The sequence below is a fragment of the Punica granatum genome, chromosome 4, assembly GCF_007655135.1.
Source record: "Punica granatum isolate Tunisia-2019 chromosome 4, ASM765513v2, whole genome shotgun sequence".
Taxonomy (NCBI): domain Eukaryota; kingdom Viridiplantae; phylum Streptophyta; class Magnoliopsida; order Myrtales; family Lythraceae; genus Punica; species Punica granatum.
The window spans coordinates 1,471,755-1,699,757 of NC_045130.1; the positions used below are offsets into that span (position 1 = coordinate 1,471,755).

The window sequence follows — 228,003 nt, forward strand, 5'->3', positions numbered from 1 at the left end:
CTCGGTTTTTCTACCGCGCATCTTCCAATCCAATTCTTTGTGTAATATCATAGTCTACGTATATGTACGCACTACAATCTTCCAATATTTATGAGGACACTTGACGAGGCTACCATGACAAGCGTCATTTCCAGTCAAAATAAATTACAGCATGTAAATTTCGGATAAGCACAATCTTGATTGCTCTCGATGATAAACATAATGCGTGCCCATACACAAATGAAGACTAATTAATTTTGGGGAACTGCCAAATTAGCCCTTCACGGGATCGGATAAAACTCTTTTTTTTTTTCTTTTTCTTTCTCTCTTTCTTTCTATCCATTACGAAATCATGAGTTGATGAACTGCCATTTCTTTTTCTTTTTCTTTTTTTGAATTATTATTATACTCAATAATAATTTTGACTTTCTCAAAAAGATGAGGTGGGGAAATCAGAAATGGACCATGTAATGCAATTATGTGCAATACAATCCCAGCGGCTGCGGTAGCGGCAGAGACCCATCAAGAAACAACCCCCACTCCTAATTTCCCCCTCTTTTTTTTAAAAAAATAAAATTATGCCATTTATTATTTTCTAAAAATATATTTTTCTTTCACATACTACCAGTAATAATTAATTAATTTAGAAATCAGGAGCTGTTTGTTTTTTTGTTGTGAAAGAGAAGGGAACACATATATAAGGCTAAAACCAATAAAAATTAAAAGAGCTAAATACGTATATTTACTCAAAATCAACCCTCACACTCATATTCCATTTCAATTAAGGCTGTGTGTGTTGTTGTTGTGTTGTCTGTTGTAATGTTTGATGCCCATAAAACATAAGACTCCACCAGAGAAAGAAGAAACCAATCCAATCCATCCCCTCCCCCCTCATTCATTCTCCCATCCCCTCCTCATTTAGAACAAATCATTCATTCACATCAGACAGAGAGGAAGAGCACAACAGGCATGAATCATTCGTATCGGTTCTTGATTTGATCAGCAGGGCATCGAGGCGCGGGATCGTCGTGTTCTCTTTATCTTCTCTGTCTTTCCGGCTTCGTCGAGAATGGCGGTTCAGGCTCAGTACCCATCAAACGTTCTCTTCCTCAACAGGTAGGAGTTCTGCATATATCCCCGATGCAGGCTTCTGTAAATCTCATTTTCTCCTTCAAAGTCTATCATCTTCTGTTGCTAAACAATCCTCTTCCGATGTAATGAATGTGCAGAAACGTGCAAGAGGGTCAGGACTACTCATTGCAGCCACACCCGGCAGGAATATTTCTCGACCAATCACATGTCTTGCACAATAATGGAGGTGAGCTGAAGTTGGCCACAAAAAATTAAAAAAAAATAAAATCCATCTTCTGGAAAATACTTTTTCCAGTTTTCTGTATGTATGTATTGCAATGAGCCCCCGATTCTGGTTCCCGGTTCTGAACCGCTGTTCCGCGTCGAATCTCAGGGATGACTAACCAGCGCAAGAGAGGGAGGGAAGCTGCTGACAATAACATGGTCGGTCCGTCTTCTTCGATGAATGTTTACTCTCTTTCTCAGCAACCTCAGCAGCCTCCACAGCTCATAGACCTTTCCCAGCTCCATAACAATTCAGTATCTACTGGGCTTCGGTTGTCCTTCAACAACCAGCACCACCACCACTACCATCAACAGCAGCAGCAGCAGCAGCAGCAGAAAATTGTCGACAACTCCTCTGAAATACTGTCTATGTTCAAGGAAGATTTGACTGCTCATGTCAGGCAACAGAGGGAAGAAATCGACCAATTCCTCCTTGCCCAGGTACCAATCTTGAACACATTTCATTTCATTATGATAGAGATTTTGTTTCTCTTCTTTTATCCCCTACCCTTCATCTTCATCTTCCAAATTGATTTTTTAAACCCCCCGGCACAAAAAAAAAAAGAAAACCTACCGAGTTGCTTTATTCGAAGTTTGGCCTAAAACGAAAGAGCATTGCTATTGAAGAAAATGTTCCTTCAGAGACCCAAAAATGGGATGACAGTGAAGGCTCAAGGTTTTCCCAAAAAAAAAAAAACTGAAACTTTTTGGCCACTATAAATTAAATTCTCGTTTTGGAGAAATTACCATTAATTGAATTAATTCCTCATTCCATTTCCAGTCGGAAAAGTAAAGTCAGGGAGAAGATGCCGCTTGAAATTGGACAAGAAAGAGGCTGTTGAATTGAATGCATTCTTCATGTTCTTGTTCTGTTTTTTCGTTCCCCCGAAAATTGCGTAATTTCTTACGAAGGCAAGTCAACTATACAGGGAGAGCAGTTGCGGCGTACATTAGCAGAGAAGAGGCAGAGACACTACCATGGGCTGCTGGGCGCGGCAGAGGAATCCCTCGCCCGGAGGCTACGCGAGAAGGAGGCGGAGGTCGAGAAGGCCAGGCGTAGGAACGCCGAGCTGCAGGCTCGCGCCGCCCAGCTCGGAGCGGAGGCCCAGGTCTGGCAGGAGAAGGCCCGGTCCCAGGAGGCCGCGGCGGTCTCCCTGCGGGCCCACCTCCAGCAGGCCATGATGGGGGGCGGGGCGCACGACAGGAAGGTCGACAGCTGCGGAGTTGCCGTGTCCGAGGGCCAGGCGGCGGAGGACGCGGAGTCGGTGTACGTCGATCCGGATCGGACCGCTTTGTCGGAGCCGAGCTGCAAGGCCTGCCGGAGGCGAACGGCGACGGTGCTTCTGCTGCCGTGCCGGCATTTGAGCTTGTGCAAGGAGTGTGAGCGCGTGGCCCACACGTGCCCGCTCTGCTATTGCGCGAGAAGTTCCAGCATCGAGGTTCATCTCCCATGAGGCCGATATGGTCGGCCCATTAATGAAGTATCGGCCCGCTAAGAGGCCCAAAGAAGTCGAAGAACAACCCAAGGAACGAGACATAAGAAATCAAATCAAATCTAATAAACGAATTACAGGGATCTCAAAAAGAAAAGCTTTCATTTAATTTAGTTTTCTTTTCTTTTTTATTTTCTTGGAGTGCTTCCCTTTGAAACGGAGGACCCAGGGGATGTACATGGCTACAACTTATCGGTTTTTTTTTAAGTTAGAAATTAATTCAACAGATGGATTCTTTTATTGTGAATCTTGCCATTGAATTTTCTTTGTGGAACATAAAATTAAGTCATATTTACATTGTGAGATATCTTCTATCCAAAATATAAGGATTGCAAAAGCTGGAAGCAAAAATGGTGGATCAGTTATTTAGCCCTCGATCCTCTTGTCTTGTCTTTTGTTCCTACAATGAGCCGACCGATTTTTCCGGGTACGCAAGTGAATTGGTTGGCATAGCGACGTCAGAATTTGGGTCTTTAATCTTCAAAACAATACTATACATGCTTATGCACCACAAAATGGCTTGCCTCTTCTATTGGGAAGAAGAAAAGCTAAGTTGATGTGTGAGTGATGAATTTGTAGGACGAAGTTAGGCAGGGGTTCACATGTTGACAAATAATTAGAGCAAATGGAAATTAGAAAACGATTGGGAAAAAGGAAGGTTTTTACAATATCTATATCGATATCTAAATCCGAAGGATATATCTTTTTTCGGTGTGAACCTTAATATTCGGAAGCTCAATTGGATCCCGACTAATTCAGTCGAGCTGAGTCGGTCCACTAAGGGGTAAAGCTCTCCCAGCGTAGATTTTTTGCATTCACAATAACTCGAACCCGAAACTTTACTTAAACGGAACAAGCGTCAAATTTCTTGAACCAACTCATATTGGTTAAAGATGGTGTCTTCATAACGAAGAATAAGACCAAAAGCTTACAATCCCGGTGTTGTACTTCAAAAACTGAAATACTTTTTCGAGCGCAAATGGTTTCGCATCTTCATTATAATACGTATTTGCCAAATCAACCGATATGATATGAGATAGGGATTTCCATTGACATTGCTGCATAGAAAAACAAAAGCCGTGTATAGTGTAGTTCCCATATGACTTCACGTTGGAACACCTATCCAATGTCAATGATACACGACACTGCACGCGTATCCATACATACATACATACATTTTCCAAGAATATTATTCTTGGAGCATGAACTAAGGAATTGCTGCTGCAATAGTATCGTGCGAAGATCAGCAAAAATCTTTCGGATATGCAAGAGAATGATATATATTAAGCCAGATAGCCATCCACGATAAATTACGTTTACGTGCGTACGACCGGTACCCTCAAAGTGCCTCGAATTTCAACCTAGACTGACTGGATATATATAAATGGTGCCACTGTACCTAGCTCCTGTGCTAGGCTTCTCCGTTTAACATGCATGAGCTCTCAACTTTTAAATAATATATACCCAATGCATATATATGTATGTATGCATAAGCTTGATTGACCAAAAGTAGATGGAATGAAACAGTGGCACACACATGTGCAAATTAAAGTCGTGATCTGCTGCTAGTGGGAGAGCCATTGTCTCTCGACTTTTGATGCATGGGACTAAAAGAGAGAAGTGGATTAGAAATGAAACCTAATTTTGCAGGCTAAGTTTGAAAGACAGGTAAAAAGATAAAGGGACTCGTGGGAGCAGTGGTGATTATTATTGTTATTGTAAACGTTAGCTTAGCTCACAGGAACAAGAAGATAGTGCCGTCCAAGCTAACACACAGTTGCCCTTTCATTATTTTACATTTTATGATATTGTTCATGTCCTTTTGCTATCATTAATATCAAAGTGAAAGTGATGAGGATAAATATAATATATATATATATATATGTGTGTGTGTGTGTGTCTGTTCATGAAAAGTCCATGAGATCACTTGAAATCGATCTCCCCTTTGATGATGGTGCGGACATCATTTGTGTCTTTTGACAATCTTTTTGGTCTTTATATTATGTGAAGTGGGAATTTTTAGGGTAAGGCTTAGGATGGGCTTAAATGTGGTGCGGAAGGTTAAGTGGGGTCAGGGGGGACAATTCTAAATCATTGGCATGACACGTCTGTTTTCTTTCTTCTTCTTCTTTTTAATTATATGATAGTAATAGATAAGGACCGTATAAATGTTCACTAATTACAGTGTTCATTTTTTTGTCCCAAAAAAAAAAGAAAAGAAAACTATTACCGTCTAATATAGTTTTGCTGAAGAATCTACTGTACAGCAATTGGATATGCTACGCATTCCATGTCCGTGATCATTAGGAAAGGAAAAACGTTATTTCACAGTTTGGATCACGGGAACTTCTTCTTCTTCTTCTTCTTCTTCTTCTTCTTCTTCTTCTTCTTCTTCTTTTTGTGCTTAGAAGATAAATGATCACGAGAAATCATGGAAAAAATTAATAATTAGGCTTGAACTGGAATAATCATGACATATTGAACTTCCGAATATTAAAATTAAAAAAAAAAGAAAAAAAAAAAAGAGTCATGGAGGCTCAATGATGTGCCGGCCCAAGTACTGACGAGCAGTACAAGTCTGGAGCAAAATTAATATGAGCTAAGCTATTGATTGCCAACTCTTTCCTATCGTACTAATTAATGGGCCAATACTGGGCCTTAATCTGGAAACTGAATAGTTCATTCGGATGGATCTAAAGCTGCTGAGGCCATTACGGTTGGGCTGCCAACTCCCACAGTCCCATACCATTTACCCGTTGCTTCGAACGTACCAAACGTGGACTTTTTATTGAAAACCGTCCCTATCTGGCTAGTACCAGATTCGGTAGAAGGGGAGACATAACCATAAATACAAGCATGTACATCGATAGTTTAAGAGATGTTGGTCCAGAAGATTAATCATACTAAAAGATATATATCTGCCTGGATCGACAACGTATTGATTCATTCTCTCTTATGCATGCACGGAATCGAATAATTCGACGTAGCTAACCGGCAGGCTTCTAAGTAAACAAGCCGACCCCGAAGTACTCAATCTGCAGCTATCGGGAGTTGGGTATTAGTTGATTCGTGCTGGTATCCCCATCACCAACGGTTGGTGTCTTGTTAACTTCAAATGTCAAAAAGAATATGGTTGGGGGTGTGTGTGGGAAAGAGGAGAGGTTAGAAGGTCGGTCTGGTTTGGATGGACAGAAAGATTTTCTTGCAAGTGAAGGACTAAAAGGATTTTTTTATTTTTTATTTTATCGTTGGGAGTTATTTTCAGTTATTTCTGGTTTTGTCTAGTTAGTTAGTTGTCAAATATGTATGATCTTAAGGGTCCTACGTTGTTTTTTCTATATCTGCTGCAACAACTACTCTACTCATCGAACCCCAAACGACTCTGGTTGTGAAGTTCCCATTGTGACAGTGGCCGTTTTGATTATAATCAATACTATGAGCTCCGAAATGGATATGTATTCGAATATAAGATGCTGAAGAAACACGTACTGTCGATAAGTAAAACGAACTGCATTTGATACATAAGGTCAAAACAGAAATGTTTATTTTGAATTATCGAAGATATATAATAGATTGACTTTACGTGGTGATATATATAAATATATATACACTAGAGAGATGCTTTCGGTCGCTGATAAATTCATATAATCAAATACATATCTTGTGTGTAAAACTTAATTAGGTATATCACATTAACACAAGCAATGTACAAGTTGACAGTATTTGTTGCTTTAACGTTAACAAGCAACTCAGAGCCCAATCACAAACCTTTCAAGTAAACTTTCCTATCCTTGCGTTGCGCTCGCTGGAGCTCAAATCATATGAGTGTGTATATATATATATATATTTACAATGAAGGCTGGTGAATTAAAACAGTGAAATAAAAATCATGAATATCTAACAAATGAATACGCGTAGTCTCACATGAGTATCGAATATGTAATTTCTTAGTCGATGACAGACATCCTCTTTCATAACTCAAATCATGTGCTTAACCCAGCGGGAAGAAATACAAAACAAACTAGAGAAATTCTCATCTATTTGACACTCTAATATATACATATACATATATATAGATGCTTAAATATTGGTCGTCCATGAAAAGGGAATTTGAAGCGCGAAAAATGCTTTTCTCAGTGGTAAAAAAACAGGGGCAGAGGACAATTTTGATTGCGTTCGGATTAACCCCTACCTCTATGGTTCCTTATTATTGCGAAACGTGATCATTTGGGAAGTGGGCTGAGGGAGAGGAGACGTATTAACCACTCAGCGGAAAAAAGAGAGAGATAGAGAGAGAGAAAGAGCACATCTTCCTAAGCAAAAGCTAATATTTCGAGAAAGGGAATTGGGGTAGTAATATGAGTGAATTTTAGCTCAAAGAAGTCTTCTTTTCTGAAATTATTTTTCATAATGGTCTTCTTGGCAAACTATTAACATAGTACTAGAAAGTATACGTTGCCACATTTGTTTGGATTTCCCATAATAGTCTTACGCTCCTTTTCATTTGTTTTTTAGTCCCTAAAAATGTTTCTCTATTTTATTTTATTATAATATAAAAGATGGTAAAAATTTTTTTTAAAAAAAGACAGGATAAAATTACAAAGGGAAGGGTGGTGGGTGGCCATAGGATTGCGCATGCCGCGGTCCGATTCGGAAATCATGTTGAAACAAAAAACAAAATACTTTAGTTTTTGGGCCTAAAAAATGCTTTAATACGGTTCAATATTATAAGTCTGAACCATAACCACTTCACAGTTGGACACAATTGTCATAAGTCAAACTGCAAAAAAAAAAAAGATTTTAGTTCATATTTTTCTTATTTCAATTTTCAATTTATTGAGTTATTTTACTTATCTTAGTGTATTTTAGTTATTTTCGTATTTTTCTAGAAAATAAATTTAACTAAATTTGTTAGGTTTATTGAACCGTAATTAATCGGATTGAATCCAATAAATTATTATCGAATTTCTTTTTGGTTAAAAATTGCATTGAATTAAAGTCAGTTTGAGAGGTTTGTTCTTGTTTATTAGATTCGATTGAACTCGTAGTTTAATTGTATTTTTTTAGTTTTCTTTGTACGCCCCTAGGTCCCACCCCAACACTGACCAAGGCCCCTTGGGATAGTGAAGATAAAGAATCACCATACTCACGTAAAATATTTGACTATTCTTTTTATCACAGAATGATTATAATTCGAATTTATCATTTGAACTTAATCATTTTTTTCTAATTTGACACGAGCAAAACCAAAGCGAACCATACCCGTTGCTTTTTATTTGTGCTTTTCTTTTTATGTTTCAATTTATAAGTTCATGAAAATGGACCTCAAATAAAGTAGTAAAAGAGTTTTGGGGACATTTTTTTCGGTAATAGAGTTTTAGGGACTTTAAAAAACAAATAAAAAAGTTTTATAAGACTATTGTGAAAAATATTTCTTAAGGAAGATTATTATAAATAGTTTAAAAAATAAGACTATATTGTGCAAAAACTCAATATAAGTTGCGAACTCGAAACCATGACTCACTCTCGTATTTCTTCCTCGCGGGTTGAAATTCCATATCATGTTATTTAGTTTTTGGTAAATTGCACTGGTGGTGCAAAAAGTTTTATAAATGTTTCAATATTGTACAAAAAGTTATTTTTGCTACTTGATAGTACAAAATGTTTCAAAATTGTTTCAGTATAGTACAAACCGTCATTTCGCCATTGACGCCGTTAAACCGACACTAATAGTGCAAAACCGATTTTTATGGGACGTTACATGATGGTGCAAAATATTTTGAAGTTGTAACTTAATAGTACAAAATGTTTTACGTAAGTTACATGATGGTGCAAAATTTACAGATCTTGTAAATGATAGCTTGACGGCGTCAATGGCGAGATGACGATTTATACTATACTGAAATAACTTTGAAACATTTTGTACTATTAAATAACAAAAAAAAGTTTTTTGTACCATATTGAAACATTCGTAAAACTTTTTAGATTATCAGTGCAATTTACCTTTTAATTTTCGTTCTTGTTATGCTAGGCCGCAGCGTCCTTTATAACTGAGACACTACTAAACGCACTATTAACTAGAATTTTTAGGATAATATATTGCTTACACATTGAATAAAAATTTTGCAAATTGCATGGTAAGGGGCCCGTGAACCCGGTAAAAGTTTCAATAATTATTTTTGAAAAAACGGAGGCTAAAAGGAGTGTCAATAATTTACTCAGTCTGGGTAAAATCGTTCTGGGTGTTGTTTTGTTCATCATCCAGCTGTAAGCTGTTACGTGGTGGCGGGACAAGCCCCAAAGTTGCCGTGGTAAGCTACACGACCGCACACGTGTACCCACATAACAATATCTTAATAATAATAATAATAATAAAAAGGAGAAAGCTTCGGCCGGTCAGCACCTCCAGGTGCCCCCGGCGACCTGCCCGCCCCCTTTCCTTTCTTTATCTCCCTGACCTGAGGTCAGGCAGACCTGCTGGGCAAGCAAGGGGAACAGAATCCTCGGTAGAAGAGCTTTTTCCTCCTATTTTATTTTATTTTATCTTTTTTTTATGGTATCTGAAAATTTAATAAACTCAAACTCATTCGGCTTGAGTCGTATCGACAATCAGAATATGAAGTTCTCTCAATTAAGAATTTTCTTCATTCCCACGATTTGAATACAAAATTTTACTTAAATAGATCAAGTGTCAAGTTATATATATATATATATATATATATTTACTGAATAGCAATATTATTATGTGATTAAGAAAAATATGGAAGAAGGCAGGAGAACCCACCACGATGCCCCGCGAACCACCAATCATGGCCTCCCACGTCAGCGAGCCACCGCTAGGGGCCACGAAGGTGGGCCCCGCTTCGGAAAAGATGGGTCGATGGGCGAGGTGGGGCCGCTGGCGGGGAACCGCAACGACGAGAGAAGTGACGTAAATGGTGGGTGGGCCCCCCAGCATTCCTGCGTTTGTGGAAAAAGGGCGGAAACCAGAGGGCTCCTTGGGATTTGATAGCTGGGGGGACGTCAATCTCCGCACCCACGGCGCGCGACTACCACTCCCACCAGGCTCTTCCTTCCGCTTCCCATAAGTTGTGCCGGCACGGCAGTTCCCTGGGACTTTGTTGGGGCCGAGGACTTTTCATTTTCATAATATCATCCATGATCTTTGAGGAAAGGGGTCCCCATGATACACAAGAAGTCTAAGAGTTAATTCGGGATCACGATCTAACTTAACTTGATTTTATATAATGATTGCACTTGTTAACAAATATATAGATAAGTGACTATATATATATATATACGCGTAAAAGTATATGGATAATTTATTATTAAAAATTAATTATAAAAATGATTATAAAAAATTACGTTTCGAAACAGGAATGATTACAGTGTTGAATTTTGAGAAGAATATAGTTGAGTTGAGTACAGTAAAATTTTTTATTTAAAAATCAAACAAAGCCTAAACGGTCCAACAACTTGAGTGAATCATTTTACTTTCTCTATTCACCCTTGAATTTCAAACAGGGAAGATAATTGATTAAATATTAATCCTTTGTTTGGATGGAGGGTTATCGGTTATAAATGGGCATTTCATGGAGGGATTAAAACAACTAATATTTGACAATTAAAAGATAAATGGTTGTTTTATGGAGGATTAAAACAATTCATGTTTGACAATTAAAAGATAGAGGGTTTGAGTTATGGTGAGAACATTTAATCCTCCATAACCCACCAAAGACTCATATTTTAATTTTATCAATTTGAAGTGTTATGAAAAGATAAGTCGTCAAAAATAACTTTTAACCCTTCTCTTTTCACAAAATTGCAACAATGCCTTCTCTAGCCTTTGCTCGCTCGTATATATGCATCTAGATGGATATATATTCAGATATAGATATTATAAATCATTTTTTTATCTATATACACACCTATATATATATATATATATATATATATATATCATCTAAACTCTATTATATATTTTATCTCTATTGTTCGTTCACCTCTATCTACCTCGGTTCTCGTGCATATATATATTATATTTATATATACACATGATTATATATATATATATTTATTCGTCACACATTTACGCTATACTGGCATACATATATATATCTATATGTATATGTTATAAATATTATAAAATGTATTATTTATTTTTGTTTATTCGTTATATAAAAATGGATATAATGCTAAAATAATATACCTATATTATTTCACTCCGTCATTTTTTGATGTGATCCAAATATGAATTATAAAGGGTTAAGAGAATTCCCTCTTAAACCACCGCATCCTATCCTTTCATAATCCCATTACACTATACTGGCATACATATATATATATATATATCTATATGTATATGTTATAAATATTATAAAATGTATTATTTATTTTTGTTTATTCATTATATAAAAATGAATATAATGCTAAAATAATATACTTATATTATTTTACTCCGTCATTTTTTGATGTGATCCAAATATGAATTATAAAGGATTAAGAGAATTTCGACTTAAACCACCGCATCCTATCCTTTCCTAATCCCATCGCACTCCATTCCTCCTTAAGCCATACCATCCCATTATTCCAACAAGATGTAAAGGAGAGTTGGGCTTCCTAAGTCAAGTCAATCGATGGAGGTGAAAATAAATGAATGAATGACAGGAGGTCACCCGTTGACCAATGCATTTTCTTTTTTTCTCTAGAAGGGGATCGAGAGGGGGGCAGGCGCACGGCAGTTATTGCTGAATTCATACATGGGACAGTGTAAGGTATGGCGAGGTTTAGGGTAGTGTGGTGTGGTGGGGGCATCGACCTAAATACACTGTGTACGGTCTGATATTTGAATATTCTATCAGCCTTTTCCATTTTTGACTCTCTGCATTTTTATTACCCTCTCTTCTCCTCCCAATTTTTCCATGTAGTCGACGCGTAAATTTCGGCTCGAGAAATTAGTTTGACACGATTGTAACTGCATTTGTGTTTGTTTCTTGGCTCTGCATTTTCGATCGCTTATGGTTTTTTTAGGATTTTCACGAGGAATAATGATAAGTCTTTTTCGAATTTACAGTTGGGAACGAGTCTATTTGACTAATATATCCTAATAATGCCATTAATGCCATTTCCAAATGCGAACATATGATGGAGTCCCAAAAGGTCTTAGCAAAGGGGGATATTATTGATTGAGCTCCCCTTTTCTTAACCCGGAAATGGTAAAGAGAAATGTTTCCTTTTTTTCCTTTTTTTTTGCTTTGTTCTTAAGTCTTGACTTAAAAAGAGGCATCAAGCCATAGGGCTCTATTTTTCGTTTTCCCAGCAATGTTGACACCGACAACCGGTCCCCCCCCCCCCCCCCCCCCCCCCCCCCCCCCAGCAATTACAAAAGGGAAAGCAGTGTTGATGTGGTCCTTCCAATATATATATATCAAGTGTCACCGGGCTCACCATTAGCATCATATATCATAGTCAAATCATCAATATTAGCATTATTATCCAACTGCATCCTTCTCATTCACACAGCTTATAAAAGATCAAAAGTTATCGTTTCACGTGAGTGAATGGATGAAATTCATGGCATCAAGAGACATGCAAAAAAACCACGATGCAATATACCTCGACCGTTCCTCCTCGTCAATTTTATCTATCGTATAATTTAATGTTATGCATTTTCTAAAAGAAAACTACCTTAATTTGCCACATATATGTTGGTTTATTTTAGTTTGGGGAAAATCTAATTGAAAAGGGCAAAAAAAAAAAAAAAAGTGGAAATTGCACTAATTGAAGTTGTCTTGTCACTGGGCCTAAGACTGAGGCCTCAATGCTCATGCCAGAGGCAGGTGGAGACCACAGTGCCAGCCCTCTGCCAAAATGGTTGATGGCGGTGTGATCGTGACGTTAACGCACAGCGTCAGACGCGTGGGGCCAGCCCCCCATTTTTTTAATATTAAAAATCACTGACTCTAATATAATTTTTATATATTTATATCTGTATTATATAAATATAAAACTAATTTTTAATAATACCCATCTAATTAAACACGCGATTATAATTTTACTACTCATTTTTCTATATTTTCTCTTCCGCTGTTTTTCTCCCCCACTTCACTTCTTTCCTTCCCCCCTCTACCCATTCATCCGTCCATTTTAATTATATTTTTTCTCTTTTCTGTTTTTAATTTTTATATGTTATATAAAATAAAGTTCAAAAATAATGATGCGGTCTAAGACTCTCTCAGATTTATTAAGTCGATCTATGAATATTATTTGCAAGCGTTTTCTATTTTATTTTTGCATTACCAAATTTGTGTCATTCCCAATCATGCATAGCACGGGTCATCTTCTAATATTAATAAAGAAGTTGTCGAAACTAAAACAATATCACTTCATAAAGAAAAATCAAAACAACTCCAGATTTTAAAAAATATATTTCTTAAGTAACGTCGAACTTTAAAATTGCAAGGATGTGGAGATGAGGACTCGGGCCCTTCCAAACCCAACTTGCGAAAAAGATCTAATGCCCGTCTATTCCCCATTCTACCCCTCAACGGTCAGATATTATTACAAAACTACCATCTTATTTCCTACAATATCATATATATACCCATGGAATGGACTAGAGATATTATATCTAAAAAATTTAGCCAATTGAATATTTGAGAATAAAATTCCATGGATCGTTTAAGTCAGTTGATATCTTTGATTTTACGATATCTGATTTTTATTTGCTTCCCAGTTTAATTGTTTCACTTAGTCTATAAATAAGAGAGGTACTTTTATGTCAATATAAAGGAAGAAACCATTTTTAGTGTAATTTCGAGTTTTTCAAAAACCTTTCAGTTTCGTTTGGTATACGAGAATGGAATGGAACCGAAGGGAATAGATTTCATATGGTGAAATGTGATTCCATTGAGATAAAAACAATGAATTTTATATTGAATTAGAGAATAAGGAGTGAATTTAATTGGATGAACTTATTATTTTAAGATATCATTCTATACATTATGTTTTTACATATATAAAATTAATATATATATATATATATATATATGATGCATCAAAAGTTTAGTAGATATGATGGAATGAATGTTTTTTAAGTTTGTTGAGCAAATGATAACTCTATCAAATTAAAGAGAAAATGTTTTTCCAAATGAAATGATCATTCTAATTCATGAAATTATCAATTAATTACAATCAACCAACGTGATTTAATTCAAGCAGTTTAACACTTATTTTCTATAAATGAGGTTTCAAATTCGAGTCATTTTAGTGAAAAAAAGATTCATGCTGAGAGAGTTTTACCTCTTAATGAACTGATCCTATTCGACTGAATTAGTTGGAACTCAATTATATTTATGGATATCAGGGTTCAAACCGAAAAAAATTTAATTACAACCATTGCATTAGAGTTAAAATTGCAGATGCAAATTACTTCCATTCTCTCTTATCACTCTCACCCTCTCCTGTCTCTATTTCTCTGTCTCTTTCCTCCCTTATACATGCAATGACACTTGCACATTTTTTTGCAAGATCAAATTAACTTTGATCGAAGAAATTAACTCGACCAAAAATCTTTTGGTTGTAAAATATCAAACCATATCTAGGATTAAATTTTCTTTTTAATGTACGGTCTATGTTATTTTAATCATATTATAGATTTTTCGTACGCAATACATATAAATATATATCCCTAGCTTCCTTAAATCTGCCACGGTAATCTATTTCGAACGGAAAAAAAAATACATACACACACAATAATAATCTATTGAGATGTATCTCGTTTCTATACCTTTACTCTGCACTCCCTCTTCTAATATTATAATTAACTTCTCCAAATATAGCTACTGCTTATGCGTCGGATCAGAATGTGCTTGCATTACATTATTAATTACGTTCTCCGGTTGAGACAATGTCAAAGAAAATAGAATGAAATTGCTGTACAAAAAGAGTCGTTTCATATTAGCAATCACATCTCATTAATTTTTTCAGCATAACATGACCTGATATTTTTTCATGGTTGGAAACCCTTTCAACCCCTAGGGTCCAACATTAATTAATGGACTTAAGACCTGATACCTTTCAGAATCCAACTCATTAAGGGAGATGGAGTTCGACGGCAAGCACCGGATCGCATAGTGATGATCGTAATTATTGGAACGGGCAAGAGGGGCAGATGAGTCTTTCAGCAAATAAACTTTAAAAATAAAATAAAAAATTGAACGCTTAAAAAATAAATATTATTGCCGAAAAAAGTATTATTATATTAATATTAACAATAATAAAAAAAATGGAGCAGGAATTTTCGGCCAATGGATCTTTTTCTCCCCTTTTCTTTCTATTTTCTCCCTATGCTCCTGCAATTGCATCACCGCTTCTTCTTCGTTTAATAGATCCCTTCGGCTTCCCTCAGTCTACCTCCCACCTTCACTCTCCTCTCAACTACCTTTCCTCTATATCTACCGATCGATCGATCTATCACCTTCCTCCCCCTCTCCGCCTCTCTCTTTCTAAACCCAGAGCTCCGTACGTAAATTCTGTAGCTTTCCCTTCTCCGAATCCACATGGGCTCTGCAAGAAGGCCCTTCTTCACGGCGGATGAAGACGACGATGACGACGACCACGGCGGGGTCGCCTCCCTGGAATCCATGGAAGCTGGGTTTTCAGGCAGCAGCAGCAGCGGCAGCGGCAGCGGCGCTGCCCTGAGCCAAAGTCACAGTCTTGATCACCACAACCCCTTTTCCTCGAGGCCGGCGATGGCGAGGGTCGGCGGCAGCCTCAGGAACATCCCGTACATGGGATGTCCTGTCTCCTCGCCGAGATCCGCGAGGTTCTTCTACGAAGACCACCACCGGCCCCACTTCTTGGATTCTTGCGCCCTTTGCAAGAAGCCCCTCGGGAACCACCGGGACATCTTCATGTACAGGTTGGTGCCTTTGGGGTTGCCGTCCTCATCTTTCTTGTCAGATTCTCAATTTTATTCTCATCAATTGCGAGCATTGGGGCAGCTTTTAGGTGTCACCTTTGACTGCTAAAACCCGATGCGCTTACTTAGGAATGAAGATTTCTTAGGTCGATGAACTGTGAACTTCTAATTAGAGCTATCTGTGTGCCTTCCTAAGGAGAAAGGCAAAGACTTTTCTGGTCTGATGATGATTGGGTGCGTTTGTTTTGCTTTGGTGGGGGCAGAGGGGACACTGCCTTCTGCAGCGAGGAATGCAGGCAAGAGCAGATGGAAATGGACGAGGCCAGAGAGAAGAACCTGAACCTGTCTTCCTCCCTGAGGAAGGACCAGAGGAAGTCCTCCACCTCCCCATCCAAATCCCAGGGCTGCCACGTCCGCACCGGGACTGTTGCTGCTGCTTAACAAGTCGAGGCCACAAACCCTTTTGAGAGTTTCAACTAATATATACATATAGATATGAATTATGATGATGGTGGTGGAGATATGGCGATGCTATACATACAAACGTACACACTCTCTCTCTCTATATATATATATGCTTGTTTTGTGGATGATGATGAAGGGTGATCACTAATCGGAGCGGTCATGGTTATGGAGCAAGAAGTTAAGATTAGGAGTAGAAGGGGAAAAATGCCGAAATGCTCATTTTGAGGAATTTTTGTTTTTTGTTCTCTTTTTTTTTTTGGTGTCCTTGGTTTTCTGGCATTAAGGAGTGGGAAGGAATCAGTGAGATGGTTGTCCGTCCATGCAAGGAAGAATCATCATGAAAAGAAAGCTTTACTGGGACTGGTTTATGGTGATGGGGCCACGACATGCCTGTTTTTAGCTTGGCCTTGAAACCTTTTTTCCTTCCAGTGATGGATGGAAGGAAGGAAGAAAGAAAAAGTCAATTAATAATAAGAAAGACTGACAAAAGAAGGGGAAGAAAAAGAAAAAGAAAAAAGAAAAAAGAATGATGTAATGTATTTTTAATATCATAGTCTATGCTTATATGTTATGTCAATTGTTGTGCCCTTTATTTGAGTTAAACGTTTTATGTCTCTTCTTCGTGGAAGGGAACTGTTGCCTTGCCTTTTCTCCTTCACGGGTTCTTCGTGGAAGTGAAAGGGAAGTTTCTATCAGTAATAGTTAAAGCTGTTTGACTCTCTTCTGTTCAGTGATTAATATGTTACTGGTTGGGTATGATTGTGTTTATGTTATTACGTATGGTTCACATGAAAAATGTCTCAAGCAAGACACCGATGCGGATTAAAAGCTTGAGCGAGCAGGTCCGGCGGTTTAATAAACCGAAAGTGATCATGTCCCTCAGAATCCTTTGATCGATTTCTTAACTTCGGCAATTATGTCCCATGGATTACAGTAGTTGTTGGTGAGTGGAATGTGAGAATCAAAATCTAATCGTGCGCAGAGTTACGGTAATTTTGATTTTGATAGTGAAAAATGACAAATGAGTTGTGATTATAAATTTGACTTGGAAAACGTGTGTTTTTATTGTGTAATGTATTGAGTTAAAGTTAAAATTCAAATTTTTTAATGTTTGTTTTTGTTGTGTAGTATATTGAATTAAAGTTAAAAAGTTAAAATTTTTTTATTGGGAATCTAAAATGGGCAAAATGACCTCGAGTTGGAAGGGGTTTTAGCCTTTGTCTGCAAATGCCCAAAAGCAAAGCCCCAAGGGATTTGATCGCGTCAAGGGGAACCCATGAAATGTCCTTTTTTGAGTTTGGGCCGTTAAATGCCAATGGACTTCTCACGGATTACTACAAGCCCGCCTTTTCATTGTTGGGCTTCCTCAAGCTTCATAAGCAATGGCGTATGCGCGATCTTCCTCATTGAAGGACTGGACTAGAAAAGAATATATATATATATATATATAAAAATCAGGGTTTGATTGTACAAAGAGATAAGTAGAGGACTGAATTTCAACTACCCAAAAAGGCAAAAAAAAAAAAATAGTAAGTTAAAAAATCGGGAATTAATTACGTGTCGGCAGACTTGAGGATCCAAATCATGTCGGCCAAAAGACAAATCCCAGATCCCATTACCCGCCATCCCCAGTGGCTCGATTCAACTAGCAATCCTCTCTCTCTCTCTCTCTCTCTCTCTCTCTCTCTTCAGTGAAGAGTGCAGCGACCAAATGGAAGGACTGATCAAGGGCCTGATCGACGTGGCCATTGGTGGCGGCCCCGACGACAATCAGAACGACAACCAGCACCGAGACCGTCGTAACGACGACGACCATCAGCGAGATGAGCGGTCCAGATCCAGCTGGGCTGAGGCAAGCAAATCGATCACTCCCTGGATTGGCCATTGATTTAACCTCGTTCACTTCTTCTTTTTTTTTTTTTTTCCGGGGCACTGAATTGATCGGGTCTGTCTGCTCTTGACATCCCCGCAGGTGGTGTCGGGAGATCAGGAGGAGGAGAGAGAGGGCAATAATCAGCGCAGGCCCGGACATTATCAGAATGCCTGGAACAGAGAGGTCGTCGCACTCTTAATTTTATGCATAATTCACTACTTCTCCTCTTTATTCGGAGTAATTGGAGCTTGATTTTGAGTTATGGATGAAACAGGAGAAGAGTGAAATCGGGCGTCACGAGGAGGAGTGGGAGGTCGCCGGCTCGAGACCTCCGCGGCGAGCCCAGCAGGTACCATTTCGGGTTTACTTGGTTGCCTTATTCACTGTTGAGACTGTCAAACCATTTGATCTGACCAGAACAAAGCAAAGCAGAAGACTTTTAAGACACTGACAGCGAAGAATATGCCATCATGTACTTTTTGATGATTTCTTGTTTTTGGGTGATGAGCTTTGTCGCTGGTGAATCCTCTGAAAGTCTCGCATATTCCTGCTACTGTGGTTGATGCTTCTATAGCCCTGTTTGAAGCTACTTAATTCATTTACCGGATCTCACATTCAGGCAGGGAATCAAGGGTATGGAAATTATGGAGAAGGAGAGAGTCACGATTACGGCCGAACCAATTGGAGGAGAGAGGTAGGCATTTGTTTGCTATTCTCATTCGTTAATGTAAGAGGAGAATGTTTGCGCAGGTGAAGAATTTGAATCCCGCGTACGTGTTTCATCCCGCAGGAACCGAATGAGGAGAACGATGGGGGCTGGGAGACTGTTGGTAAAAAGCCTCAACCAAAACACCACAAGGTAGTCTTTTCTTCGATCTGTCATTTCCAGTATATTGCTTTGCTGGTTGATCGTGTGATCCGCAGTCGAATGTATTTCGTGCAGAGTTTCTTATCTCCCTGAAGTTTACATTTTCGGGTGCTTTATTTCATAATTACTTTGATCGTATTTCTGTCTGGGTGCAATCTAAGAAAAATCGGATTATCGAAGATCGTAGATGCTATGTATATGCTTCTTTGCATCTGTCGTTGATCTTTGCATGTATCAGGTTGAGAAGTACCACTGGAGCGGATACAAGCGCCCAGCGAGTGAGCAAGAATACTCCAGTGAGGTTGAGGTTGGGGGAACCATAGAGCCCACCGAAGATGAACTCTCGGACCTCTCACTAGCTTGCAACAAGCTGTGGGAACTCGACCTAAACCGTCTGGTCCCAGGGAAGGACTATGAGATTGACTGCGGAGAGGGGAAAAAGGTTTATCAGAAGGATGACATGGCACAGGGAAGCCTGTTCAGTTGGCTCGGTGAAGATGTCCTTAGAAAGCCAACTTTCTCTCGTTTCTGTTCTCTTCTCGACAATTACAACCCTCACCAAGGGTGCAGGGAAGAAGTCACGCCAGAGGAGAAGCAAGAGCAGGCTGCTTTTATCGAAGAGATCAGTAGGACTGCTCCGATTAAGTACCTCCACAGGTACTTGCAGGCGAAGGGATTTGTGTCCCGAGACTACCAGGAGTTTAAGAGGATGATGACAGGGCTGTGGTTTGACCTCCACCGACGAGGTGGCACATCAGGCTGCTCCTCTGCATTCGAGCATGTCTTTGTTGGAGAGATCAAGCGGAGGGGCGAGGAAGAGGTTTCGGGCTTCCATAATTGGCTACAGGTTTGCCATTGAACTTCCCTTTCCTTTCCCCGGAATTTTTAGCGTTCAACCACTGAACCTTCTGCACGCTGAGTGCGAAATTTTATCGCACTCCACGAATAACATTTCGTACAGCAGAAATTTCTCTGTGTGAAACGTTGTCCTTGGAGTGTTAACAGATTTTTGCACAAGGAGAATAATATTCGCACAATCAAAAATTTGTCGATACGAAACGTTGTACCCGAAGGTTCTGTAGCTGGACGCTAGAAATTCCCTCCTTTTCCCCCTGTTGCTGCTCCGAGTTTAGAATATTTTAAGCAATATTCGTTCCATCCTCCATCTTAATATATGCAGCGTATCTATATGTTTGTAAATTTGTTTTTCTCCCTTTTGGTTCGAGAATCTGCGTTTACTACATATTCACCAGTTTGGTATATTTGGTTTTGAATGGTACCAGTTTTACTTGGAGGAGGCGAAAGGAAGGGTGGACTATCAAGGTTATATATTCCCCAGACGCCGCGGGCAGATTGTAAGTGACTCTGTTCTTGCTCACCTTTCCCTTTGGAATTCAGAACAAATGTTGGTGTATATGGCACAAAGTCGCGTAACATCGACTCATTTCTTACCGGGAATTATTGCTACCATGATCTACTATCCTTTTATTATGTCCTAAACTAAGGCATGAGGGGTAACTAATGTTTGGTCACTTCATTGCAACAAAATGCAGCCTGACTCAGAAACCCAGGTGCTCACGATCCAGTTCGAGTGGAATGGAGTTCTCAAATCGGTCTCGAGCACCCTGGTAGGAGTAAGCCCCGAATTCGAAGTCGCCCTGTACACACTGTGCTTCTTCGTGGGCCAAGAGGATAACCACGTCCAGTTGGGCCCTTACCCTGTTAACATCAAATGTTACCGTCTAGGCGAAAGGATCGGGTCCGTGTTCCCAATATCGGATTGTTGAGATGAGATTCAGTGTTAACTTAATAACTTGCTCTGTTTTATCTGCTCGGATACTTTCATGGGTTGTGTAGCAACGTCTATTTGAATTAACTTTTGTTTTTTAAAATATATTTTGAATTGGAAATGGACGGCTGAAAGGTCAAAAGGACAGGGCTGTAAGGGCCCCTTGGGGGGGTGGGGGTGGGGGTTGCTTGCTAGGTTCCTGCATCTGGCAAATTATAATGGAGGCTCTCGTCTTAGATCTTTCTACTTGAAATTCGAATGCCGTCCTCGTTCAGCCACTCGGCTTCGTGGGGACTTAATATCTTTCCATCGCTAGGTTCCCCTCTGTAGCACCAGTAACTTCCGTAACTCGACCATGTCATATAAGATAAATCTTACGTTCTTCCTCAATAAGTAAAATCAGAACATGCAACTTAATTTCAAGGATTGCGGAAGACAGCCTTTGATTTAAGCTTTTTAAAAAGAAAAAAGAAAATGTGAATGTGAGACAATGGTTGCATCTAATGCTAATGAAAGGGAAATGTAAGGAGAGGAAAGCATATACGTAATGTCAATGCGCAACCACGAAAAACCCAAACAAACACACAAAAAGCAAAACCGAAAAAGAACACGAGAGACTTTTGTCGTGGCTATGAGCTGTGAGCTGATTAATGTACAAATACAGAAAGACGAGAGGGAGCCTAGTCCAGGTTCTAATTTTGGGGAGGCGGGTATAGGACGGAAACGGCAGTAAAGGCTCTCCTATTCCATGCCACCGAACTTGCAATAAACTAGAGTTTCCACCATGACAACAATCGAGAACGAGACCGTCCTCTGAAGAGATGGACATTGGGCTCGTATCTATTATCTACCTAATATATCTACGTACCTATTAGGCTGTTACACTCGCCACCGTTCCTCCTATGGTACCAATTGTCGAAATAGATACATGGGAACAATACCCAGCAGAGCTTCAGTTCATTCAAACCCCGTTTAAACTCATTCTAATGGAGCGGTTTAAACTCTTTCGACTACCGACGTGCATCATCTGATAGCCCCCTTAGAATAGCCTTTGCACTAGTTTCTTCCATATTTTCGCAAAGGGATAAGGTTACGTGCCCACCACAAGATGACTGAGAGATCCAAAGAGGGAAAGCAGGACAGCTAATGATACGTTTTTTAATACAAGAACAACCGAGCCCATCAATATCATCCTTCACAATAGATCCAAATCATCTTCCCCCCAATCCAATATCAGGGTCCTACCGCTCTAAACTCCCTATCAAAAAAGCAGTACCCTTTTGTGTTTTTACAGGATCTTTCTCAATAGCCGACTTCCTTTCCCCCTTTTACAATATATATGTCTCCACTAGATTGCATACCGAACAAATGGAAGGACAAGAAAAGACCACGACGGCCAACGAGAGGGGGCGGGGTGGGTTGGAGAAATCAGCAGAGGAAATCCTCACGAACTGTCAGAACAGAAAATTTGAGTTTGCAAACTGAATAACAATCAAACAATCTGCAACACACATAAAGCCTGCACAGTCACTCAAAAAATCAATCACCACTAAAATCATAACACTCATAGCCAAAAGATCAATCTGTACGAGTTCCAAGTTGGGTAGTATTTACAGGAAGAGGAATTGATAAGTTGTTATTCTTCCAGCTAAACATTCGCCACTGGCCAATTATATTTAAGAAATGCTTAGCAAGAATCAGGGAGTATAGATGGGTTTAGGTATGGCTTAACGACTTTCCGGTCCTCAACGAGGCACAGGGTGTCAAAGTCATAATCCTAAGGGAGCCCATAGGTGTGGAATATATGCAGGAGAAAAGTTAGATCAGCCGACGTGAAACAGTTGAAGGATTCAACTTGGATAGTTCAACAGTTAACGTTAGGAAGAAGCCAAACAGCAAGAAAAGGAAAGTGGAACAAGGGCCAGCATTGGCCCTTGTTCAACCACAGGCTCAGGAGGGCCACTACGTGTCCTTCTTATCTTAATCAAACCAAAACCAAGAAAGTTTCTCCAAAAAAACCCCACGATTTTTCCGTCCACAATAATGCACTGCCACAACGAAGAAGAAAAATGGGAGCAATAGACCAAACAGAAAACAACTCATGCCCTTCAGACGTTTGTTTGATCTATAGAAAAGCAAAACCACCCGTTTTATTATCACAGAGAACAGATATGTCTCGATAATTTGGGCAACGCGAAAAAATACTGAACTTACAACATATGCCCAACTTGCAACAACTGACAGAAGTTTCGGGCAAAAAAAAAAAACAAACACTTAACAGAGTTCTGAAGTTTCTTGCCCTTTTCTTTTCAGTTCTGAGGATTTACAGTGCGACTAATGAGACTGGAATTTACATATGTTTTGGCCGCTAAGAAGATTCAAATAATTATAACTTTTATATTAATTTGGTCTTATATCTTTTTGCGTAATATCAATAACTTTGCATTCAGGCAGTATTACTGCCCCTGACCACAACTAATCTGTAGATTCTTTACATCAATAGGTTTCACCTCCACTAAGTTCACTCAAGCTTCAACCTAGATATAGATAGATTCCCAAGTTCGTGTAAATGAGCAAGAAGAATTACTTTTCGTCACAATCGTTCCACTGGGTTCTGCCAACTTAGTCACTCCTAATGATAAACAGCAAAATGGGAAATCTGGGTGACAATTATAGAAATTCAATAAGATTTAATTGGGAGGCCTTTACCTCAGCTTGTTTCATTCCAATTTTCTGAAAATCGAGCTGTTTACAGAGAGCAAGAGGGAGCGAAACGAAAAACCAGTGGGTATCCCGTTATGCTTGATTTGTTGCTAGGTTCTCAGGAGTACATGCATGTAAATCTGAAGCTAAAGAAGGTAATATGGTTGTTTAGACTGCATAAGTAACTTGACACGGTTTAATTCCCTGACCATGTGGACTCTTCACACAGTTCGTCTAGGGGCAAAAAGTTGACCGGCAAAAAAAAAAAAAATATCTTCCAGCAGACTTATCTTTGCTGCCTAAGCAAGATAAGATTTGAGAAATGGCATATTAAAAACACTTAGAATGAGTGATTTAAGGAAAACGACCTCTTCGGATCAACAGGTGAAGCTGACTGGGTTTCTTGGTTTTCTTTTCCTTTTCTTTCCCCACTTTTTCACTTTTTATGCGTTCAAAGAAAGCCCACCAAACCTGTCCCTTTCAAATGGCCCGAAGAAAACCTCTAAAAAGTATATAAATAAACACGCATTCTTCATCCATTCTCCTCACCAAAAGAAAAGATGGCTTTAACTCTGCGCTCTTCTACTTCTTTTATCAATCCTAAAGATACCACCAAGTCCTTCAAAACCCCCGATGACTTCCCGTGCACCCTCAGCTTCTCGAACCTGAAGCCCTCCTCCCGCCTCCGAGCAAGTGCAAAGGTCTCATCCCGTGAGGCCCAAGCCCAGGCTCAAACAAAGGGGGAGAAACTGCATGCACTTTCCACCCCACATGGGACCGATAAGAACAACATGAAGGTCCCGGTATTTGTGATGCTGCCCCTTGACACAGTGACTATGGCCGGGAACCTGAACAAGCCGAGGGCCATGAATGCAAGTTTGATGGCCCTCAAGAGTGCAGGTGTGGAGGGGGTCATGGTGGACGCGTGGTGGGGTCTTGTGGAGAAGGATGGCCCCATGAAATACAACTGGGAAGGGTATGCCGAGCTCATCCAAATGGTGGCTCGGCATGGCTTGAAGCTCCAGGTGGTTATGTCTTTTCATCAGTGTGGTGGCAATGTTGGAGATTCTTGCAGGTAAATACTAATAACATCATTCAAAGAATGTTTTGTGTCTCTTCCATATGTTTTTAAAATAGAATTTTTAGAAAAATCAGTTATTAATATTCAATAAAGATATTGGTGTGCTTCAGATTCATTATTGTCCTCAGTTTGTTGCCTTTTGATAATTGCCCGCCTCATTATTACATTGATGTTAGACTTGATGACATTCAATTAGGTTGTCTATACTTAAATGATGAGTAACATTTTTATTCAATTAGATTGCATACATTAAAAATGACTTCCAAGACCCATTAAAGAGAGAAATTTTCCTTGTACATTCTTTGCTTATTCATTTAACTGGTGGTAGTAGAAGCATGATCAGGAATTGTACAATGACTAGTCAAGTTTATATTATTCATGAGAGAAAGGAGAAGAAAGATAAGTGAGTTAACCTGGGCAATCTTGATTTTCATAGTATCCCGCTACCTCCATGGGTGCTGGAAGAGATCAGCAAGAACCCGGACCTTGTTTACACAGATAGGTCAGGCCGAAGGAATCCTGAGTACATCTCCTTGGGCTGCGATGCATTGCCAGTGCTCCGAGGAAGAACCCCACTTCAGGTCTACAAAGATTACATGAGAAGCTTCAGGGACAGATTTGCTGATTATCTGGGAACTGTAGTCGTGGTAAATACCGACAAAATCTCATTAGTACACCTGATTTTGTATCAGTACACCCATATATCTCATAAGGTAGCATTGCAGCACTTTCATGATGGATCTTTGTCAATCAAAGCTAACAGAAAAAGGTCACTGTTCCACGACATGTACATGATTTACTTTGTAGATTTTGAGTGCACAAGCATTTATGAAGTGGATTTGGAGCATAAATCGCTCGAGCCCGTTCAACAGAATCAGAAACATGAATTACATCTGTCTACCCACTTCGATTGACTGCATTTGTTATATAGCAGTGAATTAATCATGACCAGAAGAGCCGCAGGCCAATAAATGGATAAAAAATCAAAACTATTCTTACTGAGTCACTGGTCCCGTGGATCATGGAGCAGATCTAAGGAATAAGGATAAAGATGTGTCTAATTAAGGAAGAAACAAAAATGAAAAGCAAACATGTAATGGGATGGTCTATATCGAAGCACCATGCTATTAGCGTCTTCACTTATCCACGTGGTGGTCCACCTGCACTTAGAAGCATGCTGAAAATATCTTTATGAAAAAAGCGAGCAGGAAGACCTTTCATTTTCCAAACTGATTCTAATTCTAATTCAAGTTCACCAAAAGCATAGTGGAAACAGAACTGATGTTCAAATTATACTGCAGGAAATCCAAGTGGGCATGGGTCCGTGTGGGGAACTGAGATATCCAGCCTATCCTGAAAGCAATGGAACCTGGAAATTTCCTGGAATAGGGGAGTTCCAATGCTATGATAAGGTAAAACTGTTGAGCTATAACTATACAGTTTCAAGTCAATTGGCCCCACCAGTCGGACCAGATCATAAGTTGACATGCCCACTGTGCTATTATTTAATTATTAGTTGCCTTCTTATATCAATCAGGGATCAAAATCAAAACTATAGTTCTGTTTTCGAATTCTTCCATGGCTTTTAATAACAATAATGTTCTTCAAACAGTACATGAGGGCTTCACTGCAAGCATCAGCAGAGGCAATTGGGCAGAAGGACTGGGGAAGATCTGGACCCCATGACTCGGGCCACTACAATCAGTTTCCCGAGGACACAGGATTTTTCAGAAGAGATGGAACTTGGAACACTGAATATGGAAAATTCTTCCTAGAATGGTACTCCTCAAAGCTATTGGAGCATGGAGACAGAATCCTTGCTGCAGCAAGTGGGATATTCCAAGGGACAGGAGCAAAACTGTCGGGAAAGGTGGCTGGTATTCACTGGCATTATAGAACGAGATCCCACGCAGCCGAACTGACGGCTGGGTACTATAACACCAGAAACCGGGACGGCTATGCACCGATTGCACGGATGATGGGACAATACGGGCTTGTACTGAACTTTACATGTATGGAAATGAAGGACAGTGAGCAGCCTGAGCATGCGTGTTGCTCTCCAGAAGGGTTAGTTCGGCAAGTGAAGATGGCAGCCCGAGCTGCTGGAACAGAACTCGCCGGGGAGAACGCATTAGAGAGATACGATGCAAGAGCATTTGCTCAAGTCTTGGCGACGAGTAGATCGGAATCCGGCAATGGACTAAGCGCATTCACATATTTGAGGATGAATAAAAGATTGTTCGAAGGTGATAATTGGCGCAATTTGGTGGAGTTTGTCAAGAGCATGTCCGAGGGAGGCCGAAACCCCCATATTTCAGAGCTGGACTCTGGCAGGACCGACCTCTATGTTGGATTTATCAGAGAGAAAGCTGTGTCAAAAGTGAAGGAGGCGGCCCTCGTCTAGAAAGCAAATGGCTGCATGATTATTGTACAATAGTTCACATGTATACATATCATATTTTGTGTATGTATATATATATATATATATATATATATTACTAGAGAGAAAAACATACTGCATATACACCAAGAAGTTTTAGGCACGTCATGCCTCTGAGAAACAGAAACACTGTAAGTAACGAGACGTCATGTAATTCTCAAGGTCATCTGACCATAAACGAAAGAGGAATTAACATCAACTTGAGGTCACCCGTAGTCAATGGCATCTCTCATGTCCAATTTTATCCACTACCTCTCTAGTCTACTATTACCAAAACAATTATACTAAGCCACTTTTGTTTTCATTCTTTCCTTCTTCCAGACAACTCATGAACACAGGCAAAGATTATATAGATGGCATCAGAAAGGTGATAATACAATGAGATGAACACCACCCATGACCAGGACTGTCCTTTTCATTATAACATGTTGTCTGGGAGCCTAATTTGAATTTTAGAAATCATTGCTACTGAAAGAAAACAAGAACATGCAACTTGATGCAAGGAAAGCCTCTGCAAGTGACAGAACTGCGAGAACATAATTGTGCAATACGCTAATTTGCGAAAATCGTTCGCATTTTCTTAAATAATTATGCTCCACGTCTGAACTCTAAAATTTCAAAACCTGAATCGAGCGATATCAAACATACAGAATAGTAATAACGTAAAATATTGCAATTTGAATCACATTTTATAACCAAGCTCTCAATACTTATGTAATGACTCGATGATTCAGGACACTGCATATCACGAGGCAAAACCTATAGCTGAAATTGCGAAAACCATTAACAAAGTGAGGAATCCACAATGGTTTACATTAAAAAAACGTAGCAAACAACATTCTACCCTCGAGAGAGAGAGAGAGAGAGAAAGCTACATTCACGAATGAGGAGAGGAATCTCCACTGGTACCGCTACTCCGGCGCAGGTCTTCGATCAAGTCCCCAAGCTCCTTGCGAGCTGATTCTCTTCCAAACATGAAGCCGTACCTACAAAAGAAGTACTCAGCGAGAGGTTAGACCGAGAAATCCCAGCTCCGAGCTCGAACTTCGCAGCTACGTATATCTCCAGTTAGAAGGCGAAGAGCTTACCAGAAGGAGATAGCGGAGAAAGCTCCCGCAGCCGCGATTGTATGGAGCAGAGTGAAGGATTTCTCCATTTGCAACAGAAATTAGGGTTTATGTCAAGGGAAAAAACTGAAAGAAAGGGATTGAAATCTTCGGAATTTGCCGGGAAAATGAGGCCGGTGTCCGGTGAAGCTCAGTCCGATGCTGCCCTATTATAGCCATGAGGGAATTGACTGTTACTTCCTATTACTTGTAATAAAAAAATAATAATAAGAGAGAGAGGAGAAAAGGGAATGGCAAAAAAAAATGCTCTGATGGTGAAATGGAGGCTGATTAGTCCGATAAATGAAATAAAAATTTTAATAATATGGATACGAGTATTTCTCAATGAATATTTAATATGAAATCGCTCGATTATCATGTGAAATTTATATTAATATTTTTTTTCTTCTCAATTATTCTGTGTAAATTTCAAGTTTCTAAGAATAATTATGTCAATACGAGAGAGAAGAAAATTTTTTATTTCACTTTTCAAAAATGTCATCTATCATGTGTAGTTAAAAATATATTAAATTAAAGGGTGATGATATTGTAAATTATCTAAGTTCACTTCTTTCTACATAATGGCGCACACCTCGTTTTCCTTTTTATTTTTTATTTTTTCTTATCATTCTCTATAAAATTCCCGTATAACTCTATTATTCTTATCTCAATTTTGACTTAAAAAAAAAAACATAACTTATCAATTATTAGAGAAAAACCAATATTCCATGGCTATATTATAATGCCGATAGAAAAGTAAAATATAATAAATATATAAACCCCACGCATAGCACGCATAGGAACACTAATTTTAATTTATGTATAAATGGTACCTCAAATCATCTGTGAAACTGAAATAAATAAATAAATAAATAAAAAGAAGCTCTTTATTCTCAAAGTTCTTCTCTTCCAACTGCTATGTACAGACTGATTTGCAGACATCCCACTCCCACAGACCATGCACCTCCTAACAAATTCTCTTTAACAATTTAATCTCGGACTCGGACAAAATCAAATAATCACAGGCTCGGGAAATTCACAACTCTCGTACTTTAATCTGTTTCATCGATATGAATGCATCATAACCGATTCCGGCGACTTATCGGATTGCCCACTTCTTTTTGGGATCCTAGTAGCTAACAATTTTCTTTCCTGTACTTGGACTGCCTGTCTTACTTCTCGATGATGACCCAACATTCCCACTGCTGGAACTGCTGGCCCCTTCACTGTCCCTAATCGCGTCTTTCAAGACCGACACGATCTGACCCATTGTCGGTCTATCCTTCGGGTTCTTGTTCAGGCACATCTCCGCTAGCTTAGCGACTTTTCGAGCAGAGGCGAGAGGGTAATGATTCCTGAGTTTCGGGTCGATAATCATTGTGAACTTCCGGCTGTCGACTGGGAAACCTTTCACCCAGTCCAGGAGTTTTTGCTCATTCGCGGGTCTGTTTCTTTCCACCGCTCGCCTCCCCGTGAGAATTTCGTAGAGGACGACCCCGAAGGTCCATATATCACTGTGGATTGTGAGGTGGCCCGTCTCAACGTATTCTGGTGCGGCGTACCCATAAGTCCCGACAATCTGATACATCACACGAGCACCGAGTATTGTCAAAAGCAAGCAGCAAAATTGAACTGATTGTTTAAGATAACCTAAAATCTAAAGAAAGACTCTTGTCCAGACAGTCTTGGATAATGCAATTGTATGATCACTGCGAGTCCCGTGACGGTTAGGTTCACATCCGTAAACCATATAATAGAGAATGCAGATATACATATTTATGAAGCATATGAATTTCAAACTTGCGGAAATGTTCTGTTACAGTTAACAAATTACCCTTGTTGTGACGTGAGTATGATCGCCCGTTGGGCCTTCCCTCGCCAGCCCGAAATCAGACAGCTTTGCTTTAAAGTTCTCGTCCAAAAGCACATTGGACGATTTAAAATCTCGGAATATTATCTATGAATTGGCACAAAATGGAAAAGCAATGAGAGAATTGTAAAAAAAAATTCGAGTTTACCAGAACTGACGGGAGTGATCCTGCGATTTTTTTTTAGTTTACCTTGACTTCCATCCCGTCATGAAGGTAAGCCAATCCCTGTGCAGCTCCTAGAACGATCTCTAGCCTGGTTTTCCATGGCATGGGAGGCTGTGTTCTACTGAAGAGATGATCGTCTAAGCTCCGATTAGCCATGTACTCGTAAACCAAGAGGAGTTGGATCCCTCTCTCGCCCTCCATGGAGGAGTAGCCCAGGAGCTTCACGAGGTTGGGATGGCTTACAACGCCGAGGAACTGAACTTCCGACATCCATTCCTTATAGCCCTACAGGAAAGATAAGGCAACAACAGTAAGAACTCGCTCGAAATCAACTGCTGAAGTTAAGGCAAAATCAGGTGACGTAAGGTTACTCGGAAGACAAGAAAAGAAGAAGGGTCGGAATATTCATCGAGACCCTTCTGCTGATCCAGCTGTGCTGCTGCGACTAAATGTAGTAGTAAACAGCTTGACATTATGTTCAGATTCCTCAATCTTCCTGTTTTAAAACTATCATAGATCAAATGGTCCCTAAACAATACATTGTCGAGATATATCTTGTAAATCTCAGGCGTTACAATGAATCAGGCAACCGTCAACAATGGATGATCTTCTCATTAAACAATCCTGGGGGGTAATCACAGCGCATCATCCGAATGAGCATCGAACCACCCAGTTTCATGTTCTCTCCATAACATGATGTATTTTCCTTCTTTTTTAAGTGCAGAATGTATTTCCCTAAAATATCCTGATGGAATCCTAAAACATTGATACCTTAGAATATCCTAATACTAAAATCCTAAAGCATATGTACTGCTAATAAGTAATTACTAATTAAATTACCCAGAAACCATCAGATTAGACAATGCAACAAGACTCGACAGAGAAAGTGTGCGACTTTATCAATCATACCTGCAAGCTCTTGCTGTTGAGCTTCTTGATGGCGACGGTGAGAGGCTCGCCTTTGCCGCTAATGGGCTTCACAGTGCCTTTGTAGACGCTCCCGAAGCCGCCTTGCCCGATCTTCAGCATCCGGCTGAACCCGCAAGTGGCCTCCCGCAGCTCATCGTACGAGAAGACTCTGAGCATGTGCTCCTTCTCCTTGTACAGCTCCGGTATGCTCCTGGGGGTCGAAGGCTGCGAGCCCAGGGACTTCACCGTCCGGTCGGATGCCCCCGAGGTCCCAGGAAGGCCGTCCCGCCGATCAAGCTCCGGGGCCGACTCTGACTTCTGCTTCGACTTCGATCTCCCCTTGAAGGAGAAGCAGTTCATCGTCGCCACTATCAAGACAAAATTTGCGAAGCGTTTCAGGTTCAATCCTCAATATATATATATATATATAGAGAGAGAGAGAGAGAGAGAGAGAGACAAACACGCACACACACAGAGAAAGGATTTGACTGCAGGGTATGGTATGAACGATAGGAAGAGAGATGAGAAATGGGTTGGAGAGGAAGGAAGGAAGGGGAAAGTAATGAAAAGGGGGGGTTGGGGGGAAGATGGGAACGCCGTGTGGATTAATGGAGATGGGACTTTGGACCTGAGAAGAAAGACAGGACGGACAGAAGGGAGTGGTTTCCTCGTGATCGGGTGAGGAACAGGAAACGAAGATGATTTCTGATTTTTTTTTAAATTTTTTTTGATGATGTGTTTTGAGGGGGGGGAGGGAGGGATGGATTTGGAAGGAAGAAGACGATCGCCTCTTGGCTTGTTTGTTTTTGAGTCTTTGACTGAGGATTTCGTCTTTCAACCAGAAAGCAATGACCAAGAAAGGTAGACCTGTCAACATCTCACCTCCGTTGCTTGCTGTCATCTCCTCGTCTGTCTCCGTGTAACGCGTTTCCCGTCGGGAAATCTACACATATCAACATAGTCCCTGTACGAGGTGACGTCGCGCGCGACCTTCGATGAGGGCGTCAAAGGATTGTCGTTCACATTGAAAATATAGAAACAAAGATACGTAAATATACAGGATAACTGAATTCATCTTAATACGAGCTTATGAGTTTGAATATACTGGTGGACTAGATAGTCTTTCTTTTGAAAGAACAAAACAAAATACGTAAAAATCATCTTTTGTTCTGATAATACTTTGCTGGATGAGACTAATTTTAGTGGGGATTTAGCACAGTTTTTCGACCATAGGATGTTTCTCGTGAATTTAATGTCCACTCACGTGATGTCAGTACACAATTCATACGATAAGACTCTGGAAATTCAAATGATTCTTGAATTGGTTCTTTATGATTATTTGGTTGAATCGTGAGAACATGTATAAGGTTTGATTTCTTATATTAGATTAAGGGAAATCCGAGTGGGAATGGACCTAACCGGGAAGGGACGACGATGTGTGGGGACCAATGCGGGGAAAGCCCAGAAACAACCGAAGAAATTGTGAAGACCGCTATTTGAATATAATGGTCCCCAATCCCCTTCGTGGGTTGCCGGAAGGCGATTTGATATAATTCAAAAATAAAGGTAAATTGTATTAGTGGTCCAAAAGGGTTTACAAATATTTCAATATAGTATGAAAAGTTTTTTTTGCTATTTAATGATACAAAATGTTTCAAAATTGTTTCAGTATAGTATAAACCGTCATCTCACCATTGACACCGTCAAACCGACACTGATGGTGCAAAATCGATTTTTATGGAACGTTACATGATGGTGCAAAATGTTTTGAAGTTGTAACTTAATAGTACAAAATGTTTTACGTAAGTTACATGATAGTGCAAAATTTACGAATCTTGTAAAGGACGACTTGACGGCGTTAATGGGGAAATGATGGTTTATACTATACTGAAACAATTTCGAAATATCTTGTATCATATTGAAACATTTATAAAACTTTTTGGATCACAAGTGCAATTTACTCCAAAAACAATCTCTCCCTCTCTCTGTTTTTTTTTTTTTCCTTTCATTTCTCAATCCAAAGGGAAGGATTCAAATCTAATCTCGCGTTTGGCCTTGAGCTCTATCCTACGCTGAATCACCCCTTCTGAGTTCCAAGTTAAATATATCCACCAATTCACCTATTTTTCATCAAGAGTCTCGAGCATTGGCGAGTCGAACTTGAAGAATCTTAAGCTGGGTTGAAGTTGGACGACTCATGGTATGGTGATGGAGAAGGCAGCGGATTGCCTAAGAGTTATAGTGTGGGGGGTTAAATTAGATTTGACCATTTTGAAGAGGCGAATTAAGACTCGCATCGAACCACATCGCATGGGTAAAAACTAAAAAGGATAAGGTAAGGAGTGAAAATTTACAAAGAAAGCAGAATAACCTTTTATTAGGCTTCGATTGATTGATTGATCCAGAATTGAAGCGAGTTAGGGGGATAAAAGCATTAGAATTTAGAAGACTTCCTCCGCTTCACGCAAAATTCCTCCTCTCATGATGAGGTCAACTTTGCACTTCCATTCCTGCGGACGAAGAATAAATTTTTTTTTTTGTTTTTTAAAAAAACAAATTAAACCTGCCATTTCTGAGGTCTTTTCTTTTACTTTTACAAAATTATTAAAATCTTTTTACGAGTGCATCCCCCTGAAATTTATCATCCAATCATGACCATTTCTCGGATTCGTAAATCCAATGCACCATCGTATTATTTACTGCAATCGTACCTGCAGTTCACCGTCTCACCATCGATTGACAAAATAAAGATGCCAGCTATACTGACCGAGTTTACCTTTTTCCTGTACCGTATGGAGAACGCCAAACACTAATGGACCCCATAAATCCATTCGAACCGTTCAGTGCAATGTCTAGGAACACAAATCGACCCTTGTCAACCTGCCTACCAGATCCCCACTTGCATTGATATGTCGCGTGGACCGACCAAGACGACTAGGATAGCTGAGTCTCGATCACGGCCCCGGTAACGATGTTTCCTCTTTGGAAAGGCCTTTCCCATGTCATTAAGTAACAAAATCATCAGTTCACAAATTCACTCGATCTACACTCCTAGAAAAGTCTCCTTGCCATGCCAAGTAAAACAACGGAAAAGAATTAAACGAATTGACCTTATAATAAGAATTTATTCCCACGGAATTGCAATTTTTGGTGAGCGTAAACTACAATTAGGCTCGAACAACTTAAGACAAGAGTTTGGTTGAACCGAAGGACATTCTTCCCCCCCCCCCCCCCCCCCACCCCCCCAAAAAAAAAAAGACACAATACCTTGTTCCGTGCTGCGCGCTTCCTCTCATGGCACGTGTCGTGATCTTTTTAATCATGCACGTGTCACGACCTCGGATAACGAGACCGGAATTCGAGGACAGAAATGTAATTTGGAAAATTTTCAACAAACCGGCTCTCCTTAATGGTAAGCCAAAGAAATGAAAGTCAAACTAGAACACCAGGAAATATGCAATGGTGTTTTTGCCTTTCCAGGAACGAAGTCATCAATGCAACATAACAACATAGCAAAAGTCAAAATTCAAATTAAATTTGGTGGGGGTTGAAATTTAATTTTCAACTGATCCCAAAATGCCAAACAAGGAGGAGTTGTATTGTACTGCAATCAATAGCCCTTTGTTTTTTCATCAACTCTTTGCTTCCTCCAGTAAACAATTTAAAGTTGACTTCCCCCCCCTGTGACCCTCGGACTGTCTTCTACTCCTTTCAATATCTTTACCCTTTGACATGTTACAAATGCAACTGCTGGGAATTTCTTTAGAGGAGATGGCAATAATTTCCGAAAATTGGGTGAAGTCAGTCAAATTTTCCCATTAAATCAGATAGATTAGATCGACACGATTATGGCACCATCAATATGAACTACAAGCGTTGCCAGAGAGTTCAGGATTCGAACTGGATTTGCGACAAGCAGAATATGTAATCATGCATCGCATAATACACACCTACAGAGACCGATAAAGAGGATGAAGAGCTACCGGGGAATGTCGAGTCAATAGACAAAACAGGCAAAATGCAAGGTTCCTCAGTCCTCGGCAAAATACTTCTCCTCTGCATCATGGCTGGCCTCACGAAGCCAATGATCATCGAGGGTCTCATCATCGTCTATCTTTGAATAATCCAAGTGCTCGTGATCTTCACCTGTCAGAAACTTCTGCTGCATAATATATACAAACTGGTCCATTTGGTCTTGCATCTCCAAATCAGATAAAGCCGTGCTCGGACCCTCATTTCCCCTAGAAGTCGACTGCAATCAACATACAACCGTAATCATGTTAAAAGTGCATGGAAGTAAGATAATCCGCCACATCAAAAAACAACCCCATAAAGCAATCCAGAAAATAGGCTCTCAGGTCCTAAGCCTGGTTATCTTACACGAATATAACCCCATGCTATAGTATAATTGATCCAATCTGATATAAGCAAGCTCAGCATTTAGAAGAAATCAATACTAGCTACGACGTCAGCCACTTGGGAACTGCTAAGACACAACATCAAGGAGGCAATAACAACCCATATCACATAGAATTTCGGTCTAACAATGAAAAGTTTCTAGACCATCATCAACACTCGGAACTAACCTCAACATGAGAAGATCCATTCATCTTCATGGCTTGTTCGCCTTTCTCTGCTTCCATATTCTTCTGTTCTTCCTCTTCCTCTTCCTCCTCCTCCTCCTCCTCCTCCTCCTCCTCCTCCTCCTCCTCCTCCTCCTCTTCCTCTTCCATATCCTCCTGTTCTTGCCTCCTCTCGTTTCCAACCCAGTCTCTCTCAGCAACACCCAGCCTCTGTTGCTCCCTGCGTATCTCTGATACCAAAAAGGCTTCTTCAGACCTCCTAATCAATGTTTCTGACCACTTCTCCCCAGGCCTTGCCATGCTCCTGCTGCTCGGGTCCTGAAATTTCCCCACATACTCGTGATGCAAGTAAGGCTCCCTCTCCCTCATAGCATCCTCCGAGAAGTATTGCCCATCATGCATCAGCTTGTTAAGATAAGCCCGCCTCCGATTCTTGACAGTTATCGAACGCGAACGTAGTTCAGCTGAAGTCGGGCTCTTTATGCTCCTGAGGTGATTCAAATGCCAGTTGATTTCATAGTCATCCTTGAGCCCATCAAATTCCTGAAGCTCCCCATTCGTCAACTGCGACCCATACCTCTCTGAGTCAAGTACACGATGATTGATTTAGCTATCTAAGCTTAACGGTCCCTTACAGTTCAAGAAACAAACATTGATGACACATCATTACAGCAGGTGTAGTTAAGTAACCAAGAACATCAACATCAACATATCATTGTATCTATTGAATTAAGCATCTTCTCAGAAGAAAAACATCACGATTGATCACGAGCAGCCTAATTTGGAGCAAGTCATCCCGTCCAATGCTGAATATATTTTTCTTAGATGTTAGAACAAATGTTGATGCCAATCGAACCACTCCACCATAATGAAGTCCTACCTAGTACGTACAAATCAATCAACTACTGGGTTCTGTGATAATCCAAACGATCACAAGCAATAGGCCAATCCAGAGAGAGATAGAACGACAGTAGAATTAAAACCATACAAGTGGAGGGGGCAGAGAGAATACCTAGGAAGACGGCGACGTCGCGGGAGAGGAGGTCGAGAAAGATGGATTTCCGCTGGGAGGGGTCCGAGGCGGAGGAATGAAGAGCCCGAGGGAAGTAGAGGTTCTCCAAGGAAGATAGCCTCTCTGCGATGTTCTCCTTGGTCTCGCTCGTCAGCTCCCTCCGGCCGCCGGCGCCACCACTCGTCTCCGCCGCCTCTGCCATCGCTGACATCACGCACCCTCTCTCCCTCAACTGTGTGTGAAATATGTCAGGTGTTTCTGGCGCTGCCGCCGGAATAAAAGCTCAGTCCCGTTCCTCCAAATCCAAGTCGGTGTCCGTTCCAAATTCTAGATCAGTCCCTATTCTTTTTATGTATTTTTCATTTTGACACCCCGTGTTATCCTTCTTGTTACATTACTCAACCAGAAAATCTTAATAATATTTTTTTAGGTGACATTTGGTATGAGAAGGTATATGGATTCCTAAGAGAGTTGATTTAAATTTCTTAAACCCACAATATTTTCATATTTAATTGGACCATACTCGAACGGCGGGGGCAAGAATGTAAATTGCCAACTTGATGGGAATATGCATTATTAATAATTCAATTACTGAAATCCACCAAATGCCTTATTAGTTATTTCGTTTTTCCAGATAAACTTGCAAATATATTCTTTATCGAAAATATTTGCATTTAAAAAGTGATCGATTATAACACATGAACTGTTGAATCCACGGCAGAACAAAAAAAACATCAACGTTCGCGAATTCCCAACTCTATATTTCTGTAAAATGAATTTCATAAGTTGAAGAAAAGGGATCCAGAGTATCAAACTACCATTGCATAACACCAGCGCGAGGAATGACCAGATGATCGGCCTGAGCAATAATGCTTTACAATTGCGAAATCCTCTGCACATATGCTCATTTCCTACAAGCTAAATCAATTGAAGCACAGCCCAGTTCAAAGCTTTTACAATCTGTTCCAAATCAATCATGGTATATTATGCATACCGATTGCACGAGTATCCTATGGCTAAACACTAGTAAATAATAGACAAATCTATCAGGTAGCAATCTCATCGACCTCGGAGTTGAAAACAAAACTCGGGAATGTAGTTGTTATATCCCTGCAATCCAGAAAAGTCGGAGATATCAGATGATACTCGTTGGTACCTTTTTACCAGGACAAAGAAAACCAGAATAATCTGGTTGAGCATGAATAGAATATTCAGTCATCACCTCAAGTAGGGGAGGGTCATGATTTTTAACAGTGATGGGTTTCTAGAAACAAAGTTCTGCCATTCAGACCGGTCTATCTTTCCGTCCTGATTCACGTCAGCATCCATGAAAGTCTGCAAGCATATATTCGGAACTCAGGCAACCAGTTGGAATAAACCTACACCAACTAAGCTAATAAACAAAATCACGGGTGAACTATTGCTTGAAAAAAAAAAAAGTTCCATGGGAATGATGCATCAAACCTTCGATGAGAAATGAAGTGAGACTCACCTTATCAAGTATTATCTCAATAGTTTCATCAGCCAATTTCATCTCAGATTCGCAAAGAAGTGCAATCAGCATTTGCTTGACCTGCAAAAACTGGCATGATAAGATGCCTGCAGAAATGGAAAACTTAAAATTGTATGCTGCCATATTTAAGCATTTGTGAGAACTGCCAGCTTTACCTCTTGGCGCTCAATAAATCCAGTACCATCTAAATCATATAGCTTAAAGGAAACTGCAAAATCAAAGAGTAAATTCAAGTCAGATTAATTATAGTAAAACATTAATGTGCTTCAAAGCACTTGGAGCATGAGGAGGATTAATTCAAGAATACCATATCAACTCACAGTCAGTTGCTTAGAAAAATAAAACTTACAATCAATTTTGTCTTCCTGAGGAGCATTAGGGTGGAAAACATTGAGAGATCGGACAAAATCACCAAAGTCAATGAATCCCTTTTGTTTAACATCGAAAAGATCAAAGATCTGCGAAGCAAGAAAGTTCAATGTCAGGCATGTGTAAATCATTCCCTACAAGAGAAAATTGACATAAAAACACACAAAATGAATGATTATACAGGAGGAAGATGTAGATTACCCTATTCGCGAAAAGATTTTCTTTCTTTCTGTTCTTGAATAGAGCCAATTGAAACTCTTCCTGCATATACATAACATCAATCTTGATTAACAAGATATCTAAACAGCCAGGCACCGATCCAATGCCTCAGCCATCCAGCCCAATCAGAGAAACCTAACACATGACTCTGCAAGCCTTGTTGATGAGTATATTACCTTATTGATCAACCCATCATCAATGACAGAACTGCTGATGCTCTTGTAAAGCTCAAAGAGGGCTTCGACTTCACTAACACTGACTGGAAATCACAAGATCAAAGAGTCTTAATATCGCTTGGATTATTGCATAAATAAATTCAGTACACCCTGCTACAGGGAACAGAGATTGGCAGAAAGAATACAGCTCGGAAAGATATATCATATATCAAAAGTGTCAATAGGCTAGCAAAAGAAAGGAACTGGGAGAGCAGCTTACAAGCTGTCTCTGAAGCAAGGGTTACAGGATCCTCGTATCCAGGGAACTGTCTTCTTTGAGTGGACGAGAAGCAGCCCATTTACTGAAGGAGGAGAGGGAGCAGCGCACCACTAAAACCGGCGCCTTAGGCTTTACTACAATGTATCACCAAAACCATCTCATCTTAACCTTGAAAACCAAGAGAACCAAACCCAAGCACCAACACGATAGATATCAGTAACCGACAAACCGTATCAACTTCACCTAGTTCGGAAGTAATCAAAACTCTCCACACATATCAATGCAACAATATTTCCAAGCCAATCAAAATCTAAGAATGCAAAACCCAACCCAGGAGAAGTCATCTCCTACGGTCACCGTCCGCGGATAATTTTCACTCCATGAATAACAAAAGGAAGCTCGGGATTCCTGACGATGCGTGGATTAACCCCTCAACTATTGCTTAAGGAATGAGGAGAAGAATGCACAAATCTGTCAATTGCACGCATAAAGGGAAGCAAATTCTATCAACACTGCCACAGAAACAGCTATTGCGGCAATCGAAGAACACTCATCGCATTGCTGGAAGAGTTGAAGTCAACAGTTTTTCTGCCAGCTACTACTCTTCCGTCCTCTGTTATCTATTCCTCAATCCTCATTCATCATTTTCTTAACAACCAACGAGGTCGCAGGGACAGAGAACCATTAAAAATATAAAATAAAACAAGAAGCACGGATCAGACAGAACCGAGGTAACCAATTTCGACAATACACGGACAATTCAACCGCAGAAGCACCAGGACGCCCGGGAAAACGAAAGAGGATCATATGAGCATGGATCGAGCAAACTTGAAATCACACTCACCGATCAAAGCCGTTTGGCTGGGAAGACGAGAGCCAACCGCCCGACTGTGACCGCTCGGACGTAGGGAAGATATTCTAGAGAGAGAGAGAGAGAGAGAGAGAGAGCAGTGTGGGGGGTATTGATAGAGCAGCTGCCTTTGGGCTCTGGGGGCTTCTGCTCTGAGACGTCCGACTGAAAAGGTTACGATAAAAGCCGCGTACGCTCCGTGAGAGAGAGAGAGAGAGAGAGAGAGAGGGGCAGGCTTTGCGATGGCGGGATCCGACGAAGGAGGTTGAATATATCCGACGGAGCAGAATCGTCCGTGAAAGCTTTGGAGCTGATTTGTCCGAAAAGAGAAAGTGAGAGAGGGTAAGCTGGCCACTGTAATAAATATTCAATGAATAATACTCGTCAATTTTGGCGAAGAAAATCAATGAGGACGATGGAAGTCTGCGCTGTCCAGCCAGGAAGGCGCCACGTGCCAATTGCCAATCCGGAGGGCTATTAGTCTCACACTTTTTATTTATTACTTTTTCCTTTCTAACGGTGCGTTTGAATTTAGATTTAAACTAATTTTAATTTTGATTGTGAAAAATGACAAATGAGTTTGAATTATAAATTGATTTGAGAAACGTATGTTTTTGTTGTGTAGTGTGTTGAGTTAAAGTTAAAATTTTTAACTTGAGAAATGTGTATTTTTATTGTGTAGTGTGTTGAGTTAAAGTGAAAGTTAAAATCAAAATGATTTTAACTCTTAATCCAAACAGGTCCTAAGAATTTACATAAAAAGGAAATAGAGCGCGATGTTACGTTATCGCATACGAAATCAAGAAATTTCAAATTTAGATCATTCTGAAACTTATTTGTTTATGATTTTGTTCAAATATCAAGACCTATAAATGAGCTTAGTGTACCGAGAAATCTTTTATTTCCGACAGTCTCGCTACAGATCGCTTCCTCAGCGATGCAACCAATGAAATCCAACGGGAACATGCATGCAATGTATCAAATTCGCATTATGAAATTATTATATTGCTTGAGTAGTTGACCTATGCCATATGCTTAGAAATTACAACTATGCTCGAGCGGTCTCGCCCATGTGCGCAGCACTGATTGAATTGGAAAGAGAAGAAAGGGAGGGAGGAAAGGAATAAATTCGCATCGTTGATTCTGTGGGTGGGAAGGGGAGATGGAATATTCTCGGAATGATTTCGATGAGCCGATCAAAGGGCCGCCACTGCCATTGTTGTTTGGTTCTTTTCGGGCAACGTTCGACTGGCCAAGTACGTCTTTTCTGGAAAAGTCGTGGTTAAGTAATAATATGAGTTTAATTTTGATTTTAATTGAATTGTAATAATTGTATTATTAAATTATAATAAAAAATATATAAAATAATAATAAATAGTTGAGAAAACGTAATGATTTCGTAGTTAAATTTTTAAAAAAGTAATGAATAATTTAGAGAAAATAATGATTACTCTAGAAAAAGTAATGATTATGTTATTAAATTGTAGAAAAAATATTAAATAATTGAAAGAAAGTAATAATTGTATAATTAAATTTTAAAAAAAGTAATGAATAATTGAGAGTAAATAATAATTAATTGGTATAAGGTAATGATTATATTGTTGAATTGTGAAAAAGTAATGAATAGTTAAATAAAAATAACGATTGTGTTGTTGAATTAAAGATCAGTATAGTTAGGTGAAGTAGAGTTAAAATTAAAGTTAAAATCGATTTGTGAAACCAAATAAGACAGCATGTTAGGAGAAAAGCACACCTGCTAGGAAAAATGATAACTTTAATAATTAATATTTAAAAATTACGAGAGCAATATATCTCGTAAATTTTTTTTTTATAATAAAAAATTATCTCTCTTTTCGCATATTCAAGTTTTTTGTACTGTTTTTGTTCCATGAAAGCTACGGCTACAGCACCATTCCAAAATTCAAACGAAAAAACTTTTTTTCCACGCCTGACACAAACAACATAGGTTAAGTTCAACTCGATAGAACGCGTGTACGTCCGTCTCGCAAATAGCTCTCGAGGTCATGAACTTAAATTTTCCATTCGCTCAATTAGTCATTGGCGGCTAGTTCATCGCCGGCATGTATGAATGCATATGGACTCGCATGTACTCATAGACTCGCCATGGCGGATGTCTTCGTTTAGCTTTGAACCGAAACCTCGATCCATCGTATCTCGCACTCTAAACTCCTAATCGACCTGCATTTGACAGTTGAGTGCCGACGTAAGGATAACCAGAAGTCAGGCTCGTGGTGGAAGTTGTGCAATTTTATTATGTTCATGCATTATTATGAATTATCAATATTATCCTTATAAAGTCAAAGTTTGACATGCATGTCCAAGTTTCAAAATGGGCGAATTGCCTGATTTATCTATCCCCCTGTTATAAGGAGAACATCTTCTATGGCGTCACCGGATCGTTATATTTCCTAACTTAACCTGTTTTTATCGATATATATATATATAATATCCCAATTTAATAGTTACCAAATAAATAGAACAAATTCATCACCATACAGATACAGTTTTTTTTTTTCTTGGAAAAATAATGAGTAAGCTGTGAATTATATTTTAAAACAGACTAGTGTAGGTTTGGAAATACAGGGACGATTAAATATATTTTAGACCATACTATTGTAGTCTTATTTCATAAATTCAAATAAAATTTATCGTCAACTTAATAGATAAAATGATGACACCGACGAATGTCGAATTTTTCTTGCCGCAATCACTTCAAATCGGCCTCAAAATGCTCCTCAACCGGCAACAACAAACAGGACGAGACAGGAACAGTTAAAGATCAAAGGAGGACCAGACACATTTTAAGCACCTTGGGGACACAATAATTTTATTTTAATTATTTGTGTTCAAAAGTTGACATCATAAGCTCAAAGCATGAAAGCAATAATTATTTCATTTCATTTTTTTAATCTTTCAGCACATTATCTTGTCTTCTCCTCTCTTTTTTCCTAATCTCTCCTCTTTTCACACTTCTTTACTAATTTCTCGACACTTTACGTGTTAGGCGTGGCAATTGCCAATTACTTCGGTTGAATTATTCTCCGAGGTCGGCTGGCTCCAATATATTATATCTGGGATCATCGATTAATCGGCACGTGTATTACTAGCTTATATGGTCGATTTTCGATGTCCTGCATGAATGACAACTAAAACTATTGGATAAATCTCATTTAATATTATCAACTTGTTCAGGCAATTCGACGGTTATTTCATTTAAGTAATGTCTCTGGATCGACTCCATAAAATAGATGCTAGGAGAGTTTTACTTTTTCGTGGGTCGACAAAACTCGACTGAATTAGTGAAGACTCAATTGAGCTTCCGAATATTATGATTCACATCGAACTAATCTCATCTAATATTTAATAAGCCAATCGCCACAAATATATCAATCTTCTATTTAAATAAAGTTTATCTGAAGTTGGTGTTCCTCTGGAAAATATATTAAAAAAAATGGAACAAAAAAAGAAGAAGAAGAACATATAAGAAGATTGATAATAAAAAAGTTACAACGAACATAACAATAAATATATAAAAATTCAGTTGATCACAGTGACATCTCTTCTCGTTTGATGCTTTGAGTTCTAGTATATTTAATAATTTTCTAAGTCTATTTGCTTTTGATTGTTATAGCTATTGTATATAAGTTGATTGTCATGTGCATTTGAATTTGTTACTATCAATCTTTTTCTTCTTTTGTTTTTGTTTTTTGTTTTATTTGAAATTTTTTTACTACCAAATTTTTTTCCCAATTTTCCGGATTTTACTATATGGAAAAAAGGAGGAAGTCAAGCTCTTATTTGGTGAAAAGGGACGTGAGTTTAGCGATGGGGATTTATTTGGTAAGAAGAGATTTGAATTTAGGAGTTTATGTGGGAAGAGGATTAAGGTATATGTTAGACATTAAAAGATCAAATTATTTTATTATATCAATGAGATATAGTTTAATATTGGTAATTAATGATCACTTATCCTATGCCCTTAAAAAATGTAATTCAAAGACTTTCTTCTGTCAATGGCAAAAAAAAAAAAATCCCGTATGTTAATGGAGAAAACTAACCTTGGGAGACCCCATAGTAATTCAAACCATTTCGAGCTGAATTATTTAGTCCCGTTGACTTTCGGATATCAAGATGTGCACTAAGAAAAAGAAAAAGAATAAGAAAAACTTCTGTCGAGGAAATAACAAATTTCTTTTCTCTTGTACAAAACCGTGGCCATGGGCCAAACTTTATAGTTGGGCCAATGGACAACTTCATATGTTTTTCTTCCCTTTTAGACCCAGTGCTTTTTGGACCATGAATAAAGTTTTGGGTACCAACGGGGTCCAAATATTATTATTATTTTTTTTTTTTTTTGGGAAGAACTCTTAATTGACGATCTAACCATCTTTACGAGTTTAAGTTTAAGCTATCGAAAGCACTTCCTAAGAGTTGATGCCCTTTGGGCCTCAAGGGAAAATTGGTCTTCCAAGCCTGTCAATTGTATTTCAGAAATTTTACCTTGCATGATTTTTTTATTATATATAATAAGTACGCTATATACAGAGAGTGTAAGCCGTATGATCCAAGTTCAGATCAACTTTAAGTCCTTCCAAAAGAGTATGGAGACAAGGTAAATTTCGTTATATCCACATACTCTTATATTTCATTTCTTCTGAATTCCGGTCGGGTACATTGCTTGAATGAATTATGACTTAAAGTTTGGATATTATTCAATTGCTTATCACATCAATAAAGGGAAGAAATTTATGAACGTCGATTGGGCCGGTGGGCTGACCCAACTCCACCAATCGGGGCTCAGGAAACCCTTCCTAATGAACTTGGACACTTTAATGAACCATAGCTCGAATTATCTCCGTCATCATCCCTCGCCAACCCCTTACTCCCATGAAGGCATTTACGGTGCGGTGACATCCCATCATCGCAGATACGAACATAATTCATAAAGGAAGGCTCGACACGAGATGACGTGTACATATATATATTAAATGATCAGTTCTGTTCTAATTCCAAAATTACCATCATTTGTTTGATGTGACCTAACAAGAAAAATTCCACTAACTGTTCAGCTGAAGGACCATTCCAACATTTTGTAACCATACATCAGCTCTGCAGAAAAGGTGATCCAATGATTTTCTTTTCTGTTCTTTTTTTTTTTTTATTAAGAGAAAAGTTCATGGATCCACGTATAATAAAGAGGCGCGACACCGATCAGAACCGACCTCAAATATCTTGTTTACGAGCCGGTGCCTTATGTTACTGCTTCAATCGGACGGGTTCATTGAGCGGCCACAACCGACACCGTGACGTCACTCCTAGAGGTTATTTTGTAATTAAAGACAACAGCAGGGGCATTGTAAGAAGACCTGACACGGCCCCTGCTCTTTATAAACAGAACCGAATCTCTCCCCCTTCCCCGCCCAGTTTAGTCACGCGAAAGCTCACTGTCGCGGGGTGAAAGAAAAAAAATATCTCGTTGCCGGGAAAGGAAAAGCTCACTGCGAGTACATACCTCCAATGGCTGAGAAGAGCAGGATCCTGATCATCGGCGGCACGGGTGACATCGGGAAGTTCATCGTGGAGGCGAGCGCGACGGCCGGCCACCCCACTTTTGCTCTCGTGAGGGAGTCCTCTCTCTCTGACCCCGCCAAGGCGAAGCTCGTCGATGGTTTCAGGAGCCTGGGCGTTACTACAATCCCGGTGACTATCATCTCATCTCCTGAAGTTGATCGTCGTTGCACGCACCAGTTTTTGCGACAATCTGCCTCTGTTTGGTTGCCGAGAGAGGCTCGTCATCTTTGATAGTCTGAAATGTGATCCTAGCTTGGTCTATCTTTCCTGCTGTTGTTGCAGGGTGATCTGTTTGATCACGAGGGGCTGGTGAAAGTGATAAAGCAGGTTGATGTTGTGATATCTGCCGTCGGGACTAGGCTTGTGGCCGAGCAGGACAAGCTTGTCGCTGCCATTAAAGAAGCCGGGAATGTCAAGGTAGCAAACTCATTAATCCTCTGCATCCGATGAGTAGTGCTACTGCTATTAATTTCTAGTGCTAGCAATTGTTTTATCAGCCGAATTAGCAATTCAGATGCCGATGAGTTTGGTCAGTCCTTTTCTAATCTTCATCCAGTGCTTTAGTTGGGTTGGACTAGAACTTCGGTCGGTTAAGATCTATCTGGTTCTTTCATCAAAAGATGATTGTTGTGTTCTTTTGTACAGATCTAGATCATTGTCACGGCTAATGATTACTATCATGCAGAGGTTTTTTCCGTCAGAGTTTGGCAACGATGTGGACCGTGTTCATGCTGTTGAGCCTGCGAAGGTTACATTCGCTACCAAGGCTAAAATCCGCCGACTTGTTGAGGCAGAAGGAATTCCATACACCTATGTTTCCTCCAACTTCTTTGCCGGTTACTTCCTTCCAACACTCGCTCAACCCGGAGCCACATCACCCCCAAGGGATAAAGCTATCATCCTAGGGGATGGAAATCCGAAAGGTAAGTATTGAAAAACTTTCAGCACGATTCTGGTTAGATATTTCTCTAATCTGGTGAGACCGCTATAGTTCACATTTTATTCTTTTTATCCTGACATGTGCAGCAATCTTCAACAAGGAGGATGACATAGCCACCTATACGATCCGAGCTGTGGATGACCCGAGAACCTTGAACAAGATCCTTTACATTAGGCCCCCTGCAAACATCTACTCATTCAACGACCTCGTGTCTCTCTGGGAGAAGAAGATCGGTAAGACATTGGAGAGGATCTACATTCCGGAAGAGCAAGTTCTCAAGGACATTCAAGGTAATCCCTGCCTGTACTGTGTCACTTTTCATTAACTCGCAATACATTCATGTAAAGCATTTCAGTTCTGATGCATGTGCTGTTTGTTAATTTATCTCATCACAGAGGCCCCAGTTCCAGTCAATGCGGTACTGTCCATCTCCCACTCTGTGTTCGTAAAGGGAGATCAAACCAACTTTGAGATCGAGCCGTCATTCGGAGTCGAGGCATCAGAGCTCTACCCCGAGGTTAAATACACCACTGTGGACGAGTACCTCAGTCAATTCGTCTGAGTCCTGTGATATGAGAACTGTACGAGCTCTAACATGCTGAGCGGGGATAATAAATAAATCTGAGGTCACTGGTTGATCTGCTTACAGTTTAGTTTGTGAATGCAGCTTTTTCTCTATGATCATCTCGCCCGCCTTCGTTCCGACTGTTTCAATCGCAGCTCTCAAAATGAAATGAATTGATAGGATCGATCATCATCTACCTACGAAACCATTTGATTGACATGACTAAATTTCGGTTTTTTGATTTCGATATGATAATCAACAACCATGATTTCATTTATGAATCACAGCACATGGTAATATTATTCTTGTTCTTTTTTTTTCCTCGCAAAATATAAAGACTGTGTCGGGTTATTAGCCCGCTGTGGTTGTCCCAACTAAGGAAACTTAACAGTTACGGAATGTTCTTTTCGTCATAACTCGTTGGGAGTTTAGTTCAATTTATACACTAGTGAATTAAATTCAAGGTCCATTAGAACAAGCATTATAGATCGGTCACTGTCATCTCATAATACACTCACATAATGGCGAGCTCTACGTCCTTAGTGAGAATTGAACTCGTGATTTTCAAGTGGAGCGCTTGATGTTTAACCACTACATCACAGTGCTGGTGGTCACGGTAATATTATTGTTGATATCTCGCCGTTGATGACCACGGTGGGCCCAATTGGACTGCAAATTCCACTTGAACGAATAAACACGCAAATCATCTCGTCTCTCCCGACCGGCCGACCGAAAGCAGACTGACTACTCTCACTGGGCTGGATTTAGCTGCCCAAGCACTCAAACCCACGGAGCTTCTCTCCCCGGAAAATTTGACCATTTCCCGCGGGGAACTCCTGATGATGGCCGAGAAGAGCAGGATTCTGATCATCGGCGCCACCGGTTACATTGGTAAGTTCATCACATCGGCGAGCGTCAAGGCTGGTCACGCCACTTTCGCTGTTGTCAGAGAGTCCACTCTCTCCAATCCGGTTAAGGCAAAGCTCGTCGACGACTTTAAGAGCTCGGGCGTCAAGCTGTTTCCGGTGATTAACATCTTCATCTCAGACCTTCTTCCATCAAATTCTCACTCTGCAATTTGGTTTTTCAATTAGTTTGTGTGTTCATGTTCCTGAGTAATTGTCGGTTCTTCTGCTTAATGAACGTTTTTACCAAGGCTTTCAATGTTTAGTTTCAGTTCATTACCTGGTCTAATGTGTTGTTGTTGTTGCAGGGCGATCTGTTTGATCGTGAGGGACTGGTAAAGGCGATAAATCAGGTCGATGTCGTCATCTCAATGGTCGGGAAGGATCATTTAGCCAATCAAGATGAGCTCGTCGCTGCCATCAAAGAAGCTGGGAATGTCAAGGTAATGCACCTTTTCGATCGATTTCATGGTGTGGTCTCAGGTAAAAGCTCTGTCTTACAGGCTTTCATGATTGATTTGTGCTAGTTCGAGTATAATTTTGTCTCGACTTATTCATGCAGAGATTCTTCCCTTCCGAATTTAGTAGTGATGTGGATCGTGTTCACGTTGTTTAGCCGGCTAAAACAGCATACAGCATCAAGGTTCAGAATTCGTCGAACTGTTGAGGCTGAAGGGATTCCGTGCACCTACGTTTCCTCCAATCTCTTTGCTGCTTAATTCCTCCCATTATTGTCTCAACCCAGACTCTCGCAGCCAAAAAGCTCCTCCAAGAGATAAGGTTGTCATCTTAGGAGATGGCAATGCAAAGGGTAAGAGCAATTTCGTATAGACTGCATCTTTAAATTATTTGCTGTAAGCTGTCGTGCTCGATGGACCCGCTCTTAAGATGGATGAAGATTGGTACTAGCCGCGTTCCATCTTGTGAATAGCCGCTCTCAATTCCGAGTTTGGCAGTGACCCGGATCATGTTCATGCTGTGGAGCCGGCAAAAACTTCATATGAAGTCAGGCCAAGATTCGTCGAGTTGTCGAGGCTGAAGGGATCCCGTACACATACGTGTGCTCCAACACCTTTGCTGGCTACTTCCTCCCTAGTGTGTGTCAACCTGGAATCTTGGCCAGCGCTCCACCCCGAGATAGAGTTGTCATCTTCAGAGATGGGAATACAAAAGGTAAGACCAGTATACTCTCAGGAAACTTTCACCATAAATGTGATATATTTGCAGCACAATGTCATTTACTAGGCATGGATGCTTTGATTGAGCCGAATCTTGCATTTGGTCTTTTCAATATGCAGCCATCTATAACAAGGAAGAGGATATAGTGAACTATACTATCGGAGCTGCGGACGACACAAGAACCTTAAACAAGACTCTGTACATCAGACCTCCTGAAAACATGTTATCAGTGAACGACCTTCTGTCCATGTGGGAGAAGAAGATCGGGAAAACCTTGGAAAGGAACTATGTTCCAGAGGAGCAGGTTCTTGGGAACATTCATGGTAAGCTATATATCTTCCTAGATCATGAGATCTCTCTGTTGAATGATGCCAACATATTATCTCATTTTCGGCATGAGCATTCACAGAATCATCAGGTCATGTCAGCATGATACTATCGATAGTCCACTCTGTTTTCATGAAGGGAGGTCAGACCAACTTCGAGATCGAGCCATCATTTGGAGCTGAGGCATCAGAATCCTACCCTGATATTAAGTACACTACCGTGGATGAGTACCTTAACCAGTTTATCTGAATCTCAACACAGGATGCTCTCGAATTGAATGTATCAAACGGTTCTATCAAAGTATGATCACTCGTAGTGAATCTGCAGTCACTTGTATGCATAGTTTTGGACCTATGAAAATGTCTTTCGTGGCATATTGTTCGTTTTCTATGTTGGTTTGACTCTTACTCATATAAACTTACAAATAAAATCATTGTATTTGTCGTAACAGGGAACTCCTCGTGAACACAACACGGGTGAGGTGAGTATCCTTCGCAGAATTTCAACCTTGGTGAGCCCATTGATCCGGTGGCACGTTGCGGGCGTTCCACCCTGGGATTGGCATTTGAAGGGCTAAAGTTGAGTTAAAAGTGATAGAAGTGATGCCCATAAGTGGAGTTGTTTCAATTACACGATATGTTTACACGAATGCTGAGGGAGTTGGTGACACTCCAAACATAGTGCTACTTAGTGTGTGTGTGTATATATATATATATATATATATTTCCCCTTTTCTGATGATATATTTTTATTTTTATTTTTTAGGATCCATTCCTACGAAAACCTTTGTGGCCTTTCCACTTTTGTTCTGGTTTCTGGTAAATGGCCCACATGGACATGGCACTTTGGATGAAGCCTTTTTTCTATACCATCCTATTTTACAGAACTTACTCATGGCATAAACCAATGACCCGATAGTCTAACGCGATGTCAAAATGGTATTCTCCAATCTCCTTAGATTCATCCCGAGTTCGATTGCAAATTGTATCATCGTCATACTAGTTGTATCCTCTACGAGGTCGGAGATTATTGTACAGTTAGACTGCTGACGTCCTCTCCCAGAGATGGTGGGCTCGGAGCTCCCTTCATAGGTTAGATGCACCTATGGAAGTGGCAAAAACAAAGGAAAAAAAATCATAAATATGGTTGATAATAATAATTATTCTTGCCCTATGGTGGAGGCAAAGCGCCACCATACAGCTAGGGCCCTATAAATAGATGGGAGCTTTCCTAACTTTGCCATAGGGAGAGGTGAAAACGGAAGAGGCAAACTGACTGTAGACATGAAGAAGGGAACCAGCTCAAGTCCATGGGCCCTATTGTTACTTCTGGCGGGGCTCGTGTCAGCTATTGCACTCGGGTTCGACTTCGGGATTGGGATGGCCTCCGCCCAGGATGTCAGCCCGAGCCAGTGCAGGGATGAGATCCAGCAGGGGATCAGCGCCTGCCTGCCTGTCGCGATGGGCCAGCCTCCATCCCCAGCATGCTGTGAACGTGTGCGGGTGACACACCCTGAGTGCGTCTGCCCTTACGTGACCTCGGAGGTGGCCACAATGGTCGATCCCAAGCGGGCCAAGAAGCTCATCGAAGGCTGCGGGAGGAAGGTGCCTCCCCACTACAAGTGTGGAAGTAATATAATCATCTCTCTCTATCTTCACATTGTTCATCAACTAACTTGTTTAATTCCTAAATGATTAATTGCTAATCATTTGCTATATATTTTTTGATCTCTTCAGGTCTCACTTTTCCATGAGAAACTACATGGCTGCGGGTTAGATGGCGATTATATGCACATCACATTACTGGGTCGTATGAAAGAAAAACACCTACTCAGTGTCGTATAACAGTCAATTGATATGATAAATAATAAGTCATGTATCTCGAGTTGTCTAGGCTCTACCAAATAAAATACATCACAATAAAACATCGTCTTCCTTACTTTCTGGTACCCTGAACCATTGCATTTCCACTTCCGTTAACGACCGTATTTTACTGGCCGATGAGCCAATAGAAAATTATTCACCTTTAATCGAAAGAGCGAAGAAATTTTGCCTTTGTGGTATCAAAATAAAGAAAACTCATTGAAATCAAGTCGTCGCGATCAGGTTAAATCGATATCGGGACCTGATTAAGTCTCGGGGAGTGTCATTGTCCGAATCGTTTATCCCTCTTTTTCTGCTAAAACTACAGTAACGAGCGTACCAGCGTTAGTGTTGGTTGTCTCTGTCAGAGTCCGAGGGCGAAGAATAGGGCGGGCTGACAAAGGACAAAGCTTTCCCCACCCTCGCTGTCGCCGTTTGTCTGACTACACATCGATCGTTGACCTCAACCTCCCTGTCTCTTAATCCTCTCCAATGTCTACTGATCGTCAGATCCTCCTCCGTTTCATCAATAAATTGCCGACCCACAGATTCCAATGCTCCTTTCATCCTCAGTCAACGCCCCCGCCAGCTTCTGAATCCGAAACCAAATCCCAATCCACTTCTGGGTTTGACTCTCCTCCTCCGATCCTCAGATGGGTCGCAGGCAAAACGACGCTGAGACCACCCGTTGCGCCCCTCTGATCCTCTTCCTCCTGGGCCTCATCTCCCTCAGTATAGTCTACACCTTCTTGTCCACGATTCTCGCCCAGAGGGGCGGCCCAAGATTGAACCTTGGCGGTGTGGAACCGGCCGACGCTGTGAGTGTCGACGAGGAAGATGGCGGGTGCTGTCGGGGAATCGAGAACTTGGAGCTGTGGGGAGCAGCTGTGAAATGGGGATCCGATCATAAGTTCAATTCCTCCGAGGAGTGTTGCCGGGCTTGCAAGGCGATGTGCGGCGGGAATGATGGACCTTGCCTGTGTGATACTTGGGTGTTCTGCGGGAATCGTGAGAGTTGCGGGTCGAAGTATGGGGAGGTGAGGTCGATTTGGCTCTCTCGATTGTGTATCACTACTGTGTGGTCATTACTTCTAAATTGGCTCATCTGGGTTTCCTGCTAATTTGTTCCCTGATTTGGGTCAATGAGCTTATCCATGCCTCCATGGCCTACACTACGTTCCTAAAGATGCAGATCAATCTATTTTTTCAATTCGAGGCCCGGCATATAATGGGGTTGGTTATTCGGAATATGGCATTTGACATGGATAACCATAAAATGAATGAGTGTATCTGTGTTTATCGATCAGTGTTTCATTTATCTCTTCCAAGTTCCAAATCAAATGCTGCATCTCTGCAATAAGATGAGAATACGATTCTCTTACCATCTTTGCAATGTTGCAGTGTTGGCTGAAGAAACAGAAGGACTCGATGGTTCCCGATAGGCAAGAGGCAGGGGAGACCGTGAGCTGGACCTCTGGTCTCGTCTTTGGGAAAGGAGTGGTCAGTTGTGGCCTATTTTCAAACTCTTTGGCACTCTTTGTCCACTAAAAATTCAAAAACTCTGGTGCATTGACTAGATCGCATTACAAGGCAGCAATGAGTTCAAGCACGATTGTACTTAGTTGAACACTAAAAGTTGTAATTCCACTTCCAATAGGATTCCTGTTTTCGTTACCATACAAAATTTATGTTCCTTTGTTAGTCGGACATTTCAAGTTCTGTCTTATCTCCTGTGTCTGTCTTCTTTTCTCAGGGTATAATTGGCTTGGAAACGGAGTACGGAACTCTTCATATTAAAGTAAATTCCTGTACTTTCAGTGCCTGTTCGATGGGATAATTTTCCTTTAAATCCAGAAATCCTGTTATTCCTCACAGAAACCTTCAGTAGTTACACTATCAGCAACTGATAGAATTTCTTCTTCAACGTGCTTCAGCTGTTGCCCGACTGCGCTCCACTTTCAGTCTCCTACATTCTTGAGGTGTCAGCATTACGCCACTGTGCAGGTTGCCAATTTTACCGTGCAGAAGGTCGAGGAGAGTTCTGGGATTCCGAGGGGAACCATGTGAAAAATGTAAAGCCCAATCATATATACTTTCTTTCGGGATCCTACCGATACTTTCTCAAAATTGTCTCTTATTTTTGCCCTGTGAACTATCATTCATCAGGCACCACTTGGTCCCCCTTTTGCATTGATTCAAGGAACCCTTGAGGCTCAAGGAACCAAATTTAAGAAGATCCCCATGGAAGCCTGCCCGACGATAAGGAGGGGAACCGTTGCATGGGTTGGGTCCGGCCCAGAGTTCTTCATAAGCCTGGCGAACCACCCGGAGTGGAAGAAGGCCTATACCGCCTTCGGCTCGGTTCTTCCCGAAGACATGGGCATCGCGGAAAAGATTGCTCAGCTCCCCACCAAAGAAGATGTCTGGAACAACATTAATGTCTCGGTTTTGGAGAAGCCTGTTCCTCTGATCTTGCGACGAGCCGACTTGAAAACAAACTTGGAATGAAAATACTCTGTTTCTAATAGGCTGGTGCACTCTCTTTGTTTTTGCAGTGTTTGTTACTTTCTTGTACACTATACATTACACGCTCGATTCTGCAAATGTGAAATGGAGGAGTTATAAAAGCATATTTCTTCTTCTTCAACTTTGAATATTCACTGGATGCTGTCTTCTGATGATGATGGCAAAAGGAAAAGGGGGAAAGGTACATGAGAGACAACAACCCCTATCGTAAAGTTTGAGGGCTGATGAGAAATTTTTTGTTCAATTTGGAAAACAAAAATCCAAAAGTATAGGGGTCTCTGTGCAAATTTAAGAAATTTTACTGAATGACACCAACCGCCGGAGCACTTCCCCTCGACTTCTTCTTCGTCCCGCCTTCTCCAATTTCTCCCATTTCCACCGTCCAAACCCTAACGATCGAACCAGTTCGCATTAACATGCTCCAATTCCATGAACAGATCCTCACCGACCTCCTCCAAGAAGATTCCAATGGTGGGCTCGTGATACTCTCCTCAGGCCTGTCCCTCCCCTCCCTCATCTCCTCCCTCCTCCTCCTCCACTCTCCTTCCCAGGGCACCCTCCTCCTCCTCTCCCCCTCCCTGCCCCTCAAGTCTCACATCCTCCACCTCCTCCACCAGTCCGATCCCTCCTCTCAGCCGCCGGCTGAGATCACCGCCGACCTTCCCGCCCCGAGCCGCCACTCCCTCTACTCCTCCGGTGGCGCCTTCTTTGTCACACCGAGGATCCTGATAGTCGATCTGCTTATGAGTCGCGTCCCGACTTCGAACGTGGCGGGGATCATTATCCCGCATGCACACTCTCTGACCGAGACATCTACTGAGGCTTTCATCGTTAGAGTTTTGAAGTCCACCAACAGGGACGCCTATGTCAGGGCATTCTCTGATAAGCCGCACTCAATGGTCTCGGGTTTTGCCAAGGCAGAGCGGATAATGAAGTGCCTCTACATGAAGAAACTACATTTGTGGCCTAGGTTTCAGGTATGAAGCAAATCTAGAGAGAGAATCAAGTATAGTTGTTCGATACTTCGTTAACTGGGGTGACTGTTAACTAATCTAGCTCAGCACTTCATCGAAATTATACAGAGACATTAAAGTTTGAAACTTTGTGGTTAGGTTGAGGTATATACCGGAGTAGCCGGACTATGAATTGGTTCCTGTCATTTTTTTTGTTACAGCCACTGTTGGCTGCTTACATAACATTGAGTTAAGGTTGGAACTTGATAAAAAGAATATATTTTTTAATGTGGAATTATGGAATCATCATATTTCTAGTCACATCGGGATATCACAGTATATATATATATATTTTGCTTTGCTGAAATGCCTGTAATTTTGAAAAGTCTAGGAAGGCAACATATATAACCGGAGAAAGTTGTTTAAAGAGTTTGAGCCTGTATTGTTGGGCTCAAAATGGTGTTGGACAGTGTAAGTGTAATTTTGATTCAATGAAGATGCCAACACTTTTCTAAAAAAAAGGGAGAAATTTGTATTTTTGGAATCTTGATAAGTGCGGGTGCCATCAGCTAATTTTGTGCATTTGTATTCTGTTGTTAGGTGTATGTGTGTGAGGAGTTGGAGAAGGATCCTCCCGTTGTGGTGGATATTAGGGTTCCTTTGTCGAAGCATATGGCCGGGATTCAGAAGGCGATTATAGAGGTAATGGATGCTTGTCTGAAGGAGATGAGAAAGACTAATAAGGTGGATGTGGAGGATTTGACTGTAGAAAATGGGTTGTTTAAATCCTTTGATGAGATTGTGAGAAGGCAATTAGATCCCATCTGGCACACGTTGGGAAAGAAGACAAAGCAGCTCGTTTCGGATCTGAAGACTCTGAGGAAGTTGCTTGACTATCTTGTTAGGTAAGAATTAGCAAATAAAATTTTGAGTTGTGGCCGTACAGTAGATAACAGATTGCTTTCTGTAGAATGAGAACTGCTTGGTTATGAAACCATTAGCTCAACTATGGTTGCTATTGCTTGCTTGAAAGTTGAACAAATGTCTGTACTTGGTGAAATTACCTATTCGTCTTCGACATGGGATTTTTCTTATTAAAATTCTTAAAATCAACTATAGTTAGAAGTGGGAAGACTTAGACAATTGCTATCACGTGCTCTAGGTGAATTAGTAACGATGAATCCTAGGTCTTCTGAGTGGTAGTAGAAGAGAAAAAATGTAGAAGAAAGTCTATTGTGATCATTTGTTGATTATCTTTTGGGGATTGATAAGATACTACATTTGCATAGGTATGATGCAGTGAGTTTTTTGAAGTATTTGGATACATTGAGGGTTTCAGAAAGTTTCCGGTCTGTGTGGATATTTGCGGAGTCAAGCTATAAGATATTTGAGCTTGCCAAGAAGCGGGTTTATCGGTTTGTGCGGTCAGATGGTGCTAATGTTAGTGGCAATAGTAAACACACAACCAGGAAAAAGAGAAAATTAAATGGAGAAGAGAGTAACACTGAATCAGGTAAGCTCTTGCAAAGTTTCTGACATAGAGAAAGATCTTTCCATGATCAGTTCTCAGATATCACTGAAGATCAGTTTTTTTGGAAGTGGTAGTATCTATCTATACCTAAAGTAAGCTTGAACTGTCTCAACTCTTAATTGCTAAATCCTTTTAGAAGCCGGTTGATAGAGTTCGTGTTTTCTATTAATTTGACATGTCCTTTTTGACTTTTTATCTTTGCAGCAACTGCTGGTTCTTCCTCAACAAATTCTAGTGGCAGTATACTTCTGGAGGAAGTGTTAGAGGAGGCGCCAAAGTGGAAGGTGCTACGAGTAAGTGAGATAGTTCTAAATTATGTGCGTTTCTTGTACTTCTCTTCCTAGATGTGGCTTATAACATAATGAAACATTTTTGTTTTCCACAAAGAAAAAGTTTCCTGTCTAACATTTGAATGCTTATGATCTGGATATATTCTGATTTTCCCTCAAAAGTTGCGGCAGGAAGAATTAAATGAAAGGGGAATTTATGGGGGTGGAAACTGAATTTTTTTATATAATATCGTTGCAGGATATTCTTGTGGAGATCGAAGAGGAAAAAAAGAAGGAAGTTTTGTTTAGGAAAGAACATCTTCTTGAGGGCGAGGAACCTGATGGCGGTATTGTCTTAGTTGCATGCAAGGATGAACGGTCATGCATGCACCTGGAAGACTGCATCACAAAAAGCCCCCAGAAGGTTAGTCCTGGAATTTTTTTATTCTACTCACATATCTTGATCAAAGAGCAGCTTAGACTTACTCAAGTCGTAGTAAGAAGAGCCGAGTTGTGATGCAATCAGTTATCAAGATGATTTTTTGAGGCCATATGCTTGTTATTTAGGTCATGCGAGAAGAATGGGAGAAATACTTGCTGAGCAAAGTTGAGCTCCGAGAAGCACAAACGCGTTATAAAAAGAAACCGAAGGATCCTAAAGGTTATGGCATTCTTGATGGAGTTGTTCCAGTAACGCCTGCACAGAATGCGGAAGCTAGTGGCATAAACAAGCTGGAACACGAGGCACTTTTAGCTGCAGCATCAGAAATAAGAAATTTGGCTAAAAGAGATAGCAGTCAAGATAACCTTGAGCATAATGTTACTGAAGGAAGTGCAAAAGGAAAAAAACAGAGGTCCGGGAAAGGAAGAGGAAACAGCAAGAATTCCCCTAATAGAAATGACACCAGCCAGAAAAATGATAATCCGTCAGATCCAGGCTCTGTAGGTGATGGTCCAACTGATGAATTCAATCAGGAAACTACTAGTAATAACTGTGAAGAGGTTCTGCAGCAGAATAATCGGGTGGCTGATGAGACAGGGCCCAAAACTAATAATGGGTCGCCACCACTGCACTTTTATGCTTTAGAAAGTGATCAACCCATAATTGATATAATGAAGCCCTCTGTCATTATTGTTTACCACCCAGACATGACTTTTGTGAGGCAAATCGAAGTTTACAAAGCAAGTAATCCCTCGAAGAAGCTGAAAGTCTATTTCCTCTTTTATGAAGAATCCACTGAAGTCCAGAAGTTCGAGGCAAGTATTCGGAGGGAAAATGGAGCATTCGAGTCTCTGATCAGGCAGAAATCGTTGATGATGATACCGGTCGATCAGGTATGATAGTCTATGTCCCTGAAGTATTCGGACTTATCAACATGAATTAGCTTTACCTCAAAAGTTTGAATGATGTTATAAATGATTCATTTTTGGTTTCATAGATATTTTGAACTGAGAATTTTATTTCATTATTTTACTTATTTTGACCTAAGCTGGTCCCTTTCAGGATGGTCACTGTGTAGGATTGAATCCTTCTTTAGAGCCACAGGCTTCATCTTTACAGAACTCCATAACCCGAAAGGCAGGTGGAAGAAAGGAAGTTGAGAAACAAATGCAGGTTGGCCCCTTCATCCTCTCCTCTTACTCAGTTTCTTCATCTTCATTGCTTCTATAAAAGCAGCTAATGTGTATCATTTTCTGATTAACTGGGAATTTACACCTCTTCAGATTATAGTGGACATGAGGGAGTTCATGAGCAGCCTCCCCAATGTCCTACACCAGAAGGGCATGCGAATAATACCAGTGACTTTGGAAGTAGGGGATTACATCCTCTCACCTTTGATCTGTGTTGAGCGGAAGAGTATCCAAGATCTTTTCTCGAGCTTTGCTTCTGGGCGCCTCTACCACCAAGTGGAAACAATGGTTCGCTACTACAGAATACCAGTTCTTCTAATTGAGTTCTCACAAGACAGGAGCTTCTCATTTCAGGTACCGAATTGAATTTTGCTCATAACCGCGAGCGATAGTGGAAGAGCTATACCAGTGCCCGGTCTGAGTTTGACTTGTTGGTTTGGTGTCTGCAGTCGTCAAGTGATATTGGGGATGATGTCACTCCCACTAATATAATGTCAAAGCTATCATTGCTTGTGCTTCATTTTCCACGATTGAGGATTATATGGTCCCGCAGCCTTCATGCAACTGCTGAGATATTCTTCACATTGAAAGCGAACCAAGACGAGCCTGATGAGACCAAGGCGATGAGAGTTGGCGTCCCTTCAGAAGAGGGCGTCGTGGAAAATGATGTGAGGTATGCGACTCGAATACAGGCTGACTTTATTATGTTATCGGACATGTGATACTTTTTCCTTTAGTTGGGTAAACTGAACTATCCTTAATTCGTTCCAATCCAAACAAGGCGGAATCTTTCCTTTGGTCGACCAGTCAGTGACGTTCAAGTGGAATCTGTTGGCCCAATAATTAGTACTAGTAGCATAATCGATGTTAGACTATCCATTTAATAATAATAAGGCTGTCGTACTTTTCTTCCGTGGTTGCCAGAGCTGAGAACTACAACACATCAGCTGTAGAGTTCTTGAGGCGACTCCCAGGAGTGACGGATTCAAACTACCGGGCTATAATGGATGGGTGCAAAAGCTTGGCGGAGCTCGCACTCCTTCCCGTGGAGCAGTTAGCTGAGCTAATGGGCGGACAGAAAGCTGCTCACACTCTTCGGGATTTCCTCGATGCAAAGTATCCGACCCTGCTCTGATAATTATATTTCGAAGAAATTCTTCAAACTGTACGCTTACGGGAGGAAAAGACGATCTAACTGGGAACAGGATTATTATGACTGTTGTATTGTAATGTATTGTTGGCATTGGTCAGATTGTTGTGGAACATGAGAAATTAGGATTTTTTTTCAGGAATTGATGTATTCTTCATTTTTAGGAGGAACTTGGATTTGAAGGAGAGCAATTGTAAATATTTATTGTTCATTAGTTAAAAATTGGAGGTCTCATTTTGTGGCCTATTGGATTCATCACCTTGCTTTTTATTATTGCTGAAAACTTCATTAGATAATAGTAGAGAGAGATCTATATGTAATAAGTTAAATTAAACTAGAAAATTTTAAAAAGGAAAAATTAAAAAAAAAATGAAAAAGAAGAGAAGGAGTAAGAGTAGAGGAGAGGGGGAAAGGTCCCACCGGGAGTCGAACCCAGGTCGCTGGATTCAAAGTCCAGAGTGCTAACCACTACACCATGGAACCTCTCATTTGGTATCGGAGCAGGAGTTCTTATAGAGATCTTCTAATTAATACGAAGTGGGAGCACGTAACTCCGCCGCATGCATGAGAAGTATTCCGGTGTCCGGACACATTTGGTGTGGTTAAGTAGCCAAGTCGACTATCTCAACGGAAAAAAAAAAAGCAAATCTAGTGTTTAGAGGTTTGTGAATGAACGGCTCATATCATTTTAAGCTGTAAATATAGGGAATTGAAATTAAGTCGACTTGCCTCCCCTCAACTTGGACACAATTTATGTGAGTCCGATCTCTGTCAATGACCTGGTGACTGACTTAAGCCACCCCGACCCTTAGATTATATTGGGGGGAATGGAGATTGGTTCACGCGAATCATTTCACTATGTCGTAAATCGATACATTGTGCATGTTTGATTGAGTAATGAGATGTAACACCACTTTTTTCCAAAAAAGAATCATTCGAGTATCCCAATCGTATATCAGGTGGCCCGGATAGGAAACCACATCAGCAGCGTGGTCACTGGTCTGTGGGAAAGGGGGGGCTGGACGAAGGATGAAGCCACCTATAAACAAAAAGATTTATAAATTCTAAAAGAGCAATATATCAACAGCGGATCCGTGGCGCAATGGTAGCGCGTCTGACTCCAGATCAGAAGGTTGCGTGTTCGATTCACGTCGGGTTCAATCCCCAGAAGCTGTTTACCTTTTTGCCTCGATGATCCTGGATATGGTCTCTTGATCTGCATTGAAAGCCTTTGCCAACGTCTCCTCACTGATAACACACCCGAACATGCAGACTGCCCCTGCATTCGCGTGATCCCAGACACCCCGTGCTCCATATCTAAGCTATCCTGACTGCACATCGATGGTCCTCATAATGAGTTTTTTCACGCAAGAGAACATAACGGCGAAACTATTTTCCAGAACCAAAGATAACCATGATCAGGAAAAGACTCCCACGAGCAACCCGAAGAAGGATGGTCCTTTATGGGATTACGAACAGGTCATTTGCCTGAGTGAGTGTACAAGGGATTGATACCCAAGGGCAGGTAGATGGTCTTAACCATGGAGATTCCCGTTCCGATCCCCTTCAGGGCGGGAAACTCCTTCTCTGTGGCCTTGCTGATTAGGGCAGTTGCTTCCTTGTCAAATTACCCTGTTGAGGCCCCTGAAGTTGGCGAAATACTGACCTCGAGGATGTCGAGGTCCGAGGCATGCGTCGAGATTGCATAGGCTAGGGAAAAGATCAAGGCAGTGAAAACTAGACACTGATAATTTTCTGATCCTTTTTTGTTAATACGTAAAAGTTCTCATGATGCTTATACACTTAAGTTTTGAACGTTTGGAATTGATGATTCTCTCTGAACAATTATACACATCGATCGGCTTCCTTAGTCGATCAGCATTTTCTGTTTATCCTTTTGTCATCCTAAATGCTCTATCAGGTGATGAATAGTCCTAATATCGGGCCCTGGAGAGTTGGACAGATTGATGACCGCAGAGCAGCAGATACCTCTCATAGAGATAGAATTGCATATTCTTGATATCTTTGGAGTTGTTCGTGTGCACCTGCACATTCTATTCCAATATAAAGATCCACATATTTCTCTTAGATGATTGTGCAGCATAGTTAGGAAACATGATTGAAGGGTGAGAGGGAACTTCCCATTCCTCAGGGCACTGGCATGTGGCCGGAAGAATTTTACTTGAAATCGAGGGAACATATAATAAATTTTTACAGTGGTATGTTTCTTGTATGTCAAGGTGATGATGCCTCGTGCCGGTGCAGATCCCAAATCTGTCTTATAAATATTTTAAAATAGCCAAGGGGAGCACCAAAGGATCCGTGGCGCAATGGTAGCGCGTCTGACTCCAGATCAGAAGGTTGCGTGTTCGATTCACGTCGGGTTCAATCCCCCGAAGCCGTCAGCTACCCGTAGCGGATGACCTTTTTGCCCCATTTCACGTTCTTAATGGGCTTGGGCCTTCCCCCCCGACGAAAGGATGACCTTTTTCGTTCCTTTTACAGTTGTTCAATGGGCTTGGGCCTCTCGTTCCCGACTATATTCAGGCCCAATCATATGAGTTGAGTCAATATTTAGCATGGCCGCCAGGAGTGAGAATGATCAACGATGCACCGCTAATTGGCGATTTCCCCGATGGTGAGTATGTATTTACGCTCTTGCAATTCAGTCATCTCTATTGACACGTACAAATTGCCGTTGGCGCAGTCGACATGTCATCCGACACTCATCTTCACTTATCTTAAATATTTATTTGCACATTTCAAAGGCTTAATCCACGCGATTTAAGGTCGGTTAGAAATTTATTCATTTCTCTGGGATCTTGTATGGAAGAGCTTTTTACTTCACTCTGATCCCAATCTTATTGCAAGGCCGGCGAACTTCACTTGCTTGGTCTCACCGGCACTGCCGGCCCAACTACTCTCTACCCTGAGATGGCTTGAATTCCACGTGACACTAAGTCAGTCGAGTATTCACTCGTATTGAGCTCCCAAATGGTAGGCTTTGCAGGGTCCTACACAGAGGACGAACGTAATGGGATTCCTACCGCAAATGTAATAAGAAGATAATGAGATTATCGGCTTATATTTTCTCCCCTAGCTTTTGTATGTGTATGAGTAAAGGCATTTTACGAGGATGGGTCCAGAGTCCGGACATAGACATCGAAGTTCATGCAATAATTTTTCGCCAAGAAAGCGCTCCGGGAAAAGCAAAAGGAAAAAAGAAAATTCAAACACTATCTAATGAGAAAATTTTAAATGATTTTACTATATACTGACGTGACGAGAAAGAATCAATAAGAATTATTTAACGAAAAATAACTATAGTAATTATACAAATGATTAGCACCAGTTTCTCTATTTCGGACAATTTAATTGGTGATTCTTGGCGTCACATGACCAGGGAACATCCCTCAAATAACTTCTCATGTCTAAGTAAAAGTAGTAGGGTTTAACAGAACGGGCCGTTAAACCTCTCAGCTTCCTTAACAGACGGCGCCAAACTGAGCCCCTGTCTCCGTCCGGCCCAAGCTCTGTCTACGGCGGAGCTGATTGTTCCGCCATGTCCACGGCCTCTCTTGTCTCCTCGCTCTCCGACAGCCTCCGGCAGGTCCCTCCGGTTGCTGTCCCGCCGTTGCTGGACTGTGTTCTAGCATCAACTGGGGCATCTCCTTCCTCACTGTTCGCCTCCCTCCTCACTTCTTTTCCTCTCCTCACTGAGGTACGTGCTGCGTAGTTATTTTAGAGTCAGACCTGATGGTTCTTGGGTGTTTTGCTTCACGGGCATTGCCCTGTTGGGCTTGGATGGACCTATGTCTGCTGCAAAATGAAAGCTTAATATTGATTTTATCGTTCAGCAAATTCTCCCCGGTGTGAGACAGAAACTGAGTAAGCCATCTTATCATGGGAATTGAATGAATGATAGTCGAATGGAGTAGATGGAAAGCAAAGAAATGGGGAGGTGCTAAATTTCTGGAGCGGAGAAATTTTCGGGTGGAATTGGTTGTTGGATTCGCATGTGACATCCATTGCTTCATACTTACCTAGTTGAAAGGAAATGATCATAGGATAAATTCTTCAGCCTGCAGAAATAGAAGCAAGAGCTGATACCAAATTAAGTGCTGAACTCCGGTCCCGATGTCTAAGCTGATAGATGGAGGCCTGATATTATATTCATTGGTTATTATTACTTACTGGTGCAAAAATTTGGATTTTGCACGTATGCTTTTTTTTATATTTTCTTTTCAGCGGGCTTGATTTGTTGAGCTTCGTTTTGAGCTGATCATGGCTTTTGTTGGTAGGGTGATCAAAGGGATGGCCAGAAATGGGATGCTGCAGGATGCAACCGTATTGGGTCATTTGTTCGGGCACTTTGCCATCTTCTAAAACAACTTGGTGGATTATCATAAATCTCTTCAAATTTATCGACCTGAATTACCATACTTTTAATAGATGATATATCATGCATTATTTGTACATTCCCTTCCATTATTTATATATTTATAGTTGCTCTTCTCTATGAAATTCCAATGCAATTCCTGTCCATTATTAGCTTAATATTAGGTTAAAGTGATAATATTAAGATTATTGTAAAATGAACTAGTGGTTTAGCGTCCAGCTCCTATTTCTTGTTCTACAGGGACCAATCATGATGCTTTGGAATCTTATATCTGGAAAATTTTCATTCCACTGATGAAGAGGGTTCATTCTTTTGACCGCGAAATGTTGAACCAAGTAAGAACAAAACAGAGGCTATCATCCTCTATCTAGTCTCCTTAGTTCCCCTCATCCCTTATATGTTGTTTCAACCGCATGTTTTGATAAAGATTGCAGAATCATTTTTCGATGTTGTTGGGGATACTAATGCCTGGAGGATCGTGGAGGTCACCTTGGTCCCATTTCTTCTGAGATCTATTGGCATGTCCATTGGGATGGTTTGTAATTCACAATTGGATGTCTTTGAATGGGGCTCATTCACTGGCCAATCCAGGAGCTTTATGAATTGTCCAGTAATTGAGAACACGGAAATGGTGTCCTCCTCTGGCTCCGTACTGGTACCGACATCATGCCATATATTAGCCCAAATTTTGGATGCTGTTCTTGAAAGTGAGAAACTTGGTCCAGGGTCTGACAAGATGTTTAAAAATGGGTATGGAGTAGAAAAGTTTGCAGGGAAGTTACTTTGGGAGCTCTGCCTTATGTCTGAACGATTGCTTCTGCATAGTCCTCAGCAGCGGTCCTGTGCTATCAACCTTCTTCTCCCAACCATTTTTAGAGCTTACTTATCTCAACCCCGCTTTGAAATCTCACTTCCAGGCCAGACACATATATTTTCCCGGTGGTGCACTAAATTGAAAACTTCATTTGATGGAATATACTTCTAATTGTGTATTTTTTGTTTGAAACATTTTAAATGTTCAAAAACTTGTTGAGAAGAACAAATTCTGATTATTCTTTTTTTTGGGGATAAGTTAAATTCTGATCTTTAATAGCCTCTGCTCCCAAACATTTTTCTAACATTTCGAGTTTTTTTTTCTCAAAATTTTTCGGCCCGTCTTCTACACCTGTTTTCTGTAAAAACTCTAGATTGTGACTCATACCTGGTCTTTTTCTTACTTTATTCTCCTGACACCAGATGATTGTCTTCTGTAGGAAGCTTTTCACTGAAAAGATTTGGAAGTGTTGCAAAACATTGTTTTCTCTAGGAAATGTAGAGAGAAGGGATGCATACTGTGTACTCTCGCTGTGCTTATCCTTTTCTCCACATGAAGAAGAATATGATCATGCAGACACAAGCAACCATGCTAGGGAGTTTGATATTAGAGATGATAAAGAATTATGGGATGAAATCAAGAGGGGTCTGGTAATGGAGCTTTATTGTTGGAACTACATGCTTATTCTTTTCCTTATCTTGAGGTAGATTTTATTAATTTCTTGTATCATTCTTATTGTTGTTGCTCTGAAATTGGTAAGGTTGATAAGGAAAGCCTTGTGAGAAAGCAATCACTGCATATACTGAAGATGGCGCTTGGCATCAGCGAAGGAAACCAAACTCAGTGTGATCTATCCGGCACTGAATCAAGAGAAAAACATTCAGATACTCGTGTCATGACAAAGAGAGAGATTTGGGCTGAAAAGGAAGCGAGATCGCTTGGCATAGAGAGGGTGAGCAACTCAATCGATATCAACCTAAACACCCAGCAGTCATGGGAGGCATTCATACTTCTGTACGAAATGCTCGAAGAATACGGGACGCACTTGGTAGAAGCAGCTTGGACTCATCAGGTTGGGCTTGTTGGATATATATATTGATATGTCCAGCCAAATTGATAAACTGGTACCGTGGTTCATTGTGTGAAATTGCGCAGTGGGTTCTCAGACACACCAATAAAAATTGCACAGTTTTGCACAGTTTTACTAGTGCTACCCACATTTCTCCTAAAATAACCATGTATATATATATACATGCTTGATTTCTTGTATTCATGGCTTATGCATTTTATTTGCAGTGAATAGCCCATGCCTACAGGAATGAACTAAGATGTCAACTCAGAAAGCTTATTTATCATTGGTTGTTCCTGCAGATATTTTCCTTGCTAAATTTTTGCAGTTCACATGATAAGTGTGGGAGCTGTAGCTCTGAAGGTATTAATCAACATCTTCCAGTGTCTGGTGAATTTTCCAACTGGTTATCAATCTTATGGGACCGGGGCTTTCATCACGACAATCCTCAAGGTATTGCATGTTTGCATTTTAAATTTCTTGTCCATCAATTCTCTGAATTCCATAGGAGCAACTAGGTTTTTGGTGTGTAGAGTGCATTCCTATTGTTTCACACAGATTGTCTGATAAATCTGAGTTTGGACGTAGTGGCTTACTTTTATTATTTTCCCTCTGTTGATAGCGCAGTTAGATGCCTTATCTTGGAATCATTTGTTGGGATTGAATGGAACAACTTTGGAAGCTGTGTAAAAGCATTGCCTGAGTCTTTTGTCCTCGGTCCACTTATGCAAGGGTTGAACGATCCCATCCATCATGAAGATTTTGGTTTGTCCACTATCCATCAAGTTCATGGCTTTTGATTATTAAGCATTTCTCCTACCTTTTTCATTTCTGTAATTGGTTGGTGAATTTATCTATTTAGTGTATAAATTTCTAAAACAAGATTATTTCCTGACAAAGGCACGAAAGGAGTTTATTCTTCAAAGGCAATTGAAGGTGCATCTCGGTTTTTACACCAATATACTTGTCATCTAGGCAACAGGTATGGTATCATGAATGTGATATATTTATGTTATGAGCCATATGACAAACTATGAAATAGCTCTGCTCTTTCAAATGAAAATTTGTCGGTGATGACTATTCTTTCTACTTTTTAGTTTCACGGCATTCTCTAATTAAGATTGGTGTACACTCTGCCCTGATAAACTTGTGTTTCCCCAGCATCTTTTTGCATGAGAAGTTTTCTGGGTGAATACAAGAGAGAACATATATTTTTTTTCTATCCTCAACTTATACGAACCACAATATCTTTCTGTGTATTTAATTTTGCACCTGGACATACCCTGAGTTGGTCTATTAAAATTGTAGATGTCTTTTGCTGCAGGCAAAAACAGATAGCGTTTTTGACTGAGCTTGCTTCCATTACCAAGCGCCAGTCTTTTGGTAGAGCTGGATTAATGGCCCTTTCGGAATGCATTACTTCAGTGGCTCGTCGAATCAGAATCGACAATGACATTGAAGCAGAGATATTGAAAAAAACTTTTCCTCATAAGCTTCAAGTGAAGCAGTCTACAGTTTGTTCACCCCTCAGTGATATGACGGATCTATTGGATGCCCTCCGATACGTTGTTGAAAGCTGCAAACAACATTTTAATCCTAATTACCGCCGTCAAGGTCCCCATCGTTCTTTCTAGTTTAATAATCTTTTATTATCATATAATCCAAGTCTAAATTCTTTCTGAGGCATAAGAGTGGTTTTTGATTTATATTTCTTTTGGATATCAGTTTGTGACAAGATATTGGAGGCTGCTTCTTCTGTGGTTTGTTCATTTTCTGCGCCTCTTCAGATTCTTATACATTTCATCGGCTCTTTTCCTCGGGAATTTACAGTTTATGGTGGTAAGATGTGTTCGTATAAGAATCTGATTATCCATAATTTCTTTTTGCTGCGTAATTAGAAAAAGATTTACCATAGCATAACATCTGCTCTCTTTCTAGGTTCTTTACGATCCAAATTCCATGCATGGCTATTGGGTTGTCGCAAGGAGCAATGTAGTAACAACTGCTGCAGTTATGAATTGAAGCTTTTGACCAGCCTTATAGAATTTCCTGGAAAATTCATACGTTTTCAGAATTCTGTTGGGGTTTCTTTTACATTTGATGATGAGGATTTGGCAGCCTGGGAGTCTGAAGCAAAAAGATGGGCTATGGTTCTTTTTCTTGTTGCAGAGGAGGAATGTTATTTAGAGCCACTTTTGACGGTGTGCTTGCTGCTCTCTTAAGATTCCATTTTCCTCCGTTCGTCATTGATTTTCCTTGATCCTGATTGTTTTCACCTTTTGGATCAGTTTTAGCCAAAGAAGGTCCTAATACTTGCTTGAACTTGCTTTGCAGTTTATCCAAAATCATTGCACTATCTTCAACCAAGAGAGTATTGATGAAGGGGTACCTGTGAAGTATATCATCTTCATATTGAGCTTGCTTCTGGAGCTTCAAGAGATGCGTGAGAGAGGTTTCAAATTTGGTAACAGTTTTGGAGTAAAGTCAGAACATGGTTCTCTTGTGGATGCTTTAAATCCTTTGGAAGCTTCCGGTATCAATGGGAAGTTTCTGTGCATATTTACTCGTGTCCTGGTATGGGAATTATACTTCTACCTCAACATCAAGTTTCCACTTAAATTGCAGTTTTAAGAGCACTCCAAACTCATTAAAAACTTGATCCCTTCTCTTTTGGCTGGGTTTTAAATTTTAAGCTAATAGATAAAGGCATAGTATGGTGAGTCAGAGGCTCAACACATGGAATAAAATTCATGAGAAACAAATGAGATCAAGGGATACAAAAAAAACGCTCCCTCACCATGCTGAGAGCCATCGCCAACCCCATTTAAAATGTTAAAATAAGATTTAAATATGAGGTATTTAATTTGTTGACATGTGACATGATTTTTATCCTGCAGAAGAATTTGGTTGCATATGCCAATGTATCATGTTCAATATTCTGGTCAAGCTTTACAATGAAAGATGCACAATTGCCTGGTTCTGTAAAGGGAAAGCTTGGAGGACCTAGTCAACGGCGCTTATCAACGTCTCTCACTACAGTTGTGCTGCAAGCTGTATATGCTCTGCTTCTGTTATATTCATTTCACTACAGTTACTCTGTTGGTTGCAAGTTTTTTTTGTCACACGGTGCTTTCAAAAAGTGTTTTTCTCCATTCAACTATGCATGCCTGATTTCCTCCTCTCCACCCCCTTCTGAACAGATAATGTCCGTGAAGGCTGTTGCCTCAATCTCTTTATGGTGTGCGGAGATGAGATGTGACGTATCACTTGATTTCTCTTTCAACTTTTTGTGGGATTTCTTATGGAGAACTATTTCTTCTTCTATCTCTGATTCAGAGGTACAACTGAGTTGTATATTATCTATTAAAATGCTTGTCCATAGCTACACTATTGTTCTGAACTGATTATGCGAAACAGATGGGGGCAGAACTTCATCTTGCAGCATATGAAGCTTTGACTCCAGCTCTGAGAACTTTGGTCTCGGCCTTCTCTCAATTAGCTTCAGATCTCGTGTGGGAAAAGGATAAATCTATGACACAGAAACCAGAAGGCAAACCCCAGTTGGATTCCCTAGTCTTTACTTTTCTCCAAAATGTCAATGATCTTCTGGCAATAAAGTACCTGGCACGAACTCGACGGGCAGTTTTGATGAATTGGAAGGTAATAATTTTGTCTTTACCCGTCAATGTTCTATTTATCTTGTAAACTATGCCAGATCTAAATAAAATTTTAAATTGAGATACTAGATAGAATTCCCCTTTACCCATCAATGCTGACTCTTCTGTAAATGTTTAAGTGGCATTGCCTAGAGTCTCTGTTGTCAATTCATTTCATCGCTCAAAAGAATGGGATACAAGTTAAGGGCAACAAATTTTTCTTCTCGGATGCTGCTGTCAGATTGATTTTCAGCGAGCTTGTTGAGAGGTAAGGAGCAAGATTTTGGAGGTATCTATAGGTTCTTATGTTTGTCCTCTCCTTCATAATTTGTTAGAATTTGCAGCCTTGAAAATGCTGGGGAGGATTCCGTTCTACCCATTCTGAGATCAGTCAGATTGGTTTTGGAGCTCTTTGCTTCAGGGAGGTCGGGATCAGTTGTTTCCTCACGTGTTCATATGGATACTCAGGTTCAAAAGAAATTTCTTTTGTTTGGTAAATGCAGAAAACTTCTCTTGTTATCACTTTGCCATGGAAAAAAATTGCTTTGCTACTACTTCTTGTAGGATGAATGGGTTGCTGTACAAAATGATCCCATGCTAAATATCTATTCCATCCTGAAACGTCCCATTATTTTCTAACAAGCATGAGCTGATGACCTTGTCCACCCCCTTTTTCATTTTCATTTTTTATTTTTTATTCCTAGAAAAGAGAAACTTCCTTTTCATGGTTTTGTTGAATAAGTATGTTAGGATATTACGTTTCTTCAACCAATATTTGAATTACTTTGCCAGTAGGCTCAGTTTTCTTGATATTCCCTGTCTAATAAAGTTCATCAGTATTAGACCAACGGAAGTATTCTTGAAGCAGTTGCCTTTTATTTATCTTCCATTATTACAAACATCCTTTTTCACTTTTCTTTCTGGAGATTCTTACTCATGTAGTCCCAGATCAAATGCTGAAACCTTTCTCTGTGTTTTACTGAAGAAAGATGGCCCTTTCTATACTCTTCTAAGTGCTGCAAGCAATTACTCAAATCACGACCCTCAATTCTGGTGCAGATGATGTGGCAGCTGGTTCGTTCCTCTTGGATCCTGCATGCAAGCTGCAACAAGAGGAGAGTAGCGGCTATTTCTGCACTGTTATCATCTGTTCTGCATCCTTCTGTGTTCAGTGATGAGAGCATGCATATTAGCGAAAGTGCATTTGGGCCCCTCAAATGGGTTTGCTCTCTTTCCCTCTGCCCCCTCCATCCTTCTCCTTGAGCATCTGTGATTCCGATGAATGTCCTATATACTCTTTGAATTTCCTGTACAATTCTCTATTTGCTGCTATCTTTCAGTTTGTTGAAATGGTTCTCGAGGAAGGTACGAAAAGTCCGCGAACGATTCGTCTAGTTGCATTGCATTTAACAGGACTGTGGCTTTCATGTCCAAGAATCTTGAAGTGCTACATTAAAGAGCTGAAGCTTTTGTCACTCTATGGTTCTGGTACACTGATCATCCATCTCCTCTGTATCTGTTGGACATCATTATTTTCTTTTTCATGTCTTAAAGCTGAGATAATTTTGAGCCAGTTTGCCCTTAACAGTTGCATTTGATGAGGATTTTGAAGCTGAATTATCTGAGAATCGCGATGCGAAGAATGAAGTATCTGTACTAGCAAAGATCCCTGAACCTGAATTAACTGAAGTAAGTACCATTTTCATGAATACAAGTTTGCCAGAAATTTTATCTAGTGATAACCTGCTGAAGAGGTCACCCATATTTCTCCTTGTTTATGTTTATTGGAAGGAGAGGTGAGAAAATTTTGAGAACTTTGAATTGACGCTCTTCGTTAGAAGGTTCACTGTCCAATCATCAATCTCAGTGGAATAAAGCTAAATAATTTTGAATCTTTTTTTCCCCCTATTTGTTTCTACTTAAATACCAGATTGATGGGTTTTCCAATTTTTAGGTTTTTATAAATACGGAGTTGTATGCACGTGTCTCCGTCGCTATCCTGATTAGTAAGCTCGCCAACCTGGCCGAAAGGGTGGGATCTGCCAATGAGAATGAAGATTGTATTGCTGCACTTGAAGCTGGAAAATTGTTTCTATTAGAGCTTCTTGATTCCGCGGTATGTATTCATTTCTATTCATTGAGTCTACTAGTTCTGCATTGAATTAATAAGAGGCAAATGAGACGGGAGATTCGAATGACAGAGTACCTTATTGATTCCCATGTTAAGCCACTGCAATGGCTTAGCATGGTTATGAATCCACTCGCTTTTCTCAAATTTTTCTTGGCATATTTATTGTTTTTGACATCAGCTGGCATATTGTCTGCATTATTTATTACTTGGAGCTTGCTGTTGCCTAATGGTTCCATCTCAAACTTCGGTATCATTGTTGTATGTTTTCTTCCAGGTAAATGAAAAGGATCTTGCGAAGGAGTTGTACAAGAAGTACAGCGCGGTATTTGTCATTTTCTTTTTCCTTTAATAAACAATTTAAATTGCCAGAACTTTGGGCAGGCAAAACTTCCTTGGTCATTTTGCAAAATTAATAGATATACTTGCATCAGCAAGAAATTATTTTAAATCTCATTTCCTGTTTAGTGTTGAATGAATTCAGTACTTGTACTGTCTCTCCCCTTCTCCATAGCTAATAACGTAATAACTTGAGCAGATACACAGGCGCAAAATACGTGTTTGGCAGATGATATGCGTCTTGACCCCATTTGTTCGTGAAGATATAGTGGAGCAAGTTACCCATAGCTTGCACATAGCCCTATATGTAAGTGAATATGCATTTACTACCAAGTGAAAATTGAACGAAAAATGAAAAAGCATTTTGAGAGAATTGAGTAGAATATAAAAATCCTCAACCATCTCTCATATTACCCTTTTGTTTTGCAGCGAAATAACTTACCTGCCGTTCGCCAATACCTAGAAACATTTGCAATCAATGTTTACTTGAAGTTCCCATCATTGGTAAATCCTGGATTTCAGAAATTCTTTTGCGATGTTGCTCTGTTTGCTCCAATTACAAGCCCGATTTCAGTTGGCTTCATAATTGTTGCATTTAAACTTGGATGGAGTGTCATCTGGAAAAAACTTGTGATAAGTAAATTAGGAAATGCAAGTTGGTTATATAGCACTTTGAGAATGTAAAATTGGAGTCCCCTTACCAATCCTTGTACGTTTTGCTCAATTACAGGTGAGGAAGCAGTTAGTTCCCATCTTACGAGATTATGGTGCGAGGCCTCAGGTACTAAAGAGTTTTTCGTCCATTATCCCCTAAAAGTAAATTATCTCTCTTGTTTGACTTAATTAACAACTAGGTGAGAACCCAATTTCGCGAGAATAATTATTAATTTTTTTGAATAATAGTTAAATTAAATATATTACTCATTTTCAGGAAAAAGGATAATGGATTAATTGTTTCACTGGAAAATTAAGTGAATTTATTGAAAGAGCACTGACCATTCATCAAAAACCGGGTTTTTCATATCCTAAATAGGATTTTTGTATCCTAAACCAAAATCACACAATCTAAGATTAGTATCTTAGACAAATAAAACAATTGAAATTATAGCATTTGAAATGGGAAAAAAAATAAAGCCAAAAAAGGCAATGTGCCAGTTTGCAAATTTAGGAAGATGCACGATCTTAAATAATTGTTTTAGAAAAGCAAATAACTGAAAAACTATTAAATGATTGTTTTAGAAAAGCAAATAACTGATGAAGTATTAATTATCTAAGTTACATAGTCGAGGAAAATTAATTATTTCCTCCATGATAATTATCATAACTAAAACTTATCAATTAAATCGCCGGTTTTTATTCAAAGATGTGGTAGCAACAAAATAAGTAATCTAAGATAATTGTTTTGCTCACCAAAGAAAAGAGATAAGTGTTTTAGGAAATCGAAGTAATTAGAGAAATAATTATCTAAAATCATTAAATTTGATAAAATAAATTTATTCCTGCTAAAAAAATTATTAATTTAGTAATATTTATAGGCATAAAATTATAAAATCATAAGAGGTTACAAATTACATTTATTGACATATTTATCGGGATAATGTATATTGAAAATTTGCATATGTATATATATCGATATTTACATGACGAACATATCCCTACGTTGTTATCATAAGAAGATTTTCAAAAAAAAAAAGAGAGTATAATATCCATAAAAAACTATATCACAACTACAAATTAAGAGAGTTAATTTATAACATAATATTATATTAAAGAAATCATAGGAGGAAATGTCTTAGAATATTTTTTTGAACATATATGGCTCTCATATAAAAGGTAAAAATTTTCTCCAAAAAATTAGAAAATAAAAATATCGATTTTTAAATAAAATAATTTCTTGAACTATAAAGATTAAACGAATTAATACCTATCAAGAAAAAATTGACAAATTATATTCTATATGTGAACCTTATCATGAAAATTAAAAATTAATAAAGAATCCTATTAACATAATGATCTTGTTATTATATAGATAATTTCATTACTTCTTGTATTTATAGTATCCCACGATCTTGTACTCTCATTCTAATTATCCATGTGTTATTTTAGATCCCATTCTTTTCATTTGTGGTAAACAATTGTAACACCTCAAAATATACTAACTTATAACTAAATGAATAAACAACAGTAAAATTCTCATGCAAAATTAAAAAATAACGGAAAGAGAATATAGAGAATATACTTACAGCTATAGATGATCGAGTGGAAAAATAATACCTCAAAATTTTCTATGCTACAAATAAAAAATTATAAATAAATAAAGCAAATTTTTATGCAAAATAGAAAAGTAACGAAGAAATGAGATAGAGAAAATGCCTATAGATATGGATAACTGAATGAAAAAATCCCTTGATTCGGGAAGATTTACGCATAATGTATAAATAGATTCAAATTTTATTAGAGAGAGAAAATTAGAAAATTATTGAGTAAGGGAAATTTCATTTGACGAAATATTTCTTTTCTTCGGTGGACTAACGAAATATTTTCATAAAAAATTGAAAATATTTTTTAGTATCTATAAAAAATTGATTTTCATCATATTTATAATATATATGTGAAGTCTATTTATATATACTATATTTTATATATTTTTATTTGTTTATTTATAATATATAGTTTGTTATTATATATATATATATTGGTATGTTGATGCTGAAGATTTATTGCAGGCACTCTCCTCCTATGTATTCATATCAGCAAATGTGATTCTACATGCATCTGAATCGGTCCAGTCCATGCATTTGGATGATTTACTTCCTCCTATCATTCCACTTTTGACCTCACATCACCACAGTCTACGCGGATTTACTCAGGTCGGTGTTTCTGAAGGTGATCATGGAAACATCTGTTATTATTCCTCTAAGAGCTGAGCTTCAAGCTTGTTGGAAGACGTGTTAACATTATATTATAAGCATAAAATTAATCCTTATGTTTGAATGGGGGGACACATGTGACTGAAGTGAAAGTTCAAAGAACGTCTAAGTCTCGCTTTATCAGACTTAGCACTTTCCCTTGGAGGGTAGGGTCAACATGACAGGATCCTCGTGTCTGTGCAATCTGTGCTTGAAACTTAGATTGGGATCTTAATTGTATCCCAGTACCTGAGCCTGGTAGACTGAGCAAATATAACAAACAGAAAGGAGTTTAGAAAAATTGGATATGAGAACCTGTGCTTCGTTATTATGTTATGCATGGTTTCTGAAACTGAAAATGAGAGAGTAATCAAAAGGGGAAAACATGGCTGAAAAGTGGCATAGGTTATCTCCTCTAAGCAGCATAGTTTAACCTGTCTATATGTATAAATGAGATAAAATCCATGTAAAACTGCAGTATTGACAATGAATAACTTTGCCCTGAGACTGACCAGTTCTTCATTTTTTAAAAACCTGCTAAATAACTGTCGGTGAATTCTATTGCAGTTACTGTTATATAAAGTATTATGCAAATTTTTCCCTCCAATAAGCTTTGGAGCCTTAGAAAGTACAACTCTAGAGAAGAAGTCCTTCGAGGATTTGAAGGAGTACCTGGCCAAGAATTCTGATTGCGCACGGTAACATTTTTGTACTCTGCATTCCTCAATGCCCTTGAGTTTTGATTTTGTGAGGTTCTTCTCATCCGCTGATTTCTAGGATTAGGCAAGCACACGCTTCAGAGTTAATATTGTTTGTTACCTTGGAAGGCTGATTCATTTAATTGTTTTCTCTTATTTCTATTTCAGTTTACGGGCATCAATGGAAGGTTACCTCGATGCTTACAACCCTTATCTCTCAGCTACTCCAACAGGAATTTTTGTCAATCGGGTTGAGGTTAGAGTGGTCTTTGTTAATGTGATTTTATATCATATTCTAGGAAAAGAAAACCGTTCTTTCATTGGGAGGATGTCGATTTATTATCTTCTTGCACAAACTTCTTTACAATGGTATTATTAACTCCATTTGCAATTTTCTGAACAAGTGGAGACTATAGACACTTGTGTTGCAAAGTACAATTACCAGATTGTATTTATTGTTTGCTTCTGAGTAATTGATTTCATTTTTTTATTTACTCATTGTTATGTTGCAGGAGCTCGAATTTGAATGTGTCCCGACATCCCTCATGGATCACGTGCTCAACTTTTTAAACGTAACCGATTTCTCTTTAGCATTTTTTCCCATCTTTTAATTACCTTCTTGCCCCGCATGCTCTTGTGTGATTCTTAAAAGGATCTCATATGCAGGATGTGAGGGAAGATCTTAGATGTTCAATGGCAAGGGATGTAGTGACCATCAAGAATGAGGGCTTAAGGATTGATGAACAACATGACTCCCAAGAAGCATCTTCTCTTCCCAATGGCAGTAACTCCCAGCCAGCTGAATATGCTTCCATGGACTTTCAGAAAAAGTTTACTCTTTCAAAACATGAGAAGCAAGATGATGGACTTAGCTCCTTCATGGGTCTCAATGAAACCTTAAAACAACTCTTAGGTAAATTCAAAACATTAACAGAAAGTGTCTTCTGAATTGTCACCATGTCATGAATTTACTCGCTGCATGATACTGTTATGAAACCATACTCTTACTGTGAAGCAGAGACGGAGAAGGAGGATCAGCTCGTGGACCAGCTATTGCAGTCAAGACTCGTGACATTAGATAGAATCAGATCCAGTAGGCAGAATATTATCCTAGTGGCATCTCTAATAGATCGAATCCCCAATCTTGCTGGACTTGCACGGACTTGTGAGGTGTGTTACCTTTGTTGGTATCTTATAACATTGTATGCCTGAGAGTTGGCCATTTCATTGAGCAGATTGTCCTTCTATGAATCAAAATCTTTTGCAGGTGTTTAAGGCTTCTGGGTTAGCTATTTCTGATGCTACTATATTACGTGACAAGCAATTCCAACTCATCAGGTTTTCTCCTCTTCCTGAGAGATTCTATCCGTGTGTTGATTTTCTTCTTTGATGATAGAGTCAAATAACATGTAGACTATTGCCCCAAAGAGACTCGGTCTACTTATGGCAGTAGATTATAAATCAAGAGAATCTCGACCTTTAAGGTATCTGGGGTACATGTTTAGGTCAGGTTATTGGGTAGATCTTTCCCAGAGACCACTTAGATACCACTGACGATGCGTGTTAAAGTCGTACATTGAGAACAATGTCTTTGCAGCGTGACAGCGGAGAAGTGGGTTCCAATAATGGAAGTACCTGTAAAAAGCTTGAAGGGTTTCTTGGAGAAGAAGAAGCGTGAAGGCTTTTCGATACTAGGATTAGAGCAGACAGCTAATAGTGTTCCTCTTGATCAGTATACGTTCCCGAAGAAGACGGTAAGTCTTCAGATCCAGAAATCAAACCCAACCCTAAATAGCTTTATGCTTACCAATGACTGCATTTTAGTGTGTGCGCTCATCAAGCAGAAAAATACATCAATGCTCTTATGACTTTTAGCTTCTCTCCAAGGAATAACACGGGGAGTAGGATGCCCTGTTTTCTGGCAGGTTCTCATCCTAGGACGTGAAAAGGAGGGAATACCGGTGGAAATAATCCATATACTCGACGCTTGCATTGAAATTCCGCAGCTGGGAGTTGTTCGATCGCTGAATGTTCACGTTAGTGGAGCCATTGCTCTCTGGGAGTATACTCGACAGCAGAGATCCTGATACCTAACTGAATTCTTAAAGATCCGTTGTAGGCTTGTAGCTGTCAACTGACCATTTTTCGATGTTTACGGCAGTAATGTAATGATCCTGTCCATGGAACAGTACTGTATTCTTTGATCATGGGCATATAATCTCCTTTTGCTATGTATAAAAGGGACGAACCGGAAGGCAAATCAAAAGTTTTGCATCAAAGATCTTCAAGGGAACCTGTATTAAGTTTTGCTCGTGATAGCGGACCAAACCTCAAGAATTGCTACTCACAAGACCATTAGCAAACAATGGGACATTCTACTGGAAAGTGTACGGGTCACAAAATTTTGTCTCCGATACCTAATATAACAAAGTTTCGAGAGCAAAAATGACTAGTCCTTCTTGGTCTCATCCTGCCACGTTGCTTGCCACTGCTTGTCGTAGAAAGTTGTCTCCTCGATGAGCTTCTTCAGGGTTTCAATGTCCTCGTTCTTCCTGATCAGCAGGACTCCCAACACAGCTATGAACAAGAGAGTCTTGCAGAAGAAGTTGCCCATTTGGTCCACGAGCCCGACCCCAGTTAAGCTATCCACGAAGTATGCCATGAAGAACCCTATCATTGCAGCTCGGCCTGATAGAAAAAGTTGGGAAATTGAAACTTACCTATTGAGCATATTTAAGCTCTCACAAAAATTGGTAAGCAAGCCTGATAGGTTTTGAGTCCACTCCTGTCCGTGATGTTCAATTAACTGTTTCCATTTTGCGTTATTCCGGATCCGTTCCATGTGTTGAGTTCAAGATGCAGATGTAGAGGAAGTTAAATTGACTGTTAAATGACTAAATCATGCTCCAGTATACGTCATTGGTCTGTAATTTCAACTGGCTTAACCTCGAAGGATAATCGGTCAGATAATAAGCAGAACCGACGATCATTTTTATCTTTTACCAATGTTGAGAAGAAAGAGAAGGATCGGGAACAAACCATTCAGCAGTTCAGCTTCGGGAAGATGGAATCTCTTCATCCATGCCCACCACGGGATGATCGAGGTGTCGAAGACAACAGGGTCGTCATTGCTGGATGATTCTGGATTGTCCTCGAGCCACTTCCTCCTCCTAGCCTCTGCAGTGATTATTCATCGACAGGAAAAGCAGTCATCACTCAATATCAACAGGAAAGACAGTCAACACCAATGAAAACATTGCAAAAGGACAGAGCAAGAACATATTTATGTAGTTGGCAAATAATGCAACGCATCATGACTGCATCTAAATCCGCATCTAATTAAGCACCTGATGATCACAAACTCAAGCAACAAGATATCAAGGCAACCGAGTCGAATACAAACAGTTACGAACTCGTTAGAAATATTAAGGAGCAAGAGAAATCTTGCTGGAGCTGACCCAAATTAACAAGAATCGACCCTTCTCCAAGAACTCAGTATGACACAGTGACAGAGATCATAACGAGCAAACAAGCAACCCCCAATCAACATTACAACTTTTCCCATCTCAACAACTCGAGACAACAGTTATGATAAATCATCATCATATCATAATGCATGCAAGGAATTCTCAAACGACTAGCCGACTGAGAACAGCTCAGCTTACTCACCGGCATCAATCACCGCATCCCAGTCGGTCTTCCCGTCCTTCTCGAACTGCTTCAATTCCCAAGTTCCATTAACCCACCTGGGGTCCTTGAAGCTGTTCAACACCACCGCAGCCTCTTCCTCCGTCTCAACAGCCGAAGCTGAAGCAGCAGCAACCGGCCCATTAGCAGCCTCTGCCTTGGGCTGCTCCTCCGCCACGGAGACGGCGACTCCAGCTCCCCCATTCCCATCTGAAGCAGCCGCGGAGATGACGAACGAGGATCTCTTGGGTCTGAGCGTGAAGAGGGGCTTGTGGGTCACCACCGAGTGGGAGGAGGAATACGGCGAAAGGGATGCATGAGGAGAAAACAACGCCATGGAAATGGACATTTCTTGGGGTTGTTCTTCTCGGCGATGGGCTGAACTGACTGAAAGAGTAGATGAAGAGGATCAGATTAGCTTAGCTCAAGTCAGCTCATCACCATCATCATCAATGGTGGCTCTATCTCTGTCTTCTTCGGCACTGGGGACAGGCAATCCTCCACCTCTTATCAGCTCGGCAGCTATGTACTTCCTCTTCCGTAATTTCTCGTAAATTTCACAATACTCCCTGTACTTTATAGTATTTAAGATACGATCCTTCTTGAGAGGCCCATATTCGACTGCCAGTAACCTTTTAGCCCAATTTGAATGAATAAACATGGGCTTGATTTGGCCCATGATCACTTGGGCTGCAAGATGGGATAATGCAGGCCAGTTAGATATCCGGGTCGGATCCTGGAAACGGTTTCGGATTCCTATCTTCTCCTTCTTCCTCCTTTCCTCCCGGTCTTCGTCTCTCTCCTTATACGGTATGCGATACTGTGCAGCAGCAACCTAACGAACTCGAAGCTCGCAGTTGACGATGGAGGTAGCCACCATGTCTTCGAGCTTTGCGGTCCACAAGCGCGTGCTATCACTTCCGACTCCTTCCCTTTCGGTGAGCTCGAGCAGAGCTCAAGCTGCTTGCCCGCCCAGAGTTTCCCTCTCGACCAGCTTCGTGTCTACTTTCCCGGGAGGCAGCGTCTGTGGAGAGGCTTTAGGCCAGAAAATCCGGCCCAAGTCTCTCAATCCGGCCACTGTCTCCAGGTCGAAGGGCAAACGAGGCGTTGTCACCATGGTACACTGTTCGTGAGGATTCTGATTAATTAATATCTATGTGGGTTCTGCCTAAATTTCGGGCAAGGTTGAATTTTTATCCATTTACAAGGTGGAATCTTTGATTGAGCCGGAACGATGAGATGCGGGTGTAAAATCTTAAGTAATGGAACCCTGCGGGGGATGGTTATTTATGTCTTGTCTTGTTAGTGAGGCGGCTTAGAATAGGGTGCAAGAGCACTTGCTGCTGCAAAAGTTCTATCTTGCAAATGGAGGATTAAAAATCTTCAATTTTGTTGAGAGGAGCTATAGTTTTAATTGCGGAAAAGGCATAATGGAGAAATATGAACAACTGTTTGGTTCATAAAGGTGTTCTTGAAGAGTTCGAGCTCAACTATTTTTTCCACATTATGCCCACATTTCTGCAGCTTTGTTATCAACCAGTAGTTTCAAATTTTGTGGTCCTTGACCCTAAGCAAAATGCTTACTTTGTATTTCTTTCCACTGTAACCTGAGAAATGAAGTAGATTTTTGAAATATGGAGAAAGAAGATGCATGAGGTCTACTACCCCGAAATGTTGCGTTTGAATCCTAATCAAGAGGTGCAATAAGTTATACTACACTTTAATTAGATGCTTAGAGCCGGAGTGTAATCTTCATCTATCTTCAGTTTGTAAGAGCATCTGCAGAAATAGACTAATTATTCACAATGACAACAGAAATTTGGGTGTTTTTAACTTTGCGGGGGTTTCTTTTCTCTGCTTCGTTTCTATAGTCTCGATTTTATGATTAAAGCTTAAAATCATATTCATACAGGTCATTCCTTTCTCGAGGGGAAGTGCATGGGAGCAACCTCCCCCAGACTTGGCATCTTACTTGTACAAGAATCGAATTGTGTACTTGGGCATGTCTCTTGTTCCATCGGTCACGGAGTTAATTCTTGCAGAATTTCTTTACCTTCAGTATGAAGATGCTGAGAAGCCTATCTACCTGTATATAAACTCCACTGGTACAACTAAGGTTGCAACTATTTCAATTAAAGTTCTTTTCTATCTGCTGAAAGTGGATGACATTAGTAGCTGAGGATTTATAGTCTACATACTTCAGTTTTCTTAATAGTTTGTGCCTTTAGTAAAAGGTTTTTGTTTTTCTCAGGGTGGTGAGAAGTTGGGTTATGAGACCGAGGCTTTTGCTATTTATGATGTTATGAGGTTACTGCCAACCTCTTTAGTTCTCTTACATGTCATATTAAAATTTCTACTTTTTCTTGTTATATTTGTGGTGAAGAAGTAATATTCTGCCGATGCAGGTATGTCAAGCCACCTATTTTTACTTTATGTGTTGGAAATGCATGGGGAGAAGCTGCCTTGCTTTTGGCTGCTGGTGCAAGGGGAAACCGATCTGCTTTGCCCTCATCAACAATTATGATAAAGCAGGTTTTACATTGATCATTAACCTCCAGTAATTGTCAAGCTAATATAATGTTAGATTCCATAGCACTTTTTTTTTCCCTGTAAAAAACAATGTTATTCATTTGTTTAAGGGATTTATATGCCTATTGATGTCCAGCTTATTAACTCCACTTCTGATTTATATGATTCGCTAGCCTATTGCAAGATTTCAAGGACAGGCCTCAGACATTGAACTTGCAAGGAAAGAAGTGAAGAATGTGAAGGCAGAATTGGTAAGATAGATGGGAACTTGGATCTTGTAACTCGTATGCTTGTGTTCTTTAGGCATAACTATAAGGCGGACATCAGTGTGAATGTGAGATGATAATTGACTGACTCTGAGGATTTATCAACATAGTTATGTCCATTGCAATTTAGTCATATAATTTTTAGTATTTGATCTTCCATTGCTGAGTATGTTACCTTTCTTTATTTGTGCAGGTTAAACTTTTCGCAAAGCATATCGGAAAAACTGAAGAACAGATTGAAGCTGACATACGGAGACCGAAATATTTCAGTCCTAGCGAGGCAGTTGAGTATGGGATCATAGATAAGGTATGCATTCCATTTTTCTTTTGGTAAGTGTTTCGATGAATACTAAGTTACTATTGCTTCAAGTGATTCAAAATTTCCTTTGCAGGTTCTATACAATGAAAGAAGCTCTGAGGATCGTGGAGTCGTATCTGACCTGAAAAAAGCTCAGCTTATTTGAGTGCATGGAATTCATTTTTTACTTCTGTGGAGTCAGGTGAGCATGACTCTTATCTTTACCTACTCTTAGTTATATTTGATGTGAGTTTCCAAAAAAATGGTTTATGAATGATTCCTTTTCCCTCCAATTGTGAGGGAATTTACAATAGAATCGCAAGGGAGTACTTAAGGAGATGCATGGAGATTATTTTACTGATACTCTTATATCCTACTTACTTATTGGCATGATCTATACCCTTACATCCTACTTATTCATCTGCAAATATATAGTTCATATATCTCTTGGTGCTGCTTTATGGAACTTGGTAATGCATTTCCATGACAGAGAAAAGTAGGTCATGGAGTAACCGTCACTGCCATGGGATCACTTGGTGAAGAGTACGGGGGAAAAGGGGAAAAAAACATTTTTTTTTCCGGTTGGAAAAAAGATCCATTTTAACTCGGTCACTGTGACACTGTTCGTATTGAATTCTCAGAGACACATATTATACCCTTCTTTTCTTATGTCAAGGAGGTTCTAGTATTGATTATTGATCTCCTGATTTCTTCATAACTGTAGTCAATATCTCTCGTAGTGCTTATCTTTTCCCATTATGGACTCTCCACATGAAGTCTGTAAGGGGGTGGTAGCAGAACACTCCAGCTCGAAAGTGACATTCGGTAGATTTGCTACCCCATCTTGTTAGCAACTTTGGACACTCTCAATCTGGCTGCCATGCCACTTGGGTTGGGTTCCCATCCGGCACTCGTATTGAAATGATTCAATAGCTGAAACATTACTCGCAATCCCTTGGCTGGTCCCCTCTGCATTACTTGCAAATACTACACTGGGATAACTAGTGAGTGTTGGCATCATATGAGTTATCATTGATTCCATAATTGGTCTAAGTTTTGTAGGTGGAGCAGTCTTGTGATGTGTCGAGAAAACAGATGGCAATGGATAAGCATTACGCTTCCACTGTGACTGATTGAAGGCAACAAGATGTAGTGATGGCTCCTCCAGTCGTGCAGAGAGTACGATCATAGACGTAATGGTGTACACTTGCTGTGTATGTATGAAAGCCTTTTGTCATGTGGCATCTGAGTGATTTTACCTCAGCAGAAGGTAGCTATGTATTGTACTTCCTATGTTGATTTTCCTCCTAGGCAGTAGAACTCCGGTTTTTCTCCTGCCACTTGTGCTACCATTTTATTCTTTCCCGTTGTAACAGGATGAGCTGGGATCATGAATAATTTCTCGGTTACACTTCATGACTGCACATTCTGAGTGTTGGCATTGAAATGTCACGCGGGTTTCAGTATCAAAGCATCAAGATATTGTAAAATCTTAAGCGGATACAGCAGTCTTTGGTTTCCTAGTCGAGCCAAACCAGTCCAGACAATAACTGTTCCCTTCTCATTTCATTCCGCTCCATTTCACTTACACGATTATAACAGTTTCTGAGATTTCAATTACGATAATCCAGTAAAAATAGTTCGATATTCCGATACAGTAGTTTGAGCCAAAGCGTGACGTCATCCTGCGAGATCGACCGTTATTACATGCGATCTCTGAGTGGGAAAGTGAGAGATGGCACATGGGCGGCAAATATCTTTTTTTTTTTTTTTAATGGATGAATATGGGCGGCAAATATCAAGACTCAACTACCGGTCCCACTTCACTTGCAAGGTGCAACCCATGATTGTCTTTTTACTGTTATTTCCCTCTCATGAGCGTTTGGTTCGAGTATCGTTGGATTATATCGAATGTGAAGATCGGAGGAAAGCTTAACTGTGAAATTTATTTTTCCGGACTAAAAGTTGAAATGTAAGATTATCGTGTTTGGTAACTTTTATTGGATTACGTGGAATGTGAGAGAATATAATATATTATTTATTTTTGTAGAGATGATTATGAATTCCACGATCATAATTTCCGTTGTAATCTAACTAATAATTCCACCAATTTTGAATGCAAGGTCTTTATCGATCATGACTATAAAGTTCTATCTCGAACAAATGATTACAATAGTCAATTTTTACAACCTCTCCAGTAATATTTTTTACATAAAAACTTTAGAAACAAACTCCCCTTCAGTTCATTGCCATTCTCTGCATTCATCTCAATTACTTTCCCCAAAAGGGCAAAAACACATATATTAACATTATATTACGATTAATCGTTAGTGCTCTTAGATATTATCTAGAATTATATAGATATGTATACAGGCATGCACATGTACTCCGAAGTGCATTACAGCCTAACACAAATGACTGAGTGGCATAATCCAGTTGTTAATTGCCCATAGCGTTGGCCTACCTTACCCTACAATCATCGACTCCATAAGTAAAATGTGTCCTTGTTAAATCGTACATCGAATAAAATGTAAAAAAATGGAACCGTAGATGCTTCCTCTGTGGGTTTTCACTGCTGTGAGTGCTTGCTCTAGCTGTTGTTTTTTGAGTCGAAGGAAAAAAATATCTTAAGCACTGATTTTGATCCTGGTAAGTGTCAAAATTTGATTCTACTTCTTGTGCGGTCAAAAGTTAATGTTTGGAATGATGCAGGAAGAGGTAAGTGTCTATGGAAAAACTGCTACGTGGAAGACGGAAACTGGTTCGAGTTTAGTATACAGAGGCCGATTCTTGATATATTTGCCAGATCACATTCCTCGATGTCATGATCCGATTTGCAAGTCTCAACGTTCCAGTTGCCTTGTGTTGAAGATATAATAGGCCATATTAATAACAACTTAAGGCCCGTTTGATCTGTAAGTTTGATTTTAGAATCATGATTTTGATTTTAACTCAACACACTACACCACAAAAATACACGTTTCCCAAGTCAAATTTATAATATCATCTCATTTGTCTTTTTCCACAATCAAAATCAAAATCAAAATCAAACTTACTTTAACTCTAAAATCAAACGCACCATAATTATCTGCTGATGTACTGTCTGTCTATACTATCGACTGAACTTTCTGAGACAGAAAAGGGATGGGCACATTATGAGAGATGGATTCTCGAGCATTAACGCATTGAGCAAGAAGAGGTTCATGCTGATATATTCCCGAGACCTTTGGACAAGCGAAGTGTCATCGGCAATCCATATCGCTGCAATAAAACAAGCTGCAGATTCATTAAGCTGATCATACGAATGCGAAAACACGGAGAAGTTTTACGAACGGAACTCATTGAAGGGGGGTCCAAGTGTACGACATCATAATCATGAACAGTCCAGTCTCCTCCACCTTAATTCTTAATTGGATTTAGTGTGTTTGATTTTGGAGTTAAGTAGAGTTGAATTTTGATTTTAATTGGATTGCAATGATTGTGTTGTTGAATTATGGAAATGTATGAAAAAGTAAGGAATAATTGATAGAAAGTAATGATTGTATCGTTAAATTGTAAAAAAAAGTAATAAATAGTTAAAAGAATTTAATATTAAAAATTGAATTGAATGATTAAAAAATTGAAAAAAAATGTAAAAGAAATAATTGCGTTGTTGATTTTTCTTGTGCAGTGAGTAGAGTTAAAGTTAGAGCTAAAATTTTGGGTAAATTGCACTGGTGGTCCAAAAAGTTTTACAATTATACAAAAAGTTTTTTTTGCTACTTGATGATACAAAATATGTCAAAGTTATTTCAGTATAGTACAAACCGTCATTTCGCCATTGACGTCGTCAAGTCGACGCCGACGTGGCTCACTACATGTCAACTTCTTTCTGACATGATCGAAACAGTAACATATATATCTCTCTCTCTCTCGTCTGTCTCCCCCCTCTCTCTCGTCTCTGAAGATCAAGGATGGGTTGGTAACGGAGTGAGGGAGGAGATCTGAAGATCAAGGATGGGGTCGAAGTTCGTCTTCTTCATTGGTGTGACAGCGACTTCTTCGAGCTAGACAATGGGTGCGACCTGAGCACTGATGTCGTCGTTGGCGGCGGCGGCGGCATCCTCTTCTTCTTGTTCTGCTCGGAAGGGAAAAGGGTTGAGGTTTTGAGGTCTTTGACAAGGGGAAAATGGGGACGAACGGACAATGGTACTAGAAGACAAAGTTTGGTTCACCCATTGCCTCAAACAACCCTTCACCCTCACTTCGTCTCAAATCTGAGCAGCTCTGCAAGTTGCAGAGCTTTTAATCAACGAAGACAATGGCGGATGGTGAGTACATAGTTGAAGTTATAATTTCAAAACATTTTACACTATCATATAATTTACGTAAAACCTTTTATACTAGTTACAACTTCAAAATATTTTGCACCATCATGTAACATCCCACAAAAACTAGTAACAGTCATTTTCTTCCCGTCTCCACATCAGTTTACTGTTTCGGCCACGTCAGATAGGAGCTGACACGTAGTGAGCCACGCCAGCGTCGGTTTGACGGCGCCAATGACGTGATGACGGTTTGTACTATATTGAAACAATTTTGAAACATTTTGTACCATCAAGTAAAAAAAAATATTTTGTACCATCTTGAAACATTTGTAAAACTTTTTGGACTATCAGTGCAATTTATCCTAACATTTTAAAAATTTGATTGCAAAATCAAACGGGCCTATTTATATTTCCAAGTGTCATAAGCCCCCTCCACCTCCAGGCTCTCCTATAAATACAGAATCAAGATTTTGTTATCCTCCATCACAATAAGCTCAAACTACTACTTTCCTCATCCGATTCGTTAGATATCGTGATAGAGAATTTTAAGTCATGGTCAGTTCTCGACCGACTTTCAATAACGCTTACTACCTTTTCTGTGCTCTCTTTCTATTGCCTGCAGTATGTTACTGCCATGATTCATTCACACGCTCGAGAGCCACTTACTATGGCAGTCCCGACTGTTACGGGACCCCAAGTACGATTTTTGTCCACATCACTCCCGATTATTTTTGTTGAATGCGCATTGCCAACTGCTCGTCACAAAAATTGCTCTCTTTTTTGTTATTTCTTTTTTAATGCTAGAAAAGTTGGGAAAGCTTCCCAATTTGCCGGCTGCTCGTTCAACTGCTTTTCAAACGGAATGAACATATGAACCAAAATCATTTTCGAATGGACACGGAAGCTTATTGAACGAGAAGCAGACAGCTGAAAGCGCAACGTATGTCTAGATTGATATGCTATAACGACACATTCATATATGGATGCGTATGTGATGGTGTGCAGCTGGGGCCTGTGGATATGGGGAGTACGGGAGGGACGTGAATGATGGGTACGTGACCGGAGTCTCCAAGCTATACAGAAATGGAGCTGGCTGCGGTGCTTGCTACCAGGTTTACCTTCTCAATTTCAAAACCCGGCCCACCGAACCTTGCCCGTAGGCCTGTCCCTCTGGGTCCAGGGGCTTTACATGGTCGGCGTGGGACCCGAACTCTCACCCTCCTTGACCTGAGGCCCAAATATATCTTCCCTTTCGGACACCCCGTGGTTTCTTGTCCTCTGGGGACTCTGGATAACCGTCTGGGTCCGAAAAGTATCGTAGGGGAGCTGCTAAGGTTCCCTTAAGTAACTCTTATTTGGGGCTCGAATAATCCCTTCATTAATAATATGTAGGTTAAGTGCACGAAACCGCAGTGCACCGAGGATGGAGTGAACGTGGTGGTGACGGACTATGGGGAAGGAGACAGGACTGACTTCATCCTAAGCCAACGGGCCTATGGCGAGATGTCCAAGCCCGACAAGGCTCAGGAGCTCTTTGCTTATGGGGTGGTCGATGTTGAGTTCAGGAGGGTCCCCTGCCAATACTCGGGTGACAACCTCTTGCTCAAGGTCAACGAGCACAGCAAGCAGCCCGGCTACCTGGCCATTATCCTCCTCTATGTTGCTGGCCAAAATGACATCACCGCCGTGGAGTTCTGGGAGGTACATTCATAAACCACAACTTCTCCAGAATGCAGAAACAGCGTACAGTTTCAATCTTTTATATATCGTTGTCAACTTGTGGAGCAGGAGGATCGCCAGCAGTGGACGCCGATGAGGAGAGCGTACGGAGCCGTGTTCGACTTGGCGAACCCACCAAGTGGTGACATCAACGTCAGATTCCTAGTTAGCGGAACCAATGGAGTGAACTGGGTCCATCCCAACGATGGCATCCCGAGCGACTGGGAGGCCGGGGCCACCTACGACACCCAAATCCAGCTATACTAAAGAAAACTCATCGGAAAATCCTTGACAGTAGTACTACCAGTGCCGGAGTGCTGCATGATTTTCCATAGTTTACGTATAATGAATGGTCTGGTCATATCATGTAGAATTGGCATATGCTTGGAGACTTACCAAGTGCCTTGTGCCATTAGGTTTCATTACATCCCAAAATAATAGCACGGTCGTTGTACTCTCTAGTATTAATGCTAAAGTAAGAAACAAGACCATCCATTTGACGATATACTCAAGTAATTAGCTTTTTTCTGAGAAATGAAGTCCGGCGCATGACACTTGCTGCTTGACCTGAAAACAAGAGGTCCTCGGTTCGATTCTCATCAAGATTTTGATGCCAAAATAGTGAGCCACAATATACTGCAAGAACTCTTCCTTAACCCATTATTGGTCAATACAGAGATCAGAATACAATGATGACGTACAAGTTACAACATCCGAGAGAAGCAGATCATATTCGATAAAATACAGGCAAGATTAATACCAGGTCGGACTCACTGAAAAGCCTATTACAGGTTGAGTCTTCAACTGGTGTGGACCAAATCACTGCTCCCTATCTACACTAAAATGTACAGCAGGGATCCTCAGCAAAATCAATACGAGCAAGTCACATTGAAGGAGATGAACGACATAAAACCTAAAGGCAGATATCATTAAAAATTACAGATAAATCTAAAGGCTAGTTCCGTGCGACAGAAGATAATCAGATATGCAATGGGTCGAAGAGAAACTCACATGAAGCACGAGTTCCCAGTTGCCAGAGGAATCCCAAATACTTCCCTCATTTTCTCTCAATACATCCGACCGACGCACTCTGCAGACCCACAAAAGCAACTCTTCATCTTAATGTTGCCATCGGAGTCAAGAACTTGGTCTAACAAGTAGTTATGTCAAGCCACCTATTATTACTTTATGTGTTGGAAATGCATGGGGAGAAGTTGCCTTGCTTTTGGCTGCTGGTGCAAGGGGAAACCGATCTGCTTTGCCCTCATCAACAATTATGATAAAGCAAGTTTAACATTGATCATTAACCTCCAGTAATTGTCAAGCTAATATAATGTTAGATTCCATAGCACTTTTTTTTCTGTGAAAAAACAATGTTATTCATTTGTTTAAGGGATTTATCTGCCTATTGATGTCCAGCTTATTTAACTCCACTTCTGATTTATATGATTCGCTAGCCTATTGCAAGATTTCAAGGACAGGCCTCAGACATTGAACTTGCAAGGAAAGAAGTGAAGAATGTGAAGGCAGAATTGGTAAGATAGATGGGAACTTGGATCATGTAACTCGTATGCTCGTGTTCTTTAGGCATAACTATAAGGCAGACATCAGTGTGAATGTGAGATGATAATTGACTGACTCTGAGGATTTATTGACATAGTTAATGTCCATTGCAATTTAGTCATATAATTTTTAGTATTCTATACCCTTACATCCTACTTATTCATCTGCAAATATATAGTTCATATATCTCTTGGTGCTGCTTTATGGAACTTGGTAATGCATTTTCCATGACAGAGAAAAGTAGGTCATGGAGTAACCGTCACCACCATGGGATCACTTGGTCATGAAAACGGGGGAAAGGGGAAAAAAATCTTCTTCTTCTTCTTCTTCTTCTTTTTTTCCGGTTGGAAAAAAGATCCATTTTAACTCGGTCACTGTGACACTGCTCGTATTGAATTCTCAAAGACACATATTATACCCTTCTTTTATGATGTCAAGGAGGTACTAGTATTGAATATTGATCTCCTGATCTCTTCATAACTGTAGCCAATATCTCTCGTAGTGCTCGTCTTTTCCCATTATGAAGGACTCTCCACGTGACGTCTGTAAAGTGGTGGTAGCAGAACATCACTCGCAATCCCTTTGCTGGTCCCCCTCTGCATTACTTGCAAATACTCCACCGGGATAACTAGTGAGTGTTGGCATCATATGAGTTATCATTGATTCCATAATTGCTCTAAGTTTTGTAGCTGGAGCAGTCTTGTGATGCGTCGAGAAAACAGATGGCAATGGAGAAGCATTACGCTTTCCACTGTGACTGACTGAACTCCGGTTTTTTTTCCTGCCACTTGTGCTACCATTTTATTCATTCCCGTAGTAACAGGATGAGCTGGGATCGTGAATAATTTCTCGGTTACACTTCATGAATGAACATTCTGAGTGTTGGCATTGAAATGTCACACGGGTTTCAGTATCAAATCATCGAGATATTGTAAAGTCTTAAGCGGATAAAACAGTCTTTGGTTTCCTAGTGGAACCAAACCAGTCCAGACAATAACTGTTCCCTTCTCATTTCATTCCGCTCCATTTCACCTACACGATTATAACAGTTTCTGAGATTTCAATTACGATAATCCAGTAAAAATAGTTCGATATTCCGATACAGTAGCTTGAGCCAAAGCGTGACGTCATCCTGGAAGATCGACCGTTATTACATGCGATCTCTGAGTGGGGAAGTGAGAGATGGCACGTGGGCGGCAAATATCAAGACTCAACTACCGATCCCACTTCAGTTGCAAGTTGCCGGCCATGATTGTCTTTTTCATAGATTTAAAATGTCCGTACTGTTATTTCCCTCTCATGAGCATTTGGTTCGAGTATTGTTGGATTACATGGAATGTGAAGATTGGAGGAAAGTTTAACTGTGAAATTTATTTTTCCGGACTAAAAGTTGAAATGTAAAATTATTGTGTTTGGTAACTTTTATGGGATTACGTAGAATATGAGAGATAATATAATAAATGATTTATTTTTGTAGAGATGATTATGAATTCTACGATCGTAATTTCCGTTGTAATCTAACTAATAATTCCACCTGTTTTGAATGCAAGGTCTTTATACTATAAAGTTCTATCTTGAGCAAATGATTACAATAGTCAATTTTTACAACTTCTCCAGTAATATTGTTTAGGTAAAAACTTTAGAAACAAACTCCCCTTCAGTTCATTGCCATTCTCTGCATTCATCTCAATTACTTTCCCCAAAAGGGCAAAAACACATATATTAACATTATATTACGATTTATCGTTAGTGCTCTTAGATATGATCTAGAATTATATAGATATATGTCTATAGGCATGCACATGTACTCCGAAGTGCATTACAGCCTAACACAAATGACTGAGTGGCATAATCCAGTTGTTAATTTGCCCATAGCTTTGGCCTACCTTACCCTACAATCATCGACTCCATAAGTAAAATGTGTCCTTGTTAAATCGTACATCGAATAAAATGTAAAGATTGGAACAATAGATGCTTCCTCAGTGGGTTTCCACTTCCGTGAGTGCTTGCTCTAGACGTTAAAATGTCATAAGCAAAAGTGGTTTTTGCCCCCAATAACATGCCCCATGCCCCCTCCAAGCTCTCCTATAAATACAGAATCAAGATTTTGTTATCCTCCATCACAATAAGCTCAAACTACTACTTTACTCATCCGATTGTGATAGAGAATTTTAAGTCATGGCCAGTTCTCGACCGACTTTCAATAACGCTTACTACCTTTTCTGTGCTCTCCTTCTATTGCCTGCAGTATGTTACTGTCAAGATTATTTCGCACCCTCGAGAGCCACTTACTATGGCAGTCCCCGCTGTTACGGAACCCCAAGTACGATTTTTGTCCACATCACTCCCGATTATTTTTGTTGAATGCGCATTGCCAACTGTTCGTCACAAAAATTGCTGTTAAGAGTATTTACCGTGAAATCGGAACAATGTCCCGCGGATGCTCTCTTTTTTGTTATTTCTTTTTTAATGCTAGAAAAGTTGGGAAAGCTTCCCAATTTGCCGGCTGCTCGTTCAACTGCTTTTCAACCGGAATGAACATATGAACCAAAATCATTTTCGAATGGACACGGAAGCTTACTGAACGAGAAGCAGACAGCTGAAAGCGCAACGTATGTCTAGATTGATATGCTATAACAACACATTCATATATGGATGCGTATGTGATGTTGTGCAGCTGGGGCCTGTGGATATGGGCAGTACGGGAGGGACATGAATGATGGGTATGTGACCGGAGTCTCCAGGCTATACAGAAATGGAAGTGGCTGCGGTGCTTGCTACCAGGTTTACCTTCTCAATTTCAAAACCCGGCCCACCGAACCTTGCCCGTAGGCCTGTCCCTCTGGGTCCAGGGGCTTTACATGGTCAGCATGGGACCCGAACTCTCACCCTCCTTGACCCGAGGTCCAAATATATCTTCCCTTTCGGACACCCTGTGGTGTCCTGTCCTCTGGGGACTCTGGATAACCGTCTGGGTCCGAAAAGTATTGTGGGGGAGCTGCAAAGGTTCCCTTAAGTAACTCTTATTTGGAGCCCGAATAATCCCTTCATTAATAATATGTAGGTTAGGTGCACGAAGCCACAGTGCACCGAGGATGGAGTGAACGTGGTGGCGACGGACTATGGGGAAGGAGACAGGACTGACTTCATCCTAAGCCCACAGGCCTATGGCAAGATGTCCCAGCCCGACAAGACTGAGGAGCTCTTTGCTTATGGGGTGGTCGATGTTGAGTTCAGGAGGATCCCCTGCCGGTACTGGGGTTACAACCTCATGCTCAAGGTTCATGAGCGCAGCAAGCAGCCCAGCTACCTGGCCATTGTCATCCTCCATGTTGCTGGCCGAAATGACATCACCGACGTGGAATTCTGGCAGGTACATTCACAAACCACAACTTCTCCAGAATGCAGAGACCGCGTGCAGTTACAATCTTTTATATAACGTTGTCAACTTGTGAAGCAGGAGGATTGCCAGCAGTGGAGGCCGATGAGGAGAGCGTACGGAGTCGTGTTCGACTTGGAGAACCCACCAAGGGGTGACATCTACATCAGATTCCAAGTTAGCGGAACTAATGGAGTGAACTGGGTCCAGCCCAAAAATGGCATCCCGAGCAACTGGAAGGCCGGGGCCACCTACGACACCCAAATCCAGCTAGACTAAACAAAACTCATCGGAAATCCTTGACAGCAGCATATGCTTGGATACTTACCAAGTGCCTTGTGCCATTAGGTTTCATTACATCCCAAAATAATAACACAGTCGTTGTACTCTCTAATATTAATGCTAAAGAAACCAGACCATCCATTTGACGATATACCCAGGTAATCATATTAGCTTTCTCTGAGAAATGAAGTCCAGTGTATGACACTTGCCGCTTGACCTGAAAATCAGAGATCCTCGGTTCGATTCTCATCAAGATTTTGATGCCAAAATAGTGAGCCACAATATACTGCAAGAACTCTTCCTTAACCCATTATTGGTCAATACAGAGATCAGAATACAGTGATGAAGTACAAGTTACAACATCCGAGAGAAGCAGATCATATTCGATAAAATATAGGCAAGATTAATACCAGGTCGGACTCACTGAAAAGCCTATTACAGGTTGAGTCTTCAACTGGTGTGGACCGAATCACTGCTCCCCATCTACACTAAAATGTACAGCAGGGATCCTCTGCAAAATCAATACGAGCAAGTCACATTGAAGGAGATGAACAACATAAAACCTACAGGCAGATATCATAAAAAATTACAGATAAATCTAATGGCTAGTTCCGTGCGACAGAAGATAATCAGATATGCAATGGGTCGAAGAGAAACTCACATGAAGCACGAGTTCCCAGTTGCCAGAGTAACCCCAAATACTTCCCTCATCTTCTCTCAATACATCCGACCGACGCACTCTGCAGACCCACAAAAACAACTCTTCATCTTAATGTTGCCATCGGAGTCAAGAACTTGGTCTACCAAGTAGTTATAGTGGTACGTAAGCTCCTGGAGGGGAGGAATGTTCTCAGCCGCAAAGAACATTATGTGAGGGATCCTCTTATCGTCCTGATCGTAGAGCACGTTCTGGGCATAGAGGTTGGGCGTACAGCTGTGGTTGATAAACCTCCCCACATTCCCGTACCTTGCTGCGTCGATGACAAAGCCAACCTCCTCAACAACCTCAGGGGAGACCGAATGGGCATCAGGAATAAGACTTGAGAGCTCCTCGTACATGTTGTCGTTATAGTTATTCCCAATATCAAACAGATACTCATCATTTCCAGCCCGTTCCTCCGCTTGCTTGTCATCGAGGAGTTCTCCAACATATTCACATATGAAGCTCCCCGAGGAAATGGAAGTTAGGGATCTCACTCCCCATCCTCTCAATTCGGTCTTGAAGATTTCTAGTGGGAGCCTGATACCCCGTTGGCTGACTCTATTGTGGCAAGAAGGCGGGCACTTGCAAGAGGGACCACACTCGTAGACCAAGGGCTTTGCCTCCACTATAGCTCCATTGTAGTTGTATGGAATTTCTCCCCCGTTCTTGACAGCACAAGAACATTTCTCAGAATCCGAGCACCCATCGGAGCAATCACATCCCCTTGGAGGGAGGCGGCGGCACCAATCAGGATAAATAACCCGGGTCACATACATGAACTGCTGGGGCTTCTCATCGTCAATTGTGTTCACAGCTCCAATTGGCCTTATCTCTTTCCCCTGTGAGATATCTCTCACACACAGACCTTCGCGGTCCTCATACCTCTTTGATTTCTTAACCATTTTCCAGGCAAGCTCGGGCTGACCACGAATACGGTTCAAACGGAACTTGTAGACCAGCTTACCATGCTGTCCCACTTCCTGCCAACACTTTTCCACCAAGTATAAGCCATCGTAAGTATACAAAACGGATGTTTTATGCTTTGAATCAGACAAATCAGAAGCCCTCGTTTCTTTTAAACCGCGTATCACCCTAACAGGATTCTTTGCCAACATGCTATTGCTTAGAGCGAGGTTTCCTTTTTCGAGTTTTTGATCTTCTGGCTCCTTGTTCTTATCGACAACATTCCCTCCCTGACCTGTGTATATTAGAAAATCTGAGTGTTCCAGAACATCCTCATATGCTCCGGATGAGACAATACTCGTTGCAAGGATCCTATCATCATCGCATTTCAAGTAATCAATCCCAGCTTGAATCGCACGATGAAGTCCAATTATATTGAGCTCTACTCTGTACTGAAACTCATCGCCAACTTCAACACCTGGGACAACACCCATGATCGGTTTCCCACTACTGATATATCTTCCCTTGTCCTTCAAGATCTTTGCAGCTTGAAGGTCAACCCTTTTGCGCCTATTTTCCTGCTTTGATTTCGTTTCCTCTTCCTGCAAGAGCTTCCTACAGACAGCCTGGAACAGACGTAAGGTCTCCCTTACTTTGTTCCGAGTAACAGTTTCTGTCTTATTATCAACTTCACCACCTGAAGAAGCATGACCAAAGGGAGGGGGGTATACCGACAATGGTCGAGGTCTCACTGACACATAGAAGTCGTCAGTTTGCTCTTCACTGTCAGATGAATCCTCAGGTTCCCAAACAACCAATTGATCCATGCCAACATTGGAGGGTTCTTCATGAAAGGTCAGCCCCTTCTTGCTATTGCACTGAGAAGATTCTTCACCTTCACTCTTCTTTTTCCAGGAAGCAGATTTCGGTTTTGTTCTTTGCTTCTTTCCTTTGCTTACAGTAAAACCATCTTTAAGAGATAATTCATTGCCCCTGTTCCACTTCTTCCATGGAGAATTCGGCAAAGCCATGACACCTAGTACAATAGCCCTTTCAGATTCTGACTCGTCATTTTCTTCCAGAGATCTTTCTTCAGCTCTTAATACATCAGAACGCTTCCTCTTAGCATCCTTCACATCTGTATAAATGACAATTTCTTTTCCCGTAGGTTTCTCCAAATCTACATAGTCACCGGTTCTATTCTCTGTGATTTCCTCAGTCAGAGAGACCTGATTTTCATTGTTTTCCTGTGAAGATCCGACATAAGTACGTTCAGCATCTTTCTCTGCCATCCCCACACCTGGACTCCCTTCTAGCTCATCGTCCTTTCTCCATGATACCATGGCAAGTGGTCCAGGTTCAACTTGAATTTCATCACCATCTACACCCGATTCAGTCCCAACTTCACCTGTACGAGAATCTCGATTTTGGAAAATTTCTTTTTTCTTCTTGGCATCAGTCTCCCAATTACTTTTCACTTCTCCATTCTCTAAAGGCTTTTCTTCTCCGTAGTCCTTGCCCTTCAGGGAAGAAGCCTCAGTCTTCCTTGCGTACTCTTCCTTCCCTAGGACTGGAGCGTTTCTTCCACAAAGTGGAGGGAAGTCTCTAACTGCCGAAACTCTTCTTCGCGGAGGATATCTATGAGTTTTAGTTTTCTTGAGAAAATTGCTAGCAGAACAAGCAACAGAATCATCTGATTGAATCACATCCTTCTTCGCATCAGAACAATCAATCCTCGGCATTTCCAACAACACACCATTAACTTTAGGTTTTGAGGCCTTTTCAGGTTTAACAGGTCCTTTGCTGTCTAATTCTTTTGCCATGGAGACCACCCGCTCTTCCCTCGCTACAACCCCCGGTTTTTCGATCTTATCTTCCACAGAAACAGTTTGCCCACTCTCTGGTGTAGATTCTAAAGATTGCGAGGCTCCTGTAGGTGACAATCCTGTAGGTTGACACTCGTTTTCACTTTTAAGGCCAACGCATCGACCAGTCAAAGCATCAAGGGTCTTCGCCGCATCTTCCTCTGTCCTGATGATACCAACATCATTGCCACTCCCTGATGGTTCTGAAGTAAGTCGTGCAGCAAGGCGCCCACACCCCGGAGGAAAATCGCGCACTGCCGAGACTTGCCGCCGCTTGAATTTGGGTGTAACAACGTGATAACAGCCATTAGCATTTCCAGTCGTTGCCGACCCTGATCTCCTTTCATTATCACTACCATTAACTACTGAGGAAGTCCTTGATCGTTCGAGATGCAGCGCGCTGTCCGGTACGGCCATTCCAGCTCCAAAAACAAGCAACTGATTGCTCGAAGCTGCCCAAAACCGGGATGATCATCAGACCACAGAAAGCACTGAACCATGCATTGATTATTAAGGAAATGAAGGCGAAAGAACAATCAAACACGATATTTCTCAAACTGAAAACCCTAAGGATCTCATTAATCTATTGTATTCACATACTACACCCCACTCGAGATCTTCATTCAACCTCCCCCACCCCCCAAATAAACTAACAATTGAAACATTTCTCTCTTGTTTGAATTGGAGCCACAGCCACCAGTGCCTAATCAAGTGGACATCAATCAAATTATTCGCCGATTAGGGCCAGAAATATCTGCAGAATTTACAAACCCAATTATGAGAACTGCATCTGTTTCAATTCATCCGGGCAATGACACAGCAGCAAAGCAGAAGCGGAAGAAGCTGCAGTTGCAGACGATCGGAGATCGCCGAGAATGAGAGGAGAAGAGAAAGGACCAGGAGAGTGTGAGACAGGACAGCGGAAAGAAAGAAGGCTATGGCGGGAGGAGCAACAGGCGGGACAGTGAGAGAGAGAGAGAGAGAGAGGGAGAGAGGAACGGACGCCGGACGATAGAGGCACAAATCGGACATTTTATTACCCCCCCAAAAAAAAAAACATACAAATGGGCTGGTCCTGATGATGGCCCTGGGCTTGGGTCTGGTACTGGGCCTGGACTTGAAATTGGCCCGCTTTATTTATTTTTTTATTTTTTCCTTCAAAGAGTATTGTTAATAACTTAATATTATAATTATATATATATATATATATATATATAAGGACCGACGGAAGTAGGAAGAGAGAGCGGGAAGCTCGAACTGTCAAATGAAAAACCCTAAATCGGAGCTCCGGTGCGATTCCTTCTCCCGAATCTCGTCAGAGTTCTCGCCAGGAATCGCAATCGAGGGGCAGTTTGATAGCTAGGGATCTCCCGATGGAGATTGAATATGACCCGTTCAGCTTCATCACTGACTGCTGCCACATCTCCTCGTCCCAGGAGGAAATCCTACGGAACTGCTGCTACTTCGGAGAACTGGAGCAGCTGTACGAAGCAGAATCCCTGAATGCAGCAGCCCAACTTGGTGCGGTCGACTCCACTGGAGTCTTCATGGTGTCCCCGCCGGCGAGCGCTCAGGTCGCCCGAAATGACAACCTCACCCCGCAGGAGACATACCACACGCCCCCGGAGGAGTCCGCGCCCCCCAGCTCCACCAGCGGAGAAGAGAACGTCGTCGTCCACTGGGGATGCCGGGATAGCGAGAGGGCTATTGATTTGGGGAGTGATACCGATCCGGGGTTCGCAGAGAGGACGGAGAGGGCTGGTTCGCAGTTCCATGGCATGGGTTTGCAGCCCGAGACTGAAATAGCTGGGGCTTTGAAAAGAGGGCCCCGTTTGGATGAGTCTCTCGCGAAAAAGCCCAGACTTTCGGGAAACTTTGAGGGCTCGAGGGGGTTGCCTGGAGAAAAAATGAGTATTTTGGAGATAAATATGCGTCTGGAGACTCCAAGTTCGTCTGTAGATATTGTAAAGGAGAGGATTAAGGAGAATTTGGTGAAAACTGTGGAGAGTTTGAAGGATTACGGATCTACTTTCCAGAGAGCGATCAAAATCCGCGAGGGAACAACGAAGAGGAAGCTTAATCTGAGCATCGTGTTTGATAGTGCTCCTAAAATTATTGATGTTGAGATTGAAGAAAATAGTAGTGATCTCGGGAACAGTATTAACCCAGAGCAGGGAAATGTTGTTTTGGGATACGAACAAGCTAGTAGAGATAGTGAAAAGGTTGCTGGCACAGATATAGCCCAAGCGGATCAACGGAGGGAAGAAAGGAATGTGGAAAATATTGCTTATCTCAGGTACAAAGAGGGAAAAGATCTCCATTTGTCTGACAAAGGAGAGCGAATAACTGAACGCGAGGCAATTGGCATGAGAGGTGGAGAGAAGCGAAAAGCTCATGCCCATGGTGACTGGGAAGGCCAAACATCTACTGAAATAAATGGTCATGTTGAAACTATTCCGAAGTTTAAGGGTGGTTTCCGATCAGAAGCTGTTAGAGGTGATGGGAGATCTGTGACCGATCTTGGAGGGAGCAGTGCGGACGTTGCACAAAGGGATCGTGTGAGGGGAGTAGAGAGTGTTGATAATGTCCAAAAGTGTAGGTGCAATGGAGTTAAAGATCCTTGTATGTGCGACAAGGGAAAGGCAATAGCCGAACATGCGGAAATCGGCGTGAGAAGTGGAGAGTTGCCGAAAGTCCAATCCCGTGATGATCGAGGAGGGCAGAGATCTGCAGTAATTAATATTCAGAAGGATAAGGATGGTCTGGGGCTTAAAGAAGCTGTCAGGGGTAATGCAAGATCTTTAACTGAGAAGGGAGAATCAATAGCTGGACATGCGGAAATCAGCATAAGAAGCAGAGGGATGCCGAAAGTTCCAGCCCATGATGATCAGGGAGGGCAAAGATCTGCAATAATTAACACTCAGAAGGATAAGGATGGTTCGCGGATTAAAGAAGCTGTTAGAGGTAATGTGAGATCTACTGATGTAGAGATGCTTGGAGTTGCGCAGAGGGATCATAGGAGGGAGGTGGAGAATATTGAGAATAGTAACAAATTAGGGGATGGCAGAGGGAAAGATCCTCATTTGCATGTCAACGGAAAAACCATTGCTGGACGCGAGGAAATTCTCTTGAGGGGTGGGGAAAAGGCTAAAGCTCGAGCCCATGAGGATGGTCAGGGGAAGAGATCTTTGGAGATTAACTCTGGTGCTGAAAGCAGGCAGAACATTGGGGTAATTGGCTATAATTTGGGCCAGTCTTCTGATGTTGGTGGAGGTTTGCGCAGATTGCCGTCATGCGTTCAGCAGCTGGCACAAAATGTGCGAGGAAGAGTAATTTCAGAAGCTTCATCCCGGCCAACAAAGGCAAAGAAAGTTGACACTTTTAACATCCTGAAAAAGGTTGCGGAAACTTATGAAGGTAACGATCCTAAGACTGGGAGCATTTTGGATGTTGCCAAGAAACTAGGTATGAGTTTTCCCCGTCAGAATTCCTAGCCATGAGAAGGTTCAACCTTGAACAGAAGATTAGAATCGCGTATAGTTTTGCTATTTTGGTTTTATATATTCTTCGTTCCACTTTATGGCAACGTGCCTCTTTGAAGCGGATCGCTCGGTAGATAAATATCTGTTTGGAGAGTTTCTTGTCGAAGCTGCTTTTCTGGGAGGAGTTTTATCCCTTTTGCTAGCGAAGTTGATCTCGTGAGGCAAAAACATTTTGAGGTAGGAATAGGTACTAGTTCATGTTCACCCTTTTATGTATATAACCTTTTGTATAGCAAAATCTTGCAGAGCTTGATTTGCTTGTATGTTCAGCTCGTGTATAGCTTATATGCAGATGTTAGGTTGCACTTGCTCGTTCCCTGCAATGACTGAGCTTGTACTGCTAGGAATCTAACTCTTCCATGTAAATGGATCATCAAGCTCATTGATCAGGCAATGAAATAATTATGTTTCTTTCATTGATATGCGAATGCTTGGTTTCAGAAACTTCCACGGTCGAATCAATGATTTTTAGATACGTTTTTATAAGAATGTGGTAGAACACTGAAAATGAGAATTTCCGGCGAAATATATGATCCATAAACCTGTAAAAGCAAGGCAAGTGACTGAAGTAACATATCGGATTCTGGAAATTACCATCTCTTCGGCATTCTTGAGCTATGTACTACAACTTGAGTCATCCTATACAAAAAAGCCCACCCAGATTCATCCTTTAACATTCCAAGTTCGAAAGATGAAAATCCAAAATAGACTAACGTCAAGCCTAATTTACAGACTTTCTTGCCCGGCCTCCTCAGACCGAGTCCCAATATCCAGCATGGTCCAAAGATTGCACCAAGGCTTCCAGTTATCAAGCCAACGTCAGGACCCGAGACTTCTAGAAGGATGCAGAAGCTCTGCTTGCGGGAACGAGCTGTTTGATGGCACATCTAAGAGCAGATCTTGCTCAGAGTTCTCGTCAGTGGGATGAAGCGAATGGAGCAGGAAAGAGTTGCCATCGGAGGGCACTGCAAAGAGGTTTTTGGGGCTGAAGCAAGAGCTGTCACTGTCCATGCCACCTTCCTTGTTCTCAAAGCCACCTTTCATGGCCACCTTTTTCGGGTTCTTTGTGGTCACCTTCACATCTGAAATATGCAGAAAAAAATCCTTAAAAGTTGCATGACAAGTCATACGAACAGTCGAAAGGGGCACTGCCAATCTAAACAAGTAAAATGTCGGGAACGCCTATATGGATATAGTATACTTGCAGGAAAAATTGCTTCATGAGATTTTCTTACCTCAAATCGACACAAATATTATTCTTCTCTAATGACCAATATTTTTATTAGATCTGATGATTGATAAATCTTTCGTAGAAGTGCATTAAAACTTACAAATCCAAATCCAAAGCACACAATCACTGGCAATCCTTCTAGGATCGATTGACAAATCTTATCAGAGAATGAGGCAAACCTGGATAATTTGGTCTCTGAATGCCCTCTGATCTCTTTCCATTACCTAGCTTACTTGTTACTGAGCTCTGGGGTCCAATAACACGAGGCCCTCCGGAACTGCTCTTGCCTTCCTGCAGCCATAACTTAGTTCTTCATCAGCAAACCATCATCTATACCTTGATATGAACATACACAGAACTGAGATTTGTGTTTGACACCTTCAGGCGGTATCGGAGCTCCACCCATTTGCATTTCGCTGAACTGAACAAAGCAAGCTTCCTCAGAGCCTTATAGTCTTCTGCTTCTTCTCCTGAAAGGGAAACATCAAAAACACCTTCTGCAAGCAACTGTTGGAAGGAAGTTAAGTTCTCCTTGAACTCCAAGCTACCAAACATCTCCTTGAGACTGCAAAAAATAGAACATTTGTTTTATTGGCATGTTGAGGCACTAGATTGGATTACTAAAGCCTAAAATTGCAAGATAGTTCTCTCAGATTACAAAATAGCAACTCTTTATGAGAATCAAGGTGTTGAGATATTGATATACTTTAGCTTAAAATAAAGAGTGGAAATATAGACAATAAAGTATTTGACGAACAGATATCTTGAAATGACCTCGTGGACATAAAAGTTTTAGATGAGGAAGCTAACCTCTCTGGCGGATTTGACACATCTATTGCAGGCAACAATTTCGAGAGCTGCTGCTGCTCTTCGTAAGACAGGTGCGTTGCAAACTCCTCAAAATTTGCCACATCCTACACCAGCAGGAGAATCACGATGAGGTTCCGTGGAGTAAGGTAATAATGCTCATTTAACTTAAACAAAAGAGAGAGCAAACAAAGGAGAGGAAGCAATAAAATCCTCAAACACGGGGAGTACTAAATTGGAACTTACGCTAAGATCGACGTGACATAGTGGCGAGTTTCGGTTGCTTAAAACGTGTCCTTTTTCATGCTGTGACTTCTCCCTGCAAATCGAGATAAATGAGACTTTAGACATAGAAAGTTAACTCCTCTCCAAGAAAGATTCTGAATCGTCTGCATATTTGAGCAAAACCCTGTCCACACCATGTGGCGGCCACAAAGGATTGCACGAACATTCATCCTCCAATTAAAGGCTATCCTTTTCTCATTAAAAATACATGAAGCTGTTTCGAGGTAAATATACGGACAGCTATCCATTGAAATCCTGATTCTGCTTAAGCCCTTACAGCAACTGTGTTATCCGTTTCAAGATGGATTCATGGAGTTACCTTTTGAGGTTTCCTTGTTCCATTCCATGCCCGGGAGGGCCCTTAAATATCTCTGCTCCTGCATTTGCAGGGCCTTTGCTATTTTTATGTATAGGAAGTGAATAAACATCATTGGTTCTGCATAGTTTGTTCTCAACCGAGAGAGAACTGGCTTCTGATTCCTCTTCTCGAACAACCGATTTTGGACTTCTAAAGAGAAGTGAGACATGTTCCTTTTCTCGCACTATTTCATTGGGATGTCTAAAGAGGACTGATCCGTGCCCTATCTCAACAGAGACCATTGGAGTTTCACTCTCCAAGAGCAAATCCTCTTCGGAAGTGCCAGAAAAGCAAGAAGATTGCTGCTCCTGTAGTATAGTGTAGAGATCTCGAGTGAGTTTCTCGACCGGAGATTGCTTTGGAGGACGATTCACACATGTCCTTTTACGAGAAGGTACCATCGTGTCCCATACAACTGATTGAGCAGGACCTGTCAAAGCATCAATCAGAAAGCACATGAATCAGTCTGCAGAAGCTAAAGGACATCAATATAACATAATAATGCATTTTCAGCTTAATTTGGCATTGTTGGGGCAATTGTCAACCCATGATCAGAATTTTTTTTTCCCCCCACAAACATTGTCTTATATTTTATTTTGTATTCCATTCTTTCATTTGGAATATCACTGCAGATAAATCCCAATCCCTAAGTTTTCCATTTGATCAAGCCAGAACGTCTTAAACCACCAGATACAAAACGAAAGAAGATCCTGTGAAGAGTTCCGGTCTGCTGCTGTTCCACAAAGTTAACGGTCTATTTGAGCAATTTGTCGTGGAGTGTTCAAGAAAAGTCGAGTTCCAGTCAACAAAAAGAAGTATGTATTTCGTTACGTAGATTCTCCTTTAAATTCCAATTGTACACCATGATTGGCTCCAAGAGAACTCCCAAGTTTGAATCTCGAACCTGTCAAATCACTACCCTCAGGACCGCCAAACTGTGCACAACTCTCAGAATTCGAAACAGCTGAACCCGAACTAGACCGGTTGCTTGTGTCCTCATCCACAATTCCCTTCTGAAAGTTGTGGCCATAATCGGGGATAGCCCCTCCAATCACCAAATTCTCGCCCTCTTGTTTTCTCTTTAGGAGCTTCACTTCCTTGTCCTTTGTGTTTAAGGACATGCTCTTCATTGCCACGGTTCTCTTATCCTCGATTTCCTCAGGTTCTGCACGGGCGTGCAGAGGGGTGTAGTTTAGCAGCGTCCCCTTTGTTCTCCACCGTGATCCACATGCATTGCAAAGCACAGGCTTCTCTGGAGGCCCGTTGCGCCAAAGAGGGGTGCCTGTCCCAAGATTTATACGTTGTCAGAATGAATGTGCAAGCTGAAGGTGCAGAAGAATGAAAGATCGATGCCTGGAATCGGGGAGTCCATGTTAACAGCCGAGATTTCCTTTTCTTCTTTAAAAAAAACCACTACAACCTTTTCTTTTGTGCAGCAAAGAAGCTCTTCAAACTTAGTACAAATGAAGTGAGAGCAATGAGGGATGAAACAAGATTGCCGCAAGAATTGGATCACAAATTGAAGCATAGAAGTCGCAGCAAATACATAGCTATAAATGGTGTTCCAAATCACAAAATGCTGAACATGATGACATGATTTATTTGACGAAGAAGAGGACTAGGCAAGTTTCGAAGCAAACAAACAGAAAGTCGGATTCAAAGTGCCGGTTCAGAATTCAAAAGTACTTCATAAGAGTGGCACCATCATAACTTCTGTTAAGAGGGTTGAGAAACAGAAAGAATGGCTACTCCTGAGGATTGCTTTTTTTTATTTTTCCCCTTCTAAATTCAATTCGATTCTGCAATTGAAATTGGGCAACAGCATTGGAACAGCTTCCCAAATCAATCCAAAACATTGAATATTCTTCTTCCCGTTATTCAATAAGAACTCAAACTCGAAGAACTAGATTTCTTCTTAATCCAGGGACAGACCCAGAGAAAATTGCATGAACTAAACGCGTACTCTCCAATCTCAATTCATTTCCCTCCTGCAGTTATCTGCAATACTGCATTAATTCATTTGAAACAAATACAGAAGACCCAAAACAGAAAATAAACTAAAACAAGAAAGCTTCTTTTTTATTGTTCCGATTGAATTGTTGGAATGAAGGACAAATCATTGGAGAAACAAGAACTCACTTGTAACTCCACAGTGATAGCAAGGACCCTGCTTGCCCATCTCTCTCTCTCTCTCTCTCTCTCTACCAAACAAATTCAAGGGAAGCCCAGAGGAAAAGCAAAAGGCAACACGACTCAATCAATTTGGTGAAAGATATAAACTTGACCCCAGGAGGAAAAAAAAAAAAAAGGCAAAATTGTTGAATGGATTCAGTGAGTTAAAAGCCTTCTGAAGGCTGCCCTGCAAGAACCCACCCAGAACAGAATTCTTGCAGAAGCAAGCAAAAGTCAAGAGAGACCCAGAAGAGCTCCCTGCCTCAAAAGTCCCCACAAAAATCAGCAAACAAAATAAATGAAACTGAGAACAGACAAAGATAGTGAAGAGGTTGAGATGGCAATGAAATTTGTTTAGCTGGGGAAGCTGAATGAGATGAACAATCCAATGGAAATTAGAGGAGGACCATTTTTCGGAGGAATCTAAATCTAAACAACAAAAATGGTTCCTTTTTTTTTTTGTGCCCTTTTGGTTGGTTGTGTGCGCGTTTGCGTTTGTGTAATGGGGAGGAGAGGAGTAAATGAAAATGTTTCAAGCCCTTCTTTTCTTCTTCCCTTTCTTTCTTTGCTTTTACTTTGTTGTTGTCATTCAATGAAAGTCATTTTAACCTGTCATTAAGAAATGGGGATGTGATTATTTTAACTAATTAAATTAAACAATATAATAATATAACTAAGATTTTAAATTTTAATGGAAAAAAGAAAAATGGAATTGGAAAGGAAACTGTAATGCAGGAAGGAAGAGGATATGTATGCTTTTTGAGTGTTGACTAATGACTAGAGACCTCTCTGCCTTGAACAAGGGGATTTCCATTTCCGAATTGCCAAAAATATGCAAAAATGTTTCTACCCATTTTTTCTCCAATATTTTCCTTTTTTTCAATTTAAAGTATTTGAAGGGAAAATCGACAGCCGAAGAACAAGAAAATATGGGAGGGAAAAAAAAAAAGAGGACTTTCTTTGCCCGAATAAAAGAATCCCATATTTAATTTTACATTGATTAAAATAAAATGGATTATATTTAAAGAGTCATTCGTTCACCCTAATGATAAGTCTTGTAAGGAGTCATTAAGCAAAAATAAAAGTCTTTTAAGGAGTCTTCTCGTGGGAGAAAAAAAAAAGTACATCGCAATTATCAAAGGACTACTATTTAGTATTTATATATATAATCTTCTAGAATCATTCTGATCTAATATAGCAAATATCCAACTAAATAAATATATATGAATAGAGAGAGAAAAGGAAAAATTTGCCTTCGTTTTGGAAACACAACCAAATTTTAGAAAGTCACAAATCTAGTAGCTACTTTTAATACTAATTTTCATCAAACTTCTACCTAGATTGTTTGGAAAATTTATTAGGAGCATATCCGATCTGAGTAGAAGCATCAACGTTATAACGTAAACTCTTGTATTTTGATGTCTAATATTTTGTTAAAAAATTTGAATGCCAATATAATCCTCCATAATTTTTTTTTCTATTTGGTGTTATTGACAAAAAAAAAAAGGGGGGGGGGGGCAAAGAAACAGATAACAAAGTATTTATGAATATATTTAATGGGAAAAACAGGAGAAAAGAAATGGGAGGAACATAAAAAAGGACAAATAGTACGTCCATTGAGGAGGCATAGTGGACATCCCATGAAATTTGACCGTATTAATGCCACGTGTCATTTTCAAACAAATTGATCCACATCTTCTCTTCCACCTTTTTATTTATTTATTTTATTCTTTTATTACTTTTACTTTTTACAAGGGGAGATCTACCTCCTCTTCTAGTTCTAGGTCTCCATAGAAAGTCAACCTTGACTATTCAAGGGGGGGCATCAGAGCCGTCTGATTAGACCCCGACAACTGATCGAGACGAAGGAAGCTCACATCATGATGATGGGAGCACCAAAACTGCACATGGACGGCTAGGATTTCATCAGATCGCCATCATCTCATCTTCCATTTGTTAGGTAATTTCATTTTTTAAAAAAAAAATCAATCGCCCATGCTCCTCCTATGAGGTCACATGTATCTTCGTTCGCAAGTGATCGCAGCTCAACCATTTTCATCACCGTGGTCCAAATTTCATATAGAACCGCAACTCCGTCACCGACGTCCCAAAATAAACGGTCCATGTCGGTTCAATCACCTCAATTATTATTTAGCCTAAAGATATTTTTTTTAATACACGGCGGCCCAGTTTAATAGAAGAAAAATCGAGAACTAGAGTGTATATGTATATAGGTGAGCAATTGGGATTCATTGAATTATGGAGGGGACTAGACGCAGAGTCAAGGCCTACATTTACGGGCGGGTCCCAGCAAACTCGTGACCCGTCATGGTCTCTATGTGATTAATTGGTTTAAGAGACTAATGTTCTTCCCTGCGCGTCGAGCAAAGAGAGGGAACTGTCTTCTCTTGTTAAGGTTGATAATTGATATAATTACATATATGATTTATGATATGGACTCATTAAATTGACCATAACTTGATATTAATACGACTCTATGAACCGCCGGACTTACCGTTTCTCAATAACATTATTTCAATGTTGTCCATGTATTTGCTGCCGGTGTGAGTCAGGGCATCCGTTCGCGGAACATAGAACAATGACCGATTACCACATTCCAGCGGGCCAAAATAGGACTATGAATCGCCCCTTTTTCGTCTGCGTTGGTCGTCGCTCTATATCGTGAAATCAACTGTGCAACGAAGAGCATGACTGCCTATTTCCATCCCTCGGAAGATCACGAGACTTTTTGTACCTAACAGTGCGATCAGTCGTTCGATCACATTCACATCGCACCGGGAGGGATGAGTTCAGATATGATAAAGAACTGGGAATCTTACGTCTTGTAATGGGCAGAAAAGAAGAGTAAACCTAATGTTCGATGAACCCAATGAGAAATAATAATATCAACAGGGCCTCACCGATCCTATTGGACAGACAAACCAGAAACCAACCACCCCATTACATAACACGATCTAATTATCCTTCTGAAAACACAAAAGAAGAAAAAAAGAAAAAAAAAAAAAAAGAAAAAAGAGAGAGAGAGAGACTGGAAACTCATTTGGAAGACGGCTCCAATATGCACTTTTTCTAACTAAGTTCGACCCGATTGTAATAGTAGATAGATCACATATGCCGTAGTATTTCTTGGATTCAGATCGGATCGCTGAAATGATGCGACTTTGCTAACCATAACATATTGCTAGGCATTAAATTTTTTAGTTTGGTGCTTGCTTTTGACTGACAAAAGAAAAGAGGTAAATCAAATGCGAGTCGGTTCAATAAGTTCGGTATTTACTCCGTTTACATAAAAATTCGGGTTTGAATATTTGTGAATGTAAAAAAATCACGTTGGGAGAGTTTTACTCTTTATGAAGCCAACCTGACTTGACTAAATTAATTGAATTCCAATTGAACTTTTAGATATGATGGTTCGCGCCGCAAAAAAAGAGGTAGATTCCGAGATCCACGATGGACGAAAGCTCTTTGGTATTATCCACTCCACAATTTATTTTACCGTAATTTCATTTTACTTTTTATTAATAAACAATCTAATTAAAAACAATCGATCGCAGAGAAATGGATTCTTCAGGTATGTTTATTTCGGCTTAATTAAATAAGTGCTTAAAAATTAATTACAAGTTAGTTATAAAGAAAAAATAAATGTAAGAAAAATGAAAAGATGAAAAATGATGATCTAAACAACTTAATCATTAAATAAAAACACTTATTGAATAAATTGAAAAATTTCACTTAATGAAATAAGTATTTCTCACTTATCGATACTCTTTATCCATCATTAATTTTTTTTCAGAAACTGCATACCAAGCATTTCGGTACTGCCTCAGGTGAGGCGTTTTCCATGATCCTTTTATTAGTCATCTTTCTCTACTTATCTTTTATCTTGTTCAAGGTCCAATATTCATTTCTCCATTCTTCTGTACATTTATTCTCTTAACTAACTAAGTATTTAATTTTTACGCACTTAATTTATCAAACGCCATATTTTTCTTCTTCCCAACGTAGTCTATGGTGAATGATAACAAAGTTCGTATTAATGGGTGTGTATATATATATATATATATGTTGCGGATATTAATCCCACATTAAAAAGATAAATCAAGATCCATTGATGTATATGGGACTTGAGTACTAATACTTATCAACTTGAATTTTTAAGTGAATATGAGCATGAACCCGTATAAGCCAAATGAAAATTTAATATGGTATCAGAGCGGATTACGCTTCAACGTATCCACGTGAGCTCACACTACGCCGACCAAATATGGAGTGCAGCCAACAGTGCACCCCCGTATTAGTGTTCTTCCCTTGCCCAAGCACAGAAGATGAGCCCAGCTCGAGGTCAATTATTGAGGGCGGATGTTTAAAAGCACATGATCACGTGTAGGTAGAAATATATCACAAGTTGCATGTGAAGGCGAGTGTTGATGATATTAATCCCACGTCGAAAAGATAAATCAAAATCCATTGGTGTATATGAGACTTGAATACCAACACTCATTAATTTAAACTTTTAAATGGATATGTGTCCAATCCCGTATAAGTCCAATGACAATTTAATAATATATGTATATGTATATATGCATACTGATTCAATAAAGGGGGGAAAAAGAGAGAAAAATCGTTTTGCAGGTTGTAGAAGACAAGTAAAGAATAAAAACCTCGAGTATAATGGGAAATCAAAAAGTTTGGTAACGAGCTTGGCCCCTTGTAGGAGGCAGTGGATGAAACTAGTCGTGCCCTCTATTGAAAAACTTGAGAGACTTCGCAAAGCAGATGGATAAATCAGTAAATGGTCACCGAAACCCGAAAAACCTGAAAAACGTTCCATATCATCACAAAAAAATCATCCCCATCTCAAAGACGGGTATCTTAAGGGCATCATAAAACTCGTACGAGCATAGAAAAGAAGATCACGGCATTAAGAAATTAGAGGAGCTCTTCCCTCCTCACATACTTCTCTTCCTCCCCCTTAGCTGCGCTTTTCTGCGGCACAAGGAACAAACTAAAAGAGCAACAACGACTAGATGTAGAAGTCATGGCGTGAATGGTACTACAAAGAAAAAATGGATCAACGATCAGTATTTTGCTGCTCAATGAACCATGGAGTCTGTGATCGGTGGCACAAGGGTCATGGCATTCATGATTTGTATCATTCATGTCAATACAGATCACGGCATTCGCCATTCTCCCATCGGCAGATTCAGCAAGCTCCTTGGAGAAAAAGTACATATAAGAGTCCGGGATATTCTTAACTTCCAGAATGAGGGAGTCATATTCACAACAGCACGATAATCCAAAAGTATACACACCGGCATCTAAACACAGTATCTAAAATGTCATCCTCCTGTTATGAAACCCATACAAAAGGGAAAAGAACTTTCAGCATTAAGAAACCGCAGCTTATTTCTTGACTTTCAAGCACCGTCCACGAGCTCAATCTCTTCTCTTCTTCTTCTTCTCGTTCTTCTCGGCCGAATTCTTCATCTGCACAAGAGAGAGAGAGCATCATAATGTCAATACAGTCAAGTTCCATTTGCCCGAAAGGCTAGCCAAAGCATCCCGATATCAGAGGGCAGTGCGAATCACGGAGGGAAATCTATTTTGAAGTCAATCTACCTACCATGATGATAAGGATGCGAACAAAGACAGCGACAAAATCAGTGAAGAGGGTCATGGCATGCTTCACGTAGTCGAGATCACCACGGTGTGCCTTCTCGATGATGTCCTGAGTGTCAACTACCATGTAGCCCACGAACACTAGCAGCCCAAAGTACAACTGCAAGAATGGGAAGGGAACACGTACATGAACCCACTAATACATTTGAGAATCGCAAAATAATAGAACAAGAATGAAAATGGAGAGTTGGATACCCACCTCAAACTTGAAGATAGCTGCAGAGCCACCAAAGATCGAGGATGCGAAATGCAACCACATCAGCATGGAAAGACCAGAGGAGAGCAAGCCACCGAGGTAAAGATACTCCCTCCGCTTAGCCAACAAAGCTGCTGCCGAGAAGCAAGCAAAAGCCAATGCGGTTCCCACAAAAGCGCTGACCAAGATGCTGCACCAAATGACAGGACGGTCATCATTATTCAGCAGAGAACAGTTACCGGCAATTTATTGCCCAATCATGTATTCATTCATTCCCTTAAACTACTTCCAAGTGCAAAAAATTTGGAATAGGCGGGGCAACCTTTGCTTATTCCATTACTAAAGTATCAAGTTCAATATGATCATATTTAGACACAGGTAGAACCGGCATGTACCTTGGGTCGATCTCAATGGCCAGATCAATGAGGGGACCGATTGAAGCTCCTTGGAAAAGCGAAGATGCCATGAGCAAACCAACCCTCTTTTGCTGCTCATTGAGAAGCACGGAAATCAAGTTAAGTCACTGTAACTGAAAAATCCCGATAAGAAACAAGAAAACAGAGTTCGGAAGACTGCTCTCCAGGATGTACCTCTTCATACGGGGGTGTAGAAAGAAGCCATATCATGCAACCCAGGCAGGCAAGTGTCGTCAGGAGGCCACCAATGTTCCACAGGATATGCAGGTAAGCGCCGGTCGCAGCGGCTGCCAGAGCGCAGCAAAGTGAAAGATAAACCTGAAAGGAATAGAAGCGTACAAGGAGCCGTCAAAGAATGCATCACAAGGGATGAAAATAACACCAGATCCCGGAAATCTCAATATGCTACGCATTAACAAGACATTGTCGGTTTCCATGGACAGAACAAGGACACGACTTCTCATAAATCTTGCTTGATTCTTCCTCAAGAATTACCCTAACGATTCATCATGCATCAATACTCATCATCGCTTCTCAAAAGATTCAGCAACCTCAAAGATATATGAACGGAAAACTCGTTGAAACTAGAGACAAACCGCAAAGTCAAATCTCAAAAACCTAGCAGTCGATAAATCATCGGCGAGCCATTCCAATCGCATGCTTCATCAACAAATCTATTGCGAAGAACGGGATTGAGGGAACTGACCTGTTTGAGATGGGTCTGTACGACCGGGGAGATCTGCCGGAAGTTCTTCAGGGAATCATAGCTCCAGCTATTACGGCCGCTAGACTGGAAGAAGGAAGCGAAGGAGTCCATTTTCGCGATACGATCGAGAAGGAACGAAGAAGAGCCAAGTTTGATCGATCGATCGGATGTCAAATGACGCACAGACCCTACGACATATATAGGCTCTTGTTCAATTTCGTGGAAATTTCTACGGTCTACTGAAATGACGATACTGCCCTTCTGTTGTGCTCCTTTCAACGAAAATGCCCCTCCCCGAATTCTCTGGCCGGAGTCCGATTATACTTCAGCCGGGTCATCACGAGGTGTTGTTAATTGGTGATAGATAACTTTTTTTCCTTTTCCTCTAATCAAATTAATTTTGGTTAAAATAGCACCGTATTACTTGTGCTTTGTTCTCGTTACCAAATTTAGCAAATATTTTCAAAATTATTTTCGATAGCATGTGATTTTTCATATAAAATTAATGAAAATGTCGACGTGGCACCCCATGTCGTGAGGGTGGCAGTGCCAGTGCTCCACGTAAACATAGTTATCACTTTTGAACAAAAACAAAAATAATATGAGCCCGAGCAAAGTCTAGTGTTATCAAAGGTAAATTTAAAAGTGCATGTTTAATTTGATAAAAATATCAAATCACGTGCTATATGTACTATAAAATATTGAATATGCATTTAACATTGTCCAGTTTCGATTTATAAAGAAAATAAAAAATTCTAAGTTCTCAAATTATATAATTTTTATTCAATATTATAAATATTGACAATTATTGCATTAGATTGAATTCCTTAATTGCTACTGTAATCTACAAGATCAACTGAGCCAAGAACCAAAACATTATTATGTCGTCCAATTCCGAGAGTTATGTGATTGTGGTCGCGATCTTAATTTTATCTAGGATTGTTCAATTACAAGAGGTGTGTGTCAGGTCAAAATGTGATCAGGCAAGATTGGAGAATGTTACAGGAGAGAGGGGCAAAAGGGTAAAACCAGGGGTAGTTCTGGAAATTCGTTCTCTTCCCACGGTTCGTCTGGAAGTTTCGTCATTGACCTGCTTTATTAGTAATTAAAAAATAATAAAAGAAAAACAAAATAAGAGTATAATACGTCGCTTTCCTGCTAAGTAAAATGGAAAATATCTGATGGCGTTGAGGCGCATATTGCGCTTGATGACGGGGCCAAGTTACATCGTCATTGTCACCAATCACCGCACGCCATTTCAGCTCTTGAATTAAACCGGTCCCACAATATCTGAAAGATAGCGGTCCGGATGAAGCAGCCGGTTCGTAACCGGGTAGTCGTCTCGCTTTGTGGGGCCCTCAGTGATCTCTATCGTGGTTGTGGGATCTAAGTCAAAGAGCAAGGGTCGGACTCGGATTGTTACCAATAATATGATTATGGTGAAGGACGACGGTTCGGTGGCGAAGCTCAGTCGACCATCCTGACCTTCGATTCGGATACGGTCTTCGATAATTTGTGCTTGATTGGAGTTTTTCCTTATCTTTTCCTCCATATGTTTTTTATTCTTTTATTTTTTCCCGTTGTAAATCCTGATATCTAAAAATTTAATTGGATCCCGACTAATTCAATCGAGAAAACTTGATCCACTAAAGAATAAAGCTCTTTTAGTATGGATTTTTTTGCATTTACATTTTTCCTCGATATGTTTGCAAGGAGGGAATTTATGCAGCAAGACAAATATGAATTTTTTGGGTATATTTTTGGAAACTGTAATTTGGTGAACTCGGGATATTTTATATTAGTTAATGGTAATTCAAGTATATCTTGGAACTATATAATTATTCGAATTTAAATTGATTCAAAATGATATTGCACCTTCAACAATCAAACTAATGGCATTCGCAGCAAAAAATGGCATTCGAAGCATTTTGCAATGATATTTCTCAATCAATCTATCTCAAACTTCATTACGAACTTGTTGGCCCGAAAAAAGAAAATTGCAATTAACCATTCAAAAATACACGATCAATTTTCCATGGATGTGATATCTCCTGTGGTACAGAATTTAATTTTATATATGTGAAATAAAACGGGATGTTACATTGTATAATGTAGTAAACTGAGCAGTGTTAGAAGATCTCAGAACAAAATAGCAATTTAATGCCAAAGCTAATTTACTTGAAGTTGAATAATCAATCTGCTAAATTCGAGCCCCCGATGTGGACTCATGCCAGGTTTTGCGTTGTATGGTGAGACCGGGAGTTACTTTCACTCCCATGCAGAGTTCGTCCCTCCATGCAGATTGCACAGTTCTCTCACGAAGGCACCTCCGTGATCTTCTCCTCGACGACTCCCTCCAAAGCCTTGATGAATTCTATGACCCAATGTTCATCCCTTCGTCGTGCTCATCCTCCTTCGTATTCCTCCTCCTCCTCTTGTTTTTCTTCTATTGCTTCTCCTCTCTCATTGAAATAGGGGATCATGACACGAGTGAACCCTAGATATCTCCACCGTGATGGGGATAATAGCTGCTACCTTCCTGCTAGTGTACCTGTCATCCTTGAGTGCGGAGGTAGCTACCCTAGGAATGAAGTTGATGATCGCCTGCTGAGAGTCGTTCGGAACCTTGAGATCCATCTGCGGGCAACAGTTGATTGCTGTAATGATATTTGCGTAGGAGATGTTGGTGCAGCCAAGTTGAGTGGTCATCTGTCGAGTCGCGGTACCCTACCAGTGGGTCTCTATAAAGGAGGTGGAATCACCTGGTACGATGATTCTCAAGAGGCGCTAGACCCGGAACGTAGCTAAGAACGTGGTCATATCAAACTGGGGCACGAACAAGAGTTTCCAAGGTTGAGTTGGGCATCAAAACTTGAATCTATCGAAAGGATGCCATCGGAGGAGCTAATTGAAGTGATTATGTAGGTCTTTCGATGAGTATAAGCACATACTAACATCAATTTAATATAAATAAGATGTCAGACTTTCAAAGGAGTTCGACTATATATTTCCTTTGCAGGTAAGATCGAAGAAATTTCCTAAGAATAAATCGAGTCTGTTTTAGGAAAGTATTATAGGATATTGGAAATATGTTTGTAGTATCAATTAGGGATCTTACCGAAGTTGTTCAATTTTGAAAAATAAGTCCGAGGATTTTCAAAACAAAAAATATATCATCAATATATTTGTAATATCGAATATAAATAAATAAATAAACATAAAAAAGAAAAAGGAGAAAAATTCGAGAAAATATTTGATGGGTATTACGCAATCACTTTATTATATAAAATTGTATTATCGAAGTGAGATTTTAAAATTTTACTTTAACTTAATTTTACTCACAATAAAATAAAATAACTCATATAAAGTTAAAAAATAAATCCCATTTATATCACATTTTTAAAAAAAAATCAAAATCACATAATTCATACAAAATTTAAAAATAAACCTCATATATAATTATTTATATCATTTTTTTTCAAAAATAAAATTTATTTTTAAAATATTATTTACAAATTAAACGCAGCATAAGTGAATTATTATATATGATTATCTTTCTCATCGTACAGGTGAATCATTCAGGATGGAGTTTCACGCAACCCAATAATTTCTCCAGAAACTCGTCGGCATGTGGGGCCCGAAACCAAAAGGCGAATGCCTGCGTGGCGCGTGAACGAAAACTACTCTCCTCTCCAGACTCCCCGGCGCATGCCACGTGTCCTTCATCGTCTCCCTCTCCCTCCCGCTCTCCCGCCAACCTCGCTCTCCCTCTGCATCCCTCTCTCTCTCTCTCTCTCTCTCTCTCTCTCTCTGAGTCAATTTCACATGAAACGTAACCCTTTCCGTTCAATCGAGCTCGATCATTAATGTCGTTTCCACCCAGTTGAAGGAGGATTCGAATGATGAGATTGACATAGTAACGAAAAATGGAGTTTTCTGCACTCATTTCTAGGGTTTGAGCTCAGACCTCCACCGCGATTTTGATAAGTAAATGTCAGGCCACGGTCTCAGCTCCTTCAGGGGGACACCACCGGGGGTCCTGCTCATCAGGAGGCTCCGGGGAGGCAAGGACTGGACCCTCACGACCTACAGGTACGTCGTCCTGCTCGTCACCTTCATCGCCTACGCCTGCTACCACGCCTCCCGGAAGCCCAGCAGCATCGTCAAGAGCGTTCTCTACCCCGAGCCCGACCGGAATTCGTCCTCTGCCTCGTTCTCGTGGCCAGTGGGCGCCGTGTTTGTGAAAGACGAGATCTCGGGAGGCGGGTTCGGGAGCGGTGGCTGGGCCCCGTTCAATCAGGCCGATGGGACGTCGAAACTGGGGGAGATTGACGTCGCGTTCCTCGCGTGCTACTCGCTCGGGATGTACGTCGCCGGGCATTTGGGGGATCGGCTGGATCTGAGGCTGTTCCTGACCTTCGGGATGATAGGGAGCGGGATCTTCGTGGGGCTGTTTGGGATGGGATACTTCTGGGATGTTCATGTGTTCATGTTCTACCTGGCTATGCAGATGGCGGCGGGGCTGTTTCAGGCCACCGGCTGGCCCTCTGTGGTGGCGGTGATCGGGAACTGGTTTGGCAAGAGGAAGAGGGGCCTGATCATGGGCGTGTGGAACGCCCATACCTCGGTCGGTAACATAAGCGGGTCCCTCCTTGCGGCCTGTGTGCTTGACTACGGGTGGGGATGGTCGTTTATTGTCCCCGGAGCATTGATTGCGCTGGGAGGGGTCCTAGTGTATTTGTTCTTGGCTGCTTATCCCGAGGATGTGGGGTTCCCCTGTGCGAACAATTCCGGTGGGAACAATGAGCCGTGTGCGGCTGATGAGGAATCTCAGGCCCAGAAAGGACGTTCGGATGTTGAAAATATTGGGGCGCGCTCTGTTTCCGCGTCTTCGCAGGGTTCGGTGAGCAAGAGAAGCGTTGGGCTCATAGAAGCTTGTCAGATCCCCGGAGTAATTCCTTTCGCGATGTGCCTCTTCTTCTCAAAGCTCGTGGCATACACCTTCCTTTATTGGTTGCCCTTTTATTTAAGCCAAACAGGTAAGCTATAACACCATCGCCCGCACAGCTCCTGTTTTCAGAGTATCGTGTTCGACATGAAAGTTACGCACGAAACTGTTCGATGATTCCACTACTGGTTATGAATTCTTTAGGTGATATTCTTTTTTTTTTTCCCCCACTCGACTATGCAGCAATAGGCGGAGAATATGTTTCGGTAAAGTCTGCAGGGAACCTCTCTACCCTGTTCGATGTAGGGGGCATAGTTGGAGGAATCCTTGCAGGTTACATTTCTGATAAGCTCAATGCTCGAGCCATAACAGCAGCGAGCTTCATGTACCTCGCGATACCCTCAATGCTGCTGTACAGGACGTTTGGGAGTGAATCTCACCGTGTCAACATCTTGCTCATGATGGTTGCGGGGCTTTTCGTGAACGGCCCTTACGCACTGATCACGACCGCTGTTTCTGCCGATCTTGGGACCCATGCTTCTCTCAGAGGGGACTCGAGGGCGCTGGCGACAGTGACTGCCATCATTGATGGGACAGGATCAGTAGGTGCAGCACTCGGCCCCCTTCTTACCGGGTTCCTATCGAAACAAGGCTGGGATGCAGTCTTCCAGATGTTAATGGCTGGAGCTCTTGTCGCGGGACTGCTCTTATCACCTCTTGTTGCAGCCGAGATAAGGGAGAAGCTTCGGTCTTTTATGGAGTTGACAACAGCGAGGCAGAGTGGTGGAGGTACTGGGCATTTGCTCACGCATCTAATATATGATATCGAATACATTCCTCCTTACTTCGTTCAAAATGTAGCAATAACTATATCAGAAAAGTTCTGTAGTAATCCCTTCCCATTTGTTATGCAGATTCTTCATCTCAGCCTCTTCTAACCAACAGAATAAGTTGATGTGCATTCAACTGCATGAAAGTTTCCAGAAACTCGAGGATTCAAACTCGGGCCAACCTCTGCCTCAGAGACAGTCAAGTTCTCAGCTTCAGCTTGTGGCCTGTATTTATGAGTAGTTCGTTGTCTGGTGTGTGCTGCCACATTACATCATGTATAATACGGAGGTGCCGCTACTTGTATATTTCCAATACATTTTGGGCATGTGACCTGGAAGCAAGCAGTTCTCAGTGGGGTTTCTAACCGCGGATTTTTTTTTTTTTGGTCCCTAGGTCAGTAGGTACAGTTAAAAAGGATGGAGTTTTATGTTTGATCTCAGTCCTTTACAGCTTAGTTGGATAAAAATGTTTGTAGGCATGACACGGCTCAAAAGAAGAATAATAATAATAATTCCGACTTTGTCGACTCGCAGTTCTCTTTGAGCTTTCGATGATTTCATGCTTCAATTATCCTCTATATATAGATTGCAGCGGAAAGAGGAAAAGTCGCTAAGCAAATGGAGATGCCGAAGAATCATTGAAATGAATGTCATTTGAACCTCCTCTGGGGAAAGCAAGGATTTCTTGTTCTTGGCAAAGGAGTAAGAATGAAAATGCGTCGGTGAGCGGGAAAGAATGTGATCTAAGCTAACCTTCATATATACATATATATATATAGATTAGATGCCTTCGCTGGTCAGACCTCCACCTTCCTTTAATCTGCCGCCATCAACGAGACAACTGATTCAATGCAAGAGTTTCACAAATCAGCAGCTTAGATTAGAAGAAGAACAGAGGATAGCAGGATCCGAACAGCAAAACGCTTTCTATCTCCAATCAAAAATCAAAATCAATTGGACCGATCATTTTCAGCCAGTAGATAAATGAATAAATAAGCAAAGAGATTGGGAAGGAAGATAGAGAGGGAGTTTGCCTTGCCTGGGTAGGAGAAGATCCAGAGGATGGCGGCGCATAAGAGAAGGAGGAGGGGGATGGCGTGGACGGCGTTCTCGGCGGTCCGGTGGCGTAGGCGCTCTCTCTCGGCGGCCCGGGAGAGGGGATCGAAGGTGGGGAGCTCGGTGTCGGAACAGCTCGGCCTCAGGGATCTCGATCGGGAGGAGGAGGAAGAAGAAGAAGAAGAAGAGGAGGAGGAAGGGGGGAGGGAAGGGGAGATGGAGCTGTAGAAGAAGGCATCCTCAGAGACTCTCGAAGCACTCGATGATCTGTGCATCTCTCTTCTTCTCCTTCTCAGACTGTGACTCCCTCAGATCAGAGAGATTCGCTTCGTTTCGTTTCGTCTGTCTGAAAATGAATGATTAGGCGACCTCTGGTCTGCCTTCCCCTTTCTTCTTCATTCAACAATTTATTTATTTGTTTTTTTTTTTCCTTTTCTTTTCCAAATCAAATATAATTTTCGGTCAAGTCAATGCTTGATTGATGAGTTTCCGCGAAATTGTCTTTCTACATTTTCATTTTTCAACTTTCTTTTTCGTGGCCGCGTCGACTTCCTAAACTTCGAGGTCTGAGTTAACACGATGAGCTCGACATCCGACCCATCAACTATGGATTTTGAACTCATCTCACGTTACGATTTCCTTACGAGTGAACATATGGCGACTCAATATCGACATTATTAATCTTCTCAGAGGACAATGCATCCATGTATTACAATTTTAGGTGGAAAATTCCTAAAACTTAAAAATATATAAATCAATTAATCGAGAATTGAAAGAAAAAAATTGAAAAAATCTATTTTATTTTCTCTATTTTTTTGGTGAAATGTCTCCTTTAAGAATAAGAAAAACACGTCTCTCTCTTTCTGTCCAGCTCCCTCGTTTCCGCCTTTTACTTTTTGTTCACGCCTCTCTCTCTCTCTCTCTCTCACAGTCCGGCGACGATCCCAAATTGTCGGTCTGGTTCTCGCCGGGAAGTCGAGCTCAGCTCCGCCGTGTAACCTGAATTCCTTGGTTCCGATCCATCACATCATCTCTCAGCCATGAATCCCGAATAGTAAGCTCGAGTTTGCTTCCTTATAACACGCCGTTGATCGACCGTTCAAACCTGTTTCTGTTTCCACGAATTCGTGGATTCCTGCTTCCCTAGGTGGAAATTTGTGTAGATCTAGCTCATCTCGAAACATCTTCCTTAAAAATTTCGGCGCGTCAGCTCCGCTGTCGGTGCACGTGTGCTTGGGAGCTGATAAATTGTGTTCTGAAGATTAGGAGATCGCTCTTGACTATGTTCCAATCCATTTCATTTTCGTCTGAGATCCCTTGACTAGGCTTATCAGCTGATATCTTCACATAATATGTATGAAATGATTTATATTGGTTTTCTATTTACGTGTGATCATCACCGTGGTTTGGAGATTAATTTGCTTATTCAGATAATCGGGCATTGGTGTCGGTTTTGGGACGAGTCGAGGTCTTTAGGGCTGTCAGCAAAAGGCCTATAATGTTCTGAATCGGTCGGATATATTAGCATGTAGATAATAGAGACTTGTTCGACGGGATAATGATATCTGCAGCGTGATAGTTAATTATGAGTTTTTGATAAAATTTTCCTCTTGAAAACTATTGTTTTCTACAGAGAAGTAGGATGAAGTGACTAGATATGCCCCTGTTTCGCTTTACACTAGTCAATTTAAAGGCTAATTCCAGTTTCAATTTGTCTACTATGTTGCCTTAATCACGTGCAGCCGTATCATATGGATTGGTGTTTCCATTCTTGTGAACGCTTTTCTTTTGATTGCTGAATTTTTATCACTCTTCTCTGACTTTATGCAGCGACTACTTGTTTAAGCTTTTGCTCATTGGAGATTCTGGTGTTGGGAAGTCATGTCTCCTCCTGAGGTTTGCTGTAAGTCGTTTTATGTCTCTATCTGTGATAATCAGTGTCACCATAGATGCTCTTGTACCTTGGTTTTTGATCTGTTTTGCTCTTACATCCATTTAGATTGTGAAGATGGCTGTCTATACTTAAACCATGTGATCAATCCTATGCTCTCTTTTTTTTAATTTTTTTTAGTTTTTTCTGAAGGTTCTCATGCCATTGGTTTACTGGACTAAGACATCTTCTCTGATCTCTTGTGTTGATGATGGTCTTTTCATTTTTCTTTTTCTTTTTCCCCCTCCAAATAGGATGACTCATACTTGGAGAGCTACATCAGCACCATTGGAGTCGATTTCGTAAGTAACTGCACCCGCACCCTATAATTTGGATTTCCCAGTTATTAAATATCTGTGCAGGTTCCTTTTTCTTTTTGATAAGTGATCCGATTGATAAACCTGTATATACATCAAAGAGTCTGCCCACAGACCAGAAACTAAGCTTCAGTAGGATCCTTTAGCATGCCCCAGAAAATACTTAGTATCAGATAACTCAGATCCTAGTAGCTATATAAGATTAAGAAGACCCTAATAATCTATAATCTATCAATCTACAGGTGAACTTACTTCTGTTTTATGTTGTAATGCAGAAAATCCGCACGGTGGAGCAGGATGGGAAAACTATCAAACTACAAATTGTAGGTTTTCTGTATGTTATGTCTTTGGATTAGTAATCCTTGTTCGAGATACTGTTGATTGCTGATGAGTTCTTCTTTTGGTCTCTCTCTGTACACAGTGGGATACTGCAGGACAGGAACGGTTTAGGACAATAACAAGCAGTTACTATCGCGGTGCTCATGGCATCATTGTCAGTATTGCATCTTTAGCATCTTATCAGGGCAGCTTCTTCCCAATCCCAATGTGCAGGATTACATGTTCATTATTTACTCTTGTATACCAGGTTGTCTATGATGTGACTGACCAAGAGAGCTTCAACAATGTTAAGCAGTGGTTGAGTGAAATCGATCGCTATGCAAGCGAAAATGTGAACAAGCTTCTAGTGGGGAACAAATGTGATCTCACAGCACAGAAGGTTGTCTCCTATGAAACAGCCAAGGTAGGGAAAGAATAATTTGCTACTTCAATCTTTTTGTCAAGCAATCATCCTCTGTCTTCGTTATCTTTTACTCTTGCATTGCAATAGCCTGTTTATATTTTACTTACCAAAAGATTGCTTGTTAAGGCATTCGCGGATGAGATCGGGATACCATTCATGGAAACGAGTGCCAAGAATTCCACCAATGTGGAACAGGCCTTTATGGCCATGGCAGCTGCAATCAAGAACAGGTAACTCTCTTTGTGGTTTCTTGAATTTCCAAGTGAAAGAAATGCAATCCTCCCCCCATTCAAACTGGAAAAGCCATAAGAGTTTATTTAACTTTCACCTGAATCCTTAAGTCAGTGATTCCCTCAGTCTCAGATCACCGACTCATCCACACACTCAAGTCAAGAGTCATGGAGAATTACATTTCTTTCACAGCTCTGTTGGCAGTGCATGATGCAATTTCGTCTTCATCTTTTCTTGTTTCCGCTCCTTTTTGTGGGTGACTGAATTGTTCTGGAAATTTTCAGGATGGCAAGCCAACCAGCAATGAACAGTGCTAGGCCTCCGACAGTGAACATCCGGGGACAGCCGGTGAACCAAAAGGGGGGATGCTGTTCATCTTGAGGACAGGAAAGACCCTGGAAATTGATAAAGGAGCTGCTGATTTGCTTAACGCGTTGTATGTGGGTTGGGCTCCTCTGTTCGCTTGTAAAACTAGCTTCTTTCCCCAAACACTTTGCACATGGAGACCTAGATATGATACGCATCTCTGTATGTTATTTTCAGTTCTTTTGCTCGCATTTTCCAATTCTTTTCCACGCACCTAATTCTCGACGTATGTACAAATTAGGGAAAATTTGGTTATTTGCCTGAATTTTCCAGCTTTATCTTTTCTTGTGCGATGCAACTGTTTTCCGGATTCTCTTGGTTGGTCGAGAAACTTGGCATATGTGGATGAGCATGGGGTTATGGTTATCACTTATCACGACACTGCATGATTTCCAGTATACGTTTTGTCCCCGTCGTTTTCCTTGGTACGGTATCTCCATTATAGGCCCAGAACCGATGGTAAATTGGGAGGGAGGGACGGAGGCTTGATGATATCAACGAGATTAAGGAGATCTCAGCTAGCAGGAACGAACTCTTGGGACTTTCCGGTCACCGGGGGAGTTAGAAAATGGTCTCCAAACACAACATGATCGTGGCCGCACCGAAATGATATCATGAATGGAGGAAAGGATATGCATCATAACAGCAAAATTTAATTGGTCGTAGGGAAAGATGCTTACTTCACCATTCATTACACACAGTTCGATCAACCTCGAAAGGGTTCAATCAACCTCGAAAGGACAATCTAGTTTGCAATTATTTCATGGTCTTTAAAGCGGAGCTTCAAAGCACGATTTGTTTTGTCCATTCCCAATGCTGGTTTCATTCACTAACGATAATTGTCCAGTCATATGGTGGGTCCCTCTTGAGTAAGGAAATTGGCCCAACGGTATATGTGAATGTATTCTTGCTTTTACTCGGGCGGTAGAGCTAATAGTAAAAACTGACTCGATGTAAGAGCAGTCAAAGTTAATTGCGGCCAGGAATCAAACGTAGCCCACAACATCATAGATTTTGTACGGTATATACGTATAGAGGAATATTTTTCACATGGGGTCCATACAAAGATTTTCAATGCGATGTATGGCTCGAGCAGAAGAACAGAGATTCATATCCATAATGAAATTCCAAAACGGTATTTTCCTCTTCCACCGCGTACCGTAAGCAGCTTCCCCCTCTCTAACTGCCAAGTTGTAGAAATGACCAAAGGTAAGTCAGAGGCTGAACGCGATTTCCATGAGAGGCCTCGCTATCGTATCTCTTGCGCCTCAGATCTTTCAAGCGTTTTTCTGATAGCAACAATTTCGTAGCCTCAAAATTCATCTGCATTCCACCGACACTCTGCTTGGGCGGGTTTACAGGGCTTCACTGCACCCTGCCGGTATTACACAATTCTGATCAGGACGGATGTTAGATGGAATCAACCATCACTGCTGACTTGATCTAGAAGATCCACTTCGCAGCAGATCAAAGTCAGCGACTTCCCCGGCAACCTGATGGTTACCTGAGTATTGAGATGTTGACACGGTACAATAAACTTGTCATGCTCCCTATTGCAGCTTGAAGGTTTACCTAACATATAGCAGCTTGTCACCAGTAGTCCCCACACGAGCAAACTCCATCCTTGAAGTGATGGAACCTCACAGTATCCCTAACTATGATCTCTCTCCCTTCAACAGCTGATATGTACTTGGTCGCAGTGTGACAGTCTTTGCACACTCTCAGGTTCTTGAAAACCCTGATGGGAACTTCACGTGGCAATTTTATGAGCCCGAAGGCAATTGCCAATTTCTCGCTATGCCAGAGTAGAAGCTGTTCCTTCTGCTCCTCGCCCACATCATGCAATGAACAGTCAAGGTCGGGCACATAACCAGCCAACCTCATCTTCTTCTCCAACTCGTCCAGTTTCGAGTGTATTGAGCTGAGCTCTGAGTGGACCCTGTCTCCAGACCTGAACTTGTGGACCCTGCTTTTGTATTCAATCCAACTGTATCCCGGAGTTTTAACAATCTTCCTTTCTCTCAGCGATCGCCAAACCCCAGCCACCTGGTCCCACCGGTTCATCGAAGCATAAATGTTTGCTAACTGTATATAAGCGGTCGCACTTCTAGGGTTGATATCGAGCAAGCCCTTGGCGGCAAATTCAGCGATCTCAAAATTCTTGTGGACTCTGCAAGCACCCAAAAGAGTCCCAAAAATTGCGGGATGTGGTTTAAAGGGCATTTTCTTGATCAAGTCCACAGCATCTTCTAGCTTACCAGATCGACCAAGAAGGTCGACCATGCAAGTATAATGGTCAGGCCTCATTTCAACCCCGTAATCTCTAACCATCAAATTGAAATATTCCATCCCCTGTTCCACTAAACCCGCATGGTTACAAGCCATTAGAACTCCAACAAAGGTAATGGAACTAGGCCTCATCCCATCTTTCACCATCTCATCAAACAAATCTAGGGCTAAATTTCCTAGCCCATGCTGCGCGAACCCGGAGATCATAGCACTCCAAGTCACGACATCCCTCTGATTCATCTCAAGGAATACCTTCCAAGCATCCCTAAGATCTCCACACTTCGAGTACATACTAATCAATGAAGTCCCTGCGGTCGTATCTCTAGACAACGGAGTCTTACTAATCAATTGATGAATTTGCCTTCCCAATTGCAACGCAGATAAGTTGCTGCAGCCAAGGAGGACGCTGCTCAAGGTAGACGAATTTGGCGACATCCCTCGATATATCATTTCTCTGAAGACCTTCATTCCATCCTCCGATCGGCCGTTTCCGACATACCCCGCAATAACCGCATTCCATGTGACTAAGTTCTTCTCAGGCATCTGCCGGAACAACTTCTCTGCCTCCTCAACCTTTCCGGACTTCATGTATCCACTAAACATCGCGGTACACGCCACCACACTCTTAACCGGAGCTGCCTCGAAGAACTTTTGCGCCGAGTCCAAGTCCCCGCACTCTACGTACCCTGACACCATGGCACTCCATGAGACCTCATTCTTCTTGGGCATCTCCACAAACAGATCGCGAGCTTGCACCATATCGCCTCTCTGAGCGTACCCCGAGATCAGGGTGTTCCAAGTCGCGGAATCCTTGAGGGGCATCTTCCTAAAGAAGGCCCGCGCCATGTTGATCCCGAAGGAGTGGAGGTAGCAGCTGAGCATGATGTTGTACGAGACGGAGTCTGGTTCGGGAATTTCATCGAACAGCTTCCGCGCTTCCCTGAATTTCCCAGGGGACTTGGCGTAACCAGCCAAGATGGAGTTCCAGGTGACGGTGGTTCTATGCCTCATCCCATCGAACACTCTCCGGGCAGAACCAATGTCGCCGTCTCGGATGTAGTGGGCGATTTCCCTGTTTGATGCGACGATGTCGTCATGTGGATCGCATTGGCGGTGGCATGATGGAAACGACGAGGAGGTGGAGGAGGACGAGGGGGCCTCCCGGGGAAGAGAATTCGACACGGGCAAATGTGGAAGGTGGGCGTCGGGAATTTGGGTCGGGGCTGGGAAGAGATGTGGAGAAGCTGAGTGGGAGTGGCTCTTGCAGAAGCATGACACAGTTAAGCAATGGCTCTTTCGACGACGACTTCTCACGAACAGATGCATGTCACTGACTGTTGTTGTCTCTCTGTCATCGTCCCTCCCGACGGGCGTTGGTCTGTTCCCTCGTGTATTTTTTCTTTTTCCTTTTCATTTAGAGAAAATAACCCTACGTGGTACAGAATTTTTTCGAAAATCACACTATAGCATAAAATAAAATCATTTCACAAGACAATACATAATTTTTTTTTTCATCACCGTGTAGCACGACGTCGGTATTCCGTCAAGAATTGAACTGAATTCTAACCTAATAATATTTTTATGGGTAATTTCGCACAAAATGAAATTTGAGAGACTAAGTTACATTTAATAAAAAAATATAAATAAAAACTAAATAAAAAATAAAAAAAAAGACTGGCTGGGGTTAAGGGCTGCCCCCATCGGCCACTCGGCCCCAACTGGGGGTTATCAGCCTACCCGGACAAGGCCGGTGATCCATCGAGGGATCAGTCACCGGGAAAGAGCCCCCAGTCCCCCGAATTTGGGGGACCCGACGGTTTGCAACCCTAGCCACCCAAATTGAAGGGGACAAAGGCTCCAACCCGAGCCACCCACACCCCGACTAGGGTCGTCGGCCTAGTCTGCGCAAGCCGGTGACCTCAATCGGGGGACTGGTGGTTGGTGGAGAGTCCCGTCCACCTTCCGATCGGCCACCACTTATCCATTTTCTTTTTAATAATTCATATTATTTTTTTATTTTCTTTAATGTAATTTAGTTTCTCAAGTTTCCTTTTATACGAAATTACTCATGAAAAGGTTGCCATGTCAGAATTCCGTCCAATTCTTAACGGAATATCAACGGTGTGCTACATGGTGAGAAAAAAAAATTATGTGTTGTCTTGTGAAATGATTTTATTTCGTGCTGCAATGTAATTTCCGCAAAAAATTATATACTATGTGGTGTTATTTTTTTCTTTCTTTTAAGGAAATATTTTTATTTTTTTTTATTACAATGAAAACATATATAAGCATAATAAATAAATAAATAAATAAATAAGAGCAAAGAAAAGCTAAATAAGACACAAGGATAATATGAGGTTGCAGATGGACACGTACTAGTGCGATATAACCCCCCTCAATATCCTATATATTTGCTTTTTAGATCGACAGGGACTAGTTTAACGGACAGTCTCTTTACGTTTAGAAAACTAATGAGGGCATATATTCTAAACCACAAAAAAGCTACGAGGATGATACGCACATATAGTCTAACGGCGAGGCAGGCAATCAGCTTATGATGCGCGCATGTGGTCTACCAGCGAGGCAGACAATCAAGCTTTAGACTAGCTCGGCGAGGCCATGTTGCAACCTCGCACAAGAAAAATAGGACTAATTACTCTCTTTGCACTTTTTTTCTAATTCTAGCTCGACCTTCGAAAAATTCACCCAATTAGACTACCTAATTTCATTCGCGTTGATGAGGCTGAAGGCCGAATCATACGGCCAGCATTGGCGTTGGTGAGGGGCTACAACTCGAATCTTATGGCCTGAATGATTGCGCAACCTCAAGGCCTCTCCGCATTATAAACGCGAACTAATTCACCAAAACCACAATATATAGGACTTTTTCAAGGACGGGAACTTTCCAATGGGTAGTAGACAGACAATATCATCTTGTTTTGAGCACCATTACAGAATCTGGGTTTACTTCCCACTGTATCAAATATATATATATAACAAGAATAACAAAGCAACATCTATACCTATCCATCCCATACAGAATTATAAAAGCAGAAACTTACTCTCGAATCACCTCACGCAGGACAAAGACTCGATTGTTAAGTGACTTCTTGTTCTAACAAATGACGCATTATTCATTCCAATTGAATTCTTATTAAGAACTGCAACAAATTCAATTTAGCACAAGAAGGAATGGAATCGAATAAGTCAAAAACCTACGATCCCCACTTCCTATAACGTAAATACCCAATCTAAACTTTGCCAACCCCTCTATAAAAACGGTAGACCTCATTATAACAAAAATATTTTAAAAGTGGTTTGAGTCAAAGTAAGTCTGCAACAAAAACCCACCGGTGAATAAAAACCGGCAGACCAAATAACTAAAATTTACACCAAAGAAAAAAACAAGAGACAGATGACATCAAAAAAGGGTCTCTAAATATTAAGAAAATATCAATCCTGTCAAATTGATCGAGCCACTCGCTCTTCAATAGATATTGATTGATGATGATAAACTTCATAAGAAACAGAAGAGCGAGTCTTGAGTAGACTGGGGCATAAACCTCAGTTTTTGCCCCCAAGTGAGGGGAACTGCCCAAGATCCTCGATGGCTGGAGCTGTTGTGTTGTAGTACGAGTTGCCAGCAGCATAACCACCAGTGTAGACATCTGATCTTGGTCCACGGCCACGGCCACGGCCCCGACCACGACTGCCTGGGCTGTAATGCCTATCCCCTTCAGCGGGCTTCAGGAAATCATTTATGCTCAGAGACTGTAAAAAGAATAAAGAGAATCAAATATCGCCCTCAGAATAGGGGATAGGAAACACTTCCAACTCTCTCAGACAATGAAGCAATGGCTCTAAACCAACAAGACCCAACAAAAACGAAAATGGAGATAAGGGCACCACTACAGCAGTATGACCCCACCATAATTTAGAGGAGATTCTTTTTCAGAAAAAGAGACCAGGCTTCCCACTAATTAGGTTGAGTCACTGACCATTGTATCTCGCAACATAAATGACCCTATCTTCATTTCATTGTATTTTCTCTATCTCAAACAGATTTTGTATTAAAATTCTCCCACTCAGACAATGCCAACAAGATGGATAGACCAAAGGAAATGCACGTGAAACGGTAACCACATATAATGTATTAAGACCACAAGTTTAGGTGGCCATGCGCATGGCCAAGTACCATGATGTTCCAATAAAGAACAGTAATTCTAGAGGCTTAGGGCCCGTTTGGTTTCAGAGTTTGATTTTAGAATCATGATTTTGATTTTAACTCTACCCACTACACAACAAAAACACACGTTTCCCAAATCAAATTTATAATACCATCTCATTTGTCCTTTTCCACAATCGAAATCAAAATCAAAATCAAAGTTACTTTTAACTCTGAAACCAAACGCACTCTAAGCCTCCTATGCCGTATCTTTCTGTCAAGATTGATCAATATGATAGCTAGAGTTGTACCTTCTTGGCCTTATCTTCCTTGTCAGCATCCTTGCGCTTATCTTTCTCAGACCCCTGCCAATAACCAAAGACTTCAACCAACTTCCTAGGTAACACTAAAATAATTGGTAGCAAGATGCAATGGAAGTTGATGAATCTCACCAGCTTGATGAATACATCATCATTGTTCTTCTTGTTGGAAAGTGGTTGCATAGACTCGAAGGCTTTTGTATCCACCTTCCGTTGCTCAGTCTTCGAAGCCAGCAAAACCTTCCTCTTCTCTTCAAGTACTTTCTCATACTCCTCTAAAGTCATTTCCTGTCATAATAAGATGGATAAATCACGTAAATTAGATGAGATTTTCTAAGTAAACTGCATGTCCAATTACTGCACATGCTTTAAGAAAATTATCTTATCATTCAACTATATAACACCAATGAACAGCCTATTATTTAATACAAGAGACTTGTCAATGGACTACTCTGCCTGATAACTCTAGGGGATAATTAACAAGTACAGAACTTTGAATACGCCTGTCCTTTCCATAGACATAAATCCACTCACAAAAATTGCAGCAGATTACCTTATCCTCAGGTTCCTGCTCCTCAGGCTCCTTAACAGGACTCTCCTTTCCAGCATCAGCAACATCTTCATCCACTGGTTTCTCCACATCCACAGTTTTCTCGACTTCATTAATAGTCTCCACAACCTCACTGATTAGAACAAAAGACGAGATCAAGGTAAAATTGACAAAAAAACAGAAATTAGAACACAGATGATTATGTAAATTATGCTTAGATGTCAAAAACAAGCAAAAACAACTACTCACACTGCAACTTCATCAGCAGGAGTTCCCCAATTTCCACGGCCAGCACCTTCACGTTTCAGCTCATTCCTGAAGCCAAAGGGATATGAGCACCAACGAACTATCATACACATCATTAAAGGATGGACCACTCCTTGTACAAATTGCTTACCCTCGTCCAGTCCCACTACGACGTTCAAATACCCTCCGAGGGCGTTCACCCTCACCATCTTCTCCATTGCTAAAACCGCCACGGCGACCACCACGGTACCCACCGCGAGGCCCACCACGCCTTTCAGATGCTCTCCCAGAGTCTCCTTCTTCTGAGGGTCTATAACCTCCAGAGAATCCATTGTTGTTGCTGAATGAACTCTCATAGTTGTTTGAGTCTCGATCAGACCCGCGACCTCCTCCGCGGCCTCGACCATATCCACGTCCACCGCGGCCGCCGCCACGCCCACCTTCATTCCTCACCTCTCTCACTATACATTAACAAAGAAGAGAAAGAAAAGAATAATGGAAGAGTTAGATTTAAACACTATCAATGAGTTTTGAGAGAACTGCCTCAATTTGTCCTCGGAAACCTTTAATTCTTAATAGAATTATTTATTAAATGTTTCCATGCATTTTGAGCCTCAGAATTTGAACTTAACAACTACCCTAAACATAAGTTACTGACAACAAAAAAAAGACCCAATTCCTGAACAATAACCATCATGAAATGAGCTAAGGAACAGCTTTAAATGAAAGGAGCAGACAATAATCATCCGATCAATCTCGAACGACCCAATGCCTAAACAATAATTATCACGAAATTCAGCAAGGAAACAGCTCTAAGCAAAGAGAGCTGACAAGATCCAAGACTGATCTTTCAATCTAAGAATAACAATCGCCATTTCCAGTTTATGGTTATGAGCAAAATATAATTCAGTCAGTCAAGAGAACTTGAATGCAACCCCGTTATCTAAGCTCGTAAATTTAGACGAAACACCGATGCATCAATTAGAGACTTCAAACTTCCCAAAATCATTTCTAGATAGCTGAATAGAATAAGAATCCAGTATGTGCTGATTACTGTTCAGCAGTAAACTCTACCACAAAATATCTCTCAGCATGGCATTCAACAAACAATCAATTCTACTCTGACGCACAGAAGCACATGACACATTCGAAAAAGGTCAAAATAAGCTAAGAACGCCAGCTAAAATGAACGAAGAGTCCCTAATCGAATCTCACCAGCTTGAGCAGGAGGTAGCGGCTTGGAAGGGAGCTTAGCTGCGGGCTGAGCTCCTTGACCAGGGGACGAATCTTTCTTAGGCTTCTCGACCTTCAACTGCTGAGCGGCGGCGACGAGCTGGGTGACGTCCTCGTTGTCATCGTCAACCAAGAGATCAAATGGATTGGCGGTCGCCATTTTTGTGCAATTCCTCTTGCAGACGGAGACGATGAGGGCTTTAGCCTTTCACTAAATAGCAACCTTAAAGCCGTATCACGTACTCATCGCCATGAGCGATCGATAAACAGCTTCGAATCAACGCAGAGATATACAGAGAGAGAGAGACAGAGAGTAGAGTCTGAGCGGGAAAACCCTAGCCAATGCGGCAGAGGGGCACGAGGAGATGAAGTCGCAGGGTTATAAACCCTACGTAAGAGATCCCGTGCGGGCAAGTCCACTGAAAACAGTATGAAGTCAGCGAGATGAGTGGAGGAGCTTGAGTTTGACCTCAGAAGGTTGGGTTTATCAGAGGAGTGGAACCGCCGTTAGATCTTTGGTCAAATTGTCTGCAGTTGACCCCTCCGTTCTCCACCCTCCATTTCTATTTTCCTTTACTTTATGTATTTATTTTTGGGTAATATTGTTGATTTTATTAATTACTATTATGAATTTATTGGTACTTATCCAAATCCAATGTACATGCATAGAAATGAAAGGAATTCATTGGCATATTAACCAAAAGCAAACAAAAAATAATAATTAGCACATAAGACGGTAAATATTAATTACTAACCAAAGAAACTCGTAAAAAAAAAAAAGACCTTAACATGTTCGAATATTTGAAAAGATAAATGAATATATTCTCTGCCTTTACATGAAGAAAATACATGCCAAGTGGTACGACTATTAAATATTAGATCTCTACATCAATTGTAAGCTAATATTTTTGAAACATATGCCGAGTACTATACGGATTTATCTCTGTATTGGTAATAAATTAAATTAAAGAGTGCATAAATATGTATAATTATGAGGCGCGTAAGAAATCTTGCATAATCAGAAACGAATTATATATTATAAATGAATCGCCGAACCCGGAAAAGAATCCAAGCGTCTTAAAACTCTATTACTTATTATTATAAGTTCTGATATAGATAGATATATTAAAATGCTTCCCTTTGTAGTTCCAAGTAAACTTTTTCAGTTATGGACAAAATCGATTTTAATCGAGCGAAGTGGGAGCACGTGAAATCGATTTCAGGACAATCGTGGGAGCACGTGAATCTACAAAGTGGGCCAACCCAGCCCAATGGGCCGAGCTTTCTGGGCTCCGGTCCAATAATTTCTTTCAATGCAACTCTCTTAGAATGGACTTTTCCCTTTCTTATAGATTTTGATCTCCTCGAGCAACAAGCATAAGAGTTCGGTCATACTATGATCGAACCGGAACCATTAGTTAAGCCCTATCCTTCACTGATACACTCTTAAAACTCCACTCATAATTTGATGAGACATATTCTCTGCTAATCCGACCTTAACGAAAGAAATGTAAGTAATCGACTTCTTATATACGCAGATGGGATTACATTAACCCCATCTATAACCTCTAAAATGACTAAGGTACCATTAATATTATAGAAATGGAATGGAACTGAATGCAATGAGATCTCGTCTTTTCATTTCATTTGCTTATATAGTGACACTTTCATTAGTTAAAATGATTATTCTATTTGAAATGACTATACAAAATTCATTTCCATTCAATTTCTCTCCTTTTTTTGGTGCTTTTTTTTTTTTTTTGCCTTTTGCTCCTCTTTTGAATGGACATAAAGCAAAGTAAAGGGAAAAGAAAAGTGACGTGTAAAGGCCAAGTTGCACTTGCACCAACTGACTGCTCCATACGGAGGATTATGTACAATCCATCACCATCAACTTTTGAAGGGAAAAAAAGCAAAATAACAAGGAACAAATGAACCATCAATTTCTCTTTTTCCCACAGGGACATCATATTCACATGCAGTGAATTCATTTTTCACAATTTACACATGACCGCGTGGATGCATCACTCTTGATTCATTTGATTTGTCCTTTTTCGGGGCAGAATCGGACATCGATGGATTTTCTGTCTCGAGATTCTGATTTTGGCCACGAACTATTTACATGTGACCTGAACATTATATGTACGATGAATCTACTGAATTTTGTGTTATTTAAGATGGACTCGGTAGACAGCTGGACATGAACATCGCCTGTCTTTCGGTCTCGAGGTTTAGGGTCAAGGTCTTGGCCTTCCTGATGTACAGCCTCTTCATGTTGGATCCTTGCTCGTGGAGCAACTTGAGTAGGCTCCTCTTGGCATTTGGTCGAAACGGACACTCCGACGACGAGAACCCATCCACCAAATGAAGATAGGCCTCCAAGTCGTGGCAGCATGCGATGTCCGCATCGGGTTTCAAGTACGGGGACATCTTTGTTTCCACCTTCATCTCAGTCCCCACGTGGGAGTAGTCCCAATATTCCTCCGCGACTCTGGTAGACCTTAGCTTCTGCTCGAGCTCACCGCTGAGGAGGGGCCCCGGTACTCGGGTGATGAGGTCCTGATTGTTCACGATTCGTAGGACCTTCACATTTTTCGCACCAACTCTATCTGCAAATGCCTCATTGCCCACGCGAGGTCCACCGAAGGAGAAGACAGCTACAGGTGGCACATCCGGGGCACATGTGCTCAGCTCGTCGGCCACCAACAGGGCCAAGGCTGCACCGAGACTGTGTCCGGTGACCGTAATGCTCAAGGTCTCGCCCTTGTACTGTTCCATCAACCCCTTCACCTCCTCCACCACAGACTCGGCCAGGCTAGACACATAGGCTCCACGTGTTTTGTACAAGCTCAGGAACCCGGTTTGCACCTTTGGTTGCAATTGGCCTGCCTGGACATTTCCGTCATTATCGCCATTATCGGCTATCGGAACTTGTTGGGCCCGTAAATTCTCGGCCCACTCGAGGCACGTCGCGGTGCCTCGCAGGGCGATAACAATGTCCCTCCGTCCCATTCTCTGTATCTCCCTCCGATCATCACACACCGCCACGTACCCGATCCAGCTGGATCGCTGGGTCATCCATTCCAGGTCGGGCGCCACGTCATCCACCCACTTTGGCAGCCCGATGGAGGACGTGGCGTACAGACTCTTAGTGACCCTGTACGACCGGTCGGGGAGAGCCATGTGGCGCTCTGGCGGGGCCATTTCCGGCATGGCGGGGTCTGAATGAAACCCCTGGTAGGCGGCCTGGACGAGCTCCCCGTACTTGACGACCTCCCGACGAAGGTTCTCGTCGAGCGGGTCGAGCATGCCGGCCCAGTCGTTGCTCCCGTGGTACTCCCGCCACCGGCTTCCGAGGTGGTTCCTGGGGGAGTGTTCCTGGGTCATCGAGAGGAGCCGCTGGAGGCGAACGAGGTGGCGGGGCGACATCTCCTCGGCCGCCGCCGCCGCAGCCCCCTCACCTGGCCAAATCCGGGCCAAATTGAGCCCTTCGAGCAGTCCTATTCCGACTCTCTTTTCCAAGAACGAAGCCCGATCGCTGCTCTTGTCAGAACCTTTGATCGGCGTCTGTGGCGGCTGGGCAATCGGAGCAGGTGACGGTTTCTGGAGGAGCTTCTCGAGGTTGGCGAGGTGGAGCCGAGTTGAGTCGGTGGATGTGGTGATTGTACTGGCCGTACAGCTTATGGTTCGGGAAGTGATGCTGTTTGTTCTGATAAGAGAGTTCAATGGCGACATGGTCCGGCATTTGAAGCTCCCGCTCCTGCTCATCATGTTAAGGGTTTGAGAAGGTATCATTGAAATTGCCATGGCTGGGCTGTCTCTAGAGAGAGAGAGAAGAGAGAGAGAGAGAGAGAAACAGAGGGTGAAGTGAGAGAGAGAGAGCGAGGGAGAGGGAAGCCGCGCGCCCGGTCGGAGATGGAACCAAACTGGTATTGAGAGCGTCAGTTCCCCATATTTATAGACATAGCAGACACGGATACTTTTTTTTGGGGAAAAGATATTATATTCTTTTTATTTTGTTATTATTCTACTTCCCTCGTTATTTCTTTTGGGTCAAATCAGCAAAATATTATTGTATTTTTTAGGAATTCAGATATTGATTTTGATGGCATTTTAAGATGTTACTTTACCAACCGGAGTTAGTTTAACCAGTTCAACATTTATTTTATAATGTCTCGCATTTGACTTCTGTAAATGAAGAAAATTCATATTGGGATAATTTCTATCTCTTTAGCGGGCCGACTCAGCTCGAACTGGATTAACCGGAATCGGTTGAGTTTTCGAATACTAAAGTAAAAATAAAAAATAAAAAATACCTCTTTAGAATCTCATATATCCTCTACACCTCTTAACTCGTTAGGATTTGGCTAGATAACGACCCCATTCCAAATTCGAATCATCTTGAGATCACTTGTGAGGCTGACGAATCAATTTACCCATCACGAGGAGTTCAATGGACAAATGAGACTCTGACGAATATCCCCGTAAAAAAAAGAAAAAAAGAAAAATCATCGAGTATGTTCTTATTTTGCAAAAAAAAGAAAAGAAAAGAAGAATATGGTTAAATATTCTTCTATCAGAAATATCGGGCTGTTTCGAATCTTACTATAATGTACTAGATATTATCGGTTAAGTATGAAAACTCAAATTAAATATGAATCATAGGACTAGGTCTTATTACTATAAACTTACGACATATTGTATTATGTCATTTTTCTCTTTTTGCTCAGGAATAAGTTGAAACGTATATATACTTGTATATTCTTTTATTTTGAATGGAATTTTTGTGGATGTCTGAAAGGATGACATTTCATCCCGAAAAGTCTAAAAGAACAAAGCAAGAATTTTTTGACGCTCTGGTTGGCTGACAATATGCATTTTTTCGCTGGAACTTGCTTTTTTTTTCTTTTTTTTCCCATTCCTTTTCCTTTTATCTTTTCTTCTTTATATACGTTTTAATAATCACGTAATTATACTTGTTGAAGAAATTAAACAAATTCTAATGCTGAACTAGGTCGTGGCCAATCTTGTCCAGCATAAAATGAATATTGACTTCAGAATTGCTTCGCCAATATCTACGTACTTCAAGATTTTGGACCCAACGGATCAGTTGACCACATATTCATGTATATATATATATATATATATATGTATGTGTGTGTGGGTTTACAATCTGAATTTAATTAAACCAGAAAATGAAAGAAAATTGAAATGGGCATATAGCATAATTCAGTACGAGCTAAATAGGATGTACAATATCAATTGTACGGAATGTTGTTAGATGACTAACACCAGATTCTTATCATCCTCTTCGGTCTTTGGCGAAGGAATCCATCTTCTACCACAGATCAAGACAGCAGGAAAAACATCTGTGCTGTAAATTGGTAGAGCCTTGTCATAGTCGATTGGTCGGCTTATTCTCCTCGTCTCTCCGGATCTCACCGCCACGATTAGGGAGACATCTATTTCACCGACTGAGTTATGTATATATATGCATAATACTCGACGGGTATTGTCCGTCCTGAAAATGAGGTGATAGGCACAGTCAATATGATTATGGTCAATTTCACAAGGGTAAGTGCGTGGGTCTCGAGTGGGTGGGAGTTGATAAATAATAATGTTGACAAAACTTGCAAGGTTCAGCAACAGGAAATCCTTAGTCCAACTTCATCAAATTCCAACATTTTAGCTATATGCCTTTTACAATGGAACACAACACACACCACAATATGCATGAAGGCGACTGTCGGTGCTTATGTACCTCATTTCTTATTTATGGCGTCATCATCCTTTTTTTTTACTTTAACATATAATATATTTTTTGATTATAAGAGACTAGAAGTAGACGAGTTTAATACAAAAAAAAAAAGAAAAATTTATTATAAGAATACGAGTAGTCCTACTTACAAGAATCAAACTTAAAAATATCTTAATTACTATGTGAGAGCGTGCTACTATCTGTTACACAAAACTCTCTTTGCGTCTTTCGTATATAATTTGATATCATCACAAATGCTAAAATAAATTCGGTTTATTTTATGAAATGAAATATCTGCTTTGTTTAGATAGTAGTTTTTCCTGTTAAAATAATATATCTTTAGAAAATGATGTAAATACTAATTTAATCTATCTTGGAATGGCAATTCATGTATTTATGTCAATTCACATATTTCTAATTGACTGGCGTGTCAGGGAACATTTATGAAAGTGCGATGTCTTGGTAAAAGGCTGAATTTGGAATTGGTAATTTGGTTTGATCATTATGTTTTTGTTTCAACCAAGGAAACAAAACAACATCGGATTATCAAATGTCAAAAAAGTCAGTTTTCTATTCACCGTAAAAAGAAAAAAAGAAGAAAGAGAAACAGTTTTCTTGTTGGACTTTTTTTTGGTCAATTCCCACTATCACCTTGAGAGACATTTACTAAATCTCCCAATGTTCTGCTGGCACTGATCGACAGTCATAAAGAGCTTCCTAATACACGCAATTAAGAACTCTCATTACTGAAGTAAACTTCCGTGATTAGCTAACAACTTATGATCACCTAATTTAACTGACTAACTCCATCTCCGTTTTTGAATTTATGTGCCTACTTCCTTGCACGCCGACACAACATGCGCTCGCATATTCTCTTACGTATGTTATTTCAATATGTGTGCAGTTATATCTTTCTAGTAAAGGAGAACTTGAAAATCGATCAACCCAAGGAAAATAAACGTTTGATCCGAAATGAAATTTCAAACTGTGAATAACAAAATTTACACATATTTGTTTCTCTGTTGACGTGTATTAATCGCGAAATCGTCGAGAGTTAATTTTTTCGATTTATTTTGTCGTCAGTTAAATAAATGTGTCTCCATCTTCTGATCTCTCTTTTTTTATTTTTCTATTTTAACGAACAGTCTCCATCTTCTGATCGTTTATACATTATCCCATTTTTCTTTCTTTTTTTCCGTCACGTACTCTTGTTCTTGCCGAGTACGCAAAAAGAAAAGTCAACACTCGTTCGAAGCATGTATGTCTCCTCGTCCTCGAAGAGCAAGGAGCCAAGGCCCCATGCATATTTACTATATATGTTTTTTACAATTTTTTTCCCAAATATAAGGGAAAAAGATTTTTCTTCTTTTCTTTTTTAACTAAAGAAAACTCACGGTAAGTGAATATAAAAGGGTCAGGACGTCACATTTATTTGTTTACAAAAACAAATTTTACTTAATTAATTTAAATTTATTTTTCCTTCGATTTAACAATACAATCATTACTTTTTTTATTTTTTTTCAAATTATCTCTCATATATTTTTCTTATATATTATTATAATTAATTTTTAATATTAAATTTTTTCAACTATTCATTCCTAAATTTTAATATTTTTTCCTCTATTCAATAATATAATCGTTACTTTTTTTATTTTTTTCAAATTTACTCATATACTTTTCCTAACTACCTATGTTTTCATATTCTCAAATCAAATCAAATTAAATTAAATCAAATTTAATTTCGTTACCAGACACTGTGTAGACATATATAACCACACTATGTTCAGAATTATTTAAAAAATAAATTTTGAAAAAAAGACAAAACCCTCATCGTGGTTTGGGATTGGGACAAATCGCATCTTGTTCTTTTATTTGGGACAATTAGCTTCCTGTGGTTTGCTCCGTCAGACATAGAGGGTTACGGCGTTAATTTTTTTTTTCATTTTCAATCCTCAATCTTTAACATTTTAATCATTTTGATTATAAATAGTTTTCTTTTATCATTCATATCCTAAAATTTTCATTTTATTTCATTTTAGTCCAACAAAGGAAATCAAAAGGGAATCGGGATCGGGGTCGCCGATTGGAAGCTCCGACCCCAAATCAACCGGGGACCTCCGACTCAGAGTTCTTCGTTGATTCGCTAACATCTATATATGTAATATATAGACGTTGATAGCCATTAATCGCAGATTACAAAATTAATAAGAATTTCCTTGAGTATATATAAAATGATTAGACTCGCTATCCTATCAGCTCGATTTATATTTTAATGGACATGGACCGCTTGCAAGCTCAATGAAAATTTAACATAATATGAGAATGGGTTACATGTCCGTGTAAACTTTCGCAGCACCAAGTCTAGTATCTATTTGTTATGGGCAGCCAAAGTGTACTTGGGTAGTCTGTCGACGTAAGAGTGGAAGTCAAACTCATGTGGTATTTACTCGAGCGAGAAAAAGTAAGTCTACCTCGTAATCAATTGTCGTTCACCGTCTAATGTGGAAGAGGAATGTCACCTCCCTTGCATCACGCCTATCTACAATAGATCTAACGCATTTATGGAGTGCCCACCTACCCCATCGTCCTCTCGATGGGTGCAAGTCCAGGCAAGCTATAAATCGGGGAAGAGAGGACGCTTGAGCTAAGCTATATATGTATGTATGTATAGGTTCCTGTCTCAGCTAACAGCGTGTAGACCCGAGAGCTTAAACTTTTCTATTGCATGGCGAGGTGGTTAAACGTGCAAACCGTGTGGGCTGGACATATGGTCAGCCATAACATTACATGGGATCTTCCCTTCACTCGGAGAAGAGTCTTGAAAACTCCGCCGTCCACTCAGTCTGTCTCTACACTGATTAATTAATTAAAATAGAATACTTTTACCAAAAAAGATGAAGAATATTGGAATTGTGGGGTTCGGATTTTCTTGATCACAAACGAGCCCATTGCTCTGTCGGAAAACGACAGTTTTGAACAGCAGAGAGGGAGTGAAGGAATCTTTTCACTACTCCACACTACGCTGAGGAGAGGGAATATAATGTGTGTGGACGTGGGACACGTGATTATTATGAGGAATTAGTTATTAATTACGATAAAGATGGTGCAGTACAATAGCGCATACACGTTCTCGCCCGTTGATCAAGAAATTATATATTCGATTTTTATGATTGGATTATTCATATGTATTATTTTATTAGTTATTAAAATTGAAATATATAAATTATTATAAGCTTCATCAAAATCGAAAAAAATTAATTATTGAAGGGGAAGGACAGAAACCACAGAGTCTCCTGTCTGTTTTGCGTTTACGGGGAAAGATGGGAAACGTGCTCGGCGTTTTCCGCTTGGACAGATCGATCACTCGTTATTTTCCAGGTTTCTGTTTGTTCCTTGCCTGTCCACATCGGCCGGAGAAAATATTAAATGAGTAATACATAGTTAAATGATTGTATAAAATTTTTACCATCGAATAACACGTGTCTCTCTATTTTTCTTACTTTACATGTGCCATTTGAAAGTGAAATTTTACACTATTAGCTATGTATTTTTAGACCAATATTCTTCTCCCTTGCGCGTGCTTAATTCTTCTTGTCTTTGTGGAAAGCTCCGGAACACCTTTTCCCTGACGTGTCTTCTCCTGGAAAACATGAGATATATCATATCTATTACATATATATATATATATGTACTCTCTTCCGCTGTAAAGTAATATGGAATATCGAAGTGCATCTACAAGATTGGTGAAGAATAGACTATTTGCCAGATTCGATAGTATTGTCGATTATCATATTCTCGTATTGGAACAGAGTTCAGTTGTTGTATCTGCTGTTGCCATATCGATCTAACTAGGTAGAAGTTCCCGGGTGAAAAACGAGCCCCAGCTACGCCGCACGTGATGATATTAACCCTAGATAGCCTTGTGCTGCCACCATACGCCATCTTCTCCTCATCAATTCGACCTGGCCGGCAGGCAGTGGACCAATGGCCGCTCCACGAGATACGTGTCATCACATCGAAAATGATTTCTTAGAATATTCAACCAGGAGCTATCTATTTTCAAATTTGAAGCGAAATTCGTTCGACCTTAGAGTTTCCAGCGTACCGTAGCTGACTTTTGATTCGGGAGTGTAATAATAATCACTTAATTAGATTAGTGATGATTGCTAAACACCGAGTTCCCCGCGGTTTTTCAGTTTTTCTATCTTATTCCTCGTGTTTCATGCTAGAGACAAAATGAATGAATCATTTAAAATTCATTGACATGAATCATCAGCAAATAAATTAATGATTCTTGCGTTGGAGTGAGAAATTATATAAACCATCCATGATTAATTAATTGGGAACGTGGGACATGAATCCTCGCTTCGTTAAGAGTTCCACATGGAAATATCATTAATTTACACTTTTCTATCAAATCGAAAAAATTATATTATTAATTGTTTATTAATGAATTAATTAATTAACACTCGTTTATCTCTCTCTGGATAAACGACATCTAATTTTAGGGGAAAAAAAAGAAGAAGAAAGGAAAACGAGTAATCAGTGGAGAGGGGACGTGTTAGTGCGATTTTGAAGTCAGCAGTATTCTGTATTCATTCTCTTACTCATAATAAAACAGATTTTAAATTTAATTATCGTTGATGAAACTTTTTATATCTCTTTTATCTTCAATTCGCATACACTATGAGCTCACAAGCTTTTCTTAGCATAATATAAAAATTCAGTAAACATTTGGGAAATTGTAAAATAATTACTAATCGTAATTATTTTTGCTTAAATGCGAAAGGTTCTTTTCTTCCATCCAATAGGAGAAGACCACCGACCAATTAGGTAGCTGCTCGATATGATTAACGAAGAGCACTTTTCGTAATAGATAATTTTGGTGGGCCATCTCATCACTCAGAATTCTTTTAGTGGCCATAGAATTTGTGAGACATCGAAGATTTTTTAGTTAAAGTGAATTATTACGATTCCTGGTACTGTACACACATACATGAAAATGAAATATAATTGAAAGTTCTATATAAATATATAGTTGAATCATTCGGCGTACATTATAATTATGTAACTTCTGCGAGTTTATAGTCGTCTATAATAATTCTCTTTTTTTTTTTTTTGAACTCTAGTATTCGGAAGCTTAATTGAACTCCGACTAATCCATTCGAGTTGGGTCGGCCCACTAAGGGATGAAACTCTCCCGGTGTGAATTTTCTGCATTCACAATAATTTAAAGAGATTGCTTAAGCGGAAAAGGCGTCGAACCGCTTAAACCAACCCATGTTAGTTCTATAATAATTCTTTACTAGAATAATTGCTGACGGATTTATGACAATATCATATATAAGTGAGAACTGATAATTGATAGGGGAGTAGCATTATATATCAAGGAATGGACGGTTAAGTTGCATCAATCAGTGTCGGAAATGAATTCTCGATAGTGAAATTTCATTAAACATCACAAAAGTATAATCAATTGGCCGGTTAGGTAATTATCGAAAAAAAAAAATTGGCCGGTTGGTTTTTCTTGTACCATAAATATGTATATATAGTTTCATAGAGTCATTCTTGAGCTATGGGCAGGGCAATGTGCGACTCGCTAGAATTTTATAACATAGTTATTTCATAAATTACAGATTTGTCTTTTGAAATGTGACTCGCATTAAATTTTAACTTAAGAATGGAAAAATGGGAGACGTTACATTTTTTTTTTCTTATGGTATTTTTCATCTTTCCCTTTCATGATCACGTATTACATGACATATATATGTGTTTGTTGAAGGGATTTTAAACTCTCGACATTGTCTTTAATTCTTCCACAAGCAACATGAATTTTGGTTTCACACGAATTTATCAACCCTCCCAAGTCAACTTTCCACTTTCCATTGCCAATTGCATGCATGCCAGTAGTCTTCGTTGGTTTTCAATTTTCACTTTGCTGCTCCGTTGACAAGAAACTCAATGGAGGACAAAAAATTAAATATTCTACTCCCCACCGAAAAAAATAAAAAAACTCAAAGTAGCAGAATTTTTGTTCGATAACTAACAGTTAATTTATTTTATTCATTTAGTAATAATTCAAAATCATACGCACTTCCACTTTCTTTCTTTGCTTAATGTTTTTGTTTTTTCCTTTTCCAACAAGGAATTATTTTTCATTATGGTATGTTTGACAAAAGAAAGAACAATATATATCTAATCTTGACATAGTATCTTAGTTTTTCGGAGACGAATAGAATTTGTTTTAATGATCCAAACAACTAATTTGACATGTCAATTGTTAGTTCAAAATCCAACTGCCCCTGGGACCTTCTTCGAAGTTGTACAATAGCTACCCATGGATTATGGTTATACATACAAACACATACAAACAAATATATATCGATCTTTATTTACGAGAAGAATAAAGGGTTGAATGTGGCTGTGGCTCTTTTTCACTTTTATATATTTCTCTTGTTGCTTTTAGGATAAAGTTGCGTCCAATAGTTTTTCCGGTAGGCACGCAACTATGGGGATCCAAAAATGCTGTTTGGCAAATCTAAGCCGTGAGTTAGAAGCCACAGCCTTCCCATACGAAAACCCCCGGCTTCTTGGCTTCTCCTTCTGAGTTTTGGCAGCGAAATCACCACAGCAGCTCGAGAAATCGGAAGACATTGCTTCCTCCCTATTGCTTGCATTGTAGGGGGCGGTGATATGGGATCAGGCTTAAAATCGAAATAAACGGGGCTATCTAAAAGGAACTGGGACTCAAGGCCATATTCTTTGGGACATGGCCCGCGGGAATTTTCAATAAATAGGGATTTTCCACATTTCGGAAATCAACTTAACAGCTTTCCACACAAGGCAATAACCCACAATACACTTGGCGGAGCAAACATCCGATCAGAATGCTTGAAAGGAAAAATTAATCTCACAGTAATTTCACAACTTCTAACTTACAGAGATATCTGATTAATTCTTACTCATTCACAATGAATGCGTAATACTCATTAAATATTTTCTCATAATACATCCATTCATTTCTCTCATTCATTAACGCTCTTTGCCCCCCTCTTCTCCCAACAGAACCACCGTATCTCTGCACTACCACCATATATTGCCACCATAGCCACCGCGCAGACCACCAACTTTCTAGTCGACATTGACATAAAGATGGGGTCAGAGACGACGTGATATCTTCATGGATATGCATTTGAAAAGATAAAGTAATGACTGAGAAACAATTCTCATTAAAAAAAACACACACACACACAGGTAATCTATATAATTAGTGTATATACGCCTTATGGTCAATATATATTTATATCTTAGTGGATAGATATTATATATATATAGAGAGAGAGAAATAAATTACAATCAACACTTTAAATCATTGTTATCAGAACCGGACCGGACCGGCCGGTTCGACCGGTCGGACCGGGAACCGGCACCAAGTCCGGTCCGGTTCGCCTAAAAACCGAAATGGCAGCTTTGAACCGCCGGACCCATTGAACCGGCCGGTTTTAAGCAAAATTTCATTAAACCGGCCGGTTCTATGGGTTTTTATGGGTTTCCTATTTAATGTAAAAATCGGTTGGTTGTGTAAGGATTTGAACTCATGACCTCTTACTTTTCATATTAGCATACTACCAACCAAGCCACCACCACTTTTTTGTTCTTTTAACTCTACTTTTAAGTACTTATTAAAATAAAATATTTATTTTGAAGTAAGAAATATTAAATATAGATACTTTCTTATACTATTGTTATATTTCTTTAAAATCATCATACTTTTATCTTAATTATCATAATTTTTTTAATAATATGAATATTTATTTTATTTTAAATAAACGAGCGGTCCGACCCATCGAACCCCCGGTTGGACCCATAAACCCATGACCCCGTACCCCTTCCGGTTCATCATCCGGTCCGGTTCTGATAACACTGCTTTAAATTGTTAAATATGATATTAAAGAAATTAGTTTCCACCTCCCAACACGAATAAATAGGCTATAAAAAGATAAGTCTACTAATTGTTTGCATTAAATGGACTCATAATAGTATTTTTATCATCAATGCCAATTCAATGTAAATTTTATCGCCAATGTTGTGTAATAAATGGGGTATAACAGCAAATATTATTGTAATTCATAGATTAATATGTTAATTAATAATACATATTATTGTAAATAATAGTAGCAAATATGAAATTGAAGAATACATTAGTTCGAATTATTATTGTTATTTCAATAGTGAATAATTATTCATAATACCAGGAACATAAAATAAATTTATAATTATATGAATTTAAACTCTATTGAATAATGTTTTAAAGCTATTGCAAATCTTATGAAAGCTCAATTAAGTAAATCTCTCATGAAAAGAATTGATTCATTTTAGCTAAAATTATACAAATTCACGGAATTTAATATATCAGATATGAGTAAGAATCGCATAATAAATAGTGAAATTTGTTTTTAAATAAAAAATTATCCACAAAACATTTTCTTTTATAACTCCTTAGAAATCTCAACTAAAAGAATATTGTAAAGTACAACAAAGAGATCAACATCTCAAGAGGTTACCTACGGTAACAAAAGATAACAGGAAAGCAAGTGCAACGAAAAAAATTATAGTTACTAATTTTTTATTGGATTAAGAAAATGATAATTTTGAAAACGTTACACTATTATTTTCCTTATGCTTCTCCAATATATCTGTAATATATGAATTGATCAAAATTCCTAAAGATATTTAGTAGATATTATATACGATAGAAAAAAGAAATATATTTTCATGAAATTTTTGAAATTTAACTAAAACAATTAAGTTTGAACTACGTAAATAAATATATAATTGTCGTAAAACTCACGTGCAACGCATGGGCAAGAAATATCTAATTACTAATAATTACTCAAACAAATAAAGTAAATATGATTAGTTATACTGATACTAATTAACATCAACAACAACTAATTTCAAATCAATTAAATGTGTATTTCATTACCAATGAGGGTTGATTAAAGTGATTTAGCACTTATTTTTCATAAGCAAAGTTTTTGGTTTGAGTCTTGTGAACTGAAAAAATACTTAATTGGGATCAAAAGATTTTGTAACGCAGTGGCGCACATCTTTGCCTAGTAATTAAGAGATTCCATATCCGATACTATGTGGGACCACATGTATCATTTTATTAGTTATTTAGAATTTCTATTTCATTGTACTAGACTCATGAGACTTTACTGTAATCGAAAAAAATGAAATACTTAACTGGGGAGATTTACCTCTTACTAGGCCAACCAATCAAATTGGATTTAGAGCTTGTTAGGTTTCTGGATATTAGGATGCACCGAGTGTATCTCATTTTTCACATAATGCTGCCACCCCATTTTTTTGCAACTCCTACATAAAAATCTTAGAATAGTCACGACATGAAGGCCCCGTTTGGATTCAAAGACAATTGATTTTAACTTTAACTTTAACTCAACACGCTACACAACAAAAATACACATTTTCCAATTCAAAAATTTTAACTTTAACTTTAACTCAACACACTACACAACAAAAACACACGTTTCCCAAGTCAAATTTATAATCACATCTCATTTGTCTTTTTCCACAATCAAAATCAAAATCAAAATTAAAATAATTTTAACTCTGAATCCAAACGACCCCGAAGGTTTGCCGCCCCAAACATCCCCTTACATTAATTCGTCATACCTAGGGACAAGCGTTTTTTTTCAATGAATGAACGCAAAATTTCGATATTGAGGATGCACCCACGGTTAGGGCAAAACAACATCTAAGTGAAAATTAATACTAGTCACTAGGTTAAGAAATCGTAGTTTCACCGAAGAAGTAGCTTTTACAATAAATAAGTTTTTGAGCTAAGAAGAGGAACTATTTTCTATTGAAAAAAAAACTTCCTTTTACAATATAAAGGAGCACTACTTAGTGATCTAGTTTGGCGATTGGTCAAAATCATCAAAAATTTTACTTTTTTTATTTGTTAATGTATTCAACTCTATGGATCCATATAAAATTGTCTGGCTTGGTCATGATTAACATGCTGTTAGTCTACTCGCAGTGGTCGACGAAGAAGATTTTAGCTAATTTAGTTGAAATTCTAATTTTCAACAAAAAAGTGAAAGAAATGGGGAAGAGAAATGATCAATTCAAAGGTAAAATAATTATGTGTCGTATCCAAAATAGTTTTCTCCACTAACAATTGGGTGTGGGAATAAATCTCCTTTGATGTTGATCTAATGTCATAATAACAACTTTATAGTATAAGTCCAAGTTTAGGCTTCAAATTCCAGAAATGTCAAGAGATAAAAGTGATGACTTTATATATCTTTCCATCATTGTAAATATATAAATATTAATTAATTTCTCGAGAATTAGACAGCATCTCATCTATCTAATCTATACTAATGTATATTAAGCCAGAAACTCTCCTTCGATCTTAATTTTGGACACCGAATTAATTAGCAGGGCTAGTGGGAAAGATGATCGCTACTTCTACAATTTAGGCCATTTTATTCTCTACTCCTCCCTTTCCGTCAACCTCCTCGAGCTGCCGCCCCCACCCACTTAATGAAAGGGAAAAAAAGAAAAAACCGACGGCAACCACTCCTTTGCAAAGATTTGGTTTCTCAAATTTATTTATAAATTTCCCTATTAGCATTCGTTCACATCTTAATCTTAAATTAATAGTATTGGTTAATTATATCATAATATATTCAGATATGAATTATTTACATGCTATTTATTATATTATATCAAAGTTTATTTGTAGATTTTATGTATTGTATCTTTTTAAGAGCCGTAAAAATGACAAATTAGTTTCTTAAAACAACCCCTACAAAGAGAAAAAAAAAAGAAGTAACAACTTAGTCGAGTCCAAGTATATAATATGGACAAAATTAATATATGTTGTTTAATGATAAATTAATATTTAAAAGGATTACTCAATAATTTACACAACGTCGCAGTTTGAGCATTAAATTTTTCAAATTTGAATTACTTTTAATTCCACTTGTAGTGAGTGTCACGTTCTAGTTACAATTAATTCGTTTTATGTTAACACAAGATCTTGGCATATATCATCTGCAATCCAGCCCCTTATCTTCTGATCTGATCCAATAATAACAACTCAACGATCAAGTCTTCAATCAATTTACATTTCAATCTAATTTAATCAATTTCGGCGAATTTATCTGAAAATGTTAACTAAACAATTCGTTTAGGACGCCAGTCGAGATATATATATATATATATATGAGTCGTGTCTCTATCCCATCACTGTTATTATACGTCATTTGATTGTTTGGTTATGCATTCTTCAATGCGACTTCCGATCAATATATATATGTCACAGTTTGTTATCTGTTAATGTAAATCAAATGATATTAACAGATTATATGGTTGCGAGGGCACTCTTTAACTTGACATATACCATACATTCCTTAAGTGATAAATTTGATAGCGGCATCTGAACCTCAAGAATCATTTTTACGAAAATTCAAGAATATCCGCCCAATAATTGTAGGAATTAATTGGGGAGATTGCCTTCATCGATCCAAGCTAGCATCGTTTAGTTAGCCCTAAAAGCTAAAACTATTCTTAAGGAATCCTGAAAGCCACCTGCCGGCTGCTCATTCCATCGATAGACCTTGAAACTCGCCTACAATATGACTCTCTTAAAACCTAATTTCTCCAATTAACAAAAGAAGTCAATGGTGTTGTCCAATTGAAATAACTATGCGTAGTGTGATGGATTCCTCAAATATGGATATGCTTTGTTTGAATAAATAAAAAGGAAAAAATAATTGATTACAACACTAATGGAGGAATTTTAAATGAAATAATTCATTCATGTGTAAAGGAGGTGTAATGCAAGTGATAAATGCCTTTAATTAAGAATCAAAAGGTTACAAGTTCGATTCTCACCAATGGGTTTATTCACGGTCTTCATTCAAATTTCTATTTTCTTATACCATATGTATGTACCTCATTTGTAATTGAAAAAAATAGTTATTTCTCACGATGAAGTAGCGATAACAAAACCAACCAAATTATTTCATTGATTCATGGCCTACTTCTCATGTGCTAATATAGGGCTCGTTCATCCATTTACTGCAATTTTGTCGATACTTTCTTGTGCCATACGATGAAATAGGATCAACGAAAATATTTTTTCATGTACATGGTATTCGGAAAGTCCAGTGGATCCGACTAATTCAACTCGAGCCAGTTCGTCTCACTAATGGATAAACTCTCCCAATCAATGACTTTTTTAATTCACAAAGATTCGAACCCGATATTTTATTTGAGGATAATAAACACCGAATGATTTAGACTAATTTTTGTTGGTCAATGAAGATACCTCTAGGAAAAAAAATCATAATAGTGTAAACTCTTGGGCGGTGCCTTGTTCGAGGAAGCTAAAGTTATTTTGCAGAAAATAATTCCTAGTTTCGTACCTCACGGTGTCATGTCTGCCTTTTCCTAAAATTCCTAGTCAATTATTTCTCTCTTCCTCTTTTGGTCTCCTCTAATTCGGCGGTTGGTCCTCTAATAATAAAAGAGAAAAGATCGTATACTACCAAATTGAACCTGTGCGCACCCGAATTTCATCTCGTCGGGGCACGCGTGAGCGCGCCTATGCAACGCGGCTTGGAAGTGTCCACCTTCCTGGGGATGCGCGACGGACGCACGTGAGAAGGAGTCGCCACTTGCCATTTTACGACCCGAAAGGTCGAGGGCCGGCAAGTTACCCGGGTCTAGGGGTACGGGGTACACCTAATTGCTAAGGCATATGGTCTGCGAAACTCGAGGTTCCGAATTCGGGGGTTCTATTACATGCGAGCCTATATCTCGCATGCCCTATCGGTACTCTAGCTTGTCTAAGCTTGCCATTTTAATTTAATTACCGCTTAATTAAGTTCCGCTCATCTTACTCGTTTTGACACCGTAAATTCGAAGGAACACTCCGACCGTCCATTCTCCGACCGGGATTCTTACAGGAATAAATGTACAACATAAATCCTTACATTGTCCTCTCAAATAAATAAAATACAAATTACAACAACTGAATCCCGGTCGAATCGCGTTCGGTTATTATTCCACTCGTGCTCACCGTGTGGTTTGAAAGACTGGAATTGAAATTAAGATGCGCGCTCAGTGTTAGGGGGTTAGACCCCGTGATCTACGGTTGGGGCGTTGGACCCCCTATGGATCGTATCCTAAGGGATCAGGCTCGATCCGCATAACAAAACAAGTGCAATAATGTAACAAAACGGGCATAAATAAACAAACAATTGGGTTTTATTATTGCCGAATTTACGTGAATTAACCAATTATTAACCGGGGTATCTTGGCATGCAAATCCTACCCTAAATAGACAAAATGGGTACAAGGTGTGAAATCGATCAAGGATCGCCTCGGGAAGGTATTTCGCACTTGGCATTATTTTCGAGGACTTGACGTACGTGACGTCTGTTGTCAAATCTTATATTTGTGGATTGCTTTTAGAATTGTTCTATGTTGTGACACTATGGTTGTTACAAGTTATTACCGAATATGGATTCCGCTCGTAAGTCCTAGAACCTAACGCCTATCCCGCTATTGCCCGTTTTTGTCTTAACCGGGTATATAATTAGTCCGGTGTTTGTATTTTGATCCAGTCCACCCGAACTAACTACCCGAGACTATGCTAGAGTAATAAAAAACTCATCGGTCGGATAGAGCGGGCTGTGCAGATGAAGCTGCGCCTAGACAGGTAGCCCATCCCTACCCTAATACCGTAGTGTTTCTATTATTCTAACCCTAGAGGTGTCGCTCAGTTGCAAATAGACGATTTTGCCCTTGAGGTGAAAATATTTTCAGAAAAGAGAGATCATGCGGCGCAGGCCGCCTCGGCTTGTGACCGGCGCTAACCGATCCCCTGAACCCTCCAAGGTTGTCAAGAACCCCAGAAAACCAAAAGATCGGTTAATCTATCCGGAAGTGATCTAAGAAGAACTTCCACATCCCGACCTGAGTTTCCTGAAATCAGGTGAGGCCTCGAGTCAAGACGCGCAAGTCCTTCTTGGACATCCATGTCACATCGAACTACGTGTCTCGAGTTTTATAAAATTTGCAAGTTTTGAGAAGAGCACCAACGCATGTTTGCAACCTATCGACGCGTGTTACCGGTTTATTACCAATTCGTACAAAATTATTAGGGGCAAGTGGATTAATTAATCGTGTGAACGTTCAATTACCCCGTTAGTGGAATTATTGATTAAATTAATTAATGTTTTGCCAAATACTCTAAATATTCGAGTTTCGGACCGTCGAGCCGATCATTGATGGACCGTCCGATGTGAATCCTAATTCCCGATCGCCTTAGGATTTAAAAATTAATTTTAGGTCGAGTTTGCATGATTAACCCAATTCATGTGAGGTTTCGATTTAAACGATAAAGCATTTTAAGCACCGATCAAGAGCATATCACCACATCAAGCACGGCGAACGTACAAATTTACATAACCGGTGCCGCCATGATCATGATAAACACATACAAACATACACGCAAACACGATATCAACGAAATCGATAAAACGGCACCGATTCATGGAAAGCGAAAAATCATGCAAAGCACACACGTTGTCATGCCGTATACATATAATTACAAGAATGAAATATTTAAACATGGCACATACGCTGTCGGTCGGTGATCCAAGTAGGAAAGGGCTGGATGTCTTTGGAAAATGTTCAGGACTGATTTGAAAATTCCGAAAAGTTAAAGGACTGGTCTGCAAATTCCGAAAAGCTCAGGGACTGATGTGAAAATTCGAAACGTTCATGGACTAATGTGAAAATTCCGAAAACTTCAGGGACTGATTTGAAAATTGCAAAAAGTTTAGGGACTGATATAAAAATTCCGAAAGGTTCAGGACTGATCTGGAGATTCCGAAAAGTTCAGGGACTGATTTAAAATTTTCGAAAAGTTCAGGGACTGATTTGAAGATATTAAAAATGACCGGGACTTGACTGGAAACCATTTTAAAATTCAGGGCAGATCTGAAAAAAATAAAATACGTCCTCTGGACTGAAATGAGACAAAATGAAAAGTTCGTAAAACCGAGTTCGGGACAAATCCGATCACCCACACGACCCAATAACACTCATTCCACATCATATTCATCCAAGCAAACATAAAAATTCAAAAATGGAGCCCTAAACATGCCACTAAGTCGAGGATTTACCTAGTTCGGAAAGTTTGGGGATGATTCTGTAAATAAAAAAAATAAAAAAATAACAAAAATAAAAACGCCGGACGAATTGGGCTTCTGGGGGAAACCGGATTGGGCCACTGGACTGTTGGGCCAGACAGGCTACTGCTGGGCCAAACGGGCTGCTGCTGGGCCGAGCTGGGCTGTGATTCGGTGAGGTGGACTGGGCCGAGCCGGGCCGACGGTAGCGGGCAGTTGGACCGGGGCCGAACTGGACTGGGCCACGCTGGATTGGGTCGCGCGGGGCCGCTGCTGGCCACGGGCTGGGCTCCTGGACGTGGACCGACGCGGACTCTGCCCCTGCGACCCGAAAGAAAAATAAAACCGACCCGGTTAAAGTCAAACGGGGAAACCGAGGAGGAGCGAGTGCTGTTCGGGTGTGAGATCGAGCTGCAGGTCTCGAGCGTGAGCTGGGGGGTGGACCGTTGGCGAGCTGAGGTTTGAAAAGGGGAAGCCCCGGTTTTTTTCTTTCCGAGGGAGTTCGTGAACTATCGTTTTTTTTTTGTAATCGTCCGTGAGCCGAGAGTGTCGGGGATGGGGGAGCTGGAAGTTTTCGGCCGTGGGTGAGCTGGACCGTGGCGAGCTGTGGTTTCGGGCGTGAGCTGGGGGTTTTGGAAGTTCGAGCTTCGGGTTTTTTCTTCAAAACCGAGAGAGGCCGAGAGAAAGAGAGGGATCAGACGGGAGCCAAGCTGGGGAGAGAATCGGTGAGCTAAGGATTTTTTTGTTTTTGAGTCCCCCCCGAAAAGTTTCGTGAGCTGTCGGTTTTGTTCCGGAATCGAGAGAGAGAGGGAGAGCGAGCGAGAGAAAGAGAGCCGCGGGTTTTCCGAGGAGGGGCCGAGCCGGTTCGATCGTTTCCGTGCGAGCCGAAGTTAGCGTGTGCAGAGGGAGAATGTAGCTGAGAGGGAGGTGACAAGACGAGTCGGTCTCGGGCAGAGGAGCGGCGCCGCAGGGAGCTGCCATTACCGGAAATGAAATGAAGAAGAAAGAAAGAAAGGAAAAAAAGAAAAAAAAAAAGAAGAACGAAGTCAGAAGAAGAAAAGAAAAAGGACGAAGCTAGGGGAAAGGGGAGGAAGAAGGGGAAGTCACGGTCAGAAGCCAGCAGTCTGACTTCTGACCGGCTTTTTGATTTTTTTTTTTCAAAATCGACGCGCGTACAAATTTAAAATCTCGTCTTCTTGATCGGACGTCGGAAAAATAATTCGAGACCGCCGTCACGCTCCAAAAAATTTGATGATCGATATTATGCAATAAAATTATTTTCAGATCTCGAATTTTATCTCGAATTTTTAAAAAATTGACGTCGATGTACGCGAAATTCGAAAACGTCCCAAATAGTATTATTTTGAAAAATCATAAAATTGGTGCTAGATTAGGAAAATGTGCTATCTCCGAAAAGTCGTGAGTACTCGGGTAATTAATCGGAAATACTTCCCTCACGGGTGGCAAAAACGGCGATTCTGCCCCTTTGAAGCCGATGGACCAAAATTGGGTGCTGACAGAACCAATATGGCTCAATCACTTCTGCCGGCCTTCATGTCCCCGTTGAGCAAATTCTAACTAATAGTGTCATCTATATCTATATATATAAAGTTGTATCCAACCATGTTAATTAAATAGGGATAGAAGAGTAAATATCTTAATAAATTAGTATCTATATATATATATATATAAAGTTATAACTCATATAATAAATAAGATTAGAAAGATAATTATATATTGATATATGGCTAGAAAAGTCAATATTTACGCAATAAATAAGGTTAAAAAGAAAAATATTTATTGATATAAAGGTAGAAAGGTCAATATCTAAATAATATTACTTTACTTGAATTTAAAATAAATAACAAATTTTATCTAAGTATTAGAAAATAACAAAATTAGAAAAGAAAATTTACTTGAGTTAGTTTATCTAAATATTTTTGCCCTCAATCTGAAAATTTTTATTTGTATTTAAAAGTAACAAAATAAAAGGAAACAAACTTTACTTGAATTAACTTATGTCGGTATTTTTGCCCTCAACTTAGAGCATTTATCTGCAAGAAATTGATTTTCAAATTATAGCTTAACTGTATGATCTATAAAGGAACTAAATCTTATAAGTACAAAATTCAATATATTATCAAACTATTGCAATACAAATCTCCTATGATTTTAAATTTATGTTGAAAAATTTATTATAGCAAATCAATTTTATATTATATATAAAAAAGTAATTATTTATGTGCGTAAAATGACGGTATAATTATTTGTACGTTGGGTCCTGCATAGATTGTGGAAACTACTTTATTCAAAATGACACTATAAGTAACTTTGAAATATATAAGAGTTCTTCACCAGGAAAAGAAAATAATTATAATCATACATCTAAAGGTAAAAAGTTCAACAAATATCCATAGAAAAATTACCCATACAACGCACATCACCGGAAAATAAAAGAATTATAATTTTATATCTTAAAGGAATGGAGTCCAACAAATCTCCGTTGAAAAATTATCCGTGCAACTCGTGTAAAAAAAGACTAGTACTATATTGAAATTGAACAGTAGTAATTATTATTGTAATTAAATATATCTCTATATATATATATATATATAAAGTTGTGTTATACCCTATTGAATAGGGATAGAAGAATAATGTCTTAATAAATTAGTATGTTAAATATATAAAGTTGTATTCCATCTTATTAAATAAGGTAGAAGAGTAAATGTCTTGATAAATAAGTATATTATATTAAAATTGAATAATGTAAATTATTATTGTTGAATAATATTAATTATTATTGTAATTAAATATGTATATATATAGTTGTAACCCACCCCATTAAATAGGAGTAGAAGAATAATGTCTTTATAAATTAGTATATTATATTGAAATTGAATAATATTAATTATTATTGTTGAATAATATTAATCATTATTTTAATTAAAGAAAATATATATAAAAGAAATATTAAAGAATAAGTCTAATCACTTATTATTATTTTATAAGCAATTGCTATTTTATTAATAAATAAGTATACATAATTCTAAAGAAATTTAAAATTATTAAACTCTACTTAATTAATTTTTAATAATCAATATTAGCTTTATAAAAGTTATTAAATAAATTACTCATCGAAGTGAATAGTCATTTGATCTAAAATTATTCAAATTTAGAAAACTTAATATATGAAACATGAGTGAGAAAATGACAAATGTGAATAAATGCTAAAATTTTGTAGACTCTATGATCTTTGATTTTTCATTAACTAAAGTTAGGAATTTTGTATTTTTGGATTTTATAATTATTTTCTTATAAGTTCAATAAACAATTATGATCATGTCTATGAAATAATCTGTACGAATAATTTGTTGCATGGTATGAAATTTATTTTATAAAAGTCTATATAGTATAAAAATAATTTTTTTTTATATTAAGAAAAAAAAATTATGGCCCCGCAAATTTATGTACTTTCTAAATTTGAAATTCAGCCGCAAAAATTAATGCCACAGATAGGGTAATCAAGTGACATGACAGGGCGAGAGCAATTGGGCTCTGGACTTGCATGGAGTTGTGTCTAAATTGGGCCTAGAGTCCAATATATAATCATATTCATAAATTGTTGCCCCATGGGGATCAGTTATGCCAAGTCCAAAAAACAAACATCAAAACAAAAGAGAACAGGGAGGACAGTACATTACCAGAGGTTTTCCGGATTCCAAATAAACAAACGAATTCTGTTCGTGGTTCTTTTATCATACGGCATTTCATCCCGATTCTCGTACGTCCCAAATGAGACTTCAACTCATGAGAACTCATAAATCAAAGGTAATGGACGCCCCACTGCGGCATATCGCCCGAGATAGCCCTTAGCAAACTTGACGATATCAACTACATTCTCCATCAGAACATATCTCGGTTTCAAATATTCAAAAATATCCATAAACACTAGGAGCTGTTTGTTCTTCTCATCCGAGTACGCTGAAGCAATACCCGGCAGAGCTATCTCTGACGGAGTTAGTGATATGCCTGAACGGGACACGAGTGTTTGGCTCAATCGAATGGGACTCAAAACTCCTTGCCGTCGTTTACTCTGTAATCGCCCCCTTCGTTATTTTCCATTTTGTTATTCTATATAGAAAGAAGAGGAGCCATGTAATAAACTATTCAAAAGATGCAAACAGTATCCATTTTTTAACCCAAAAATGAAAAAGAAAAAAGAATGAAAACAAATATGAAACCAGCGAGAAAAACAATTTTTACTGATTAAATTGATAAGTTACTTTTTATTCATATTTGTGTAAACTAATGACAATGATTGATCATATTGTTATAGGGAGTCATCTGCTCGGCTATAGCGTTTTACGTGCAGGGGGTGGTAATGAACGAACGGGGACCCGTCTCCGTGATGGCTTTCAGCCCCCTCTGCATGACCATCACAGCCGCTTTGGGAGCTATTGTCCTCGCCGAGAAACTCTGCCTCGGCAGGTATACATGCTCCAATAATACTAATTAAAATGAGCGAGGAAACTAAAAGCCGTGATTATTGCACCGTGAATTTTTCAGCTCAGAATGTAAAGCATATTAATTGTCATTTGTTTTCAGCGCCATGGGAGCAGTCACCATAGTCTTCGGCCTTTACATTGCTGTATGGGGTATGAGCAGAGACTATAAGAATAGTTCGGCAGTGTCGCCGGATGACGAGGGAGTTGCTTCCATGCACGATATCACGGACACCAACATCAAACCCATCGAGGACTGTTGTTGTAAAGACTCGGAGACTGTGGATAAGCTGATGGTCGGTTCGGATAAAGGCGTGCCACCTCAGGGAAATTTGATGGAAGATCATTCCACGCATTGAAGATTATTGAAGTTGCAACATAATGCGGCCTACTAATTTGTAGAATACATGAATTTTCATCTCTCCCTCCCTCCCTCTCTCCCTCTCTCTCTGAATTTTCCCCCCTTAATTATATGATGGCATGATGTGCCACTTTCTTAAGTCACGTATGCTTGCCATCAATTCTTATGATGGAAATCTTAGTAATTTGCTTTCAAGAATGCTTAATTAACCCACCCCCCCCCAAAAAAAAAAACAAATAAGTGGTTATATCTCATTTGGTAGGAGTTTTTCTCCTTCTTTGAGATCTTGAGTTCGAGTGCTATTGAAAGGCCACGAGAAATTATTGTCATGAACGAATTAAGCTCGACCTATATATAGTTTTGCTTGAACTCACTCGGGGAGGTAGGGACTAGCACATGGAATTCCGGGAATTACATCCCTCCATAGAATACTATGCATGCACGAAATAAAATAATCAACTCTCAAATGTTTTAAACCAATTCAGAGATTTCCCGGAAATCTAAAAAATGGGGGTTTGATTTTTTTCCCCCTCAATATCGTTTTTTTTTATACGCATTATGTTATTCGGAAGTTTAAAGAGTTTTAATTAATTCAGTTCGAGCCAGATCGATTCATTAAGGTGTAAAATTCTCCTCATATAAATTTTTTATATTCATAAGACTCAGACCCGATATCTTATTTAAACAAAAAACGAATATTGACTCGCTTGAACTAACTCACTTACCTGCCCTCGACATCATTGAATCAGGCCAATGTGCCAAAATTAGTTTTTTGAATAAAGGGGCCCAGCCAATAAATTGGGGAGGAAAAATGTGTTATTTTGGCAACAGAATAGTATATTAATCACCCCATAAGAAGTCAAAAAGGCTCTTTTTTTTTTTCTCTACAATCAATAAATGTCCATTGATAATAAAAACGGGCACATGAAATCGGGTGGAAGCAACTCCCGTTCAATCACCCAAAAGGATGTATAGACCCCTGGAGAAGGGCCCTCAACATAAAAGTATCCGGAGGATTGATGAGAGAACAAGTTCATTTTTTGCAAGCCCAGCTAAGTAGTTCGGGCGAAAAGTTTTTATTTTTTTAATGGGAGATTCTATGATGTAAATTGCAATAATATTTTACACCTTACATGATCAACTAAGCATTTTTTTATTCATTATTGATAATTATAAATCGAACTATTCAAAAAGTAATTGTATAAAAATAATTACACCAAAAAAAGTAATTTCTCTGTATCTTTTGGAGCTTTGCTTACATTTTTCTTTCTTCTATGGTTGAATTCAATTCACGATGTCCCCAAAAAGAAAAAGAAATTCAAATAATAATGAAATTTCAATTCACGATAAAAGAAAAGAAAAAAGAGCAAATAATAATATAATACGGAAATGGGCCGTTTCGAGCTTACAGGACAAAGCGAGTTGACCTGACGAATCGGAGCCGTCTGACACAGCGGACAGCTCGCCGGAGCTGAGTTCTGCAACCTCGAACGCCGCCCTTCCACGGGCTCACTCCGGTCAGATCTCTCTCGTCACTAACTTCTCTATCTCAATAAGCTCTGCTTTGCTGATCTAGCTCGATTATCTGTTCATGCCCGTTCCTTACGCTATTGTCGTTATTGCTTCACCAAGCTCGGCTTGCCCCGTAATTTCAGCCTGGGAAGGTTTTTGAAAGCTCTAATGGTGGTTCTGAGCTGAATTATTGCTCGTGCCGCACGGAAATTTGTCATTTATTGCTGCAGAGAATTTATTCGTTCTGAACCCAGTCGGGTCTCTCTTGCTGTCTTCCTTGGTCAGGGATTGATCTTCCTTAGCCTTAATGTCTTTGATAATCTTATCAATCATTTGCGCTAGAACATGCTTGAAGGCAGTCTTCATTAATGGTTTCATTCAAAGAGCAGGATTGTTAGGATTGCTCCTACCATCGAAGATAGTTATACAAGTCCAAGACATTAATTTATGTACAATGTGTTCAGAGACTTCCATTGTTCATTCTGGTACTAGGAGACCACAAATTGTTGGTGTCCTTTGCTTGCACTGATATTAATAAGACATCCTTGTTGTACTTCTCAGTTAATTCGATGGGCATTGCTATTTCGTATGTAAAAGACAGGGAATGTTATGATTGTGTCCTTTTCTTTTCATGGAACAGATATCCTGATCGGAGTTTTGTGTTGCAATGTGCCGTCAAAGTTCCTGTGTCCCTTCTTCTGTAGAAGAGGCAATTTCAGCTGAAGAGAGTCTATTGGTATACTGCAAGCCTGTTGAGTTGTACAACATTCTCCAACGTCGTGCCAAAGACAATGTAATTTTGATGTTCTTTTCTTCCTGCAAGCTTCATCTTTTTTTTTCTTGATGAGCATATTATTTTCAAATTAGTGACTGGCATCCGAGCAACAGAGTATATATGTACATCTATATAAATATATATATTTTTATCATGTATATATCAAATCATATTCGACAATATATACATCTGTGAGTCATGGCTGCCCTTCTTATATGTTATGATAAATGAATACAGATATCACACACTTACTGAAGGATAGGGAAGCATATCCCATGGAAGTTTGATTTTTAAGTTTATATCATTCTTCAACTACCATTTAACAGTTGCTATTTTTGTTAAGCAATGTTTTCTTGGCTTATAGTGGGAAAGGGTAGCTTTTGTTGTATAGAGCTCTTCCACATTTTGGGTCATTTGTCAAGATATAAAAACTTTTCTCGGGTTGAAATGCTTTCTCTTTTTTTAGAAATCCAACCATGCCATTGTACAATATTCTATGATTGGGAAATATGAATCTTTTCATTTTCGTTTGCTTTGCAGCCTTCTTTTCTTCAAAGATGCTTGCGATACAGAATACAGGCAAAGAAAAGAAAGAGGTACAAGTCCTCATCTGATAAGCATCTCAATTTTGCCCCAAAGCTGGATAACTGGTCAAGAATTTTAAAGATTTATGTCAAGATATGGAATTTTATTTCCTTGTAAAGTTTCATTTTTTAATTGGTCCTTAGAAATGAAAATTCAAGAGATCATGATAGAGCTCTCTCGCACTCTCATGGTCACTCTCATTTACACATAAATGTTAATGTCAGCCATATCTATATATATAATTTCTTTTTTAAAATTTTTTTAATTTCCTACTGAAGTATTGGCCCTTTTCAATAGTTGATTCTCAAGTTTGGTTGTCTAACATGTCTAGGTCAAGGGCTGGAGTTGTCATTTTCAATTATAGGGACTATAACAATGTGCAAAGGAAGATCGAAGGTGCCATACTATTTTGCCCTTTCATACATATAACCATTTTTTCATTGTCTCTGTAATGGTGCTCTGTAACTTAGTGGAAGGACCTTCTATGGCGATATCTCTTCTATTTGATTTTCATGGTTTGTTCATATGCTATATGTGGAGGAAGCACTGCCTAATAATTTTCCTGTCGGGCAGGCTAAAATGGATCTTTGACTTCATAATAAATTCTGCTTTAGTTTTTCTCCTTCAATGCTTATAAAAAGTGGTTTGCGAAGTGGAAACAAACCTATTTTCCTCCAGGGTCATTTTCTCTGAAAACACAACTGCTTGATTCAGACAGTATTCCGTTGCCTTAACATGTCTTTAGCAGAGTTCTGATCTTATTAGATGGTGGATGAGTTTATTCTATTGTTTCTTTTATTCTGCACCTATGTGTTTCACTCGTTATGCTTCACTTATGCTTTTGGGTTGTTTCATTTGACTTGCAGTGACAGAAGAGTTCTCTTGTCCATTTTGCTTAATACGATGTGCCAGTTTTAAGGTAATCTCTCCTGCTCTGCCTCCTTCCCTCCATCTGTCTCTGTAAGATGCTCATAAACTGACAAAAGAAGTTAGTCCATTGCATGACACATGCACTAGTGCATGCCAAAAACAATTTGAGAAAATTTGATCAAATATTGTGACTATATTTTTCTTGAGAGATCTCACAGTTATGGTAGAAGTAGGCATCAATTGACATCTTATTTTCCATTGACGTGATAATTTGGTTAGGCAGACCACTATACCTCTTAAATCTTTATATAATTTGGCAAGGTTTGTTATGAAATAGGTGTATCATACAGTAGCTTCGCAAATGAGATCCCAATCTCATCACGAAGGCTATGTCCTTGGCCAAAGGCGTTGTTTTTCCCTTAGATGAAGAAGACTTAAACACGTCCTCATTTGCCTTTTTTTTTTTTTTTTCCTCGCTGTACTTTGATTTCTATGTTTGCAGGGTCTGAGATTACATTTGTGCTCATCCCATGACCTCTTCAACTTTGATTTCTGGGTTGGTGATTCGATAGAACAGTTTATTTGAATATACTACTTTTGTAGTCTGCGTCTTCTGAACTCAACTCTTTGTAGGCCACTGAAGAGTATCAGGCAGTGAATGTCTCTGTCAAAATTGATATGTTGGAAACTGAGGTCAGGACCCTATTCTTAGTCAGAATACAGACTACTTCATTTTTACTGATTTATCATCATGGGTAATCTTTCTAATTGAACATGGTTTGAAAGCAAAAATTTATCCTCCTGTACTAGCATATGAATTTGAATCATGGGAAGAGCCATAATATCAAGAAAATTGTTGGAAAAATCACCAAATATAATTCTGAAACTCTCTACATTTGTGGAGCATTAACTGTTGGTTTGAATTCTCTAACTGTTGGAAAAAGGACATATAGCCATTGTCAAGTCTCTGAGCTAGAACACTGTATTTGGTTCTTATCATAGTTCGCCCTGTTGAATTTTGTAAAATAGAAACTTCCTGTTTATGTCAATTTCATAATGATAGATGAGCATGTAATAGAGCAGATACCAGGAGACATACTCTATGTGCTTCCCCTTTTATATTAAATGCTGCTTTAGTTAGAAGGGTGTGCTTAGAGGACATGCATTTATATCCATCACACTCCAATGTTGGTATGCATTTTATTTGCAGGGCCTTGTAAATGGAAAAGACCCTAGAGTGCAAACCTTCTACTACTTGTAAGTTTTTGCATAGTGTTTGATGAAATATTCAAACCACAAAAATTAGATGTTGATGAAAACTTTCTACGCAGCTCAAAGCCACGAAGGCGCCTGTCGAAGTATCCTTTTCAAAGTAAAAAGCATGTCCATGTGCAATTCTTAGAGCTCGATGCATCAGCTTTAGCAAGGGATGGAATGCGGACGGGCCTGCAGGATAAAGATAGTGGTAATAGAAATTCTCTAACTGTGTCCAGATCTGAATAAACCTGCATGTCTTTTGATATGCACCTTTCTCACATGTATAAAAGTGTAGTTCAAGGAAATGATACTTAATCACTTTACATCCTTGAGCTACTGAAAATCACTTTCCATATTTTCTATGTAAATTCCTTCTCTACTGTAGCTAGTTTGCTCTTGTATTGATTGAGAGGAAAAAGGGTTTGCAAGAATTGGCTTAAACCGACAGCCATTGAGGGAGGCACTTGAACTCTGTAAGCTAAGTAAACCATAATCCTCACAAAATACAAGCAAGGCAAATTACAATTACATCTCAGGATATGCAATCCCTGACCTTTATTAAAAAAAGAAAAAGAAAAAAAAAAAGATATGCAATCTCTGTAACAAGGCTTGTTTTCCTGGAAATGGACCCTCCTTCCAAGATTTTTGACCCAACAAAATGCAATTTTGTTTCCTGTTTAATGCAATCATAACTAAAGCAACCAAAAGACTTCTATCTTCATGTAACTTCTCATTCCAAGACCTCCAAGTTTGGTGGATAGGAGCTTGCCAAGCCAAGCATAGGATCAGAACCGAATTTCACTTTGAGAGATGTCTTGGCCTGAGCAGTCTTGCAGGATCATTCACCAACCTCCCCAGTGAAAGTATTTATGTAACAACAGTTTCTTTCAGATCTCTTTAGGGAAATGGCCTTTTGATTCTTCTTGCTACATCTATGCCGCAGTGAAATGTAAGTGAATATTTTATTTAGCATGTGTACCAAGACTAATACATTGGATGGTAACAAAGTTATGCAGAATGGAGTGCATGTAGCTGAAGACCTGTCTCCTGATTGTTCTGGCGGAACGGAAAGTTTAGAACATATCGCATCCAGTTTTAACGTTCAAGCAATCCCAATTGCTATCCCTCAGTCTATAATAGACCCTGAATGCGTAAAGTCATCATCTGGAAGTGATCCTACTGCTATGCAGATGTCAAAAGTGAGGAAGCCTGCAACAGAACGGTCAGACTCAAAAAGGTAATTAAACTTTTATTATCTAGATAAAATGTGTTAATAGTGTAACCACTTGACTGCACCTGGAAGACTGCTGTTGTATGTCGCTGGTTCTAGTGTCCAATTTTCTTTTCTTTGGCAAGGATGCTGTAAAATATTTTGCATCTGAGGTACTCAATTGAAACTGCTCTATAGATTATGAATATTTCTAGTTCTATGAGGGTCTGTGTTTCTGTGAATATATGTATCTGATATTGGAACTTTTGAATTTCAGCCGAGGGCTCTTGCTGAGACGGCAGTTCTATCACTCTCATAGAGTTCAGGTGATTGGAGATTTTTAACTTTACTTGGGGTTTGATGCTCTTAACTGCAACAATTGTCTTCATGTATTTAGATTCCTCTTTACAGTCCGTTTAAACTTAGCTGTTTGTTGGCCTTGAATTTTCATGGTATTTACTCTGAAGAAATCTTGCGAACACAGTGCCAGAACCAGAACTTGACTTGCATTAGTCTATAGAAGTTTTTTGGACTTGCATTTTGTTGCCATAAATTCTTGGCTCCAGTAAACTGACACGATTATACATGACATGGCTAAAATCATAGCTTTTTGTATTGTCTGTATGCAGCACTGGGATGTTGTTATTGATATTCTAATTGCCCCTTTACACCTTACCTGCAAGAAATTTGTTTCTTGCTTTGCTTAAAGTAGCTCCTGGATGCTTGAAATCAAATTTGAGAATATCTTTTATTCTGTACTTGAAGCCTATGGCAGTGGACCAAGTATTATCGGATAGGGACAGTGAAGACGAAGTCGATGATGGTATTGCAGATTTTGAAGATCGAAGGGTAATTGTTGCTTTATAATAGTAAGAGAATAGAAAATCTCTATTGATAACAGCTCTTTGCATTAGTGTTACTGAAAGTGCGATAACTGCAGATGCTTGATGATTTTGTGGATGTCACCAAAGATGAAAAGCATCTTATGCATCTTTGGAACTCTTTTGTCAGGAAACAGAGGTATATGTTATCCAGTGATTTTACAACTTATCTGCTTTACTATCTAACATCTCCGACTTTCTCTGGTCCTCCTGATCAGGTCCTAAAATTCACCTCTAAAAACTGAAGCAAATTAATGCAGTGGCTTTTTCCCCTTCAACTGTAAAGATTTTATGATTGATCTTCGATATTGGCAGGGTCTTGGCGGATGGGCATGTTCCCTGGGCGTGCGAGGCATTCTCGAAACTCCATGGCCAGGAACTGGTCCACTCTCATGCTCTCTTCTGGTAATGTTCTCAAGTCGGGTGCCCTCTTCTCCTATGGGTCCTCTGTTTTGCTGCAACCTGATCGTATATTTGCCCCTTTTCTTCTGTTTTTTCCTTTTATTGCTCGAAGCTATATCATGAGTTCTGACTAAGCATGAATCCAACTTGCAGGTGCTGGCGGTTATTCATGATCAAGCTCTGGAATCACGGCCTTCTTGACGGCTGCACGATGAACAGCTGTAATGTGATCCTCGAAGGATATCGGGGCTCGGGCTCATATGTGAAGTGAAATAGCTGATTCCCAGTCCATGTAGCAACTACTTATTTGTCAAAACAATATGTGTAGGTCTAATCTAACTAGATTCTTGCATTCAAAACAACTACTATTAACATTGTATTGATGAATGAGCACAGAAATGTTGATCTTCAATTATCGATTCCAATCAGTTACTGAAATTTGACTACAAAATCATTCTCTGCAGTCATTTTCACTGCGTGTAATTGGTATAGAAATACACGATCCTTTGGCTAGCTTGGAGATGAGTTGAGTTCACCGAGAAACTTCTGCAGATTGTGTGGGCGCGTGGATAATTGTCCGAAACATCACCTTATGCCTCTGAGCACATCATTGTGTAAAGTGAACATTATGTTCCGTTTGGTTTCGCAGTTAAATCACAAAAATTTTAATTTTAATTTTAAGTCAACACACTACACAATAAAAATACACATTTTTCAAGTCAAAAATTTTAACTTCAACTCAACACACAATACAATCATTTGTCCTTTTCCATAATCAAAATCAAAGTTATTTTAACTCTAAAACCAAACGCACCGTCAGCTGAGACTTGTTTCACGTTCTCTTGAGTGTTGAGCCTAATCAATTGTCTTAGACCCCGTCCCTTCCTAACAAAGGGTGGGGCCATGTTTGAGTTTACAAACGAAAGAAATGGAGATGATCGATCCAAATTTATCGAACTTATAGGTGTTACATGCAATTTGCCGAAAGTAGTTTGTGAGATGTCCACAAATTGCCCTCTGAGAGGAGGACCCTCTGAGATCTGTTTTCTTCCCTTCAACACGCGAGTTGCTCAAGGGGGCATTTTGAGATAGTTTCACAAACTACGGGGGATCTTTCCATATAGACGAAACTTCCGGGGAGCATTTTGAGATAGAACACAAACTACAGGGGGCAAGGTGCAATTAAACCCATTCGGAAACGGGGCCTGGTCTCCTAATCAAAACCTATATATGAAGGAACGAACAGGGAAGATTCTCCCTTCACTGCCACTTCAGATCTTCTTCGTCCCTACATCTTCTCCGAACTTCAAAACCCTAATCCCGAGGCATCACTGCTCTTGTACTTCGCTGCGGAGCTTCAGTCGCCATTGGACTGATACCTATGGCTACAGTGCCCGACAGTTCTTCTTCTAAGAGGTGGCTTCCTCTCGAAGCTAATCCCGATGTCATGAATCAGGTACTAATATTTGATATCCTGTCTTCCTCCTAGCTAGAGCCGTGGACCTGAGATTGTTTCACAGACTGTTGCAACCTGGGGAAGGGCATAATACTCCAGCAAAGTAGTATTTCTTGTTCCAGTGTATATTCATCTCATACGCTATTGTCGGAGCTGTTTTAGTAGTCGCAACTAGCATGGAAGCTCGTTTTATCATGTTGGTAGATCTTCTTTTCAAATCAATTCTGGGTTATTGTAAAATTTAAGTCGAGCTCGAAGTATGTTGATGAAATTGTGGCGGCAGCAGAATTTGAGCTCACTTGTGGCGCGTTGAATGTTTATGGATGAAGTTGAGGTCGAGTTGATAGATTTTATGTTTTTGGAAGATTATTTTTTCTTTTAGGTAATTGGCTTTATGTGCATTGCTTAACTATTATGCACTCTATGAACCCAGCAAATGGTGTCTTGCTATTAATTAATATATATATATATATATATATATATAATTTTATATATATCGTCAAAGCAAATCTCAATAGCATTCTTAATGAGATCGCATGTAATAGTCGAAGAAATGATGATGTGAGCTGCAAATCTGTGTACATGTAGATAACTAATGGAATTCTGTTCTGTCTGCAGTTCTTGTGGGGCCTTGGTCTCCCAGAGAATGAGGCGGAGTGTTTTGATGTTTTTGGGTTAGATGAAGAACTTCTAGAAATGGTGCCAAAGCCCGTGCTGGCCGTTCTATTTCTGTATCCCCTGACCTCTCTGGTGCCTCTGCAATTTTCCTGCTGTCCACCTTTTGATATCAGTCCAGTTGACATGTAGCTTTCACTAATCTATTATTGTATGTACTCTTTTCAGAGCGAGGAAGAGAGGATGCAGCAGGACAAAGTGCAGAGGGTGAGTTATTTGAGAATCTCTATGCATAGTTAAAGTGGAGTTGTATAAATTATCATTTCGGTTTAGGGAAATTTCTAGCATATTTGCCCTATAGCTATATGATAGTGGAGTGGTAACTGGCCTTATTTTAGCTCGATAGTTCAGTAAGATTTTAATTGGATATTTTTTTTTCCCCTTTTTTGGGGAACTAGAATCTCAAAAATAAGTTTGTTGCTCTATGTGCTTCCTATGGAATCGACATTTTAGGCTGTAGTTTCTGACCACAGAAAACACAGAAAGACTAGTAAGTAGTAACGGCTGCTCATGCTACTGGTGGACTGTGGTAGGAGATTTTAGGCAAAAATTTAGGGTGAGGAGATTGGTTAGAGGGTTCTGTGTTGGTTTATTTATAGATACTATCATCATATTTCCTCATTGTGGTAGACAACAAAAGAGGAAATGAAAAACTCATCAATCTTATCATTTTGGTTATCAATTTAAAATTTTGTGGTACAATCTCATACAATTTGATCCACTCTCTAGGAATACAGCAATAAAGTCTACTTTATGAAGCAAACTGTGGGCAATGCTTGTGGAACAATTGGACTTCTTCATGCCGTTGGGAACATCACTTCAGAGGTCAATCTTGGTAAGTTTGTGCTAGTTTTCTTTCTCTTTTCCTTTTTATCATTGCTAATAGCTTAGTTTCAGACGCTATTCACTTTCTGGCTGTCCTTGTTTGTTACCCACCGCGGTCCATCCACTATTTGGACTTGTATTAGCCTTATACTTTACCATCACTTATGAGGATAATTGATATTATGATTTTTCCTTTACTACTATAGTAGTTTATGTAGCAATGGTTAGTAGGAAGAGTGGCGTTGATTCTTCTTGGGTGAGGATATTGTTTTGTTTTTGTAGGTTATATATATATATATATATATATATTTATAGAAGTTTCATGAGCAGGAAGTTACCTAAGAGTAGGTTTGGTGCTGACTTTATAAGAGATCATCTATGCTTGCAATTGAGAATGCCTACCTCCTCTAGGGTTGCTCTTTCTGTGCTTTTGTGATAGCCAGTTATAACTGCTTGGATATTCTTCACATATTTTCCTTTTTGGTTTTCTTTCTAGTTGAGGGATCGTACTTGGATAAGTTCTTCAAGTCGACCTCAAGTATGGATCCACATCAGGTACTAGAGATGGTCATGAATCTTCTCATTGTTCCTCTTGTCCATTCTGCATGCACATGCTACCTGCATAATGTGTTCTTCTGAAGCTTCATCATTTGTTTAGTAGCCGTCTCTTTCTATTACGACTTTAATTCGTGTAAGTTCTGTCAACTTCTACAGCGAGCAGCTTTTCTTGAAAATGACAGAGATATGGAAGTAGCTCATTCAGTGGCAGCTACTGCTGGCGATACTGAGGTGAGTTCTGAAAAGTATTCCAAAGAGAATGATAGCTTTGGCAGACAGTGAAAACTGCATGCGAAAGTTAATATCAGTTCTATGATATTGAAAATTTAGTACCAGACATCAGAAATATATGATTGATAAGTTGGCAGCCTTCTCAGCCTTGTTTATCTACTATATGATTCTTTGTCTCGATGTGGTTTAGTTAATACTGTCATATCAGGAATTGTCTAAAAAAGAAAATCTTACCCTGTCTAAAAACTTGTTGCGCAGGCATCAGATAATGTGGACACTCACTTTATATGCTTTTCATGCGTGGATGGTATGTCTCTCTTTCTCTTGCTCCTGCTCCCTCTCTCTTAGCGCACACTCAAACAAATGCTCATGCGCTGCTGAAATCATCAAAAAACAATTTTCCGTAGATACATCAGCTGAGTTGGAGAAGTATCTTAGTCAATCATTTTAGGAAATTAATACCATTTAACTTCATGGCTTATTAATTTCATGTAATGTGCAGGTGAACTTTATGAACTTGATGGAAGAAAGTCTTGCCCGATATCGCACGGTCCCTCCTCACCAAGCACCTTATTGCAGGTACATATTGTTCATCCTCGGTTTGTCTTTTGCATTTTACTCAAGAGGCCACAGTAGACGTAGTTCCTTGAGGTCTTAAGATGTCCCTGCTTATTGTCTATGCAAGTGAAAATCACATTTCATTTCCCTGTTTGATTTAAAATTTTTTTTTAACTCAACTCAACTCTACTTATCTTCAATTCAACAACACAATTATTACTTTTTTTCTTTTTCTTCAATTAACCATTCAATTCAATTTTTAATACTAAATTCTCTCAACTATTCATTACTTTTTTTCACAATTCAACACAATCATTATTTAATCATTACGTTCTCTCAATTATTCATTACATTTTCATACTTTTTCTCATAATTCAACAATACAATCATTACAAACCAATTAAAATCAAAACTCAACTCAACTCAACTCTAATACCAAACACAACCCGCATGGTAACATATTTAAGGGTATCCAATGGAATAGATCACTGATCAAATCCTGCGGATGAATTTAACATTTGTTGTGTAATCTCGTTGATCTTTTGGGCCTTTAATCTGAAAGCCATAATGCGGATGCCTTCTGTTACTGACTATTCTCCCGTGACATGACAGGATGCAGCAAAAGTAATACGGGGTATGATTGAGAAAAATCCGGAATCACTCAACTTCAATGTCATAGCTGTCTCAAAGAAGGCCGGGGGCAACTTCTAAGATCGAACAACTTGAGCGGGCTTATCTAGTTGCTCACATGTTTTCGATACCTCAAGTGGGAACCTCTCCTTTTATCTTCCCTCTACAAGTTTGAAGATCGGTGCACTCATGATCTGAATGAATTATTAGCTCCTAGGGAGAACTTTCATATCGATTGATCTCGTCCGAGTTACTTGAATGTTTCATGATTCTGCGTGGAGGTGAAAACCGTCTTGTTTGGGTAAAAACGGAAAAGACGAAATTTCACGAGAGTGATCAAGAAGGTCAACGGATGAGAGGCAATTTGACCTGCTAGAAAGATGGAAACTTTCTTTGTACAACTTACCTGTGATCTAGACACGGGTTTTTCAACCCTCCCGCGTCGACAGACAGTTAAAAATGTCAACCATCAGATGGGAACAATAAGGAAGGCCGAGGTCTGAAATCCCCCACCAAGTCAATGGCGGGAAAACGCAGGAGAGGAGGATCGGTTCAGGAAGCTGGTGGATCAGGTCGCTGTCTTGCAGCGGCAGTCTTTCGCTTCCGCTTGAGCTGTTTTCTGATGATTCTCGGGACTGGTGATGGAGCCCGCGGGAGAATTTGGGCTGTTGCTACCATTCACTCTCTATCTAGTTAAGCCGTGTTGTAGATGTTGGGTTGGTGACCGTAATCTTATTACAGTATCGTTGGGGTTCGAGAGTGGGTCGATGACTAACTGTAATCGTGCAAGATTACTATCACTTGCAGCGTAAGGTGCTCTTTCTCGGGCACCTCGAACCTTTTGGTGTGCGTCAACTGTCAAGCGATATCCCTAGATATAAGGTTGGTTTGATATCTGGCCTCGATAAATGTGGTTTTGATGAGCCGCGCCCAAAACAATTCCCCGGTCATATAGACACTGGTAGGCTCAAATATCTTCATTTCCTTGTTAGATTACAAACGAATTTTTTTTTGTCCCAATAATATATAAAAGTGCACATTAATTTTTTTTAAAAAAAAATTAAAATGCATATTTAAATTTAAGAAATATTTTTATGGTGGAATCAATAAAAATGATTACTTCATATAATCAAGTAAATTATTAATATTCAAGTATAAATTAAGTATTTTACTAAAAAAATTAAGATAAGTCTATTCTAAATTTATGAAATTACTCGAAATTTTTATAATTTCTTCCTATGTGTATGTGTAGACATTTTTTTTGAGGAAAATTTTTGATAATTTATAACTTTCTCCGTACACAAGAATTTCATCAGCAACCTGCCAACCTCCGAAAAGTTTTTAAAAAAAAAAAAAAAAAAACTCCCATTTGTTTCTCTTTTTGCATGGCTTCCGCGTCACAAACGTTTTCCTTTACAAACTGACAATTTCCATGCGAATGAATTGTCAGAAACTGTTTCCTAATCTTTTCCCGAAATTATTAAAAGCAGCCAAGAAATTTCAAGGGATGGATCTTCCAATGTCAGCATCTGCCAACCAATAGCTGCTTTCCGTTTGTACACGTGGCCACCACTTGAACTCCAACTTGGCATCTCTCCGCTCCACCCTCCGTCACTATCCCCGGCCCTGCCTGAGTCCCCGAGCTAGCTGTCTCGACCGCCGCTGCCACCTTTCTCCTCCTCTTCGTGGCCCCCGACCCCGATGAGTTAGACGAAGACGAGGACGACGGTTCGGGAGAAGATCTCTTTGAGGTCACTCTCACGGGCTCAGGCTCGCCCGAATTAATTCGCAGGGGAAAATTTAGCAGAGCCCTTGAGCCCCGCATCCTATATGCCGCCCGATCATAAGCCAAGGCTGCGTCCTCAGCTGTTTCGTAGGTCCCGAGCCATACTCTGGCCCCGTTCTTTGATGGGTCCCTTATCTCGGCCGCGAACTTCCCCCATGGCCGCTGCCTCACCCCTCGGTAGTGCCGCCCCTTGGACGTGGCCGCCCGTGCTGCTGGCGCTGCCACTGTCTCTGGCAGCACAACTGCCGTGGGGACGGTCTCTGGAGAGCACTCTGCGGGCTCTGCCTTCACTGCTACACCTATATGTGAAAAACTATCAAACGGCCCGACCTCGGGGGGATTTGCTGCGCCCCAGCCGTCATGAAGGACCCCGTATAGGACCATGTCTTGCGGGTCATCCTCCTTAAACGGGAGCTCAGCCCATGTTTCTGGAAAGGACTGGCCCCCCGTTGCACTCAGATAATTCATGCTGGTGGTCGAAGTGAAATTCGAAGCTCCAAGCGTAGAATCCGACGACTCTCCGAGTAAGTAAAGGCTTATCGACTCGAGAAGGGCTAAGTCGGAATAATGTTGCTGCTGTTGGGCAATGACCTCTTCGTACGTCCTCTTCATTGTGAACTTGGAAGTGTTATTGTCTTCTTGATCCTAACAAACTTCAATCTCTATTATAATTTGTGTCGAGAGAGAGAGAGAGAGAGAGAGAGAAGAGATGAGAAAGGGAGAATTGTTTTTGATTTTGGAAATGAGATGTTTGATTTTATTGGGGAAGTGAAGTTATTGAAGAGAGTATACATATATATATATACAGATAGCCTCCAGATTTTGGAGGCTAGTGTTTGATTTTTCTTTCTTCATAATTATCCTAAGTAGCCTTCTGAGAAAGTCCCATATATGCATAGTGGGGATTGATAATATCAAACAGAAACGTGTTCTAATTGCTTTTTTCATTATATTATTTTTATATTGTCGTTGTTTGTAATTCTTTTTTAATTAGTAATTATTACTTTGAAGACTCGATTTTTCAATGTTTCTCTTTAGCTGCTGCAAACTGTTGTTTGTCATCTTGTAATGTAGCTTCTTTTTTTTTCGCAATGTCTGCCGATTCATTCGCGCACTAATTCAACAATGTAATAGTTTTTATATTACTAGTATATAAGGCACATGAAATATTTTTCGATCGATTTATAATGCATATTACTGAAATGTAAAAAAATGTAAATATAATTTAAATTTCATTAAAAAATTTAACCATATATTACATGCTTCATTACATATTAATTAGTTTAAGTGAACAAAATTAACAAATATATATTATTAATGGATCATCAAAATCAATTGATAAAACTTTAATTTAAATTAAAAGTAATTGTTGTGCCCAAACTAAAAAGAATTAGGTTGATTTACATATAAAATTCTATTCATACAAAATTTCAGAAACAATATGAACAATGAATCATACCTCTATACCATCCTTTGTTTTTTGCTTCATTACATGAAATAAAATCTCGTTGGGCAATAGTATTCAGAAACTAAAATTTATATCTATAAAAATTTAAAATGATGTAAGTTTATCTGACCTGAGAATTAACATAATTTATCATTGTAAAAAGTAGAAAACTCACTATCATATCAGATTAATTACATTACCAAAGTCCTATGAAGAAGATTTAACCTTGTATCATGGAGTATTAAGAAATCTAAACGTGTAGTTTTAACAAAGAGAATATATATATATATATATATATACATACACATATATATTATGAAAACAGAATACATTAGGTGCTATTAGTTACAGAAATATTCAATAAAGCACACATTTTTAATATTTAAACTAAATAAATATTTTCAGTTTTTTGATATTTTTTAAAATTCTTAGTAAAGAAGATTATTTATGAATTATTAATAAGTCTCAAATTTATGACTTTTACATACTTTTTTCACAATATATCATTTAATAAAATTTTAATTCTTAATTTTACATAAGTATTTTCTAATGAAATATTTACATAATATATTTTGAATTTTTACAGTTTTCATGATTATATAAGAAGTATGTTTGAATTACCTAATTTTCAAATAAAATAATTTTTCCTATGTTTTCAAAATTTTCAAATATCCTCATGCTCCATGCCTAGTATCCAATATGAGGTATGACAATAGCCAGTTTAAAAAGAAATATATTATGAATCTCTGATTTTTCATACTAATTTTTACACACATATATATTTAAAGTGTGAAAAATTGCATTATTAAAATGATATATACTTATTGTTGGACTTTTGAATAAATTATGCATCAAAACAAATGATGAGACAAAACCCAATTTTATTTTCGTTGTATATAAAATGAGAGGGAAACTGGGAAAGTACCATAAAATAAAAATAAGGCAATAAATTAATTAATAATACAAAGCCTTGCATTTGTCAAAGAGCAAGAACATAATCAAGATAATTTGGATAGAAAAGAGTGAAATTTGTTAAAAATGACAAAAAAAATCATATACTCATAATTCTAACTTTTGAAAAAAAAAATAGAAACAACCTCAAAACTAATGAATAATTATAGTTAATCTTCTTTATATATAAAGTGAGTGTAATTGTATTTTATCTTAATTTTTTTTGAGATCTCCGTCACATGAAATATATATGTGAAAATATAGTAATTAAAATTTTAAAAAATGACTCAATACATAAACACAATTACAAAATGCAATTACAAAATCTTGCTTCACCAACCCAAATCTGCATTGGTAAAGAAATATCAATGAGTTTACCTATTCAAATCAAGGGCCAGTTGTTTTTCTTTCATTAAACCCCATGAAAACTTTATTTACATGTATTCTTTAAAAGGGGAAAATACAGAAACTTCATCTCTGTATTTATCAAAAAACAGACATCATCTCTCTTCCCTCCTTTGTGGCCATTTTCTTCAAGGAAAATTGTTGTCTTTGTCTTCTCTCTCTCTCTCCCTCTCTCCCTCTCTCCTTCCTCCTCCCTTTCCTACAAACTCCAACCAAACCCATGGCGGGTAGACTATAATTCTCGCTCTTTCTTTCTCTTCCATTGGAGAGATTAAGGAGCAGAGGCTTACGCTCACCGTGGATAAAAAAAAAAGCTAAAATAAAGGACAAAAAATTAAATTACCGAAACTGTGCAGTTAGAATATAAATATAAGAATAACATGGTGATAAATAGATTTTTTTTTACTTGTCTCTTCATTCACCTATATTCAATGGCAATTAGAAATTCAAGATCATATAAGCACGTGAAATAAGAATGATATTTCCTCCGTCTACTTGAGATTAAATAAGGATTGAAATAGTTGAATGGGCCAAGAAAAATAAAAATAGCATCAAGAGTATGTATAAAAATTAAAATGAGGGAGACAAGAGACGATCAAATACTCTTGAAAAACAATGGAAGTGCCTATGATATTATTGGAGTAAAAAGTATGAGCTATGAACAAGGGTTAAACAAAATATCATCCATAAATATTCTTTGTTGATGACATGTTAAAAACCTATAATATAAAATAAAATTGATACTTTATAAGAGATATTACATACATTTTTATGCTATAGGAACACGATCACTGAGATTTTCGAGCAAGAAGATTGAGAATTTCCAGAAACTGAATTATTAGATATAAAGATTTTATATGGAAAAGGGAGAAGTTTGAATGGTTTCTCATATGTTGCTTGAAAAACTGGAAAGTACATACAATAGCAATAAATACACCTTTTTGAATAGTCATGTCCGTTTAGATCAAAATCCATCATTTCACCGGCCAATCACATTTTTTAAAATATGAAATTAAATGTTTCTTTTATTATGATATTTATGATGATTAATTATACTTGCACTTATTTAATCATTATATTCGATTGTCTAATAACATTATAGTTTTCTTTTTATAATTTTTTTGTTTATGCTAAAATATATTTTTCAAATAAAATTAAAAAGTGACATGTGAATTTTATTTCATTATGAGCGGTGTAAGAGCATCTTAAGAAATTACTTTCACTAGCCTTTTTTAAGTGAAAAGAAATCAGTCAATAGCCAAAATATATGGTGATTTAAAAAGTTGAGATTTATCATGTTAATTATATACATGAGTAAAATTGTAATATCATTATGTTAAGTGAAGGTAAAACGGGAAGAAAATTTGAAGAAATACTATAGGAGGGATCGTACTTTTGCATATAGTATAGATATAGACGTAGATTTAGATTTATAGAATCATATTCGAAGTTTTAACAGTTTTTTCTTCGAAATGTATTTGTTAGTGTGAAAAAGCATATAAGTGTAAGTGTCTTTTTAATAGTTACTTTCACTTATATTGTTGGAGTGAAGTGATACTAATCGAAAGGTATAATAATTATGGAAGGTATAGAATTGTACTATCATTATAAAATTGAGGGCAAATTCGAACAAAATATTACAAAAGAACCATGTATTTAGGCATATAACAAAATATAAATTGTATTTCAAAATTTTATAGAGCAGATACACCTACAACGAAGGATAAATTTTTCAAAATGGTCTTTCAAAAGGGACGTCAAGCAACAGTTGGAAAGATTTCACAATGATTACAAAGAGAGAACATAAATATAATTACTAAGGGTACGATCAAAAGTCACGAGCCATAAGTGAATAAGGAAAAATTACAAGAATATAATAGTATTTTTAAAATTATTAAAATTGGAAAAATATCTTGAAATGCTCATACTTTTATATATAGTATAGATTATACCGACATGAATTTGATCGGGTTAATTAACCAATTTAATAAAGGGGAAATGTATAGCTCGACAGACGCTTTATGTCGGTAAAATGGCTTGGTTTATAAGTTCCTCCACTCATAACGATTGACAGGATGGTGACTTTTTCCATTAGGTGGTAAGAATTCGTGCAAGAGACCGCTTTCAACGGGGGTAAGGTGAATAAGAAAAAAAAAAAAATTTTAACTTTAACTTAAAAATACATATTTTTCAATTCAAAAATTTTAATTTTAATTTTAACTCAATACACTAAATAACAAAAAATACACGTTTTCCAAGTTAAATTTATAATCATATCTCATTTGTCCATTTCCATAATCAAAATTAAAATTAAAATCAAAGTAATTTTAACTCTGAATTCAAACTGCCCATAAATATTCCATCAGCTCTTTTTCATGTGTTTAGACGTCCATTTAATAAGAGTTAGATAGCTGGATATTTTACAAAGATGAGACATATGAGTCATTATATATTTATATGGCATTTATTCAGGAAGCAGAAGTCGTGGCCAAACGATATGAGAGGGACATACGTTATTACATTGGACCTGGACACCATTCAATAGTATGTACACATATGCGTAAGTATTTATTTCATGAAATATCTCAGAAAATAAAATATTATTATTTATGGATAAGTCTCCAAGGGGGTCCAATAGCCCAAATTTAGATAATAGATATAATGGTGGTGGGACCCGTCCCATTTCCACTTGCACCTATTTTCGCCTTTTCATGTCCCTTCAAGGAAGCTCAGCTCATAATGGAGGTTCTTATTCAACTTTCACCTTTTGGAATTAGATTTGCCATTTCATCATTTCTTTCTCTCTTTTGAGATGATGAAGTTGAAGTAGCTGATATCTCCACTAAATGATGCACTCCAACTTTGTCCTTCTTTCTTTGCACTTTCATTTTTTTATTCTTCTTAGTAAATTTCAATAGATTTTGATGACTATTAGAACAACATTTTTGGATTTTATTTATCATACATTAAAAATCATTCAACTGTACTACACGACTTTGAATTAACGTAATCTCAATTAGAACTAAGACATTCTAGATCTGATATTCGTCAATGGAATTTCATGTGACTTTTTTTTTAATCCCGATCCCATTGTCAAGCTTTCTTATAATCGAACAAAAATAAATAAATATTTTTTTAGTAATAAAAATTACATACTATTGTTGTTAATATATATATTCGAGAAAATTTTTCATTGGTTGATGGTGATGGCAGTTAGCCGCAAATCATCTCCATATCTACCTATCCTTTTATATAGTTAGTCGACATGATGATGCCCGTGAGCCATAATACTTTTTTTTTCCTATAGAAATTAAAGATCGATCTTAATTTATTCTCATAATTACTGTCTCGATGTCGTCTTATTTTTTCCCATCAGACAAAGCAGCATAATTAGTTGAAGCTATAGCTAGCTCCCCCAATTTCATCACGTGACAATTTGAGTTTTTCTCTTTTTTTTTCTTTCTTTATCAATTGATATTAATCCTTATCGTTATCGAACAATCGTCCTCTCATTAATTACACAATATTATACTAGTGGTGATTTAGAAAAAAGAAAAAAGAAAATGAAGATCCGGTGCCACACGAAATTGAATATATCATGGGTCAACACTGTATTATATGTATATGACATGTTACTTACCGATCAACTTATTAAATCCCATTAAATTCTGCGGCATTGATCTCGTCAGCATATCCTCTTTCTCGATGTTATTCAAACGTAGACACTTATTAAATTGAACGCCCTATGCGGCTATGCCAATGTAACCTTATTTATATCTGTCCAATGCATATAACGACTGTGGAAATTAAGTAATCAATGGCGAGTTCATTCGTATAAACTAGCTAGACGTGGAATGAGAACAAAACTCCCCCTATATTTTGGTCTTCTTTGTTGAAAAATGAGGAAAAATATCTCTTGCTACTGTCAAGGTCCTGGGACGGATGTTGAAAATCTCGATATCGGGGAGGTAACACCAGAGGACGGTGATAAAAGGAGGAATTTGAAGACCAAGACAAAATAGAACGAAACGGATGACAAAATTAAAATGTAAGAATTAATTATAAAATATAACATCTCTTGAGTTGTCCATCAGTTGTTAATGAGAGATTTTTCATGGGATATTACGTATTGTGAAAGTGTGGCTTGAATGGAAAGGATGACATTAGTTCGGGATTTGGTTGGCCTTATGTGTTTCAATAGAGGGACGAGTACCAGAAACTGATCAGACTTATCATACATGGATATTTGGGGATACCACGTACGTACATTAATGCACCTCCTCCTGAAAAATTCTCACTCGATAAATCATAAAAGGAATTTCGATCAATAAAACATACATAATTCTTACTGATTTATTAAATTTTATCAAGGGAAAGTACATGCATGGATGAACAAATCAACGTGCAGATGATCGAGGGAATGGGGCAGCTGCCCTCCGATGTAGAATGCACGGTCTCCGATGTGCCCAAATGGCCGTAGAAAGAAGAAAAGAGGAACGAACCTTTGAAGTTGACCGAATAATTCTCGGGTTTTTTTTTTCCTGATCGGAAAAGAATTATCGAGTTTGACTTTGAATTTTGAAAATTGAATAGTCAAACTGAACTGAGAGAAGAGGGGGGTAGAGAGAGAGAGAGAGTTTCTTTCCATTATTGGTAATAAATTCAAAATTGTTCCCTCGAGCACGTGCGCCCGACCGCAATCTTTGAGTCTTGCTTACCTTTTTTCACAAAGCGACAAACTCTGGCGGCGTTGGGCCCCGCCTGATAAACTAACAATTTCTTTTTTCTTCCCGGTGAAAGGGCAAGAGCCGTAATACCAAAGGAAAAATATATATATATATATGTGTGTGTGTGTGTGAAGGGGATGTATTGAAGTCCCAATTATGTCACCAAGTAATAAGGGTCCCAATTAATCCTTAGTTTGACAGAGCTTAGTCATTGAATATACATATTTGCATGGAAAAAAACAAAAAAACAAGTCAACTACAGGTCGATTCATTCTTGAATGAAAGTGATGGATTTTTAAGTTTAATTTTAAGACAACTTTTGAAGATGATCCAACTGATTGCACGCGGATTATGTCGATTATACTCTAATGTGATGTTGAATAGTATGGGGTGGGGAAGAGATATTGTGGCGCCCTCTGCTAACCACCTCCCCCACCGGAGAAGTAGTCGGAGGCATCGTGACCTCCTCGGTGAAAGAGGTGGTCAGGAGGGGAGGCCCATGGGCTGCCCCAAGATCTCTTGTTCACCCCCTTCCCTTTTCTCTTTCTTTTATGTTACAAACCACCCCCAACTACCTCCCCCCATCGAAGAGGTGCTAGAGGCCCGACGATCTCCCCGGTGGCTAAGGTGGCCAGGAGGGGAGGGGGCTGAGAGATCTGCACCCACTGGTGTTGAGCTTTTTGATTTTATTTATTTATTTAAATTTAATATCTAATTAGTGCCTTTGGTCGTAAGTTAACGGCGAGTAGACGATAAGGACTAAATTGATATACATAAGTATAACGTCAGTGATGTGTACGATGCAGATAAAAGGTTTAAGATGAAATTGATGGTCGTTTCTAATGTTAACAACTAAATTGATAGTTTATTCTATATATAAGACAATAATATAATATATAAAATATGCATACATGCATGTGTTTGTGATCATTGGTGCTTATTAATTATGTTTTATAAGAATTTGAAGTCACACTGTACCGTGTTTATAATATCTTTTCAGCTGTCAATAAACAATATCTTAAAACTAAAAGTCTAATATAATATCTAAGAGGGTATTAATAAGTGGAGCACAACTGTGATTTCCTTTTTCTTTTTCTTTTTTTGTAACAAAATGAATGTGGACATAGAAATTCTGACGTCATCGCATATGTGAATTTTTAATTAAAAATATAAGCTTGATTAACAATTTACTGGCTGCTATAAACCGTTTATTCTTATTTGCCAATTGGTGGATTAAATTAATATGAACAGTTTTACGAACGGTGAACTAAATTAATTAAAAAAACGAACATATTGCAGTTCAAGTCCAAGATGAGGGTTGGCCGACTATGCTTTCGGCTTCACACGGGCAGAAACATCAAGTCACTTCGGTATCATCCACATAATTGAACGTTGAATCGACATTACGATTTTATCAATCTATTATATTCATTTTACCGTGTCATTGTTTATCCTCTTAGATAGAGGAGTGACTATACGTAACAGTTTATTGAGGAAGTTTAACTATCCAATAATAAGATTATCTTTGGTACACTAAAATGAAATGAGTTTTATAAAGAGAAATATATTTATATATTGATATATATGCTCTTTTTCTTGTATTGAACGAGAACATATAAACAAATGTAATTAATTAAATAAATGAACTTTTATCAATATGTCATTGTATGTATATATTTAGACGTAGGAGCTTAAAAGAAAAAAAATATGATACTCATTAAAGGATGAAATGAGTATTACTTAACGTTTTATGAATCAAGTTGGAGATAAAAAAACTATAAAAGGAGAATGATCTTTTCAACTCAATATAGAAAGCAAAATAGAGTGAAAAGATGAAATATCAATTTTTTTAAGTGAACAACAAGATATTTATTCTATTCATATATACCAAACGTAATCTAAGACCGCACTGTAATGGAAGGATACATATCCTTAGTTCAATTTTTTTTTCTTTAGCTTTTAATTTTTAATTTATCTCCAATTATCTACAATTGGGCTGGGCTTTTTCTTAACTTTGTTTTGTAAGCGATATGTCTATGGGGCAATGGCGAGGGAAAGGATTAAAAGAAGTTGCAAAGGCCCACGACTTCCTAATTATCTAAAAAATATAGTATAAAGACACGCGTCTTTTCTTAATATTTTAGAGGTTTTATATTAGATTCTCGTGGTGGGATTACCTGTATCAATATATTAATTTTTCTATTCTATTGATTATACTCGATCCATTGGCCTCTATTGTAGGGGGGAAAAAAGTTTACAATTCCTTAGACCAACAAATTGTACCCAAGATCGGGTAAAAAAGTGGAATCACTTACAAGCATGTGTTCATCTTAGCTTATATACTTAAGAGCAACCCCTTGATCAGAAATTGCAGATTGGAACCGTGGCGGGTATGCTGCATCCATACGATTACATTAGACCTGGATCCATGACCAATTGAATGAAAATTGTATGCCCATATAGTATTCATAAGAGTTCGCATCACGACAAATGATTCTATGACCGAATCAATCATAGTCAAAGTCATTCCGACTAAATTTATTTTATTCACGGTGAAGAACCGGCTTGATTTTGGTCCTATTTTAAGTTCACATGATTTTTTGCTCAATATTAGGAAGATGTTGCCGGGAGTTTACCAAATGATGCTTCTAATGCATAGATTAATGAGATTAGATGCGTCTGAAGATTGATTGTTGATCTGAAGACGAATCGGCCGAGAATATATTATCATTATTTAAATAAAAGTCCAACAAAATTGATTCTTTCTTCTCCAAAATTAAATTAGTTATCCAGTCCAATCACTGCCTCACACACGTCTAGAAGATTAATTAAAGCACAAGAACCTATTTGTTTAATCCCAAATTTAAGTGGACCAATGAATTATCTCCATTGCCCTAACAATCACGAAATTAATTAAGGACATGAAGATAAAAGAATGACCAAATTCTTTTGGGGTCAGGAAAAGTGGGGCAGCTTCTTGCCTAGCTAGACAAAGAAAATAATGCTTCATATTTGGATCGACCACAAAATGCTCCCAATAAAGAAATTCAGAGATTTCATATGATCTATGACCTGGTATAATCTTTTCTGAGTCCCTTATCGAGGTTGTAGGGGTTGGAGGTTTTACGGTTTCAACATGTTACATACGCATTACCAGGGGCGGAGCTAATGTACTGTTAGGGAGGGGGGCAATTGCCTCCCTGAACTTTGAATTTTTTAAATTTTATCATCAAAAGTATGAGTTTTTAATGTAAAATTAGTATTTTACTTCCTTAAACTCTGAATTTTTTAAAATTTGCCCCAAAAGTATGAGTTTGCCCCCCCGAATGAAAATCTTGACTCCGCCCTTGCGCATGACTATATATTCTAACAGACCGATTTGAAAGGAACTTGAGATATATGCTCTTCTAGATCGACTAGCTACGTAGCCCTCTACGATTTCGGGTGCAAATGACGTGAGGAAACTGGCACTATTGAGTATTGTGGTCGTCCGTATGGAAGAATCGACAATATGAATAATTATGATAGCAGAAGAACATGAGAATGCTAAGAAGAAAGGCTGACAAAACAAAACCAAAATGAGATTCTTCTTCTCCCTCACAAGAAGCCATCAAATTAATAAATTGAATTGAAATAACTAATAATCAACTCATCAGCGGCTCCAGACCATTTTAGAGGTTCCATGTCCATATAAAAGGGACAATCCACTAGATGTTAAGCAAACCCCGTCCAAACACGTTGCCTATTAATAAATTAGCATATTTTTTTTCTTTCAAACACAATATTCCGATAATATTTCAGTTTATTGATTAGTTTTAAGTGCGTAGATTAAATCGCCAATAGAGAAAGGAAGCGTACGTAGTGCACTACACACGCTCTCTCATGGTAATTTAGATATTTTAGATCGGATTATTTAATGGAATTATTAGGTTTTCTATTTTTTTTTTTAAATTTGGTCCATCTACTTTTTATTATAACCGAAAAATTATTAAAAAGAAATCGACGATACATGGAACTGAGTTATGTCTCCCCAGCTTGCTTGCAATTGCAGCAATAATCGGAAATGTTTCCACCTGTTCTAGAAGACTTTAGGTAAGAGCAATGAAGGCTTTGATTAGAAGGCAAGTTATTACAACCTCGTTGTAAATATCAGCCAACAGATTTCAATTTTGACTTTGGGATTTTTCTTCTTTCCCCACCCACATGAGCCTTTTCCTCATTAAAAGTTGACATTTAACCATTTTCATTTTGAATAGCATTATTGGCCCAAAAAAAAAATCTTGAATAGCATTTACGAGGATGGTCTCTGAGATGAAAAGACCTGATTTTAATTGGTTTGTAATGATTGTATTGTTAAATTATGAGAAAAAGTGTGAAAAAATAATAAATAATTGAGAGAAAATAATAATTAAGTAATGATTGTATTGTTGAATTGTGAAAAAGTAATGAATAGTTGAGAGAATTTAATATTAAAAATTGAATTGAATGGTTAAAAATATTTAAAAAATAAAAAAAAGTTATGATTGTGATGTTGAATTGAAAATAAGTTGAGTTGAGTTGAAAATTATTGTGAATCCAAACATACTCTTAGTGTCTACGTGACCTGATTTCAATTGCAGATAATGCATTTTCCTCTCTGCATGAGCATGTTATGAGTCTTACGACTGCAAGTAAGATGGAGAAGGATAAAGCGAAAATAAGGGGACGAGATAAAAATTATTGGATGCTCTAGGAATATTGAGCATGCGAAACAGTTATGCATAATGATGAGAAAAAAAACGAAGTTGCGATTTTTATTTTTATTTTTTCTGTATCACCGATACAGAACTTAGGCAGCACCCACTAATGTGGATCAAAGGTCCTGTCCCCGCCATGCAAAGAAAGCCATTCAATATATCAGCTACCGCATCCATCATATACAGTAGAAGCTAACCACCCAAATTATTAATCATGTGAAAGAGGATAAAATCGTTGAGCGGTAAGTAAATTAGAAAAATATAAGTTTGAGTTCCAAAAAAAAAAAAACAATTATTGAGAGAGTAAATAATTTTTAATACTCAATCTACTAAAATTTTAAGAACAAGATCTCTTATAATTTTGATTTACCGAAAGAAATGAAAAAGGGCGGGATGTTTCCTTCAGGCTTCAAAAATGCTACCAAGAGCATGAAGAAGGAAGGAAACATCGTCATCTGAACTCTTCTTACCAAATATTGGGTGACTACTATTCATTTATATGTATATGTAATATTCAATAAAAATATTTAAAAGTGAAATATTGATCTCACAATGAATTTATAAATTCTCACTTACAAGCATTTTAATTGATTCTTATTCATCCAAAATGAATGAATAATACTCATTGAATATTTTCTCTTCTAGTCTCCTCCTTATATTTTAAATAAAATAAAATAAATTGAATTAATCAACCAATCTTTCAAAATTGAAATTGTCCTCTCCCCTATAGATATATATACACCCCCTTTTCCACTCATCCCCTCCACTCTTATCCTCCACCCCCTCAAACTCAAATCATCTCAACCTCTCTCTCTCTCTCCCCCTCTCTGTACTTCAATGGCAGCAGCTACATCAAGTGAATTGTCAACCCAGCTCCTACTCATCAAGCAGTACCTTCTCGGCGAGCCCTCTCCTGTCGGCGGAGCCGCCTTCTCCTCCGACTTCCTGATGACCTCCGACCCTTTGAGCTTCAGTGAAGACTTCGACTCCACCGCTGATCTCTTATTCGGATTCAATGCCAAACCTCACGCTATTGCCATGACGGCCCCGAAAGCATCCGAATCGAGCTCCCCGTCGAGCTCTGGATCGAACTCTTCCTTCGAGTTCGATTCCAAAACTCTGCGTTCGGACTCCACCTCCCGACCGAAGAAGCCGTCGCTGAAGATCTCGCTGCCGAGCAAGGTCGAGTGGCTGCACTTCGGGGAGCCGGACAGAGCTGTTGCGGTTCAGGATCACTTGGAGGATCGGAGACCGCACTACAGAGGCGTCAGGCAGCGGCCTTGGGGCAAGTTCGCCGCTGAGATCCGCGACCCCAACCGGAAAGGCTCCCGGGTGTGGCTCGGCACCTATGACACTGCTATCGAAGCCGCCAGAGCCTATGACCGTGCCGCCTTCAAGCTGCGTGGCTCCAAGGCCATCCTTAACTTCCCTCTGGAAGCCGGCAAGTCCGAGCCGGTGGCAGCCCACTGCGGTGGCGCGAAACGACGCCGTGAGGCGGGAGATCGGAACGGCCGAGCGGAGGCTGAACTAATAACGACGAAGAAAAATAAAATCGAGTTATCGCAAACGGACGTGATTAATCAATTTCGGGACGCTCCGCTGACGCCGTCGTGCTGGACGGCTGTTTGGGACAGTGATACGAACGGTGTCTTCAATGTCCCACCCTTGTCGCCGTTATCTCCCCACCCGCCGTTAGGCTTCCCGCAACTAACGGTTATATGAGGAGCCTTTTTTTTCTTTTTTTTTTGGGGGTTATAGTTATTTATTTGAGGAGATTCAATAAGAAATTAGGAAACAACAATCTTGTGCATATACTTCCCTTAAACTAATATAAGATGAAAAAACATGTCTTCAATGTATTTCATTTCTCATATAGAATTCATAATTTTCGATAAGAGCATGTCTTTATACATTCAAAAGAAAACGAAAAATGAATTATCATTTTTTTTCTAAGATGAAATGAAATATATGAAAGCATAAATTCCCGATCAAAATTTGTTGGTGCATGCGATAACATTACTAGCGGCGGTTGAAATTATTGTGCTCATTGGTCCCAGTCATAAGAATTAAGATAAGATTTAAGATCCGCCCCATTAACATCAATTGATATACTGAGTCTATGGCGAATTCACGTGCCCCTTATTGAGAGAGTATGACATTGACGACATAACTTTTAATTGCAATCGTAAAATTTATTCAAATGCAATTTCGTATTAAGACTTCTGAGTTTTATTGAGCAAGTCTCTAATAAATAATTAATCGACGGGAAAGCAAAATTATAATATATTATGTTGACAGTAAGCACTAAGTATGATTTCACCAATATTTCAAAAGCAATCAGCCGCAATCTAAGGACAAATCAAATTCATCCCATGCTATATATATATATATATATATATATATGAAGTGCGACGTCGGTTTTTATTTTCTAATACAAAAGACGAAAGTCAAGAATATATGGCGTGACGATGAGTTTATCCACGTATGTAATTCACAGACATATACGATCAAGATACTACATACATGCAACCTTCTTGATATAATTCCTTAAGTCTGTCAATTAATTTAAACATTCGAGGATACATTATAAGTTCTTCAACAATTAAGGAACGGTATGTTTTCTTGAGCACATGCTAAGTTAAAGATATATATCAGAACATAGTCGATATTTGACGATCAAAATACGTATTTTTTCTTACTTTGGTACACGCACATTGAATGTAAACTATGAAGTGCGTATTGAAACAAATTAAGAATGGAGAAATATAAACTTCTTTGTCGTCAGATGAGACGTGAATGTGATTGATATCTGTATCATTGAATACAAACATTTTCCATTTAATGACGTACTCCACTTGCAAAACTATTCATCACACATGTAATTGTCCGTATGTCAAATATTATATATAGGAATTAATGTTGAAGGTGATGACGTTAACTTATATCCCTTTTTTTGACTTCTATTTTGAACTTGACTTGGATAAATACGTATGGGTCATTATTATATAATAATGGTTGAAGATATAAAATATGTCTCTGGGGTTGACGAGGCCAAAATCAATCGTGATGAGATATTCTTCGAACTATTCAACGGGATTTGAATTATTCAAGCCTGTGTGATGACAAAGTCATCATGTGCCTCGAGTCTATGGCTATATCTTTCATCTGGAAAAGGAAAAAAAAAATAAATAAAGAAGAAGAAGAAGAAGAAGAAGAAGAAGAAGAAGAAGAAGAAGAAGAAGAAGAAGAAGGCGCATCGGACTGTGATAGATGAATATTCGGCGACTAATGATACTCAAATACTACACCAGACGTAAATATATGTTTATTCATTTAGTTTCTCAGCTAGTAGATCGATCGCGACGTGATACTTTTTTCCAAATTGATATAATTCACCAGTGTTAGCAGCAAATATAACTCCAAATTCAGTATCAATCGAGACAGCAAATATGGCAACATAATTGATTCCTTAAACTTTTGGCAGACCCTTCCGTCGCATCGCTTGATCTCAGCCATTGATGATACTACGTATGCGTCGTTCATTTTAATGGCGCTGATTTTCCTCTATTTTTGAAAGTCTAGAAATTAGAAATTAATGGGAATTATCCAAAGTATCATTTTGATTTATTGAAGTGAATATTTCATTTGCGCATTTGCATCATGATGAAGGGGCCTGTCACTTTGAAATCAAAGTACGATCTTTCTTATTAACTAATAAAATTTTTATTTTATCATACTGAGTCTATAGGCCTCGCTTGTAATTCAAAAAAAGTACTATCTTCCGCTATCAAGTCGAATTGATTCAAATAATTATGCGTGTGAAATATCAATTGACATATAAGTAATTTGATCCATTTTTAACTCAAAATTCGAGCTGATGGATTGTAATATCCTATTTCTTACAACACTTGCTCTCAGGAACTTCCGTGCTTGGGATTAGTAACCACGAGTGGGCTTACTTCTTCACACTCGGGTGAGAGGAGGAGGAGGAGGGTTAATTGACAAGGAGCACGTTGCCCACAACAATTGATTACGAACTCGACATCCTCTTTCGTGCTTGGGTGGAGGGAAGGGGGGACAAACTGACTACTAGGTGGGCCATCATTTTTCACCCTCGAGCCTGGACTGACATGAGGTACACTTTTTACTGCCTCGATTGATACTGAATTTGGAGTTGCGATATCTTATCTGTTATAATTTTGTGGTTTTCTGTATTCTTCCATATGAGATTCAACTCTCAACACGATACTTACTCCTCTAAATAAAATCTCAAACTCAAGTAAGGCGGATGGAGAAAATCCACAATTAAAGGAGTCCTACTCATTAATTGATCAATCCGTTCGAAATATGGATTATTTGGGACACATTGGGCTTCCATACACGAAAAGTCAGGTGTTGGCTGATAGGCCGGTAGTTAACTGGGCCGGCCCAAATCCAAATCCAAATCCATAATCCAGACCGCTAGAGAGAGGGAGACTCGCCGACAATCGGCAGAGATCATTCGGCATGCATATCATCATTTTCTTTCGGAACGTTGGAATCCCGAAACCAGAGAGCAAAAACGATCAATCCACTCCGATAGATGCAATCTCAAGAAGAAATATCAGATTTTTGGACAATTATAAGTCCTTTCAATTCAAAGTTTATCTGCTTGATTTTTAACTCCTCCCCTGGACGAAACAAAAGAGCGGTGAATTGTCTTCAATCCAGCCCTGGTCAAGCCTCTTGTCCCGGACGAGTTCCGTTCACTGCCCGTCAATTTTCAATAATTTCCCGTCCGTTACGTCCCGATTCCGTCGCCGACAGGTGGGTTTCCTTCGATCTGCCTTCCTTTTGCGTCTATTGGCGGAAAGTCGTTCCTTTTGATCTTCCTTTTGGTTCCCGAGAAGACGGTGGAGAATTGAGAAACTATAATCCTGCCCGTTTATCGCAAAGTGGTTTTCTAGCTCTCCTTCATAGCAAAGGCATCGCATTTTCCCAATTTCTGCGAGGATATGCTCATTTCCCATGCAAGAATTCCCAGCTTTTGTCGAGAAACCCTAGGAATTCATTGCTTTAGAGCTCCCCCGTTGAGTTCAGTGTGTTATGTTTCTTTTTCAGAAAATGGGAATTGAAGAAATTCTCCGAAAGCAAACGGGTTTCTGTCTTTAATTTGCTGCATTGCTGCCTCTTGTGCTTTTTCAGGGAGTAATTGTTTGGTTAAGAAGATGTCGAGCTGGTTGTAGTGTAGCTACATATAGTAAAATCGAAGGGGGTGTGCAAAGGGGGTGGGCTGATTGATTGCAATGCGGCTTTTTCCTGTGAGCTCAAGTGCGGGATCGAGCTCTGTTTCTAGCCCAGTGAAGGAGGAGGAGAGCAATCGCACTCTGTTGTATCTCAATGTCTATGATCTCACCCCTATAAACAACTACCTGTACTGGTTTGGTCTCGGGATTTTCCATTCGGGCATTGAAGGTGAGAGGGTTGCCATTGCTGGAATTTCTAATCGATTTGCTTCTTCTAGTGAGCTGTTGGAAGTATAATCTGATGATCCAATATCCTTTCTGGATCCAGTGAACTAACTCAATGCTTTTGCTCTTTGATTTGGGTTTGTTTGGAATGAGGAATATTTCTGCTGCTTGATAGTTGGTATCCAATAGTATCAATAACTATATATTGGGTTTAATGAATAGTCCACGGGTTGGAGTATGGCTTTGGAGCTCACGATTACCCGACAAGTGGAATCTTTGAGGTGGAGCCGAGAAGTTGCCCAGGCTTTATCTTTAGACGTTCGGTACTCTTGGGCAGCATCAACATGTCTCGCTCTCAGTTTCGTTCGTTCATTGAACACATTTCGGGGAAGTACCACGGGGATTCTTACCATTTAATTGCAAAAAACTGCAACCATTTTACAGAGGAAGTGTCCATGCGCTTAATTGGAAAGCACATTCCTGGATGGGTAAATAGACTCGCTCGATTAGGTGAGACTAATATTGATAACAGAGGGAACTTACACTGAAACTTACATTGAATCATTCTTAGAATAATCTTGTAGAAGAATTACTTCCTTAATCAGAGCACTGGCCCTGCTTTCTAGTTTTTGTTCCTGCTTTACTTTGTATTCTGCCTGATGCTGTTCTGTGTCATCATTCGATGCTTATTTGCATTTGTTACACGTTAAAGGGAGTCTTAAAACTATGGTTGATGGCATTATCGGTGCATTACCTCATCAGGGTTAACAGATTCGGTAACTTCACGACCTCAAAATCGGTATTCTTGAGCGGCAGATGCATATCTCTGAACCCTTAAATAATAATAATAATTATATAATAAGTATCAAGTTCCTGCTTATCACTACTTTTCCTTGATATATATCGAAAAACTTATTTTCCTTGATATCTGCTGTTCAATTATAATGTTCAGATAATTGTCTTGGCTCATACTCTTATCTGCGTAACAGAACATCAAACATATGCCTGAATATATACTTTAGGGAGCGTTCGGAGTTATATTGTGTGATCGTGTGGTTCTCTTGAGATAGCTATTACATTCATCTGATTGGAGATGCTTTTGATAATTTCAGGTTCTTTCTGTAATTGTCTACTTCCACAGAGCATTCAAGTCACTGCAGTTAGACATCTTCCTGATCATCCAGCATTTTCGGGTGAGCTTCTTACTTTAATTAGTAGGTCTCTCTCAATTTGTCTGATTTGTTTCTGCTCTTGTATGAGATTCACGTTAGCTGCACTAAATGGTAAAAGAGACGGAGTAACTTTTCCTGCTTTTGCACAATTTTCATTTACACGTTTGACTTGGATATCTTGTTTCTTTATAATTCTAACAACCTGCAAGCCCCTTTTAGACGATGGCAGAACCTCTCTGAACGTTAGGCAGTGTATGGTAACAAAGAAATGAGATGAGAATGGTTCTGATACATATGGCGTTACCATTCTTTGATACGAGACTGAAGCTAAACTAACAGGTTTTAGGTGCAAAAACAACTTTTCATTCTTCGTTCTAATTCTCTCTGTCATTACGGCTTTGATGTTGTGCAAGTGCAGATATTATTTCGGAATCAAGTGGATCATTTGCGAGCGACAACAGCGGAGAGGATGACCCAGATCACCACCTGCTGAAATCACCAAATGGTGATGTGGCATTCTTGCAGGAAAAACCGATTAGACTGGCAAAGGAGCTCATGTGACGTTTCCTTCATGGTCATATTTTTTCAGCACGATGGGGCTCTCTCTGGCCAATGGGATCGCGCAACCTTCAAGTTGTTGAGTCGATGAAAGGCATTGCTGCACGATCGGAAGATAGTTAATAGTGCCCAATGCCAGTGTTGTTTGTAAGAGTGGTATAGTTCATACATGCATTCTATTCATGCAGCGTACATCGTGTATGCTGTAACTCTCGCTTTGTTCAACAATGTAGATACCAGAAAAGATCTTTTCCTGGCATTCCATCTGCAGTTCCCTGTTTTGTATCGTGGATCTCAACCCTTTGTTGTGTGGGGTGTTCTTTTCAACGGTTGTGCAATTTGTCTAGTAAATTCACTTCTGCCCTTCAGCAATGACTGCTGCTATCTATTCGATAGCGGTTTGGTCATGCCTTGTAGCTCGTGACAACCTTAATACGTCGATGTGTGAAGATTAATGAGTGATTGCCCTTGGCTCTACATTGCACCTTGAAGTCTAGACTGTCCCACAATGCACCTTGACCGCTTTGTACCACAATATAACTCTATGACCCGGTCCAGCATGAAATGCCGAATAGTTGATTCTTAATTTGGTTTATATATATATATATATATAAATTTTTTTTCTTTTCAGATGCTTTCTCGGTTGTGGTCTTCAAAAGTTTGAAGGACTCCTTAAGATTCTAGAAGAAATGATCAGAATTGCATTCTCCTCCTCGAAATTTTTCTTTATTATGGATACATCCTTGAAACTATATTTTACCTGAAATGCAGCATCAAACAAATCAACAAAATCTTATTTGGTTTGTGAGTTATGTTTTAAGATTTTAACTTTACTTACTGCACAACGAAAATAACAACACAATTATTAATTTTTTTCATTTTTTTCAATTTTTTTAACCATTCAATTTAATTTTTAATAATAAATTTTCTCAACTATTTATTATTTTTATACTTTTCCTCATAATTCAATAATATAATCATTATAAACCAATTAAAATCAAAATTCAACTCTACTTTAACTCTAAAATCAAACGCACTAATGCACGTTGGAAAAATATAGAACTCTGGAAGGTAAAAACAGAAATTTATCCGTCATCGACTCATCTGTCCGTCCAGCTGAAGAAGCGCGCCAACAGTACTCTCATTCCGTATCAGAGAGAGGGGAGAGAGAGAGAGAGAGAGAGAGAGAGAGAGAGAGGATGGGGATCGAGCACCTGAGTCACCCGAAGCACTCGCTGGTGATATGCAAGAAGGCGGACTACAGCGGAAAGAGTTGCGCGGGCTGCGGCGGCCCCTGCTCCGGCATGATCTACGGCTGTAATATCTGCAACTTCTTCCTCGACAACTCCTGCCGCGACCTCCCCCCTAACATCTTCCACCCTTCTCACCCCGATCACCGCCTCACCCTTCGGACCTCCGCCTCCAGCTTCCGCTGCTCCTCTTGCTCCAAATCCGGCTCCGGCTTCAGCTTCGGCTGCTTGTCCGGCTCCGGCTGCGACTTCTCCCTCGACGTCCACTGCGCCGTCCCCCGCCCGATCAGGCACAAGTTCCACCTCCACCCGCTCAGCTTCTTCAATGAGGTATAGCTCAACCTGACCTGATTTGGATCATCCCGGGCTTTTAGCTCAGAAACGAGGAACTTTTGCAGTGGAAAGGGAGGTCCCTGAGCTGCGATTTCTGCCGGAAGCCTTGCGAATCGCTCGTGCTGTACTGCCTCGAGTGCCAGTTCGGTATACACTTGCTGTGTGGGCCTCTGCCGAGTACGATCCATTTCGAGGACTGCCACGAGGACCGCCTCACCCTCACACTCTCTCTTGAGGTGGACGAGGATGACAGTGATGATGAGGAATGTTTCTATTGCGACGTGTGTGAGAAGGAAGTTGAACTCCATACTCCTGCTTACACCTGTAAAGGATGCTACACCCTCGCTCACATCACGTGTGTCATCGATGAGGTCCGTTCCATTCCACTCCATGAACTCTACTGTCTTTCTTTCTGCCTGATGATTGTCTGTTTGTTGCTGTAAGTTCGAACCCTGACGTGATACTCTGGCTTGCAATTTTGACTCATAAGGCACATGGGGAACGTGGCGATGAGGAAGCAGTGACTCGTGTTAACCCATTCAATTACCGCCCGCTTTCGTTTAGGGAGCTATGATTTTGTCTTCCTATATCATGAAATACTGATTCTGAAAACAGATTATTGACCACGGCCAGGTGTGTTTTTATAGCTGGAATCAGTCAAATCTTGGGTCTGTCCCCGGTTGGAATGCGAAATTGCATCATTTATGTTGCTCAATGAATCATTCGTAGCGAGAGTGACGGCTTTGGGTTGCTTTTTATCAGTAAAAAAGAAAAATATGGACTTCTATGGCATAATTTCTGGTGCATGCGCTTAACTGGACTTAACAGCTGACAAGATGAATTTTAATTTTCTGATGAGAACATGGTGATTCGATTTCCATGACTTGATATATATATATATATATATATATATATATATGCGCAGAGCACCTCTTGTTAGCTAAAGAATAAGCTGTTGCTATCTAGTCTTAGAGATATTATGTGGGAATTTTGGGTTCTGTCTATATTTTTTCCTTACTCAGAGAACTTTCAGGTGCTGACTTCGTTGAAGAGAGAGCATACTGTGCCGTTGATTAGTATCGATGGAAAAGCTGAGCAAGATGGTCAAAGTGCTGAAAAGGCGGCGAAGATGAAAACCCTGCAAGGCATAATGAATGATTTTAATGACAGCGAGAAGAAGGATTTGGATAAACTCTTCAAGAGGAGAGTGGCAGAAATTGTGAGAGCGTGGGCCTTCCGCAAGACGAGCGCTTGCAGTAGGATCCAGTCACCGTTTTCTGATCAAGTGTTTGTGAAGTTCATGGATAGGCTTCATAACCTCAATATCCATCACACAGATCCTTCCGCATTGGATGAAGAGGGTGAAGAGCTTGTGGCCGTGGGAGAATACAAGGTGACCAGGAAATTGGCTCCTGTGCTGGAAGATCTATTTGCCAAATATGGGGATGTCAGTGCAAAAGGCATATTGAGCTCGGATTCCAAAGTTAAGACGTATGTGTTTGTAATTTTGTGTTGGACCATAAATAGCATGCTCCACACCAAAGTGAGTGAGATCTCCGAAGGCTTGCTATATCGTTGGTGGAGCTACCTCATCTTTGTACACTCTTCGGCGTTTGAAATCACCTTTGGCATTGATCGTTTAAAGGAAGTCATACGAGCTCACTACAGTCTACGGGATGAGAGCAACACCATTACAAAGTTAGATAGAGAGATTGCGGATCTTACAGATGAGATTCATGAACTTAAACAGAAGCTGGATAAAAGGGAAAAGAGATTACGGGCAAGGAATCTGGTGCGGATAACGTATGGACGTCCCACTGATGAAAGCTTGAAGGAAGCCTATGCGAGCAAGGCTTTGGCCTGGAAATGGCAAATCTAACTCGTCAACAATTTTTCACTTTATTCTAGCTAGATATGGATGTTGAGATCTTTTGCATGCTAAGAGTCTGGTCTGTCAAGGTGTGGGAGAGTTAAAAGAGTGGCAGTGTATAATAATATTATTGTTCAGAAATTGTTGCATGTAGCGTACAATGTCAGAAGAAGTAGCTCGTGCATGGCTTGTGAAGATGTCTTTAAATGCCGCCGTCCGTAATTTAGAAAAACATCCTGTTTATATGCGTGTGGCTTTTAAGTAGAGTACTGAGGATGTATAATATAGTATAGTGATATAGTTCATCTATTCTTCTTCTTCTTCTTCTTCTTCTTCTTTTCCGTTTTTGTTTTGTAGCATTTGTGTTTCGAACTTCCGGCTACCTCATGTTCCCAGTCGATATTTAAAATGTTTGGCATAAATTTGTTGCATCTCGACAGTAGCTTAATTTATGTGATAAAAAGCGTCATGATTTGTTCTGTACGACCAATATTCTGTTCTCTTTATTACGAAACAAATTGAAAACTAGCTTTTCTTTTAAATTTTAAAATAAAATTTTGGATAAAATTGAGGATAACGGTGAAATTTGAGTTTTTTTCCCCTTAGATATGTGTGGTTTACCTTCATTAATTTAATCGATAATTACAAAGATTTACGACACTCATCCAAGGACAGCCTCAAGAAACCAGAATAGCTAACTGCAAAATTTCTCCTAGTGGGGCATGCAAACCAAGACGGGCAGCAGAAAGACTTACCACTTTACAATTAAAATTTTGCAACACAAGTATCATCTCCTTTTAACTCTATTTCAACAATCCCTTTTAACTAAAGAAGAAATCGGGACTGTAATCTTCTTGAAAATTCGGTCATTAATTTCAATCTTGCCAAAGACAGTATACACAGAAACCCCAGAGCAACTTCAGGGTGATTAGTGTCCAGCTTACTTCCTTTGAGAGATGATGTCCATATAAATTTTGAATGCCAATCAGCAACCAAATCTATTTACTCCTACCGCCCGTACGCTCATCCAAAGACCGCAAGTGGCTGAACAACACAGAGAAGAAAAGATATCTCTAGTCTCCATGGACCTACCACAATATTCACAATCAGCAGTTTGAACAGCATGCCGATTGAGTAGCAGCATATCCTTCCTTTGTATCCAACTTGTTCTGCCAGACCAGCCGACATATGAAAGCCACCCTTAGAACACGACCTTGAAACCACGCAGCCTTAGCCTGGCCGACTTTCACACCTCTTGCGCCCATAGGGAACTAGCGTTTTAACATAATAAGCCAAATGTGCCAAAGGATGCCAACTTTATTACAACTCTCCAAATCTCTCATTCCAACCAAAGTCGACCCCCATGCTTTTTGGCAAGCAAACCACCTTCCCATTCACCTTTGCACCTCCTTTCAATCTGTCAGGAACAACAGACCATAAGAAAACCCTACACTTCTGACGAACAAACTTGATGACCTTTTTTTGGCAAAATAGAGCATCAATAACTTGCCATTGCAAAAAGCACAGAGTTTATAAGTTGCACTCTCCTTGCATAGAAAAGATGCTTTGTCGTCCAACTTTTAATCCTCTGTGTGTGTGTGTGTGTGTGTGTATATATAGAAAAGAGTTCCTCTTTTGAAACCTGTGCATGCCGAAATCTGAGAGATATGATCGGGACTCAAAACTCTCCAACAAAGAGAATTTCATTTTTCGTTGATTTTAAGGCCAGATAGATCATGAAACCTCTCCAACTCCCTTAATACAGCTTTGAACAGAAGAGTAGGAACCACTAGTGAATATGAATAAATAATCCGTAAAGCATCAATGGGTTGTCTTCAACTTCTTGCACCCTGGATGATAGCCAAATAACCCGCCAATAGCTGCAGCATTAAGAAGTCATGAAAGACCATTCATAGCAAGCACAAACAGATAGGAAGACGAGGGATCATCCCATCTAAGACCCCTCCCACCGGGGAAATATCCAGCAAATGAGCCATTAATGGACACGGAGAAGCAAGGGAGAGTTCTACAACCAGCGATCTGCCTGACCAATCTCTCAGGAAACCCCGTTGCCTTCATAAGATTCAGGACAAAATCCCACCTCAGAAAGCCAAAAGTTTTCACGAAATCAACTTTAATAGCACATCCAGGAGTAATGGAACTCCTACTGTATCCCTTCACTGGCTCGTGTGCTAAAAGAACATTATCGTATTCTTCTCCCCTTAACAAAAAGCTGATTGGCTCTTACTGATCATCATTGGAAGCACCGATTTTATTCTGTTGGCCAACACCTTAGGAACGCACTTATAAAAAACAGTACAACAAGAAATAGGTCTAAAATCCTTCATTCTGTCAGCCTTGACCTTCTTAGGACCCAAAGTAATGATAATTGAATTTGCTTCTCTGCTCATTCTACCCAAATGAGAAAATGATAGCTCTGCATTAATAAAATCAGATTTTACGACATTCCAAGAGGACTTGAAAAAATGAGTTGTAAGCCCATCGAGACAGGGACTTTACTCCTTTTATGGCAGAATGAATTCCTTTCCTTTAGCTGTGGTGCGGGATGGCCCCCATCATTGTCTGGGATTATTAGTGCAATTATTGCATTGTAATGTTGATATAACGGACATGCTGGCAGGTCCTTCTCTGCTCAGTAATATGAATCTGACTTCCAAGCTGATTGGGCATTGGTCATTTTGTGGGGTACCCACTACATTACATATGGCACAATCTAACTGATAGAAATACCCTATGCCTAGCTGTCTGGAAAATGGAAATATCAGATAAAATATGTACAAGAATCTTGTCCCCTAATACTCCTCCAATATTCAAAGGCAGGGAAAAGTATTAGTATTAAAAAAATGAATAAAAAAAAGAGGGATAGTAAGCAAAATAACGTTTTTCTAATTTTTATGTCCCTTTCGTTAATAAAAAAAGAAAAAAATTATGTCCCTTTCTCCTTCAAGTAAAGCATCATTTAAAAAGTATTAAAGAATGTGTATCAGTGACGTAATTTTTGCTTGATAATCAAGAAATTTTAGATTCGATATTCATTTTAAGATTACTCATCCTCTTTTATTAATTATTAATATTTTTATTTTATTATATTAAGTAAGTTTTCCTTATAATAAAAAAAAGCACCATTTGAGAAGTATTCACCGAAAAAAAAAAGCATCATTTAAAAAGAAGCTTTGTGTTTCTTGACGGAGTGTGTCAGTGCTCAATGATAGTCACAATTATTATTATTATTTTTTTGGGTGAGTGACACCCATTATATATTTAGTACAGTTATAGGCCACTTTGATCTACTCATTTATTGTCGTATAGTTCTTTTTTTTTTAATAAATGAGATTTACGAATTTAATACAATACATATTTAATATGGTTGTAGGTCACCTTGATCTAATTATTTATTGTCCTGTAGTTGCTTTTTCGATTATAAAGAAGATTTATGAATTTAATATAATAAAATAAAAATTTTAATACCTAATAATGAAACACGAATAGTTCCCTATGGGATCGTGCGTACTATACCATCTTTCACAGTCGTATAGTTCTTTCTTTATGTCATAAAAACCAAGCTTTTGTCTGGACAAGCAGATGTTTGCCGAAATCCATGGAGCTCCATGGCAAGAAAGAGCGGGGGAAGTGAGGTGGGAAAACCAGTCTCTGTCCTGCTACCTTGAGACAGGAGGGGAGTCTGAGAGAGAGAGAGTGAGTGAGAGAGAGAGAGGAGAAGCAGTTGAAGTTGGGTTGCATGAGTAAGTATTCTTTTGCTTTGATGAGCCACCTCTTGTAATTTCATGGCTGTAACGAACCGCAAGTTTAGCTTAAGTTTCTTATGGTGTTAGTATTGGTTCGTTCTGTGCAGATCACTTTAGCAAGAAACTTGGAAGTGGTTTCGGTTGAAAGAAAGACACTGCGGTATGAACTAAAGCATACAAAATGAAGGTACATCTGTGCAATTATTTGAGAAATGGGAATTGAGATTTTTTAATGAATGGATGGTTGAAGAAAGTGGATGGTCTCATTTGGCAAATTAATGGTTTTGGTCCTTCTTGTTGAAGACAGTGTTTTTGCCATGAAAGTCTCATCTTCAGGTGGAAAGAGAATATGATAGAAAATTTAGTCGGCCGTTTCCCGTGGCTTCAGCTCTCTGCTTAGAGCGAGCTCCATAAATATTTTTTGTTGTGGTTTATAATAACTTTTGCTTGTGTGTATAAATTGGTGAGCCTCAAATATCCGATACTGCATTTGCTTTGCATGTTGTAAACTGCAAGAATTAATCTAAACTTTGGATTTTATGGTTCCACAGTCTGTGTTGAGGCCATAAAAACTTCTAGTTGATTGTCTGGGGCTAATAGAAGATCTCTGGGGAGAAGGGAAGGCGTGCCCGCAGCCGTCTTTTCACTATTGGAAGGAAACACTGGTGACTGCCAGAAACCAATCCATGGAGAAGAAGGAAAGCGTTGACCACTTCAGCCACCAGCATCCATTGGACCCGTGCCATCTTGAGGAAGAGGAAAAGGTCATGTGTGCTGCATGCGAGAAACGCTGTAGGGATCAGTCCTATGGCTGCAGTGAATGCCGCTTTTTTCTTCATGAAGAATGTGCTGAGTTGCCGAGGGAACTCAAACACCCTATGCATTCTCCTCACCATCTCAAACTCTCCGACACAGCGAACTATCTGGGTGCTATCTATTGCGATGCCTGTATGAAAAGATCCCGTGGGTTCACCTTCCGCTGTGAGGAGTGTGATTTTGATTTAGACATCGATTGTGCTCAAAAAGCCGAATCTGAAGTCAAGAAGAAGTCAATCTACCACTTCAGCCACAAGCACGTATTATCACTAGAGGAAGATGGTATCGTTCCAAAAGAAAAAGATGTCGTTCAGGAAGTTTGGTGCAAGGCTTGTGAGAAACGCTGCTCGAACCCTGCATATGTCTGTGCGCCATGTGAATATTTCCTCCATAAATCATGCGCGGAGTTGTCTCTTGAACTTATTCACCCCTTACACTCAATGCACCCACTGAAGCTGCAGATCACTGCATATGATGGACCAGTATATTGTGATTCCTGCTACAATAAGGTCTTAGGCTTCATCTACCACTGCGAGCAGTGTAACTTTGACCTCGACATTGAGTGTGCACAGATGCGCTTCTCTGCAGCTGAGAAGCAGATCAATGGTTTCAAGCATTTCAAACATAGCCACACTCTGGTGGCGAGTGAGAAGAATGAAGACGATAAGGTTCTATGCGTAGCGTGCTGGGAAAGATGTTCAGGTGATACCTTGGGGTGTGAAGCGTGCGAGTTTTTCCTACACAAGTCATGTGCTGAATTGCCTGAAGTAATGAATAACCCCGTCCACAAGGTACATCCCTTAAAGATGCAGTCTGCATTCTCGAATATCTGCGACAATTGTGATGTGAAGATTCGTGGATTCACATACCGCTGTGACCAATGTGACTTTGACTTGGATACCAAATGTGCTCAGCAGCTGGATAGCAATCCCAACCTCTCGAAAATTCATGAAAGAAAGAAGAGAGATGCAGTTGAGAAGGAGATGGAGCACTTTGCCCATACGCTGCATAAGCTGAAGCGCAGCTTAAAGCAGGATGAGAAGAGACGATGCATGGCATGTGAAAAACTCTGCTCAGGAGTAGTTTACGGCTGCGATGAATGTGTATTTTTCCTCCATGAATTGTGTGCACGGTTGCCTCGACGCTTCACCCACTATTTCCACAAGCATGTGCTCGAACTCCTGAGTAACAGATTGGAGGCGCCCGATCAGCAAAAGATGGATGAACCGAAGATGACCTGTAATGCTTGTGACAAAAGGTGTCGTGGATTCACCTACTCCTGTTTGCATTGCAACTTCAACATGGATGTAGAGTGTACTCGGATGGCCCAGAGGAAGCGTCGTGCAAACTATATTGAACATTTCTGCCACGGCCATCCCTTAAAGATCCTCAAGGAGGAGAAGTCTGAGCTATGTTCTGCTTGTAAGGGACAATTGTCAGGGGACACGTATGGTTGCAACAAGTGCAGGATGTGGCTCCACAAGTCGTGTGTTGATGCACTTCAGGAAAATATTGATCATTTCTTCCACCGCCACGAGGGCCAAAAGCTGTTGTACTTAAACACCCGGGTAAGGAACGTGAAGTGCAAGGCATGTAGGCAGGAATGCCTAGGATTCACCTTCCACTGTGAGGGATGCGATTTTAATTTGGACACTGATTGTGCCCTGATGCCCTCGAGAATGAAGAACGGTCATGAGTTCCTGGGGCACGGTCACCCGCTAAAGCTCGTAGATAAAGGAGGAGATACAGATATTCGCTGCTCTGTGTGTGAGAAGCGCTGCCATGGCTCCACATATGAGTGCGATCTTTGTGACTTCTACATCCACAAAGCTTGTGGTGAATTACCGGAGACCATCACCCATGACTTTCACCCGAAGCATTATCTGAAATTGATAACCAAAGACCGATTTAAGTGTAAAGCTTGCCTCAAGGAAAGCTCAGGCTTCACTTACAACTGTCTTTTGTGCCCTTTTTTCAGTTTCCATGTGGGTTGCACGGGCCTCAAACCCATCATAGAGTACGGTGATCACGAACACCCGCTTGCTTTCTTTGAGAGCGTGTACGAGCAGGAAAAACTTGTGTGCAATGCCTGTAAATCAGAAATTCCCTCTTCCATGGAGAAACAGAGAGACAATGTTGTCCGTTGTGTGCAATGCAATAATTACAACCTTCATCTCCTTTGCAGTCCCTTGCCTTGTACAATAGTAAGTCCCAAAAAGCACAAGCATCCACTTACACTCGAGGACACTTTTGTTGAGGAGGATTCGGACGAGTCCTACTGTGATGCCTGCGAGAAAGAAAGGGATCCACGAGAATGCGTCTACAAATGTAAGCAGTGCCCATATGTTGCTGCCTTTGATTGCATGAAGTCTGAGGTATGTCAGTCCACATTCTCCTTAACTCATTTGGCGTTATACTTTGCATGAAACATACAGCTTTTCTGCACCCTAGGTTGATAGTTACAGTTTTAAGATTAGGACTACTTTGGCTTGGCCCAGGCATGAAATTTACCTGTCATGTCGCCAATTTTCAGCATGACGAAGTTTAGATTTTACTCCTGCTGTCAAAAATGGCAGTTTAATGGACGAAAGATGGATCGAATAGGAACTTGTACAAACAATATTATACCATACAAATTAAATAAATCCAGTCCCCACATACTATTTTCAGGGGAAAAAAATAATTTTTTGTCTTATAAGTTTAGCCTTTAATCAATTTTTGATCATCTAAGTTTTAAAAGTGTCGAATTAGTCCTATATGTTTGCTTCGATTTTGGTCCATTTCGTGACTTATAGGACCAAAAATATCTTTCTTTTTCAAAACTTATAAGATCACATTTTAATCGAAAGCCAACTTATAGAATCAAAAATGTTTTTTTCAAAACTTATAGGACCGAAATTGTCTTACGAAGCAAACATATAGAATTGATTAGGTAGTTTTAAATCTTATATGACCAAAAAATGGACCAAAAATATCCCTTTCCCCTATTTTCACTTGTGAAAAAACTTCCGGGGTGGCGTTTAACATTGGATACATAGTGGAACCAAAATCGAAACCTCGAGGAGCAAAACAGCTGGCTGGCAGTCCTACGAAGTTCACTGAAAACACAGGCTGCAGCAGAAATGAATGGTTGTAAAGAGAGACATTAGGGAATGAAGAAGTACGAAGATGAAACCTCAGGATGCAAGATATCATTTCTTTCCCGCTTTATTTTTCAGCTGAATATTGCTCGCTCAAAGTGGAATCCGCATATATAGTAATTTGTTGATTCATATCATCCTATTTCTGGTAGTAACTAACTTGGGTCATGTTGGCTTAACTCGGGTCATCATTGTTCAGGTGATAGAGTTATTGCAAGGCAAAGAAAATCATGTGAAACTGAGGAGTCTATGCGGAGGGATTGCTGGTGAAGTAATCACTGACGGAATTGAGGCAACTGACACGAAGAGAGCGGACGGTGTAAAAGCAGAAGTTCCCATTGAGAATGTGGTGGGCTTGGATGACATGCTTGATTCTTTCATTGGGGATGAGGTCATGAACCTTACAGGGAGGGCGGAGTTCCTAGAGAAGGCAATGGCGGAGTTGTGGGATCAAATAATGAGCGATATTGTCCCGAATGTTTCCTCATATACTAATGAAGCTCTCGAGAAGTTAAGGACCAGGCTAGAGACTAGCGTACTGAAAGCGGAATTCTCGATGATATTTTTCGAAAAAGAAGAGACCGAAAAAGTCGAAGAATTTTGGACGTTCAAGAGCCTGGTCCCGACTCTAAAGCAACTGCTCCAGAGGCATGCCGACGTCATCAGCCGGTCGGAGCAGAGTTCAGAGTCAAAAAGCTTAATCTTGACAATGCTCTGCGGAGCAATACGAAGCATGCTGGAGTTGGACGGACAGATTGAGGGTGTGTCGGAAGCACTGCTCTTCAATTGGTGGAACCACTTCAGGCTTGCAGAGTGCGTGGGATTTGAGATTCAGTTTCTGATGGATCATCTGAAGAGAATCACTCTAGCTTACTTTGCTCTTAAAGCGAAAGAAGAAGATCTTGCTTACTTTGCTCGTAAAGCGGAAGAACAAGAAGTTTGGGAACAGAAATTGGAGGATCTGGCTGTCAAGATTGGAGAATCAGAGCATAACCTTTAGCACTGCGGAAGCAAAGCTGAAAGCGTTTTCCAGGGAAGAAGAGCAGACCCTCAATAGTCCTGCATGATCGAGATTATCTGTGGACTTACAGGTCGAGTCTCAAATGATAACGGGAGAAGCTTCTTTGTGTTGTAGCAGATGAAGTTTAGTAAAGTGTCCGTTGGATTGTGTACTTGAGTTCTCCAATGTCATTTGTCAATTGTTACATTCAATCTCAAAATCTTTTAAACTTCGGAACAAGATTACGGTATGTATTAAGAACATTGTGTATAATCGTGGTGTGATCTTCTCATTTGTATAAAAACTCTCAAATCTTGTAGATGAAAGGGTCTGGAACCAAAAGCTTTGGTATAAATGTTGAACTCTACACCTACTTATCTAGTTAAGGTATGCCGGTAATAGTTTCTGGTTTCACAATGTTGAGCCTTTATAATTTTCTATATTTATACATAACCTTAACAACGGTAACGTATTGCCTTTTGAATTGAGACATTGAAGAAATGCTCGGGATTTTGCATGGAATCTTCATAAGCGGTTCGAGCAGCTTGTACATATGAGTAGATCATAGAAAATAATGCGAAAAATAGATGTCTGCTGAGTTTCTACTAGCCTTCATGGACATCGATAGTCGATGTCTATTGATGCCAATAACTCTCGCCGTGTGGTTGCTATTTGGTTCTCGAATCTTCCCGCTCTGATTGTATATGTATCAAGACTCATCTGCAATATCCGGAAGAATATTATCAAGAAAGGCCAACTAGGCATGTCTGACCCGTAAATGCATAACATACACAAAAAGGATTTTGAACACAGAAAATCCACCATAAAGAGCGTCGAACCTCAGCTCAAGAAGGCCATTTATTTCAAAAGGAACTGAGTTACTCCTTCCGGTGCTTTTTCTGGTGTTCATATCAATCGAGACTGTTGATTCTGAACTCCCTCAAGTCTCGGGCATTCACTGTGCTCGAGCCACGCCAGACACTCTATCATAACCCCTGTTCGTTTGAGCATTGGCAGTTCAAACAGGTACAACTTGAGCGATGAGTTCTCCAGTTGCCGATCTTCTTCCTCTGGCTCGTTCTCGAATACATTAACCAATCTGTCACAGAAACTTACGCGAAGAACCTCAAGGCTCTTTGGGTTCTGAGACGGAGAGAACACCCTCTCCAGTCTCGGGCAGCAGTCCAAATACAGCTTCCTCAGATTCTGATAGCTATCTAATGGCATGTTATCGCTGTAAAGGCTGCTCAATTTCTGAAGGTTTGATACCCATAGAATTTCAAGTTTCCTCCCCAGACGAAGACCGTTCTCTTCCCGATCGAAAACATATTCTAGTTCATCGCACTTTTCGATCCAACAGCCTTTCATTGCACTCACATCCAAACCGGACAAGCAGCTCAAACACGAAATGTTGCTGAAGCAAAGATGTTCTGCTCTCCTAAGAACGTGTTGAAGATCTCTGGACAAGTTCTTGGTTCCGTGGACCTCTATCAAGCGGTCGATCTCTCTTCGGGGAGGGAGGTTCCTCAGCTTAAGATGGATATCCAGGAAACCCAGCAGATCTCTGTAACGATGCATGTCCCGGTGTTTTTCGCCTGAAGGGAAAACCAAGAAGTGAAACCTCTTGAAAGTAGTATCCCACAGCTCTGGATTCCTCTCTAGATAACTGAAAAACTCGGTTCCATATATGGAGACGAAGGAAGGATCAGAACTTTCTTCTGTAATGATTCCAGGAACCTTCAGGATCCCACATTCCTCCCAGTTGAGCTCTTCTGGAAGCCGCCTGATTCTGCCCCAATCAATTCCCATCCTTCTGAGGTCTGGAAGATGGAGCCGCTTCAGATGATTCAGTTCCTGAGTCCAATACGGAAATTCTTTGATACCGGTCCCCCACATATCGAGAATCTCAAGACGGATTAGTAAGCTCAGACTCTGAAGCTGTTCCAAGCCCGAGCAGTCCCTAAGAATGAGTTCTTGGAGCTTAACCAGGCTTTCAAGGAATGGCAGATTTTTGACAGCTGTACCGGCAAGATTGAGAACCTTGAGCTGTATCAGTTCTTCCAAGTTTGGCAACTTGCTGAAATCCGAGCAGCCACTTAGTGAGAGCTGCGTAAGACTTGCAAAGGAAGGCAACTCATTTACTCGAGCACCTGATAAATCGAGTTTCTCAAGGTGAGTCATATTCTTCAAGGACTCCAACCAAACAACATCATCTGGTAATGAGCAGGCCCCACAGAGATCGATATCCCGAAGCATCGTAAGAGATTCCAGACCGGGAAGAGACTTCAGATTAGCACAGTTCCGTAGCAGAAGGTGGCGTAGATTCCTGAGATTCAAAAGGGAAGGTAACTCTTCAATGTTTGTTCCAGAGAGATCAAGCCGTTGGAGTCGTGACATGTGCTCAAATGAGGAATCTTGGATCACACTCAGGGAAGCACAATCCCAGAGATCAAGAATTTCAAGTTTCTGGAGATCCTTTAGGGACGGGATCTCAATCAAGTGAGCACAACAAGCAAGAGTGAGCTTTCTAAGGTTCTTGTGATTCAAATGTTCGAGGTCGAGTTTTGTCAGAGAAGAGCTGCCCGAAATTTCGAGCTCCTCAAGCCTTGAGAGCCCTTTCATTCCGGGGAGAGTTCTCAATGACCCACAGCTCCTCAACAGGAGTTTCCGGAGATTGCCGAGGCCACTAAGCGAAGGTAACTTCTCGACTTTGGTTTCAGAGAGATCAAGAACCTTGAGGCCACTCAAGTGCTCAAAAGATTCATCCTCAATCTCAGCCAGAGCCACAGCCCCTGAAAGGTGGAGATATTCGAGTTTCTTAAACGTTTTGGTGCTGGGAAGTTTCTCGATAGCAGAACAGCCACTCAGGTTAAGTACTCGGAGATCACTCTGCTTCAAAGGCAGTTGGAAGATTTCCATCAAATTTGAGGCTTTAGAGAGATCGAGGATCTGAAGGCTCTGTGGCAGAGCTGGGACTCTGAATAACTTGGAACAGCCATGCAGGAATAACCGTATCAGGCTCTTCGAGTCGTGAATGAAGGGTAAGCGTTCAATTTGTGTATAAGAAAGATCAAGGAACTGAAGCTTCTCAAGCGGAGCAAAGTTCAGGTCGTGGATTCTCTTCAACGAATTTGCTCCATTAAGATTGAGCACTTCGAGTTCCTTGAATTTCTTTAGGCTAGGGAGCGTTTCCAAGCAAGAACAGTTGCTGAGGACAAGCCATCGAAGTTTGCTCAAATTCGAAAGAGACGAAGGAAGAGTCTTAATTCCCGTCCCTGACAAGTTCAGACTCCGGATATCAACCATCTGCTTGAAAAGATCACGTGGAAGTTCTTCCAAGGAGCTAGCACCCGATATCTCAAGAACAGTCAATGATTTGAAGTTTCTTATCTCAGTAATGCTGTTAAGACAGTTGGACTCTCTGAGCACGAGAAGATTCTGCGCATGGCTAAGTGACCCCGGCACAGATTGAAAGCTCGGGTTAAACAGAGAAATGCCCTGGACTTCCTGATTTAGTCCCATGGCGAGTTCAGTATATTGAGTACGGTCGAGCACAAGGGTGACTGGTTCCACGCTCTTCTGCTCAGAAAGTGTCTTCGCCATTCCTTTGGTCCTCGCTATTCTCCCGAGTCCTTCTGATTCTCCATCTCCAATAATACGAACCATTCCAAGGTTGCTCTCCCCGCAGAGCCCACGATCCCTGTTATCAGCCAGAGCCAAAGCCAACCCTTCCATGGTGATGAGATTATCATCAAGAGTCTTCATCAGGCATCGATCAATGAGCTCGATCAGGACGCGGTGTCCCTCTGCATAGGCCCTGTCAATGCTCTCAACTTGACCGAGGTATCCCTCCAATATCCAGTGAGTGATCACCTCGCTGAAGTGGAACGCGCTGCAGTCACGAAACAGTTCCCGCCCATGCCAATAGCAGCTCGCCACTTGGCTGGTCGGCAGCCTCTCGAGACAGAACTGGAGCAGCGGATTGACACCCTTGGTCGGGTCCTCATCATTGGCTGCTTCTTGCAGCTCCATCTCCAAGATCTCGGTGTCAGAATTTCCCCGTGCAATCCAATTTAAGGCCTGCGCCGTGGCAATTAAAACACCGGGCAAGCACCTGCTCTTCTTCACAATCTCTCCCGCCAGCTTCTCGAAGTCTCGACAGTCGGAGACTCCCTTGATGAGCATACTGCGGAAAAGAGTCAAAGAGTCCCCCTCGGGCAGGGGCTTGATTTCGACAACCTTTGCAGACTCCTCGAGGGCTAGAGCTGATTCTTGGTCTCTTTGAGTAATGAGAACCTTAACCGTAACCTCAACAGACTCCTCGAACAGGGCCCGAACTTTCGAAATAATATTGTCCACGTTCACCTCGTTTGGGACATCATCGAGGATCAGTAGAATGAATTTCTTGTGCTCATCAGCCAGTGCCAGGATCTTCTCCTTGAGTTTTTTCCGGACCTGGTCCACCATACACTGCTGGGCTGAAACTGAGGCTGATCCTGGTCTCGAGCCCGAGCCACAGAATGAGACCAATCCAGGTCCTGAACCATCTGCTTCCTCAAAATCGCTTCCGGGCTTCTCCTTCATGGAAAGTAGCGAGAACTGCCGTGCAATGTCCTTGCAGATGGAGCTAGTGTCATACATTTTCTTCTTTCGGAACAACCAAATGGTAAATCCTGATAAACCGCTGCTTAGCGCAGAATTGCTCGTTTCTCTTGCGATCCAAGTCTTCCCGACCCCGGACTCCCCAACAAGGAAAACTTTGAGAACAGTATCGTTCTGTAGGTGCTGCAGAATCTCCTTTTTCCTTTCTTCAACCATTTGAAGTACCAGTGCTAAAGATTAAGAAGGAGAAGGAAAAGCTTGTTGAGAGAGAAACATATAGTTTGAAAAGATAAAAATGAAAAGCAGCTACCAGATGCCCGTACTTCGATCTCAAAACAGCAATTAATTATTCACCTAATTAGTTAACTCTTTTGCCGTAACAAACTCCAGTATTGTGCTCTAATATATCAATGGGTTCAACACGTGTATCAAAGTATATGAAGCAGAACCAAACTAAAACCTTGTAATATGTCTCTCTTCCTCTGTTTAATGTTAAATGGTTACGACTACAACGTTAACAAGTTCATCAGAAAGCAGAAGGTTACCTGTCCCTTGGGACGTCCTTTCTATTTCCTTCGCTTTTTGAGTGCCAGAAAGTGCCGACTGTTAACACCGACAGCCTTCAGAATTTCGTCCAAGTGCAAGGGTGGTGATGAAGAAGAAGAAGAGGAGGAGGAGGAGGAAGCAGAAATTGAATGCTGCAGTAAGGAAATAAATTCCAGATTCTTTGTTGCCCTCTGAAATAAGTTTTGGCCTTTAGCTTTGCCAGGAAATTGGACAAGGAGTGGTATTTTTCCTCGCCAAAGTTTAGGGAGTGAACTGCATTAAAATAAAGTTTGAGGGGCATAGTCAAAGGCATTAGTTTAAGGGGCTTTTCTGTAATATCATTGTTATCTTGTTACGGTGGGAGTGAATAGCCCAAAATCGTTCCATGTTGGAGCAATTGTTGCGCTCATATGGGTCCCCCCCACATGGAGAAAACGACGTGGGGAATCCATCTATGTAAAAGTTGCATACGAATTCTTATAAAAAAAAAAAAAGTTTCTATCGATTCGACTTTATTCATGTATTAACACATTACAGCTGTGTTCAACACATAAATAACCTTTTATCATATTATTTGTTTGTTTAATAAATATATATAATTTATCTTTTGTAGCATCAAATATATATCTAACTTTTTGTTTAAATGTGAAACACGAGATAATATAGTATTAGATACGCAATTAAAAGGTGGGCATCTTATTATGTAAAGTTTCTTTGAAACTTTATTATGCTTTTGCGTAGTGGACATGAAAAGGTCATAAAAGTTTCCAATAATGCAAATCTTTAGGTTGCTGTTTGGTTTCATAGTAAGATTTTAAAATTAGATTTTGATTTTGATTTTGAGTGGAATAAATGAGACCCACCCTTTGACTTTGTATGAGTTATGTTGTTTTGTTGTGGAAAAAAGTGGTATAAATGGAGCCCACTCTTTGACTTTGTATGAGTTATTTTATTTTGTAGTGAGTAGAGTTAAGTTAGAATTATGATTCTAAAATACTATCCTAAAACCAAACAAGCCCTTAGCATTTTTCTTGAACTTCGGATTATTGTCGAACTTTATCTTTATAGTCCTTTTAATAATAATACCTTCCATCGTGTAAACATAATATTTCTAACATCTAATTAAGTTATTTCATTCAACATTCTATTTTTTGCTGATTTTGTCTTTGCTGAATTGTTTCATTCAACATTAAGATTATGATGAGACACATCTTGGATCTTTGCTTGGGATGCTTCTTTTCTATTATTGTAGTTCATGTCCTATGTCCCACCACTTTACATTTTACAAACCCATGAATTAAAGCAAATACTGTGCTAGGACACCTAAAGTTTTAACATAGTTGCTGGACACTCCAAACAGTTTGGGATCCTCTATTTACACCCCTAAAGTTTCCTGACTCTGACCAGTTCGACCTCCATCCCTTGCCGAGTCACACTCCGATACTGCTAGCAGCAGTTTATGGAACTCTCCGGTACACTTTATACATTCATTTGATAAACTTTGTAATTATTTCCTTTCTTCAAACATTTGAAGTACCATTGCTGAAGATTAAGGAGGAGAAAGAAAAGCTGTTGAGAGAGAAACATGTAGCTTGAAAAGATAAAAATGAAAAGCAGCTCTTCGATTTCGAAACAGCAATTATATATTAGCCTTGTTTGTTAAAATCTCTTGCCACAACAAACTCCAGTATTGTGCTCTAATATATCAATGGGGTCAACACGTGTATCAAAGTATATGAAGAAGAACCAACTAAAACCTTGTAATATGTCTCTTTTCCTCTGGGTAATGTTAATTGATCACAACAACAACAATAACAAGTTCATCAAAGAAAAGAACTGGCATTAGGAAGCAGAAGGTTACTTGCTCCTTGGGATGTCCTTTCTATTTCCTTTGCTTTTTGAGTGCCACAAAGAGCTGACAACCTTCCAATTTCGTCCAAGTGGGATGAGGAAGAGGAAGAAGAAGAAGAAGAAGAAGAAGAAGAAGAAGAAGAAGAAGAAGAAGAAGAGGAGGAGGAGGAGGAGGAGGAAGCAGAACAAGTTGAACGTTGCAGTAAGGAAGTAAATCCCAGTTTCTCGGTTGGCCTCAAACAAAAATTTTTCTTTTTCAGCTTTGCCGGGAAATTGGACAAGGAGTGGTATTATTCCTCGATAAAGTTTAGGGATTTAAATGCATTGAAATAAAGTTTGAGGAGCATAGTCAAAGGCATTAGTTTAAGGGGCTTTTATGTAATTTACCTTTATCTTGCGACGGTGGGAGTCAATAACCCAAAAATCATTTCCATGTTGGAGCAATTATTGGGCTCATATGGGTCCCGCTCACCTTGAAAAAACACGGACGTGTGGTGTGGGAACGCATCTACCTAAGAGTTTCACATGCATTTATAAAAAAAGACTTTCTATTCATCCGAAATTACTCATATTATATATATATATATATATCAATATTAATTCAACGTAAATATATCACTTTCTATCATATTATCCGTTTCTTTAATAAATATATACATATATTTTTTTATAGTATCGAATATATATTAAGCTTTTTCGTTTGAGCGTGACACACGAGATAAATAATATATCATTAGAGACGCTATTAAAAGGTGGGGCTCTTTTATGCAAAGTAAGTTTGTTTGAAACTTTATTATTATGCTTTTTGTGTAATAGACATGAAAGAGTCATAAGGTGGTGTTTGGATTGATGTAAAGTTGGTGGATTCCCGGGAATATTCGAGCTTTACCTCATATAGATTACAACGTTTGTAAGGAAAATGATTCCATGTAAGAGCTCTTCGTGGAACTCGCCGGGTGATGGAAACATTTCACCATCTCATGACATGGTATTTTAAGATTATTACTTCCGTGGACCCACCATCGTAATGTGCAAAAATGACAACTATCCCAATATGCCCTTGTTCAAAGAACATTGGCATTTTCAAATAAGGCCAATAATACAAATTGCATTATTTTCTCATCAATTTGTTTTATAAAACACCACAGTATTAAATTACCATCTATATTCCCTAGGGAGCGTTTGGTTCGAGTATTGTTAGATTACAGGAAATGTGAAGATTGTATGGAAATTTTAACTATGGAACTTTTTTTCTTGAATTGTTTGTCGAAATGTGAGATTGTTGTGTTTAGTAAATTATATTGGATTATAGAAAATGTGGATGACAATATAATATATAATATATTTTTATATAGATGATTGAGGGTCCCATGACCGTAATTTCTATTTCTAAAAATTCCATCTGTTTCAGATGCAAAGTCTTTGCCGATAAAATTCTAACTCGAAAAAATAATTACAATGATTAACTTTTATAAACTTTACAACCAAATATTGTAAAATACGAGGTAAAGTTCGAACTTTACAACCAAATGTTAACTTTAAATTTCCCTTTAATCTAACAATCCGATAACCAAACACCCTTAAGTTTCCAACAATGCAATCTTTATCATTTTTCTCGAACTTTCAATTATTTTTGACCTTTAACTTAATAGTCATCTTAATAATAATACATTTATTTGGAATTATTGTTGGACTTCAACTTAATAGTCATCTTAATAATAATACATCCCACCGTGTAAATGTAATATTTTTAAAGTTTAATTAAGTTATTTCATTTATATTATATTTATGAATCTCTATTGTAAGCGAAAAAAAAAAAGTTATTTCATTCAACATTCATCAGATTATATGATGAGACACACCTTGGATCTTTGCGTGGGATTTTCTTTTCTATTATTGTAGTTGTATTCATGTCCTATGTCTCAATACTTAACATTTTACAAACCCATGAGTTAAAACAAACACCATGCTAGGACACCGAGACCTGTTTATTTTCCCAGTTAAAATTACAAAAATTTAAATTTAAATTTTAACTCAACATACTACACAATAAAAATACACATTTTTCAAGTCAAAAATTTTAACTTTAACTTTAACTCAACACACTACACAATAAAAACACACGTTTCTCAAGTCAAATTTATAATCTCACCTCATTTGTCATTTTCCACTATCAAAATTAAGTTACTTTTTTAACTCTCAAACTAAACACACCACTAAAGTTTTAACACAGTTGCTGGACAATACAAGCAGTCTGGAAACCTCCATTAATTACACCCCTAAAGTTGCCTGACTCTGATATGTTCGACCTCCCATCACTCACGGAGTCACACTTCTATGTTACGAGCAGCAGTTTATGGAACTCACCGGTACACTTTATGCATTAATTTAATAAACTTTGTAATTATTTGCGCACAATGAGCTTGGCCCGGGCATGGCCTTCGTTGATCTGGAACTGCTCCCCGAGCCCAAAATGTGCCATCAACAGCCACACAAATGTGGCGAGCTCCCCGCCTTTGCTGAGCTGCTGGGCATGAGCTGCAGCCCTGCAGTGGCTGGCTGCGTACGATAGCAACTCGACCCACACTCTGCTCACGGTCTCCCACTTCTTCTTCTCTTCCATCTTGTTGAGCTCCTTGGCCAATCTGCTTGCCTCGAACAGCACGGACTTGCTCCTGTCTCCCTTCACATCCACTGGCCTCACAGAAGTGTTCACGGCAAGGATATACTTTGATGCCTGCTGTCCTTGTTGTTCCATATCTGCTGATAGCGACAACTCCTTGCTCGCAAAGAATTTCTCTGCCTCGGCACATGTGTCCCGGAACCTGCCATCATAGGGACGGACATCACTTCCATACTAGGAATGAATGAATACATGTTTTTTGAGCAAAAAGGCGAACAGCATTAGCTTATAAAATGGAAAATTCGAAGTGTTTCCATGATCAAACCATAATGAAGATGATTTCAGGATTTCCTATAATGAGAATGCTAATGGATATGGACCTTATCTGCCCGATACCCGCAATAGATACCATCATAGCAGATTGCACGACTAAAAGGTATAGCATGTAGTCTGAGAGGGTCTTGCTAAACTCGCGGCAACTGTCATCACTATTGCTTCCCGATCTGCGAGTGTCCAAGTTGTAGCAGAGCTCAGTAGCAATGTGCCACAGCAGGAGGCTCTCATCGTACTCCACATCAGCAATGTACCGCATCAGCTCCCTGCACTCAATGTCCCGGAGGACCCACTCACCCCGGGCCGAGAATATCCCTTTCGCGACATCGGGGTCAGCCGCAACCAGAGACTTCTTCTTCAGCTCCTCGAAGATGAAGTTCCATAGTTTCTCAGTGAATGTCTTCCTTGATACATACCGGATGTGGTCGAGGAGATCTTTCATACCTAAGTAACCGATCACTTTATTGAACAGAATCCGGGGATAATCATGGAACTCGTGAACCTCCTTTGGATGCTCTTGGATGCAATACTCGATAAGGTTGTACTTTGGGATGGATCCGCACCACCGCCGGAAAAAGCGGTTCGTAATCCATCTCAGGCATCTCGTAGACATCCATGAATTATTGGATTCCCTGTTAGTCGACCAGGTTGACCTCTTAAGGGAAAGGTATTTCATGAAGATCGAAGTTAAAATGGAGCTCTCTTCAGACAAGTTTGCGACTGTCCAGTCTGAGAAAATCATCTGAAGCAGAGCAATCAAATCGAGGCTTAGAGCCCCAATAAGCAGGGTGAAGGTTATATCAATATTGCTCGTGTGGAATCCCTTCTTGTCCATACCATAAAAGAGAAACAAAGCAATGGCCACGCAGGCGAAACAGACGAACCGGCAAATGTACCCAACCTTCTGCCTCACAACCACGATCTTGGTGTAGAGGACATCATAGAAGAAGTTGAGCTCCACCTCGATTAGGCTCAGCGCTTCCTCAGCCTTCGTATTGTGAAAGAAGGCTCGGCTGTTGTCCCGCTCGCGGAAGCTGAAGATGAGGTCTACGATCAGCCCCTTGAAGGTCTTAAACTGCCTATATGCCTGCTTCACAATTTCTATATTGTCCAGCTCATAGTCATCGGAAGCTCCAAATGCCTCGACTTTCTGGGATGCAATCCTGTTGTTGCGTTCTGCAATCATGATGATCTTGGTCGGGAGGTTTGCCTCAAGCTTCGAGGAGTACTCATCCATCAGCTTTGCGTAGTTGGGACCTGGGTCAGGTTCAGTCAGCATCGACTCGCGGAAGCTCTTCGCGCTAGCAAGATACAGGGCCCGTGTCCGCTCCACAAACTTGATCGTGCCAGATATGAAGAGAAGGATCGTTGGGAACAGGAGCTTGTTTTCGGGAAAAGCCTGGGAGAAGATATAAACTGCGGCTGCTACCTAGGAGTGATTTTTGGGTCAGTTCACGACCTGGAAAACTGTGTTCTCATTTTCCATAAATTTTCCGGAAATTCTGCATTACCTGGAAGGCAAGACCAAGGAAGTGCCGAAGCCAAAGCTCGTTATCCTCGAGGGAGAAAGCGGTGATGGTGTCAGGGCCTCCAAGGTGGACGAGGAGGAACGGTGCCCAGAAGGCCAGGAGGTCAGCATTATCACCCTCGCCAGGTGGAGCGGCTCCTTGGGCCTTCGAGATAAGACCAACGGCGAAGCTTGCTGCCCAGTCAGCGAGCAAGTAGGCAATCCAAATGAACATGATCGCGACGGTGTTGGCGGTCCTCTTCCTGAGGGAGCCAAATAGGATGAGGAACGTCTGGAGGGAGAGGCTGAGGAGAATGACTCCTTTCAGGTTCCATGCCTTCCACAGCTTCTTCACCAGCCCCAGCAGGTCCATTGATTTTCCCAAGTTTCCTGTTTGGTTTCTTGATTTGGAGTACTGGTGAATGATGGGAAGTTGACAAAGGTTTTTTTAGAAAATACGGAGTAAAGACAGATGACAGTAATCAGGGGCAGAACCGGAATTTTAAATGCACAAACAAAGTTAAAGCAGCGCTAAGTCGGGATTGGTCTCAGCCAATAGGTTGAGGGTCCTAGCATGTCAAAAAGGGAAGAGCATTAGATCGAAGATAATTTCCTTTCCTTCATATTATTTAGAGCTAGAGTGCTTTGTAGGGTGTCTGTCAACAATATGGCAGAGGATGTGGAGAAGTATCTAGCAAGCAAGTTCAAGAACAAACTGGAAATGAGCTCAAAATGCCGATTTCACAGCCAATTTGTGAAGTTGAGCGAACTGATCGAGCACATCCTTGGTTCACCGTTCCCAAAGGAGAGATCACTAAACCAAGAGTTAGTCCTGCTCAACAACGCCCTCGAGGAGTGCCGGACGATCTCTATGAAGAAAGCTCTTGTCTCCCCAAACAAGATATTTACACAATTGAGCAGCTTGGAGAAGATCAGGCAGGACCTGGAAGGAATGAAGAAATCAATTGCCGACCTGGCCAATAACGCCTGCCCAAGGCCGAGGGAGGACAGGGCCGAGATCTCCCGTGAGGTCACCACCAGGGAAGTCGATTCCTCCAGGGTTCGTGGGCTCAAGGAAGAGGTCATGTCCCTTGAGAGGCTGCTTCTAGATCCCAAGAGAGCAGATAGCTTCAAGGCGGTTGGGATCGTGGGGATGAGAGGGGTTGGGAAGACAACACTTGCCCAGATGATTTGTGATAAGCAAGAAGTCAAGGATAAGTTCGTGCCGAGGATTTGGGTATGCGTTTCCCACCAGCCAAACATGGCTAAAGAAGAACTGAATGCTGCCGTTGCCAAGAGGATCCTAACCCATCTAGGAATTAATGAGGCCATGAGTGGTTCGATTTATTCGAGCCATGGCCTTAGGGGGCTGCTCTATGCTCTTCATCTGCAACTAGCTGGTAATGAACTGACATCGAACTTGCAGCAGTTTTTAGACTTGTCCAAATTCCGGTCAATCAATATCCACATCAATTTCCAAACTCGGTATCCTCATAATTCGAGTTCTTTGCAACTGAATTCCAAACAACTTAAAATGAGTTCATCTATTGTATCGTGTACTGGTTCCTTCTCGTTAAACAGGTAAAAGATATCTGATAGTGCTCGATGATGTGTGTGGCACGGACCCCTGGTACGAGATGCTAAGTTCGTGCTTTAAGTGCGAGGATGGCACGGAAGAATGGGACAAGAGGCTTGCGCACGGGCTGCCCAAGGGGTCAGGCGGGGCAGTTATTGTCACAACAAGGTTCGAGGAAGTAGGGAACTTCATGATCGGGAGAGACAACCTGCACTTTCTACAGCCATTCTCGGACCCTGAGATCTGTTGGACGATATTCAAAGATGAGGTTAAAAGAAACGGGGTCGACGATATCAATAATGTCGAGCAGGTGGATAAACTGAAGACAGAGCTCGCAAATAAGTGCGATGGGCTTCCACTGGCTGCAAGAGTTATGGGTCAGTTCTTCGTAGAGCAGCTCAATGAGAAGCTGAAGCCAAAACAAAGCCACCACGGTTCGGGCTAATGTGATAAACCGTCCTGTCTCAAGTGAGCTATGCTCATCGTATTGGCTTAGATGAAATGCAGTATGTGATCATATCCAAAGTCCATATGAAGACCAAATCATGTCTACGATCGAATAACTAGTTTCGGGACTCGCTTTTGTGGTTAAGGTTGGATTTCGTGGCTTTGTTGTTTTTGTAATTTGTGTCTGGCAAGAGTAACACGAACATGCTTATTTCTAATCAAATGAACGGGAGAAAACTGAGTGTTTCTGAATATGTTTCAGCTAACCTTTATTACTGTTCTTAAGAGATACATGTACAAAGAATACAATGTACAATAAGAAAGTATTAAAAAGAAAATATTATACACATGGGCTATCTAATTAGATGATATTTGGTGCATTAAGATTGGGAATTGATATGCCTTCTTGTCCGTTCGTATCTTCGTGATTTATTTCCCCTACATGAGAAACCGGTTTGAACATGCTTCTTTATCTAGCTTAATTATTATTACTTGTGCTAAAGTATCTAAGTTAAAGCAAGACTACGGATGGCAATGGTATTGGTAAAAACCATATCCGCGAATAACCGCTCCACTTTTTACACAGTGTAACTGCACCAAATGGTTATGCTGTGGATATGATTTTTAATTTCAAAAATCGTGGTGATGCGGTGCAGATGTAATTTTGATGAAAAAACTGCGTATAGGAACCGCAACCTTTATATTTCTATACATGTAGATTAGACTAATACTTCAACCCATTTTCCAAGCGCAATCTCAATCTCACTTGATTTCTTAATCAACTTGATAAAACCTAATAAAATGATAGAGATAGAATGCTAATTTATGGATAACTTTTATCTATAATATTTTTATATTGTTTATTTCTTTAATTGCTATATTTTTCTTAATTTTTATTTAATTTAAGTTTGTCGTGCAGTGCAGATACTCGCGATTTTTTGGTGGTACTGATATGATTTTTCAACTTTCAAAACCGCGATGAAAATGATTCGTAATTTTAGATCGTGATGTGGTTGCGGTTCTCAAGATAACCCCAGTATAATCGCACTGCTGTCATCTCTAAGCAAGACTTCTAAATTAAATTTTTTAAGTGGACTTGAAATGGACCCCTTATGGTGATCAATACTAAACATTAACCATAGTGCATCGCCAACCCAACCAACCAGGAAAAAAAAAACGAAGAGAGAAAATATATATAAGTGCCTCGATTACAAGAAAAACTCATGTATCTAATACAATGAAATAAACATTCTAAATAGCCAATAAAGAGATATTGATTGTCCCATTAAGTATTTAATCTAGAACCTCCATCAAAGAGGAGAAATTCGACATCCATGCGAACTAAATGACAAGAACGAGTCGGTTCACATTGCTATGATTTAATTTACGGTAGGAAAAAGAAAACTATCCATAACATGATAATTTAATGAATTCCTTATCATGATAGTGATGGCTCCATCACTAGCCAATAAATTTTTTTTTTTTAAAAAGCATCTTTTTCCTTTTACATGAATATAAACAAATACCCATCGATTTATTAAAAAAAGAAGAAGAAGAATAAATACCCATGGCAATTGGCAATGACAACATCAAGAAGGGAACATCTTGTGCAATTATTTAAAAGTGGGACCTATTATTAACTCGATCGTAGTCAATAATAATGATATCATCACTTTTTTTTTCCCTCAGTAAGTTAATGAATTACTGTTTCTAATTAGTATCAACCGTGCAGGCTGTAATAATAATGTGATCGTATTAGTTTCACTTTTTGTTTATCCCATCAAAGAAAGAAATGAGATTTCACGACTTTTTTAATAAAGGTAACATCTGGTAAAATTTCTATTGGTTCACTGTTCATCTTATGAGAACATCACATGGGTACCACAATTATCTATTAATTATTTTTCACTATACCATTACGAGGTAAGATCAATCAAGAAATTTGCAGAAACCATGAGGGATAAATGATGTGGATATTATGTCTCATACCAAATGTTAAAATGTAATCGAAATGGTGAAAAGGGCCCAGCCCAGTGCACTAGAAAGAAATGTCTATCTGGGCCTGGGCCTCCAGGTCCTCACAATGGGCTGGGCCCAGAGGCACTCTCGCGTGAAAGTTGTTGGTTTGTCACTCTCATGGAAGTTGTTTCCCTTAAGCGATAATCTTGGACAGTATTTCTATTTTTTTAATTTTTTTTTTCGGTAGATAATCTTGGACGGTATTTTACTAAGCAAAATATCAACCACAAAGAACAGTCTCTCTTCGGTTTATAACATCTAACTTAATAATGAGTGAAGTGCTTACCGCATCGAATTGATAGTCCGAAGAATCAATAATTGACTACTAAAATACGAGCGTAATTTTGAAACAATTTAACTCCTATTTTCGCCGGAGTAGTAGTTGCAAAATGAATCTTGACTGGTTAGGGAATGGTGAGTTTGATTTTTAGAGAATTATCCCATCCCACGCATAGGCCTTGAACATTATGTATCGGGTTTGAAGACAAAATTTTGGTTATAATCGCGATAATATGATTTATAAATTGAGCTTTCATTAAGCAAATTTTATCTACAGTGTAGGATTTTCGCAACTTACTGAAAGCATTTCGTGATCAAGACCAAATCAATAATCGAATAATCAGTCGGCTGAGAATATTCGTAGTCGGTCTCACTAAAAAAAAGCAGAGACTTGCTTCCTCTTGTCAAACTTATAGCATATGCTGTTATCAGCAAACTTATCATTCGTCTCTTTTCGTCTTCCATCTACGCTTATGTCTTAAGATCAATCACGCTTTCTTATTTGTACTTTTGCTTAATAGCGTACTGTGTTCTTATATGCACACCACAAAACTAGTAATGTTCTACTTATAACATATATATATATATATATATATATACATGCGTGTAAGAAAATAAAGAGAGACATATATCAATCAAAACTCCTCCTGGTTTTTACCGGGATCCATATGGGAGGATAGGGACCTTGATTGAGACTTCGGATGTTACATTTGTATTTGCGGTGTTTTTCACCGTAATTTTCCTGAGTAGCTTGCTTAGGAGGACCTCGCCGTTTGATGTAATTTTCTTTTTTTGAGCATTGTTTCATATACTCTTTCAATAATAAATGAATTCTTATTACTTTTGAGAAAAGGAAAATAAATAAATATATATATATATATATAAATCAATCAATCCTTCTAAAAAAGGAAAATCGAAAAAAATTTATGACCGGTTTGAAAACAGAGTATGATTTTGTCTAACTTAACTTATATTTATATTTTCGTTAATTCAACAATACAATTATTACTTTTTTTATATTTTTCTTCAATTTAATAATAAATTTTCTCATATTTCTTTTCTTTTCTATTATTTCAATTAATTTTTTAATATTAAATTCTCTCAACTATTTATTATTTTTTCAATTCAACAACATAATTATTATTATTATTATTTTATTCTTCAATTTTTATAATAAAAAATTTAATTATTTTTATTTTTATTCATAAAATTAAATTAAATCAAACGGAACATTAATCATTTTCCCCATCGGGCTCCGCAAGAGAAAACACATTGATCAAACCCGGAAGTCATCTCAAACTGCGTAAACAACCACCCACAACCTCCTCCGCATCATAACCCCCTCCCCCTCCCCCTCGCTCTCTCCCTCTCTCTCCGATCGCCATTGGCGACTTCACGGAGCTGATCGCATCCTCTGAACGTGAGGGGGAAGTGCTGACGGTGAGTACGACTCATATTCATCATCCGGTCCACTCTCCATTTCTCCCGCCCTCACTCTCCTTCACAGCTTCTCGGAGGTTCCACTCCCCAGCGAGCACAGAACCCTTCCGATTCTCCATTTCGTGTCTTTATTTGGCCTCAATCCATGGCTTCTGCCTCACCGTTCACCGTCTCCTGTATCTTCGCACTCGTCCTCGCCATAGTCCCTACTTCATGCTCCCTGCCCTTCATCGTGCTTCACGGTAAGGAATCTGTGCTTCTCCGATGATCTTATTCAGGCCTAATCGGAGAATTAGACCGAGCATTTCTACTCTGTTGTAACGATTGAATGATCAGTCATGCAAAATTGAAGCGCGATTTTGGTCCAGAATTTCTTGTGACGCGACATGTCTGTCTTAGCTGAATACCAATTTCCATGTAGTGTTTAGTGTATGCTTGGATTGGAACTTCTATATTTAGGTAGTTTTAAGTGTTGGTTCAAGGGCAAACTTGCCTTCTGCTATGTAAATGCTTGTCTCATTATGTGAATCTTTGAAATTGATTAAGCACGGGTTTGCCGCTTCAGTGGAAGCGGTGAGTTGGGGAGGAGAAAAAGCGTACTATAAATTCCCGCTTCGGGATGGAAAAGTTGTTTTTTCCTTAATTTGTGCTCGACTCCCCTTTGCACGCTCTGTTCGCAGGTGTCCCGAAGGATGCAAGATGATCCTACAGTGGACTTTAATTGATCACATAATCTGAACTTTCAAGAACGTGCGTTTTCTTCTTTAAATGTACCTCACTACACTATCGGGATCTCATCAATGGAATTTATAATGCAGGAGTAAATTTGTTGTGATCTCTTTCCAAGTAGTCCATGGCTTCCTCAGTAAACTCGTTAATGTTTGTACGATGTACTAATGTGATCTTAATATTGAATATATTTCTTACGCTGGGTCCCTTGTGAATTAGTGCCATTCAGCCCAATTGTCTTTTTACTGGCATCATCACACTGCTTTGTCTATTTGCTGTGTAGATTAAGACTGTTAATTATGTTTACACTTTATCATGGCAGGCATTGGAGATCAGTGCGTAAATCGGGGACTTAAACAGTTCACTGAGCAGCTTAGCGAATATTCTGGTGCTGAAGGATTTTGCGTGTATGGTTATCTGCCACTATCAACTTTCAATTTTCCTTGTTTGATCTCAAGATTATCACACATTTACTGGGATTGCCTCTTAACTTCTCTGAGGTTTTCTGAGGAGAATGCATTAGGTCTATGGCAATAGAAAAATTTTCTCGAGATGTAGCACCAGTCCATTAAATTCCTAGATAATGTTTCTGAAACTAACAGAAGCGTTATTTTTCTCTCTTTATCATTTTCCGAAAAGGTAATAGCAGTCTGTTGACGGATGTCTTCTTTAGCTCTAAAAGTATAAACTCTATAGCTTTTTCCTTGTGGCAGAGAAGTGGGGCATGGAACATGGGATTCATGGTTTATGCCTCTCCAAGAACAGGTAGAATTACCACAAAGACCATAATGTCTTGTTTGGTGCAATATGAATACTGTGAGGATGTAATGCGAACTTCTATTCGTTCTTGCAGGCTGCAGTTGTCTGTAAGAAGGTGACATTGCTTTCTGGGCATTGTGGGCATTGAGTGTATTAGCTTTCCGTTTAGCCCCCGAACTAATTAGCTTATCGCCATTCAGGTGAAAGAAATGAAAGAACTACAAAAGGGCTACAACATTGTTGGTCTCTCCCAGGTGAATGATGAGATCTGCTTTCCACTTTAACTCCATAAATCTACCATGCACCAGTACTATTTCGGATTTCTACTTCCAGTAACAGGGTCCCATAACTGCCTTCCATTACTGAAAGTTGATTCTTATCATTCCATTTGACCTGCCATCCTTCCAATAGTTTGTTTGAACTTGTTAGTTGTTGCTTGTCTTATATCTTCCTTGATGTCATAAAATTCATACTGAAACCAAAGGGAACTCCTATAAAAGCATAAAAGTTATCCTGATCGGCTTTTAATTACATTTTGCTCCTGCATTATTTGCATGCCATGTAATCTAAGAACTGAATCTTCTGGTTGATGTTGAATTTCGATATTTTAATTCTTCAACTTCTATTTGAGTTGACAGGGCAACTTAATAGGTCGGGGAGTTATTGAATTCTGTGATGGAGGACCTCGGGTGAGAACAATTCTTTTGTTTTCCTCTTTCAGTCCATTGGATGTCATATTGCATCTATTATTAGAAATGCCAATATACATGACAAATGTGAAGATGGAAATGCTTAAACTCAAATGGACCTGATTATGAGTTGAAACATGAAATCAGAATCCAGCTTGCACAGAAAGGGCATTTACCCTCTGTAGATGAGCATATCAGATTAAAACCTGTCTTGTACTTGATATTAAAATGATATGTGTGTGTTAAGATGGTCATGTTGAATTGCATACTTCTTTTGGCTTTTTCATTAAACAGGTGAAGAATTTTATCTCATTGGGAGGACCACATGCTGGAACTGCTTCTGTGCCCCTTTGTGGTGTGAGTACATTTTTTTCCACCATTTCTTATTGTCATCCGTGCCATCATTACATTATGTTTCTTCTAGTCCAAATTCTCTTTTACAGTATTCTCCACCGTCTCCCCAAACTATGATATGGTTTAATTTGATTCACAATTATATCCGCGTTCTATTAAGTTGGAGGAACGTGCAGTTGTTTCATCTTGCAGAGTTCCTTTCCATAATTGAAGAATGCAAAAGAATCCTCCTACATTTTTTTTTCTTTTAAATGAAAAGGGTTTAGTTGAAACAACCTGATGTGAGGACCGTAATTTATGCCTTTTCCAGTACCTAGTATAACTGAAATGCGTAATTAGATATATCATATACTATTGACAATTCCAAGGCCTTTCTAGAATGGGATTCTCTCGATTGTGATTTATAGCTTAAGAATATCAAAGCATACATAATTATCATTAGCATTTGTGATCAGAAAACACTTTTAATTCTTTTTTATTCATGTGAATGTTAATGAGGTCTTAATGCTTTTTACAGACTGGTCCTTGGTGCATCATAGCTGATAACCTTATAAAGTCTCATATATACAGTGACTATGTCCAAGTATATACCCCTCATCCTATTCTTTTAATTATTCTGCAGAGTTCTGCTTATCCGAACAATCTTTTGATTTATTGTGACTCACAACATTGTGGCTCATATCACTAAAGAAATTTTTCCATGTCATATGCAGGCTCACTTGGCTCCAAGCGGTTATCTCAAATTACCAAATGTGAGTGCCCTAAGTTCCCTAATCTAATGAAGCATTTTCACTGATATTGTGATGCCCTTTACAATGCATTGCTTCAATTAGCATTCGTGCTTGTAAAATCAGTTGGACTTCAGAAATATTTAAAAAAGAATACTAAATTTTCAATCTGTATGAAATGCTTTAACTTGAGAAGTGACAACCAGGCTGACCAGAACCTTTTTCAGGCTATGTCAGAATATTTATCCAAATGTAGATTTCTCCCCAAGCTTAACAATGAACTTCCTGACGAGAGAAATACCACTTACAAGCAGCGGTTCACTAGCTTACAGAACTTGGTCCTTATCATGGTCAGTTGGAAAGCATTTCCCTGTCAGTTTCGCTTCTGAAAGTCTTGGCTTTTAGATGCAAAAGAGTGTGATAAACTTCATTCTGATCGTTTAGTTGTGCCTATCAACAGTTTGAGCATGACACAGTTTTGATTCCCAAGGAAACCGCTTGGTTTGGATATTACCCGGATGGGGCCTTCAAGCCAATCGTGCCTCCAAATCAGGTACCTGAGATTCAACTTTGCTACTAATGTTTATCGATGCCGATGTTTTGGTCTCTCTCTCATGATATGTGCAATATTGCGGTTAAGATTGGTATCCTTTTCTTACGGTTTGAACGGTTTCATTAACCCTCATTTCTCCAATGGAGCCTTGGCTGGTGGAACTACTTTCATTTCTACAGGATGAGTTATGCATTTCTTAATTTTTTACTGGCCACAAAATCATTGCGCGGGAAGAGTACATAGGAAGAAAAGCTCGAGAAGTATTTCCTGGCACTTTGATTTTCAATTTCCTTCAAATTTAGATAAAAAAATTAAATGGAACCTGATTTGTCTAATTTATAAATAGGAACTCATCGTCATCCATATTGTCAATGACTTACTTCCTATGTATACTATGAACTTACAACATTTTACCATCTGGTTTTCTGCGATGCAGACACAGCTTTACACCGAGGATTGGATCGGTCTGAGAACTTTAGATGAAGCTGGAAAGGTCAAGTTCATCAGCGTCTCGGGAAATCACCTCGGGATATCAAAGAGAGATATGAAAACATATGTTGTTCCCTACCTGGAGGGCAAGAAATCAGGCAAGTTTGGCGCTTCCAAAGCACAAGATATGCGTGGGAGAGATGTATCGAGCTTCAAAAGGTAAAAGGTAAAGAAGTTTGCCCACTGAGGGAGCAAGGTTAAAATATATGGGTAATTACCACATTTTTATCTCTTGATGTTCACGCCCTGTTCTGTTGAGTAGACGAGTATACCATAAAATTGCTGTAGCAATTTATGAATGTAGACTTGTGCTAAAATCAGGAAATATTTATCTGTTATGTATCCTTTCGATCCTAAGTATATACATGGTCAAAAGACGATAAAACCTTTCATTGTCATAGCTATCCACTGAAAGAGGCCTAATATTTGGCTTCAATGTGATGCGCAATCAAGCATGAAAAGTGTTTTTTTTCCTTTTTTTTTTTTTTTCTCTTGAGGGCCTGAAATGGACTTCATCATGACGTGCAATGGACCTGATATGGGTTTCAGTCCGGTTTGAAGAGTGGTGGACCTGGCTCTTCTAGTCATCTTAATCAAAGTAACCCACTTAATTGCCTTGCCTCTTCGATTCTTACATTTACTTACGGACGACTCATAATTACATTTCCATTACTGGGCTCATCTAAGAGCCCCAACCCGAGCCCAGGTAGGTACAGTACACACATTCCCATCGCTCGGATGCCCTTCAAGTTAAAAAGTTTACAACTCTCAACTATACACAGCAGAGGAGAAACCAGACAGCCCCACTGATTTATGTAAATTATTCATCGTGGGATGTACAAGGAGAGGGCTATCACATTAGAGTAAAGCAGGCATCTTACCACATATTTCCGCTAGTAGACATGGATATCCACACTAATACCTTCAACATGGCCACCGCTGATGCAGTTCTCCTCAGCACCTATCTTCTCTCCAGGAATCTTCTGTTGCTCACGGTATTGCAGCCACAGGCATGAGATCCTTGCCAGTGCTGCCTGACCAGCAACTCGCACACGGTAGACAACCCTTAGATCTGCCCATATCTCTGGTCTGACATTGTCAGATTCGAGACACGGATTGTATCCAACAAGATCCGACTCCGTTACCACAACTACAGAGCCATCATCAAAGGAAACCTGACCTCGAGGACAAATTTTGGCAACAGGGGCTTTTGTATAAAGATCAGGTATGTGACCATAAACACCACCTTTCTTCACATAAAGATGGTAGAACTCCTGAACAGCCTGCCATTAATCACAATTTAGGGAGAAAAAAAAATCATTTCTTATCAGGCTAATGAACATTTATTAGAATGACAAGGAGATGTGCCAGAAGGTTTAAGGATTACCATCCACTGTGAAGAAGCTAGAAGCACCCTTGGACGGATGGACTTGACATAATCATATGCAGCTTCAGGCGTCATGTGTTTGTGTTTCACCTGTAGAACAAAGACATCGGGAAGACGAAACATTCATCAATACTAAGCCTCAAACTATAAACTACAATTGACATTCCAGGTGATGGCACATACCAAGTAACATATAACGACGGTTGTACTACGACCCCGACCAGCTTTGCAATGAACATACGTAGTTTGCCCACAAGAAGCATTTTCTGCAAGACAGCAAAATCCACAATCAGAAAAAAAAAAGTCAATAAGCATGTACTTATTCCACCTGAAAACACAAAGTTGCACGACACATACCAACAAAAATAATTCTTTGCAAGGAAGTCAATCTATTATGAAATTCACCAGAGAAATCTATGAACAACTTTCGTTTCCATTTGTTCAACTATATAATTTGAACAAGAAAATTGTTGATGAAAACCGAAAATGAGGCACGTGCATCTATATAGCAAACACTCTCAGCTCTCATTCAACCTCCATAAGTAGCTGCCTCAACTCGAACAATCAGCGCTTTGCAACTTTGCAATTTTTCCAATTATTGTTATTTCATGCTTATAGAGGTAAGAGGGGAAAAAAAGTATTCTCATCTTTCATAAATTTCAAATCCTGAAATTATTTTAAATGACACTCCTCTTTGGCAAAGATTTACTTCTGAAACAATATTAAAAGGAAAAGGATTAGTTAACCATAACAAGAGAAGCTACAATTATCCTTCGCAGAATATAAAAAAAGGAGTACACGGGACATAACAATGCCAAATCACATCTTCTCACTCTTCTAGCTCAAATGCTTTTCAAAAAGAGGGGACAGCACTGCCCAGATTGTATCTTAGCTATACGGCACTGCCCAAAATTACATCAGCAGCTACCGCATTCATGCCTCAGACCATCATATACGAAATGGCCAACAACAAATACATATCATGAAGTATACAACAAGGACAAGATTACATGGATTATTTCCCAAAATAATTGAACAGGGAGAGTTTCAAAATCCATTTACAAAACCATTTAAATGAACATTTACTTGCTTAATATAAATCAAAGTCCATATTGCATTTTTTTTTTTTGTGGGTTGGGTGGGGGGTAGAAGACAATCACTTAAAACATGTTTTCCCCCTTCGAACAATGCTATTAGAATGCATACAAAACTCTCAATGTAAATCTATATGCAAACAATTCAGTCACTACAAGTTTAGTGTTAAACACTCACTATGTAGAAACTCCACTGCTTGGCATATATTATATAGGGATGGAGCAAAGTAGTAATCTCTTGTGGGAATCACCAAATGCTCAATGCAATGTGCCTGAAATAAAACCATAAAAATACCAAAACATGGTAAAACAAAGAAGAATAAAATTGAAGAAAAATAAACAATACCGAGAGTGTCCGATTTACCAATAATAGAGTGAGAAAAAATTTAGAGCGATGACCACCAAATTACATATAATATTCAACTGATTATTAAATTGCAGGGACGCAACAAAGTGTACTCACATGGTAAAGAGCTGTCGGAACCAATGTTTCATATGGCTCATTTAATGTAATCACACCATGGACACCAAGCTCCCTTAGACACGGGACATCGCCTGGGAATGGAACTGCGCCTAGCAATATAAACTGAAAGCACACGTATATTTGTCAGAATTAAGAGAAACCTCAACCGGAACAGTGTAGGGACAATTCTAATCGTCAAAAAGCTTATTGGAACAGAAGTAGCATTATTTGGGGACAAAATTCCGAGTTAGTATAAGCCAT

At 39.6% G+C, this 228,003-nt stretch overlaps 38 protein-coding genes, 1 long non-coding RNA gene, 3 other non-coding genes and 1 pseudogene across 55 annotated transcripts in view; 25 read left to right on the forward strand and 18 right to left on the reverse strand.

The window, feature by feature from the left end:
- Nucleotides 1–714: 714 nt before the first annotated feature.
- Nucleotides 715–3,131, forward strand: LOC116205238 (BOI-related E3 ubiquitin-protein ligase 1). The gene is made up of 4 exons (XM_031537765.1): nucleotides 715–1,095; nucleotides 1,209–1,297; nucleotides 1,445–1,776; nucleotides 2,265–3,131. The coding sequence occupies exons 1-4, from the start codon at nucleotides 1,049–1,051 to the stop codon at nucleotides 2,787–2,789; spliced, it is 993 nt and encodes a 330-aa protein (XP_031393625.1). The 5' UTR covers nucleotides 715–1,048; the 3' UTR covers nucleotides 2,790–3,131.
- Nucleotides 3,132–15,178: 12,047 nt separating this feature from the next.
- Nucleotides 15,179–16,945, forward strand: LOC116203737 (FCS-Like Zinc finger 2). Its single transcript, XM_031535628.1, has 2 exons — nucleotides 15,179–15,750; nucleotides 16,014–16,945. The coding sequence occupies exons 1-2, from the start codon at nucleotides 15,389–15,391 to the stop codon at nucleotides 16,189–16,191; spliced, it is 540 nt and encodes a 179-aa protein (XP_031391488.1). The 5' UTR covers nucleotides 15,179–15,388; the 3' UTR covers nucleotides 16,192–16,945.
- An 853-nt stretch (nucleotides 16,946–17,798) lies between these two features.
- LOC116203732 (poly(U)-specific endoribonuclease-B-like) lies at nucleotides 17,799–20,866 on the forward strand. Its single transcript, XM_031535622.1, has 8 exons — nucleotides 17,799–18,067; nucleotides 18,188–18,271; nucleotides 18,363–18,437; nucleotides 18,708–18,782; nucleotides 18,879–18,947; nucleotides 19,195–19,803; nucleotides 20,240–20,311; nucleotides 20,510–20,866. The coding sequence occupies exons 1-8, from the start codon at nucleotides 17,927–17,929 to the stop codon at nucleotides 20,741–20,743; spliced, it is 1,359 nt and encodes a 452-aa protein (XP_031391482.1). The 5' UTR covers nucleotides 17,799–17,926; the 3' UTR covers nucleotides 20,744–20,866.
- A 3,142-nt stretch (nucleotides 20,867–24,008) lies between these two features.
- LOC116203731 (beta-amylase 3, chloroplastic) lies at nucleotides 24,009–27,178 on the forward strand. The gene is made up of 4 exons (XM_031535621.1): nucleotides 24,009–24,523; nucleotides 24,966–25,176; nucleotides 25,831–25,941; nucleotides 26,142–27,178. The coding sequence occupies exons 1-4, from the start codon at nucleotides 24,009–24,011 to the stop codon at nucleotides 26,931–26,933; spliced, it is 1,629 nt and encodes a 542-aa protein (XP_031391481.1). The 3' UTR covers nucleotides 26,934–27,178.
- A 459-nt stretch (nucleotides 27,179–27,637) lies between these two features.
- On the reverse strand, nucleotides 27,638–28,291 carry LOC116203738. Its single transcript, XM_031535630.1, has 2 exons — nucleotides 28,058–28,291; nucleotides 27,638–27,955 (listed from the first exon to the last, which is right to left on the reverse strand). Exons 1-2 carry the CDS (start codon nucleotides 28,123–28,125, stop codon nucleotides 27,847–27,849), a joined length of 177 nt encoding a protein of 58 aa, XP_031391490.1. The 5' UTR covers nucleotides 28,126–28,291; the 3' UTR covers nucleotides 27,638–27,846.
- Nucleotides 28,292–28,870: 579 nt separating this feature from the next.
- LOC116203733 (probable serine/threonine-protein kinase PBL19) lies at nucleotides 28,871–31,788 on the reverse strand. The gene is made up of 5 exons (XM_031535623.1): nucleotides 31,488–31,788; nucleotides 31,021–31,388; nucleotides 30,136–30,396; nucleotides 29,910–30,032; nucleotides 28,871–29,654 (listed from the first exon to the last, which is right to left on the reverse strand). Exons 2-5 carry the CDS (start codon nucleotides 31,378–31,380, stop codon nucleotides 29,205–29,207), a joined length of 1,194 nt encoding a protein of 397 aa, XP_031391483.1. The 5' UTR covers nucleotides 31,381–31,388; nucleotides 31,488–31,788; the 3' UTR covers nucleotides 28,871–29,204.
- Nucleotides 31,789–34,830: 3,042 nt separating this feature from the next.
- On the reverse strand, nucleotides 34,831–36,933 carry LOC116203734 (coiled-coil domain-containing protein 97). The gene is made up of 3 exons (XM_031535624.1): nucleotides 36,616–36,933; nucleotides 35,607–36,184; nucleotides 34,831–35,272 (listed from the first exon to the last, which is right to left on the reverse strand). The coding sequence occupies exons 1-3, from the start codon at nucleotides 36,824–36,826 to the stop codon at nucleotides 35,051–35,053; spliced, it is 1,011 nt and encodes a 336-aa protein (XP_031391484.1). The 5' UTR covers nucleotides 36,827–36,933; the 3' UTR covers nucleotides 34,831–35,050.
- Nucleotides 36,934–37,355: 422 nt separating this feature from the next.
- On the reverse strand, nucleotides 37,356–40,137 carry LOC116203735 (calcineurin B-like protein 1). Of its 3 annotated transcripts, none has more exons than XM_031535626.1 (9): nucleotides 39,996–40,137; nucleotides 39,152–39,285; nucleotides 38,893–38,975; nucleotides 38,699–38,758; nucleotides 38,478–38,586; nucleotides 38,284–38,336; nucleotides 38,108–38,188; nucleotides 37,838–37,950; nucleotides 37,356–37,725 (listed from the first exon to the last, which is right to left on the reverse strand). In XM_031535626.1, exons 2-9 carry the CDS (start codon nucleotides 39,228–39,230, stop codon nucleotides 37,662–37,664), a joined length of 642 nt encoding a protein of 213 aa, XP_031391486.1. In that variant the 5' UTR covers nucleotides 39,231–39,285; nucleotides 39,996–40,137; the 3' UTR covers nucleotides 37,356–37,661. The 3 variants fall into 3 exon arrangements, with proteins under 3 accessions (XP_031391486.1, XP_031391485.1, XP_031391487.1); XM_031535625.1 differs by having other exon boundaries at nucleotides 39,152–39,319; nucleotides 39,996–40,136; XM_031535627.1 differs by having other exon boundaries at nucleotides 39,152–39,280; nucleotides 39,996–40,135.
- Nucleotides 40,138–45,425: 5,288 nt separating this feature from the next.
- LOC116205931 (phenylcoumaran benzylic ether reductase Pyrc5-like) lies at nucleotides 45,426–47,217 on the forward strand. The gene is made up of 5 exons (XM_031538630.1): nucleotides 45,426–45,722; nucleotides 45,876–46,010; nucleotides 46,279–46,516; nucleotides 46,620–46,823; nucleotides 46,929–47,217. The coding sequence occupies exons 1-5, from the start codon at nucleotides 45,540–45,542 to the stop codon at nucleotides 47,093–47,095; spliced, it is 927 nt and encodes a 308-aa protein (XP_031394490.1). The 5' UTR covers nucleotides 45,426–45,539; the 3' UTR covers nucleotides 47,096–47,217.
- A 202-nt stretch (nucleotides 47,218–47,419) lies between these two features.
- Nucleotides 47,420–51,447, forward strand: LOC116205932 (annotated as a pseudogene).
- LOC116202802 lies at nucleotides 50,793–51,262 on the forward strand. The gene is made up of 2 exons (XM_031534414.1): nucleotides 50,793–51,138; nucleotides 51,246–51,262. Exons 1-2 carry the CDS (start codon nucleotides 50,793–50,795, stop codon nucleotides 51,260–51,262), a joined length of 363 nt encoding a protein of 120 aa, XP_031390274.1.
- A 309-nt stretch (nucleotides 51,448–51,756) lies between the features above and the next one.
- LOC116205930 lies at nucleotides 51,757–54,015 on the forward strand. The gene is made up of 5 exons (XM_031538629.1): nucleotides 51,757–52,408; nucleotides 52,773–52,871; nucleotides 53,125–53,169; nucleotides 53,306–53,443; nucleotides 53,538–54,015. Exons 1-5 carry the CDS (start codon nucleotides 52,025–52,027, stop codon nucleotides 53,877–53,879), a joined length of 1,008 nt encoding a protein of 335 aa, XP_031394489.1. The 5' UTR covers nucleotides 51,757–52,024; the 3' UTR covers nucleotides 53,880–54,015.
- Nucleotides 54,016–54,224: 209 nt separating this feature from the next.
- Nucleotides 54,225–59,687, forward strand: LOC116205928 (DNA repair endonuclease UVH1). Its single transcript, XM_031538628.1, has 10 exons — nucleotides 54,225–54,874; nucleotides 55,451–55,755; nucleotides 56,140–56,363; nucleotides 56,586–56,674; nucleotides 56,910–57,074; nucleotides 57,218–57,985; nucleotides 58,155–58,265; nucleotides 58,376–58,636; nucleotides 58,732–58,955; nucleotides 59,207–59,687. Exons 1-10 carry the CDS (start codon nucleotides 54,314–54,316, stop codon nucleotides 59,415–59,417), a joined length of 2,919 nt encoding a protein of 972 aa, XP_031394488.1. The 5' UTR covers nucleotides 54,225–54,313; the 3' UTR covers nucleotides 59,418–59,687.
- A 156-nt stretch (nucleotides 59,688–59,843) lies between these two features.
- Nucleotides 59,844–59,915, reverse strand: TRNAQ-UUG. Its single transcript has one exon. It is a non-coding gene; the product is annotated as a tRNA-Gln (tRNA).
- A 605-nt stretch (nucleotides 59,916–60,520) lies between these two features.
- TRNAW-CCA lies at nucleotides 60,521–60,592 on the forward strand. Its single transcript has one exon. It is a non-coding gene; the product is annotated as a tRNA-Trp (tRNA).
- A 1,156-nt stretch (nucleotides 60,593–61,748) lies between these two features.
- Nucleotides 61,749–61,820, forward strand: TRNAW-CCA. Its single transcript has one exon. It is a non-coding gene; the product is annotated as a tRNA-Trp (tRNA).
- Nucleotides 61,821–62,881: 1,061 nt separating this feature from the next.
- LOC116203654 lies at nucleotides 62,882–77,723 on the forward strand. Of its 3 annotated transcripts, none has more exons than XM_031535501.1 (35): nucleotides 62,882–63,153; nucleotides 63,734–63,827; nucleotides 64,072–64,166; nucleotides 64,259–64,770; nucleotides 65,085–65,295; nucleotides 65,406–65,717; nucleotides 66,017–66,167; nucleotides 66,342–66,479; nucleotides 66,615–66,696; nucleotides 67,039–67,328; nucleotides 67,440–67,553; nucleotides 67,653–67,915; nucleotides 68,049–68,288; nucleotides 68,612–68,767; nucleotides 68,915–69,052; nucleotides 69,132–69,374; nucleotides 69,511–69,638; nucleotides 69,715–69,838; nucleotides 70,430–70,591; nucleotides 70,711–70,858; nucleotides 70,959–71,059; nucleotides 71,325–71,486; nucleotides 71,776–71,823; nucleotides 72,037–72,144; nucleotides 72,267–72,341; nucleotides 72,568–72,618; nucleotides 74,564–74,707; nucleotides 75,314–75,444; nucleotides 75,613–75,700; nucleotides 75,957–76,016; nucleotides 76,111–76,357; nucleotides 76,463–76,614; nucleotides 76,712–76,782; nucleotides 77,042–77,198; nucleotides 77,370–77,723. In XM_031535501.1, exons 1-35 carry the CDS (start codon nucleotides 62,995–62,997, stop codon nucleotides 77,529–77,531), a joined length of 5,517 nt encoding a protein of 1,838 aa, XP_031391361.1. In that variant the 5' UTR covers nucleotides 62,882–62,994; the 3' UTR covers nucleotides 77,532–77,723. The 3 variants fall into 3 exon arrangements, with proteins under 3 accessions (XP_031391361.1, XP_031391362.1, XP_031391363.1); XM_031535502.1 differs by having other exon boundaries at nucleotides 62,883–63,153; nucleotides 64,259–64,581; XM_031535503.1 differs by lacking the exons at nucleotides 62,882–63,153; nucleotides 63,734–63,827; nucleotides 64,072–64,166 and having other exon boundaries at nucleotides 64,361–64,486.
- On the reverse strand, nucleotides 77,712–79,631 carry LOC116203657 (light-harvesting complex-like protein 3 isotype 2, chloroplastic). The gene is made up of 3 exons (XM_031535509.1): nucleotides 79,114–79,631; nucleotides 78,484–78,621; nucleotides 77,712–78,132 (listed from the first exon to the last, which is right to left on the reverse strand). The coding sequence occupies exons 1-3, from the start codon at nucleotides 79,478–79,480 to the stop codon at nucleotides 77,894–77,896; spliced, it is 744 nt and encodes a 247-aa protein (XP_031391369.1). The 5' UTR covers nucleotides 79,481–79,631; the 3' UTR covers nucleotides 77,712–77,893.
- Nucleotides 79,632–79,922: 291 nt separating this feature from the next.
- Nucleotides 79,923–83,714, forward strand: LOC116203655 (ATP-dependent Clp protease proteolytic subunit-related protein 4, chloroplastic). 3 transcript variants are annotated; one of them, XM_031535507.1, is made up of 8 exons: nucleotides 79,923–80,249; nucleotides 81,044–81,247; nucleotides 81,383–81,438; nucleotides 81,537–81,663; nucleotides 81,834–81,911; nucleotides 82,120–82,233; nucleotides 82,319–82,426; nucleotides 82,715–82,923. In XM_031535507.1, the coding sequence occupies exons 1-7, from the start codon at nucleotides 79,995–79,997 to the stop codon at nucleotides 82,388–82,390; spliced, it is 906 nt and encodes a 301-aa protein (XP_031391367.1). In that variant the 5' UTR covers nucleotides 79,923–79,994; the 3' UTR covers nucleotides 82,391–82,426; nucleotides 82,715–82,923. The 3 variants fall into 3 exon arrangements, with proteins under 3 accessions (XP_031391367.1, XP_031391366.1, XP_031391365.1); XM_031535506.1 differs by lacking the exon at nucleotides 82,715–82,923 and adding an exon at nucleotides 83,279–83,714 and having other exon boundaries at nucleotides 79,924–80,249; XM_031535505.1 differs by lacking the exon at nucleotides 82,715–82,923 and adding an exon at nucleotides 83,287–83,714 and having other exon boundaries at nucleotides 79,924–80,249.
- Nucleotides 83,715–87,006: 3,292 nt separating this feature from the next.
- LOC116203656 (expansin-like B1) lies at nucleotides 87,007–88,757 on the forward strand. The gene is made up of 4 exons (XM_031535508.1): nucleotides 87,007–87,228; nucleotides 87,537–87,643; nucleotides 87,924–88,232; nucleotides 88,320–88,757. Exons 1-4 carry the CDS (start codon nucleotides 87,084–87,086, stop codon nucleotides 88,515–88,517), a joined length of 759 nt encoding a protein of 252 aa, XP_031391368.1. The 5' UTR covers nucleotides 87,007–87,083; the 3' UTR covers nucleotides 88,518–88,757.
- A 3,164-nt stretch (nucleotides 88,758–91,921) lies between these two features.
- On the forward strand, nucleotides 91,922–93,678 carry LOC116203659 (expansin-like B1). Of its 2 annotated transcripts, none has more exons than XM_031535512.1 (4): nucleotides 91,922–92,136; nucleotides 92,491–92,597; nucleotides 92,878–93,186; nucleotides 93,271–93,678. In XM_031535512.1, exons 1-4 carry the CDS (start codon nucleotides 91,992–91,994, stop codon nucleotides 93,469–93,471), a joined length of 762 nt encoding a protein of 253 aa, XP_031391372.1. In that variant the 5' UTR covers nucleotides 91,922–91,991; the 3' UTR covers nucleotides 93,472–93,678. The 2 variants fall into 2 exon arrangements, with proteins under 2 accessions (XP_031391372.1, XP_031391373.1); XM_031535513.1 differs by having other exon boundaries at nucleotides 91,924–92,136; nucleotides 93,274–93,678.
- Nucleotides 93,028–97,960, reverse strand: LOC116203658 (histone-lysine N-methyltransferase, H3 lysine-9 specific SUVH6-like). Of its 2 annotated transcripts, XM_031535511.1 has the most exons (4): nucleotides 97,717–97,960; nucleotides 94,136–97,397; nucleotides 93,885–93,985; nucleotides 93,028–93,691 (listed from the first exon to the last, which is right to left on the reverse strand). In XM_031535511.1, the coding sequence occupies exon 2, from the start codon at nucleotides 97,360–97,362 to the stop codon at nucleotides 94,192–94,194; it is 3,171 nt and encodes a 1,056-aa protein (XP_031391371.1). In that variant the 5' UTR covers nucleotides 97,363–97,397; nucleotides 97,717–97,960; the 3' UTR covers nucleotides 93,028–93,691; nucleotides 93,885–93,985; nucleotides 94,136–94,191. The 2 variants fall into 2 exon arrangements, with proteins under 2 accessions (XP_031391371.1, XP_031391370.1); XM_031535510.1 differs by lacking the exon at nucleotides 93,028–93,691 and having other exon boundaries at nucleotides 93,759–93,985.
- A 3,087-nt stretch (nucleotides 97,961–101,047) lies between these two features.
- Nucleotides 101,048–105,889, reverse strand: LOC116203661 (GATA transcription factor 26). Of its 2 annotated transcripts, none has more exons than XM_031535514.1 (8): nucleotides 105,308–105,889; nucleotides 104,073–104,450; nucleotides 103,130–103,598; nucleotides 102,772–102,844; nucleotides 102,529–102,632; nucleotides 102,097–102,283; nucleotides 101,898–102,009; nucleotides 101,048–101,569 (listed from the first exon to the last, which is right to left on the reverse strand). In XM_031535514.1, the coding sequence occupies exons 1-8, from the start codon at nucleotides 105,345–105,347 to the stop codon at nucleotides 101,307–101,309; spliced, it is 1,626 nt and encodes a 541-aa protein (XP_031391374.1). In that variant the 5' UTR covers nucleotides 105,348–105,889; the 3' UTR covers nucleotides 101,048–101,306. The 2 variants fall into 2 exon arrangements, with proteins under 2 accessions (XP_031391374.1, XP_031391375.1); XM_031535515.1 differs by lacking the exon at nucleotides 105,308–105,889 and adding an exon at nucleotides 105,101–105,283.
- A 4,583-nt stretch (nucleotides 105,890–110,472) lies between these two features.
- LOC116203662 (bax inhibitor 1) lies at nucleotides 110,473–112,539 on the reverse strand. The gene is made up of 6 exons (XM_031535516.1): nucleotides 112,359–112,539; nucleotides 111,827–111,970; nucleotides 111,632–111,723; nucleotides 111,240–111,426; nucleotides 110,985–111,140; nucleotides 110,473–110,848 (listed from the first exon to the last, which is right to left on the reverse strand). The coding sequence occupies exons 1-6, from the start codon at nucleotides 112,467–112,469 to the stop codon at nucleotides 110,798–110,800; spliced, it is 741 nt and encodes a 246-aa protein (XP_031391376.1). The 5' UTR covers nucleotides 112,470–112,539; the 3' UTR covers nucleotides 110,473–110,797.
- Nucleotides 112,540–116,098: 3,559 nt separating this feature from the next.
- On the forward strand, nucleotides 116,099–118,663 carry LOC116203664 (putative glycerol-3-phosphate transporter 4). Its single transcript, XM_031535519.1, has 3 exons — nucleotides 116,099–117,397; nucleotides 117,550–118,095; nucleotides 118,221–118,663. Exons 1-3 carry the CDS (start codon nucleotides 116,350–116,352, stop codon nucleotides 118,259–118,261), a joined length of 1,635 nt encoding a protein of 544 aa, XP_031391379.1. The 5' UTR covers nucleotides 116,099–116,349; the 3' UTR covers nucleotides 118,262–118,663.
- Nucleotides 118,664–118,761: 98 nt separating this feature from the next.
- Nucleotides 118,762–119,609, reverse strand: LOC116203666. Its single transcript, XM_031535522.1, has 2 exons — nucleotides 119,176–119,609; nucleotides 118,762–118,977 (listed from the first exon to the last, which is right to left on the reverse strand). Exons 1-2 carry the CDS (start codon nucleotides 119,465–119,467, stop codon nucleotides 118,952–118,954), a joined length of 318 nt encoding a protein of 105 aa, XP_031391382.1. The 5' UTR covers nucleotides 119,468–119,609; the 3' UTR covers nucleotides 118,762–118,951.
- A 430-nt stretch (nucleotides 119,610–120,039) lies between these two features.
- Nucleotides 120,040–123,089, forward strand: LOC116203665 (GTP-binding protein YPTM2). 2 transcript variants are annotated; one of them, XM_031535521.1, is made up of 8 exons: nucleotides 120,042–120,246; nucleotides 121,023–121,095; nucleotides 121,377–121,424; nucleotides 121,715–121,762; nucleotides 121,861–121,932; nucleotides 122,026–122,181; nucleotides 122,308–122,411; nucleotides 122,697–123,089. In XM_031535521.1, the coding sequence occupies exons 1-8, from the start codon at nucleotides 120,233–120,235 to the stop codon at nucleotides 122,791–122,793; spliced, it is 612 nt and encodes a 203-aa protein (XP_031391381.1). In that variant the 5' UTR covers nucleotides 120,042–120,232; the 3' UTR covers nucleotides 122,794–123,089. The 2 variants fall into 2 exon arrangements, with proteins under 2 accessions (XP_031391380.1, XP_031391381.1); XM_031535520.1 differs by having other exon boundaries at nucleotides 120,040–120,246; nucleotides 121,861–122,181.
- A 614-nt stretch (nucleotides 123,090–123,703) lies between these two features.
- LOC116203663 (pentatricopeptide repeat-containing protein At4g16835, mitochondrial) lies at nucleotides 123,704–126,477 on the reverse strand. The gene has a single exon (XM_031535518.1). It carries the CDS (start codon nucleotides 126,391–126,393, stop codon nucleotides 124,369–124,371), a length of 2,025 nt encoding a protein of 674 aa, XP_031391378.1. The 5' UTR covers nucleotides 126,394–126,477; the 3' UTR covers nucleotides 123,704–124,368.
- Nucleotides 126,478–128,204: 1,727 nt separating this feature from the next.
- Nucleotides 128,205–131,949, reverse strand: LOC116203667 (RGG repeats nuclear RNA binding protein A-like). Its single transcript, XM_031535523.1, has 7 exons — nucleotides 131,564–131,949; nucleotides 130,500–130,809; nucleotides 130,352–130,417; nucleotides 130,106–130,235; nucleotides 129,685–129,840; nucleotides 129,544–129,597; nucleotides 128,205–128,838 (listed from the first exon to the last, which is right to left on the reverse strand). Exons 1-7 carry the CDS (start codon nucleotides 131,739–131,741, stop codon nucleotides 128,632–128,634), a joined length of 1,101 nt encoding a protein of 366 aa, XP_031391383.1. The 5' UTR covers nucleotides 131,742–131,949; the 3' UTR covers nucleotides 128,205–128,631.
- A 1,448-nt stretch (nucleotides 131,950–133,397) lies between these two features.
- Nucleotides 133,398–135,496, reverse strand: LOC116203668 (phospholipase A1-Ibeta2, chloroplastic-like). Its single transcript, XM_031535524.1, has one exon. It carries the CDS (start codon nucleotides 135,386–135,388, stop codon nucleotides 133,754–133,756), a length of 1,635 nt encoding a protein of 544 aa, XP_031391384.1. The 5' UTR covers nucleotides 135,389–135,496; the 3' UTR covers nucleotides 133,398–133,753.
- Nucleotides 135,497–158,804: 23,308 nt separating this feature from the next.
- On the forward strand, nucleotides 158,805–165,387 carry LOC116205358 (polycomb group protein EMF2B-like). Of its 2 annotated transcripts, XM_031537938.1 has the most exons (15): nucleotides 158,805–158,958; nucleotides 159,594–159,746; nucleotides 160,269–160,324; nucleotides 160,645–160,709; nucleotides 161,180–161,232; nucleotides 161,686–161,739; nucleotides 161,817–161,876; nucleotides 162,394–162,440; nucleotides 162,515–162,648; nucleotides 163,449–163,677; nucleotides 163,928–163,976; nucleotides 164,416–164,499; nucleotides 164,591–164,670; nucleotides 164,847–164,936; nucleotides 165,087–165,387. In XM_031537938.1, the coding sequence occupies exons 2-15, from the start codon at nucleotides 159,621–159,623 to the stop codon at nucleotides 165,202–165,204; spliced, it is 1,245 nt and encodes a 414-aa protein (XP_031393798.1). In that variant the 5' UTR covers nucleotides 158,805–158,958; nucleotides 159,594–159,620; the 3' UTR covers nucleotides 165,205–165,387. The 2 variants fall into 2 exon arrangements, with proteins under 2 accessions (XP_031393798.1, XP_031393799.1); XM_031537939.1 differs by lacking the exon at nucleotides 161,686–161,739.
- Nucleotides 165,388–166,177: 790 nt separating this feature from the next.
- Nucleotides 166,178–170,758, forward strand: LOC116204857 (ubiquitin carboxyl-terminal hydrolase 3). The gene is made up of 9 exons (XM_031537193.1): nucleotides 166,178–166,389; nucleotides 167,008–167,139; nucleotides 167,233–167,271; nucleotides 167,794–167,899; nucleotides 168,386–168,444; nucleotides 168,604–168,678; nucleotides 168,937–168,985; nucleotides 169,181–169,257; nucleotides 169,849–170,758. The coding sequence occupies exons 1-9, from the start codon at nucleotides 166,315–166,317 to the stop codon at nucleotides 169,945–169,947; spliced, it is 711 nt and encodes a 236-aa protein (XP_031393053.1). The 5' UTR covers nucleotides 166,178–166,314; the 3' UTR covers nucleotides 169,948–170,758.
- A 454-nt stretch (nucleotides 170,759–171,212) lies between these two features.
- LOC116204856 (ethylene-responsive transcription factor 2) lies at nucleotides 171,213–172,432 on the reverse strand. Its single transcript, XM_031537192.1, has one exon. The coding sequence runs from the start codon at nucleotides 172,262–172,264 to the stop codon at nucleotides 171,389–171,391; it is 876 nt and encodes a 291-aa protein (XP_031393052.1). The 5' UTR covers nucleotides 172,265–172,432; the 3' UTR covers nucleotides 171,213–171,388.
- Nucleotides 172,433–184,667: 12,235 nt separating this feature from the next.
- Nucleotides 184,668–185,777, forward strand: LOC116202688 (ethylene-responsive transcription factor 5). Its single transcript, XM_031534293.1, has one exon. It carries the CDS (start codon nucleotides 184,756–184,758, stop codon nucleotides 185,638–185,640), a length of 885 nt encoding a protein of 294 aa, XP_031390153.1. The 5' UTR covers nucleotides 184,668–184,755; the 3' UTR covers nucleotides 185,641–185,777.
- Nucleotides 185,778–188,400: 2,623 nt separating this feature from the next.
- LOC116202689 (deSI-like protein At4g17486) lies at nucleotides 188,401–191,449 on the forward strand. The gene is made up of 5 exons (XM_031534294.1): nucleotides 188,401–188,724; nucleotides 189,103–189,372; nucleotides 189,591–189,878; nucleotides 190,481–190,561; nucleotides 190,959–191,449. Exons 2-5 carry the CDS (start codon nucleotides 189,204–189,206, stop codon nucleotides 191,099–191,101), a joined length of 681 nt encoding a protein of 226 aa, XP_031390154.1. The 5' UTR covers nucleotides 188,401–188,724; nucleotides 189,103–189,203; the 3' UTR covers nucleotides 191,102–191,449.
- On the reverse strand, nucleotides 190,794–192,451 carry LOC116202690. Of its 2 annotated transcripts, none has more exons than XR_004156131.1 (2): nucleotides 192,313–192,451; nucleotides 190,794–191,198 (listed from the first exon to the last, which is right to left on the reverse strand). It is a non-coding gene; the product is annotated as an uncharacterized LOC116202690 (long non-coding RNA). The 2 variants fall into 2 exon arrangements; XR_004156130.1 differs by having other exon boundaries at nucleotides 190,794–191,858; nucleotides 192,313–192,446.
- LOC116202687 lies at nucleotides 192,202–194,871 on the forward strand. Its single transcript, XM_031534292.1, has 3 exons — nucleotides 192,202–192,678; nucleotides 192,747–193,052; nucleotides 193,715–194,871. Exons 1-3 carry the CDS (start codon nucleotides 192,298–192,300, stop codon nucleotides 194,558–194,560), a joined length of 1,533 nt encoding a protein of 510 aa, XP_031390152.1. The 5' UTR covers nucleotides 192,202–192,297; the 3' UTR covers nucleotides 194,561–194,871.
- A 3,265-nt stretch (nucleotides 194,872–198,136) lies between these two features.
- On the forward strand, nucleotides 198,137–203,647 carry LOC116202699. The gene is made up of 4 exons (XM_031534301.1): nucleotides 198,137–198,315; nucleotides 198,426–198,505; nucleotides 198,870–201,509; nucleotides 202,474–203,647. The coding sequence occupies exons 3-4, from the start codon at nucleotides 199,005–199,007 to the stop codon at nucleotides 203,272–203,274; spliced, it is 3,306 nt and encodes a 1,101-aa protein (XP_031390161.1). The 5' UTR covers nucleotides 198,137–198,315; nucleotides 198,426–198,505; nucleotides 198,870–199,004; the 3' UTR covers nucleotides 203,275–203,647.
- Nucleotides 203,648–203,693: 46 nt separating this feature from the next.
- LOC116202698 (putative disease resistance protein At4g19050) lies at nucleotides 203,694–208,815 on the reverse strand. The gene is made up of 3 exons (XM_031534300.1): nucleotides 208,422–208,815; nucleotides 204,114–208,106; nucleotides 203,694–203,994 (listed from the first exon to the last, which is right to left on the reverse strand). Exon 2 carries the CDS (start codon nucleotides 208,090–208,092, stop codon nucleotides 204,181–204,183), a length of 3,912 nt encoding a protein of 1,303 aa, XP_031390160.1. The 5' UTR covers nucleotides 208,093–208,106; nucleotides 208,422–208,815; the 3' UTR covers nucleotides 203,694–203,994; nucleotides 204,114–204,180.
- Nucleotides 208,816–212,398: 3,583 nt separating this feature from the next.
- On the reverse strand, nucleotides 212,399–215,288 carry LOC116203925. Of its 2 annotated transcripts, none has more exons than XM_031535904.1 (3): nucleotides 214,741–215,288; nucleotides 213,306–214,658; nucleotides 212,399–213,098 (listed from the first exon to the last, which is right to left on the reverse strand). In XM_031535904.1, the coding sequence occupies exons 1-3, from the start codon at nucleotides 215,107–215,109 to the stop codon at nucleotides 212,637–212,639; spliced, it is 2,184 nt and encodes a 727-aa protein (XP_031391764.1). In that variant the 5' UTR covers nucleotides 215,110–215,288; the 3' UTR covers nucleotides 212,399–212,636. The 2 variants fall into 2 exon arrangements, with proteins under 2 accessions (XP_031391764.1, XP_031391765.1); XM_031535905.1 differs by having other exon boundaries at nucleotides 213,277–214,658; nucleotides 214,741–215,260.
- A 2-nt stretch (nucleotides 215,289–215,290) lies between these two features.
- On the forward strand, nucleotides 215,291–217,013 carry LOC116203926 (probable disease resistance protein At5g45490). Its single transcript, XM_031535906.1, has 2 exons — nucleotides 215,291–216,136; nucleotides 216,318–217,013. The coding sequence occupies exons 1-2, from the start codon at nucleotides 215,404–215,406 to the stop codon at nucleotides 216,755–216,757; spliced, it is 1,173 nt and encodes a 390-aa protein (XP_031391766.1). The 5' UTR covers nucleotides 215,291–215,403; the 3' UTR covers nucleotides 216,758–217,013.
- Nucleotides 217,014–220,320: 3,307 nt separating this feature from the next.
- LOC116203411 (palmitoyl-protein thioesterase 1-like) lies at nucleotides 220,321–225,234 on the forward strand. Its single transcript, XM_031535113.1, has 12 exons — nucleotides 220,321–220,739; nucleotides 221,549–221,633; nucleotides 221,940–221,991; nucleotides 222,080–222,100; nucleotides 222,186–222,239; nucleotides 222,624–222,674; nucleotides 222,969–223,031; nucleotides 223,546–223,611; nucleotides 223,742–223,780; nucleotides 223,984–224,106; nucleotides 224,217–224,309; nucleotides 224,746–225,234. Exons 1-12 carry the CDS (start codon nucleotides 220,643–220,645, stop codon nucleotides 224,959–224,961), a joined length of 960 nt encoding a protein of 319 aa, XP_031390973.1. The 5' UTR covers nucleotides 220,321–220,642; the 3' UTR covers nucleotides 224,962–225,234.
- Nucleotides 225,235–225,385: 151 nt separating this feature from the next.
- LOC116203410 (putative dual specificity protein phosphatase DSP8) overlaps nucleotides 225,386–228,003 on the reverse strand; it is a 3,620-nt gene continuing 1,002 nt past the window's right edge. The window contains exons 3-7 of the mRNA XM_031535112.1: nucleotides 227,743–227,865; nucleotides 227,458–227,551; nucleotides 226,369–226,451; nucleotides 226,186–226,275; nucleotides 225,386–226,081 (exon numbers count right to left, since the gene is read on the reverse strand). Of these exons, the coding sequence (XP_031390972.1) occupies nucleotides 225,692–226,081; nucleotides 226,186–226,275; nucleotides 226,369–226,451; nucleotides 227,458–227,551; nucleotides 227,743–227,865 (780 nt within the window). The 3' untranslated portion in view covers nucleotides 225,386–225,691. The remainder of the gene's footprint in view (nucleotides 226,082–226,185; nucleotides 226,276–226,368; nucleotides 226,452–227,457; nucleotides 227,552–227,742; nucleotides 227,866–228,003) is intronic.

Bases quoted from the DNA above. Each gene is read 5' to 3' on its own strand.
- LOC116202688 (XM_031534293.1), top strand. From the start codon at position 184,756: ATGGCAGCAGCTACATCAAGTGAATTGTCAACCCAGCTCCTACTCATC.
- LOC116205931 (XM_031538630.1), top strand. From the start codon at position 45,540: ATGGCTGAGAAGAGCAGGATCCTGATCATCGGCGGCACGGGTGACATC. The intron at 46,011-46,278 runs GTAGCAAACTCA...ACTATCATGCAG, and splicing joins AAGAAGCCGGGAATGTCAAG to AGGTTTTTTCCGTCAGAGTT. The intron at 46,824-46,928 runs GTAATCCCTGCC...ATCTCATCACAG, and splicing joins AGTTCTCAAGGACATTCAAG to AGGCCCCAGTTCCAGTCAAT.
- LOC116203665 (XM_031535520.1), top strand. The intron at 121,425-121,714 runs GTAAGTAACTGC...GTTGTAATGCAG, and splicing joins GCACCATTGGAGTCGATTTC to AAAATCCGCACGGTGGAGCA. The intron at 121,763-121,860 runs GTAGGTTTTCTG...CTCTGTACACAG, and splicing joins AAACTATCAAACTACAAATT to TGGGATACTGCAGGACAGGA.
- LOC116203662 (XM_031535516.1), bottom strand. From the start codon at position 112,469: ATGGACTCCTTCGCTTCCTTCTTCCAGTCTAGCGGCCGTAATAGCTGG. The intron at 111,427-111,631 runs GTACATGCCGGT...CATTTGGTGCAG, and splicing joins GCCATTGAGATCGACCCAAG to CATCTTGGTCAGCGCTTTTG. The intron at 111,141-111,239 runs GTGGGTATCCAA...CCATTCTTGCAG, and splicing joins CAGCTATCTTCAAGTTTGAG to TTGTACTTTGGGCTGCTAGT.
- LOC116202689 (XM_031534294.1), top strand. From the start codon at position 189,204: ATGCGGCTTTTTCCTGTGAGCTCAAGTGCGGGATCGAGCTCTGTTTCT. The intron at 189,373-189,590 runs GTGAGAGGGTTG...TTTAATGAATAG, and splicing joins TTTCCATTCGGGCATTGAAG to TCCACGGGTTGGAGTATGGC. The intron at 189,879-190,480 runs GTGAGACTAATA...TGATAATTTCAG, and splicing joins AAATAGACTCGCTCGATTAG to GTTCTTTCTGTAATTGTCTA.
- LOC116203666 (XM_031535522.1), bottom strand. From the start codon at position 119,467: ATGCACAGATCATCGAGTGCTTCGAGAGTCTCTGAGGATGCCTTCTTC. The intron at 118,978-119,175 runs GCAAGGCAAACT...GCATTGAATCAG, and splicing joins CTGGATCTTCTCCTACCCAG to TTGTCTCGTTGATGGCGGCA.
- LOC116205928 (XM_031538628.1), top strand. From the start codon at position 54,314: ATGCTCCAATTCCATGAACAGATCCTCACCGACCTCCTCCAAGAAGAT. The intron at 56,364-56,585 runs GTAAGCTCTTGC...TTATCTTTGCAG, and splicing joins AGAGAGTAACACTGAATCAG to CAACTGCTGGTTCTTCCTCA. The intron at 58,266-58,375 runs GTTGGCCCCTTC...ACACCTCTTCAG, and splicing joins AAGTTGAGAAACAAATGCAG to ATTATAGTGGACATGAGGGA.
- LOC116202699 (XM_031534301.1), top strand. From the start codon at position 199,005: ATGGAGAAGAAGGAAAGCGTTGACCACTTCAGCCACCAGCATCCATTG. The intron at 201,510-202,473 runs GTATGTCAGTCC...ATCATTGTTCAG, and splicing joins TTGATTGCATGAAGTCTGAG to GTGATAGAGTTATTGCAAGG.
- LOC116203658 (XM_031535511.1), bottom strand. From the start codon at position 97,362: ATGGCCGTACCGGACAGCGCGCTGCATCTCGAACGATCAAGGACTTCC.
- LOC116203654 (XM_031535501.1), top strand. From the start codon at position 62,995: ATGTCCACGGCCTCTCTTGTCTCCTCGCTCTCCGACAGCCTCCGGCAG. The intron at 69,375-69,510 runs GTAATAATTTTG...TAAATGTTTAAG, and splicing joins CAGTTTTGATGAATTGGAAG to TGGCATTGCCTAGAGTCTCT. The intron at 76,017-76,110 runs GTAACCGATTTC...TCTCATATGCAG, and splicing joins ACGTGCTCAACTTTTTAAAC to GATGTGAGGGAAGATCTTAG.
- LOC116203659 (XM_031535512.1), top strand. From the start codon at position 91,992: ATGGCCAGTTCTCGACCGACTTTCAATAACGCTTACTACCTTTTCTGT. The intron at 92,137-92,490 runs GTACGATTTTTG...GATGTTGTGCAG, and splicing joins CCGCTGTTACGGAACCCCAA to CTGGGGCCTGTGGATATGGG. The intron at 92,598-92,877 runs GTTTACCTTCTC...AATAATATGTAG, and splicing joins GCTGCGGTGCTTGCTACCAG to GTTAGGTGCACGAAGCCACA.
- LOC116203737 (XM_031535628.1), top strand. From the start codon at position 15,389: ATGGGCTCTGCAAGAAGGCCCTTCTTCACGGCGGATGAAGACGACGAT. The intron at 15,751-16,013 runs GTTGGTGCCTTT...TGGTGGGGGCAG, and splicing joins CGGGACATCTTCATGTACAG to AGGGGACACTGCCTTCTGCA.
- LOC116205358 (XM_031537938.1), top strand. From the start codon at position 159,621: ATGTGCCGTCAAAGTTCCTGTGTCCCTTCTTCTGTAGAAGAGGCAATT. The intron at 160,325-160,644 runs GTACAAGTCCTC...TAACATGTCTAG, and splicing joins CAGGCAAAGAAAAGAAAGAG to GTCAAGGGCTGGAGTTGTCA. The intron at 164,937-165,086 runs GTAATGTTCTCA...TCCAACTTGCAG, and splicing joins CACTCTCATGCTCTCTTCTG to GTGCTGGCGGTTATTCATGA.
- LOC116203738 (XM_031535630.1), bottom strand. From the start codon at position 28,125: ATGGAGAAATCCTTCACTCTGCTCCATACAATCGCGGCTGCGGGAGCT. The intron at 27,956-28,057 runs GTAAGCTCTTCG...CTTCTTTTGTAG, and splicing joins TTCTCCGCTATCTCCTTCTG to GTACGGCTTCATGTTTGGAA.
- LOC116203656 (XM_031535508.1), top strand. From the start codon at position 87,084: ATGGTCAGTTCTCGACCGACTTTCAATAACGCTTACTACCTTTTCTGT. The intron at 87,229-87,536 runs GTACGATTTTTG...GATGGTGTGCAG, and splicing joins CGACTGTTACGGGACCCCAA to CTGGGGCCTGTGGATATGGG. The intron at 88,233-88,319 runs GTACATTCATAA...CTTGTGGAGCAG, and splicing joins CCGCCGTGGAGTTCTGGGAG to GAGGATCGCCAGCAGTGGAC.
- LOC116203734 (XM_031535624.1), bottom strand. From the start codon at position 36,826: ATGTCAGCGATGGCAGAGGCGGCGGAGACGAGTGGTGGCGCCGGCGGC. The intron at 36,185-36,615 runs GTATTCTCTCTG...TACTTGACTCAG, and splicing joins CGACGTCGCCGTCTTCCTAG to AGAGGTATGGGTCGCAGTTG. The intron at 35,273-35,606 runs GTTAGTTCCGAG...TGTTGATTGCAG, and splicing joins ATGGATCTTCTCATGTTGAG to TCGACTTCTAGGGGAAATGA.
- LOC116205238 (XM_031537765.1), top strand. From the start codon at position 1,049: ATGGCGGTTCAGGCTCAGTACCCATCAAACGTTCTCTTCCTCAACAG. The intron at 1,096-1,208 runs GTAGGAGTTCTG...ATGAATGTGCAG, and splicing joins AACGTTCTCTTCCTCAACAG to AAACGTGCAAGAGGGTCAGG. The intron at 1,777-2,264 runs GTACCAATCTTG...TCAACTATACAG, and splicing joins ACCAATTCCTCCTTGCCCAG to GGAGAGCAGTTGCGGCGTAC.
- LOC116203661 (XM_031535514.1), bottom strand. From the start codon at position 105,347: ATGGGCAAGCAGGGTCCTTGCTATCACTGTGGAGTTACAA. The intron at 102,633-102,771 runs GTAAGTTCCAAT...CTGCTGGTGTAG, and splicing joins TATGTCACGTCGATCTTAGC to GATGTGGCAAATTTTGAGGA. The intron at 102,010-102,096 runs GTGTCAAACACA...TTATGGCTGCAG, and splicing joins AGCTCCGATACCGCCTGAAG to GAAGGCAAGAGCAGTTCCGG.
- LOC116203663 (XM_031535518.1), bottom strand. From the start codon at position 126,393: ATGCATCTGTTCGTGAGAAGTCGTCGTCGAAAGAGCCATTGCTTAACT.
- LOC116203655 (XM_031535507.1), top strand. From the start codon at position 79,995: ATGGAGGTAGCCACCATGTCTTCGAGCTTTGCGGTCCACAAGCGCGTG. The intron at 80,250-81,043 runs GTACACTGTTCG...ATATTCATACAG, and splicing joins AACGAGGCGTTGTCACCATG to GTCATTCCTTTCTCGAGGGG. The intron at 81,439-81,536 runs GTTACTGCCAAC...CTGCCGATGCAG, and splicing joins GCTATTTATGATGTTATGAG to GTATGTCAAGCCACCTATTT.
- LOC116203664 (XM_031535519.1), top strand. From the start codon at position 116,350: ATGTCAGGCCACGGTCTCAGCTCCTTCAGGGGGACACCACCGGGGGTC. The intron at 117,398-117,549 runs GTAAGCTATAAC...TCGACTATGCAG, and splicing joins CTTTTATTTAAGCCAAACAG to CAATAGGCGGAGAATATGTT. The intron at 118,096-118,220 runs GTACTGGGCATT...TTTGTTATGCAG, and splicing joins AGCGAGGCAGAGTGGTGGAG to ATTCTTCATCTCAGCCTCTT.
- LOC116202687 (XM_031534292.1), top strand. From the start codon at position 192,298: ATGGGGATCGAGCACCTGAGTCACCCGAAGCACTCGCTGGTGATATGC. The intron at 192,679-192,746 runs GTATAGCTCAAC...GAACTTTTGCAG, and splicing joins CGCTCAGCTTCTTCAATGAG to TGGAAAGGGAGGTCCCTGAG. The intron at 193,053-193,714 runs GTCCGTTCCATT...GAGAACTTTCAG, and splicing joins TCACGTGTGTCATCGATGAG to GTGCTGACTTCGTTGAAGAG.
- LOC116203657 (XM_031535509.1), bottom strand. From the start codon at position 79,480: ATGTCCATTTCCATGGCGTTGTTTTCTCCTCATGCATCCCTTTCGCCG. The intron at 78,622-79,113 runs GTGAGTAAGCTG...TAATCACTGCAG, and splicing joins GGATGCGGTGATTGATGCCG to AGGCTAGGAGGAGGAAGTGG. The intron at 78,133-78,483 runs GTTTGTTCCCGA...TTTTTCTATCAG, and splicing joins CGAAGCTGAACTGCTGAATG to GCCGAGCTGCAATGATAGGG.
- LOC116203926 (XM_031535906.1), top strand. From the start codon at position 215,404: ATGGCAGAGGATGTGGAGAAGTATCTAGCAAGCAAGTTCAAGAACAAA. The intron at 216,137-216,317 runs GTAATGAACTGA...CTCGTTAAACAG, and splicing joins TCTTCATCTGCAACTAGCTG to GTAAAAGATATCTGATAGTG.
- LOC116202698 (XM_031534300.1), bottom strand. From the start codon at position 208,092: ATGGTTGAAGAAAGGAAAAAGGAGATTCTGCAGCACCTACAGAACGAT.
- LOC116203925 (XM_031535904.1), bottom strand. From the start codon at position 215,109: ATGGACCTGCTGGGGCTGGTGAAGAAGCTGTGGAAGGCATGGAACCTG. The intron at 214,659-214,740 runs GTAATGCAGAAT...AATCACTCCTAG, and splicing joins TCCTTGGTCTTGCCTTCCAG to GTAGCAGCCGCAGTTTATAT. The intron at 213,099-213,305 runs GTATCTATTGCG...CTATGATGGCAG, and splicing joins TCGTGCAATCTGCTATGATG to GTTCCGGGACACATGTGCCG.
- LOC116204857 (XM_031537193.1), top strand. From the start codon at position 166,315: ATGGCTACAGTGCCCGACAGTTCTTCTTCTAAGAGGTGGCTTCCTCTC. The intron at 167,140-167,232 runs GTGCCTCTGCAA...TACTCTTTTCAG, and splicing joins TGTATCCCCTGACCTCTCTG to AGCGAGGAAGAGAGGATGCA. The intron at 167,272-167,793 runs GTGAGTTATTTG...TCCACTCTCTAG, and splicing joins AGCAGGACAAAGTGCAGAGG to GAATACAGCAATAAAGTCTA.
- LOC116203667 (XM_031535523.1), bottom strand. From the start codon at position 131,741: ATGGCGACCGCCAATCCATTTGATCTCTTGGTTGACGATGACAACGAG. The intron at 129,598-129,684 runs GTGAGATTCATC...GGTTATTGGCAG, and splicing joins ATGATGTATTCATCAAGCTG to GGGTCTGAGAAAGATAAGCG. The intron at 128,839-129,543 runs GTACAACTCTAG...TTCTTTTTACAG, and splicing joins AGGAAGATAAGGCCAAGAAG to TCTCTGAGCATAAATGATTT.
- LOC116205930 (XM_031538629.1), top strand. From the start codon at position 52,025: ATGGGTCGCAGGCAAAACGACGCTGAGACCACCCGTTGCGCCCCTCTG. The intron at 52,872-53,124 runs GTCAGTTGTGGC...TTCTTTTCTCAG, and splicing joins TCGTCTTTGGGAAAGGAGTG to GGTATAATTGGCTTGGAAAC. The intron at 53,170-53,305 runs GTAAATTCCTGT...AACGTGCTTCAG, and splicing joins ACGGAACTCTTCATATTAAA to CTGTTGCCCGACTGCGCTCC.
- LOC116203731 (XM_031535621.1), top strand. From the start codon at position 24,009: ATGGCTTTAACTCTGCGCTCTTCTACTTCTTTTATCAATCCTAAAGAT. The intron at 25,177-25,830 runs GTAAATACCGAC...ATTATACTGCAG, and splicing joins ATCTGGGAACTGTAGTCGTG to GAAATCCAAGTGGGCATGGG. The intron at 25,942-26,141 runs GTAAAACTGTTG...TTCTTCAAACAG, and splicing joins AGTTCCAATGCTATGATAAG to TACATGAGGGCTTCACTGCA.
- LOC116204856 (XM_031537192.1), bottom strand. From the start codon at position 172,264: ATGAAGAGGACGTACGAAGAGGTCATTGCCCAACAGCAGCAACATTAT.
- LOC116202802 (XM_031534414.1), top strand. From the start codon at position 50,793: ATGAAGAAGGGAACCAGCTCAAGTCCATGGGCCCTATTGTTACTTCTG.
- LOC116203668 (XM_031535524.1), bottom strand. From the start codon at position 135,388: ATGGCAATTTCAATGATACCTTCTCAAACCCTTAACATGATGAGCAGG.
- LOC116203411 (XM_031535113.1), top strand. From the start codon at position 220,643: ATGGCTTCTGCCTCACCGTTCACCGTCTCCTGTATCTTCGCACTCGTC. The intron at 221,992-222,079 runs GTAGAATTACCA...TCGTTCTTGCAG, and splicing joins TTATGCCTCTCCAAGAACAG to GCTGCAGTTGTCTGTAAGAA. The intron at 223,032-223,545 runs GTGAGTACATTT...TGCTTTTTACAG, and splicing joins CTTCTGTGCCCCTTTGTGGT to ACTGGTCCTTGGTGCATCAT.
- LOC116203733 (XM_031535623.1), bottom strand. From the start codon at position 31,380: ATGAACTGCTTCTCCTTCAAGGGGAGATCGAAGTCGAAGCAGAAGTCA. The intron at 30,033-30,135 runs GTAAACTAAAAA...GCCAATTCATAG, and splicing joins ATGACGGGATGGAAGTCAAG to ATAATATTCCGAGATTTTAA. The intron at 29,655-29,909 runs GTAATTTGTTAA...GTGATGTATCAG, and splicing joins ATACTCACGTCACAACAAGG to ATTGTCGGGACTTATGGGTA.
- LOC116203735 (XM_031535626.1), bottom strand. From the start codon at position 39,230: ATGGGCTGCTTCTCGTCCACTCAAAGAAGACAGTTCCCTGGATACGAG. The intron at 38,976-39,151 runs GTAAGCTGCTCT...TGTGATTTCCAG, and splicing joins CCTTGCTTCAGAGACAGCTT to TCAGTGTTAGTGAAGTCGAA. The intron at 37,951-38,107 runs GTGAGTCTCACT...ATATGCTTGCAG, and splicing joins TTGAGATAATACTTGATAAG to ACTTTCATGGATGCTGACGT.
- LOC116203732 (XM_031535622.1), top strand. From the start codon at position 17,927: ATGGAAGGACTGATCAAGGGCCTGATCGACGTGGCCATTGGTGGCGGC. The intron at 18,272-18,362 runs GTCGTCGCACTC...TGGATGAAACAG, and splicing joins AGAATGCCTGGAACAGAGAG to GAGAAGAGTGAAATCGGGCG. The intron at 20,312-20,509 runs GTAAGTGACTCT...AACAAAATGCAG, and splicing joins CCAGACGCCGCGGGCAGATT to CCTGACTCAGAAACCCAGGT.